This window comes from Anastrepha obliqua, chromosome 4 (assembly GCF_027943255.1).
Source record: "Anastrepha obliqua isolate idAnaObli1 chromosome 4, idAnaObli1_1.0, whole genome shotgun sequence".
NCBI lineage: Eukaryota > Metazoa > Arthropoda > Insecta > Diptera > Tephritidae > Anastrepha > Anastrepha obliqua.
In genome coordinates this window covers 82,431,624-82,719,981 of record NC_072895.1, presented here as the reverse complement: position 1 = coordinate 82,719,981, position 288,358 = coordinate 82,431,624, and the positions used below count along the sequence as shown (strand labels likewise).

General features: G+C 37.2%; 2 protein-coding genes across 2 annotated transcripts; both read left to right on the top strand.

Annotated features, from left to right (window-relative positions):
* Window positions 1-36,792: 36,792 nt before the first annotated feature.
* On the top strand, window positions 36,793-38,393 carry LOC129244249 (uncharacterized). Its single transcript, XM_054881865.1, has 2 exons — window positions 36,793-37,144; window positions 38,047-38,393. The coding sequence occupies exons 1-2, from the start codon at window positions 36,793-36,795 to the stop codon at window positions 38,391-38,393; spliced, it is 699 nt and encodes a 232-aa protein (XP_054737840.1).
* A 29,648-nt stretch (window positions 38,394-68,041) lies between these two features.
* Window positions 68,042-284,853, top strand: LOC129244248 (hemicentin-1). The gene is made up of 20 exons (XM_054881864.1): window positions 68,042-68,084; window positions 68,495-68,563; window positions 68,778-68,910; window positions 84,660-84,865; window positions 101,173-101,286; window positions 128,183-128,386; window positions 156,696-156,847; window positions 162,205-162,349; window positions 198,549-198,679; window positions 205,481-205,640; window positions 220,897-221,111; window positions 221,802-221,883; window positions 226,000-226,159; window positions 226,747-226,883; window positions 235,225-235,347; window positions 235,585-235,902; window positions 236,130-236,464; window positions 248,176-248,454; window positions 270,802-271,173; window positions 284,274-284,853. The coding sequence occupies exons 1-20, from the start codon at window positions 68,042-68,044 to the stop codon at window positions 284,379-284,381; spliced, it is 3,486 nt and encodes a 1,161-aa protein (XP_054737839.1). The 3' UTR covers window positions 284,382-284,853.
* Window positions 284,854-288,358: the final 3,505 nt, after the last annotated feature.

The following is a 288,358-nucleotide window of genomic DNA, read 5'->3' as shown; positions in this document are numbered from 1 at the left end:
TCTTTCCGTTAATCCGAACAAAAAAACCATAGTCTTGTTTACGAGAAAACGGAAATTGGATGGACTCAGTCTTCCAACACTGAAAGGTGTGACACTTGGTCCAACGAAGTTAAATATCTAGGAGTAATCTTGGATAAGGAGCTGACTTGGGAGACACACGTTTCACTGAAGGTGAATCGTGCATTGAAGATTTTTCGGCAATGCCGTAGAGCCTTTGGCAAAACCTGGGGTCTGAAACCTGCTGTGGTCCTATGGATATATACAGCACTTATCAGACCAATCATCACTTACGCTTCTGTGGTCTGGTGTCGACGGAGCATGGTTAAGTCCACAATCCGGGAACTATACAGGCTGCAAAGAAGTGTATGTTTATGCATCACGGGTGCCATGAGTACAACCTCTGGTGATGCCCTAAATGCTATGCTTGATTTGCAGTATCCTCTGTTTTTGGCACCTAAAGATGACCTGATACCCACAGTTTCATGTCAGATTTCTATTGCGTGAGCAATAGAGTAATCCAGAATGAGATTGGAGTCTTCAGTAACAGTCAGGCTGCATTGAAGGTACTGGAGAACGCGAAGCAAACCTCAAAGATTGTTCAAGAATGTAAGAAGAATCTTAATTATGTCGCAAGACAAAACAGGTTTGTACTTATATGGGTTCCGGTACACGCCGGTGTTCAAGGAAAAGAAATTGCCGATGAATTGGCCAACCGTGGATCAGCGGTGCCCCCACAGGGGCCAGAGCCAATAATCGGAATCAGTCCCGCAGGAATCAAGAACTGGATCAGCGATTATGTACGCAATCTACATAAAGGGCGATGGTCCGGTCTGGAACGCTGCAGAACTGCAAAGTGTTTTGTGACAAGTCCGAACAGAAAACTGTCAAACTTTCTACTAAAACTTAGAAGGAAAGACATTCGGTTGATGGTTGGCATCATTACAGGACACAACCCATGGGGTCAGCATATGACCACCATTGGAATCATCGAGAACCCGGTATGCCTGTCATGCTTGGAGGAGACGGATAGCACTGAGCACTTTCTCTGTGAGTGTCCTGCCTTTGTTAGAGCACGGCTACGAGTATTGGGTTCCGATGTCAGGAGAATGAGTAATATTCGTTCTCTAAAACTGGAGGATGTTTACAGATTTGCCAAAGAATCTGGAAAATTCTCACAGAACTAACTATATCTACCCTAAAATACCTTCGAATTGCATATTGTAGATGGAGAGACCAGACGAAATGCAAAATTAGCAGAACGCTATGGCCAACCTACAACCTCAAGCAATCGTTGACATTTATAAACATGAAACGACGAGACACCTGTAGACTTACGGCAGTCATAACTGGCTTCTGGTCTATCGGAGAACAAGCCGCCAAAATGGTCATCCCTCACAACATATATCTACTGTCATAATTGTAAACAACCGGAGAAAAAAGAAACAATCTTCCATTTCCTCTGTGAATGCCCTGCCCTATGGAAGGACAGAATGTTAACCCTGGGCAAACCGCTGTTCGAGGGTCTCGAGCAACTGTCTGGCTTAGACGTCAACAACCTAATAAGGTTCCTAAACCGCACAGACTGGATATAGTCCTGCTGCAAATAACTGTTAAACAATTTGGTAACGAGGATGTGGCAACAAAATGGTGCGGAAGCTCTAGTTGGATTCAGGATGCATCACCACTCTAACCAACCAACCAACCAACTATCTCTATCTCTGTCTCTATTCTCTCCTATCTCTTTCGCTGATACTTTTCTCCTTCCCTCCTTGACTATCTACCCCCCTTTCCAGAGCTTTAAATACAATGGGCTCTTTAGCCTGCGTGTTTTAGGAGCCACCAAATCTCCTGGTGCTCCTTGGCTCGATGTCTTTCAAATTTAAAAAAAAGCAGCTTAATGAGAAATGCGAAATGTTACCAAAAATTGGCCGCACTGTACATAAAACGCTTGGAGTATAGGGCACTGCCTTTGCTAAAAAAAATATCACTATTTCAACGCGCTGAACCAATTCGACACTAAACAGTGAGTTCTAGGAGTTTAGAAGCAAATAAGCACTCCTTCATCGGCCATCTATGCGTAAGTCTAAAATGTTTGTGTTAAACGTTGAATTTTTTGGTTCAGCAGGTCACGAATACCATAAATTGGACATTGCACATGGATTGTTTGACGAACACTGGTTTTGATAAGAAATTTCAGCGTTTTCGCTTTTGTTCTTAAATCGTTAATCCATCGTTAAATAATTTTTCTAGGCAAATTTAGCAGCTGAATTTTTACTAAAATGGCCGCTATGTACCGCTCAAATTTAAATGCAGCTACTGAAAATCGCTTTACTTGCTTAGTTAGGAAGCGTTGTTCTGGTATATAGTATGTAAGCTTTTTAATATTGAAATGTCTAGCGAATAGCTAAAAGTAGTGAAAATGATTGTAGCTGGAAAAAGTGTTGCTAAACATATCTCCTAGAACCACCCTTTATATCGGCAACTGTGCTACAAAAATAATCATATCGCTACTTCCTGCAGAGCTTTATTAAAAAATATCACCCTTAGCCCTTCTCCTTTACTGTTATATACCGAAACTCATATTGCACCATTGTGCACCATGGAGTGCGCGACTTTTAGTGCTTGCATTTAACACCTTCAATGTTGCCTTCGTCATTATCGCATTTCAGTATTACATTTCTTTACGCGCCCAACACAATCGTCCATTCGAAATCGCATTTTATTCACGTTAAAACATTTAAAAATCCACTTGACGCCAACACTTCACAGCAGAATAACGAGCAAGCAGCAAAACGATTTCAGCATATTTCTCAGATGCCAAGCAAACACGCCGCCTTTCTTCGTCTTCTGTTACTGAAATCAATTCAATTTTCAAACCGCAAATAAACGAGCAGACCAGCAAATGTAACGACAGCTGAGGCCGCACGCAAAGACAGACGATCTCATAGACGGTTTGACTGAGTGAGAAGCGTTGGATGGCCAGTGTTGTTGCAACGCATTCACGGCTCGACGTTCTTGGAGCAGATTTTACATTTCCATACTTAAACATAGTTTGCCTGCTTACATATATTTCTCCTTTTTGTGGTTAGTTAAGGTGAATTTTCTGAGTTAAGCACGAAAATTTAACTCGACATAAAAACTGCTGCTGCGCTGGTGCCTACGTTGCCATGCTGGGGAGTTGCGGAGAAGCCGCGTGTAGCAAGTGCTCGAGTTACTCGTTTATTTGGACTTGCTGCTCGTTAAGTTCATTTTTTGCTACTTTTCTCATAGTTTCCTTCGGCGTTTTCTCTGCTGTTGCTTAAATAAAATTTTACCTTTACAATTCCGTTTTCAGCAGGAAACAAGATTTGAGAAAAATCAAAAACCCGAAATGCAAAGTGGCATTGGAAACCATAGACGAGTATAAGTATGTATGTTGTGGCTTTTGTTTTTGGTTCTCTGCTTGCTGTTGCTATTAAATTTTTTGCTGCCATTTATGATTTAGCTACTACTGCATCCTGCTTTGGAAAGCGAATTCCCTCCTCTATTTACCTTGTCACACTTTTTTTTCAATTTGCTTTGGCTCAATTTTTGCCACGTTCATTATACGTTTTCTCAAATTCAAATCAACTTTTGTTTCGCTTCTTTCATCTTTTGCTTAAGTTTCCATTTTTGTGCTTTTTGTAGTTAAAGAGATTTCTCGCACGCTGCAAATAGTAGTTGGCTGCATTTATTAAAGATTGAACATTTTTTATGCGTTCTACTGATATTTGCGCTTCTCGTTTGTTTATTTTTGCGTCAAACTTTGAGAATGCAAAATTACGTTTTGTGCACAATAGCCGGAGCAAATCTTTCGCATTCATCTTTCAACGCATACTACGGCAATAGTCTCAATTTGTCGAACTGATTGAGCTTCGCTGCTATGCTGACTGCTGGTTTTGTTGATAGCTCACTTGCCAGCCCGCCATATCGTATACACAACACGTGCATGTCTTGGACGTATGTATGTATGGATGCTTTATTCGGCGCGCTGCTTCTCATGTACTCGCTTAGCAAGCGAGTATGTTTTTAAGGGAGAGTGAATGCTTTGTAAGAGTAAGGAGGGTGATGTCTGTCTGTCAGAAACTTTTGTAGCTACAAATTAAATAATAAATTTCACATCCGTTCAAAAAATATTCTGAGTTGTTACCTGCATTGCAGTTTTGTTGAAATAGGCTTTATTAATTAACCAACGTATGGTGGCAAAAAGAAATTACAAATTCAGAGATTTGCTAAGATAATCAACAGCATTGAGTTTGGATTTTGTTTATACAGTGCGTTTAATAACCATAACAGGGACTTATTGACAAGTTTTGAGAACTTTTCTTTTCTTATTTAATTTTAATAATTTTCTACTAAAAATATAGCTGATTCTTCTAGAAAAGCTGCATAAATCCCAAAAGTATGTAACAAATTTTCAAATCGAAGCTACTAAACAGCCAATGGAAATGTACCAAAGCATCATTCGACCAGTTTTATGATACGAAGCTGAATCCTGGACGCTCCTTGGAACAGATAAAGCAAAACTGCAAACTTTCGAACTAAAAATACTTAACAAATTTTTTGAAGCAATCAAAGATCGCGGCAAGTGGCGTATAAAGTGGAACGGCGAGGCAGCTTATAAATGGCGAAAATGTTGTACGTTTCAACAAAGTGCAGCGGTTAAGATGGCTGATTTATACAACAACAATGGACGGAAAGAAGGCGCAGAAGTAAATTATAAAAGCCAGAGTGTTCAGCATTAAAGCAAGAGGATAACTGAGAACAAGCGGGCTAGTGAAGTAAAGGAAGTTTGTTGATGTAAATTTGGGTTAAAGAATTGGAAAAGAGTCGGAAATGATCGAATTGCGTGGAGGTACCTGCAGCAGATCAAAGTTCACAAAGCACTGTGGTGCTAAAAATTGATGATGATAAACACATTTTCATTTGAAAATTTTCTTAAAACTTTCGGTTAAGACCCCATTAAATTTTGTTATAATAAAGTGAAATTTTGAAGTGTTAAGTGCACAATTTCACCATATAAGGAATGCCCGACATTTTATATGGGAAAAACACGCACCACCGTCGCAAAAAAAAAATAAATTGTAAACAATCAGCGCCATTTTTGAGGTACACCTGGCTTGAACATTAATAATATTATATAACATCAAATTTAACTACAACTTATGCGACTTCTCAATTCTTAACGAAATTTTATTAAGTATTGACTGGGATAATGCCTTCCACGACAATGATGTTACCTCTTGTTTTCATTTTTTTAAGACTAAGGTTTCTGAGCTGTGTTTGAAGCACATTCCTATTTATCATAAGAAAGTATATAAGACACCTTGGCATACTAAACGGCTTAGGCATCTAAAGAATCTGTTTTGAGGAATTAAGTATTTTCTTAATCCTGTTAATTATTTTTTCCGAGTGAAAAACAATATGTGGATTTGTTCACGCACCAAGTAGAAGAGGGTGCAATGTATTTTCGCAACCTTATTTATAGTATCAAATCTGCAAAGCAGGCACTGTTAGTTTAACGAAAAATACAGATGGAAAAACAAATATGATAACAATATTATATGTATGTTACAGAGATCGGAAATGCTTTCAACTAAAATATGCTAAATCAAACAATACTTTGCATACTTCGTATAATATTGCTGGCTTACCTTTGCAATCCGTTGAGGAAATTAAAGACTTAAGCGTTCTTTTCGACTCTAAGCTGAATTTCACCAGCCATGTTAACCACGTCATAAGACGATCATATGCGATGCTAGCATTCGTACGCCGAAATTGTTCTGCATTTAGCAACCCACACACTCTCAAAACATTGTATTGTGCTTTTGTTAGATCAAGATTAGAGTATGCCGCTGTTATTTGGAGACCGTACCAAATAGGTCTGTCTAATCGGATTGAGAGAGTTCAGAAAGTCTTTCTTCGTTTTGCGCTCCGATCTTTAAACTTTTCTGAACCTGTACCATCGTACCGCTCTCGATGTTTATTGATTGACTTAAAACCACTTGATAGCAGACGATCTATTCTATCGTGCTCATTATTCGTATCATTTCTGGATCTATTGATTGTCTTTCCCTTTTAAGTAAAATTCAATTTAATATACCCAATATGAGGCTCCGACAGTACGAAACCTTTAAAATTGGCTTCTCGAGAACCAACTGTGGGGTGAATGCTCCGATTCCTAGGGCATGTGCAGATTTAAATATGTTTTTCAATTCTTCTGGTGCTGATTTTACATGGCCGTATGGCATCTTAGTCAATCACCTTAAATCGTTCTTTTCTTAGTAACTACTAAACTATTGTACATTAGCTTAATATAGTCTGTAAGAATGTATCCATTCAAAGACAATAAATAAATAAATAAAATAAAAAAATAAAATAAATAAAATATTATTTTTAATTTAATAATATAATTTAAGTATCTGTATGTAGTATGCCCAATGGCCGCAGCTATGACCTAAACGATCTTTGTGTCCTACTATATGTTTTAGAAATAGTTAATATTAGTGTTATTGACTGGCGCTGCTACCATTAAATGCATTAAATCGGGTTCTATTAAATCTAGATGTTCTCTGTCTCAGGTTGGGATAATCAAATTCTTTCAGTGAACTGTCTGCCTTTCGGACAAATTTCAGAATATCTGCAACAGAAGTATTCTCGATTTCATTCGGATCCATTTGTTCTCGATGTACGATATTTCCCAAGGCAATACAGTTGCATAAGACATACTCAATAGTTTCATCATCCTTCAGACAGAGTCTACACTCTCTCTCGTTCCTAATGTAAATTTTTCAGATATGGTAATTTAAGTAATAGTGGCCTGTCAGAATACCCACTAGTTTCCTTAAATCTGCTTTGCAAATCCTTATTAAAGCTAAGAGGTTTTAGTGTGACGGAGTTTTTGTGTGACTTCCCAATGGGTAATTCTGGTTAATCATTTCTAAATCAAAGTTCAATGGGCTGCAACCCTGTATACTTGAAATTTTCATAAACATTTTGATTTAAAGGCCTTTTAGGAACATTTGTAGCTTTCATTCAACTATATTTAAATAAGAAAGAAATAATTTCACTAAACTTGATTGAACCCTTATTAAAAGCACTGTATGTTTTATTACTTTTTTAATGCATTCGGCATGCTTCGAAGTTACCGTAAAGCTTAGACTGAAGAGGGTCAAAATGTCATGTGAGCGTTTCCATCTCGAGTGATCCAAGTATCTTGGACATTGTTGTCAATTCTTCTAATAATTGATTTATATGTATAATTAGAGGTGTAATAAGAAGTGAACTGAAAAAGGATTGAAAAAAATAATCTTGGGATTTATTTTGTTTATTTTATTTATTTATTACTTATTTATTAATTAAAGAAATGAGGCTGTTTTTGTAAGTAATTCATAATACAAGGTGGCGCTAAAGTAACCTTCCGATGTTTTTTGGCTGTAATTTAAAAAAAAATGAAAAACTTTGATTCTTCTTGTGGATTATTTTTATTTGGTCTTTTAATTTTTTTTACATCAAGTCGAGAATATGATGTCATGTAAATGGCCGCCGCCACAGTTGATTGCCATTTGAGCCCTTTTTATGGCATTTTCCATCACTTTGGCCAAAACTTCCGGCGATAGGTCCTCACATTCTTGACGGATATTGTCTTTAAGAGCTGCAAGAGTATGAGGCTTGTTGACATAAACCCGCGACTTCAAAGAGCCCTACAAAAAGAAGTCTGGAGCGGTCAAATCAGCCGATCTTGCTGGCCAGTGCAAATCGCCAAAACGGGAGATTAGGCGCCCAGGAAATGCATCCTTCAGCATATCGGTTGTGGCACGTGCAGTGTGTGCCTGTTGGAACCACATGTTTTCCAATCCCAATCCCGCAACGTCTTCGAAGAAAAAAGGTCCGATGACTCCTCGAAAACAGCACACCATACAGTGACTTTGAGCGGGTGTAATGGCTCTCCGTGGGTTACGCGCGAATTTTCAGTGCCCCAGAAGCGTAAATTTTGCTTATTTGCGTACCCGCTAAGATGGAAATGGGCCTCATCACTCGTGATTATTTTTGATGAAAAATCATCTTCTACTTGGTGGTGATTAAGGATGGCTTGAGCGTATGTTAGACGCGATTGGCGGTCAGCAGCTATCAGCTGATGCATCGTCTAGACTTTGTACGGAAACATCTTCAAATCCTGTACCAAAATTTGCTGTAAAGACCATCGACGTTGTGCCAAAGTCACTGACCGATTATTGGTCAAATAACAAATATCGTAACATTGTTTATTTACGTGTTTTTTGCATGTGTTTACTGCACAAATGTCAAAACAGAACTGACGTTAGGGGCCAATCGCAAAATTTATAGCATTTTCTGATAGGAGGATTACTTTAGCGCCACCTGTTACATCGCTGTTGGAAGTTGCAAATTCGAAATCAGTTATTTTTATTTAAATGTGAGCAAACGTCTGCTAGTCAATAAATTTAGAGGTCTGTGTCTATATCTGTGCAATCGTTTAAGGTGTCTAGATCAAAAGTACCCCACTTTTATGATATATGCACATACCGATGATTATGATGATGATGCACGTATCAAATATCATTTCAATTCACACGGTAACTTCTGCTTGTGAGCAAATCGTGATAAATCAAGGAATATTCGTAACATATTTTTTCGCATACAAATCCTTCAAAAAATACGCACGTTTCCACAAAAGAAAAAAATCATAATTTAGTGCTGAATCTAAATCTCAAATGGACACCGGAAGTTTGTGTAAACGTAGAGATATGTATCCACAATGCCTTCTGGCCCACTGCGCCTTAGTGCCCTTAAGCTTCCCAGCTGCCAGCGGAAGTGTGCAACACAACTTTTCTCGTATTTCATGCCATAGAATTAGCTTTATTGTTGTTATTTCTCTTGTTTATTGCCCTTTGTTCCACATTATTGCTGTCGTAATAAGCTTTGACAGGTAAAATAAAATTAAAAAAAAAAAAACAAATTTAAGAAAAATCCAAAGCAAATATAAAAAAACAGCAACAACATGATGAAGTGTAGTCAAGGTAAAAGTTTGATGCGAACTTCCTCACAACGGCAGTGCAGGTGGAAAAATACTGAGCACGAGTATTAATGTACTCAGAGGATATTTAATGAAAAATTTATCGACATGCGCTGGTGTGCAAAAGGTACTTAAAGTTTTAATACCCTTCGAATATGTGTAAAGATTTAAGCTTTTACTTAATTTGTTTTTGTGTTTCCATTATTTTTTCGTTTTTAATGAGTGAAAGTTGTGCCTTGGAAATTTAACATCTTTTTTCTTTAATATATACAAAGTTGGTTTAAATAGTTTTCCGTTCGTTTGTTTATTAAAATAGGTGATCTAGTTTTTGAATTTAGCTTTAATATATGAGAATTTGTAATGCTTTAGTAAAGTTACATTGTGAATATGAGCAGGTTGAAGTAGTTGCTTATACACTTAGAAGCTCATCAGGCATTTCGGCCAGGCAAAGTAACCTCAGCCAGTGCTTGCTTTTTTACAAGAGCAATAATCGATTCCTCTTCTTCACAGTTCTAACTGCTCGTACAGCACATTCGAAGGGACAGATTAAGACTTTTTGTACTCGTTCTTAAGGCAGAGAATTCTCAGAAAGTTTAAAGTTTAAAGCTCCATCAGAATTAATCATGTGACCACCGAACTTATGAAAAACAGTTATGACTCTTATATGCTTCTTCTTAATTGGCGTGAGAACCGTTTACACGATTTTGGTCGAGTTTAACAAAGTGCGCTAGTGGTTTCTTTCTCGTGCGGAACGGCGCTAGTTGGATACACCAAGTGAGGCCAAGTCCTTTTCCACCTGATCTTTCCAACGCAGAGGAGGCCTTCCTCTTCCTCTGCTACCACCAGCTGGTACCGCATCGAATACCTTCAAAGCCAGAGCGTTTGTATCCATTCGGACGACATGACCCAGCCAACGTAGCCGCTGGATCTTTATTCGCTGCGCTGTGTTTATGTTGTCGAAAAGCTCATACAGCTCATCCTTCCATAGCCTGCGATATTCGACGTTACTAACGTGCAAAGCTCCAAAAATCTTGCGCAGAATCTTTTTCTCAAACACTCCAAGGGACGGTGCATCGGTTAGTGTCATCGTTCACGCTTCTGCGTCATACGTCATAGGACGGGCATAATGGGAGCCCTATAGAATGATAGTTTTGTTCGGCGAAAGAGGACTTTACTACTCAACCAACTCAGTCCAAAGTAGCAATTGTTGGCAAGAGAGATTCTTTGTTGGATTCCAAGGCTGACATTGTTATCGGTGCTAATGATGGTTCCTAGATAAACGAGGTCTCTTTCAACCTCGAAATCATAACTGTCAACAGTGACGTGGGTGCTGATACGCGAGGCTCTTTGTTTGATGACAGAAGGTACTTCGGTTTGCTCTCGTTTACCACCAGACCCATTCGCATTGCTTCTTTATCCAGTTTGAGAAAGGCGGGATGGGCGCGGTTGTTAAGGTCGATGATGTCAATATCATCGACGCACACCAATAATTGTACGCTCTTATAAAAAATTGTGCCTGAGCGATTAATTTCTGCGGCTCGTACGATCTTTTCCAATATCAGGTTAAAGAAGCCATACGAGTCGCTCTGTCCGAAGCCTCGAAGAGGTGCTTCCCAACTTCATCGGAGTTACAAATTCCTCATCAACATGTCTGTCAAAGTTCACGTTATTCTTAAGGTTTTGTAACTCGACTCTGGAGAAAGCCAACTAAATATATTTTCCTTCATATTAGTTATGAATATAATTGACCTGCACTTCGGTGGTTGTCTAATTTATTGAGATTGCCTCTAGTAGAATATGTTTTCCTAGGTGTTAGTGACCGCTGCACATCAGTGCTGAGCATGATTTCAACATTGGTTCCATCTTTCGAGTTATCTCAGCGCTCCTAGTTTGCTGTTAACGTCGCCGATTCCCTTCACCAGCGATCTGTCTACAGTGGCCATTTCCTCAGCTATTTCTGCTGCTAGTATTTTGATCCCGGTGTTTACAAGAGCTTGATTTTGCCTGTTCTTTAGCTGAGCCTTCCGCAATTTCTACGAATGTTTTTAACCTCAGCCCGCCGCTTCACACACAGCTTGTTAATTACCGCGTCCTTGGTGTAAGTAGATGTAAATTTCGTGCATATACGCGTTTTCGTATGACGAGGTCCAGAAGCTCTTTTACATCAACGCCTGCCATGTGGTAGGTATACAGTCAGTATGGTAGATGCATTGGCCAGTTGTACCTAACTCTGGACCCTCCCAGCTGGACAGCCGCTGTTTTACACAATCAGTTCACAATCAGCATCTTCTTCGGTAGCACAATCGACTAGTGTTAAGTCTAGCCGAAAGTATGTACCTTCAAATTTCCGCCACTCATACATCTTCTTCGTGAGGAGTAAAGAACCCACTTTAAATCCTTAAAGATGGTAGCTAACCAACCACCAGGTTTTTTTGGAGTTTAAATTAATTTTCTGCGCAGCTTTTCGTGCAGAATTTATTGTTCTTTAAGCTGCAGGCACTTTGGTCTTGGAACCTGTACATTTTTCCCGACTTTTCTGGCATTGTAGTAAGGCTGGGCTGATTTAACCAATGCCTTCCGCTTCGTGTTTTCTGGCGCTTAGCCTTTTTTGCAATAGCTTAGATACCATCTGGCGCCTGCGGCACTCACACCAGTCATTTTTCTGGCCTCCCCAAAGCTGGAAGTTAGCACAAAAATATGTCTAGTACTCATGCTTGGCTTTGGGAAAGCCCTATCGGATGTTTAAACATCCTTGGAGCCCACTTGCCTTGCTCTTTGGTACTGTCTGGGTGTGTTTCTGTCAGCGATGTAAATTTATCAGGTAAATTGGTATTCTTGCCCCCGTTAGTCTTCCTGCTTTCCGTTAGGAGTTAGCACCTGGGATCACCAGGAGATACAGCTCCACTAGATCGGCCACTTGAGAGGCGGCTTGCAAACCAGCCGGCTTTATTATTTTTTTCTTATTTTTTTTTTGGTGCGGGGAAGGAGGTCCGCTGTGTCATAGGACACAGTATGCCCACAGACACTCAGTGACGTGAGCAGAAATCTGTGAGGTGCAACACTAAAATATAGTTTGTTACCCTCGGCAGCAAAATTTTCTGATGGACGCGTCCTATACGGGATTACGGACAGTGACCATCCCACCCAGTCATGTATCCATATTAATCTGACATCTCCAGGCTGACCTACTCAGCATGAGTCACCCTGATGTCTGCCTAAGCAAACCAACGGTACAGCCCAACCCTTCGTTGATGTACGCAAGCCCTACCACAAATCGTCAGAGTTTAGATTGCAAGGACAACCTTGCTAAAACAGTAGCTTTTCTTTTGAAAGCAAGAAACCATTCAGGCAATTTTTTATGTTTTCAGTTGAAGTGAAGCGCTTACAAGAACAAGCACAAATCAGAAGAGACCAGTTTTTGGTGTACAATTATTCAATTTCAGTGTAATAAAGTGCACGTCTGAAGTGGCTCAAAAGTCACATTGATTTATTTTTTAATTTCTCTGACGATGCTCTATTGGGGAAGTTAATTTTAAATCATCAGTGAAATGGTGCACCCAAAGATTCAAGAATGGAAACGACCCAATAAGGTCGCTTTAAGGAGGTCGTATTTTAATCAAATATTTTAATGAAAGTCCAATTTTTTTTGGACATATTTTGACTTTAACTGTGCATTACCTCTTTAACATTTTGCTTAATTACCCCTGGCATGTAAAATCCTACCTATTACGTGGGTATTAAGCAATTCAAAAGTAGTCCAGGAAATGGTTTTGCAATTAACTTTTTTGAAAAGTATTTATAAGTTCCAATCAAAAATAAATACACAAAAGAAAATCGGTACTAGTGTCTTTTACATGAGATAGTAACCAGTTTGCTAACAGCCTTTCCAAATTTCTGCTGAGTCTATTTCCAATTTTTTTTCTTCATAATTTTTTGCTGCACGTTTTCGCTCTTGCTTGAGCTGTCTGTTGTCCCTACGAAATGCAAATTAACATTACTTGTTTATGGTACTTATATTCCAAATTTCTTAAAATGTTCATGCTTCACGTACCGCCGCACTGTTGGGGCGAAGGACGCTCTCGCCCTCCCACCTTCAACAGCAGGAGCTTCAATTATTGTTGTGTATTAAAAATGCCTTGCCTTTTCAATTTCTAATGTTATGAAAATAATCGCTCCCGGGTTTGTTGTTTTAAGCGCATGAAAGCATCAGCAAGCAAAATCGGAGCAACCAGCTTTGGTCGGGATTGATGAAGATGGGTGGAGGCGGTTTATATTGTAGAAAGGAAATTAAGGCGACTGCAGCAGGAAACTAAATGGCATTGCGTGGACTGAGCTGGAACTGTGATACGAAATTGCGGCTATCTGATGGGTGAAACAGAATGCAGTGAAGCTGAGATGGCCCAATTATGCACTGCTGGAAAGGGAGACAGAGAAATGAGCACAAGCGAGGCTTGGCGGCCGTAGGATGTACGCACGAACGATTGAGTGGGTGGGCACGAAATAAAGATTATTTTACTACTTACAAAATACAAGATGTCCTTTCGCACAGCCAGCGAAATAGTGGCATGGATGGCACGGGTAGTTTGAGTGAGCCAGAGTTGAAAAAACAGAAAGCTTCAGACAAATAAAACTACTAACAAGCCAACAGGCAGTAGGCAAGAGGAGTATTATAAATATAAGTATAATTTAATACTTTAGCATCCCTTATGAGAAGTAGCGGAGCAAGAGTAACTCATGGAAAAAGGAGTGCAGGCCATAAGTTATATTAAGAATTTGTGCTGCTCTGCTTTACTTCAATTAAATTCTTTTTGTTTTTGTCAGACGCATTTTTTTAATTTGAAAAATTGTTCTTCGTTTACACGAATTCTATACAGTTAACTCAGTGTATTTACATGACATATGCATATTTCTTTATGTATATGTGTGGGTGCATAGTTCACAACGTCACAGGCACAGTGATTCCGTGTTTCGATTGTACCAGTTCTTAAAATTAAATTTATTTCCATTAATTATAAAAAGAAATAATGTTGCAGCAGTGAAAGAGGAACAGACAACTTTCAAAACAGAAGAGGTGTGTCAAATAAGTTCTGGAAACTTAGTTATAGCTAAGAAGCTTGCAACCTTGCGTCATTAACACATCCCTAGAGAGAGGTAACCGTTCTTTAGTTCGAGTCGAAGTTTACAGTTTGATTTTCTTGATACAAAAATCTTCGGTTCAATACCTACTATAACTGTATAATTTTTCATTGCATAATTGTTGGAAAGCAATGTGCTCTATACTAAATATTTCGATTTTGGTGTGGTTGGTTTTTGAAGTGAAAACTTCTTTAGAATCGTTGGGAGTGATTTGAGACTCGATGAAACGAAAAAGCGACACTCTTGGCTACGAAGCTTTATATGTTGATATACGTATATGTGTGTGGCTGCGTACTGCTGAGCCACGCTAGTATAGTGAGTATTGTAGTATGTATACTACACTGTCTATTACTTGCTTTGGTGTTTAGTTCAAGCGTTATACGTATGTACGTTTGTATGTATGCTAGTACGTATGTGTGCGCGCCTGCGTATTACGGAGCCACGGCGAGCGAGAAGGCATTATGTATACCTATACTACACTACCCAATACTTGCTTACACCAAGCGTCCTACGAAAGTTTGTGTGTATGTTAGTACGTCTGTGTAATATACGCGTTACGACGCTCATAATAGCAACCGCGTGTGCTGTATTGCGTCCGTATTTTTATATTCGTAAATATTTTTTTCATTTTTAAATATTTACCGCAATTGCAGGCGGTGTTGCAATATACCACAATCAAAATGACGGTGCTCGTATTGTAACTCCACAGATAGATGTGAATGCACAGCAACTAGAATCACTGTCTGTTCAGCTCTCTAAAGTGGGAGAAATATGTGCAGGCGAAACCAGATTGAGCAATGGAAAAACAGTTTTAATTGTGGCAATTTATATTTCATCGAATCAATCAATAAATAGCATCACGGGATTCATTCACGAAAATTTAATAAAGTATACACCAGAAGTATCGCGCATACTTAGAAAAGATTACGATAAAGTTCCAATGATTTTAAGTGGCGATTTTAACGTAAATTTTGCATTGGACACAGCGGTTCCTTCAATTGACTTTCTCAATACAACATTCAATTTAAAAATGTGTAACAATCGCACTGAATCGACAACACGATCGAAAACAACAATTGACGCGGTATTTCAAAGATATGTTGACAACATCGAAACCAAAGCATTTGTATCATATTTTAGCTATCATAAGCCACTCGTATCATTTGTTGAAATTGAAAACATTGAGGATGAATAATAATAAAATGAAGAAAATAAAATATGAACTTTATAGCAATATTATAATGAACCTATAATTATCCCGCTCCTAATGCTGCTTTCGTCTCATTCTCTCTCAGTTTGTTTTACGGAAGGTTTCACTTCTATCGCGTCTAACCGTTAGACTGGTATTTTTTTATTTTATTTTATTTTTGTCAATAAGTTGAGTTCAAATATTTAAAAGATTACAGTTAGACGGCCAAAAATGATTTTGCTTGTTTGAAACACTGCTTTGCAATTTAGTTTAGATAAAAATTAAAGTGATCAACTAAAAGTGGAAGTTAAAAGACTGAACGCACACAATACCAAATTCATCGTATAATTTCTCGGCCGTGAAAATATTCAAAAAGAAGTTTGAAAGGAAGAAAACCTACTCATAACATTAAAGGGTTTTTAGTACAGTATAGTACAAAGTGGTACACGTCACAATTTATGAGGCGCATGGTAATGCAGCTGAGCTTAATATGAAATTGTAGATCAACAATAGCATAAATATTGCACTGTCCGCGCAAAAAATATAGCACATCAACATTTTGACAAGTTTTCACTATTTATCTTCATACATAAAAATTGTTATTTTTTAATTGTTTTTTTTTTTATGAAAAATATAGTTCGTTCTATGAAAAATATTAATCCTTTCATACTTTGTACAAGATTTTTTAAAATTCCCCAAATTTGCATTAAAATATCAAAATTGTTGATCGTAATTTAAACAAAAATCTTCGGTATGCACTTTTATAGCTCATTCAATTTTACTACAATAGAGTTCAAGTTTAAATTTGCTAGAAAATTTCTCTGATTTTTGAATAATTTGTTTCCTTCACGGTGTCGCACATTTTCTATAAAACAAATCCATGCAATTTTTTATATGAGGAAATTATGAACAATTAATGAGAATTTTGACACACTTCAAATGTAGTCTTTATTACACTAACATTTAATGAGCTATGAAAATGCATTGTTTTTCTTGTTTACTCCACTCGGGAGGGCCCCGACAAGACTCAGTCTTGCGTTGGTTTAATCTATTTGCTTTCTGACAGGGTAGGTGATTAGTCTGCCGCTACCAGTCCAAAGTAGTGGGAATGCACACTTGTCGTTGCTTCGCTACTGCTTGAAGCGTCATCTGTGTGTCACCTTTTTCTGGCAGAAGGATCACACAGGTGGAGGACTTTTCCAATTCTGATTAAAAATTTAAAATTTCGGTGAGCATTTATCCAATTTTTCTAATTTTAATATAAAGTTTAAGATTTGGATTTATGTGGTATAAGAGCTATACTTAAAAAAAAAAAAAATTTTGTATGCTAAAAAAGAAAAAGAATTAGCCAAAACTTTGGGGGGCTTTTTTTTTGCGTACTGTACGTAATATTCGTATACGAAAGGATTCCAAGAGCGAGTCACAGTCAAAAAAGTTTTTTGTTTTGCAGAAATCGAAGCTATAGTTTGCCGAAAAGTACAAATGGCTTATTTTGTGGTAAGAGTGTTATTGTAAATATTATAATTATAATTTCATTTTAATTTTTGTATGATTGATTAGTTGAAGCAACGTATGAAGCTTTGCTCATTTACACTTCATTATATAAAAGGGATGTTTCTATATTTCAAGCGTTGCATATACAGAAACATAATATGAATACACATATAAATACATGCAAAGTGTACCCTCACATACACAGAAATTAAAAAGAAAACAGCAAACGTGTTAAATTACATTCTTCTCATGTAAAATACGAAATGACTTGGAATTTTTCTTTCTCCTTGTAGCATTAATTTTAGCAAGAAGATTACAATTTTGTTTTTCTTGTAATTAATTTAGAGTTACAGAATATCAAGACTGCAGTGAATTGATAGCGCTTGAAAATTCGTTTTATAAAATCATTCATTTTTCTTAAAACATTTAAGGATACAAACTTAGCTCATAAATATACACAAAAGATGCACAAATAAACCAAGTAATGATATTTATTCATTACGACAAATGCAAGCAAGGACGAGTTCATTTGCAGTTAGACAGTTAGATTTGTTGTATGCATTTGAATATGACTCGAAAAATATATGGGGCTCACATAACATAACTTGCAATGATTACTGAACAGAGTCTCAGCTACAACGTTCGATTTGAAAGTACCTCCGACTTTTTAGAGTAGATATTTTTAAAGAATAACCTTTTTATAAACAACTTGATTTGGCATCCCTGAAATTTAAGACCTGCGTAAGTGAACTCCTCAGTCGAGTGAACATCAATTTTTTTTCCTTTTATTGCATCGAATAAAGTGAACAAACATTAAAAACTGAATGACAACAAGTTAAAGTGGCTCGAAAAGTTGGAAAATACAACCCAATGATGCCGCCGGCCCATAAACCGCACCAAACAGTCACTCTTTGTGGGTGCATTGGTTTTTCGGCAATCACTCTTGGATTATCATTCGCCAAAATCGGGCAATTATGCTTATTGGCGAATCCACTGAAAATGTGCCTCATCGCTGAAGATGATTTTCTTCGACCATTCTGCCACCATTCTGCCACCATTCTGACCATTGACGACGCTTGAAATGGTCAAGAGGCTTTAGTTCTTGAGTCAGTTGCACCTTGTAGCGTGTGAATGCAATTCTTTATGCATAATGTTCATCAACGACGAGCGTGAGAGGTGCAATTGTTGGGCACGACGACGAGTTGAGGTGAACGGCTCTTCCACCACACTATCGCGAACAGCAGCAATATTTTCAACAGTACGAGCTGTACGAGCATGCACTGGTGTTTTCACACTGTCCTACAGATCCGGTTTGCTCAAACTTTTGCACAATTTTTCCCATTGTACGCACATTTGGATGATTAAATTGACCGAAAAAATCACGAAGAGCGCTATATGCATTTTGTTTTGAACGCCCGTTTTCATATCTCGATTATGTATCTTTCCATAGTTCAAATTGAGTTAGCCAGAAATTGAATAATGTCAAATGAAATGCAGAAAAATACTTGACTTTTAGGTGTAGTTCACATTCAATATCGGCCCTTGAAATTTAACCACCCTTTATAATATTTATATTAGCTCAAAAAATAAGAAAAAAATCTAAGGGAGTTGTTTTTCGAAATTCACCAAAATAACGAAATGTTTCTCTCAAAAATTTTTAACGAAAAATATAATTAATTCCAAGAAAAAAATTATTTTGGAATTTTTTTATTTTAAAGAATTAAAAAAGAGATTAATTAAAAAAAAATCAAAATACGCGTAGAATTATCAGCAAATAAAAGTGTGTTTTGAGAGTTTGAGACCTTAAAATGATAATGCAAAACAGAAACATTGTTGGAAGGAATTTTTTTAATTATAATCTGTTATATTTCATGGCATTTATTTTTTAAATATGATATCCGACATATGTCCGCCGCGGCAACGAGTTATGTGGTTGATTCGATTAGTCGAATTTTTACCACTTTTTCCAATAAATCTGAATAATAAATTTAAATGAGCCCAATCAGCAAAAAATGCGAAGCAAACGATGGTCATTTGGCTTTAATTTTTACAGGAGCTGTACTTTATAGGCACGCAAGCCAAGAACCTTACGCAAAACTTTCCACGTACTCATAGGACAAAGATCAAAAAATTAAGAACGACGCCGAATCTATATTTCGCGTCTTCTCCAACACCGCGCTCAATGAACTTCGCTACCAGCTTAAGTTTTTTTTTAAGTAAATTTCCAAAATTTGGATGCGGTTTTGTGGCGTTAAGCGATTTGTGACGGCTTTTCAAAGCATAGTTATTAACGTACCGCTTATGAAATAATTGTCTTTTCAAAACAAATTTTTAATTTTTTCTATACATAAATCAATCAGGAAAAAAGGCAAATGGCTAAATTTGATAATATATGAGTTTATATAAAGTTAAATTAACCAAGAAACAAATAGTCAGTTTATATTTTTAAATTCAATTTTGTAACCGGCCATTTGACCGGGCGTGATACGGTTAGTGTTAATATCGATAGCTTTGATATTGCTAAAAAACACCCGATTGTTTGTTTATCCTTGCCACAGCATGACTTTTTCATGGAGGAATGTCAATACTTCTACATTTTAATTACTAACAAATGGAAATATTAGGGCATCCTTAAACACCAGCTTTAACCATAGAACTTAAAAGAGGTGCATAGTGACGCAACTGCGCCGCGAAACTGCAGAAAATATAATCGCCGCTGAGATTAGTGCCAAATTCAATGGTTACTGTCTATCAAGCTGGCACGATACTATTTGAATTAACGGTATCATTAATTATATAGGATGGTTCATTTATTCAATTTATATTTTGAGAAAGCAGGGTTTGCATGTTTTGTTAGAAAAATTACGTGGTCCTAATTTGATAAACCCAGTTTCCCGATAGATAAAAAAAATGAAAAGTTTCAGTTCGATGCTTTTCAGCTGTAAGTTGGTTACGGAAAACAATTCAGCTTATAAGTTTTCAAAAAATTTCTTCAGTTTTCTAATTTGAAAACCAATAAAAAACATTGCAGTGCTGTCTATTTTTGTTAAAGTGTTTAGTCATTTTCCTAGCTTTTCGGTATTCTTTTGTCCTCAAATGTTTGGCTTCAAACTGAGAAACTTTTTTAATAATAACACTGGAACACAAAAAAAGTTGTCTGTACACCGGGCGCCACCTATCTAGGGCCATGTTTTTCGACCCGCTGAATACGAATTTGAAGTCAGTTTGGGCCGTCCAGACTTCAATTACGAGAAAATTGCAAAAAACCCCAAAAAATAGCGAAAATTCGGATAAAAAAGCTAAAATAGCAAAACATGGGTAAAATAGCAGAATATTGCTGTTCAAAAAATGGAAAAAAATCTTTTAAACACAATGAAATAAATTTTATTGTATTATTTATTAACAAAATACAAAATTAAAAACTGAAAATGCAAAAAAATTGTAAAATCTATGAAAATGACGTATAAAAAGAATTAGACGAATGATTTTCCTAACTTTCAAACTGTTGTCCGGTGGTATCGAACTCTTTTATTTTCAAATGATCTTCGGAGAGGATTTCTCTTTCGTTTGTTATTATCTTTTGGTATATCTCTATTGAGTGTTCAGTAATAGTCTGCCATCATGTTGATATTCCAATTTCCTTGATACCTAGTCTCCATTTCACTTATGTCTTGATGAAAGCGTTCTCCCTTCTCCGTTCTTCACTGTACTCCCCAAGATTCTCAGGAAAGTAGTCGATGTGAGAATCTAGGAAGTGTAATTTTAGATTCATTAAGCATCCTAAGTTTTTGTAATTGGTCACTAATTCTTCGACTATTGTCGTGTAATTTTCATTTTTATTATTTCCTAAAAAGTTATGACACACATTTTTTAAACTTACGCAAGCTGCTCTCTCCGTATCATTCATTTTACCTATAAAATTAGCATCCTGAAATAGAGTTCTAATTTGGGGTCCATTAAAAACTCCCTCTTTTGATTTGGCCTCACTTATAGCCGGAAACTTTTCTCTCAAGTACTGAAAACAATCACCATCCTTGTCCAGAGCTTTGACATATTGTTTCATGAGACCTAATTTGATGTGAAGTGGCGGTGGCAGATAGCTTGAAGGCTGAAATAATGGTGTACGTATTAAATTTTGAGTACCGACATTCATTTGCACTCTCGTAGGTCATCCTTTTTTCACATAGTGATTCTTTCTGTCTCTGCTATCTCACAAATATAGATAGCAAGGATATTTTGTGAATCCTGATTGTTGGCCTAAAAGAAGTGTTGCGATTTTGAGATCCTCGCAAATTTTCCATTGGTATTCTGAATACTTTATCTTATCCAATACAATATCCAAATTCTCATAGGTCTCCTTAAGCTTCGTCGAATGGGCTATTGGAATTGGCGAATTGACAGCTTTGAGACTTCTAGTTGATGAATCTATAAAGAGTCTCCACTCATCATCTTTATAGATATTAGGTTTTAATTCATCAACCAAGCTTTTAACATTGGAACAGTACACCACCGAGTTCTCATCGTCCTTTGTGAAAAACTTCCGGAACTCCTCTTCTCTATTCCGATAAAAGTAAGCCGTTACCTTTTTAGCCAACATATTTTTATTTTTTAGTCTTGATGCCAGTATTCAGCTCCATCCTTAGGCAAATTTAAATCTCTTATGAGATCATTTAGTTCTTCTCTAGTTAATGTTTCAGGGTTTTTCGTTTTCCCATCTGGCATGAAATCTTCGTCTTTGAGATTTTCATCTTCAGAAATTTCTTCTTCCTCCATTGGCACTTCTTCTTTTTCTCTTCCATCTCTTGAAGAGCTTCGGATTCATCAACAATAACTGTTTTCTGTGGCTTAACAGCTGATGAAACATTGGTGTACTGTATTTTACTTCTATTCGATGAAGTAAAACCGGCAATTTCAGTCATACAGAAGTAACAGTTATGCGAACTAGTTGGTGAAGTCCAGCTCATGGGAATTGTAAGTTTCAAGTTTTCTCTGTTTTTGGTCTTTTCCCATTGTGTCAACATAATATTACATCGACCACAAACAAAGTGTTGGACCCAGGCTGAATCCAAATTTGTAATTTGAATGCAAAAGCATCCTTCATAATTTCGTTTTAATCTATCTGAAAACGTTCTGCGGTTTTTTACCGGCTCAAACTCCCCACAAACGTAACCAAATAGATCAGGACTTTTATTGCATAGATGGGAATTGCTTCTTGTAATAGTATACTCTCCAGTAGCCAAGTTTTCCACTACTGAAGAGCTGCAGTCGCTGGCTGACGACGCCTGCGGGCCTGCTTTCTCACCCTGACCAGACGCCGATATTGAGTTTCCGAATCCCAGCATCGTAAAGTACTCATCACTTGTACCTGCCATGACGGCACACACGCCATTAACGCAGGGCGGTTTTTTGCAGTTTTATGAATGTTTGAGGGGACTATGGGCCAAATTCATTGCAGAATCAGATCGAGCAGATTAAATTACATGAAAATCTTCGTCAATTCGGATCCACAAAATTTTTTATACCAAAATAGTCCCAATTTTCTCCGATTTTTGCAATTTTTAAGGATATTTTACAATTTTTTTAGAATTAAAAAAGTTTATGATTAAAGTACAATCGAAATTAGTATGTAACGGATCAAAATGCATAAAAATTAAGCTTTCCTTAGATCTAAAACTTTTTTTTTTGCCATAAAATCGAATTTTCGCTATTTTTTGGATTTTTTTGCAATTTACTGGAAATTGAAGGCTGGACGGCCTAAACTGACTTCAAATTCGTATTCAGCGGGTCGAAAAACATGGCCGTAGATAGGTGGCGCCCGGTATACAGACAACTTTTTTTTTTGTGTGCCGGTGTAATTTCTTTTTTTTTGTTCAAACGAAACAAATCCTTATTTTGCTTACTACATTACGTCTTTCGCAATTTTTAATTTTTTCTTAATTTCTCGCATAAAGGATTCAGGCATTCCGAAGAGTTTTTGGCATGCAAATGTAAACAATTAGTAAATAAAAAATGTAGTGATCAATAACTTTCTGAATCAATATGAAAATTAAAATTCGTTTATCATGTTGAGCTAATTTAGCTGATTGATACATTTTGAAGAGCACTTTACTTTTAATAGCAATCATTTTGCAGAGCTCATCAGTACTGCTTTGTTTGTATTTACCAATATTTCCTTTTTATTGCCTCCAACCAACTGCAAAGTCAGCACTTTAAAAAGTTGAATGCTCTTTCTATTTTTATATGTTTTTCTTGTCAATTTATTAATGCATTATTTAATTACTCAAGTGTTTGAATTTCACATAAATAAAAAAAATTGTAAGCAATGAAAACGGCAACTTCTCACAAGCAAGCAGTTATTAAGAAAGATTTTGAGACGCATCTGCCCTCAATTTTCAAGAATCTATTTTTAAGTGCAGGCGGCCGCCGCAGCCGAATGGGTTGGTGCATGACTACCATTCGGGAGTGCGTAGGTTCTAATCTCCGTGAAATAGTAAAATGAAAAAGGTATTTCTAATAGCGGTCGGCCCTCAACAGGCAATGGCAAACCTCCAAGTGTATATCTGCCATGACAAAAACTCCTCACAAAAAATAAAAACCATTTGCCGTTGGGAGTCGGTTTAAAACTGCAGGTCTCTCCATTTCTGGATCAATGTAAAGGCGCATGCCTCAAATAGGAGAAGGATTTCGGTCAAATACCTGACGGAAGTGTATTTATTTTTTTTATTAACTTTTATTTGTAAGTTCAAGGGGATGTCAAAAAGTTCGCAAAATGCAGAAGTTCGCAATCACCAGCATTTAATTTAATTGTGGGAAAACAACTCGTGGACTTTGCGTCATGCACAGTGTAACGCACCGTCGCAAAATGCCATCATTATCCGTGAATTGTTGACCAAAAACGAAACGAACAACAGCCATTGAATTCACTTGATATGGTACCTTGCGATTTTTTCTGTTTGATCGAGTCGAAAAACCACTACAGGGAACTTAACAGCCGGAAGAAAGTAATGAAGAAATCAAGGATCACTTTAGTGGCTATACCGAAATTAAAATGTTTCGAAAGCTGGATCAAACGCTGGCATAAGTGCGTTGCAGTTGATGGGGAATAGTTTGAAAGCGATAATATCACTTGTGAGGAATAAACTTGTATATTGAATTTTCTGAATATATTCCGGGAACTTTTTGTTCAAGATAGTACATATTTTATCTTTCGGGGTGTAAACAAATGTTTGCATATTTCATATATGAATCTGTTTGCATTTTTCGCCACACTCGCGACATTCAAATTGAACTTTTGTAAATATTTTGTAATTAATTCAGCAATAAATAATCAGTAATTGTTCTTACGAATAAATTTTATTTATACCGACGAAATTGTAGTTCTAGTTTTTAGATCACCCATTTTATGTATGTATATTTTATGTGCTCGCCTCAAACATAATAATTTGGCGTACAATCAGTACTATATATTTTTCAGCAATAGAAGTAACTTCAATGAAAAATATAAATATATCTTAGGCTAATATTATGGCCCGATACTTAACAGCCAACCAAGTTTTATGGCGCTTTTTGCAATTTCTGCGTCGCAAATTTCCTTTCAACTTTTTCACTGTTTGCCTACGCTAGCGCTTTGCTTTTACATTCGCTGCTGTTTACGAGTATTTTTATTTTATTTTTTCACTAAGAAGTTAATCTTTTTGTTAAATAACGGCACTTAACCGAAAAAGTTCAATTCATTTTATTGCCTCAAAATCATGCACCTCAGCATTTCTTAATAAAGTTGGTGATGCTGCTTTTGTTGCTTGCGAGCGATTGAAAACGCCTTTATGTGTTGTTGTTTCTTACTGACTATGTACATATGCACGAGTATAGTATATATGACGAGTTGATGGTTATTGCTATTGTTGTGCTTGTTGATGTCGATGGCATTTACGTAATATTTGTTACTTTTGCAGCGATTTGTTGTCTAAGCAATCAAATAAGGGCAACAACAGCAGCTACAACAAGTTGTATTAATAACAATAACAGCAGCACAATAATAATGGCAGTAAGAGTAAACAGAACGCAACTCAAGGATATAACAATCACCGCCAACATTCAACCCAAAGGAGTATCGAAAGTGAAAGGCGCAGAAGAATACGTAGATGAATTGCATTTCGACGGAGCGTGACTGGCTGAAACCAGTTAGAATCCTCTTAAATGCGCGATATACAAATATGTTATATGTATGGGTGTCTGTGTGTATTTATGTATGTAAGCAGGCGAAGCTTGTCAATGGCAATGGTCTCATCAAATGAGCGAGAGAATAACGAGAGGCGTGAAAGAGGCTTGAGGTAGCAGGGAAAGTATTGAAGTTGGAAGTTATAGACTTACTTACGATTAGTAGCACGCGCATACCTTTGTACATATGTATGCATGTACATTTACTCGAGTTTGTAAAAAATCACATATGCGGTATATCGAAATAAAAATGTTCATTTGCGTTAGGGTGGTCCGGCTAAGTCAAGGAGTAAAATTTTAATTTTCTGCTCATGAATATTTCACTTTACCCTTGTTGATTCGCTGAAAAAAGACATACTTTTAAGAATATTTCGCTGACAAACAAATAGTGCTGGTGTATTTGGTAAGTTTTTAAATAATAACAAAACATTTGGACAATATTTTCCAAAAGTTTCAGTTCAAAATATAGAGAATTGAGCGAGTGACTCAGTGATGAATTTCTGCAGGTGCCTCGTAAAAAATTATTATTATATTATTATTATTTGCTGTGGCAACATAAAAGATTACGTTAATTAAAAAACAGCCGCCGTAGCCGAATGGATTGAGGAGTGACTATCATTTGAAGATGCTCGCTACTTTGGGCACAAAACACCAATCGAAAGAAAAAGTTTTTCTAAAAGTGGTCGCTCTTCAGCAGCCAATGGTAAGCCTCCGAATGTATTGCTTCCATGAAAAGCATCTGCCGTTCGGAAGCGGTATTTAATACTTCAAGTTGTACCCCACAAATAAGAGAAGTATCTCGGCCTGACGCCCAAAAGCGTTGTAAGGGCTAATTAATAGAGCATACAGCTACTTAGAAAGCAGCATCATCAGAAATAAAAATAATCAAATTGCATTTGTTAAATAGATATTTCTTGAGGTATCCCTGGGAGAATATTTTTTACAATACTTTTAAATTTCTCGTAACACGAGTAACAAAGAAGGGCAGGACAAAACTTTAAGAGAATTGATCGGGTAGATAAAAATAACAAGTTTCAAAAAAGACTTTAGAGTCGAGAAATTGAGCAGGTATAGAAACCGGCCGTTTCAAGTGACCAAAGCCCGAATACTCGTAAATTTGTCAGTTTCGTTCCTAAAGACTTGAATTTTTGTGATACATTGATATGTCAGTACTCATGAGAGTTTCCTCTTCACCGGCGTCATCCCGAGAAAAAGAGCTTGAAATTTTAACAGAATATTCTCGGGATATTTTGAATTCATTTAAATTAAGTGCGAAAAAAGTTAAAGTATCTCAAGGTGTATAAAATTGTGTCCTAGAGGTATATTGGGCTTCATGAATTTCTCAAGATCGGTTATACTCTAATATATTTTCTTTACCAGATGGCTCACCGTCAGTTTTAGGTCCAGTAGTTTAGAGTGAAAAGGGGGGGCCTTTTTAAGCTGAGAACCTTGCTGTATTAAGAGATTTGGAGATTAGAGTACAATTGTAAGGCAAATGTTTTCGTGGTACATTTTAACCCGTTACATACCTCTCTTATGAGTCGTTTTGACAAAAGTGACAAAAATATGCATCTACTAAGTAGTTACAACCGCGCCCCATTATTTTGAAATAGAATTGCCGAGCACATTGCGCGTCTAAAATGTATAGTAAGAGACTTGTCCAAAGGCCATTCGTTTTTGCAATCACTTCTTCGTTTGAATAAAATCTTTTTCACGCCAGCCATTTCTTGAAATTGAGGAACAAATAATAGGCTGAGAAATCCGAGGGAGCCAAGTCTGGAGAAAATGAGGGATGTGAAACAAGTTGGAACCCTATTTTTATTAATTTTGGGACCACAACTACTGAAACGTCAGCTGGAAAGTAATTCGACTTCCCCGATGGAAACAAATGCCAACCAATGTATCGATCTGGATGAATATATTCCTGATTGTTTTAAACCATCTCGCTTTGTTTGAGGAACTCGCAATCTCAATTGCCGCACAATGCCCAATTTATATTTAATATTGGGTTAAGGAAAATGTAATGTCGTATTTTGTCAATTGAGCGCGACATTTAAACATATCTTGCGTTGTACTTATTGCATCGGGTAACACTAAACGGCGATTTGAAGACGACAATCTGTACTACAAGTGTCTCTTTGACAGTGTTGTGATCGTACGTTTCAGTCTTAAGTTATAGCGTGTCAAAGATGGAGTCAACCAAGCAAGAAATTTGTCATATTTTACGTTTTTACTACCTTAGAGTAAATGCAACGAAGGCGGCGGCAAAAATTTGTGAAGTTTATGGGCCTGATACTGTAACGATTCGCACAGCACAGCGTTGGTTCGATCGATTTCGTTCTGGTGTAGTAGATGTACTGGTAGGCTAATCGTCGTAGAGACTGATAAAATCGTTGAAATTATCCAAAGAGACCGGCATGTGAGCATTCGCTCGATTAGTCAGGAACTAGGTGTAGATCATAAAACCGTTTGGAACCATTTGCAGAAGATTGGATTCCAAAAAAAGCTGGATGTTTGGGTGCCACACGTGTTGACGCACAAAAATCTCTTGGAACGAATCAACGCTTGCGATTCTCTGCTAAAACGGAAAGAACTTGACCCATTTTTGAAGCGGATGGTGACTGGCGATGAAAAGTGAATCACGTACGACAACGCCAAGTGAAAAAGATCGTAGCGGCGAGCTGTCCCAAACCATCGCGAAGCCCGGATTGACCGCCAGGAAGGTTTTGCTGCATGTTTGGTGGGATTGGAAGGGAATTATCCACTATGAGCTGGTCAACTATGGTCAGACCCTTAATTCGGTCCTCTACTGTGAGCAACTTGACCGTTTGAAGCAGGCGATTGACCAGAAGCGGCCAGAATTGGTCAATAGGAATGGTATTGTGTTCCACCAGGACAACGCTCGTCCTCACACATCTTTGATGACCCACCAAAAGCTACGGGAGCTTGGATGGGATGTCCTATCGCACCCACCATATAGTCCGGACCTGGCACCAAGTGACTATCATCTCTTCCGGTCCATGCAAAACGCCCTTGGTGATACCAAGTTGACCTCAAAAGAGGCTTGCGAAAACTGGTTGTCTGAGTTTTTTGAAAATAAGGATGGGGGTTTTATAAAGGGGGGATAATGAAGTTGCCTTCTAAATGGCAACAAGTTTGAATTGGATAATTCTACGTACGTTAAATAAAGCGTAAAATTGCAATCACAAATACGACATTTCTTTTTCCCAAACCCAATATTTATCGTCTGATCTTTTTTTTTTGAATGTCACATTTTTAGTGACAGGCTTAGTTTTCTACTTTGTGGAAAGAATGTGCATATTCGGTGGTCCAAAAATTTTTTTCTTTATACTTGATGAGAAATAATTCATGTGAGGCACGTTGTGCCATGCTGCACCTTACATAGTCAGAGATGAACGAGGTGAAATAAGAACCCCCAAATACCAAAAAGCTCTGCTTAACTCCTTTCTTTCAAATCCGTGCTATCGCTTTTAAATAGCGTTTTTCACTTTTAAATAGTGCTTTTCAGAGAAGACACTAAGTGCGCTGATTTGATTTGTCCCGTTTTACTTATTCTACATTTCTTAGCCCATTGCAATAAGGTTAGGCACTTCTTGTAGCTGTATGTAGTATGGCTGTGTCATCCGTAAATGTTGCAATTACTTGCTGATTTCCTGATGGTATGATGTGAATACGCAGGAGATATAGCAGAGGACCCAAAATATTTCCCCGTGGAACACCTGATTTTATATGCATTTTCGTGTTTTACGCAAAAGTACCATCATTAAGATATTACGAGAGCGTCTGGCAGTATTGTGTTGGCAGCATGGATTTGAGCTTTTGGCGGATCCCTTCGTACCAAACTTTGTCGAAAGCTTGCGATACATCAATTAAAACGGCTGAACACATTTTTTTCTGTTCCTTGGCGCTTTATATGCTTCTTACGACTTTGTGTATTTGATCGAGCGTTGAATGATGTTTTCTTAAACGAAATAGGTGAATCAGAATCAGACGTTTATTTTCAATGACTGACGGCAGACGTTTTAAAAGAATGAATCATATTTGACATTTGTGAACTACACAGCTGCAGTATACAAAAGGTCAAGTTATTGACCTCATAAAGATCAAAATAAAGATTTCTATTACCAAAACTAATTTTCTTTTTTAGTAAACAAGTTTTTCAAAAACGAAATTGGATTTTTTAATTTTCCAATTTTAATTTTTCCATTGAAATTTCTGAATTTCAAATGGTGCTGTTAATGAATCAGAGAATTCTTAAGAATCGAAGCAATAAAAAGTGCTTACCGTACTACACAAATCGAAATATACATACATACATACATACACCTATACACACACATGCACATATGTAGATATGCACCATCGACGCATGCATTGTGCCTAAGGCAAATATACTTTACATCATTATCCTCTTTTTATGTTGTTTACCCGAAGGATGAACGCACATAATTTTATTGTCGCTGCTACAGCCTCCTTTCTAACACAGTAAGTCCTCCGCTTCCTCCTCCACAGTTGAGTAGACTACCCACTCAGTATTGTTCGCAGCAGCTTTCATATTCATGTTGTTGTCAAGCCCTTAACGCGCCCAGCCTTTGTTCTGTTGTTGCATTATTGCGGTGCTGTTTACGTCTTTCCGCAGCAGAGCCACTAACAATGGCTTTGATAGCAAGAATAACGTCAATACTCATGCAGCAAATAATGTGCCTATTTTTTTTATTATTGTGTTTGTGCCTAAGAAATATTTTCACAAACTTACATATACATATGTAAATACATAGTTATAAATGGCAGGAAGAGAACTGAAATCCAAAAAAAAAAAATGTATGAAATTGAAAATCAGACAACTTTGCATGACATGCAAATGCTACGTCTGGGTTGCATTAAATTTAATGAGTTCCGTAAGAGAAATCTAATTTAAAAATCTGGTTTCCTCACATCAAAGCGCGTAATGTTAATGAGAAAATTCTGCTATTGTTTGCTGGAGGTATATTCTTCTACTTGCCATAAAAAGTGGTTTGATATTTTAAAATCGCATGCGATAAATTAAACATTTTAGTGCAAAGATGAAGTGAATTTTTGGAGATCTTGGTGACCACAGTTTGGCTTGAATAGGAATGGGTAAATAATTTGAATAATTGGAATTTAAGAAATTAAAACATAATCTCCGTTGCAGCAACCCATCCAAACATTTGCTTGAAAAATATTATGTTGTAGTTTATAACCCCAAAACTTCTACAACCTATTAGGTTTAAAATTTCTGAAAAGTACCATCTCCAATTTTTGAGAAGATTTGGCGTGCTAGTTGTTCTGAAGCTTTTAGCTTATTTAAAAATTCGACTGGAGAAATATTTTTTTCAGTTCTAAGTACAAATCGAAAGCTGAGTGTTCACTTTATGGCGTTAATACAGGTCCGATAGCAATCAGGAGTTCCTCCCTTCGATAGTGGTTTTCCCTTAATCTAACTTCAAATAGTAAATACACAGAATATATAAGTGGCTCAGTGCCATCCTTGCCTAAGCCTCAATTTAGTCATTTCCTAATAATTAGTGACCAAGTTAATAGGTAATTAAAAATTAAACAGCCTTTTTAGGAAGATTTGAAACATTTAATTAAACTGAAAATACATTCCTTGAATACTACAAATTAACTTAAGAAAATAAATATTTTATTGTCTCATCATGACTTTGGTACAAAAACGTATACGCACTTTTGGCGCTTACTAAGCAATTAGGACATGATGGTTAGGCATCCTTGAAGTGATGAGAAAAATTGCTATTCGTCCTTTTCTTCAATTTCTGATCCTTCATTTTGCTCAACAACCCCTACATTAAGTGATTGGTAAAAGTCGTGATGCACTGGAGGCACAAATTTCAGAAGATGTATCAAATCCTTTCTCTTCTCTTTAGTTATAGCGCGTCCATTTGGAAACAGGGCCGGTAATTGAGATGGAAAATAAAGCGAAGGGCGACCCCTACCAGATTTTTTTGTCAGGTCTAGTGTACTGAAAAGTAAATCATTTTCAACATAACTGTACTTATAAAACATTTTCTTTGGCTCTCCTTTTCGCAACTGAATCCATTTAATTTTAAGCCATTCGACCTTCTCTTTCTTAGTTGAAACCTTCCTATGTGTAATAGATTCTTCCAAAGTTTTTGTGTTAAAAAACAAATATTTCGTCATCTGATGAACATTGAATTTAGGACTTTTTTTTTAGCAGAATTAATTACATTTAACCAATCATCGGGATGGAAAATGTGGGGATGGTGCTTTTTCTCCCATTCTATTATTCCAAAATCTTGGTCGCATGTTGAAAAACTGTGCCCCGGTACAAAAATTTCATGTCAATTTTTTCAATTTTCGAATGTTGTAGAACATAAGAATGAGCCAAAACCACTTTAATATTTCGGTTTTGGTCCCCGCAACTGTCACTATAAAGAGTGATTTCTTCTGTAGTTGACGGCATGCAGTTTTTTATGTGGTACAAAATGTATGCATAGGTTATACACCCTGAGTTGACGTTTGTAGTATACAACTCCGGTAGTCAAAACTGGAGTAGGTAATGTCTTTTGTAGGTCGAAAACGATTACTTGCTTTGTATTATTGCTAGATCTCATATTTTAGATATTTTTTCATATCCCGAATGACATCTACTTATCGTAAATGAATGTCATGTTGCACTTTGGAAGTCTGCTTTTCAGCTTCTGTCTGCAAAGTAAAGGGTGTTTTTTTTAGAGGTTAGGTTTTCAAGATGAAATAAAACGTATATAATTTAATGTTATGGCCAAGAATTTAGCTTTATTATAAAGATAAGGGTTTGCCATTATGTTTTAAAAATGATTTCGGGCAAGTGGCCGCCGCGGCTGGCTCGAATAAATTCCAGCCGAGAGGCCCAATTTTCGACCACTTTTTGCAGCAAATGGGGCCGTATGTCAGCAATAACGCGCCGAATATTCTCTTCCAAGACGTCAATCGTCTCGGGCTTATCTGCGTAGACAAGCGACTTCACATAGCCCCACACGAAATAGTCCAGCGGTGTTATATCGCACGATCTTGGAGGCCACGCCACAGGTCCACGGCGCGAGATAATTCGCTCACCAAAAGTTTCCTTCAATAAATCGATTGTTGCGTTGGCTGTATGGCATGTAGCGCCGTCTTGTTGGAACCAAAGGTCGTCCACATCAACATCGTCCAATTCAGGCACGAAAAAGTCATTAATCATGGCTCTATAGCGCTCTCCATTGACTGTAACATTATGGCCGGCTTCATTTTTAAAGAAATATGGACCAATGATTCCCTCTGCCCATAGAGCATACCAAACAGTGACTTTTTGAGGATGTAACGGCGTCTCAGCAATGGATTGTGGATTATGTTCACTCTAAATGCGACAATTTTGCTTATTGACATACCCATTCAACCAAAAGTGAGCTTCATCGCTGAACAAAATTTTCTTGTGATGCGTCGCGCGAACTGAACCATTATTTTCGTAATAAATTTGCACGATTTGCAAACGTTGTTCAGGTGTAAGTCTATTCATTATGAAATGGCAAACCAAACTGAGCATAAATCAAGTGACAGCTGTCAAAAAGACAATCTACGAAAAAAGTAGTGCCAACTTGAAAACCTAACCTCTAAAAAAACACCCTTTATTCATTTTTAGCTTGAACTCGTCTTGACAAGTGTCTTTCTGTGGTTGGTGAAAATGCAGGTTAAATTTTGTATTATATTAAAAATGTGTCGGAAAATAAATAAAGAGACTGTATGGTGCTTATTGTCAATGGACCAATTTTTGTACATATCATACATTATTTTCATGTTTAGGTCTGGATTTAAATATTTTCTGTTACTATCTCGCCTGCAATAATGACTATCGTACGATGGAAATTGTTGTATAAAATCGCAAACCCTTTGTTCATCTGCCAAGCTAGTTTTATTATGTGGAGTATGTTGTCCTCTTAAGTCACCTCTCGACGTACCGGATTGCTGCTTTCTCTTTAATGCATTTGCAATGGTTCCGTCGCATACATCCAGTGTCCCTTTAAAGAATTTTTTTGCAAACAATTTGTCTTCCCCTTGTGCATCTCGAAGCCTGTAGATTCTTGTTTTAACCCTACGATTGTTTTCATTTTTGGTATATTTTCTTTTAACATCTGTAACCTCAATTAGACCTGGAAGGAAAGAGTGTTTCATGGGCCCATCCATACTGTAAAATCCCTTAAAAATATCTCTTCTTCGGTCTTCAGAAATCTGTTGAGAACAGTGAAGTACACATCCACATTCTGATAAGTCACACCGTTTTTGTGGAATGAGTCGTCCTTTTGTAGATAGATATTCTTCACCACGTGCACGCTTTAGTTTTCTAATATATTGTTTATGTTTGTGAGGCTGCCTGACTCTTTTTCGCCCTTTATTATTCTCCACGAGCTGCTCGTCATTCTCTCCCATGGAACATAACCTAACTTAAACACATAAAATATTTTGTAAGCCATAAACTTGGTTAAGAATAAATGAAACTATAATACCTGAGGCTTCATCTCAAGGTAAGTAGTCTTTGTCTTTATCACTATCGTCACCTGAAAAGTCGGATAACGAAAACAACATGTCGCTCGCGGCCGCCATGTTTTGATGGCTAGGCAGAAATGGCCCAAATAACTTTTGACATATTGAGATTGCCAAAACTGCCCATAGATGTCAGCCTTGTCTCGTTCAAAAATTAGGGATGTGCAACTTTAGCACGGATAGTTTGGAGTATTTCTAAGTAATGTCGCATAATAACTCCAAATATGAAATTTCGAGGGTTAGGCAAGGATGGCACTGAGCCACTCATATAATAAGGCAATTGCAATACTTTTTGAATAAAATAGTAAATGGCAATACCTCATATATCTTTCATTAAAATTTATATAAGAATATGAACATGCAAGTCAAATTTGTAACAAATTGCTATTTTTTCAATAAAATCCAGGCGCCAACGCTGCATTTGTTTTTTATATATTTCCTAAAAATATTTGCTATACATGCTTCCCATTTTTTAATTTACTATTTTTCTGTTTAACACGAACAGGTGGCAACACCATACGAAAATACGCTAACTATCTGCGGCCTTTTGGCTTTCAAACGGTGTAAAAAATGTTAAAATCGAGGAAGCAGTTTTTGAGTGATGCTCTTTCAAAGAAATGTTTCACATTTTTATATACTTAGTCCTGCCATAAGTTCTGTTAAAAGTTAAGTCCGTCATAGATATGAAATTATTATACTTTTCTTAGTAAAGTTAATTTTATATAATCATGTAAATATTATGTCAGAGAAATTTGTTTTTAATTTTCATTCGAAATGGTCCGCATTTGCTTTTAAACAAGCCTTCAAACGATTAGGCCATTCAACTATTGCAGCACGCACGGTTTCCATGGATTGTCTGAGAGTCGAACCAAAGATTGTCTGAGAGTCTCCAAATTTCTGTGAGCTGGATGATGGCCACGCTGAACCCTTGGAACAACATTTTTTGCGTCTTTAGAAACTTAGGCATAGACTTTGTCGTTCTGCTTATTAAAAACTTCTTCAACAGTGGAAGGTTTCTCATCTGTGAAAAGAAGCTGCTTGAATCTGTCGAGTCTAATATTCTTCAAGCCCGACCAGTTGAGCGATGGAAGGCTTTCATATGGACATCATCTCTAATTTGTCTTGACTCCATGTCTAGTTGATACATTCATATTCCTGGAAATGCTTTCCTGCTTTCTAAGGCGATTTCTGCGAGTTCTTTCTCGAACGGCTTTTATGACTGCACTGGTGCGAACTACGCGAGAATGACCACTTCATTTTCTAGAGATGTAGAGATAACATATAAATACAATATCTACTTACAGTAACTAGTGTAACAACTGATTACCGGGTATATATGCAGGTGCCTGCAGCGTGGTAAATTTTTTTCATCTTGATTTCTGCTTCTTGTTTGACTCTGTAGCCGCTATGTTCACGTTGGTGTGCCTTGATTACGCCAGCGAAGCCGCTGAATCTGTATTCGGTGCATCATATCAATGTTTACGCTAAGCTCATACACCACATCATTTCATCTATAAAACGCAGTGCCTTTCCAATTTCACAGTTTTTTCTACAGAATACTTTTCTAATAGAATTTCCTCATCAAGTATAGTTTTTGTCTAGTTTACTACTTCTTGTGGACTAAACTAGATCAGATTTCAGTATACCACGAAGGTTGCTTTCACGAGCATAGCACAAATGGAATACTGGTAGCTTAAAACAAAATTATTTTTCCCACATTTTGAGTGAAATTTTACGCATATATGTACATACGCCAATTCAAATATGGGAGAAGTCAAAATTGCTTTCCCATTCCGATGTCAGTTTGTGCGTAGTAGTTACGGTTAACCACAAATTGTAAAGTTCATACCATTTTCGGAGTTAATCACATTTTTATGTAAATATCAAAATTGGGATGTATAAGCAATTGCGAAAGTCTGCCGATGGGCTCCATCATTGCTTTAATTATGTCTTGTCAGCTGTATGCGGTATTAGTTATTACAGCTGCTACAGTAGTTTTGGCATAATTATTAGATAGAAATAAATATCAAAGTTATGTAATAATCACAATTCATAACAAAATTCCTAATTTCAGTAACTCAACTTATCAGTATTCAAATAATATTAATCTAGTAATAACCTCTGTGCCATTGTGTGTCCTCTTATACATAAATCATGAAATACATACCACTTTCCGCTACACGTAATTACGAAAATCAGTAGTGTGGATTTGCAATTCTCCTATGAAATTGCTTCGGCAACGCATTTGTATACTTGTTTGTGCAAATTTAGCTAATTACTGACTGTGTGGCATACTTATCGTTATTACTTTGCAATAATGCGCGAATAATGATTGGTAATTAATTGCTGACTTGTTAAGGGCGAAGGTGTTGGGCAATTACTTAAGCCAAGTTTATGCTGAGTGAGGAAAAACGTGAATAACTGTACTTCTTCTGCTTCCTTCGCTTAGACGATTTCAGCCGAGTTTCACACCAGTAAAGCCAGCCAGTAGAACCGTATTTCGAGTATGAATGGCACGGATTACGGTTAACAAGTAGAACCGTGTCCTGACTTGATTTTTCCCCACAATGCTCAGTTGGAATCCAAATTGGATTTGAAGGTAGGCATTTGCATAGGTTTGACCACTTCTCAAACAAATTTGACGCAACGCTACTCATGAAAAAAATAATAATTGGCGCTTAACCCATTCCCGCCGGCTCTACTTTATAAAGTACAGCAGATTGGGATTTTTTCCGAGATTTTTTTAGGACACACTTTAATCGATTTCGATCAAGTTGGCAATCCTGTGGTTAGTTCATAGTCCAATCTAAGCCGTTAATTTTTTTTACCGTTATTGGACTGACATTGTGTCATTTGTGATGTGTCAAAGTCACTCAGTTACAAAAAGTTTTGATCTTTTAAGAGGTGTGTGTCTTTGAAGTGAGAAAAAAGTAAACTGTGACTATTTAAATATATTTATTTATAAAAAACGTGTATAGAAAAGCATTAGAAAGAATACTAAAAACAAGATTTTGGCGGTAAATTCAATTTTATTTATTTTTCTACCCCCCAAAGTTTGGTGTACTTTAAAAAGTACAGCCGGCGTATATGGTATACATTTTTTGTTTTTTCTCCACCGAATTTAGAAATGACTTTCCGTGGCAAAAACAGCTTCCGAGGTCTTCAGAAAGCAGTTAATGCTCTTTTGGGTGATGATGATGAAGGTAATGATGATATCATTCCGGATTTGGTCATCATTCCTCCGGATCTAGACCAACTAACTGACACGGAAGAGTTTGATGAAGATAATTTAGACGACAATATGATGCCGACAGATGTGCCCGGACATATTGAACTAGACATTGTTGAGGATATGATTGATTACAATAAATCGACGGCCTCTGCATCAGCTGCAGTGATAGACTCAACACTAGATGGACCATCAACTTCTGCGGCAGCATCGCGACAGAACTCAATTTCAGAGAAATACCTATCTATAGGTAATACGTTTTTTACTTTCCTTTTACATATACCCGAAATTGTAAATGGCTCAGAAAAGATCCAAGGTATAATTTCGAATACAATGACAGTGCTTATGTTGAAATATTTGAGACAACAAAGGAAAGTTTTGATGAGTACACACCAAATATGATTTTTAAAGAGTTTTTAACGGGCGAAATAGTTCAATACATGTGTGACCAAACCATGTTATATGCCCGCTCCGATAAAAACAATCGAAACTTTACAATTGACGTAGAGGAGATGAGAATATTTATAGGTATCTTGTTTTTAACCGGTTACCATGAGATACCAACTGAGCGTTCGTACTGGTCACTTGACGAGGATCTTGGACTCAATATTGTTTCAGAAGGCATGTCAAGAGATCGCTTTCTCGAAATAAAAAAATATCTGCATCTTGCAGACAACAAAGAAATAAATAATTCTACAGACAAAATGTTTAACATTAGACAATTATGAATCAATGACAATTGATGAATCAATGATAAAGTACTTCGGCAAGCAAAACAATTTATAAGAGGTAAACCCATACGTTTTGGTTACAAGGCATGGATGCTAGCTAGCTCTTCCGGGTATTGTTATGATTTAGATGTTTATTGTGGAAAAAGTACGTCCGAAGCTCGAAATATTCCGCTAGGCGCAAGCGTTGTATTGAACTTTGTGGACAGGATTCCCAATCCCGAGAGACATGCAATTTTTTTCGACAACTATTTTACCACCCATTCCCTGATGAGACAGATAGAAAACATGATGTTCAAAGCAACTGGGACCGTTCGCGAAAACAGAATTTAAAATTGCAAGCTTGATGTCAACAAGATTTTCAAAAAGCGTTCCCGTGGAACTTACGATTATCGTTACGATACTTCCAACGATATCCTCACAGTTAAGTGGGTAGACAATAGCGTTTGCTCGATGCTTACCAACTTTGATACAATAACACCAGTGAATTATGTTAAGCGCTGGTCTCGCGAGAGTCAAAGCAAGATCAACGTTCCACAACCAAATTTATATGCCACTTACAATAAACATATGGGTGGCGTCGATAATATAGACCAAAATGTAAATGTCTATCGTATAGCACTGAAGGGAAAGAAATGGTGGTGGGTAATTTTCACTTATCTCCTTGATTTGACCATGACAAATGCTTGGAAGTTTTATATATCACTCAATAACAAAAACGATAAATTTAATACACAACTGGAAAAGGCGTGCACCTTCTTCATCTGTTGAAAGAAACACCGATGGCCATATTCCACAAAAAAATGACTCGCAATTGTGTTGCGTCGTATGCCATCAATGCACAATTTGGTCATGCGCCATGTGCAGGAAAACCCTTTGCATAAAAAGAGATTGTTTCACTCAATACCACACATAATATCTAAAACTATTTCTTTTTTCCTTTATTTATGAGATTTTCAACGTTAATAAACAGATATGGACTCGTAACTGTAAGCATATTCTGTAAATTTATGTTTTAATGAAAATAAAACCGTTTGTTTAGCAAATCCCATTTTTAGTTTTTGAAATGAAAAAATGTATATACTAACGCCGGCTGTACTTTAAAAAGTAGAGGCTGGGAAATGGGCGTGGCATGAAAAAAAATTTTTTTTAAATTATTTTTTGCATCTGAAGGTCAAAAGTAAGTGGTGTATGAAAAATCATGACAATCGGTCCACGGGTTCTGTACCCCGGCGTTAATGGGTTAAACCTATTTTAGGTGTTGGCCGAGCGCCTCCTCCTATTTGTGGTGTGCGTCTTGATGTTGTTCCACAAATAGCGGGACTACAGTTTTAAGCCAATGCCGCACGGAAAATAGTTTTTACGAGGAGCTTTTTCATGACTCGGAGGTTTGCCATTGCCTACCGCAACCTCAATTTAGAAGAAACTTTTTTTATGATTTTGCTTTTTATTATTATTATTTTAAACAAGGCGAGAAAGCGAAGATCACAAAGTGTTTGTGATGTTGAACTAACGGAATTTTTTTTATAAATTCAGCGGTTTACCGGATCTTTCAATGACACTTCGACTCCATGCAAGAATGAGGACGTCAATTTATGTAGTTTACACTAAGATCCAGAGTATACTAAATTATGGACAGAAAACTTCTCCACTGAATCATAGTAGCAACAGAAATAATGAATAAAATGTAAACCAGATTTCTCAACTGCTGGCAATGAAATTGATGTCTCGCTACCTTCAAATGGCATATCGTGATAAGCAATGTAGGCTCCAAACGACTATCGATTAATTATAATAAAATACGTATAGCAATAACGCCACTACAGAACAACACCAGAGCTGAGAGATCTGGCGACTTCTACATCTAGCGATCGACATCAGAAGTTGTGTTCGTTAATAGTGTTCGTTCCGAGATATCGGGGTATCTTTAAAGGTATGTCGAGATCGATGTCCAGATTTCATTTTTTAAAGAAAGTTTAAATAGACAAATTGTTATTCCGATGAAAAAGAAACCGCAAAAATTTGAATTATTTTTAATAGAATCTGCGTATGTAATGTACTATTAGCAGTTTTTCTAATAGAGATATTGCAGCAACTATCAGAAATGTATGAAACAGCATCAATGAAAATTGTACTCCCCCGATCAATGTCAAACGTGCGAGGTCGCGAGGGACATTTGAATGTTTTTAGTATTCCGTAATAAGCAAATAACTCAGGTAATACTTCAACACGCAGCTTAGATTGTTGACTTACCACCCGCTCTTATTGAAGAATTATAAATTTATGGTAGGCAATTATCGCGGCCGCCGTAGCTGAATGGGCTGGTGCGCGACTACTATTCGGAAGTACGTAAGTTCGAATCTACGCGCATGAAACACCAAAATGATAGAAACAGTTTTTTCTAATAGCGGACGCCTCTCGGCAGGCAATGGCAAACCTCCAAGTGTATTTCTGCCATGAAAGATGAAGTGTACACGCCAATTATATTTTTTTGTTTTTTAGAAAATAACAAGCCTCCTGAGCGATTGCATGTGAAGTGGTCCGATTATTTTGGACATTGTCGCCAATTCCCCCAAAAACTGGTTTATTTGTAGATTTCAGTGTAAGAAGAAAAATTTTCGAAAAGAATTTGTAATGGATTTTTTTGGGATAAAATACGCTTTCTAAAAAACAAATTTTTAGGAAAAAGTAAAATTTTTGCATTAAAACTTTTGGGAAAAACCATTCTTTGGTTTCTTGCGAAAACACCTCTACTCCTTTTAATTGAAAACAACAAAAAAAAGATTTTAAAAAAAATATATTTTATCCCAAAGATTAGAAAAAAATTTACAAAAATATCAGTACTAACCGATATATTTAGGTTTAAAAAAATTTATGCCAAAATTTTCAACATTGCGCTAATCTCAGAATTATTAAATATTTTTTGCAAAATCTTTATAAAAAAAATTAAATTTTTTCCAACAACAATTTTTTCCCAAATTATAAATTATCCCAAAAATTAGAAAAAAATGTGTACAAATATATGTATTAACCGATGATATGTCAGTTTAAAGAATTTATGATTGAGTCAATCTCAGAGTTAATAAAAAATGTTTGGAATATTTTTTCTGTTTATTTCTTATTATCTCAAGTCTATAAACACACCACTTTTCAAAACAGTTTCACAAAAAACTTAGATCTTTTGGCATAGACTCCCTCACGTATTTTATCAATTTGTGTTAGTATTTTTTTTTTAATTAAACCACCCAAAAATTAAAAGTGCACATTTCATATGAAATTCTGGGAACCGTATAATGGCAAAAATCATATATAAAATCATCCAAGCCTCTTTGCCATATTTATGAGTCTTATCTTGAAATGCTGCTTATATAAGTATCTTTAATTTGAGCTATAGAACCTGAAAATCTGCTTAATAGTTTTTGTGTAATCAGCAAAACTGTAAAAAATGTCCCTCTTTCTATAGATAAAAATGTACTATATTTTCTTTAAAACACCTCATAATTAAAACACTTTACCATTTTGCTGCCCTGTGTGCTCAAAAGTAGATCATAAAAAAACACATTGAAGAAATTAAAGAAAATTTCGAATTCCCACAAAAGCCACAATTTTCAAACTGACCGATTCGGAGAGCTGTCAGCACAATTTGTTACGAGTAAAGCAGTGATTTGCATCGCACAATTGTGGCAAGCTAAATGTGAAATATATACTGCGTAATTTTGTACGAGCCGGAAGCGTCATTAGGAAATAAAAAAATACGGCGAATAATCAAAAAATTCAAAACAATACTAGAAAAGGCTGAAGCGAATGAGTGAAATCAGCAAAAAATTTGATGCCTACGCCAGCAACAACTGCGTTGTTAGTCTATTTTATATTCGGCACTCGCACGATTTTGTTTAAATATCATATACGCACATACGCATACAGGCCTAGCTATTCATTTATATGCGCACAAGTGCGTACGAGTGCTCATTTCACATTAACAGGAGTTCCAATAACATTTTCGCCTATCTGGCTGGCTTTCAGTGTTTGGATTTTCATAACCAGAATTGTACCACCAATATCTGAACGCCACTCACCGAAAATGGTTAAACATTAATTGCACACAATTTAAATTACCAAGGCAAATCGCGGATAAACCACAAAATTTCAATCGTCGCTGATACTGATGTTAGCTCTCCAACGAAGGGATCGAATCTGATGGAAGCCAAGTGTACGCATGATTTTGAGCTGGGGAAATTTGGAAATGTTAAATATGCAAATACGCATTGGCTTGTCGTCAGTGGCTAATAGTAATAACGATGTTGGCTTATGTGAACACGCAAGCACACATTTCACATACATAAACACATACTGTACATACCCATACACATGTATTCATGCGTACGATACATACACCTACACATGTATTCATGCGTGGATATACCCATTCATAGATAACTTTAAATAATGGCAATACTGTATCCTTACAATATGTATTCCCTCAAATGAGCAGTATGTACTCGCAGTACCTCTACCATTTGTCTGATGCTTAAATGAAAGCATTAGCGAAGCATTTAATTATCGCAATTAGCTAATTACAGAGACAGCTCTCGCGCGTGCCATACCTAAATATAATCGTCAATGTATATGTTGGCATATACACAACGAAATGCATACTAATAAGTTCATGTCAGTACTTTCAATGCGGACAGCAGTTGAGTGGATTTTTAATTGAAGGAAATGCGGTGAAATTTGTGGCTAACAACTCTACTTCGCTGCTCATTGAGTTAAATTTTTTTATTGCGTTACATTTCTGGTTGCAAATTTGTAGTATAATATATAACGGTAGAGGTCAGTAAAATTATTCTCGGTAGCATTCAAAAATGATAATTTTATTTATCTATGCTGGGGTGCTCATGCAGCTGACGTGGCGTATACGTAACCCGGAATATCAAGTTGCTAAATTTACATATTCATACTTGTAAATATGTATCCGTATTTATGTATTCACATGGATGAGTGACTTAAGTCGAGTTAAGGGAGAAATAGAATTTCCAACATTATAGTAATGTCTAATCTAGCTGACTTCATAATTATCTATTTTTCTATTATCTGGCCACTTTAATAATAGCAATGGAAAGTTGATAACAATATTTTTAAATCAAATAGATTTTTCCGAGAATAATTATAATAAAATGTTACTGAAATCTAAAGGTATCTCATTACTGTAGCTTTTGATATAAGTACAACTTCCTTATAATAGCAGAGAAACCTTTTTAGATACATTTTTCTAAACTATTCTTTTTTAGATAAACTATTTCTAAAGCTCCAGTCACTACTACTAAATATTGAATACTGGACTTGCATATATAAGTATACTATACACTCTGTCTAATAGACGCCTGACCGCCATAACTTGGAAACTGTGTGACCAACTCGAGTCTAATTAACTAACAAACTGCATTTTATGGGCTCATAATATTTTTATACGCAATTCATTCAATAAAATCTATAATCACCACCATTGGCTAAAATTGCTTCACATTCATTCATTGGTTCCAAATCAGCAGATTTTGCCTAGATAACAATTTGACCGCCTATACTTGGCTTCCTTTGAGCTTTTGCTTAGCTATTGCCCAAATATTTTCAATAGGATTGGCATCAGACAGGACCTTGTAAGCGATGGTTAGAAGACTGATGCCCCGGTAGTTGGTGCAGATCGTCGGGTCACCCTTCTTCAGTACAGGACAAAGAACACTGAGATTCCAATCGTCGGGCATGCTTTCTGCTAGCCATATTTTGCAGATGAGCTGATGCATGCTCCCTATCAGCATATCGCCGCCAGTCTTGAACAATTCAGCGGGCAAGCCGTCAGCGCCGCTTGTTACTCTTGAGCCGCTGAATGGCAACTCTGACTTCGGCATGACTAAGTCGTCGATTCGCGGTATCGGGTCATCTTCTACTGGGTCGAAATTGTGTGCGTCATCGCCAGCAAGTAAATTGCAGATGTGTTCCCTCCATATGCCCAGTGTGAACTGTGTATCCATAACCAGATTTCCGTTTTTATCTCTGCAGGCTGATGCTCCGGTCCTGAAACCTTGTGTCAGACGCTTGACTTGTTAATAGAATATTCGAGCATCAATCCTGCCCTTGTACTCCTCTAGAAGCTCTCGCTCACTCTTCTCCTGTTCTCGTTTCTCGCGTTTGAAGAGGCGCCTCTCTTCCGATCTCTTTTCCCTGAAGTTATCTCGCACAGCCCGCGTTGCAGCTGACTGCAGAGTTTTTTTATAAGCTGTAGCTTCGCGACACTCTTCGTCGTACCATTGGTTTCTTTTAGGTGAGCGTTGGACCCAATGGGGGGACAGCCAGGTGGCCTTATGGATGTTGAGGTGTTGGAATCCGGTGTTACTAACTACCATGTTTCGCGCCGCAGCGAAGTCGATTAGCCTTAGACCATTGTTCGATGAGGTCTCGTGGAGGCTGAACTGACCGACAGTGGCATCGAAGACAGATTCTCGCCCAACCTTTGCGTTGAAGTCCCCGAGTACGATCTTCACGTCGTGGGCTGGGCAGCGGTCATATACTTGCTCGAGTCTCGCATAGAAATTGTCTTTGATGGCATCGCCTTTTCCTCCGTTGGGGCGTGTGCGCAAATCAGGCTTATGTTAAAGAATCGTGCCTGGATACGGATTGTGGCTAGCCTATCGCTCACAGGTGTGAACCTAGAGACGTGGGACCGAAGCCTCCCGCTTACAACAAATCCGCATTCTAATTCGCGCTGCTCCGCATGGCAGCTGTAGTAGATATCGCAGCCTGCTTGCTTAGAGCAGCCTTGTCCTGTCCATCTTATCTCCTGGATGGCGGTGATATCAGCCTTAATTTTTGGCGGCTCCCAAACCCAGCGCTCAACCCAAATTTAATGTCCTGGGGGGACATTCGTCTCACACATTCATTCACTGCCTGGCGGGTGCTCAGCAGCAATCCAGGATGGCCAAGGAAAAGACACGATCAAATCCAGGGGACTGTGTGTCGACTTGGATAAAGCAAGGGACAAGGATAGAGCCCTGGAGTTTGCCATGTTAAACCCAGTCAAAGCCGTTGTCTTGTATTGCTAAATCCCATACATCCCCAGAGTAGTCAGAACATCGTATTATAACTGTTATACGAAAGTACTTAATGAATCAAGTGGACATTACTTTGAATGGTATATTAATTACAAAAACTTAAAGTTACGTGAAATTAAATGAACAAAACTTGGCTTTAAAATTTGAATGCGTCATTTTGCATCACTATAAATCACTCTTCTTTAAGACTGCTTCAGCTTCACGCAACGAAAGTTTCGGCTTTGCCGATCTTTTAATCTTGTTTTGTAGAAGGAAAGTTAGGTTATAGAGGGTTTAGATTATACTGGCTGGCCACGGAGAGTCCGTTTTGGTACATCAGCTTTGGACCAGATCAGAGTCCTTGTTTTTAGTTTAAGCGAAATTATGCATCGCACATTTATTTATGAACGTGGGACTAGGGGATTTTGGGATAATAATAACAAAATTCCGAAAATCCCGCGATCATAAAACTCGGAAAAATTTACATTCCTAATACTTAGTCGATTTTATACTCCATTGAAACCAATATAAAAGAAGAAAGTATAATTATATACTAGTTTTTATAAGTTCGGAAAGTATTAAAAAAAAATGTATTTAATTTGTAGTCAAATAAAATCGCGATCCCACACTCCAGAAAGCGCGATGTATTGGTTAGACTTAAAATGCAAACGATCTTAAATTAATTCCCGCTGACAATCACCACTACACATTTCGCTGGCTCCAAGCGGATTCTTCTTCAACTCAGACAAAATTGTGTGGGGCATATTCACTGAAATTTTTAATAACGTTATGAAGTTGTATGGAATCGTTCGTGAAGGAGTTTTATCTAAGCAACACTCACACTTAAATTTTGTTCGCAAGATAGCTGCTGTATATTCGGCACTAAAGAAGCGGTGCCACATTATAAACATTTATTTCAATAATCATACAGCAATCGATGCCCTTAACTAACTTAGAGGGCCCTCAAAATTGGGCCCTCGCACCTGAATTTGCAGTAAATAACAAATGTATATTATTTAATACAAAAAATCTTAAATATAATTTATAGAGATGATAACTAAGTACTTAACTACTAGAACATTTAAAACGAATCTATGATAGGGTTTCTAACTGCAGTTGTTCTTTCTTTTTATGTTGGCTCCTTGGGCTACCTGTAGTTTGCTCCTGAAAAGCGTCAAAATTAAGTTTCGTGTCAATTCAACGAGTCAATTACTTTAAACTTCCCTCTGTGGTATCTTTACGGCATATGATAAGGCCTAATTATTTAAACATCCACTGTTCAACTGTGTCGCATATGCAGGATTAATATTCATACATTGCGGAACCTCATTTTAAGCATCCAGTGTCTTGTATCATAGTTCGGCCGTGGTAGCCGAATGACTTGGTGCGTGACTACCATTCGAGACTGCGTAGGCTTGAATCTCCGTGCATGAAACACCAAACGACAGAAAAGCCTTTTTTCTATTAGATGTTACTCCTCAGCAGGCAATGGCAAACCTCCAAGTGTATTTCTGCCATGAAAAAGCTCTTCATAAGAACCACTTGCCGGTCGAAGTTGCATATCCGAAATAAGAGGAGGAGCCCGGCTAAACACATAACAGAAGTGTAGGCGCCAATTATTTAGCTTACTTTTTTTTAGTGGATTGGCTATCGTAATTTTTAGTTCTTCACCGCTGAAATAATTGCTCTTGCGGGCTGTTGGTACTTGAATTGGTTGGTGTGTTAGTTACCTCTATCGTAAAGGGTGGTTAAATTGCACGGGCCGATGTTGAATGTGAACCAAATGTAGAGTACCTTCACTTCACTTTCAAACTTCTTTCGAATTCTTTAAATATATTTTTAATAGGTAAATGAACTCAAACTTAAATTATTTAAACCATTTCAATGTCAATGCCATTGTTGTCAAATAAACACTTTAATTTCAGGGACAAAATTCTTTTTCCATTTTTTTTTTTGAAACCCAAAACATAAGTAAACACATGGCACACACCAAATACACTTTTTTTGTCATATGATACCTCACTCCAAAGCAAAACCATAACTTACTGTCAAGTTCAGAGACCCATTTAAATTTAAGTCAGCCTGAGCAAAATTTTATTGTATAGTATTTTTTTAAATTTATAATTTTGTTATTGATTTTTACTTGTAACAATGTTTAGTTGTAATTATATATTTTATTGATGAGAAGACAAAAAGAAAGTATAAAATAAAGCCATTCTATCAGAAGGCGGGCAATTCAGTCTTAGCCTGGTCGTTGGAAGGCAGTCATTTGCCCTAACTAAATAAAAAACATCTTTTATTTAAAAGGAACCTTTAGTCGGCAGGTTTGCTCTAAAGCTCTTCCCCGATAATAAAGACTTCTCATGGCGAACCTTTAGTCGGCAGGTTTGCTCTAAAGCTCTTCCCCGATAATAAAGATTTCTCACAAACTTAAACGTCAATGACACCGTTGGACTTCTTTCTTTGGGGTTATTTGAAATAAAAGTTGTACGCCAATAAGCCAGCAACAATTCAAGAGCTAAAAGATGAGATAGTTCGGCACATTAACGGCATAGAGCTTCAATTATGCCTCAGCGTCCTCGAAAATTCGGATGGAGGTGTGCCACCGAGGTCGCGGCGGCCATTTTACCGATATTTTGCTGCATAAGTAATTGAGCCATACCAGTATTATCATAACAAAGAGAAATGACAATAATTTCTTAAAAAAATTGTATTCAATTTAAAATCAACACCGGCCCTTGAAACTTAACCCCCTTTACAATTCGTGAGCAGTTATACCTTCACTTAACTTAACACATTTTTAAATAATTTCAGAATCGAATTAGCTAATTTCTTTTCTAACCCTATCTGAATTTGTGTTAAATTATTTTTCGGTTTTGCAAAGTGTACTTACTTTCTCAGCAACATTACCGATAAAGCAGAACAAAGTTAAGGAAATATGATATTTTTATGCAATAAAATCATGACGAACACTTTAGAAAGATCAATTTCTCTGACTTGAAAATCAAAACATTTTGATCCCAATTACACTGCATTTTTGCGGTTTTACATATTTTTCAAACTGATTATATATACAAGTGACCGCCTTGCAAATAAGTGTCAAAAACATGTCTGTACTTCAGTCGCTGACATCACAAATATTCCTTGTGAAAGTGTCTTACGCCTAGAAAGCAAATGTTTTGTGTAAGTTTATTTTAACTTCAGTTTGTGTTTGCATTATGTCCTGTGGTTCTACAGCGTCACGCAAATTTGAGTTTCTGTTTTAGCAGGATTTTCTTTTGACAGCTGTCTTCGTTCGATGGCGTTTCTTCTATGAGATGCTAAGTGGAAAATTTACAATATATTTAAATAATTTCAAAGCTACATAAAAATAATTCAAATATACTGAAAAATAGTAAACCTGAAAAGGTGGAACTCGTAGAATAGTGGATATTTTCAGCTGTTATAACATTTTATTTATTTCTTGTTTAATTTTAATATTTTTTATGAAAACAGAGTCCATTCTCTTTCAAAAACTGTATAAATAAAAATTTTAAAATTAGTGTAAATAAATCGCTAAAATTTCATAAAAACTTCAAACCTTTTAATCAGTGAAATATTTTGAGTAAGTAATGTTATAGTCCATTGCATTTTGGTATAATAAAGTGCAAGTTTGAAGTGGCTAAAAAGTTACTTCGATTTTTGAATTTTTTGTTTTTTTTTTTTTGCTGACGCTTTTGGGACGCCTTATGCTTCCATTGGGGTTAAGGAAAAAATAATAAATAAATAATAATGAAATGTCAATTGTTATACAATTAATTTCCACTTAAAACAAAAATAAATTTCTATTTAAAATAAAAATAAATTTCCATTTAAAATAAATATAAATTTCGATTAAAAATAAAAAGAAATTTCCTTAAAAAAAAAACAAACTCAAACTTGTCAGTCCCTGCATTTAGTTTTAGTCTCAAAACATTTCTAATTTACGAAATTCTCTAAAATACGACAAACCACAAAATTATCACTTCTAAGTTGCCACATTATTTAACCACTGCAGGGAAAATGTAATCACTTGGTTATGACATAAGGATTCGAAGAAGGACACCACAAAATGAGCTGACATAAATCCTGTGCATGTTTGCGTTTATAAAGAGTAGTTTGCTTGTGTGTTGTTTGGTGTTTGAATGTAGTTTAATAATTATGTGTGACAGGACTCAAGAAAGACCAGATGTAAAGTAGAAGACTTGTGAAGGTAAGAAATAGGGCATAATCCCATAGTGAAAAAGGGAGACTAGTGCGGAATTTAGCAGTTTAAGTTTTTCTATGAATATTAATTTTGTCAAGTTTTCCTATGAGTATTAACTGGCTTCTTATATGCAGCTTTGCCCGAATTTGACACTGTATTGAATTACAAAAAATTAAATAAAAATTAAAGTGAATTATTTTAGTTTTGAGGTACAGGGAGGAAAATTTGTAAAAGAATAAAATAATACTTGCATCGGAATCTAGCAGATAATCACTTTAGCCAACAAGTACATAAGAATGTAATGGCCGATAAGAAAGTCCTATTGAAAGTTGTATACACCCTAATTTTGGAGGTTTTATAAAGGTTGGCAAAAAAGTCTTGCGGTATTTCCGCAAGCTTGTCTTTGCAAGCGCGTAGTTCTAGTTGTATTCGTCGCATCGGTTCACGCTAGAGCTTTTTGGAAAGCTCTTTTCACGTGCTAACACGTGTTTGCTTAATTGTTGTTTGCTTTTAGTCGTTCGTTAGTTATAGCGTCGCAAACATGGAGCAAAATAAAGAGAAAATACGGCATATTTTACCGTACTACTACGATAAAGGCAAAAATGCATCTCATGCTACCAATAAAATTTGTGCAGTTTATGGACCCGATACAGTTTCCATTTCCACCGCACAACGATGGTTTCAACGTTTTCGTTCTGGTGCAGAGGTGATCGAAGATGCGCCACAGTCCGGAAGGCCTGTCGTCAAAAATTGCGATAAAATCGCTGCATTGATCGAAAGAGACCGGCATAGTAGCAGCCGTAGCATCGGCCAAGAGCTGGGCATGAGTCATCAAATCGTTATAAACCATTTGAAGAAGCTTGGATTCAAAAAGAAGCTCGATGTATGGGTGCCACACGACTTGACGCAAAAAAACATTTTTGCCCGTATGGATGCATGCGAATCGCTTCTGAATCGCAACAAAATCAACCCGTTTTTGAAGCGGATGGTGGCTGGCGATGAAAAGTGGGTCACTTACGACAACGTGAAGCGCAAACGGTCGTGGTCGAAAAGCGGTGAAGCTGCCCAGACGGTGGCCAAGCCTGGATTGACGACCAGGAAGGTTCTTCTGTGTGTTTGGTGGGATTGGCAGGGAATCATCCACTATGAGCTGCTCCCCTATGGCCAAATGCTCAATTCGGACCTGTACTGCCAACAACTGGACCGCTTGAATGCAGCACTCATGCAGAAGAGGCCATCTTTGATCAACAGAGCCCGAATTGTCTTCCATCAGGACAACGCCAGGCCACACACATCTTTGGTGACGCGCCAGAAGATCCGGGAGCTTGGATGGGAGGTTCTTTTGCATCCACCGTATAGTCCGGATCTTGCATCAAGTGATTACCACCTATTTCTGTCCATGGCGAACGAGCTTGGTAGTCGGAAGTTGTCCACAAGAGAGTCCTGTGAAAATTGGCTCTCCGAGTTTTTTGACAATAGGGAAGCGAGCTTCTATAAGAGGGGCATTATGAAGTTGGCATCTCGTTGGGAACTCGTCATCGAACAAAACGGCGCATATTTGACTTAAATCGCATTATTATAACCAATTTTATGAACAATTGAAAATTCAATAAAAATACCGCAAGACTTTTTTGCCAACCTATATATCATCTAGATTTGAGCTTGAGACTGGTTTCGAGAAGATTAATCGAAATTAGATTAGTAACATTGTTTCAATGTTATTTAATACTTTTGACAAAGCACAGGGATTTTCAATCGGGACATAGCAATATTTATTGCAGTTTTCAGCCGGTAACTTTCAGCGTTTCATGAGTTAATTTGACTGGTGTAGTAGATTGGGTAGAGGATTTTGGTGCAATAATAATTTTAAATAAAAAAAAATTTGTTTATTTTTTAATTTAAAATATTTTTCTGGTCTATGCTCCAATTAAAAGCGTTTCGTCTTCAAAGTTTATGTATTCAAATTCTTACTGTTTGTATACTTTTGAAACGGCACTTTAGTGCTACTTGAGGAGTGCCCGATTGGCACTTCAACCGTTGCACCTACCTACCTGTACTTTTAAGGCGTTCCAAGGAATAAATAATAAATTGATATTTTCGTGTATTTGCTTTCTGTCAATTCTGTATTTGGTTTCTGTCAATTCTGCTATGCCTATTTTTTCTAAAGTTATTACTAGAATGTCGCTCAATTTTTTCTCTGGAGACATCCTTTTTATCTTTCCCGTTTTCCATTAGAAAACACAAGAAAAAATACGAAGGCAAGGTAGAATATTTCACTCACAAGAATTGTAAACAAAATTCACCTGATGTCGATTTTTTGCTTATTTGCAAATTTTGTTATTTATTTGTGAATTCTTTTTTAAAATATTCACAATGACGGAACTAATCCGACGTCTGCTAATCAGATCTTGATGACAGTGAAATTGTCTTTTGAAGCCGTTATTGGGTTAAGTTATAGTCAATTTGGACCCACTCACTCCGCCTTTGCTATAAAACTGAAAGTCCTCTAACCCCCTTCGCATTCTTCTTGAGCCAACTTGAAACTTTGCATAATCCAACTAATATGAAACTAGTCATTTCATGAAAGCTCCAATTCCTGCACTCACAGCATCAGCAAAACCAGTTATCAACTAAAACGATGACAAAAACAGTAATAATAACAGTTTGATAGCTGGCAGGTTACATCAAGTCATCAAATAGGTATATGTGTATATGTGTGTGTGTACATGTAAGTAAATTGAACATAAAATACTGAACAGTTATAATTATAAACACATACACACATACATATACATGAACATACACACTCACAAGCAATGCTAAGAACATTTGAGTGCTCATTAGTTGGTTAACTGCAATGTATTGCTCTTGTGTTGAAGTGTCACTCTCACTAGTTAGCGAGAATGTCCTGGCGAGCGAATCATAACATAAAAAAAATAACAAAATACGAACGACACGACTAAAGGACATTATATGGAGCAACGAACAACAATCAACTGAGCTGTAAATGAGGCTGACAGCTACATCTTTGTTGTACTTAACAATGTCGAGCTATTTGACAAAAACGAAACTGTATTCATATTAAACAGTTACTAATATTAACACACCCTGTAGGAAAAATGTGAAACTAATAAAATGCTAGATTAGGTTTTTTTTTAGCTTTCATGACATGATTATTTGCTGAGTAGGTTGTCGGCTAGACAGATTTCTCTTACTGCCGTCAGATGGTCTGATTTGACCCAGACCAAAATACCTTTCGAGATTCTACTCACTTTTTAACCTTTTTAATTTGAAGCTGCTGAATAGACATTTGAAAATTTCCTGCGCAAATCTATAGTCCGACCAGTTCTTTGCTACGGAGTGGAGTCTTCGACAATAAGTGAAAAAGATAAACACAAACTCGAAAAGAAAAGTTTTGAATATCTCGGGAAAGTGTAACAAAAGCAAGAGGCAGACCGAGATCAAGGTGGATTGACGAACTAGAAAAGGACATGGTTAAACTCTTGGTCAACAACTGGAAGGAATCAAGGAAGGATTCAGGCAGAAGGGGAAATTTGGTGAAGGAGACTAAAGCTCACACCGAGCTGTAGCGCCAAATGATGATGATGATGTTAAGTTAGGTTAAATGGTTGCCCAAGCGAGGGCTGACTTGGAAAAAGAATCAAAATCGGGATCAGGGGAAATAAGGAAAAACGGGCTTTAGATTAGAGAACGACGACCAAACGTTGGATAATTACATTACACAAGCGCCTCAGGCGGCTGATGGAATTCACCAGGTGTGCAATGTTTAAACCTGCCATATTCGCAGGTGTAGCAAAAAAGTCAAAGCTCAAATGTTCGAATCTTAGTCTGATGGAAGCAGGACAGTTGAGGAAAATATGCTGATGTGATTCTACTCATCCTCCAACCAGCTTCTGAAGAAGGAACCTGAGGCAATCACAAGTTTTACCGCGTGGACACGCACCGGATAATACCTGGTAACGACACCCACCGATAGCAGTGACTTTGTTAGTTTCAGAAGTTCCCCCGAAGATGGATCTCGCGACTGTGCTGGTCTGCGTACTAACCTAAAGCCCACTGAATTTACACGAGGCCCATGCTTCCATGAGGAGACCACAGGCTCTCAAGGGAACCCCAATCCTTTCATTGCGCGATGAAACCGTTTCCAGGGTCCCGTGTCTAACCAGCTCGTCAGCGCAGCAATTTTCTGCTATGCCACTGCGACCGCAAGCCCAAATGAGCGTGATATCGAAAAAGTCGGATGCATTCGAGATTGAAATCAGGCTTTTCACGACTAATTTCAAATGCACAAACAACGAGTGCCGCCTGGCTGTCGGAATCGATATTTACCTCCCTTACAGTAATTGCAGTAGTAAGCAACCAATCCACTGCTTTTTTTATTGCGGCTCCCTTTGCTTGGAAAACACTAGAATGGTTCGGTAGCCTGAATTTGAGCTTGATGGGGAACTCCTTCCAGAATACTCCCGCCCCCCCAACGTTTTCATTTTAGATGCTTTGCCTTTCAGCGCTTTATTCAACGGATAAGTCTTAAAACTTAATGAGGGCCTGAAAACTAAAGCATATGGAATTTCCGGTATAGAGTTTCAGTTTACGTTTTTACATACAGGTAGACATGACTGAAGGTAAGCAACCTCCAGTTGTCTAGTGTTAAGGGGTTATACGCAGTTATGAAGCAAATAAAAGACGGGTTGTCAAGGATTTATCCTGAAGAAACTTCAGAATATTTTAATTTGAAAATTTTTGGCGGTTATAAAAGCATCCTTCAAGAACGTAACAAAATTTTTTATTTATGAAAATGTTGATTATAGAGCGCGCTGCAGGCGATTTCTGGAACCTCCTTTAAAAAAAGACGATTTACGGTGTACATCGTAACTCAGGATTGGATTATCTGAAATCAAAAAACCAAACAAATTTTGTTAATATATTAGATTATCTAGTAATTAATCGTTCGGCTAATCAAAATAGTAAATTTTCACAAAATGGCAGCTTTTAAAAGAAATGATTTCGATTTTTACGTTAAAATTTAGCCGTAAATTGATTATAAAATGGAAAATAAGTATCAGATTTACAAAAGGAACGATTAATTACTAGAAAATGTATCTTTAAAGATTGAGTTAAAACGGTTGACCGATCAAACAAGCCGTTTTCGAGATATCGTGTACACCGACATGAAAAATGCCGTTTTGAAAAAAACACGTTTAAAGTTTCAATACCTATGTACCTTAAAACGTGCCGAGGCATCTCTACATATTTAGGTATAACTCCGAAAGTATTGCTTAGATCTACTTCAAATTTCGTGCGTATACTTTTAAATATATGTACATTACAAAAATGCAATAAAAAAAATCGATTTTTTTGAAAGTCATAACTGCGTATAACCCCTTAAGTCTTCTCTTTCAAATAAATAACCTCTCGCTTCATTCGCGTTTGTTGAAATCTTTTTGAAGAAATTGTTGTTAGTAATTGGATACGATCTACTATTTTCACTGTTTCCTTGAATGACAAAATAGTAGTTTTATGATGTTTCTTGCTGGCTTTTGTGAAATTATAGGGAAGAAGCGACTTATATTGTAGAAAAGCAAATCTTATATTCTCTATTTAGTATATTGCGAGCGTAAGGTCGCTAAGACTTCGGCCAAAATTTGACTTTCGATCGGACTCTACTACTCGTTACGAGGTTTCCAGCCAGTTCTAATATTAAAGTAACAAAGGGAATAACATACCTCCTTTGCGTTGACTTGGTGTATCCCACTGTTAAATTCGACCGAAATTGCGAAAGGGGATAACGCGGAAATCAAGAATAAGAAGAACAGGTGAATCTTGCTCCATCTATTACTTCTATCTATTTCATACGGTGCATTATTTCCTGTATAAAGTAAGCGAGCTCTAAGTCCGTGGAACTGCAAAAGAGGAGTCGGTAAACATTCGCACATTGCAAGACTTGCGTGGATTTTTACAGGGATAAAGAAGGACTATATATACCGAACTTGATAATAGGAAAAAGTTTATGAATCAAAATAAAAGATTCTGTAATTTTGAAGCGCTCATCGGTGCAAACAAAACTTTGTACTATAAAATTTCAAACCATACTGATATTCTCTCTACACAAAAGGGTATTTAAAACAGAAACAAATTGTGGACCTTTTCGCCTTTCATCTCGAGGTTGACGGCCTTTATATCCATATTTCCAGAGTTTCAAAGCCGAAAAATATAGGCAAGTGATCTCGCTTCTCCCTCATTACAACCGGGGCTCGTGAGCTCACGAAGGCTTCTAATTGATTAATATATTTGAATATAATATATATGAGTTATTAGAAGAAAATTTTCAAACGTTTTGCCTGCAAAAGTCGAATGAAGGACTTCATATATTTGATCTCTCTTAAAAGCAAATGGTTTTTTATGAGGATCTTTTCCATGACAGGAAACTCTCGACACTGCCTTATGAGGGGCAACCACTATTAAAAAACTTTTCTATCAATTGGTGTTCTGTGCCCGTGGTTTCGATGCGGGGTACTATGGAAGTCCCGCGCCAACCCATTGGCTAGGGCGGCCGAAATATGAGTTTCTCGTACTTTCTTATCATTCGAAATTCATTGAATAGTTATTGAGTTTTCTCTCTCATAAATATAATTTGTCGAATTTAGCAATGGTTCCGATGTAAGGAAAAAAAGCAAGCCAGACCAGGTTAACAATATTCTATATATCAAATATAGTACAACTTCCGAACTATCGAAAAAGCAATGAAGCTGGTGAAAACATAAATTTTGTTCCACATCGTCGCATAAAAGATCATTACTGGAATAAAATTCGGTGGTATGGGGCCCGCGTTACCAAATTTATAAAGATAGGCTAAACTTCATTCAAAACAGGTTTTACTTTTCGGCTTAAGAAATTTTCGCTGCAACTTCCTTCACACACTAGTCATCTAAAGCTCATCAATCTTAATATTCTTAGTAGTAGAAAAATACTAAATGCAATACATGGGTTGCAATTGATATTTCTGGACCAATAATGGAAAAATGAAAACTGCTGGTTGAAAGTGATTTTGTTGGCTTTCAAAATATCCTCCGTGATGATCAATAGTCTTGAATGCATTCGTTTGAACCAATTTTCGAAGCACTTTGTCCGTTGGCGATTCCAGAGCGTTTTTTAAATTGGCCAAAATCGCCTACGCGGTTATCGCGCCAACTAAGAAGAAAAATAAGAAAGGACGATTTCGCACAAATTCTCTTTACGGTGTAAACCTATTTTTTGGTCAAGTTGAATTTTGAAAGCTCCGACCAACAAGAATATGGCACACAGAAAACGTTTTGAGTGTGTTTATGGTAGAACATGTAAAACTTGTCAGTGGAAGCGTCAGTTGGCGGCCGGTAGCCAAAGGCCAGAAATATGTAACATCCCTTAAATTTATAACCCAACTGGTCACACAGTTGATTTTGAGCCCATTTTCTCTGGGGAAAGCTAATCTCAACATTTTCTCACGAGTTTCAGCTTACTTTAGTCCATTTTTTTGAAACATGATAAACAAGTTAAGGATTGAATAGACAACTCGGATCCATACGCTATGATTTTAATTCTAATTGAAAATGATACTATATTTTCCCAATAAACGGTTGACGATGGTATACCTCTAAATTTCTATTCAGCTGATGCATTTTTTCTACAATTTGTATCCGTACGTCATGCGGACTGTGGCCCCCATGTCAGTTGGGTGCGAGAAGAACAATCGTCGGGTTTTATTATTATTAAAACAATTCCTCCTTTGGAAAACAGATTCTGTCGCTATATTCACTAGAAGTGCGCCAGCTATATACCAGTAGATTTCCCTGCAGGCATATACAAGTATTGGTGTGCGTGTGTGTGCGTACATGCATTCATAAAAGAATATCTTGAAGAAAGTGTTTATTAGAGCGTAAAGTGCGCCCACTCATTCTGTTGCGTTAAATAATGCATACACGTGAATATAGGTTTTTATATGACGATGTATGTGATGCATGTGTGTGTGTTTGTGTTCACATAAATATACCACTTTCATTTAATAGCGCTTATGTTATTGTATGCGTGGCTTTATGTTTGCATTAAGGAGATAGTTTAAGCGTAGAACTCGACTATAAATGTTTGGTGTCGTGTGCGCATAGAAAGTAGGTGAATGTCAGTATTTTGTTCACCACTCAGCTACTCAGTGTTTCTATAAAGATAAATAAACACATAAATACAGATACTTACTTCAGCATAAATACCATTGCAATGAGCTGTCAAAGTGCTGGTGATATGTAAATACCTTCATATTTGCACCTAAATTGACATAAACCACATTTTTAAAGCCATAATTTTCACTGCGGTTATGGAGCAACCACAAAATGTGGCAGTAAAATTTGACAAAAAGTGCTATTTACGTGAATATAAATATGGGAGCAGATGTAGAAGTATTTATGTATATTTTATGAGTATTTGTGTTTATATGTATAGTATATATGTACAAGACGGCCGCCGTAGCCGTATGGGTTGGTGCGTCATTACCATTCGGAATTCACTGAGAGAACGTCGGTTCGAATCTCGGTGAAAACACCAAATTAAGAAAAACAATTTTCTAATAGCGGGCGCCTTTCGGCAGTTAATGGCAAACCTCCGAGTGTATTTCTGCCATGAAAAAGCTGCTCATAAAAATATCTGACGTTCGGAGTCGGCTTGAAACTGTAGGTCCCTCCATTTGTGGAACAACATCAAGACGCACACCACAAATAGGAGGAGGAGCTCGGCCAAACACTCAAAAAGGGTTTACGCGTCAATTATATTATATAAAGGGTTTTTCAATTGGCGCGGGTAGATTTTGGCGCCCTGTGGCAGCCATTTTGTTTTGGTGACATCTGTCAAATCTTTTGTTTATTATTCAGTTGTTTATGCCAAATCATCATGGCAAGTTGCACGATTGAACAGCACGTCCTAATGATAAAACTTTATTATCAAAATGAGTGTTCATTAACGCAAACGTTGCGCGCATTGCGCCCATTTTTCGGTAGACGTGGTGGCCCTTCAAAGTTGACTCTTCAACGTTTGGTGGCGAAATTTGAGACGACCGGGTCAGTAAACAATCAGCCAACACCCGTACGTTCAAGGTACGCAAGATCAGCCGAGAACATTGCCGCGGTCCGTGAAAGTGTACAGCAGAACCCGAGGCAGTATATTCCTCGCCGTGCACAAGAACTTGGCCTTTCGCAGACTTCAACTTGGCGAATTTTGCGTCGGGACTTGGGCCTACACCCGTACAAGATCCAACTGGCCCAGGAGCTCAAAGTTGATAAGCATAGACAACGCCGTTTGTTCGGTGACTGGGCTTCGAATCGTTTGGAAGAGAACCACAGTTTTGGGCGAAAAATCATCTTTAGTGACGAGGGGCATTTTTGGATGAATGGCTGTGTTAACAAACAAAATTGCCATATATGGGACGACACCAATCCACACGAGGTTCACCAGGTGATAATGCATCCTCAAAAAGTTACCGTTTGGTGTGGATTTTGGGCCGGCGGCGTCATTGGTCGGTACTTTTTTGAAAACGACGTTGGCGAGGCGGTTACCGTCAACAGCGAGCGCTACACAACGATGATAACCAATTTTTTATGGCTCATATTGAGCCATATGGACCTAGACGACATGTGGTTCCAGCAGGACGGCGCTACGTGCCACACAGCAAACGCCACGATTGACATTCTGCATGAACGATTTGAGAGTAAGGTTATCTCTCGCAGGGGTGATGTGAATTGGCCACCGAGGGCATGCGATTTGACCCCGCTAGACTTTTTCCTGTGTGGTTTCTTGAAGTCTCAGGTCTATGCAAATAAACTGCAATCGACCGATGCTTTAAAGGTGAACATAACACAGGCCATCGCTCAAATTCAGCCGGATCTATGCGGAAGAGTCATTGAAAATTGGACCACTCGGATCCATTCCACCGTAAGAAGCCGAGGCGGGCATTCGAATGATGCCATATTCCACACTTAATGGCATATATGCGCCTTTCAAATAAAAAAATAATTTTGTCAATAACTCACACACAGCTTGTTTTATTCCATTTCAACATCTACCCGCCCTTATTGGAAAACCCTTTATATACTAGTAGTAGTAGTAATTGTTTATTTATTTATAAATATTTCATCTTACATTTCAATAATTTTTACAATAATTCGTTTAAATATATAAATACATAAAGAAGGAAATTATAAATGTGTGGCAATAAGAATGTTGTCTGTCACAACTCAAAAATTTATCAAAAATTAAACTCTGCAATAAGAAAATTTCTGTAGCGTAAGGCTGAGTATATAAAGGAAGTTAGTCTTTTCCAATTATGACCATTAAGTATATCTATTACTTCTGGTTAATTAAGCTTCGCTGCGTTTAGGTATTTTGTTCTGATCGCCTTCAGTACCGGACATCTTCCTAAGAAGTGCTGCATATTTTCTTTCTCGTTTAAATTGCAGAGGGTGCAGAGGTTCTGAGGATTTCCATACGTAGTTGCATTCAGCTGATATACAATATTTTATTTTCATTTCGGTAAGAAGTTGCACACAGCGATCTTGCCAGTCTATAGCGGTGATGTTTTCTTCAAACTTCAGACCGAACTCCATTCCCATGTCGTTCCGATGATTAAGCCAAACACACATTTTTACTTAAGATGCCTGGTGTTAGTTTGTGCGGGAGTCTGTTGCAATTATATTTATAAATAGTTTTCCAGATATACTTCATGTGTAATTCTAAAGAATACATGCGGCTATCTTCTGTATTAGTTTCTAATGTTATTGCATAATTTGGAGTGAACTCGAGTAGTTTCAGGATTCTTTTAATAAAGTAACGTTGAAGTTTATTTACCTCATCGAATAAGGCATATCCCCAAACTTGCGCTGCGTAGGTTTGTATCGCTCTGCATACCGCTTGGAACAACTACCATTTTGATTTTAATGAAATGAATGGCTTCGCTAAAAAATCGTTCCATGTGCAATTAATACTAGCTTTTGCTGAAGTATTTCTGGCTTCTAAGTGCTTGCCGAATGCCATTTTGGGTGTGAGAATGACACCAAGATATTTATATTCGGCCACCAATCTAATTTCTTCACCTTGGTACCACCATTTTTCAGCCTGGGAAAGTCGCCCACCTCTTCTAAAGACCATCATCTCCGATTTATTTGGGTGTACTTCCATATTCCATTCAGCGCAGTAGTTCTCCAGGTTATTAATCATGGATTGCATGACTTTAGGGTTATCCGCCAGGAGAACAGTATCATCGGCATAAAGGAGAAGACGTATATTCATGCCCTCAACCAATAGTCCACCTTCTAAATAGTCGTGAAAATCGTTTAGGTATAAAGTGAACAATAATGACGACAACAGACATCCTTGTTTTACACCAGCGCAGGTTTCAAAATAGTCGGAAATTTCTTTTCCCGTCCAAACCGCAGATCTAGTATTATCGTAAATATTTTCTACGATGTTCGTTATTTTGCTAGATATTCCCCTCTGTTGAAATTTATAAATCAACGGTCTCCTCGTCATCCTGTCGAACGCCGCCTTGAAATCAACAAAATATGCGTAAACTTTTTGATTTTCATGAAACTTTAGATGTACATTATATATATATATATATATATATATACATATATTATATGCACAAGTATGTAGGTGCTTCACATCCTATATCTTATCATATAAAGTCCCAAATTACTCGGATATGGATATGTTCGTTTATAACTATTAACAGAACGCTCCAATTTGCATGGGGTTCTGTGCATTCTGAAGACAATTTTTCCGGGAAGGTTTATTATCAATATAACTTGAAAATATTATGAAAGGAGCGTCCCCAGAAGCCAAAATATGCTAAAAATTAAAAAAAAATTAGTTTCAAAATGCCACAAATCAAAAGTTACTCAACTGATTGGAGCACTGTTTTTTTTCTATAAAACTTCAAAATGTGTGCTAACACACCGAATTAATCAAATTTACAATTTTTTTCCTAATGCTATTTAAAAATTTGAAAAAAATATTAAACTCCATTAAGTCAGAAAGCAAAGATGACAAACTTATTCCATCTGTTTTGCCATAGCGGTACTCACTACTTTTATAAATAAGCCACTATAAGCTGCTTCCATCTGGCCAAACACTTAATTCGATTTCCATTGATAAAAATTTACCTGTTTTTGGTATGGCTGGAGGGTATTGCGTTCCATCAATGCACCTTAAGTTTGCACAGCTCTTCAATGACGCGCCAGACGCCAGCTTTTATCGGATCTGTAGCATAGTCCAGACCAGTTACTAAACGATTAATATCTTACCAAGCATTCGCGTTATTTTCTTGATGGTGCGAAAGTAAGCTGAAGAGGGGCTTGTAAATGTGTGCTTGTCAAGTTTGATGATATATGAAATCGCATTCCAAATGAATGAAATTAACGTTAGTAGGAGAAAAAGCAATGTCTATTATTCCGATTTGTTTCAGAAAAAACAGTTTCTTTAAATTTCATTGCATTTATTTCACGATTATTTCATTTATTTTACATACTTGAATTATTCAGAAGTAACGGCTGTATCACTGCGACTAATTTACGAAACGTCATCAAGGCATCAACGAAAAAACGTTGAGAGCTTTTCACTTTGCATAATATTCTAAAATATGTTTTGGGCTCGAAAAAATTTAAATTTCATTGGCAAAATATTCAATAAATTTTTTAATTCGCTAAAAGTTCAGCAGCCACTTTGCTCAACTAAATGTTTTTTATGTGCATCCCAAAATACTAATACTTTTTAATCACTTTGTTTTTATTGTTTTTTTTTTCTTCTGAAGTCACAAAAGGTTACAGCTAATGAAATTCCTCATAATTTTATTTTTCTAAAATCTGTTGGAATTCAAAATTAGCTGCTGCGTAAACAAATCAGTGCTAGACGTAAACAAATTTTCCTTCTTTTTTAATTTTTAATTTGATTTGTTTTCATTTGTACTAATTCGTTGTTGTCACTTTATAGCGCTAATGAACTCAGTTTCGACGCTTCATCAACCGCATCCTAATTAAGTCTGAAATTTGCGATTTTCATGGAACGAACGAAAAGAGAAATACCAATAACTGTCCGGCATTTATAGATGGAAAAATATGAAGCGAGGTGAAGAGAAATGAGAAGCTGAACTCGAGGGAGTTATGCAAGAGAGGGAGAAATATAATTTTTCAAGTGTCGTTATTTGATTCTAACGCCAATTTTAACTTTCATAATTTGTTGTAGTGCTGCATGCAAATTAAAGAAGCAAAGGCACAGGAAGGAATATTTGAAAGCGGAAGGAGAAGGCACCATCAGAGATTACCTGTTAGGTCACGGCTTAATACAGTTTTGGGATGCCATTTATTTAAAAAAAAGTGTACATTTTTTTAATTTTATAGCTTTCGCTAATATCCATGACAATAAAAAAGACAATAAATTTCCTTTGTTGTAAATGCCACCAGCTGTATAAATATTTTTATGTTTTTTGTTTTTTATAAAAAAAGTCTTGACAATTTTTTTAACCTCTTTGGAATTTATGTTGATGCGAAACTTTTAGTCTTTATTGGCTGATGCATTGAGTGTCCTGAATAAAAAAATGTGTATAGATAAGATGGCTGCATAGCTTTCCTTTCACAAAGCCTTTTTTGAAGGACGCTTGGCCGGTACAAACAGTTTTCTTCGATTATTCATGGGAATCAAGAATGAGATATTGCGGGGTTTGGTGAAAAACTAAATTGAACGTGTAACTTCGGCCGCCGAATCATCGCACGTAGGTAGATTTTGCATAATTAGGCGGCCAAAAAGATTTTTTCAATAGAATACATTTTAAATGAAAATAATAATTAAATATAAGTATTTTCTGTTAAATACATTAATTTACGACATTTACTTTTATTGGTAGGTACAAAAAATTTTTTTAATGTACTTTACTAAAATAGTACAAAATTAAAGTTTTGGCTACTATCAAATAGGTCATTTATTTACAATAGGTTTACTTTAAATATAATATTGCAAGAGCTGACTTAATCTTTTAGATTTATAGGGCTTATAAAATAAAGAATAAAAACACTTAACATATTATATTACATCGCTTATTATCAAATTCAAAGTTACATAAATAATTAACACGAAAACTTATTTTAAATGAAAGATGTTTCTTCTGCTTCCGAGTCCGAGTCGTGCTGCTCACCACTATTATTTGGCTTAGCTGGAATAAGCATATTTATAGTTTCTTTTAAAAATGATTTCTCTGATTTTTTCTTAATCGATTTCATGCAGCTTAAGAGTGGGTCTGAAGTTAATAACAGTCTTTGATAGATGTCGCGATTGCACTCTTCTCTTGAAAACTTCCTAGCAAAATCTTGTCGGTACGACCGGAAATGTTTGTTGCGCGCTTCTGCTGCTTCTTCGGATAGCGGTCCTATTGGCAACAATGAATTTTCAATTATGCTGGCTCCGTGTAATAAAATCTTGTGCATAGTAGGAGTCATAGGATGCCATGCATATAACTTTATATATAATTTTGCAGTTTCTAAGGCATATGCATCGTATTTGGCAGTATCAATTTTGAAGCTACTGGAAATGGCTTCTAAAATAACTTTCAATCTATATATAAGTTCATGATCTATTCCATTCTTTTTTAGCTCTTAATAAAATATCATAACAGGGATAATGACCTTTGTTTGTTGTCCTTACTATTTCGTATTGTCGCCTTGTGAGATCAGCCTCAACAAACATTTTGAGAGCTTCAAAGGGGGTGAGTGGAGGAATTGTCTCATTACTCTTAGAGTATGACTTTATGTATTTGCTAGCCCGTGTAGGTGAATAAGTTATGTCCTTAAGGACTTTAGAGGCATTTCTTTTTCCCTCAGTTTGTAAAATCACTTGCGCAGCATGAACAATCTCCTCAGGATTTACCAAACTACGTGTTTCCTTAGTTTTCCTTCTCTTGCTTCGATCACTAGATTCAGAAAACGATGTACATGGACGACCTTGGCGATAAGATGAATCCATTGCTATTTCAAAAGTCCCTTCTAACCATGAATGATTATTTTTAAGGAATACTTCTTTAGTTTTTGCTGCTCCTGACCATCTTTGTTTCATTTGTGATTTAAAATAGGAATATTTATGCTTTAAAGCTTTTTTACAATTTTCAGAAACTTTACAACACTCGAGAAGGTAATTTTCCAAAAAATCTAATTTTTTATCCAAGGTAGGTAAGTTTTGACCTTGCATCAGGTCAAATAAATATCTTCGCGTCACTACTTTCACACTAGAGGCGCTTGATGAACCTACGACAAAGAAAAACTTACTTTAAAAATAATGTGCTAATAACATAATTTTTTTAAGGTATTTCCTTTAAGTCTTTGATTAACTAGTTTTTGTTAATAGGCGGGAGTTGGCGGCTAATTATAACTTTATATAATTGTTTAAACTATGCACAAATTATGAAATTAAAGAATATTACAGGGACGAACAGGGAAAATAGTGATAAACCGCTTTAAAATATTTAATTTACAAAAATCTAACTCAAAAAACGTGATCTTTTATAAAGATTCTAATATATACAAAACAATCTTAAAATTGGTGACTACTACATAACAAATGAAGATACATACCTGGATTATCGATATCCATCACAATCACTGTGAAAATAAATTTGCAAAAATAAATATTGACTTTGTAAAAATGTATCACGGAAAACGCCGAGAATTATATATGCACACTGTGAATGACAATTGAAATTCGACTACCTGTAATTCGGCGCGTGCGCTATTCTGAGAGCTGAAATTAATGGGGTGGGTTTCTAAGAAGTGTCAGGTAACAATGTGCATCAATAGTTTGTTCTTAAGTTGATTTATTTTTTTTAACTTTTGGCCGCCTAATTATGCAATGTCTACGTCTGTGCATCGGGTACTCGACAGCACAATTTAACCCGCTCATTTCGCGCGTACTCACACGCTCGTACCAGCAATATGAGCGCAGGCTGTGTTAATTTTTTGCGTATCGCAGCAACACAAACTCAGGTTTTTCGTAAACAAATCGCTCTCATGACTCCAGTTACGTCAGCCAATCAACTGATATTTCCAAATTTACTAACAGTTGGATAATAGTCTGATATTGGCCACACCTTCTCAATTTTTTCCGCTATTCATATGAATTGCTGCAAAAGCACTTACGAACTTTTGTTTATCGATTTTTGCAAAAACTCATGCCTTTTTTAAAAAAGTAAAATAAAATTAATTCGCGTAAAATTTAAAGATTTTCGAAATGGAATTTGGGTAAAGGAAGAAAAATAAATGTGAGAAGTTGACAATTTGGCAGCCATGTTTGCAACTAAACAGGGAGTTGACGCCGAAATTTAAACTAGGAAAGACGAGCAACTTCATACCAGAGTACTGGTCACCCTGTATAATTTAATGCATTGATATCTGAACGTAGTTGTTCGATGGGCAGCAGATTGCGGCTTGTCGGTGAATCCTCTTAAGCCGGAGCTCGTCCTTTTCACGAGGAAATATAAAGTACCCAGAGCTCAACTCCCCTCGATGGGGGGCGCTCCGCTGGTGCTTTCTGACAAGTTGAAGTACCTAGGTCTAATCCTTGACAGTAAGCTGACGTGGAAGCCCAACATTGAGGAGAGAGCAAGGAAGGCAACAATCGCCTTGTATGGGTGCAAAGGCGCAATTGGCAAAAGGTGGGGCCTCCCGCCCAGAGTTGTATTCTGGCTCTACAAGACCATAATAAAGCCAATTCTGTTATATGGAGTTACTGTCTGGTGGAACTCACTGGAGAGGACGACATCAGTTAAAAAGCTAGAGAGAGTCCAGAGGTCTGCACTCATTGGAATCAGTGGGGCGCTTCGAACTACTCCTACTCTGGCGCTTAATGTAATGTTAAATGTGGTACCTATAGACATCGCAGGCAGAATTGCCGCTGCTCGTACCGCAATCAGACTGAGGGGCTTGGGCTATAAGCTCAACCTCACATATGGGCACTCAAGCATCCTCAGAAACTTTGAGTTCATCCCCTCGTCGACGGATCAGTGTGTGCCTTCGCTAAGTCCAAGTGGAACTGTCTCCACCCATATTCCACCAAAGGAGGAGTGAACCGGGGGCAACACCTGGGGACAGGGCCTCGTTAACCTGTTTACGGATGGCTCGAAGTTAGACGGTAGGGTTGGAGGAGGAGTATTCTGCAAAGAGCTCCCCATCAAACTCAAATTCAGGTTACCGGATCACTGCAGTGTGTTCCAAGCAGAGGTGGCCGCAATTAAAGAAGCAGCTGACTGGCTACTTACTTGCGTAATAACTGTTAAGAAGGTAAATATTTACTCCGATAGCCAAGCGGCCATCAGGGCCCTAGGCTCTATTATGGTGCATTCGAAGCTGGTCAGGGAATGCCTGGTCTCACTCTCGATTGCATCAGAATTCTTTGACATAAAGATAATTTGGGTACCTGGTCACAGTGACATTGCAGGGAACTGCGAAGCCGACGAGCTGGCCAGACAGGGGACCTGTGAGGCAATATGCCCGCGAAAGGAGAGGATCGGGATCCCCTTGACAACCTGCGCCCTACTCCTGAAAGGATGGGCTTTGCACCAACTCAGCGTAAGTAAGTAAGTAAGTAGGTAAGTAAGTAAGTAAGTGGGTAAGTACACGAACGTGTAGGGTCGCGAAGTCCTTCTGGCCACGTTTGGATAGGAGGCGTTCGAGGGATATCCTGGGAATGACAAAATGTCATCTCTCTAATTTCGTGGGTATCATCACGGGGCACTGTCCGCGACGTACACATGCCGTGAGACTCGGAATTACTTCGAGTCCTTTTTGCGTCAGCTGTATGGAGGATGAGGTGGAATCATCTCAGCACCTGCTCCTTAGCTACCCAGCCTTCACGGGACTAAGATTCAAGTATCTTGGTTCTCACTTCTTTTCTGCGCCTGCTGATATAGCAGGTGTTGATAACAAAAATCTGATGAACTACATCAGCAGCATAATGAGGTTAACACAACCGCGGACTAGTCACCGTTCGTAGTCCACAAACACTCACCACTCCCCCATCCCTTCCCTTCCTCCCCCCTTTTCTGTCCTTAAATGGTATCACAAAGGACGACCAAACTATTTCGTCCAAGTGGGCCCTACTCTCTGGGCAACCATCATAACCTAACCTAACCTAACTGGTCAAATTTATTAATAATTTCAGTTTGAAGCTTAAGCTTTGGAGAATCAAAGAGTTTCTTGTTAAGTAAATAAACCTAGACAGTAAAGCGATGACATAATTTTTCAACACCGAAATAAAAAAATTAATTTTACTTTCGCGTTAAACTAAATTACTTTTCTTTATAGATAGTTTTTAGAAAAAAAAAATTAATTTTTAATATCATTTTAATTGGAAATTTCTTATACATAATTTTGCAAAAATTTTTCGAAATTTTTAATTCCCACTATTAAAAATTTCTGTGTAGAGTCTGACTTGAAGAAAGAAATTAGAAACATTTGCTAAAGTTATAAAATAAAATTAAAAATATTTTATAGTGGACTTCGGCAAAAGATCTATTCGCTATATATTTTGATTTTTTATAAACTTTTTTACTGTCTGCTGTAGATAAACAAATAAGGAAAAGATTGATCTATATCCTCTATTAATCTTGGCACAGAGAAAATCCGTATTATTATGTTAAATCTGTCAATGACTACACCCATTTAACAATATTTTTTTTAAATCAGAAGAAATGTTGTATTACCGCTTTTTAATTGGAAGAATTGCTTTAATTTGGGCTTATGAAGAATTTTAAGATTCTCACATAAAATTAGAAAAAATTTGATTCTTTAGTACTATAAAAAAATTTTGAATTCTTAACAAATAATTGTGTCGTGCCGCGCCTATTTTATAAATAAAGTTGTATCACACAGAAGCCACTTTTCAATTTCAGCCAAACAGCGATACTTGTCTACAAATTTACTTTAACTCACGTTTTGTTTGTACTCACAGCTGTGCACTCTAGTTCGTATAAAATTCCATGCGTGTGTGTGTGTATGTGTAAGTCTAAAAGTTCTTCGCTAAACCCTCTTTTTTTCAAAATGCTACTCAGCAATAAGCACCAAGCGCAAATGACTTTGAAAAGTAAGTGACTTAATAGCAAAGGAAAAACTTTTAAAGGGAAAATTTTAAATCAAAAGAGTTTACAATCAAAAAGGCTTAAAAACAATTTTGCAAATGTCACGGAATAGTCCTTTAGTCCCTTGCGAACACACTGCTGCAATTACGCTAGAAAAATTGTAAAAGATAATCAAGAAAGTAAGTAGAAGGCGAGCAGCACCGAAGCATCGTACCCGCCAGCATTGTTTAATCCTCAAGGATGTCTGACGCATACATGCGCATACTTTGCTGCTTGCATTTGTGTCGGGCTATGCGCTACTTGGCTTCATTTGGCTAGTTGGTAGAAACAATGAAAAATAAAAAATACAAAAATAAGCCAGGCAAGTGTTCTTGCCCTCATTTTGATTTATCCCTCTCACTCTCTTATTCTTTAGATGTATTCTCCCTTTTTCTGAATTTTCCACTTATACCTTTGCCGCATGCCGCCAACTACTTGCCTTCAGGTAATTTGTAGCGCTAATTACTCGTTATTTGTTTTATGAATCCCCAGGTTATTTGTCCTTTAAAATGCTTTGTAAATTATTTGAAATTTTTCTCGCCACATTTCTTTCATTCCGCTCGTGGCGTTGCTGCATTTCTTTGGCACATCTCTACGTAATTAAGTTACACTTTCAGCCGTTTAATTTATCTCTACTTTGTCCGTTTTTCTCTTTGCAGGACCTCCCGTACTTTCCGAATCCATCCAAGGTACATCGGGCCGATTGCCTTGTAATGTGACGCCGCCCATTCTTGAGGATCGCGTTGCGCTTGTAATTTGGTTTAAAGTGGGTCTGAAGACGCCCATATACAGGTGAGTGACGATATTGCTTTCTTATAAAGAAAAAAGAGAAAATAAAATAAATAAATTAAATAAAATGAAACAATAATTTATACAATGTTTGATGTGCACAATTGCTAGCAGGATTTATATGAAAATATGGGGAACGAAATAGTAGATGAGTTGGCAAAAAGTGCTGTTAGACTACCTTTTGAGCAAAACCGCTAAACACAATATACAACGAAATGGACGACCACATGAAAAGCAAGTGGAAGCTAGGTGGACTAACCTGACCACATGCAGAACAGCAAAAGTCATGTGTAGAACTAACGACAAAAAACTGGCTCAATTCGTACTTACGCTCTCGGTAAAGGACTGCAGAACTATCATAGGTATGCTAACAGGCCACAATCTATTGGCTGCATACGCGTACAAGATAGGGATTGCTAACACGGACAAATGCAGAAAATGCAGAGAGGATGTTGAGGAAACTTTAGAGCACCTTCTGTGCGTTTGTTCGGTATTATCAAAAACGCGACTAAGATGCCTGGGAGCCCCACTGTTTGAGGATCTGGAAGACGTCTCAAAAGCGGAGCTCCTAACTCTACTTAGATTCGCCAAAAGCGCTGACATCCTACATGATGCCTACTTTAGGTATTCATAGAGGTCGGTCTCCATCTGGTATCGCTAGGGACCAAAAGGTCTATGCGTGGCTTATTGCCAACCAGGCTAACCTAACTTAACCTATATGAAAATATGAAAGGCTGGACCAAATGCCAGATTGTATTGGATTTGTATGTTTTTCGGATATTACAAAGTCCCTCCTTTTAAAAATTGAAGCTGCCAATAAAAATGATGGGTTCGCGCTCGCTAATTGCTAAGCATTGAATAGCTTTATGTTAAATATACTTACATACGAGTATATGAGAAGTTAATTATTTCCCAAGTATTCGTTTTTACACTCTACGAAAATTTCGTGTGCTACATACGAGGTGGTTCAATAAGTACTCGCGTTAGCAATGAGGACACCATTTCTTCAAAAAAAACTTTTTTATTTATCAACATAATCCCCTTTTAGAAAGGTACACTTCTTCTAATGCTCCGCCCATTTTTTTAACCACTCCAAAAAATAGGATTTGTCTAACTCACCAAAATACGCCTCTTTCGCGGCGATGACTTCCTCGTTTGAACTAAATTTCTTTTTTTTGTTAGGGAACTAATAGAAAAAGTCGTAGGGAGTCAAATCAAGTGACTACGAGGGGTGCAGCCGCAATTCATAATGCAAATCATGCCGTTTGACGGCGACAAGTCCAGTAACTCACTGTAGTATTGCCCAATGATCGTTCTTCCTTTTTTTAAAAAAATCATCAGGATGACGCCATTTGCATCCCAAAAAATTGTCGTCCTGACTTTTTCAGCCGATGGGACTATCTTCGCCTTCTTTGGAGTAGATTCACCGGGAGAAATCCATTGTTTTGATTGTTGCTTAGTTTCTGGTGTCTAATGATGAATCCAGGTTTCAGCAACGGTGACAACTCAACGCAAAAATTCTTTCGAATCTGGTTTAATTTGCTCGAAACACTGCTTCGGAGTTAACAGCCGCATCCGCTTGTTGTCCACCGCGAGCAATCGCCGCACCCATCGGGCCGACAATTTTTTCATCGCCAACTTATTGTGTAAAATATTAATAGCCATTCCGGTCAACACACCTGTGACCCCTATGGCGCACTTTCGTTCTTCGATTAGCTAGAATCATATAGTGGACTTTTTGAATGATTTCCTCGGAACCACGTTTGCCGGGCGTCCTGGTCGCTCCTCATCAAAAACAGATGTTAACCCACGTTTAAATTCGTTGAACCAATAGCTAACTGTGGTTATAGATGGTGACGCGTCCCCATAGACAGTATCCAATTTTACTTTTATCTACTCGAATTTTTTCCCATCTAAAAACAGAAAGCGAATTACCGATCGATACTGCCTTTTTCCATCTTAGCGAAAATCACTCAGCTTCTGCATTGCTGTACTGGTTTATTTTACTCGATACTGCTTTCGAAAAATAAGGATTCAAGCTAAACTGCTGATATATGCTGGATTTTAAAGCAGGTGTACTTTTCTGCAGTATTATCATACGCACTATATAATACCAAGAGAACGGTAGTCTATCTGTTATCAAAAGAGAGTCGATTGGCGTTGGTGGATAAAAGTAAACGCTACTCCTGTTTCATTCTCCTTCCAAGTTGCAAGGTCCTTGGTGTTGGCTAAAAATTGGATATCTACTGTCTCCTTTCTAGGGAGAATATGGATATTCGTATCTTTCACATCTAGTTATCTAAATCAGTTGAAAACTGTAATGCCAAGGCACCGCGCTAACATTCTACAGTATTCAGAAAGAGAGTCCACACTGTTGCATGAGTCTAGTCCAATTCTTCGCCACTGCTTGACTGTCTTTTTCCTTATGTCTTTTGAGTTTGAAATTTGGTGTAGTCTTCAGTATAACGAAGCTCTGTAAAAAAACCCCTTTTCGATTTCATCGACGAGTTAAGAGGCATAATTACACATGGCTTTTCTGGCTCAAAGCCGACGCTGGTATACAGTAATCATATAAGCGTATAAGCGACATCGCTAATAAGAGTTTCAATAGTTTAGGAGCCGACTGCTCTAAGGGTCACCTCTTGCCAAAATAGGTCAGCAGATACATACGCCGATGTATATCTAAGGCTACACTGCTTTTACTATTTGCAGAAGTTAAGAGTGGTTGATTTACAGTAGAGATAAAACTAGAACTTTCTAAATAACAAATAGTTAGGTAATCATTAAGCAGATTTAATGCACGAAAGGCATATATTATTTTTGCGAGACTGTCATTTCTCTTCATTTTTATTAAATGTCTGGTAAAGCATTTAGGGTAAAATCTACGAACGAAATTAAAATTCAGAATTGTGCCTATTTGATTAAAAAACTTAAATATATCTAGTTTGAACCAGATTGGCCGAAAATTAATATTTTTCGTGATACCCCACTGCCACTCAGTAGATCCAGGCAAACTCATAAGCCATCCCAAATATTGTCCCATCAACTCAATAAAGTTTCATTACAAGAATCCTCGTTATTACTAAAGCATAGGAAAAAATGTTGTATCCTCCTTTCTCACAGGACTGCCAATGATTGAGTTCTGACCCCTTATGCCAACTCTTGAGCGATGAATTTATGCAGTTTTCCGATTGTTGGCGCCAGAAAAAAAATTAACCGAAGGTCTCACTGGTGATACTGGTAGTCTCGGACGATATACGGGCGAACGATATGAAGTAGTACCAACTGCACACTGCATGTATCTGTAAAACAGCTCATGACATCAACGTCAAAATCGTTCTAATGACAGTTCAATATATTGTTTATAAGCCATCAAAAGCATTTCCGTCTCAGTTCTTTTGAATATTTTTTTTTCTGTGATGGAATTCAAACGTAATAGTGTGATTGTGTTATATTTGGCTGGAAAATCACAACCAGCCATTGTTCGTGAGCTTACCTCAAAGTGAATAAACTGTTTGTGTATCGCACTATAAAACGTTACAATGATACTGGTAGCATTGCAAAACGCTATGGAGGTGGCCCAAAAAAATCCGCAACAACGCCAGAAATGGTTCGGAAAGTAAAGGCTCGACTTAAACGAAATCCACGTCAAAGAGGAAGAAAAATGGCCAAAGAACTGAAAATATCGCAAGACAGCATTCGACGCATATTGAAAAATGAGCTCAAGGTCAAGGCTTACAAGTTCCGAAAAGCACCGTTCTTTCACCCCAGCAATAAAAAAATTTCGGTGCGAAAGAGCAAAGAAGTTGTTGCGCTTGAACGAACGTGGCGAATTTCCTAACATTGTGTTTTCTGATGAAAAAAATTTCCCCATTGAGCAGTTCATAAACACTCAAAACGATCGTGTTTACTTGACCGAACGCTCATACGAGAATTTGAGCCTACGTATGGCCACTTGAAGCAATTTCCCATCGCAAGTACTGGTTTGGGCCGTAGTGACCGCTGATGGACGCTCTCCAATCGTTTTTATCGAGCCTGGTGTCAAAGTGAATGCTTATGACTTATTATCGGGAAAATGTTTTAGAAGCTGCTTTAGAGCCGTGGGCACGCAAACATTTCGGTCGCAGACCATGGACGTTCCAACAGGACTTGGCACCATCTCATAAAGCTCGTGTGAACCAAGAATGGTTAAAAAATCATGTTCCACACTTCATTTCGTCCACACAATAGCTTTCGAATTCGCCGGACGCAAATCCGGTGGGCTATTCCATCTGGTCCATTTTGGGGGGCAAGGTGAGGACTAAAAAGTACGCCAGTATGGATGCGCTGAGAAAAGCGATTATACGAGAATATCTCAAGATAACATTCGTGCAGCATGCAACTCATTTTTTGACCGTTTGAAATCTATACTCAAAACAAAAGGTGGTCATATCGAGCTAAAGTGAATATATTTTAAAATTGTAATAATTTTTGAACAAGTTTATCTTTGAAATCAATAAAAAGTAATTTCACACAAAAAGTTATGGTGTTTTAAATAGGTAACACTTCATATCGTTCACCCTGTACAATCACATTTGCTCTCACTTGGTTTGCTGCCCTGCTCGTGGCGAGTTAGGCATCTTCGCTCTCCGTCTTTGCAACGCCACTGATATATTTGAATTTATTAAAGACTGCGCGATAGCGAATCCACATGACACAGGATCGAGAGTCCAGGACAGAGGCAGGCTAAACAGAAGAGCTTCAAATAAGCTCCTAAGCCTGGATGGAGTTAGCTTAAGAAATCTTCTCAGGAATCAAGAATTAATGGAAACAAGCGTCTACTGTTTTTCGCGAATTAGATAATAAAACTCCTAAGGGAATCACTGTGAATGTGGAGCTCGCGCAAGACGAAGGCTCATACACATGGGTGGTTGTACTCTAAATCCACTTTTGATAGGGGAGGAGGTACTCTGAGGAGGTACTCAAATTCATCAGAAGTCTCAAATGTAAGATTTGGGTACAATCATAATAGACCACGTCAGAGGTCGCAGGACATTATGACCCAATTATAATAATAATGGGCTTAAACGTTGAAAACTGAATCAGAATATTGCTGGATTTTGCTTTTTTACTTTTATTTTTATTAGTGTCAGAAAAATGTCTTTGCTGTCGTTTTCACCAGCTTTGCTATAGATTTTTGCTTATTTTTTGTTCAGTAGTTACATCTATTTTGGTTTATTGCATTAGTGGATGATGAAAGGTGGGTAGTGAAATGTTTTTAGCCAAACGTAGGAAAGAGGACGCAGCACTCCTGGTGAGAACAAGTGTGAAATCTAATCAAATTTAATTCCAGGGAGCCAGTAAGAAGTGAAGTGTATTTGCCATTGTCACAGTTTATGTATAAGTTGCGCTGCTTCCAGAAAATTTCGTAGTCTTAATGAAATCTGATTAGAATAGGAATTGAAAGTAAATCGCTAAATCGTCTTTAAATCTCCTTCATGCTCCGCCACCCTGCAATTTATTTTTCTGTCTTTTTAACTTTCTAATTACTTTTTGATTATAATGAATGTAATAATTTTTGTTTATCGAAAATCGAACTTCAACACTTTTCTCTGTCACCTCATAAGCCATCACAGAAAAAAGACTACTGTGAGATATTAAGCACGCACAAACTTTTCCAGACGCTGGTTATTGTCGAATAATAAAAATAATGGAAAAATAAATGCATTCATAGTAAATAAGGCGGGAATAGCGTAGACCAAAATGATGCGGCGAAAGCCAACAATGAGATTTTGATGAAATTTTTGTGATTATTCTGCAACTACTGGAAGAAAAAATTAGCAAAAGAAAAAACTCACACAACACAGCACTCGTAAAGTATTTGTGCATTGCACGGCCAGTAAGCGGTTGCCGGATGGCAGACGAAAAACTTTAATTAAAATTTTGGGTAACATGTGCGCTTACATAACCAAAAACAAGGCGAAGAACAGAACAAAATACAGAAAAAAGAAATCTCAATAACTATCACAGCAAGTAAAGCACAAAATAAGATACTTTGGACAGAGTGAAAAGAAAGCAAGCAGACTTTTTAAACAACGAAAGTTCACAGCTGTTGCACTTGCCGCTGTTGGCAGAACATATTGTTGTTTTTGTTTTCGAAGATAATGCTGCAAGGATAACAGCCACTTAGTCAAGTTATTCTCGGGCCAATAAATGAGTGAACGAATGTAAGTCCACGTAATTGAAGCGACTGCTACAACGAGAAAACTTAAACTCTTCTGCAGAAGAGCCACCGCACGAACGACAGGCTGCAGTAGTTAGGAGTCGAAAGAGTTGAAAATTAAATAAATATTCCTCGGCTGTAGTTGAAAATTTAAACATTCATGTGGTATGAACAATTCCTAACAAATTTAAAGCAACACAAACCGTTCTGCATCATTTCTTCTGTGTATTTGCGGGTCGGCGAATTTGCAGCTGACTGCATTGTGCTGCTGTCCATATATTTATACACTGTGTTAAATAATTAAAGCCGCGAGGACTATTTGATTAGTTTGGTAGTTTATATATTTCTTATTCAATTTATTATATTATTTGTTTTTGTGAAAATATAGTTCATTCTACTATAAAAACCATAAAAATCCTGGTCTCAAATTTTGTGCAAATTAAAAAGAAAATTCAAAAAGTGTACAATGTAAAATTTCACACTTTTTAAGCTTTTTCTTATTTCCGATTCGTAGCAGCTCTGTGCAGAAAAGAAAGCAGAACTATCGTAGGTATACTGACAGGCCACAATTTGATAGCGGCGCGCGCATAAAAGATAGCTGCAGATTTTGCAATGAACTGGAAGAGAGGGAAACGCTAGAACACCTTCTATGTTCTTGCCCTGCGTTAGCTAGAACCAGATCAAAATGCTTAGTAGCTCTACAATATGAGAGGTTAGAATGCCTCTCGGGGTTAGAGCTTCATAGTTTACTTAGATTTGCAAAAGACGGAGACGTATTACAAGATGTCTACTACAAGAAAACGTAAGGGTCAAGCTCTATTTGGTACCACTAAGGAGCAATAGGTCTATGTGATGGCTTTCAGCCAGCCAGATCAACCTAACCTAACCTTTTTCTTAGCACAAATTTTTAACTACTTAAGCTGGCCTGTTACTTATGCAAATACACTGAGTTTTCCCAACTTACATACAGTTAACGCTGAATATTGACAAGTTTTGACTATTTATTTATTTTTTAATTTCTATTAATTTTATGCAAAAATTTAGTTCATATTAATACAAAAACTACATAAAGCAAAGCCGCTGACCCGGCGACCTTTGTTCCGTCCTAGAGACAAAAAAATAGCAGATTTTTGATTTTATTAAGTTAATTTTTTTATTAATCAAGTATTTCAATGAAGCTTTAATAGATTGCACTCTTCAGTTAAGCACCTTGTGATACACGACATTTTTTGTGTTATTATCAGGTGCAAGAACAGACAACGCAGATGGTTTTCCGACCCGTGAACATGCCACATATAATTAACCATGTGAGAAACATTGATTTTCTAGATTCAGACCACAAACTTTCAAGGATTGGCCTTGTGATTTGTTAATGGTCATGGCGAATGCAAGACAGATCGGAAATTTAAGTATTTTAAATTCAAACGGAAGATCGGTTGGGATCATCGGGATCCTCGGAATGAGAAATTCTTCACCTTCGAATTTTCCTTTGAGTATCACGTACCGTTGCAAAGTTTTGGTGGGCTTATGTTTCGAAGCAGGATTACTATCGAGCCAACTTTTAGGCGTAAATTGTGCGGTGGTAAGCCAGGCACATCCACGGAGTTTAAAAATTCAATTGGATAGTTGGTGGCTTCATCTTCATTTGTTACACAGTCAATGGATTTAAATGTATGCATTGTTCCAATGATATCATTTTAAATTATGTAGTTTAGGTCATCTACCTATTTATTCTTAGCCGCTAAAACTGCTTATTTTCGTAGTTATTAATGTTGTTTGGGAATACTTTATTGATAAGTTCGTCTTTCGATGAGACAAAGTTACAGAAATTCTGAGGAAATGAAATCAATCCGCTCGATTCGTCGACAGGTACTCGACCATTACCGATAGTCAGTAATTGCTCAGAGAAATCTTCAGTAGATGTATCATTAAGTGATGCAATTCTCATGTTTGTTGTCAGCTGAAGTTTCTTCACATAGCGCCATAGATTCGATGATTTGAGGCAAGCGTTTATTTCGTCAGCATCCGTTGATGTTGGAATTACTGGCAGTGTTTGGCGGAAGTCGCCAGACAGTAAAATCATTCCAAAAAAGTCAATAATGGCAATTTCACTCTTCCACTAAGGCAGCACAATGCAAACGCTAGGATGCAAGCAGTAATCAGTATTGCAATCATATCGAAACGCTGCTCGATTCAAATCAGTACTTGATAATTCTCTTCTTGTGCGTCGAAAATGATCTACTTGTTGATATCTGTTATTCGCTCGACGATTTCGCATTACCAACGGAGACGTTTCACGGGGAGCCTCGTTTTGCTCTTGTGATTGAGAAGCACGAAGTCAAGCCATACTAACGCGGCGCTCTTCACGGGCAATTCCTTGTGCTTCTTTAGTCGTTTCATTCGCAATGTTTCGTATCCTTCTTGCATTACGGCTTTGTCGGGAAAGATTCGATCGTCTTTCTACTTAACCATAGGCAAAATTACGTTTAGCTGTAATTTGCGTGTTATTCCATATCAGATGCGTTTTTGTTATACCACATTTTATAGTGATTTCACGTAAACGCGTTCGAATGGGATAAAAAGTATCCTATGTCCGTATTTTGCTTCTAAGCTACCTCTCCACCAATTTTCAGCCAAATCGGTTCAGCCGTTCTCGAGTTATAAATAGTGTAACTAACATGACTTTCTTTTATATATATAGATTTATAAAAATTCGGAAAATTTTCATCAAAACTTCAAATTTATTTTATAAGAATTTCTGAAAAGATTTCAAGCATGCAATTTTATAGCCCAAATTGGCCAAATTTTTTAAAATTTTATACAAACATCGAAACTTTGCTTTATATGGTTTTTTTGTGGTATGAACTATACTTTTATAAAAAAATAGTCAAAACTGATTAATATATATTTGGTGTACACTTTCTTTCGATGCTGACGTATTTAACGCAGCTTGAATGCAGCTCAAATTTATTTCAAATATTATTTTAAGTGTTATTAAATTACAGTTTTTTTTTAAACTATGTTTAAAATATTTGGGCGAAATTTTGATGTACTTGCCACGACAAAACGATAGCATAGTATTATATAATAAAGTGCTAGTTTGAAGTTGCAAATCAATTAGATTTTGTCTCTATAAATTTACGTTGTTGCACGCTTTCTCAGTATAAAAAGAAATTTTGTGCTGTATGTATAATTGGCGCGGACACCCTTTTTGGGTGTTTGGCCGAGGGGCTCCTATTTGTGGCGTGCGTCTTGATGTTGTTCCACCAAAGGAGGGACCCATAGATTCAAGATGATTCCAAACGGCAGATATTATTTATGAGGAGCTCTTTCATCCCGAAAATACACTCAGAGGTTTGCATTGGCTGCCGAGGGGCGACCGCTATTAGAAAAAACTTGTTCCTCATTTTGTTGTTTCACCGAGCTTCGAACCTACGTTCTCTCTAACTTCCGAGGGGTAGTCCCGCACCAAACCATTCAGCTGCGGCGGTAGTTTTTCATACTCAAATGCTTGACTAAATACGAATCAAACAGAATTCGATGAATATGGTGCAATGAATAAGTGTAACATGCACTATTTGGCTTTCCTCTGTATGCCTTAGGCTTATTTTATGAACCTGCTACCAAAATGATATTTCACATATTGAATAACACCCTGGTCAAGTGGTTATATTTTAGAAGTCATATTAAGATACCAATTGAATGGATTCCAGTTTATCTTCTACGGCTTTTGGGTGTTCCGGACAATATTTGACGAATATAACAGCTTTCGCTTTCATGTTGAATTTGCTTCACCAGTTTCAAAATCTGTTCTTCAAAAAGCTGTCAAGTAATCCATGCTTTGGAATTTACTTTATAATCAGCGGGTTACTACTGAATAACTCAAAAACATCGAGGTTTGTTACTTCTTCGAATCAGAAGAATTTTAAGTCATATTTGCTGACATTATAAATGAGCTCGCTATCTTCTATTTTTGCCACCATGGCATTTTGAGTTCTTGAAAGTTAAGGTTTATCTGGTAAACATTTAAAGAACAAAACCTTTTTATCCACGTTAAAGAATAAATTGCAATGAAATTAAATGTTAAAGTACCACGAAGAACCTATCTTGTAAAGGAAAAATCTAAGACTAAAACTTAAAGAAGGCATTTATTTGACTTAGCAATACTAAAGTTATCAAATCGTGGCTAACTCCTACTGGGAATATTAACATTGATTCTGCTAAGGAGGACAGAATAATTAGTTTTTTCAGAAAAAATATTGACTAAAAAGGAAGCTGATAAATAACGGTTGATTTTTTAGCTATTATCTTTATAAACAGTTAGTTTAAACAGCTGACGCACGTTTCGTGTTTTGTCTCACTGTCAAACATCTTCAGTTTGGTCTCTAATCTGACCATGAATCGTCTTACAAACGAACAACGCTTGCAAATCATTGAATTTTATTATAAAAATGCATGTTTTGTTAAGAAAGTTTATCGCGCGCTTCTTCCATTTTATGGTCAGTTTAATCGATCCACTGAAGCGGCTATTCGAGTTATTGTGACTAAATTTAGAACCAAATTTACATTATTGGACATCAAACCACCAACACGCTTACGTAGAGTGCGAACTGAAGCAAATATCGCAGCTGTATCGGCCAGTGTTAATGATGACCCTCAATTATCGATTCGTCGCCGTTCGCAGCAATTGGGCCTCTGTTACTCAACAACGTGGAAAATTTTGCGAAAGGATTTAGGTGTAAAGCCTTTCAAAATACAGCTGGTGCAAGAATCGAACGACCTACCGCAATGCTGGATTTTTGGTGAATGGGCTTTTGGAAAGTTGGCCGAAGATCCACTTTTTTATTGAAAAATTATGTTCCGCGACGAAACTCATTTTGGATCAATGGGTACATAAATAAGCAGATTTGTCGATTTTGGAGTGAAGATCAGCCAGAAGAATTGCAAGAGCTACCAATGTATCCAGAAAAGGTCACAGTTTGGTGCGGTTTATGGGCTGGAGGTATTATTGGACCGTGCTTCTTCAAAGATGCTGCAATTCGTAACGTAACAGTGAATGGTCGGGGCTACCGTGAAATGATATGCAACTTTTTTTTGCCCAAAATGCAAGAACTTGACTGGCATGACATGTGGTTTCAGCAAGACGCTGCCACTTGCCATACAGCACGCGTAACAATTGGCCACCCAGATCGTACGATATAACGCCTTTAGATTATTTTTTGTGGGGCTATGTTAAAGCTCATGTCTATTCAGACAAGCCTGCTTCAATTAACGCAATTAGCTTCATGCTATAGGCTCGTCTTCTTAATTCTCTGTCTGCGAGGTTTCGCTTTGTTGTACGGCGTCGAGGTCTATCTTTTTTCTCTGTAACACGCCTTCAAAGCAACCTTTACCTTTATTTACCCTTGCTTGTCTGTTTGGGTACTTCAGCTGTCTCACTGTCTAGGCTTTTCACTAATGTCAAATATGATTGATTATAAATCTTACAATGGGTGATTAATTTTGCGCATCTTGAGCCCTTGAGTATATAAATAAAATGACATTAGACTCAAGTTTTAGTTGCTAAAACTTTGAAATTCGCTGGAAATCATGTTCGGGTTTTTTGCCAATCATCCAATTATTTGAATTATAAAAGTAGTTATAAGATTTGTATCCACTACTTTTCTCAAATTCACGTAATTTTGACTTTGAACTGATTTCAATACTTACACGAAGTTATCCGAAACTTATAACTAATACAGTTTTTATCACTTGGCGTTCTATTAAATAATGATAAAGTGCCATCAACCTCAATATTGAAATGACTTTGCGCCATATTTTTCCTTAGAGTATAAACGATAGAAATTTTATGCCACTTTTTAGATTCTTATCAAAAATGTCCTCTTTAACCCTTAAGCGTAAAGCTATTTTCACATATATTTGTTAAAAGTAGCCTTCGTCGCACCGACGTGGTCGTCGATTTTCTATATAAAAAATGTCCCAAGCCACTCTATTTTCCACAATAATAAACCTTAATAAGAGGGAAAAGAGAGGCCGCAATGACAATCAATTGGATCGAAAAATGGGAAAAGAGAAGGAATGTTCGTTTTATGGTCAAAGATTTACCGCTAAAGGGTTAAGATAGTTATCATACTTTGTCTGTACTAAATAAAATGTTTTTTTTTTTGTTTTTTTGAAGTTTTATAATGTTTCTTAAATATTTTTTTTTTAATTTAGATTCGTAATCACCGATTCTAAAAACGCTTCTATAAAACGTGCTACTATTTATAAATGATGGAATATTGGATCAGCCATTTCGAAAAACCTACCTTCAGATTTGTAATAAACGACCTTACAAATCACTCTATGCGAAATTTGCTTAAGCCTAGAAGGGCACTAATATTTTTAGGACGAGAAAGACAATCTTCTCCGAAAAGACGAAACCTATGTACTTTCAAACTTACCCCAGATTGCACATAGACCCGAACACCATATAAGAAAAATGCCCTGTTTTATTTGGAATATTTATTTAATAATTTGAATGTTTATTTATTTTAATATAACTTCAACTTAAGCACTAAATTATCCATATCAATTTTTATTTTATTTTTTGGTTCAGAGCCTCTGACAAAATAAAATATAAAAGTAACACTGATCAAATTAAATTTCACAAATTAGTGCTGAAAGTACATTTTATGCTTAAGACTAAAATAAAAACTCTATTTTATAACTCTTAAACTTTATTTGGCCCATTAGACACTGAGAACAATTTTATGCTCTCCAGACAAGCCTTTTTGACATTTGGCACGTGAAGATTTAGTCATTCGCCTTTTGAATGCAGGACAAATCGCGCAAATTTTTCTTTTTTTATTAGTTACCAACTCCCCATACGTAGTCAAATAGTACCAGGCGTATGATTATCGGGACATTCCTGAATAACTATTTCCCATATCTTCCTTACTGAATCAAATTCGTTAGCCGTAAGTTGTATGCTACTGCTTTAGCATCAGATCGCAAGCAGAGCATTAGAAATTGTTATCTGATTTGAGTCATTGTAGAAAGATATTCAGATCCAGAGTAGGAAGAATCAAATAACTCTGCACATGTGAACTGATTTTCCTTCATGGCAGCTCTTAGGGTTAGCATACCAACCAATGCTTTAATTTCTTGAGCATTTCCTTCTCTTATTTGAGCTGCATCTATGCATTGATGCTCAATATTTTATCCGTAAGTATGAGACTTTGCGTCGACACTTTTTTCCACGTATTATAGTTTTCGGAAATGTGATTATACAGGGTGGGCCATATAGAGTTTGCTTTTTGAACCACCTATTTTTTTGGGAATGGTAACACAAATGACATGTCAAATGTGTCCATAATTTACTTAAAAGTTTGACATTTACGAAATGGGACGCTATACGCGTGAACAAAATTGGGAAATATTGAAAACCTATTTCCAAAGTGGTGAGTCTTCTTCTTCTTCCGCGGTTACAGTAAATGGCGAGCGTTACCGTGACATGCTCAACGAGTTGTTTCCAAAAATGAAGAAGATGACATGGACGACATTTGGTCTCAACAGGACGGTGCAACTTGATTAGTTTTTTTTTGTATAGCCGATTCAAAAAGTAAATTAGAGCTATATTAGAGCTTTCACGCAAAATATTAAAGAGGATATCATTTTCATCTGAAGAAAAATGTTCAGAAAAATTTTCAACTTCACTTAGATCTCCCAAATTAGGCTCAAGTTCATCAATCCCACCATCATCCTCATCCGATCAAATAATGTCATCGACCTCAGCCTGAATATTGTTTTGTGATATTAAATTGAATAATTATAAAATAAAATAAGCTACGTAAAAATAAATCCTGAAAATCCTATTGCTTTGTTAGCAAAAGCCACATAAAAGACATTTCGTCTGCAAAGTGATATCGAGAGCCGTCGAACGACAAAGAATATGCGTCGAGAGTTAAAATCGATCAATTACTTGAAATTAGTGAAATCTTTGAAGGGCTTCTGGCCCATAGTACATTGTTGGGATACCATATTTTTGATCAATGTTTCTGGAATAGCTAAACAAATGAAAATACTAGCCTTATTTTTCGAAATTAGCGAATTATCTGGAATTCGAAATAATAAAAAAATAAAATAGCTACTCGTGTTGACTTAACCGGTTTCAGTTGGAATCGCATATGCGATCTGATTAATAGCTCAGAATATAAAAAATATAATTAACGAAGATTCTTGAAAATTACTTATTTAATTTTGTTTTCCTTCCAAAAATTTTACAAACGCTGCATATCTTTTGGTACATGACACTAACGTACAACACAATCAGTTTTTATCGTTATGTTCCCAGTCGGATGCAAAAAAAAATGCAGCTACTTTTAATGTGCTTGCCAAATACTAATGTGGAATTTATGACCTCCATTTTTTGAAGTTCGCTGAAAAGAAACCAGTAACTGCTACCTCTTAATTTCACTCATTTACTTTCACTGCGCTACATCTTAATTACTTCTACGAAGTTCCATAGAATGGAATGAAGTGTCACTTTGCATACCAGATATACCATTTCTGTGCATCCTTGACGCTTCTCCCCTTTCACTAGTTTTGTTAATTTACTGCGTTTCTCAGCTCATTATTATTCGCTATTTATTTTGTTCAGCTATGCGTCTGTAAGTCAGTTGGAAATTGAACATTTCATCGTCTCATCACAAACTTAACCACCATTGTCACTTTGCATACCAAAACACCCTCTGGGCCTTCATGCCTGCCAGCGTTTTGAAGAACAACAATAAAATGCTCTATTTCGTTACTTCACAACTTGTCACTTTGTCAAAAGTTTGGCGCTTTGCCGTCTGCGTATATTTTTTGCTTTTTTCTTCTTCTTCGTCTAACTGGTGTCTTTGACTCTTTGCTTCGTGCTGTACTCGTAACACTCGTCCTTTCGTGGCTTCCCACTTTGGTCTTTTATTATCATCATCAGCATGGACGTCACCCTCTAATGAGCTGCGAAACTATTCTGTGCGCGCTCTCGCATTTCTCGATGAATTCCAATTAAGCTTCTTGGCATTTTAATTGATTTAAAGTAAAAGTTCTTCAGCTTTTCAGTGCTTAACAACAGACAGCGCGAGTCACTGGACTGCAATAATATAGCGAATAAGTTTGGCAGCAAGGAGACCATGACACTAATCAACTACCAGCCAAATAGTTAGTCAGTCGAACAAAGTGCCATGTCTGGCAGACCATTTTGACTTTCTATTTATTTATTTACTTTTTTTTTCCTGCCGGCTAGCAAAGCTCTTTCATAAATCGATTGCCCGTTCAACTTCTTGGTATCATTTTAAGATATTTTGCTTGTTGTTTGCTCACATTTCCTGCAGCATTATTGTCCGAAAACTTACAATGCCAAGTTGAACGGAAAATTGATGAGTAAATTCTTCACATTTTTTATGTATTTTACTCGAATTTATTTCTATAGAATACCTATACTTATATATATATTAGTTAAAATTGTATAAATTCGTAGTTTTTATAATCCATTTTTTCTTCTTTTTTTCTCTTTCCCTTACAGCGTCGATACGCGCGACTCGAGCTTCTCAGAAGGCACTCACTGGTCCGATGAGTTGTATCGCGATCGTTTGTCCTTCACAGTGGAAGGACGTTCAGGGACGTTGGCAATTAAGAAGACGCGCCAAGAGGACACTGGCGAGTACCGCTGTCGTGTCGACTTTCAAAAGAGTCCGACGCGCAACTCGAAAGTGAATTTAACTGTCATAAGTAAGTGTTGCTGTAGTTCGTAGCTCTTTTGTACTGTAGTTTGTGTGGCGGTAGATGTGGCATTCAGTTCATTCGAAAATTAAATTAAGTTTTGGCTACAACAATTTGAATGTTGCTATGTTGTAGTAATTTTAGTTATTTAATTTTGAGTGTACTGCTTTTTTATATTTCTTCGCCTTGCGTCATCTCTCCTCCATTCCTTTCTACTGTACAAATGCTCGAAGGCAATAATTCTGCCTTGGTGATATTCTATTATTAGTTCGTAGTGGCTCTATGTGCATACGTATGTATGTATATAAACATTTAAAATTTTCTGTGCTTTGAGTAGTTTGAAGTTCACTAAATTCAGGGAAGGCGTAATCATAAAATAGAAGAGATTTACGCAGTTACGAGAACAAGCAAATGGAGTAGTAAAATTGGATTGCCTGAGAAATTTCTGAACTAATTAAAAGAAAACTTTTAACATGCAACAAAGGAGAAAAGCTATGTTATTTAGGATTACTAACGACTATAATTTTCATAGTAAATTTTTCAGCTCGCTGTAAGTTGCGAAAGTAGTCATAGATACTTAAAGACATTATGACTGAGGCGATTTTTGATTAATTTCGTTTAATGACATCGCGCCCAGAACATTACCGTTTTCGAGGTATTTGATTTTAAAGCTTACTTCAAAAACATGTATTTTTTTTTTTTTGCCTTGTAAATCCACTTTTTTTAATGTAAGTTCAATGGCATGAATTTTTCTCGTTTTCAGTTAAAGGATATGCCAATTAATAAAAATCATCAATAAAATTTGATCCAAAAAATGACAGCTAAAAATTAGATTAAATCGTAAAAAAAGAAGCGTCTTTAGCAAAGCTGATCCTGGAGAAATACAGGGTTACCCATATTCGACGGACCCGACGGAATTCGATGATCCTTTGGGCCCATTCCAATCGAGGAGGCTTGTCCGCAGGCAACAATCTTTGCGTCAATTTAATCTTATACGGGAATAAATGCAAATCAATGCAGATAATTCCTTGTAAAGTGATCCGAGCAATGCCCAATTGTCCTTGTCGACGCCTTGGTCTGTTTTGATTTGGCCTCTTTGGATTAGAAAGAGCATCACCAGTCGAAAATCTTTCGTACAAACGTTTAATGGTGTTCTTAGAAGGCGCACTTTTCAAATTATTTAATTTTTTATACGCACGTTGAGTTTCCACAATTGACTTCTTTTGTTGAATGTAAATTTCAACAATTTGGGAGCGCTCGCGTGGCGTGTACTGTTCCATGGTAAAAATCTGCTTGGAGTGACGCTTCCAACGCGGTATGTCATTAAGCGATCTGACGTCTCTGTCAAAAGATACAGGGTTGCCAGATGGGTCCGTCGAATATTGGCAATCCTGTAGAAGCTTTTTGTTTTGCCGGAAAATTTAAACTCACATTTTAACTGTTTTCACTGAAAGAATGAAATTCAACTATTAACAGACTTTTTTTTTAAATAAAAAACGGCAAAAAATAACTTTTTTGCTCGAAACTTAAAGTACTAGAAAGGTTCCTATATAATAGATTGGATCCCTGGTTTGACAACATCGGCCTATTGCTTCTTATTAGCATAAACCTTGTACCCCACAAGTTTGGTGAAGTCAAATCGGTCAGTCACTCCAGTTACGTAATCTCACTCACGCAACTCAGAGATACTTATATGTACTAGGCTGTTCAATAAGTTTTGTGCTTCAATAAAAAAAAAACAGAATTTTATGGGTTAAAATATATTTTGTTATTTAGTATAGTCGCCCTCAACATCCATACAATTGTTCCAACGAGCTTCCAATTTATGAATTCTATCCCTGAAGTGAGAATCTGAAAGGGCTGCAAAACACGCTTCCACAGCTGTTATAACCTGACAGTTTGATCAAAAACGCTTTCCACTCATGAATTTTATTAGATCTGGAAACAGACAAAAGTCGCTAGGGGCCAAATCTGGTAAAATGGTGGATGCTGCAAAAATTCGAACTTTAATTTATGGATTATAGCCATTGCCAAAATGATCTCTACGAAAAATATTTTTTTTCTTTTGCATACTGGATTTTTTTCACCAATTTTTTCCTTCAGCTGGTCTAAAGGGGTGAAAATAATATTCAGAATTTATTGTTTTACCAGTTTGCAAGTAGTCCACTAACAAAATTCCTTTCGCATCCCAAAAAACTGATGCTAACACCTTCTTGGCCGATTTCTAAACACGAACTCGTTTCGGAGCCGAGGAACCAGGTTCACACCACTCCCTAATCTCTTGTTTTGATTTGGGATCATGGTGGAAGACCCAAGTTTCTTCTACTGAGATTAATCCGCGGACAAGGTCCACTTCATCCTTTCAAAAACGGTTTAACTGTTGCTCAGAAGGTCGCGTCAGAATGTGTTTTTGTTTCGTTGTTAGCGAATGCGGCACCCTCTGGTTAACATAGCTTTCTGAAACCCAATACTTCAGTCAAAATATTGATACTTTGCCCAATGAGATGCCTAAGGCTTCTACTAAATCTCATTTAGTAACTCAATGATTTTCCAATACGATATCCTGTAGTTTTTGTACGATTTTTTCTGATTTAGCTGTTGCTATAATATTTTTGGACGTCCTTGACGTGGACCGTCGTCAAGGCTTGCCCGACCACGTTTAAATTCAGCATCCCATCTTTCTACTGCACTAATTGAAGGCGAAAAATGCTTAAACACCTTGAACATTCGTTCCAAACATAAAAGTTCCATATAAAAATAAAAGTTCAATCACTGCACAATACTTGATCTTTTCAAAATACTGTGACACGTCGATGCTTGTACGAGGGGTGCCTTTTATATGTCGTGATTTGGCAACCCTGGTGTTGCAATCTGGCAACTGACAGAGTTTGACATTTTTTGGCTTTTACGTACTCAGAACGTTTTGAAATACCAGCCTTATTTGTGTTGTTTACAGTAACTTAAAAGATTCATCTCGGTCCAAAAATGGAATTAAATCGTGAACATTTTCGTGCGATTATTTTTTACAACTTTCGACTCGGATTAACTCAGCAATATTGCATGGATGAACATAATTCATTTTTTGGCGATGAAGCTCCATCAAGCACCAGTGTTTATTGATGCTATGGTGAATTCAATCGTGGTCGTAGTTCACTCCAAGACGAATTTCGTGAAGGTCGTCCAAAATCACTTGTTGCTCCGAAAACCATTGATGCTGTGCGCGAACTGATATTGCAAGATCGTCATGTGACCTATCGTGAGATTGAGACAGTCTTAGGCACTAGTGGGACCAGCATACCCTCAATATTGCATAAACATTTGACTGTCAAAAAAATTTGTTCGCGTTGGATGCCACACAATTTGTCAATCGCTCAAAAAAAGGCTCGTGTCGATTGGTCGAAGGAAATGCTTAAAAAATACGATCGCGGGGCTTCGAAACATGTCTATGACATTGTCACAGGTTATGAATCATGGATTTACGCGTATGAGCCCGAAAGTAAACAGCAGTCGACTGTATGGGTGTTTCAAGATGAGCCAAATCCAACAAAAGTTGTTCGCGCACGAAGCACTTCCAAGCAAATGGTCGTCTGTTTTTTCGGAAAAACTGGACATGTCGCAACCGTACCACTAGAACAACGCAGAACAGTAAATTCTGAGTGGTACACAACCATTTGTTTGCCGGTTGTCTTCCAAGAAATTAGGAAAACCAATCGCCAAAGACGGATCTCTCTTCACCAGGACAATGCGAGCTCTCACACATCGGCTCAAACAACTGCATTTTTGAGCACCCAAAACATCGAATTAATGGGTCATCCGCAGTATAGTCCTGACTTGGCACCGAATGACTTCTTTTTATTCCCGTACTTAACAAACAAACTGAGAGGTCAACGTTTTTCGACACCTGAAGAAGCGGTTGCGGCATTCAGAATGCATGTTTTGGAGGTACCTCATTCAGAGTGGCAAAAGTGCTTCGACAATTGGTTCAAACGCATGCAAAAGTGTATGGATCTTCATGGATAATATTTTGAAAGACAATAAAGTGATTTTCGATTATTAAAATATGTTTTTGTTCTCTAATCCCGACATATAAAAGGCACCCCTCGTAAACAAAGAATGAATTGAGAGACTGAAATGAAACTTGAAGAATGTACCAACATACCAAACAAACAAACAAAAAATAGGCTTGCGGCAACCCCCTCTTATCGAGCCGCAAAACTGATTGCACAACCTAGTAGTCCCCTAATGCCCCAAAAGTGGTATCACTTGCTGCTCAATAGTGTGAATTACCATGGTAGTTTAAGATTAGTGACTGTCTGATAAGTAAACAAAAAATTCTAGTGATGGAATGAAAATAAAAGCCACAGCCTAGCAACATTGACTCATCTTTACTGGATAATCCCACGCATACATACATTTGTATGTAGCTGAGCATGTCACCCTGCATCTTTCCAATTAGCTAATGACAGTTGCAACTATTTTCCTGAATCAATCACTTGAAAAAGATTAGAGTTTCTAACTACAATTTTTGATATTATTTGGTTTTTGTTTTATTTTAATGAATTCTCAAAAATATCATTTTGCCCAAATGTCTTCTCGCCGCAATGAATAATGGATCGGAAAGTTTAATATCTCACAAAATTGTACACACAAATTGAGCATAAAACTCATTTCGCTTCAATTCTCTTTTTGATTTAAATTCTTTTTGACCAAACAGTTATTTGCCTTAAACGAAAAAATATTGCAATCATCTCACTTGTGAACTGAAATGAGTTCTCTACTGACGCAGCAACTAAATTTAAATAAATATATGGTTCAAAGCAACAACTAACAAGTTCCTTTTAGTGGTCGCAAAGGTAGTAAAATAAACTTTTATGGGTCAAAATATAAGATGCAAAATTGAATACAACCCAGTTTAGAGTTACCATTGGTAACACACATACATCTTCAACTAGAAATGTATCTACTTGTACGATTATATAGGTGTATGCATATGTGCATATGTGTGTGTAAAACTACTTCGGCATCTCGAGCGCATAGATAAATAATACCAACGGACTAACATTTTTGCACTTTTCATTTCACCTAAATAACATCAAACTTTTGTGTTGACTTTCAAGTAGACACATGTGTGTGTGCGTGTATGTGTGCATAGAAAGAGCTACTGAAGCTTTTACCCACTTTGCCTCCTGTGTTTTCCTGACTGCACTTCCTTATAAATTTAGCGCAGCAAAAGCATAAACAGAAGAAAGTTTGCAGTGAAATTTGTTATGGTTAGTTGAGTTGGTAAAAGTGCTGCCAACTACGGAAAACGAAGTAGTAAGGTGAGGAAAAGTACAGCGGAAATGGGCAGCTCAAAGTACGGGAACTGAAGTTTGTGGCGACTGGTTGGATGGCTGTTGCTTAAATAGAAAAAATCGCTATTTACTGACATACTCGTACATATATATTATATGCAATAGCAGTGCATATAAGTCCACTGCAACACACAAAGAATCTAAACTAACGCCGGAATATGTGCAAGCTGCATCTGGAGGCCAACCTATTATACAGTAGTGTGCGAAATGATGGCATTATAATAAAAAGTGCTCATTCTTTCACTTTTCGCTAAGAAAGAAGTGAAGTATAATATTTAAGATATTAATTTGTACACTGCATTCGATAACTATGGACAGCGACTTGCTGACAAGTTTGGACAACTTATTTATTTTTCTTGCCTTTCTAAAATTTTTGCTTGTGAAAATATAATTCACGTTCCCAGAAAAAAAAAACATATAACTCGAAGTTGGGAACGTCGTCCAAAATTTATATAAATTCAAAAAATATTCATAAAATATTTTAGTCAAAATTTTTTGGAAAAATCTCAGTTATGCAGTTTTATAGCTCATTCAATTTTGTTGCAATAAAGTACCAGTTGGAAGTGATTAAAAAGTCGCGCTGATTTTTCATAAATTTTTTACTGATGTTGTTAGGTGCTCTCGTCCATAAAACAAAAATATCGGGCATTCAGTATATGGAGAAAATGCACAAGAGCGTCAGCAAATTATTAAAAAAATTCAATTTTGAAGCCTGCACTTTATTATATCAAAATCCCATAAGCAATTTGTGATTTTGAAATTTTGAAAGCAAAGTAGATCTAGACGTAGGTACGCAATAAATATAGAGAATTAATTTTTCGAAAAATTACTTTGAATTATTCTTATATCAACCCATGCGATACACTAAGCGCAAAAGTTATTATGATTAAAGAGTGAAATTTTGACACAAATTTGATGAATTTTTCCTTTTGCAAATATGTATTTCACATTTGGCTCAAATTGTTCTTGTTTTTCTATCTTTTTCGCAGCCACATGCGTAACAAGGCCTTTGCTTGAGCCTCTTAGTTGGTGATGCTTCACTTACCTCGTTTAATTTTCTAATTTTTAATTTTGCTCCCAGTTTTGACGTGTGGTCCAATAAGACTCCAAGGGTGTATGCGGTTGTAGCTCATTGTAACGGTCAGGGTTGGGCATTTTGCACTACCTCTAAATTGCATTATCATTAAGTTTGTGGTGGTAGTTAAAATAAGGGTTTCCTTATCACTAAGTCTTCAGTTCCAGTCCACTTCCATCTGATGCCCACTGAAACCACGCAAAGCGAAATATCGTCATGTTCTGTTTTCGTTCGCATACAAAAATACAACCTTATTACTAGCGATGGTTAATAAATGTCACAACGCAACTACTAAAGTGGGTAGTTTCTTTTTTAATGCTAATCCTTAATTTGTAACACAAAAATTAAAATAAATATTTTATTAAATTAATTATTGTATATAAAGAAAGAAATAATCAGCTATTTATATATATATATATATATATATTTATCTATTTGTAATACTAATGTGTTAGAAAGAAAGGCAGAGTCACAAGTACAAAATTTTTTTAACAACAGTTTCGTCGTAGTGCTTTTAAGAAACTGGTACAAATTTTTTTCTAAGTTCGAACAATTGAATCATTGAATTTTGTAAAGCAACAGAATGTGCTTGACTGTGTGACTTATTAAATTCAAATAATTTTTCAAGCTATTTTCTGTAAAAGGGGTACTTTGTGCGATAGTTAGTGCTCACCTGTCAGGAGTTTTTTTTTTTTTTTGTTTTTTTTAAGGAATAAATGTTGAAAAAATGTATAGAGTATATTCAAGTATGGAATAAAAAAATTTAGTTATTAAACTCAGGCAATTTAAAAAAAAAATTTATTGAACGGAAGTTAGGTTATCGATTTATATTTATTTGATTTTCACAGAGTGAATGAATTAACATTGAACATATTAAGACCGTGAAATTTCGTCTGCAACATGCTTTTGCTTGCCATGAAATATTGCTAGCAACATTAATTATCAAATGAGAAGAAACGTCAAATTTATGAGCATCGCTCCAAAAGCAAAGAACATAAGAAATTTTACACGTACAGGGCCTGCCATCTATCGTTACGGATTTCAACTAGGTATTATTTGAAGAATGGTAACACTTAGCTGTCATCTGATTTGACAGAAAATTAGTTTTATTCTTCCGCTGAACGAAAATGGTTGTTCCGAGAAATTGAAGAGGAGGATATTGGTGGCATTTGGGTCCAACAAGATGGCGCTACTTGCCACACAGCGAATGCTACAATCAATCTTTTGCGCACTGTCTTCGAAGATCGCATTATCAGCCGAAATTCTGATATCGTTTGGCCGCCTCGAAGCTGCGATTTGACGCCGTTGGATTATTATCTTTGGGATGCCGTCAAAGACCAGTGTTATGCCAACAATCCAGCAACAATTGATGCACTGACGACCAACAGACGCGATGTCACAGCTGAAATACAGCCGCATACAATCGAAAATGTGTTGAAAAATTGGACCAATCGTATGGGATGGTGCATGGCTAGCCGAGGCAGCCATATGAATGACGTTGTGTTTCATCATTAACCGGAAGGATTGTACTTCAAAATAAAAAAAGCAGATAGGAAAAATATTGAGTAGTTTCTTTTTTATAGCATTTTTAATTCCGTAATGTTATATGGCGGACCCTTTATTTCACGGCAATGCAATTTGTATAGATTTTGACAGCGATTTCACGTGAAACTCGAACTTAGTACTATGCTTTAAGTAAAAACTACGACGAAAAGTTATCGATATCGATTATGAATTTCTTGCTTAGGGAAAAATTATCTACTATTTACTTGGAAGTACTGGAATCACTGGCGATTATTTTGAGTCTGGAATGCTCATGGCTAAAAAAATTATTATTTTTTCCTACTTTAATAAGCCAGACTCCGTCTTCACATTTTGAAGCTCTTATAAATCTCAATACTTGCATTGCTTTACAAGTGAAACGTAACCTCGGTGCCTGACTGTAATTCTATAAGTAAGTCTATACTTTTTTAGGTGGATCGACAAAAATTACTTGTATACTAAAATAGATCCAAATATGTAGATGCAACATATTTATATTGAAGATTTTGATGTCGATAATGAAGTGCCACCTCAATTATTGCACTTTGTATATTACGTGGCGGCCGCCATAGCCGAATGGGTTGGTGCGTGATTACCATTCGGAATTCACAGAGAGGTCGTTGGTTCGAATCTCGGTGAAAGCAAAATTAATAAAAACATTTTTCTAATAGCGGTTACCCCTCGGCAGGCAATGGAAAACCTCCGAGAGTATTTCTGCCATGAAAAAGCTCCTCATAAAAATATCTGCCGTTCGGAGTCGGCTTGAAACTCTAGGTCCCTCCATTTGTGGAACAACATCAAGACGCTCCCCACAAATAGGAGGAGGAGCTCGGCCAAACACCTAACAGAAGTGTACGCGCCAATTATTTATATATATATTTTTTTTATATTACGTGAGATGTTTGAGGATGTCGTAGTCGGATGGGTTTGCGCGCGATATGCAATAGCAATAGGCATGAAACGTCAAAACGTCAAAAAAAGTTTTTTTCTCTAAGCGGTCGCCTCTCAGCAAACTGTGGCAAAGCTCCGAGTGTATTTCTGCTATGAAAGTGTTTTTCATAGGGAACCATTTAACGTTCGTTGGCGGCATAAAACCTTAGCTGCTTCCATTAGTGGAAAAGTGTCAAGACGCACAATAAAAATGGAGGAAGAAGCTCGGCTAAATATCCAACAAAGGCTGTACGCGCCTATTAAATGTTGAATTAATATATAATTAAGTCTTACTCTGTACTACTGATGTAAATAAAAATAAATAAACAAAAAATAAATAAAACAAATAAAATATAAAAGTTTAGAGCCATCCATCGCCAATTGTTACTCACCTTTTCACACATATTACTGAGAGTAGCCCTGCTATTAATTCGCTCACAGCTGTACTCATGCACATAGTAATCTCTTGCGTGTGTATAGGTATACGATTTTCACACATGCACCGCATTCATGCAACTACATAGAAGTAAATATAAGCGGGTTCGCTGCAGCGAACTCTTCTGATGGCCTTAAAGTAAAGTAAAAGTTTTGCAGCAGGAAAAGTGCCAGTGAATGCCCCAGTGCGCCGTGAAAACTTTAAATGTGCGTGCTAAGTGTAAAGCACTTGGCATACACGGGCACACATAATAAAGGCTCAGAACCTTGGAAGTTTTTTTAATTCTCAAGTAACCAACAACTTACACTTTCATCTGTAAAGTCAAGCGTTTAAGAAGCTTAAGAATATCTCTAATAGCAACGAGTTATTAAAATCTATTCCACTATAAAAATCAATATACGAATACCCCCACTCCCCATCAAAGCGTTGCTGTGCAATTATGCCAGTTGACAAAATGAAAGAAAGGCGAAACGTAAAAATGTGGAAAAATCACTGCATCTAAGCAGAAAATGTTTCATTATGCCACACAAGTCATGACGCTCGATGCTACACAGCTACACATCCACACAGCTACACTGCCGCACTCACCGCTTGTCTGTCGGTTTGGTATTTTATTGCTGTCTTGCATTTCCCATGGCAGCGGGTGGCAGGAGAAAATCAGAGCAGCGTAAAAAATACAGTACACAATAAAAGTTTCAAACAAACACACACACACACACTTGAACGTAAATACGCATAAAAAACAGAGAAGAAGTACATCTGTATATTTGTGAAAATTCCCCAAAGTATGGTATGCGTTGATGGCATGCCAAGCCATGCGGGACGTATGAGTATTTTTTAATAAAATTCCTATGCTTGATCTTGCCACACATGTTCGCTTGTGGGCGTTCGTTAGCTCGCCCCTACTTAAATCTTGTGTTGCATGGTACATTTGCGTGTATGTGTGTACATGTAAGCGCACTTTTTTTGTGTTTGTGTATGCGTGCGTATGTGGGCACTTGCCCTAACAAACTGACTGGTTGACTGACATGCAGCTTAGTTAGCTACCAACTGTTGAGAGACATCTTGATGGCGTTGACGTCGACATGCAATGCGTTTAATGAAAGCGGCAAAGTAACTTGAAATATGTATGGAAACTAATACTGCATATGTAGTGAATATAAGGCGAAAGTAATTTGATGGGAAATAAAAAAATGCGTGCTCAAGAATGTATTGCGATTATTTTCTTTCGGTTTCAATTTGCGACTTCCTCATGAAATTTTAAAAATTTGCAATGAAAAGGTAGACTTTCGAAATACACTCAGCTGTGCATGGAATGCGTACATTTGTGTGTGGGTTCAAAAAAGTCATGAAAATTACACCAGAGTTGGCAGCTCGACATGGAACGTCAACATAGAACATCACAGAAAGTGAACGCCGATTTGATTATAGATTTGTGGGCAATAGTGGTAAGCTAAACCTTTAAGGAAGAAAAATAAAGAAAACTGGGGAGCTCATCGTTACTTTGAAATAGATTTGGAGTAGCCTAATAACTTATATAATTAGAATTGACCGAAAGTTGTAAGAGAAGATGCCACATAATAGTTGATGACTTTGGGGACTAAATAATCCACATGAATAGCCCAAATATGTAAGTATATTTATAATAAAATGATTGCAAAGTTTGTATTAAAGTATTTATAATAAAAATTTGGCTTTAGATGTACTACTGTGGTCAAGAAGTAAGGTGAATTTATTTATCAAACTTCGCGGGATTAAAATTTCGCTCTAGTTATTTTTTTCATGAGTTGGCAGCACTGTTAATAACATCTGGGCCAATTTTCATGTGAATATCATTATCAGTAATATATTTACGCTTGTGTTTACCAAACGACCAAGAGTGCATTTTTCGATTTTTACAATGTCTGATTTGATTGAGCAGAGAAGTGCCATCAAATTTTGTTTGCGGAATGAAATTTCGGCTGCGGAAACGTTTAGCATGTTGCAGAAAGCATTTGGTGATTCGACCATGTCGCAGAAAAATGTTTATACGAGTAGTTGGTACAAAGACTTCAAAGAGGGTCGAGAACGTGTTGATGACTTGGAGCGCTCCGGACGACCATCGACGTCAACAGATGACCAACACGTCAATAAAGTGAAGGAGTTAGTGCTCAAAAATCGTCGGTTGACTGTTAAAGACCTTACTGATATGATCGGAATATCAGAAGGATCTGTGAAAACCATTTTGAAAGACCATTTGGGCATACGAAAAGTCAAATCTCGTTTGGTACCCGAAACTCTCAATTTCTTGGAAAAAAGTCGTCGCGTTGATGTGTGTGAAACAATGCTTTCAGACTATCAGGACAAGCTCAAATGCATCATTACGGGAGATGAGACTTGGATTTATGCTTACGACCCTGAAACAACCGACCATTCAAGCGAATATCGTGCTAAAGGCGAGCCCAGACCGAAAAGAGCACGTCAAAGTCGTTCAAAAATAAAGGTCATGATGACAGTTTTCTTCGATTTTCGTGGTGTGGTGCACTATGAACTCCTTCCACCTGGCCAAACTGTTAATGAGGAATAGGAATTTGTCTAAAAAGACCAGAATTATGGGCCAACAACTCTTGGTTTTTGCATCACAATAACGCACCGTCTCACACTGCACTCGTTCTTCGTGACCATTTCCCCAAAAATTCCACGCATATCGTTCCGCAACCACCGTATTCGCCTGATTTAGCTCCGTGTGACTTCTGGCTATTCTCAAAACTCAAGAGACCACCCGGGGAACGCGTTTCGAGTCGATTGAGGAGATAAAAGCTGAATCGAAGAAGGTGCTGATGGCTATACCGGAAATGGACTATTTGGCATGTTTCGGGGATTGGAAAAATCGTTGGCATAAGTGTATTTCATCGAGAGGGGATTATTTTGAAGGGGATGAAGGGAAACAACCAAATTCCCCTTACTTTTTGCACACAGTAGTATGGGGCTGTTGGGTATGGGCTTGCAAATACTCAGTCTATGTTCAGTATATCACATTGCATCACTGCAAGTTGCTTATCAGAACTTTTGCCGAATAATCAAATAAGTTTCGTTCAACAATTGGTTTCGCTTAATCTCCCTGCGTTCGCCTTCGGATAGCCATGGTTTTCACAACCAAATATGATAAACTTCAAATGATCAACTAATAGGGATATTTATAATTTATAATTTTAACCGAGTTAGGACGATGAAATGACATTCGTTGGTCAGGTAAAATCGAGTCATTCCGATACTTCGAACTGAGTGTAATTTGTAAAAACCGATTACTTTCTTTGCAAACACCCTTTCTAAGAGAGTTGAGTTCACCCCCTTAACCAAAGTGAAATATTTCGATGTAATAGATAACCAACGGATGCCAGAACTTTGAAAGCCGAGCCATCTAAGGCAATATCGCTCTGAATTCTGTTCTATAGTTTAACAGCTTGGAGGTCCGCTACAGAAAAAACCACGTTGCTTCAATATTGCTGGTCCCTGGTTGGTGCATTTGATTTCATAAAAATGGTTCGTTTTGATTTGAATTTCAGCTGACGTTCACTAGGATGAAAAGTTGGCTAGGTTTCGTGCATGCAACAGCAATGCTTGATGTTGCCGAACCAGCCATTTCGTATTTTAAAGCCTTTTAACATAAAAGTAAAACGAAGGTATTTGTAAGGTCTCACAGATATCATCAGTTAAATGCTGACAAACTCCAAGGTACTCCAAATACAGTCGAAAATGCCCTATAAGAAAAGTAGTAAATGGAAGGTGAGAGTTCAGCAGGATCTGTGTGACTAATCGGCGTAATATCGCAGAGAAGAAAGGAAATGTCAAGGTTTTGTTCAGAAAAGAAGTTAGATAAAGTAAAGTAAACATTTCTCATTGTTTGCTGCTAGATACCTTAAGTGAGCTGCATACATACACTACGTTAAATAATTATAGCTTTAGGACTTAGTGACAAGTTTTGACTATTTATATGCTTCTTATTTAATTCTAATAATACTTTTACGAAAATATAGTTAATTTTGCCATAAAAAAAAAATCATATAAATCTAAAATTCGCTTAAAAAAATTTAACAAATTTTCATAACACTTTTCATTTATTAATATCTACATGGAGGCGCCAAATTAATCACCCTATCGGAAGATTTATAATTTTTGCAAATGGAAATGCAATATACAAACAGCCAAGCGATGGAGCGCGTAAGAGTCTACATAAAGATCTTCATCACACAAAATATTTTGTTTTTAGTAAAAAAGTTATTAAAAAAACTAATACAAATTTCAAAAATCGCGTGCATTTCTGACAATTTTTTTTTTTTTCTAACGATATTGGGTGTTTTCTTCCATCTAAAAAAATTTAGCGCATTCGCTATATGAAGGAAATGCACGTAACAAAAAAAATTAAAGGTGTTTTTCAGAACCTTGAAACTTGTACTTTATTAAAATTCAAAGGGCTTCAAAAATTTACATTACACATTTTTCTAAAAACTTTTTTTAAAAGCACGAAATTATTAAGGATTTGTTTGTCACAATTCCGTTCTAGGTTCTCGTAGGTTCTATAATATTCGGTAGGCTCGGGCAGGTTCTGTACTGCATTTTCGAGTGCAATTGCTCGTCAATTTCAAGGAAATTGTCAGTAAATTTTGGAGAAGTTCAATATTTTCATTTCTTTCTCTCTCTCTCTCTCTCTCTCTCTCTCTTCTCTCTCTTCAATTTCTTTTCACCTGTTCAGGGAGAAAAAAATTTTTAATACTTTTTTAAAAATTTTCAAATAAAGGTTGTCAAAAAAGTCTTGCGGTATTTTTATTGAATTTTCAATTGTTCATATAATTGGTTATAATAATGCGATTTAAGTGAAATATGCACCGTTTTGTTCCATGACGAGTTCCCAACGAGATGCCAACTTCATAATGCCCCTCTTATAGAAGCTCGCTTCCCTATTGTCAAAAAACTCGGAGAGCCAATTTTCACAGGACTCTCTTGTGGACAACTTCCGACTACCAAGCTCGTTCGCCATGGACAGAAATAGGTGGTAATCACTTGGTGCGAGATCCGGACTATACGGTGGATGTACAAGAACCTCCCATCCGAGCTCCCGGAGCTTCTGGCGCGTCACCAAAGATGTGTGTGGCCTGGCGTTGTCCTGATGGAAGACAATTCGGCCTCTGTTGATCAAAGATGGCCTCTTCTGCATGAGTGCTGCATTCAAGCGGTCCAGTTGTTGGTAGTACAGGTCCGAATTGAGCGTTTGGCCATAGGCGAGCAGCTCATAGTGGATTATTCCCTGCCAATCCCACCAAACACACAGAAGAACCTTCCTAGCCGTCAATCCAGGCTTGGCCACCGTCTGGGCAGCTTCACCGCTCTTCGACCACGACCGTTTGCGCTTCACGTTGTCGTAAGTGACCCAATCTTCATCGCCAGTCACCATCCGCTTCAAAAACGGGTCGATTTTGTTGCGATTCAGAAGCGATTCGCATGCATCCATACGGGCAAAAATGTTTTTTTGCATCAAGTCGTGTGGCACCCATACATCGAGCTTCCATCTTGAGCTTGAATCCAAGCTTCTTTAAATGGTTTATAACGGTTTGATGACTCATGCCCAGCTCTTGGCCGATGCTACGGCTGCTACTATGCCGGTCTCTTTCGATCAATTCAGCGATTTTATCGCAATTTTCGACGACAGGCCTTCCGGACCGTGGCGCATCTTCGATCACCTCTGCACCAGAACGAAAACGTTGAAACCATCGTTGTGCGGTGGAAATGGAAACTGTATCGGGTCCATAAACTGCACAAATTTTATTGGCAGCATGAGATGCATTTTTGCCTTTATCGTAGTAGTACTGTGAAATATGCCGTATTTTCTCTTTATTTTGCTCCATGTTTGCGACGCTATTGACAACCTATATAAAGTTTTTGAGCTTTAAAAGAGGTAAATTTAAGCTATTCTTATAAGGGCGGATCTCAAGTCTGTGCGGTAATCTCTAGACGTCACAAGCTCATTTTAAGGCAGAGCAAAAGGTGTCAAGGGTAGGATCATACCAGCATCTTCTTCTCAGCTCACCTGTTTTAGCGCGACTAAGGTGCAGCCCTCAAACATCCTGCCTTCCATATATTCTCCATCATAGAATTTTGGTGCTTATTACCGGCCTTTGAACAAATTTTACAAGCAAGTGCAGTGATTCTCTAAATATTGTTTTAAATTTGTAGCGTTTACTTGTCTTGTCTTCGTCCTTTACTTTTCTTTCTATATTTCAGCTATTGAAAAACTTATTAGCTATCATCACTTTGAGATGACCTCCGTAATTAATTTAGCCTACTCCGCTTCGGAAAAAGGCGACTTTCTTTGTTAAAACCTCGATGACCTAAACCATTTTCATGTTACACATGCTGCTAAACGGATGGCTTTATCACAATATTTACTCTTTTCCATGGTCCTACCTCTATAATGTTCCTATTCCCTGCCTAAATAGTTCGGTTTTCTCTTCAACGTATTTATTGAAATCTATAATTTCTATACCGGCGGCCGCCGTAGCCGAATGGGTTGGTGCGTGATCACCATTCGGAATTCACTGAGAGGTCGTTGGTTCGAATCTCGGTGAAAGCAAAATTAATAAAAAAAACATTTTTCTAATAGCGGTCGCCCCTCGGCAGGCAATGGCAAACCTCCGAGTGTATTTCTGCCATGAAAAAGCTCCTCATAAAAATATCTGCCGTTCGGAGTCGGCTTGAAACTGTAGGTCCCTCCATTTGTGGAACAACACCAAGACGCACACCACAAATAGGAGGAGGAGCTCGGCCAAACACCTAACAGAAGTGTACGCGCCAATTATTTATTTATTTTTTTTTTTTTTATAATTTCTATACCTCCCTTAATGACTTTGACTATATTTTTCGTTTCACTTGAATAACTAGAAATTGTTGTACCTAAATTGAAATTTTATTTGTTAAAAAATATATATTTTTTATTTACTTCTAGCACCACCCGAATCAATAATCATTCTGGACAGTAAAGGAGCGACGATAAAGGACTACCAGTTGGGTCCATACAACGAGGGGGCTGTCATCAATATTACATGCGTGGCCGTTGGAGGTGAGTTATATTATTTAGGAATTAGGAAAATATTTTTTATAGATTCTTATGTACGTACTGAATGATTGCTCGCTCCTGGTATAAGAATAAAATAACTTGAAAAATCACATGCTATATTATTTGAATGAAATAATTTTTTAGCTTGCAATAATAAATGCAGGAAATGTGGTGAGCAGGGCAGCGCTAAAATATTTGGGGGCATCACAGTTTGAAGGGTTGGAAAACATGTCAGCAGTGGGTTCGATATGGCTTCTCAAATTCGCAATGGAAACAGTCACCATACCGCTGGACTATTTCAAAAGGAATAACTAATGAACTCCATCTGGTATCGCTATGCACGTCAACCTAACCTAACCTAAAGTAATATTAAATAAATAAGTAAATCCAACTTCGTGGTATATCGCACGGACTCCTCTTATATCGAGAGTTCAGTCGGATCTCTATTATGATGTCAAGGAGAAGATTTTCTCACATCTGCGCTTACATATTCTTAAACTGTCGTGAGTGGTGATTCATCCAGACTAGCGCTTCCGCACCATTTTGTTGAAACTGTCGTGAACTTTTTCCGAATCTCATAAGCTTCTCCAAGAAAATATTGCACAAGCTGCACTAGCACGCAAAGAAATGCTGCCCCAGAAATCGTATTTGAAGTTATAGGCTTTTACACAGTTTTTTTATTATCTATCCAACTCCAAAATCGGATATCTTCTACGGTGCTTTCAGAATTTCTGCGTTAAGTCTGCGTTAGTATCTTTATGTTATTTTTTTTAATTTGTGGTAACTGCCTGGTGAATGTAACTCATCCTATTGTTGAGCTGACGAAACTATTCTATATTAATAATATAGAATTCAGCAAACTAAGAAAACTAGCAACTAACAACGAAAGTTATTCCTTTTGAAGTTTTGAATATCCCAAATCAACTTGCGGTGGCTTTCTTATTATCTATGAAACTTGATCATGACAAATTCGACATGTCGATGGTTTTGGAAAAAGGCGACACAACTCAAAATTAACTCAAATTCGGAGTTTTGCCGTTAAAAGCAAAAATCAACTACAGAGATGGCGTTAGTGTCGTTTTGTCAGGTGATCGAATTGGCGCGTCAATTATCTAGAAAACTGACCCATCTCAGTATTTTGTATTTTTGAATTATGTCACTTTTCTCGAAAACTATCGATATATCCTACATGCCAAGGAGGTCCTAGTAGTACCAACCACCTCTTTCCAAATGCTATTGAATTATTAGGTGTACAACTAAGTTCCCGCTGTTTGTCAATAGATGCCGCCAGCAGTGGTGCTAGTCGATTCTAACATAACCTAAACGTCATAAACATATTAGTAGACATATGGTAAACAAACTGCTTCGACACGTTAATGATTTTGTTTTGGTATCATATACTTTTGGTTTTGTGAAAAAGTCTGATTTTGCGCCGAATAATCGTCATTTGCGGGAAGTGTTGATTTTCCTCTTTTTCGAAAAAAATGGCGGTTGAAGCGCATCGAGAGCCACAAAATGTTTATGGAGATGCTGCTTGACGTGAAACAATGTGCCGAGATTGGTTCCGTCGCTTCAAAGACGGTGATTTGAATGTTGACGACAGTCCTCGCGAAGGAAGGCCAAAAACCTTCGAAGACACTGAATTGGAGGCATTGCTCGATGAGGATCCGTGTCAAGCGCAAGAAGAGCTTGCTTCAGTATTAGGAGTTACCCGCCAATCTATTTCCAAGCGATTGCATGCTTTGGGAATGATTCAGAAACAGGCGACTTGGGTTCCTTATGAGTTAAAACCCGGGGATGTTGAACGTCGTTTTTTCGCCTGTGAACAACTGCTCAGTGGTCACATCGTGACGGGAGATGAAAAATGGATTCATTATAGCAATCCAAAGAAAAGAAAGTCATGGGAACTGCCCGGTCATGCTTCTATATCATCGCCTCGGCCGTATATTCGCGCTGCGAAGGTTTTGCTATGTATTTGGTGGGACCAATTTGGTGCTATTTGTTATGGACTGTTAAGCCCAAGCGAAACCAATCACTGGGGATCGTTATCTACTTCAATTGATGTGATTGAGCCGAGCACTGCGCGAGAGGCGGCCGCAATACGCGGAGAGGCATGAACAAGTGATTCTACAGCATGACAACGCTCAGCCTCACGTTGCCAAACCCGTTAAAACCTACATGGAAACGCTGAAATGGGAAATCCTACCGTACCCGCCACATTTTCCAGATATTGCGCCATCCGATTATCACCTGTTCCGATCGATGACACTTGGTCTAACTGACCAGCAGTTTCATTCATATGAAGACATCAAAAAATGGCTTGATTCGTGGATAGCCTCAAAAGATGAACAGCGACGGTATACGACATCTATCAGAAATATGGGAAAAGGTAGTAGCCAGCGATGGGCAATACTTTCAATGATTCACTTGTAACCATTTTTTTAGAATAAAGTTGTATTTTCATCAAAAAAACTGCGAGAACTTAGTTGTGCACCTAATAACTCATCAAACATTCCGACCTCCCTGGTTCAAACATGTCGAGGCAGCTCCATAGCAACCACCACCGTTTTAAATGACTCATTCTACCAACTCATTTAACCCCTATTTCTTGGGATCCAAATTTCTGGGTATTGTTAGCTAAATTTCTGGACGAAGCTTACATGGTTCCAGAATTTTCTTGGTTTACACTATGTAGTGTTATGCTACGCATGTTTAGATAGCAACTGGCAATTGGCATAAAAGGTAACCGATATTTTTGTTTATGCTTTTCATTTGTTGTTTTCCTCATTTTGTAAGTAGAATAGCAAAAGCAATTTGCTTATATGTATGAAAAGGTATGGTGCTTAGAAATACTTGCCAGAAAATTAAGAAAGCAACATTCGAGCGAAGCCAGAGAAATGTATGTCGCACAACAATATGAAGCAAATAATTTATGCAGGCATTCACTCATCATTATACTGATTGCCGCCAGCTGTCATTATAATCCCGCATTCATGCCAGCACTCATATACGAGTGCACGCACACACACAGCCACAGATATGTGCACGCACACTGAAATGGAGAAGAAAGCACGAATTCATTGCAAGGATACTCGTATACGCAATGATGATACTGCGAAAGAGAAGAAGCGACTCAGTTAAAAGGAGTATAGCTTTGATGATGATGCGGAAACGGTGCGGGAAAATGGTATGAAAATGAAATATTAAGAAAAAGCTAATGTCAAGATGCCAACACACAGTGACGCACTTGAATTAAGTGGAGAGTGGCAGCAACAACTCGCCGCGTATTACTTGAAGCACGAAACCCACGATATGCAGTAGCGGCACATCAATATGCGTGTAGACAACAAATGAATGGCGAAAAAACAGCGAGTGGGCAACCAACCTCGCACTGAATGACAAAGAGACGCCAAGGTGGAGCGGTAGCGGCCCATTTGCCGATTTGTTTTGGGGTAAAAGGGACTAAAGAAATGGGAAATGGTTGGAGAAAGTGAATAATTAGAAGAATTGAAGAAACGAGTGGATATTTTGAGTGGGAAGAATAGAGGCAGAGAGTGGATGGAGTGGGTGGCCGACTCGGCAGGGGGCTGGCTGCAAAGTGCCAGCAAGGCGGAAAGGCAAATACATGCATAGATAGAAAGGCAGAATACTAAACGATACAATGGCAGTCAGTGAAGTGTATGGAGTGATAGCAACTGATGATGATTATGATGCCAAACAAAACAACAAAAACAATCGCATCAATTTGTGTTTATGATGCCACAATAAGTAGACCAAAAATACACAAACACACATACTTACATGCATGCATGCGAATACGTGTACGAGTGTATGTGTGTGAGGTAACTTAGCATTGCTCTGCAGGAAAAAAGAACGCTTGTGGATTAGAATTCCACCAGTGCACTTTTCAGCTGAACCAGTTCGTGTTTCAAAATTTCCTTCACGTTGGCAAGTGATAACACGGCGATATCCCTGGAAATGGCAGTTTTACGGAAAGGCATCAGAAAAATAGTAATAAAATCAGCAGTTGAAATACCACTTCATATCTACCAAAAAAATTCTAGTCGAATATGTTTCGAAAATAACCAGTTCGAATTTAAAACAAAAGACATATATTCCATTCCATGCCAACATTAAAAATATTCTATTTCATATTAAAAGTAGCACATGGACTGAGAAGTTCCGGGCCTAACAAAGAAAGCACGTTTTTTTTGTTCAAAACTAGCTTTATTCATCAACGTATCCATCAAGAACGACGCAGCGGCGCTCAAACATTTCAGTACCACTTTTGTAGAATGATTTACCTTTTGCTTCAAAATAGGTATCGGAATGGATCGAAAAATGTCCTTAAAGATGTGATAAAGAGAATTAAAAAAGAAGAAGGCCCCTGTATATCACCTCATAATAGGAGAATTACTGAAACAACTCGCAGAAAATGGACTCACTTTCCTTACGTACCTATGGGCCCCATCCTATACTTACCATACACTTACGATCTGTCAGCATCTGAAGAAACAATAGGTTGAACGTTCGCGGATGACACTGCCGTACTTATAATTGATTCCCACCCCCATGTGACCCCCAAAAGCTCCAGAAAGGACTTGATATAATAAAATAAATCATTTGTCCAAAGAGTGGTGCATTAAGTCAAATGATACAAAATTTTTCCAAGTCAATTTCACATTAACCGAAAAATTTGCTCACCAGTTAAGCTCAATAACAAGTATAAGCATCCCCCAAACAAATGTCACAAAATATCTCGGCTTGCATCGTGACAGCAATCTTACATGGAAAACCCATATTTTCACCAAACGGCGGGCTATAGGAATACTACTTAGAAGCCTATATGGGGCTACTATGTACATCAAAATTCTCATGTTCCTTTCTAAAGCAAGCTCTCAGTTTACTCAGCTATCTTGAAACCGATATGGACATATGGCATTCAACTTTGGGGCATTGCAGCAAACTCAACCATCGAAATACTTTAACGTTTCCAGTCGAAAACCCTCAGAATAATCTCAAACTCCCCTTATTATATCACAAATGCAGAAATTCATCCTAATCTCAAAGAAGCCCCAATAGATAAGAAATAAGAAAATATGACACATCATACAACACACGACTCCAATTCCACTCAAACCCTATTGTCACAGAAATTATTACAAACCCCACGACCTTCCCCAGACTCAAGAGAAAGTCAACAAAGGACTTGATGTGATAATAAATTGGTCTGCATATACTAATATTTATTATAAAACTAGTAGATGGTTGTATCACTGGGTGCCTTCCCTAAAATTCCCTTAATTGAATTAAATAGCTTTAGCTCATTGCCCGCACAGAAATATATATGTTCCTTGGGATCTTTTCCTCCTCCATTATTATATCGGTGCTCAATACTTCTTTAATATTTTTGCTAATGATATCTTTCAACTTCGGGTGGAACGTAACGCCAAAACAAGTTGCTTAAGATTAGTTAGTATTCGAGTTCCTTAGTTCGGAATCTATCATGCGTTGGAAGGAGTTATCTGCGTTTGATGGTTAGCTCGATGGGGAGTTTGTTCGTCGATTCTAATAGGCCAGATTCTTAATAAAAGGAGGGGTGGTTAAATTTGAAAGGCCGATGTTGAATGTGAACCACACCTAAACGTCAAGTTTTTTTCTGCATTTCATCTGACATTTTTCAACTTCAGACAAATTCAATTTGAACCATGGAAATATACACAATCGAGCAACGCGTTGAAGTTATTCAGGCTTATTATGAAAACGGGCGTTCAAATCCAAATGCATATCGCGCACTTCGTGAAGAAAATCATCTTCAGTGATGAAGCACATTTTCGCCTCAGTGGATTGGATAAGCAGAATTGCCGCATTTGGGCGTATGATAATCCAAGACTGATTGCCGGAAAACCAATGCACCCATAAAGAGTGACGGTTTGGTGCGGTTTATGGGCCGGCGGCATCATTCGGCCGTATTTTTTCCAAAATGAGGCCGGTCAGGCAGTTACTGTGAATAGTGTTCGCTATCGTGAGATGATAACGAACGTTTTATAGCCCAAATTGGAAGATATGGATGTGGGCGATATGTGGTTTCAACAAGACGGTGCCACTTGTCACACAGCTAACGAAACAATGGCTCTTTTGCGCGAAAAATTTGACGGCGATCTCAATTGGCCGCCAAGATCATGTGATTTGACACCGTTGGACTTCTTTCTCTGGGGTTATCTGAAAGAAAAGGTGTACTTCGATAAGCCAGCAACAATTTAAGAGTTAAAGGATGAGATAATTCGGCACATTGACTGCATAGAACCTCAATTATGCCTCAGCGTCATCGAAAATTTGGACCATCGGATGGAGGAGTTCCGATGAGACCGCGGCGGCCACTTGTCCGATGTTTTGTTCCATGCGTAATTGAGCCATACCAATATTATCATAATAAGGAGAAATGACAATAATTTCCTAAAAAAATTGTATTTAATTCAAAATCAACACCGGCCCTTGAAACTTAGCGACCCTTTACTTTGCGCAGGCAAGAGTTAACAAAAGTTGCCGAATAAACGCAGATGTTAGTGTCCAGGACTCGTAACCATTGGAGTTGAAGATGACAAGCTTGGTATAGACTGATAAGAAATTTGAAGACCATATGTTTTTGAATTGTGTAAAGGTGCTGCGGGCCTTACCAGGTGTATACCTATGAAATGAGAATTTTTCTCTCGATTTCAAACGTTTATTAACAAAAAATGGTTACAAATTTAATCTTCAAAATAATAGCCATCGCTGGCGACACATTTTTCCCATTTATCAGGCAATTTGTTGATGCCGCGCCAAAAAAATTGGCCGTCTTTGGCCGCAAACCAATCATCGAGCCATTTTTTGGCTTCTTCGTGAGAATTGAAGCGCTGCTCGGAAAGTACGTGGCCCATCGATGCAAACAAATGATAATCGGAAGACGCCAAGTCTGGTGAGTAAGCCGAATGCACCAGCGGTTCCCAATCGTACGTCTCCATCAATTCCCGGGTCGCTCTTGTTCGATGTGGCAGTGCATGTGACGGTGCATTGTCATCAAGAAATATAACTTTGTGACGCCGATCGGCATATTCTGGGCGTTTTCGGTGTGTAGCGCTGCTCAAATCGGCCAATTGTCGTTGGTAGCGTGCACCGTCAACTGTTTCACCTGGTTTTAATAGCTCGTCCGAAATCATACCACGATGATCCCAGAAAACAAACAGCATTGCCTTGCGGCCGACGCGATTTGGTTTGGCCGCTGTTTTTGGCTTGCGGCCGGGCGGACCATACGATCGCTTACGCTTGGGATTGGAGAAATACACCCATTTTTCATCACCCGTAACGATTCGATGCAAAAAAGACTTCCTTTTGAACCGGGAGAAGCGTTTTTCTTCAATTGATAACAGAAAACCAACGATGTCGGCAAATCGTAGTTTGAAGGCACGAAATTCGACATTTTTAAGAGCGACAAAAATGCATTGTTGTATGAAACGTAACAAACAATGAACTGAATATTGTTGACAAATGGCAGACGAAAAAAACAAGACGTTTGGGAAGGTTTAAAAATACACCTAACAACATCTATGGAGTAACAGCTGACAGTCTCACTTCATAGGTATATACCTGGAATTTATTCGATTTGCATTATCTTCGAACGTTCCTCCTGTTTGTGTTATTGCTTTAGAATGCCGAGACAGACTCCTTATTGCAGAAATATGTCAAAGATAATTTTAATACTTTACACTCTGATTTTTTTTTTTTTTGACGTGATAACGTCTTATAATTCGATTTAACAGGCTGCACGCACGAAAAAATGTGTCGTTACCTTGCTCATTACTGTTCATATGTAGTTACCTTGCTCATTACTGTTCATATGTAGTTACCTTGCTCATTACTGTTCATATGTAGTTACCTTCCTCATTACTGTTCATATGTAGTTACCTTGCTCATATGTAGTTACCTTGCTCATATGTAGTTACCTTGCTCATATGTAGTTACCTTGCTCATATGTAGTTACCTTGCTCATTACTGTTCATATGTAGTTACCTTCCTCATTACTGTTCATATGTAGTTACCTTGCTCATATGTAGTTACCTTGCTCATATGTAGTTACCTTGCTCATATGTAGTTACCTTGCTCATATGTAGTTACCTTGCTCATATGTAGTTACCTTGCTCATATTAGTGTTACCTTGCTCATATTAGTGTTACCTTGCTCATATTAGTGTTACCTTGCTCATATTAGTGTTACCTTGCTCATATTAGTGTTACCTTGCTCATATGTAGTTACCTTGCTCATATTAGTGTTACCTTGCTCATATGTAGTTACCTTGCTCATATTAGTGTTACCTTGCTCATATGTAGTTACCTTGCTCATTGCATTGAATGAACTGCAAGCGAAAGCGCGGAAGGAACGACAAAGCAAACGAACGGCAACGTTCGACATCTTGCTCTCCCCTACTTAAGTGAGCGTATATATGTATGTATATGCGCATATGTACATATTTAAATTCACGTATTTGTATTTGCATATGCCTTCTTATTGATTATTATTAATTTGATTTACTTGAAGAATTTAAAATAAAACCAAGTTTGTTAATAATACCTGTTGTTTTAATGTTATTATTATTATTTTTTTATTATATATGAAGGAAAAAATGTATGGTAATATTTACCATATCTATACTAATATTATAAAGAGGAAAACTTTGTTTGTTTGGTTGTAATGAATAGGCTTAAAAACTACTGGACCGATTTTAAAAATTCTTTCACCATTCGAAAGCTACATCACGAGTAACATGGATTATATTTTATTTTGGAAATAGGGCTCGAGATATAGGTCAAAACGTGGACCCGGGTAACCTTCGGATGTGTATGTACGATATGGGTATCAAATGAAAGCTGTTGATAAGTGCTTTAATACGGGGTAGTTTTCATACCTATGGATGACTAGGGTCTCGAAATATATGCCAAAACGTGGACCCGCCGTGTCTTTGAACCGAATTAAACCAAACTTACACACATTGTTAAGTAGGTATTGAAGATGATTTCCGTATAGTTTGAATACCTATTGGTAGATAGGGTCTCAAGATATAGGTGAAAACGTGGACCCGGGTAACCTTTGGTTGTGTGTGTACAATATGGGTATCAAATGAAAGCTGTTGATAAGTGCTTTAATACGGGGTAGTTTTCATACCTATTGATGACTAGGGTCTCGAAATATATGCCAAAACGTGGACCCGCTGTGTCTTTGAACCGAATTAAACCAAACTTACACACATTGTTAAGTAGGTATTGAAGATGATTTCCGTATAGTTTGAATACCTATTGGTAGATAGGGTCTCAAGATATAGGTGAAAACGTGGACCCGGGTAACCTTCGGACGTGTATGTACAATATGGGTATCAAATGAAAGCTGTTGGTGAATGCTTTAGTACAGAGTATTTTTCATGCCGCTCCGTGACTGGGGTCTCGAGATATAGGTCAAAACGTGGACCCGGGTAACCTTTGGTTGTGTATGTACAATATGGGTATCAAATGAAAGCTGTTGATAAGTGCTTTAATACGGGGTAATTTGTTATGTTATGTTATGTAATGTAATGTAATGTAATGTTATGTTATGTTATGTTATGTTATGTTATGTTATGTTATGTTATGTTATGTTATGTTATGTTATGTTATGTTATGTTATGTTATGTTATGTTATGTTATGTTATGTTATGTTATGTTATGTTATGTTATGTTATGTTATGTTATGTTATGTTATGTTATGTTATGTTATGTTATGTTATGTTATGTTATGTTATGTTATGTTATGTTATGTTATGTTATGTTATGTTATGTTATGTTATGTTATGTTATGTTATGTTATGTTATGTTATGTTATGTTATGTTATGTTATGTTATGTTATGTTATGTCATGTTATGTTATGTTATGTTATGTTATGTTATGTTATGTTATGTTATGTTATGTTATGTTATGTTATGTTATGTTATGTTATGTTATGTTATGTTATGTTATGTTATGTTATGTTATGTTATGTTATGTTATGTTATGTTATGTTATGTTATGTTATGTTAAAGTATATTATGTTATGTTAATGTTAACTCATTCTCTATATCCATACAAAATATCTATCAAACAAATAAAATTAAAATTTTCTTTTGAAAATGCAACCATTCAATCAGTATTTTCTTATGACGTTATCACGTTAAACTATCGTCAGTAAATCGACTTTACAGACAACCTCTTTTTTTTTATGATCGAAAATAATAGACACCAACGTGGAATCGTTTTCAGGCACTACCTTTTTATTTATTTTATTTCAATCTCTTGTATTTAAATCTCTTGCAGAGTTCAACTTGTCGTAGAATCTTGCCGAACCAAATGCGCTATAATCGTCGCTATGAATTAAATCATCCATAGACGAGTCTTAAATTATATTAAATATCTAAAAAAAAACTAATTTGCAAATAAAATGATGATTTTGCTACTGACATTATTCTATACAATGGCGAACTAGATTGATTTACTCTATTAAATATCAGCATCTGTTACTAGTATGACTTTTCCCTGCAGGGCAGCTGCAAGAATGCGTTAGTGTGTGTATGCGTGGCAATGCGTGTAAATAAACATGTTTTATGTTTTTCTTTATTTGCCTGACTATACGTACGAGTTTATATTTGTATTTTAATATGCACGAATATGCAACTGAATAAATGTATATTAAGAATACGAATGCCTTGCCGGAAATGTACGAAACTCTGAAACAGCTGGAGAAGTTGAGAAATAGAGGAGTTGCTGGTTTTATTCTTTTTGATTAAAAGCTATTTGAAAAAATATGCAAACATCAAAGTTTAACAACAAGTAAAGCTTGAAATTTCCTCGGCTTGAGGTCTGCCGTAATAAAACTATGTTCGTAAAAAAGATCTTTCGGATGGTAGTTCCCCTAAAGTCATTAGCAATACCAACTATTAAAAAAATAATAATAATTAAAAATAAAAATAGTTAGAATATTACAGAAGCCATAAAAGAAAACAAAGCGACAAAATTTAAAAGCATCAGTTGTTGATATGAAAATACAATAAAAGCTCATTCGGGTCCTTTGGACAGCTGGGCAAACTGTTAAATGGTGTTTTTAAGCAGCGGAGAGCTTAAAATTCGGAACATTCTTTTCTGTGCAACCAAATTTGGTGGTTCGTGAGTATTTTGTGGTTAGTTTCGGTTGGAAATTCATTACACTCTACAACACAAAAAAAATTAACAAGGTCCCGATGATGGTGCCAGAAGAATAGAGAATAAAGAAAAAAATAAAGAGAATAGAAAAGTATACATTTACCGCCGATTTGAAAGTTTACGTCAGAATTTTATTTCTCGAGTGGTTAAATGTTTTAAAAATTTGCGCATGCTTGTGGGTAATCGGTATTGGAAACAGAGTGAATGTTTCTTTTCAGATATTTCGTGGAATATTTTACCCCTCTAACTCCTCAATAAATGGGTATTTTTTGTTTTTTTTGCGGCAAAGAGTAAAAAATTCACATAATGGGTCAAAATGTAGCACACAAATATTTGTAGGAAAATACCACTATAAGTATTTTAAAGCCCCAAAACTCAAAATTCCACTTAAACACCAGACATAAATCAAAACGGGGAGAGACTTATAGTAGAAGAAACTTTTAGTAGAGTTTTACAGTCCAGTCCACTTGAGTAGAGGCAATCATTTTTCTGATAATTCAAGCAAATACTTTACTTTGCTCAAAAATTAACATGCATCAAAATATTATTCCATCTAACGGTATTTCGCAACAGTAAAACTTCAGCAGCTGTGCATGATTTATGGATTCACTTGGATAGCGTCACTAACCCAATAAGAAACAATAATACCAAATATAGGAAATTTAGTGTTTTTCACATTTATTATTTAAAGCTTGATAGTTTATGCTGCCACCTTTATAAATAACTTCGTAAGTACGTTCGTTGATGAATGGATTTGTACAAATTCTCCAAATAGCCTAATGAAATTTCAGACCAAAGCGTTTTAATGATTCGAATTAATGCATTTTCGTCTTCAAATTGTTGCCCATTCTCATGAACCCTACGAGAAAGTCATGCCAATAGATTTTGACGTGATAACGTCTTATAATTCGATTTAACAGGCTGCACGCACGAAAAAATGTGTCGTTACCTTGCTCATTACTGTTCATATGTAGTTACCTTGCTCATATTAGTGTTACCTTGCTCATATTAGTGTTACCTTGCTCATATTAGTGTTACCTTGCTCATATTAGTGTTACCTTGCTCATTAGTGTTACCTTGCTCATATTAGTGTTACCTTGCTCATATTAGTGTTACCTTGCTCATATTAGTGTTACCTTGCTCATATTAGTGTTACCTTGCTCTTTAGTATTACCTTGCTCATTAGTGTTACCTTGCTCATATTAGTGTTACCTTGCTCATATTAGTGTTACCTTGCTCATATTAGTGTTACCTTGCTCATATTAGTGTTACCTTGCTCATATTAGTGTTACCTTGCTCTTTAGTATTACCTTGCTCATTAGTGTTACCTTGCTCATATTAGTGTTACCTTGCTCATATTAGTGTTACCTTGCTCATATTAGTGTTACCTTGCTCTTTAGTATTACCTTGCTCATTAGTGTTACCTTGCTCATATTAGTGTTACCTTGCTCATATTAGTGTTACCTTGCTCATATTAGTGTTACCTTGCTCATATTACTGTTACCTTGCTCATATTAGTGTTACCTTGCTCATATTAGTGTTACCTTGCTCATATTAGTGTTACCTTGCTCTTTAGTATTACCTTGCTCATTAGTGTTACCTTGCTCATATTAGTGTTACCTTGCTCATATTAGTGTTACCTTGCTCATATTAGTGTTACCTTGCTCATATTAGTGTTACCTTGCTCATATTAGTGTTACCTTGCTCATATTAGTGTTACCTTGCTCTTTAGTATTACCTTGCTCATTAGTGTTACCTTGCTCATTACTGTTACCTTGCTCATATTAGTGTTACCTTGCTCATATTAGTGTTACCTTGCTCATATTAGTGTTACCTTGCTCATATGTAGTTACCTTGCTCATTGCATTGAATGAACTGCAAGCGAAAGCGCGGAAGGAACGACAAAGCAAACAAAGCAAACGAACGGCAACGTTCGACATCTTGCTCTCCCCTACTTAAGTGAGCGTATATATGTATGTATATGCGCATATGTACATATATAAATTCACGTATTTGTATTTGCATATGCCTTCTTATTGATTATTATTAATTTGATTTACTTGAAGAATTTAAAATAAAACCAAGTTTGTTAATAATACCTGTTGTTTTAATGTTATTATTATTAATTTTTTTATTATATATGAAGGAAAAAATGTATGGTAATATTTACCATATCTATACTAATATTATAAAGAGGAAAACTTTGTTTGTTTGGTTGTAATGAATAGGCTCAAAAACTACTGGACCGATTTTAAAAATTCTTTCACCATTCGAAAGCTACATCACGAGTAACATGGATTATATTTTATTTTGGAAATAGGGCTCGAGATATAGGTCAAAACGTGGACCCGGGTAACCTTCGGATGTGTATGTACAATATGGGTATCAAATGGAAGCTGTTGGTGAATGCTTTAGTTCAGAGTATTTCCATCCGCTCCGTGACTATGGTCTCGAGATAGAGACCAAAACGTGGACCCTAGAATGTGTTTGTACAATATGGATATCAAATGAAAGCTGTTGATAAGTGCTTTAATACGGGGTAATTTTCATACCTATTGATGACTAGGGTCTCGAAATATATGCCAAAACGTGGACCCACCGTGACTTTGAACCGAATTAAACCAAACTTACACACATTGTTAAGTAGGTATTGAAGATGATTTCCGTATAGTTTGAATACCTATTGGTAGATAGGGTATCAAGATATAGGTCAAAACGTGGACCCGGGTAACCTTCGGACGTGTATGTACAATATGGGTATCAAATGAAAGCTGTTGGTGAATGCTTTAGTACAGAATATTTTTCATGCCGCTCCGTGACTGGGGTCTCGAGATATAGGTCAAAACGTGGACCCGGGTAACCTTTGGTTGTGTATGTACAATATGGGTATCAAATGAAAGCTGTTGATAAGTGCTTTAATACGGGGTAATTTGTTATGTTATGTTATGTTATGTTGTGTTATGTTATGTTATGTTATGTTATGTTATGTTATGTTATGTTATGTTATGTTATGTTATGTTATGTTATGTTATGTTATGTTATGTTATGTTATGTTATGTTATGTTATGTTATGTTATGTTATGTTATGTTATGTTATGTTATGTTATGTTATGTTATGTTATGTTATGTTATGTTATGTTATGTTATGTTATGTTATGTTATGTTATGTTATGTTATGTTATGTTATGTTGTGTTATGTTATGTTATGTTATGTTAAAGTATATTATGTTATGTTAATGTTAACTCATTCTCTATATCCATACAAAATATCTATCAAACAAATAAAATTAAAATTTTCTTTTGAAAAATGCAACCATTCAATCAGTATTTTCTTATGACGTTATCACGTTAAACTATCGTCAGTAAACCGACTTTACAGACAACCTCTTTTTAATAATGTTCAGATCTGGGGAAAAAGGTAGTCATGATAAAGGTTCAATGTTTTGGGACGAAATCCAAGTGAACAGCTGCATTATCCTGTTCAAAGATTCAATTAATAGGACCAAAAGTTTTACGAATCTCGGAAAACGATGATGATTCCGTCATTTTGCAGTCTACGATTTTCAATTTGAACGCGCAAAAGTACGATATTGCGCCCCATATCATAACATCACCTTTCCGGCTGTGATGTCGACTCACTTTGCTCCTTTCTTAAGTCATGGAAATAGTAATTGTATCCTTCCGGCTCATCCAGATTAAACTTTCCTCACTAAATACTAATTTTTTCACCGGCTTCGTTATTTGTAACAGAACACCAAGCCATGTGGTGGTGATGGTGTCTAACAAAATCAAAGCGGCGTTCTTTGCGAAATTTATTCAAAGGTTTTTTTTTTTGCTGTAATTTTTTCTGCTTCAAATGTGGCGCTTCTAGAAGAGCCCTTCGAACAGTGCATTTGTTAGCTGCAACAATTGCTATTTATTAAATATTTGCTTTTGAAAGTGCTGAATTTGATGAAATTATTTAGCGGGCTTCCTTCGGTGTTAAAGCCATCGCAGTTTTGCCTTTGCAGTTCGTACCATAAGAGGCACCTTGTTTCACATAAAGACCCACAACATTTGGATTTCGTCTAAACTTTTTGGCAATTTGGCGATTTCAAAGTCCCACTGAGGTCAAAATGTCAATTTGTTCTTTTTCGCTTTGAGTTAAAAAGAAGAAAAAAATTACTTTCTTGAATATTAAAAGCATTTTTCCGAGCTTCCTGCTTTCAGAAGCATAAGAGCAGGCTATTAAAAATGAGCAAATGACATTTCACGCTAATACCAAATTCTTTCTGAACTATATACGCCAGATTTGGAGTCCCGCTTAATGATTCCTGTATGAGCTGTAAAGGTCAGTAGGGAAAGAATGGAGTGTCACAATGCACTTTCGATTACTGCGAAACCACTTCCTTGAGAATCTGGGCCATTTAGTTACAAATTCTTTGCACTGCATTTGCTAATTGTAGAGATAGGACTGGGGATAATTTTTTTGAGCGCTGAAATAGTCCTCTGTGTAAATTTTGTAAAAGCAGCTTATGAATTCAGGCTAAGCGAATATACATTTTTAAAGATGGCCCATAACATTTTTTGGAATATTTTTTTTTAGGGTTTTTATCTTAAAAGTATTCTAAGTTTTTATTCAATTTTATAATCTAACGTTTTTGTTATACATAACCGCATAAAAATTCCTCTATAAATTTCGTGGATCGCTGCTGAAGTGACCGTCCCTGGAGGCATTTAGGCCCGGCTTCTCCCGTTAACATAGAACCAACTGTCAAGAGAACCTCTATAACCTAAACAACACTGCTGATTTTGCGGTACATTTAAAGTTGAACATAACTAGCAAGAAAGGCTGGACAGAGTAGATAAGCTTGAAGAGTACGAATACAGCAGTCATTTAATGCCTTATAGGAAGTTTGTATAAGTGAAGGATTATCGTTAGCTTCTTGGCTGTATTACAGAACTATTGTATCGAAGAAGCCTTGGCTTTGGAAATATTGGAATTTGGAAATTCTTGAAATAAAAGTAATGGGATTTTTAGAGAATAAAATTTCTACTGAAATGTTCAAGAAGTGATCATAAAAATGAGTTTTCTAATACCAAAATTCTTACGGAAAATTTATATTTAAATATATCCAATATTCTACACATGGAAAAGAGAGATAAAAATTCCCTTTGAGCTTTACTCATTAGAGCGCATCTCATTTGGATTTCTCTGCATGGCACATTTACATATACAAATGTACATACGTATTTGCAATAGTTGAATATTTTATGAAAGTCAAACGTGCTGCATATTCAGAGTGGGAGGAGATGTATTTTATTTGGAGGTAATTAATTGCATTTGCTAGTCCATCAAAGCGATGTTGGTTATACTGTAATAAAAACCAAATGCCATACTCAAATGGGAAATTATTTATATAAGAGCTAATTTTAATTAAAATTTAATGCCAGGGACTGCTGCGGTATGAGGAGTGCACGGAAAATGTCATAAAATTCGAACATGTGTGGAAATAAATGGCAGAAAGTTAATTTAATCTCCTTCAGGGAATTACAAATTTACTTTACCTTCCACGCAAAATAAATATGTAATACTTGCTGAAAAAAAATGCATAATTAATTCTTAATGTGGCACTCAAACTGTGTGATGAACTCAACCATTGGGACCCAAACTCTCCATTTCACAGTGGAAATATTGCACTAAAAGAAAATCAGAAAGTTGGTCATGTAAACTTTCGAGAGTTACAAATTTTCAAAGTTAACAAATAGAAAATGTTATAAATGCTTTCTGCAACCATTTTATTCTTGCAATGGGAAGTTCAGTCTAAGATCTCCAAGCAAAAATAACATATTTCAGATGAGAGCAGAGGAAACCCGAAAACATTTCCTTTTTAAATGTTAAGAACAAAGTAATTTTCTCAACGAAAAATTGAATGTATCTAACAAAGCTGAGTTAACTGTGATATTAAAAATAAAATTTAAATTTTTAGTTTCACTATTGCGAAAATTTTTGGTTGTCGCGAAAGGTATTTTGGATAATTTCTTTATGTTCAAAGCGAGACGCATCAGCTCTGACTGCCCTAATGCAGACGAAGTATGCACCGTTATTAAACTATCAAAACCAGGTAAACACGCCAGAATCGATGGAATTCCAGGATAACTTCTTAGAATGCCACATCACCATATGGCCGGTATACTCCTTCCATTGTTTCTACGAATTTGGGCAGAGGAACACCTGCCAACAGAGTGGAAACAATCAGTAATTGTAAAGATTCCTAAAAAAGGTAGCAAACAGAAACAATCCAACTGGCTCAGATTATCGATCTTACCAGCTATAACTAAAGTTTTTAATCTCGTTATACTTCCTCGAGTTGTAGAAGCACTTGATGCAAAAACCCAAGCCGGCTTTCGCCGTAATCACTCGTGCAGCGATCATATCAGTACAATGCGCATTATCATTAAACAGTCTGGCAAGCTTAACGCTAAGCTGTTCGTATGTTGTATTGACTATATTAAAGCCTTTGATGCAGTGGAAGCGCACGGTATGCCACCAAAGTCAACAAAGCCAACATAGTAAAATGCTCACACAACGGAGCCACCACCATGGTACTCCACGCCGGACAGCTGAGCTAACCTTTTTAGACAATTTTCGGTGTTAAGCAGGGCTTGACTCTCTCTCCGCTCTTATTTATAGTCGCTTTCGACATGGTCTTCGAATGTTGTGATTTCGCCAAAGCTTAGCTTACGCGGATGATGTGGTCTTGATTGTCCGCTACCGTGAGTGATAAAAATCGCGAAGGGGCACCGAAAAAATTCGAAGATACTCAACTACAACAATTATTGGATGGGAGAGAGATATTGAGAGACGTTTGGTGACGTGTGAGATGCTTCTTGAACGGCAGAAAAGAAAAGGTTTTCTGAATCGCATCGTCACTTTCAATGAAAAATTGATCTATTTTGACAACCCTAAGCATCACAAAAGTTGGAGCCCGCCAGGTGAATCAGGCCTATCGACAGAGAAAAAAATATTCATGCTTCAAATGTTATGTTGCTCATCTGGTGGAATCAGAAGCGTGTCTTCTACTATGAACTCCTTAAAATATCTAAACCCATTACTGGCGATCGTTATCGACTGCAGATAATGCATTTGAATCGAGCTCTTAAAGAAAAGCGGCCGGAATGGGACGGTAGACATGACAAACTGATTTTGCTGCATGGCAACGCCAGGTCGTATGCTGCTAAATCGGTCCAGAAATACTTAGAGGGACTGAATTCGAATTGCCCCATCCGCCGTATTCCCCAGACATTGCACCTTTGCATTTCATCTGTTCCAATCAATGCATTCAGCCCTTATTGGAGAGTGGTTCCCTTCATACGAGCGCATCACAAACTGGCTCAATGAATTGACCGAGTCAATCCGTATCCTGCCTGAAAGATTGAGTAAAGCTGTGCCTTTCAATGGCACATACTTCACATAATATCAAGTATTATTTTATTTTACTAAGAAAGGACGGAAACTTATTCTTATACCAAGATTTAATTAAATAAAATTTATTGGTTTTGTTTAAATTAGTTCATAAAGTCAACGAAATACAAATTCTTACTGAATACTTAAAGCTGTTAATTATAAATTAAATTTTAAGTATATCAAGTAAATAAAAAAATATATAAAAATATTGGCTAATCGAAAAGAAGAATATAATAAAGGAAAAAATACATCTTTAGAAAAATAGAAATCTTACAAGACCGAATTGGGGATCTAATTAAATTCGCAAAGAGCGCAAGCCGATAGAAGGTATGTGTAGTACTTAGATGAAGCCCTCAAAAGTGCAAGAAAATTATAGTATGACAATCGATTACTCCTTTAGAAATTTTTATATAAAGAAGAGAGAAAGAATCAAACTTCTTTATTCTAAAAATTTAAGATTGGTTAAAAGCAGGCGAGATATGAAGAGACAGTACCAAATAATTGTGGACGACGCAGTGAAATTTTACAAACGCATTTGAAAATGCTCCATTCTGTCAATAAAAAAATAAATAAATAATTGGCGCGTACACTTCTGTTAGGTGCTTGGCCGAGCTCCTCCTCCTATTTATGGTGTGCGAGTTGATGTTGTTCCACAAAATGGAGGGACCTACAGTTTCAAGCCGACTCCGAACGGCAGATATTTTTATGAGGGGCTATTTCATGACAGAAATACACTCGGAGGTTTGCCATTGCCTGCCGAGGGCCGACCGCTGTTAGAAAAATGTTTTTCTTAGTTTTGGTGTTTCACCGAGATTCGAACCAATGATCTCTCTGTGAATTCCGAATGGTACTCACGCACCAACCCATTCGGCTAAAACCTAAAACTAAATAAGACTCAATTAAAAAAAGTTTGTGGGATTATTAAATAAAAAGCGAGAGTCAAAAATAACACCTAGATCCTTAATTTTTTCAACATAGTCAAAAATATGTAAGATAATTTAAAAATATTTTATATCTTAAAAAAGTGATGTAAAAGTATTTCTTCCTGTTTAATGAAAACGTGGCTTCTAACACAAAAGTGACAATGCATCTAAATCAATTTGAAGACTCACTGCTGCAATCGATTTATTAAAATTAGAAACTATTTTTAGATCATCGAAAGAAGTAATTGAGAAATACATCAATAAAAAAATAGGGGACCTAAAATACTTCCTTGAGAAACTGCCAGCACTAAGTGACTGAGTCCTTTAATGATGACCAAACATAGGTAGCCCTCAATAGCATCGGATACTTTAGTAATCGCTGCCTCCCTTGTTGATTTGTAGCTATTAATAAAAGCCACTAATGAAATTGTCCTCTAAATCTCTGCATAAATCTTAGTCACTTTGCTGATATGCCAGCAAATTGCCGAAATTCCCAAATCCATGCATTCTCCTTCCATTACTTGTGAACACACCTTTACAAATAGTCCCTCAAAGGAACTAATACGAGTACTAAAAATAAATAAAATCGCATAATTAATAGAACTCATATGAAGAGAATTTATATGGCGCTATAATTAAATCCATGTGCTATAGTCGCGTGATATGAATTTTTACTCTACTCTACTCATTTTGCCGCACAGCGTTCTGCCATTCCGCTTCGCAACACTTGTATGTACTTCAAGTTTCAATGTACATACAGTAATTCTCAAATGAATTTGGTATTTACAAGCATTTTTATCCATTATAAAAACAGATGTTGAAAAAAGATGTGGGCAATGTTTCAAATGTCACTTGAGCGTGTCTACAATTATAAAATTAAATCTTAACACTACTAAGTATAATAAACTACATAACACACAGCCGCCTCACTTGCCAGCAATGTTTTTCAAAGTCACGTCAAATCGTGGTGTGGGTGTGGGGGCCGGTGGCGTATACGTAACTTTAACATCATTTTAATATGCGATAGCAGCAGCGCGCCAACCGAGGGAATTATTTATTACCTGAAAGTACATTTCGTTAAATTGGCGGCAACCGCCAGCCTACAGTGGAAAGGGAGAGCAGCACAGCAGAGAGTTGGCATATGCGCAGACACACATACATGCATATGTGCACATATACATACATAACAACATTATCATTCCTTAGTGATTGCCAAGCTCTGCCACATTCCATGTACGGCACGATGTTCGTGTGCGTAAACGTGTAAATAATTACTGAGCTCAACTATGCTTATGTGCGGTTGCGGGGTAGGCGGCAGGCCTGGCATATTGCAGTTGAACATTAATATTCAAATACATTTGCTTGCTGTTGGCACAAATAGGCACTCACGTGCAAATAACTGTACCGACACGAGTACCTACTATATATCAGCATATTTAAGTGAATACACAAATTTCTGCAAATAAAGAAGTAGATATGTATGTACATATGTGTGCGCTTAAGTGACAGTCGATTTTACGCCGCAACGAAGGAAAACTTATGTCAACCGTTAATGACTTTCAAGAAAAATACACGCACACAGGCATAACTAAAATCGCACACTTTTCTCGCGTATAGGGTTCTATAATAGGAACTGATTGACGTTGATAGGCTATGATGGCCATTTTTATTTTTTTTGCGGCTTCTATACAATTTTTTATTATTTATTATTCAGTCATTGATTCTAAATCACTATAACAAAGCACATCATTGGAATGCACGTGCCAATGATACAGCTCTGTTCTTCTTAAGATCTAAATGGCTTAAGCAAATTAGTTAGGGGATGGCAATCTAATGCAGGTATCACAATGGGACTTAGAACCACCGAGTGTCGTCTTACACAAGCAACCTGACTGACCTTACCGTAGCATAGTAAGAGGCACTATCGAATGAAAGATATCCAGTAATTTGACAGTTCCGCAATTTTCATTCATTCGATAGTTTTCGGCGAATCGGTCATTACTGATTTTTCATTAAACTAATTTTTCATTCCGGAATGTAGTATTATTAAAATTCAAAATGACGAAATGTTATTGTCCTTCCGCTGATGTCGAAATCCAGCTTTCGTGCCATCTCTTTGGTGGTCTTCCAGGTCCGTGCTTTCCTTATGGTACATGGTCCCTCGCTATTCGGATAATTCTGTCATCACTAGCTCTAGAAACATGATCATTCCAAGCTCGTCTTCTTGTTCTTATAAACTTCACTACGTCATTAACGTCAGTATCGTCTCGAATGACCTCGTTTCTAATGCAGTCAAGACGTGTTTTTCCTACGATGGATCGTAGAACTTGCATTTCAGCTGTACGCAGTAGCTGTTTTGTTTTTGCGTTTTCAGCTCGTGCTTCGGCTCCATAGGTCTTGTATATACAGTCTTGTATATACGTGTCTTTCTTTCAGTGGTCATATATTTGTTCCACCATACAACATCCCTAATGCAACCTGCAATACGTGCGCCCTGCATATATCTCTCTCTCCGACTTCCTTAATAATGTCGCGGTTACTGGATATTTCTATCCCCAGGTATTTAAATTTCATAACTTGCTCTATCATCGTCCTTTCTATTTCAAGTTTGCATCTGATTGCATTCTTGGCAACTAATTACTAAACTTTTTCTTTTTTCTCTGGAGACCTCCATAGTAAACTGTTTGGCTGTAACTACAAACTTATGTAGTAATCTTTGCTAATTGTCTTCAGAGTCCGCAATTAATATGGCATCATCTGCATAACATACAATTTTTTTTGTTTTTTGTTCAAATAAATAAAAGATGCATAACTATTTTTACTACATGCACATCTCCAATTATGTCATATTGCACTATCTTAGCACTTTAAATATTCCTTATTTAATTTTAATTTTTTTTTATAAAAATATAGTTCATACTATAATAAAAACTATATAACACAAAGTTTGAAAATTTGCAAAATACTTTAAAAAATTCGACAAATTTTGATTCGCCCATTTCAAACTTTATAGACAGAAAAAACAAATTCTGGGTATGCAATTTTATAGCCTATTCAGTTTTGGCATCATAAAATTTATGTAGAAAATGGCTCAAAATTCGCGTTGATATTTTGTAATATAATTCTTGTTTTGTTGACGGTGCTGTGGTCCTTCCTAATATAGAATTCTCGAAATTTTATGTTGTGGAAAAAGCTGTGGGCTTGAGTCGCAGTCTTAAAAAGTACTTCGTATTTATTAAGGGGGGAGCCCTGTTTATAAGGTCAAAAAAATCAATTTTTTTTTTTTTCGTTTTAAGCGATTCCTAATATATTTCAGAATATTCACATAAAGTTACAGAGCCTAATTCTCAATATTTCCGTAGATGCAAAGCCAAAGGTAGGCGAGCGTTAGGTACTTACGCTGTGACCGGACAGCTATAGTACAAACTTTATCTTCTTTTCTCGACTTTTCATTTTTATGATTTCTTTGAATTGGCGTACATGAATGAAAAAAAAACTAATTAACCTTTTGAAATGAATCATAGGTTGTCCCCTTCAGTATTAAATTCTCTTCTATTTGAATTAACAAAATAGATAAAAAAAAATTTTCAAGATTTTTATAGCAAGTTGAAGTGAATTTTTTTCTTTAAAACCTCCAAAAAGTTGAAATTTTGGAATTTCTCTTAGTTTTCTTAGTTCATCTAGAATAAAAAATCATGATAATTAGAAATCCATTTGAATTTTTTGCTTTAGATAATAATTACGAGCTGTATCTTGTACGCCAGTTGGAAACTCCAGCATTGCAGCGCTCTACTAATTTCTATGTTAAACATTTTTTTCAACAAAATTTTTTATACTTTTTAAATGTTCATTAAAAGATAGAAAAAACTTTGCAGTGCTAAATTAATTTTTTCCTTAAAAACTAAAATCACAAAGAGATGCAATTTTTAGACCTCATAAACCAGGCTCGCCCCTTAAGATCATCATCATCATCCGGCAGCGTTACAGCTCGAGGTGAACTTTAGCTTCATCAACTAGCCTTCTCTCAAGGCAGCAGACCTCTAGTTCTAGTTTTTTTAGTTTCTTGACATCTCCGTTGACGTCGTTGAACCAAAGTTTCCTATGCCTTTCATTGCAGCTGATGGCTAGTGCATTGTAATTTAAGAATAATTTTTGGGGGCGTTCTTCACTCATACTTTTGACCTAAGAATTGGAGTCGTTGAGATTGAACTTAACGATATTTCCCCTTTGAAAATTCGCAGCAGCTCCTCGTACCTGATTCTATAACAACCATCCTCAACCCGGATTGGATCACACACTTTTCATTAGACTCCTTTATAAAGTTCAGAGATTTTGTTCATCCTTGATTGATTGATTTGTTCATCCCATGACTCACCTCCCTGCGTCAAAACGGGTCTTATTATTGTTTTGTAAATATTATAGTTACAACTGTATGAAATGATTGACAGGTTTTAAAAATTCTCAATACCTTTTGGTTCGTCTATTCACAATCATCTGCATTTCAATGTCTCTTTAGGTATGCAGTCTTTTGATTTTCTTTCAGTCAGTCGCTGAAACAATTGTCTTGGTCTTCGTTTTAACTCTTTTTGCGATAAGTCGAGGACCAAACTCTCCAAAGTAGAACTTATCCCAGCTGTAATATTGATTGATCAGGGGCCTATCGAATTAAATTATTGTTTAATAAAATGAAACAGAATTTTCTGACTGACTGACTTTCTGACTCAATTACTGGGAGTAGATTTCGTTACATCTTTGGCTTGAAAATATATTATTAAACTTCTTATGATTGGTCGTTCTTTTAAGCAACAGTTGCAAACTCTACCATAGAAATATTTCAATATTGATATCAAGTCAAAGGGGACCAATATAGACATAATTAACCCATTAGAAGTCATCGTACTTAATTGAATACAGCCATATCTCTACTTGTGGATTTTATATTTCAAATAATTGACGAAAGTATGCCTGTTTTTAAATTATTATTATTCTGTTCAAAGCTATAGATAAATACTTCGGGGGTATTACGTTTTATTTCATCAAAACTTCATTCGAAATGAGTACTGGGCAGGTATGCAAATCATTTTTTAAGTATTATAATAATTACTGCATAGTCGTTTATTTTCACATTCAATCACTATACAAAACATATCAAAACAAATAGCTATAATAAAAAATCGAAACTGTAGCCATGTAAATCTTGCTGCAAATAGTTAAGGACAGTAATTGTTTTTGTCTGCTGATTCCTAATAATGAGCAGACCACCATTTTGAGTTAAAAATAGCTACAGATGGCGTCAATAAGCTACTGATGGCAATATCTACGATAGTGATGATGATGAAGTTGAAATGGTTAGCATACCACCTGATCCAAGTGAATTGACCGATGCAGAAGAATCGCTATCCATGGTGAAAGGGGTGGACATGGTTAATGCAAATTCCTGTCGTTTACATGTGATGAGTAATAATGCACCTATGGATCAAGTCATGTTTTGACGTCATATCGTACGATGTTATATATGTACGACGCAGTGTATAAAAAAAATCGCGGCAGTCGGTGGTTCAAGGTTTACCGCAAGATGAAATTGGACACCATCTCACTAAAATTATAAAACAGTGGCGTTGTATTCTTTGTCGTTCAAGAGTGGGCTGGAAATAGTAGAAGTGTCCATAAACACTGTGTGTTGGAAAAGTATGTTTCCAAAAGTTTCATACTTAAATGGTCAGGGTACTTATTTGAGTGGAAGCCTGTAATCTCCTAGGAAGTATTATATATATATATTTTTTTTTTTACTTTATGCTGTTTTGTCCTAATTTTAATTAATCAATAAAGGTAAATCCAAAATCATATTTATTTGACTTCTAATGGATTAAAATATATTAGTTAAACGGTCGGAACTATATCAAGAAGCACGCCACAAATAGGAGGAGAAGCTCGGCCAAACACCCAAAAAGGGTGTAAGCGCCAATTATTATACCTGTCGGTATAACATTTTTTTACATGATTAACTGATTATTTAATCTCAATTAATTAATGAATTAATTAATTTTCCCAAATTATTCTGTCCCTCAATATTTAGATTTGCTTATAATATTGCAACTTCTATAGCCAAAAAAACTAAAACTCGTTGAATTTTTTTTTTAATTTTTCTTTCAAAAGGCGTATACATTTTTTCGATTTATATTTCACAAGATTTTTTTTTTCGTGCACTAAGATGCCTTCACTTGCCGATTTACCTGACATCGCTTCGAAAACTGCCTCACAATTTCGATAGTTATTACGTTGTCGTTAACTTTTTCCCGTTTTCTTATTGTATTCTTGTTACAATTTAGATGCAATGTGAAATTTATAATACTAACTGTACTTATGATAAAGATCGATTATAACCAACTTCGTGGAGAAGCAGAAGCATAAAATGCAGGCATTTTAAGGCATCTATCCGTCAACAAAATTCCGTCCCAGACAAAATTTTTTATATTGCCCACCTGCGGAGATATAGAGTCAAAAAAATAAATATCTAGAAGTATCAACTTCAACTTTTTCTGAAACTTCCAGCGCTCTTTTTGAGACTGGTTCAGACTTTTATAGCTTATATCTCTCCCGCAATTACAAACAACCGTTATGGGAATACCCGCGTGTATAAGTGCGTGAATATAAAAATGGGGTTCGAGTTGCACCCCAACTTTGAAGTTCCCAACGCAATGGAATGATGCGTAGAACGCAACCTGAAACATTTGGAGGTCGGAAACAAAACACCCTATATATACATATCTGTCAATCAACAATGAAATCAACGCGTAAATAAAAATTATATGGATTTTACCTGTTCCATTGAAAAATTTATTTACCGGAGCAAATGCATTCCCGTATTCCCGCATTTCTGCAGCATTCTCACTTTTTCGCTTAAGTCACTCCACTTGAGTGCCCGCAATGTGTGGCGAGTGCAAACAAAGAAAACACTTAAGCTTTCACATATCCCCTTTCATTGTCTTTTCATTCCAGACTGCCTTATGGGTATCCATTGGCAACTAATTTTCTTTCGCACTTTCATTTGCAATTTCTTCCATCTCCTACTAAATTATTCCACCTCCACCCGCATAATCCTTTGACTTTCTTATCTTACCATTATCCTTTCATTTCATTTTTTGTTTTGTTTTTTTTTTTTTTACTTCTTGTTTGCTTGATTACTACACTTATACGTGTATGTATGTGTGTGCACATCAGTCCTCTCAAGTACTTTTGTTCAAGCTCTCTCATTCAACTGATTTTCTACTTTTTTCTTATTTATCTACAGGACGACCGCAACCGAGGGTAACCTGGTGGCATGGGAACAAAGAGATCGACCAATCCTCTCACCCGCTGTCAGATCGGCGTGTCGGCAATATTCTAACGCTGGGCAAACTGAATCGTGAGAATCTGCACATGCAACTTACCTGTCAGGCGTCCAACAACAATCTGACGACGCCAATTACGAGCACCGTCACACTCGACTTGAATTGTAAGTGATGATATGTTTACATAGAACTGAACAAACACAACCAAACGTAAATACCCACACACACACACACACACACCCGCAATACGCAGAGTACTGCCCTTTTTTGTTGACAAACAGCCTGAGGCATGCACACAAGGACAGGAAAGTCCTTCTGTCAGTCGCCATGAAAGATAGACAGATATTCACATATCATCTATGTGTAAGTAGGAAGGTGCATTAGAGCACTTGTGCTGAGTTCAGCAGTGTGACAGTGAGAAGTAAGAATGCCAGAAAGATGTGCAAGAATTTTTAAAAGAGTATGAGAAATGTCTAGTGACCATGATTTATTTGATTTTTTCCCTCTAACAGCATTCTCTCAAGCACGCACACTGCACACACCTTAATCCGTGCCAATACCTGTTTGTATGTATGTGTGTATGTACCTAAGTTAAGTGCTTAGGTGTTGAGGTGAAGCAGCTCACATTCATTTGCGGATTGTGCCAGTCAACTTTGTTCAAAATTAAATGGATTCTTTTTTTTTTTTGCTTTTGTTTTAAGTAACTGAAACTCTTAGAGAAATATTTTTCATATACTGAAATTGGGTAATAAGTATGAATTATTATACTGTCTGCACCAAGGGAGCGTCATTTCAGACTGTCTGAAAAATATGAGATAAGATGTGAATAAATGCTACGTACAGTATGTGTGGCCCGAATTACGAATGATAAAAAATATTTGAAAATTTTTACTTCGATTTGTAGCAAAAATTGAGCGATTCCAGGTCAAGTGATCCAAGTACTTTGGATATGGTATTGAATTTTCCTGAAATTTGGTTTATTTGTAGGTTTGAGTTTAATAAGAAGTGAAGTGAAAAAATTTTGAAAAAAAAAATAAAAGTTTTGAGATTGAAAAATTTGGTACAGATTTTTTTTATTTTTATTTTTTTTATTTTTTTTATATATATATATTTTTTTTTTTTTTATTTATTTTTTTTTTTTTTTTTACTTACTTTATTTGCAATCTGCCATGTTAACATTCAGCAAATGTGATACATTTTTACAAGTAGCAGAATATAAAAATATATATAAATCATATTTCATTGCAGCATTACTTTAATTCAATTTTTGGTTTTCTTAACAATTATGGCAAGTATATCTGGTGTGCATATGCACATATGTATGAGCATAAATACTTAATTTCTAAAAGGCAAATCAAGGACGTGAAGCCTTTTAAGTCGTTTTGTTTCTTCACTATCATCTAATAAGCATATTGCAAGAGATTTTTTTTTTTTTAATTGAAACTATTTTTTTTTTTTTAACATTAAAAAAATGTTTAGTATTTTTGAAACTACTTTAGTAAGACATACTTTCAAAATAAATTTCTTTGGAAAACAAAATTATTTTTTTCTTGTAAGAGATTTTATTTTTTCATTAATGGTTGAGATAATAACCCCTATGGGTTTCATAACGGGATTCCCATAACTTTCCGCTTTGTATTCGAATGCGCACAGCGAACCAGTAATAAATCAGTGCCAAATACTCACCTAGCGCAGCCGTCGTAGAAGTATTGGCATATTACTTACACATACGTCTATTTGCTAGCCGCTACGTATATTTGTAAGCAAATATACTGTACCTTGCACTGGTTTGCTATACTAAAAATGTTGAAAAGAACCGCAGATATTTGAATTTAAAAAAAGGATTAAAATTGAAAATTACTAATTTTCTTCAAACTTTTTTGGTTTAAATCTCATTATGCTGAGCTTTAATAAAAAAAAACTGGTGGGAGGTACTTTTCAAAAGGCGGAAAACGTTTTTTTTCCCAAAAATTTTGAACAAAAGATAGTAAAAAAGCAAAAAACCAACCAGTTATAAAAATGTTGAAAAGAAACGAAGAGATTTCACTTTAAAACATTTGATACCAAAATTTCCATCAATAAATAAATTTTAAAATTACTAATTTTGTTGAAAATGTTTTCAGTTTACATGTCTTACGCCCAGCTCTAATAAAAGTAGAAAGAAAAAAATTATGGGGAGGTGCGTTTCAAAAAAAAAAACAAAAAATAGTTTTCATTTCTACAAATTTTGAACAAAAATATTATTCTTTTCCCACAATTTTTTTTTGTTTAGGAAGCAGGGAGGTACGTACGTTAGGATAAAAACATAAATAAAATTTATAAAAATGTTAAAAAACCAAATATATTTATATTTAAAAACATCATACCAAAGTTTTCATCAATAAAAAAATTGCATAGTTATAGTATTCTTCAAAACTTGTTAAGTTTACATCTCATTGTTTTCAGCTTTAATAAAAAACAAGAAAACAACTGAGGAGAGGTTCGAAAATATATTACGATATACAAAAAAAGTTTTTTTGCCAAAAATTGAACAAGGAAATTAAAAAAAAAGTGAAACCGATGATGGTAGGTAGGTAGGTAGGGTGGTTGTCGTAAGACACACTTAGACCTTCGGCAGGTTCATTGTGATACCACTGGAGCTTATCCTTACTCTACGTGTTCCTTTTCAAACCATCCGGTTGCTTTAATAAACGAGCAGAGCTTCGTTAGTTTTAGATGGGCTATGTCCGCTACATCGGTTAGAAATGCTGTATCAAGAGTGCGCAGCCTTCTCATCGCTAGGCTTTCACACTCACATAAAAGGTGTCTGACTGTTTCCTCTTCTTCTGTATAAAGACAGCTTCTACAGAAATTGAAGTAAGGGAGTCCTAAACTTCCAGCGTGGCTGCCTATTAAACAATGACCAGTTAATACACCTATCATTTTTCTTCTAGATTCTCTGTTGAATCTTAGCAAGATCTTGATCGACCGCTGTTCCAGTTCGGCCATGTCTGTCTGCTTAGTTCGCATGTTGTGAGGTTTTGCCAGCTTGTATTTACCTTTTTGATGGTTTCCCTGTCTATAAGTAATTTACAAGTGGCTATGGGCATGGGTATCAGCGCCTTATCCGGTTCGAGATCGAGCGTTGTACCGGTTCTTGCAAGTTCATCCGCCTTATTTCCTGCGATGTTCCTGTGGCCTGGTACCCAGATAAGGTGCACCTTGTAGCACTTAGATACGTCATCTAGTAGTTTAAAACATTCTAGAACTGTTTTTGACGAGTGCGTTTTTGATTCCAGCGCTTCTATTGCTGCTTGACTGTCCGAGTAAATGAAGACTGCATTTGTGGATAATACTCTCGTTTTTATTTCTTTAAGTCCCTCTTTTATGGCAGTGACTTCCGCCTGAAATACACTGCAATGATCAGGTAAGCGAAATGATTGGCATACTCCGAGTTTGTCGGAGTAGACCCCTCCACCTACTTTGTTGTCCAGTTTTGAGCCATCTGTGTAGATATAGTGTCTTACAGAAATCCGTTGTGCTGGGAATGCAGGGGAATTGTTCTAAAACTGAGGTGTCCTCTTTGGTTCGTTCTGAGTAGGCCGATTTCTCTTAGTCTGAGAGTTGCTTTGGCAGCTGTTTGCTTACCGTACTGCTCTATTGGTAAAATGTTAAGCAAAATATTTAGTGCATCTGTGGGTGTGGTTCAGAGGGCCCCGCAGATGCAAAGACTGGCCATTCTTTGTACGTGTGCCATGGTTCTTTTAATGTACAATTTATCTAAAGCTGGCCACCATACTAATATGCCATATGTTAGGATTGGTCTGACAATTGCCGTGTAAAGCCAGTATACGATAGATGGGGAGAGACCCCAACTTAGTCCTATCAGCTGTTTACAAGAGTATAGTGCTATTGTCGCCCTTTTTACTCTATCTTCGACATTTGCCTTCCAAGTTAGCTTTCGGTCTAGTATTAGACCTTAGTAGCGGGAGGAGCTATATTTGGAATTTTATGTTTCCTGGTAAATAGGATGAGTTCAGTTTTATTGGGGTTGACGCTTAGCCCATTTGCTTTTGACCAGTTTTCAACCATGTTTAGTAAATCTTGCATGACTTCTCTAAGTGTATTGGGGAATTTCCCTCTTACTACCATTGCAACATCTTCCGCATATGCTACGACGTGTTGTCCTCTCTCCTCTAGGCTCTTTAGCAAGGAGTTTAGTGCCAGCACCCATAGGAGAGGGGACAGCACACCGCCTTGAGGTGTTCCTCTGCTAACTTTTTTCTTGATCTCTGAGGCCCCTAGGGTTGCGATCACAAATCTGCTCAAGAGCATGGAAACCGATGATACTTCACTTTAAAAACTCGATACAAAAATTTTCAACGTTGAATAAATTTCCAAATTTTAATTTTTTCCCCAAAATTGTTTCACTTTACTTCTTATTAAACTCAAACCTACAAATAAATCAATTTTTCGAAGAATTAGCGATAATGTCCAAAATACTTGCATCACTTATCATGGAAAGGCATTAAAGAAATATTTGCTTAAAATGCTTTATAAGTTAATAAAAAGCCGTGTCTAGAATTCTACCCATAGTGCAACGCAAATCATATGAGAGTTAACGATCTGACCAATCGCTATTCTTCTAAGGTATAAAGAAGGAAATTAATCTCATTTCTTGGGAAGAACTTCTTAAACTTTTCTTTCAGTTATTTAACCAAACAAAGGATAGCAAACTTTTCTTTACATCAGCAAACACAAGCGAATGAATAAGCTTTAAGTGACTTTTGTAGGGAGGAAAGAGAGGAAGAAGATCTGCTAGCATACCCCATAATAAGTTAGTAAATCCAATCTATTAATATCGGAAACTGTACTCTACAGATGCTTATTTATAATTACACTCAATAAAAAGGTAAGAGGGTATCCACTAATATGAGCCAAAATTCTATTTGCCCTACTTCACAACTTCTATAATATTTATACTATGGCCTACCACCCACTATAATAAGTCAATCAATTTGGCAGTTTACTCAACGTTTTTATCGCGGATCATACATATAAGAATGTAGTTGAAAGAAAGGATACTACCGAGTAACACATCACACTTATCTATTTGTTTTTTTTTGCTAAGTCAATGAATGCCAAAATTCTTGCGGACTAATGAGAAGAAAAGTGAATATAACTAAACAAAACTGGCGTAAAATAAATATTGAGACATTAGGTTACCAGCCCTCTTGTAAACGAAATATCGTACAATTTACAGTGATTTACTTCAGACAACGCTTTAGCGCTGGAATGTTAAGAGAAAATTGGAATATTTGAACGAACTACATTAATGAATTTTCTTATCTCAAATGAAGTGGAGGTACCATACATAGAACTCACATTTGCTAAGAGAACAATGCAATCATTTGACCCACCCACAATGCATTAAACGAACGAGCTAGACAAAATAGCTCTTCTACCGTGAGCTTTTTAACATAAAATAGCTTTTATGTTCAAAATGACAAGAATTATTAAAAAATTTTATCATATCCTAAATACTATGATTTTGCTTTTAAAATAAGAGCAAAAAAATGTTTTTGGCTTTCAATCAGAAATTTGGTCATCTACTAAGGTCATCTGGACTCATATAAACGTCCAAATCTTCTTTCGGAGAAGCAGCCCCATACATGAGCCTGGACTGGACTTAACAGTTCGTCGAAGTCTTCGATTATCAGCAATGAATCAGCAATGACTTGTGCAACTACTCGCCCAAACAAAAGATTCAACCGTGAATATTACGTTTGCCCAATTTCTTTCTAGCAGCGGTTTTTTCAATGCGCTCCGGAATTTGAGGACTTCTACAAATAAATGTCCTCGAATCGTGTCTTTTGATACATTAAAACTGCAAACAAATTGCACAACGCGTATTGTGAGAAGGATACGCTTATTTGGCAGAATTTAATTTTTTTTACAACGAAACTCTAAGTTTGAATTTTGCTGGTCACGCTGCTCTTAGACAGACTATACTTGCAAGCATGGCAATTATTAAAGTATTTTGAATAGGCTGTTGTTCATGACCGCTACTTGGAGGCTTACGTATGTGAAATTTTTACTTCAGTACACCTCAACATATTTTTTTAGAAACTTCTTTTTTAAAGATTTTGAAATTACCTACAGAAACTCAGTTTTAGCAAATGGTGTATACAATTTTTTTATGAAGATGAATATGAATGTAGTGACGACAATTATGAATGACAAATTACTGGATGACAACAACTCCACATCCAAATATTATATTAAAGTCCAGCTGAGCTTCGTGATGCAGTTAATTTAGCAGCGTCAAAAAATTTGGTGTGCTTGTCATCGCTTATTATAACAGAAACTTCTAGAGCAAAGAAAAGATCCCAGAATAAATTGGAACTACCCCACATGATGTGCGCCGCACATCTTCTTACGCCAAGAAATTCAAACAAATCGGTAAAAAAGATTTGGAGGCATATTCTGGTGTATTAGACTTGCTAGAAAAAATAAATTCAAACCAAAATATCAATGCAACTTTTTATAGGATAAACACCCTTAAAGGCGTTGTTTTGTGGACTGTAGTAAACCTTGGTCGGAATTCGACCAAAACGTATAACCAAACACTTTCCTTAAAATGCCTTGGGCTGACTTTCCGCAGAATACCTTGCATTAGCTCTCGCCTTGTATGAGAGAGTATTCCAAGATCATAGACGTCAGTGCATTAGTGCAAAAGAGGATCGAGTGCGAAAAACTCAACAAATCCGCGGATGAATCTCCCCGTAAATGGAAAGCGACTCAAGTATAATAATTGCGTGCGTTATTTGTTCAACTGGAAATTCTTGAAAAACTTTCGTGTATCGTGTGATATGTGAAACTACAGTGTGACCTAAGCATCGAACTATCACTTTCGTATAGCCGATAATATGACTAATAAGTTTTAGAAGAGGTTTTTGTATTTTTAAATTATCGAAATTTTTAATTCGAAATATGAATTTATTATTTTTTAAATCATATCTTACTGAACTGAAATATATGATTGGCAATTTTGTAACCTTAGCAGATAATTTGTAAATTTTTTAACGATGCAGAAACAACAAAACAACAAAAAACAATTTTTTTTTCCTTTTAAGTGATTCCTAATATATTTCAGAATATTCACACAAAGTTACAGAGCCTAATTCTCAATATTTCCGTAGATACAAAGCCAAAGGTAGGCGAGCGTTAGGTAGTTACGCTGTGACCGGACAGCTATAGTACAAACTTTATCTTCTCTTCCCGACTTTTCATTTTTATGATTTCTTTGAATTGGCGTACATGAATGAAAAAAAACTAATGAACCTTTTGAAATGAATCATAGCTTGTTCCCTTCAGTAATAAATTCTCTTCTATTTGAATTAACAAAATAGGTAAAAAAAATTTTTTTCAAGATTTTTATACCAAGTTGAAGTGAATTTTTTTTATAGAAAGGCATTTTTTCTTTAAAACCTCCAAAAAGTTGAAATTTTGGAACTTCTCTCAGTTTTCTTAGTTAATCTAGAATAAAAAATCATGATAATTAGAAATCCATTTGAATTTTCTCCATTAGATAATAATTACGAGCTGTATCTTGTACACCAGTTGGAAACTCCAACGTTGCAGCGCTCTACTAATTTCTATGTTAAACATTTTTTTCAACTTATTTTGACCAGTACAAAAAGTTTTTATACTTCTTAAATGTTCATTAAAAGATAGAAACAACTTTTCAGTGCTAAATTAATTTTTTCCTTTAAAAAAAAATCGCAAAGAGATGCAATTTTTAGACCTCATAAACCAGGCTCGCCCCTTAAGTGATTTTAAATGCAAAAGCAAGCATTGAGAGCTGTACGCATGAAGTACGCATATATAAGTAAAAGGTGGCGCAAAATTATCGTATCGGGAGATTTATAATACTCACAAATTATTAAAAAAGAATTAGTACAGCTGTAGGTGTATAAGGGCCAGAAAAATAGGAGCTATTGCGACAAAATATATAAATGTACTATGCTCTTAAAACTATGTAGTTAATGTGATTCTTCTTCTTAGGTTAGGTTAGGTTAGGTTGAAGCGGTTGTCCTGTGGGACACACTCAGGCTCATAGCCCATTGTGATGCCGCGTGGGGAGCTTGTCCCTATCTCTCCTAAAACCAGTGTGTGTTTTTCAAAAATTTTAAAATATCTTTGATTTCTATAGTGCTGAGGTCTTCTAGCTCATTAAAAAATTGTCTACCCAGAATAGTAAACCTCCGCCTGGATAGAGCAGGGCAGTGGCATAGTAGGTGCGAGATTGTCTCTTCCTCGTCCTCATCTTGACAACTTCTACAGAAGTCATGTGTTTGCACACCCATCCTTTGGGCGTGTCTACCTATTAGGCAGTGCCCCGTTATGACTGAGATCAATGTGCTAAGACTGTGTTTATTTTGGCTTAGCAGAGATTCTGTGCGTTTAGCATTTAGAGTCGGCCAAAGTTGACGGGCGATTTTGCAGGTTGCTTCATTTCGCCATCTTTCGTTTGCTTTCTTTACAATTTCTTCAAGGATGTGTAGCTTACATGTTTGTAAGGGTATCCCTATGTCATTATCTATGTGCTCGTCAGACAGTTTAGTGCCGAGTCTTGCTAGTTCATCGGCTCTACAGTTACCCTCAATGTCGCGATGGCCAGGAACCCATGTTACCTTTAAGTGAAATGACTCAGCCATCTCGTTAAGAGATGTGCGGCATTTCATGGCTACCTTGGAGGTTGTCGACTGTTTTGTGAGGGATTTTATCGCCGCTTGGCTATCAGTGAAAATGTAGATATCATTTCCGGATATCGCATCACACTGTATCAGTGTCGCGGCTTTTATTATTGCCATCAGTTCAGCCTGAAAGACACTACAGTAGTCGGGGAGCCGAAAACTGAAGGAGATCCCCAGATGTTCAGAATATACACCTCCGCCTACCCTGCCCTCGAGCTTTGAGCCATCTGTGTAAACATGGATGGACTCGCCCTGTCTCACGTCGTCCCGTTCCCACTCTTCCCTTGAGGGTAGGAGGGTCGTAAACGATGTAATGGCAAGTATAGGCGGGAGTGCATAGTCCACCAGTTCGGGGAGCCCCAGAGTGCCAGCCAGGATTTTACCGTGGCCATAATCCGTGTTTGACCACTTGTTTAGAGTGTTCAACCTTATTGCCGCACTGCGTGCGTTATATATTGCCTGCAGATCTACCGGAAGGAGGTTTAGTGTCGCATATAAAGCTTTCGATGGTGTGGTTGACATGGCACCGGTTATCAGAACAGATGCTAGTCTTTGCACCTTGTCAAGTTTCTTGATGTTCACACCCTTCTGAAGGGCATCCCACCATATTACTATACCGTAGTAGAGAATTGACCTAACCACTGCTGTGTAGAGCCAATGTATCATTCTGGGTTCCAATCCCCATTTCTTCCCAATGAGCCTTCCGCAGGAGTACATTCCGGTCATAGCTTTTCGTGCTCTGTCTGCGACTGTGAGCCCCCAATTTAGCTTCCTATCTAGTATAAGTCCTAGATACTTTGCCCTTTCTATTACTCTAAGTGGTTTCTCTCCTAGGAATATTTGTTGAAGAGTAGGAGTTTTGTGTTTCCTACTAAAAAGTATCAGATCCGTTTTTTCCGGATTTACCTCTAGTCCTCGACTTTTACACCAAAGTGATAGTCTGTTGAGAGATCTTTGTTGAAGGTCACATAATGTTGGAAGGTGTTTCCCCGAGATTGCTATTACAATATCATCGGCATATGATATTATTTTCCCTCCAATTCTTTCCAGTTCTTGTAGAAGATTGTTGACAGTTAGGTTCCACAGAAGTGGAGAAATTACCCCACCTTGGGGTGTACCCCTGATCGGAAATTTTTTAACAAATGTGTCACCCAAGTTTGCGTTTATCGTTCGCCCAGTTAGCATTCGTTCTATAAACGAGACTATTGCATTGCTTACTCCCATTTCCGTTAGCGAGGTGGTAATTGCTTCCGGATATATGTTATTGAAGGCACCCTCGATGTCTAGAAAGGCAGCGAGGGTAAATTCTTTGTAGTGAAGTGATTTCTCGACTGTGTAAACTAGCTCATGGAGCGCTGTTTCCACTGATTTGCCCTTGCTGTATGCATGCTGGGAAGGTGATAGTTTGTCGCTAATCCTTCCTTTGATATGCACATCTAGCAATCGCTCTAAAGATTTTAACAAAAAGGATGATAGGCTGATTGGCCTGAAGTCCTTCGGTTTCGTATGTGTGGTTTTCCCTCCTTTGGGAATGAATACCACTTTTACTTCTGCCCATTTCTTGGGGATATAGTTAAGACGTATCGCTGCCTCAAAAATTAAGGCGAGTGTAGGTGCAATCATATCTTTTGTGTGTTGCAAGTCAGCGGGAATGATTCCATCAGGTCCCGGTGATTTGTAAGGTTTGAAGCTGCCAATGGCAAGTTTTATGTTGTCCTCCGTTATGAAATCTGTTGGGGGGTTCTCGTAGTGAACTATAGGGTGGGTTCTACTGTCTTCGTTGCAGAGACAACCTGGAAAGTGGGTCTGCATTAGTAATTCTAGTGTTTCTTCACTGCTGGTTGTCCAGTTGCCATTCTCTCTTATGAGGCAGCTAGGGTTACTGGGACTTGTTGATACTACTTTCCGGAGTCTACTGGTCTCCGAAACGCTTTCTATCTTTTGACAGAAGTCTCTCCAAGACGCCGTTTTTGCTGCCCTTATGGCATACTTAAATCTACGCTGGCATTCTTTGTATCTGTCCCACGAGTTGGTTCTCCTCGCTTCGTTATACATAGTTCTGCATTCCCTTCTGAGGTTTGCTATATCAGTGGACCACCATGGAGGTTTCGGTTTTCCTCTTCTTGTTCTCTGAGGACATGCTGCTTTCGCAGCTTGCTGAAATGCTGAAGTCAGCCCATCAACCACTGAGTCGAGCTGTGGCTCGGAGTTAATTGTGTATGTCGCTGCTGGGAGATTGCTGGATAACGTGGATTCAAACATCCCCCAGTTTGTGCGTCTGCGGTTTATAACCGGCTTGAACTGCTTAGTTGGCAATGAAATGGTGTACGTTAAGTACCTATGATCTGAGAAGGAGTTGTCTGTAGACACTCTCCAATCCTTTAAAATCTGGGACCCTCGTTCATTGACACACGTGATGTCTAGAACTTCACTTCTCGTAGTTGTTACAAAAGTAGGGGTATCCCCTATGTTACTAATATAAAGATTGTTACACATAATGAATTCAAAGATGTACTCACCACGTGCGTTTGTGTCTGAACTGCCCCAGACATGATGATGTGCATTAGCATCTGCTCCCAGTATGAATGGGGTGCCACATCTCGATGCTTCATGAACTGCGTCTCTTATGAGTTGTGATGGAGGTGGTTGCTCCGCGTCGTGTGCCATATAAGATGAGGCAAGCCATATCGTCCTTCCGCAGGACTCCACTGCCGTGATTACGTTATCCGCATCGCTAAATTGTATTAGTAAATATATATTAATACATTTCTTTGCTAGTATGCACGACCTGGGTTTACCTTTGTCAGTGACATAGACCAATTTATACTCTCTGCTGCTCAAACCGCAAACCCGATCTTTTACGACCCATGGTTCTTGGATGAGCACGATGTCCTCTTCTCTTTCTGCGAGACGGAGGATGAGTGCGGCTGAGGCCGCCTTACTGTGGTGAAGATTGATTTGTACAATCTTCACCATCGCTATTATAGGTTATTGAAGGGCAGCCAACCACGGTTTGGTCTGCGTTCTCTTCATCGGATATAGGGGGGAGAGACTCCTCATCCTCCATAGCAGAGAGATCGGAGTATTCCCCCTCTATGTCCTCTAAGGTAACCCTTTCGAAGAGTTCGCCTACCATACCGGAGTTGGAAGCCACCTCATCGTTGTCTGTGACAACCTCGTTTGCTTCCGCAGATGAAGTTATATTTTCTGCGGAGGTGCTCTTGCTAGCTACATCCTGTCTGTAAACATGGAGAGTCAGCGTTTGGAAGCCGTAATTAATCTTCCATTTCCTGGTGGCAAGTGGGTCCAAAGATTCCTCATTGAGGATTATCACGGCCAGTCTCCTCTTGCCGTCCACTTCGCCAATCTTTGCTACCTTCCAGTCGCTGGTAGGTAGTTCGGGGTTGCCTAGCTTTATTAGATCCAGGACTTCCTCTGGATCAGAGTGGAAGTCTGGTATCCAGGCTCTAGATCTTGGCCGGTTGGGAATGTCTTCTCGGCGGACCACATCAAGGCGGGCCCCCGGCCAAGGTTCCCCTATGCGATTAATCGCTAGGGTGTATAGGTCCACGGAACGTTGTTCAGCGCACCTTATTAATTTGACGCGGGATTGAAACCATCCCGCATCCGAGCAGCTGGGTGGAGGTCCTGGATTTTCTTTCAGGATGTCCCTATACACCTTCCAGAGGCTCCTATTGATTAAGTCCCAGTTTGCTTGAGAGATCGCACCATCATGGGAACTGCGATCAATCACTGCCCGTACATGGCTTCCTTTCGCTACTTCCGCGAAAGACCTCTTCGGTGTGACTTTGGTCATTTGAGTGGCGGACACCTTGGTTCGTTTGGCTTCAGCCGATGTCCCTTCACTCGATCTCTTCCGCTTGCCTTGTGCGGAGTCCATTTTGGCCTTCTCCCGGTGTTCGGTAATGAAGGCTTCAGCCCACGCCTTGGAGTCTGACTGTTCCTCCGTCAGATCCTCTTCTCTAGTGTCCTTCAGTCTCTCCAGGATTCTGAAGGCCGATCGCCTGGTACGATAGTACCTTTCTGACGCACTTATTTGCTTCCGGGGGTGGGTACTACCCGGGGCAGTGATAGTGCCAGAAGGGCAGACATCGGAAGCCATTGGCTTAGCCATGTGGTCCGATGTTGCCGACGTTGATGGGGGTGTTTCTCCTTTCGGAGTTCCCGTGTCACCTGGAGTGACAGGGACAGCAAGGTCTGCTTGTCTTTTGACAGGGCAGCTCTTGCTTCCCGACGATTTTGTTGCGAGGGGGGGTCTATTGCTGGCACCAGACGTTGATGGAGTGTCATCCTCAACTTGTCTTAGGACAGGGTTGGGATTGTTGCCAGTGAAAGGTTTCGCTGCCGTAGAGGCAGTCCCTGAAGGGACGGAGCGGGAGTTAGGCCCTGGCTTGGCCACAGGCTTCACTCCGCTTACATTAGTGGTCTTCCTTATTGAAAGACCTGACCTTCCTGAGGGATTTGGTCTTAATTTGTGGGTGCCTTGGTTGTCCGAGGCTAGGTTTTTTTTAGAATTCATTTTATTTCATAATCGTCCGCACTGCTCGACGTGGCAAGCGTGGCGGACTAGGATTTTTTAGGGGGGAGAGGGGAAAAGTCGACCATGGCAGTCCCCTCTACCATGGCAAGGTCATTCTACCTCCTGAGGTGACCCAGTTTCAGAAGGGCGCCGTTAAAATACAGCCGGATACCCCTGGCTGCAAGCCATCCATTGGGCACGGTGACGCGTAACACCCTGGATTAGGGGGGGTACAGGAGAGGAGATGATGGGATACCAGGTTAGGGATAGCAGTGGGGAGATCGTCGGTGCGGTACTCTCCGCATGGTGATTGACTGTCCTCCGCCGTTTTCCGGATGGTTGGCCAGCCAATACCCATGTGGAGCTTCCCTCTTAGTTCGTGGTGGGTTAACCCTCATGATATGAGGGCTAAACCAGCACTTAAGCCTCATCCCCGCGGCAAGGAGACCAACATGATGAGGATTCTTCTTCTTACAAACCATAAATTTGGAATCGAAGAAGACAAATAAGTTCTTAATGCCGTCGGCGGTTTTCAAATTTCAACCAGCTGTGATAAGAATTTTGAGCTTTTTTAAAAGAGGAACATTTCAATATTTGCTTATATTCAAAAATAGTGTATTTTATACATACCATACATTGACCCCTGCGTCTTGAAGATTTAGATTTTGCCGCCGATATAGTATCGCTTTCTCAGCGCAGATCAGGCATGCAAAGGAAACTAAACAACCTCATAAGACACTAAAAATTGCTGGACTCAGAGTCAACGTAAAGAAAACAAAAAATTTGACGCTAAATGCGAATGAAGCGTCATTCAATATTGTAGAGAACAGCATTGACAAAGTGAGCGACTTTCAATATCTTGGTAGCCAATTCACTATCAAACTATAACTATGAAACTATCAGCAGAGATTTTTCAAAAATCAGCAACTGTTTGTAAGCCGCAGCCTGAGCTACATTCTGAGAATTTAGTGACCAGACAATTGGCTATTGAACGCCAACTTAAACCGACGATGCCAACAAAACCCATTCGCGCAAGTAATCGGCGAGCGCAAGTGGAGGTGGCTACACCAGGGAGGCAGGGATATCAGCTGGCAAGCACTAGACTGGAAACCCCAGGGTCAGCGAAACCGAGGCAGTCCTAAGGGCTGATGAAATCGTTGCATCAAAAGTGAAATAAAAGCTGCGAACAAAAACCTGACGTGGCAGCAGGTAAAAACAAAAGCACTAAACAGAACAGAGTGAAAAAATTTGCTTTGGCCCTATGCTCCTCGACGGAACTATGATGGCGATGATATTATTAAGCCCCTGCAGTTCCCAGGGAGGGACAAATAGATCTTCAACAAATATTATTGCTAAGTTAGTTTGGAAATCATTACCATATAAAACAAATGAAACGTGAAATTTTACCATTCATGAAGAGAACTCAAAACATAGGCCCTAAAATTCTACCTCGAGGTGCGCCAGATAGATTTTTTCCTATGGTGCCAGGGAGCAACAAGGAGCTACCAGAAGCATCAGAGGATACCAAAAGAGATTTGAGTGAAGCGACAGTTAAAACAGGTTATTCTTCGTGTAATTCTCTAACTTAAATTAGCTGCATTTGTTAACTAGCAGTTTTATGGTAAAAAAAAATCATGAATTATAACGTCAAAAAATAGTTCTGAAGCAAACACATCTATCTGCAGTACGCAGTCTTTGTTTTATCGACATGGTTTTATTTCCGAAGCAAGTACCACATTTATGTATTTAAAAACAGCTGCAACAAATATTCAAGCCACAAATGTGGTTACAGCGCGAAATAATACCGTCAACAGCACTCGAACATCAGCAACTCAATTAACTGTCACAGTTTAATTACCGTAGAAGAGTGCAAAAACCAGAAAAAACAGCCATGACAATTACGAAACAGTTGTGAAAATGGCGCTAACCAAAAAAGGGGATAGACATGCATACATAAAAACGTATGTATGTAAGTGTAAGTGCATGCACAGTATTGTGCGAAATTGGGAGAACATTCGTCTGAAGCATTGTTGAACAGCTATTGTATTATTAGGTGACGCAAATTGAATCACATATCGAAAGATTTATAATTTCTGCAATCAATCAATAATTTTTAATTAATCACATTTGTCACTTGTGAATTAGACAGCTGCAGTATACAAACAGGCAAGCACCGGAGCGCGTAAAAGTGAAAATAAGGATTTCTAGCACTGAAAATGATTTTATCTTGAATTTATCTTAATGTAAATTGATAAATAATGTGTATCAGATACTTGAAATTCATCAAGATCTGGAGCCTTGCCACCTCTAACCTATTACCTTTACCATAGTCGTGTATGAAAAATTGTACTAAGGCCTGAAGAAAGTTTTAACATGTAAGCCAATCAATTTCAGTAATCTCTAAAGTTGTCCACCAATATTAAAAAAAAATCGTTTGTCTTAATATATATTCCAGGTGTTACATCTGAAATTTCATTTAAGTCAGAGTAAAAATAAAATATGTTGTTGAAAAGTTCATAATTTATTCATTCAATTTTCCGTGACGCCCTCGCAGGTAGAATCATTTAGGATTCTGACACCGTTCACTTTCACTTGCTTTTCAATTCCTTTTGATGTGAAGCTCTCTAAGGCATTACGTATCAGCCAGTATTGAAAGAAATTTTATGCCATATAACTTCTCAAAATATCTTAAGGCAAGTGCTATTTTCGCATCTGAAGTACATTTTCAAATATCTCAATACTTGCGCTACAAATCGATTAGGATAAATAGTATATAGGGGCCTTAGACTCAATTCAGTACTCGGTGACTCGATTAACGTTTGAAATCCGAATAAAAAAATTGCAATTAAAGAATTTTGTCCCACTGAATTGTAACTTTACCGAGAACGGTCTGAATAAAGTGATTATAAGTAACACGCTGTGAAATGCTCTCCACCTTACAGTCTATTGGACAAGAAATCTCGTAAAACCAAAGTAAAATATTTAAACCAAATCGAAAATTTGAGAAGATTTAAGATTTCCGCAATGCTGAGATCTTTTCATCTGAATAGAGCAGGACAGTGGGCAGCTGGGCAGCTTTTGCATCAATCAAGTGTCGTGAAATGTCCTCTAGGCTATTTGGCAGCTCTCCATTATAACAGAGAAAAGTGTGTTGAAACATTGCATATTTTGGCGTAGTGCAGGGATTCCGAACATTTAGCATTGACAGTCAGCCCTGTTGCAGGAGAATTCTGTAGGTGAACTCGTCTGGTCATCTTTCGTTCACCATTACTTCAAATATATCAAAAATAATTTTATTTAGGAAAAGTCGAAATTAATCGTTAAAATATGATCCAAAAACCAAGAAAATTGTCGTTAGGTATATAACTTTTAACAGCGAACAGTTTCCTAGGGGCTTCGAAAATATATATAAAAAATAGGCGGAAATTGATGAACTTAAACAAAAAATATTTATTATTCACTAAAATTTTTGCACTAACACGATTAATTTCTAACCTCAAATTCTCTTTCGTGCCAACTGTTGACTGTCTGCGTATGCTTCGAAGTGAAGCTTTGAATTTTAGTGCTTTCAATGTGTGAGTTCAATACGTTTGTTGGTAGGTAGGTAGGTAAGATGGTAAGAGTACCATAAAGTGGACCACTACCTGTGAAAGGATTAAGGGAGGAGATAAAACCGTCTACAGCCATCCAGTGCTGTAGATGTAGCGGAGGAGAGAAAAGGGATCTAGGCTGGAGAATTTCATCAAGTCATCCCCAAAGGGGACGCCTAGCCGCCAAAGCCGGACATCTGCAGAGAAAGTGTTCCACAGTCTCATTCTCTGCAGGATCCCCACAGCTTCTGCAATGGGGATTGTACGAAATTCCAAGCTTCTCCGCATGAGTGCCGATCACCCAGTGGCCAGTGATCACCGCAATGAGTTTGGAAATTGAATGGCGGGGGGTTCCCATCACCTTAAGCGTTCTGTTTATATCGTATTGAGGCCATAGTGCTTTGAAAATGGCACACGATGAGACAGACCTCCATCTGTCTTGCGCTTTTCTTAGAAAGAAGTTGTGTAGTTTTCCTTTAACGACGGCCAAGGGGATACCGATGTCTGAGAAGAGGGCAGCTGTATCCGGTTCTGCCGCCCCCTTCCTGGCAAGCTCATCGGCAATTTCATTTCCCTCTATATTCCTGTGCCCAAGAACCCAGATGAAGGAAATGTTTCTTGCACGTTCGAGGCGTTTAAGTTCCTCCTTAGAGGAGTTCACGAGAAGAGAGCTGCAATACGGCGACGACAGTGCCTTGATTGCAGCTTGGCTATCGGAAAAAATATTAATGTCTCCCTCCCAACAGCGATCCCGAAGCATTTTGCATGCCTGCAGGGTCGCGAAGACCTCTGCTTGAAAGACGCTGCTTGTCTCCGGCAGTTTATAGGAGACCGAAATGCTGGCTGATTTAGAGTAGACCCCCGCTCCCACTCCAAACTCCATTTTGGATCCATCACTGAAAACAGAGGCATCTATATCCGCACCAACTCTCCCCTCTTTCCAATCTTGCCTGCTTGGAAAGATAGCCCTAGCACAACCCTCAAAGCACAGTTTGCGGATGGAGAGGTCGGTGCGAATATCAGAAAAGGAAGGGGAGATCTGCTTCAAGATGCTGCCATGTCCTACAGGAAGTCTCCAAAGGCCAAACTCCTTCAGTCTAATAGCACTCTAAGCAGCATTCAACCTGCAGATCCACAGGAATTAAGTGGAGAATAACGTTGAGCGCAGCGGTGGGACATGTTCTACAGGCACCAGTGATGCCCACACATGCAGTTCTCTGCACTCTCTCTAATTTAGTGAAGTTGTAGCCCTTCTGAAGAGCTACCCACCAAACTAGGCAACCGTATGTCAAAATTGGCAGAACCACTAAGTTGTACATCCAAAGTACGACACGTGGCTTGAGATCCCATTTTTTGCCGAGCATAGATTTACAGGCGTAGAAGGCTATATTGGCCTTCTTAACTCGATTTTCTATGTGCAGCTTCCAGTGGAGCTTGGGGTCTAGAATTACACCAAGATACTTGACTTCCGATGAAAGTGTAAGACACTGGTTGTTTAGTCTAGGAAGCTTAAAAGGTGGAGGATTGGTTTGTTTTGTCAGAGTTGACTCTGAGACCGCTACTGGCGGTCCATCTGCTGAGTGTAGCCAGTGCACCTTCCAAAATGTCAGCCATTACTGATGGGAAGGGAATTGAGACCATCAGGACCAAGTCATCGGCATATGCTGCCACCTTTAAACCCCCCCCCCCCCCCCCCCCCCCCCTTTTAAGCGAGTTAAGGCTTCATCTACAGCTACTAGCCAAAGGAGAGGCGAGAGGACGCCGGCCTGCGGTGTGTCCCTATATACGAATCTGGTGATTGTAGCCCCTCCAGCCACCGTATTTATTTCCCTACCACCAAGCAGGGACGAGATCCAGCGGTAGATAGGTCTTTCCACCCCTAGCCTGTTTAGAGCCGTGACAATTGATGCCGCCGTAATATTATTAAAGGCGCCCTCTATGTCTATAAAGGTCGCCAAAGTGAATTGTTTTCCCTCCAGAGATTTCTCTACAGTCCCTACTACCTCATGTAAGGCGGACTCGGTAGATTTCCCTTTCAGGTAAGCGTGTTGGGCTGGAGAAGGTCTGGTTTCACAGTGCTCTCGGATGTGACAGTCGATCACTCTTTCAAATACCTTGAGAATAAAGGAGGTAAGACTTATAGGTCTAAAGTCGTGGACGTGGCCCCTCCTTCCTGCCTTAGGAATGAAGACCACTTTGGTTTTCTTCCAGCTAGCAGAAACGTGGTTCAGCGAGATACACGCCGAGAAGATCTTTTGAAGAACGGGAACCACCACGGTCTTAGTCTTCTGAAGCATACGGTTGTTATTCGACGATATTTTTTGTGCCCTTGGCTACAAATTTGTTCACAGTGGTAATCTGCTGAGATTGTGCGATTACGTGCACGTGCTCGACATTTTTTTATATGGAACAAAACACCCAAGACCGTCAGCAAGAAAAAGACAAAAACTGTCTCAAATCAATGCAATTTTTCAGCCACTTCAAACTTTTGTTATACCAAAATTCAATGGACTATAAAACTGAGCACATACTAGAAATTTTACCAAAGGTTTGAAATTTTAATGAACATTTTTTGCTGTTTTTTTTTCAAATTCGCACAAAGTGTGAAATTTCTTTTTGAATTATAAATAATTCAAATAAATTCTCAAAACTTGTCGAGAAGTGCATGAGCTATAGTTACTTAACACTGCGTTACAATTTGTAAACTAAGCCCCGACCTTTTCACTGAATTTCAATGTCTATATTTAAGTGTGCATTTGTGATAGATTGGCGAATGAAAGTAACTAATTTTTTCTGAAAAAGTTTCGCAAGTTCTGCATGCCACTATTTACTTGCTATTTTGCGCTAAACTTTTCAACTTGAACCTAAGTTTGTAATAGCAACTAATGGAATAACGAAAATTTCTGCATGAGAGCTATACTTCAGGTAGGGACGTAAAATTGTCTAAGTCATGCACAATACTGTGATTTATACGTATATATAAGTTCCCAATGAATTCTGGGTGAGTAGCGTACCGACTGTCTGTTAAGTTCAGCACTTCAACCAAGTGACAAGAGAGATGGTACTTGGGTGGTACTTGCTGCCCTGAGTCGTGCAAATACACAATGCAGACTTGCATTTACTTATACATATATATATATATATATATATATATTCACATTATTTGTGCATAAATATCTACACAGTTAAGCAATGTATTTGTATAGGTATGTTTTTGTGCATCCGAAACACTCGACATGCTCGGAGTTGTCAATGCTCAGAGCCAAAGTGCTTGCCACGAAATTGTTGTAGAGCATTGCTGATGAGTGGTGAGTGCTTGTTTTTTACTTCAATATAAGTATATGTGCATGTATGTACAATATGAATGTGTATGCATGTATCGGAATACAATACTTATGTATCTGTGGTCACATCCAGCAGTCAACTGCTTCTTTTATTTTCTCATTTGTATCCTCTAGAGAGACACAGTCGTATGTACGTGCTTTAAAATTGCTGCAAGCAACTGCATAAGGCACAGTGCGAACCTAACTTGCACAACTCCCCGGTTTCGCTCACTCCTAGCTGTTCTACTACTTGTAGATACTCAAGTTCCTTCTCAATATTACCTTTTCGACTCCACAGCCGCCGAATGTAGCACCCAATTAAAAATTGAATTAAAAATAACAAATTGAATAAAAAATGTACTAAAGATGCAATTGAGGTTAATTGTACGTGTGATATTAGGTGTGGTGCTGTCAACAACAAAAACATCTTCACATATATATTTATGTATGTAAATACATTAGAGTGACCGAGCGTACAAAAAAATGTATAGGTTTAAATTGGCGCGCTCCCAAGTTGCTGATCAAAAATATTATAAATTCCACTATACCCCTTCATATTTATTTACTGATTAAGCCGAAAAAAGCAATAAATTCGTATAGGCTAAATAAATGTATAGGTTAATAGGCATTAAAAAGGAAAGTACAAATAAACTATTCATAATAAATATCCAAAGAATTTATTAGGCGATCTTTTGATCATGAAAAGTCTATATCAACAAATCTAGAGATTTTATTAAACTCAATTAAGTCTCTAGTTATAAAATAATTTCGAGCATAAAGAGATTTTGTGCGACCAACATAGAAAAACTCTGAACTATGAAGAGCTTTGGCCGAAATATTAAAGAAAATTATCTCAAAAAGCAACGCACAGTCAACAGCACCACTAATAAAATGGAAAGTGAAAAACCAAGATAAAATTCTTCTTCTGCTCTGCAATGATTTTAAGTTAATCAATAAGCATCGCGATTCAAATGCAACTGAGTGGTCGTCTACCAGTCACTACTGCAGTCCGACAAGGCTGCGTCCTATCACCTCTACTCCTTAACATTGTTTTCGACGTCGTGATGAGCAAAGCTACACGCAAAACTAAAGGTGTTCATGAGGACTAAATGGACGGACAAGAGAAGACATCGAAAACCGTATAAGAAAAGCGAAGCAAACTTTCGATTATCACGCAGCGTACAAAAATAAAAATATTTAACTCCAACGTGAAGTCAGCTCTTATGTACCTTGCAGCCTCTGACTTTCAAACGCTGCAGGTTTTCACCTATCATTGTCTTCGCAAAGTATTGAGAATTTTCTGGCCCGACATGGTCTTAAGCACTGACGTGTAGAATTGTTGTAACCAGACACCAATGCGCCTGGAAATCCTAAAAGGAAATAGTTCTGGCTTGGGCACATCTCAAGAAGATGCCAAACCTGCATTACCCGCAGCGCAATCGACAGGAACCCCCAAGGCAGCCGTCGTAGAGGCAGCTGGAAGCTGACGTATTCAAAATCAGTGAAACCTGGAGCGAAATCAAGAGATTGGCGCTTGACAGACGGAATGGAGGATCCTTGTCACAGCAATATGCTCCCCCGCGGAGCCATATATATATCGCGCTTACGAGGCAGCGATAGGATCCGAAAAGTGTAAATTGCACAACGCAAAATGTAGGAATACTTTCAGGATTCGTTCAATTCCAGCAACATTTCACCATAATACGAGGACCAATTGAAAGAGGCATACTCAAGTTTGGATCATACAAATGCTTCGTACACAAAAGCTTCAGCGTATAAGGGTCGGAGAAATAGGAGCTATGACGTCTAACAAAAGCACGAATGGCGTAAGATTTGGTAATAATACAATTTGTATGACTAGCAAGAGTAAGTTTCGAATCAAATATTACACCAAAGTCTTTATATTCACTTACCCGTGACAGGGGCGTGCTAGAAATGTTATAAGAGGAGTCAGTGGCATTGACTTGCTTCGAAAATGTAATTTGGAAATACTTATTTATGTTCAGCAATAGACGATTATTGATATACCAGTTACTGAAATTATCTAACCCTTCATTTGCCTTAGTTGTGCATTTACTCCTTATTTCAATTAAGTTTTCTAAATTATGATTCATTAAAACTTTTGCGCCTCCAAGAGGTATCAAACCTTCTTGCCTAAATCTACTATTTTGCATTTGAAGAAAATATCAATCGAGCGAGACCTCTCAGACGGCACGCCAATATACAAAGTGACACAAAATTATTCATCTTCTCGGAAGATTCATCGTATTTGCACATGACGTTGATCGAGTTTCTAATTTCTGTAAATTAGACAGCTGCAGTAAAGATCAAAATTAAGATTTCCATCACTCAAAACAATTTTTTTTTTGTTTCTTATTTAGTAAAAAAGTTTCCCTCAACTAAGTCCAATTATGCTCAAGGGGGAAGCTCTTGTGATTTCGGAAGAAACCAAGTACTCGGGACTAATCATAGATAGGAAACTGACTTGGAAGTCAAACATCTTAGAAAGAGTCAGGAAAAACCTAGCTTTCTATGCCTGTAAGAGAGCTTTAGGTAAGACCTGGGGAATTAAACCTAAGGTTGCTCATTGGCTTTACACTGCTGTCGTCAGACCCATTCTTCTATATGGAAATGTTGTCTGGTGGTGTGCTATGCAGAAAAAAACCTATTCTAATTTATTGAATAAGGTGCAGAGATCAACGGAATAAGCAATATGAGGCGTCATGAAAACCACGCCATCCATGGCTTTGGATATCATACTACATCTGCCACCCCTAGATCTCTTCTGCAAATACTCAGCGGCCTGCTCCGCTTTAAGGCTCAAAGCGAGCTCACAATGGAAGACTGTCACACATGGACATTCAACCATCTTAGACTCCTGCACGGATATACCCAGTGACTGTGATTATCACCCTCCCATTCTCTGCTTCGAAAGGAATTTCCTAATGAAAATCCCTTCTAGACTGGAATGGTTTGAAGAAGATCCAACACCCAACACACCCGTTAAGATCTACATGGACGGGTCTAAAATGGACACCGGTCTGGGATCAGGGTTATTTTGCGAAGAGATTTCTATTAGTGAATCGTTTAAACTACCAGATCACTGTAGTGTTTTTCAAGCGGAAATAAACGCTTAAGCCTTAAAATGGCTAAAGATAAACAGAATATCATCAACGGATATCTGCATTCTATCAGACAACCAAGCTGCCCTACGAGCCCTGGATGCATTCCAAACAACATCAAGGAGGGTCTTACGTTGTCGCCAATCTCTAAATGAGATGGCCAAATAATATCGTATAATCTTATGCTGGGTTCCAGGCCACAGAGATATACCAGGGAACTGTAGGGCAGACCAACTTGCAAGAGAAGGGACCTGTTTGCCAACTCTCGCAACTTGTAAGCTTCTCATTAAGGACGCATTAAACAGGTCTGCAAATTAAAGATGGATTAGCGTTAACACCTGTGAAATTGCTAGACAAACATGGCCAAGGCTAAATTTGCGTCTGTCTAAGAGTATTATAAAACTGAATAGACTTCAAATCAGGACCTTAGTTGGGGCCCTCACAGGACATTGTCTCATAGGAAATCATGCAAAGAGATTTGGCGTTTACACGCATGATTTCTGTCGTAGCTGCAGAAATAAGGAGGAGTTGAAAACAATTCAACACCTTTTTTGCACATGCCCAGCTCTAGCCAGAAGCAGAAACCGATTTTTAAAATCCTACTTCTTAACGAATATAGATAATCTATACATTTTAGGTATCAACAACCTTTTACGCTTTGTCAAAAGCTCAGGATGGTTTAATATGGAGAGGGAAATGTAACTCAGCCCCCGCGGTTCACAACGGACCCAAGTGGCATCATTGTCTCTATGTGCGATACGGCTGCCAAACCTAGTAAAAAAGTTTTTTGAAATCGAAATCAGATGATTAATTGTGTGTGGTACTCTTTAGTTCCCACCCTAATGTTAGTATTTAAATGTACTCATACAAGTATTATATTATATAAATAAGGGGATGTCAGTACTCCAAAAACAAAAGAATGAATTCAATTTATACATTGCTGAAGCATAGCCGGTAGTTGGTGTGCATTTGAGTGTGAATTTTTCCGTAATTTTCCGTAATTTTTTATTTTCCATTCCGTAATTTTTTATTTTCATTATTTGCATTTATGTACATATTTTTTTGATAAATTGCATTGTTTGCATTTTTTCCACCACTCAAATGCCGCTCGCTTTTCAAGTTGATGTAGCACGCAAACATTGCGAGCGTACACTTACGAGGGTTGCTAATTATATTTCTGGTCAAATAATGGAAAAGGGAACTCTTGTGGTTGAAAGCGATTTTATTGCGTTTCAAAATATTCTCTACGATGATCAACGCAATTTTGTGTTCGTTTGAATCAATTTTCGAAGCACTTTAACCTTCGCGTTTTCAGGGCATTTTTTAAATTGCGTGGGATCGATGGAACACACTTTTTTAATACAAAGTTATCACGCAGAATCTTATTGATGCTGGTTACACTGATACCTAAGGATGACGCAACCTCATCGTATGTAATATAATATTACGATGCTCAATCATGTCGCGCACAGCAGCGGTATTTGCTGACACTGACCTAGTTCAGAGACGGTGAGCGGACAGCGGCCCCGAGAAAATTTATTTTTTACCAGCTATTTTTATATTTAAAACAATTTTTTACGCTGCTAAGGGATGTGTTCATAGGTCTATTCTTGTCTTGTTAATCGAACAAGTTCAAAAGGTCCCGAGTGTGCACAGTGTCAGAAATGAAATAAGTAGGATTGTCATTTCTAAAGTCGATTTCGTAAGCTTTTAGGAAGTTTTTTCTGCTGTTGGAAAAATATTTTGAAGTGGAAAATTAAATATCTTCGATTATTTCTAACATTTTAAAGTCTTATTTTCATTTTTAGGGATAAACCATATTTAACAAAAAGTTTTTGTTTTTTTTTTTGTTAAAATGTTTTGGGAAATTTTTCGAGCCGTTTGTGAAAAAACTCCTTCGGATTGTTTCCTATTTTTGAAGTGAAACTTCTTTAGCGGCGGTCTGGTGTTTGAGCGAGAATGGAGAGTGAATTGGAAAAAATTTAACGTTTAGAGATTTCGTTACGCGAGAGAGAAAAAAAGATACAAGGTAGAGAGAAGGAGAAGAAGACATAGGCTTCGTTGTAAGACAGAGTATACAGATATATAACATAGAGAGAAAGAGAAGGAGAGCTATACATCATATACATCAGTTTATGTAATATCAGTAAAACAGCGTCACCAATCGGAGGACGCACATCAACAATCCCGCTTAACAACAACAAAACGATGAACGCTAAACGATCACATTTACCATTAGTTTGTGCCTGTGCGACGACCATTCACAAGTCTCAGCAAAGCACGTATTCAGAAGTTGTTTACGAATATGATTAAAAACATTCGCAATCATTAGTTTACGTTGCTTTATCACGAGTCACTTGTATTGAAGGCTTGTGGATTAGATATAACGAACGGAAATGATTTTAGATTCTACCATGGTCGACGAGCATCAGTCATTATGTCTCATTTACAAGATGAATTCCGGAGACTATCGTTAAATAGACTGGAAACTGTGGATAAACAAATAATCGATTTCATGACTCAGAGAAGAGGGCTATCTGTATATACTCTTAATTGTCAGAGCCTACGAGCACATTCCGCAGATTTAACAGACTCTGTCATCCGCAAATCGAGTATAGTACTTTTGTCCGAAACTTGGTTAAACGATAACGAGGATATTAGTATACCAAATTTCAATTGCGTCATCAAATATAAGCGACTAAATGTTAGAGCTGGCGGTGTGGCAATCTACCACAATCAAGATGATAGCGTAAATATCGTCAGACCAAACATGGAAATGACTGCAAGGCAGTCTCAGTCATATTCATCAACAGTCACACCAGTTGGCGATGTTTGCATTGCAGAATGTCAAACGCTGAAAGGAAAAACTATTGTTATAGCCGCCATCTATATCTCACCGAACCAAAATCTTGATGACATAATATATTTCATTCACCGCTCACTACTGGTTTACAGCCACGCAGGTGCAAATGCACTTGGAATAGGCGAAGACAAAATTCTATTGATTCTCGGGGGAGATTTCAACGTAAATTTCGGATCCAATTATTCTTTGCCGTTGATTCAATTTCTTCGAGAAACATTCGGTTTGCAGATAAACAATAACCCTAAAGAATCAACAACAAAATCCGGAACTACACTAGATGCAATTTTCACACGTTATCTAGAAAATATTGAATCACGTACATATATTTCATATTTCAGCTATCACAAACAGTATTACCAATTGAACCACCAACAGATGATATTATAGCATAATGCATATATAGTTAATAAAATCGAATTTTGGTTACACAAATTTTATACTGTTGTATTTCTTTTGAAATTATCCCTGTCTCCTTCTCTTCCTCTCTCGCTCTTTCTCTCTCTCTCTCTCTCTCTCTATGTCTCTTATTCACACTCATTCACACACAAAAGTTTCACTTCTACCACGTGTACGATGCTGCACATGATTTTTTATTATTAATAGCTGTGACTATGCTTAGTGGTTTCTGCAGGTACGGCCAACCATTGCAAAATATTGTTTATCTACTTACTATTGTACATAGTAATGCTTCGATCGATTCGCTATAGCAGTATTTTGTATTAAACTTTCGCTGTACTTGTTTGAAGAGAGCTGGAAAAGTTATGCGTCCCAGTATGAAACTTGTAGTTACTACTGAGCATAGACTCAGCATTTCATGAAAAAATAAGCACAAAATCTAAGTAGTTTTTTTCTAAACAATTTTTTCTAAAGAAAAGCAAAATAATAAATAATTTTTCAAAAAACTTTTGAGCAAGAGAATAAAAAAAATTTCCAAAGATATATTTTTTAACAAGAATATTTTAGAAAAACTAAAAAAAAAATTGAAAATGTCAAAAAGGACCGAACAAACTCTAAACCAAAATTTTCAACATTGAATAAATCGCAAAATTATTGAATTTTTGTTTTTTATTTTTCGGTATTTTTTATTATATTCATGATCCAAAATACTTGGATCACTTGAAATAGAATTACTCAATGGTGAAAGGAAGGCAATGAAAAAAATACTCTCCCACGCTTGCAATCTCTTTGTCGCTGTTGTTGTCGCTGCCAAATGCATTCTACTGTCCTTTAGGCTGTGACAAGTAATATATAATTGTAGTCCCATGTCGAAGAGGAAGGCGTTCTAAGAAATGAGTTTGTTAGATCAAATCTGAATGATTTAGGACAGATTTGCCTATCAGTTGTAAAAGTGGCTTATGCTGACCATCGTTTGTTTGCCTATTCGAGGCTCTAAATCATAGTTTGCAAAACCTTTTTTGAGAAGTGTATGTCATACGAAAAAGTTAATTTACTCGCTAATCTATCAACTTTGTTGAAACTTGCATAAATTAGTATAGTATCTATGATTTGGGATTTACGTAAAATTTTAAATTAAAACAGAAAAATTATCATAATTAGTATACAGAATTAGTATTTACTAAATTAGCTTCCCATTTACTTTTGGAGAGTATTCGTGTAGAGCAGCTGAGAAAACGAATGAAATAATCAAATAACCTGTAATTTTTGGGTCAGTCGGCGAGTATTATGAAGTGACTGAATCGATTTTTTCTGAACTCAGACTTCTTAATTTGCTACTAATTGAGCTACACACACCGAAATAAATACAAAATTGTGCTCATTGGCAGCACCGTTGCACGAAAAACCAACATGAAAAGTAAATAAATAATACAAAATTTAAAGTCAAAAAGGGACAATAAATAGCAGTCGTAACTGCTTGCCTCGAAAAGTGCCGCAAATTTACTTTACCAAAAAGCAACAACTATAACAACTTACCATCCATGAGCTGGCGCGGCGACTGGTTTGCCTATGAAATTGTATTTGACTTTTATTGTAGCGTGAAATTATTTTGTTGCGACGCGTTGGCGCGTAATTCTTTTTTATTGGCGTAATTATTTGTGATTGTCCCATTCCTGTTCACACCCTGCGCTATTCGTTGGCACGGCGCTCTAGTATCGATTTTGTAATAACTGGTACAGTCACTTTCAATGCACCAACACATACATACATAAACCGACACAAAAAATACTGTCGAAGTTTTAAATGTTAAAATGTAAGCGAATTCAGTTTTTATAATGAAGCCTCTCGGTTTTTTGTTTCTTTTCCTCTCTTTTAATGCTTTTATGTACTCGCCAACGCAGTGCGGCCGTTGATTGTGAAATTACAGGGCGAAAATAGGCCCCTATCGGCCGATAACCCATATCCGTTAAAGTGCATGGTAATCGGTTCACGTCCGGCGCCGACGATTACGTGGTGGAAGGGCAGCACAATGATGAAGGATACACGCGAAGAGGTGAGTGTTTCATTAAATTCAAATACTTTTAATTTTATTTAGCAACATTTGCATTTACAATTTAAATTAGAGTATTATTCAATCGGTCCATAGGCAAATCACATGTGCTTGTAAAAATTTCGGCTATAACTATTTTTCACGCGACTTCAAATTCCAAACATTACAATAAATAAACTACCGTAGCCATAAATTTGCTCCTGCGGGAAGTTCTTAAGTCATAGTATGTTAATTTGAACTAACAATGTGTTGGTACTAGAAGTTATTTAGATGCCAAAATGAGTCCAAATATATGGTAATTCATCATATTTTCTTCTTCTCTGCATCTAATGGCCTTCTTATTTTTCTTGACTTATGCGATAATCTTTAACTTAGCTGAGTACACTAAAGGGATAGTGTTAAAAACACCAAGTGAAGCCAGGTGCTTCTCTACTTCTATTCCTTTCAAATAATTTCACGGCGGAAGTGTCAGTATCCATTTGCTCGATATGACCCGGCCAGCGGAAGTGTTGTATTACATTTACCTTCATGCGCTTTGTCTATGTCGTTTTAAAGTTTACACTGATTTTCCTTCCATTGACTACGATATTCGCCATCACTAACGCATGAATATTCATACAACTTCAGCAAAATCTTTCCCTAAAACTATTCAAGCCTGTTTCACTGGATTTCTACTATGCATTGCACTGCCACTTCTCATATACTCATATAAAAGGTGTGTTCAAAAAGTATCGCGAATTTTGTGTTTTTTTCAAAAATTATTTATTTATTCATTAATATATATTTTGTCCCCTATAAAGTAGTACTTATGAGATATTATGCACTTGTGCCAACGTTTCTTCCAATCTTCGAAGCACTTCAGAAAATCATTTTTTTATCTTATTCAGCTCCTCCTTAGATACCGTCTTTATCTCGTCAATCATAGCGTAGCGTCATCCTTTCATGGGTCTGTTCAGTTTCGGGAACAAGAAAAAGTCACGAGGGCCAGACCTGGGGTATACGGTGGCTGTGGCAGTGTGTTGTTTTTGGCCAAAAAGTCGCGCACAAGCAATGACGTGTGAGCAGGGGCGTTATCGTGATGCAAGAGCCAATTTCTGTTCTTCCACAAATCCGGACATTTCTGAGGAATTGCTTCGCGCAAATTGCGCATTTCTTGCAGGTAATATTCCTTATTAATCATTTTACTCTGTGGCAAGAACTCATGATGCACAACGCCCCTGCAATCGAAGAAAACGGTAAGCGAAACGTTTACACTCGACCGAACTTGGCGCGCTTTTTTCGGTCTTGGTGCGTGCGGCAGCTTCCATTGAGATGATTGAGCTTTGGTTTCCACCTTGTAACCAGAAACTCACAACTCGTCACCAGTTATGACCCTCTGAAGCAAATTTGGGTCGTCGCGGACAGAGTCCAACCTCTCATTAGCAATGTTCATGTTTTGGTCGAAATTGAGCAATTTTGGTACGAATTTCGCGGCGACCCGTCTCATGCCCAAATCATTGAAGAAAATCGAATGACACGAGCCAATCGATATGTCTTGGTCCTCAGCAACTTCTCTAACGGTGATTCGGCGATTGGCCAATGCCATTTTCTTCACTTCATCAATTTTTTCGTCTGTTGTTGAAGTGCTCGGGCGTCCGGCTGGCTTTTCGTCGTTCACATCTCCTCGGCCTTCTGAGAACATTTTGTACCACCGATAAACGTAGCTTTGGTTCAAAGTAGCTTCTCCGTATGACACAGTCAACATTCGGAATGCATACGCGCACTTAATTTCGTTTTTTACACAAAATTTGATACAGGTGCTTTGATCCATCTTTTTGAATAGGTAAAAATCGAGGACGAGTCGAAACACGTGCAAGCAAAGCAGCTGTCAACAATTAACTGAACATTCAAAATGGCCGATCACGTCGGCATGAGTGAGAGACATGAGTAGCAACATATCGCCACGGAAAAATCGAAATTCGAATAAACGTAATATGCGAAAATTCAAAATTCGCGACGCTTTTTTGAACACACCTCGTATAGGCATATGCGCAGTACTCGTACTAGAGTTCAGTCTGTATTTTTTCAATTAAAGCCCAGGAATTGAAAAATCAATAAATTTGATATCAAGATACGAATTATACCATATGAAAAGGTACTATAAATTAAGACCGGAACTTTTTGTTTACTTATAAATATCCTTTTCCTTCAATATTCCGAAAATGCAATAGGTCTAATATTCTTTTAACCATGAAATAATAAAGCTAAAATTTACTTTAGACTTTTAAGTTTTTCATCCAAAAAAAGCGTAGAAATATAGATTTTTCGAATCTTTCTTTCGAATTCTGGGCCGTAAGTGAAACTAAAAGTTTAGCCTTTCGGCAGCTAAGCTCTGTGTATGTACATACTATATACTACTGTGGGCAAAAAGTAAGGTGAATTCGAATGTAAAATGAAAAATCTTTATCTATTCTTGTAAATCAACTTCATCCCCTTCAAAATAGTCCCCTCTCGATGAAATACACTTATGACAACGATTTTTCCTATCCCCGAAACATGCCAAATAGTCCATTTCCGGTATAGCCATCAGCGCCTTCTTCGATTCAGCTTTTATCTCCTCAATTGACTCGAAACGCGTTCCCCGGAGTGGTCTCTTGAGTTTTGGGAATAGCCAGAAGTCACACGGCGCCAAATCAGGCGAATACGGTGGTTGCGGAACGATATGCGTGGAATTTTTGGCGAAATGGTCCCGAAGAAGGAGTGCAGTGTGAGACGGTGCATTATCGTGATGCAAAAACCAAGAGTTGTTGGCCCATAATTCTGATCTTTTTAGACGAATTGCTTCACGTAAACGACGCATAACGCTCAAATAATATTCCTTATTAACAGTTTGGCCAGGTGTAAGGAATTCATAGTGCACCACACCACGAAAATCGAAAAAACTGTCATCATGACCTTTATTTTTGAACGACTTTGACGTGCTCTCCTCGCCTTTAGCATATATTCGTTTGATTAGTCGGTTGTTTCAGGGTCGTAAGCATAAATCCAAGTCTCATCTCCCGTAATGATGCATTTGACCTTGTCCTAATAGTCTGAAAGCATTGTTTCACACACATCAGCGCGACGACTTTTTTCCAAGAAATTGAGAGTTTTCGGTACCAAACGAGATTTGACTTTTCGTAGGCCCAAATAGTCATATCAGTAAGGTATTTAACAGTCAACCGACGATTTTTGAGCACTAACTCCTTCACTTTATTGACGTGTTGGTCATCACGTTCTCGACCCTCTTTGAAGTCTTTGTACCACTTATAAACTTTTTTCTGCGACATGGTCGAATCACCAAATGCCTTCTGCAACATGATAAACGTTTCCGCAGCCGAAATTTCATTCCGCAAACAAAAGTTGGTGGCACTTCTCTGCTCAATCAAATCAGACATTGTAAAAATCGAAAAATGCACTCTTGGTCGTTTGGTAAACACAAGCGTAAATATATTACTGTTAATGACATTCACATGAAAGTTGGCCCAGATGTTATTAACAGTGCTGCCAACTCATGAAAAAAATAACTAGAGCGAAATTTTAATCCCGCGAAGTTTGACAAATAAATTCACCTTACTTTTTGCCCACAGTAGTATATTTCTATTTTCCCATGACAGCGAAATACTGTCGCACAGTGTATTACATAGATATTCAAATGGAAATTTCTTCATGGTGCCTTCTTTTATTTTGCAATTCTGCAGTTATGTAAGCACATTAGTCATGGTAACGGGTTATTTTGTCTGCTTTTTACAATATTAGCATTTAAGTAGAAAAAATATCTCCTAAAATTTTATTCCTTCAGTTGTTTATGCCACACATCAAAAATTTTATTTGCAGTAATCTATTCTACCATATAATTCTCCATATATTCTCTGTTGTTGTTTTTTTTCCTTTAGTGAAATCCCATTTTCGTTTTTATCGACTTTATTAAAATGCTAACCGCAGCAGCATATTCAATAGCTAGACACACTTCATGCACACACACATACGAGTACAAGCGTTGATAATAAAATAGATTCGAAATTCAATATTTGCGTTTTTTCTTTTTATTTTTGATTCGGAAATATTTCGAGTTATTTTTCACATGAATAAAACTCAAACGCAGGCACACATTTGACACTTCCGACTTGCATGAGAATATGCGATTACTAATACATACACGCATACAAAGTGCTGTTATTCTTACAGAACGCATATTGAGTGGGAGTAAAATATTTATGAATTCCTCAGATCGTGTGCCCAGAAAGCAGAGGCGAAAAAAACTAAATCATACTAAAAATCACGAAAGCAGCTAAAGATTCCAATCGAAAGTGTCATATTTTTTCCTGCATCGATATCAGCTTCATTTTGACACTGCTGCGCTTTGTGTGGTTGTTTAGTTGCGAGTGCGGCAGCCATTTGCATATTTTAATATGTTTTTCCAATTTGGGTACACTGATGTGGAAAAGTGTGCAGCCAAGAGGAGGGAACTCCTGTACTGCTGATATGTTTACATATCTGTTCGCTTGTCTGTCGAACTGTTTTATGGATGTTGGTTGGTTGGTCGGTTGGCTGGACTGCATTGCGCGTGATGCCGCCGCACCCATAACCCCCTCCTGGTTAGTGCTTCTGCGTCTAAGACTTTTGTTGCTTTTGTCAACAAAATTTGCGTTGCATATTTGAGTTGTCATTTTCGGTGAAATTTCGCTGCGCTGACAGGAGCGTTGAAAGGTTTTTGTATGAGCATAACGAACATGCATATCTATTGTACATATATGTATATCTACATATATATATATGTATGTATGTGTGTATGTTTGCATGCAAGTACGTTTCGACTGCTACTCCAATCTCGATATGAATACACCGTTTCGCCTCGCTTCATGGCAGCCTCTCGCTTGTCATACCAATCTCAACAAAACTCTATTTATATGCTTTTACTTTCACCCCCTTCGTCCATTTCTTAACCGGTTTGTTTGTTTTCGGCAAAATTTCCCTTGTCGCCGTCACCGCACTGACATTTATTGTACTTTTTTGCGCAGCATTGCATTGGGGTTTTTCGTACTCCAGCGAAATTTTCCATACGCTGTTCGCTCCCTATTTACTACTTTATCAGCACTTTGCTTTTACTACTATTTCACACACACACGTTTTGTAAGTATGTATAAGTATACTTAATGCATGTGTCCTTTATCATTTCCCACACAACCATTGCTAAGCCATTCTCCTTTATTTAAATTTTATTTTATTGTAATTTTCCCTCATCATCATCTTCCTCATCATCGTCATCACTGCTATGATCATCATTAGAGTGCTCACTAAATTCAGTTGATTTCATTTTGGTCTTCTTTTTATTGTTGCAGTCAAGTCCTGATGGTAATATGACAACGTCAACATTGACTTTTACGCCAACCATCGATGATCGTGGCAAATTCCTGTCGTGTCGCGCCGAGCAGAGCATGATACCGGAGTCGGGCATGGAGGATGGTTGGAAATTGGATATTTACCGTAAGTTTATTATTGATTGCCCAGCTACAAATGCACCTACCGCCACCAATGTGACAAGCAATGGCTGAGTTGTAACTCGCAGCTCGGAACAGTAACTGCAATTTGCAACTAAAGCAGAATATTGCTGTCACTGCAAATACTGCACTGAAGTTTTTATTCCTACATCATACGCACATTCACACAGAAAGTTATTCTAGCTGCAGTTGTACTAGCAGCTGATTTTATTGCGGTTGTGGGAAATAGCTGCCATTTGCAATCTGCTACTCCCTCGCTAACCAGGATTTGGTGTAATTTTACGCATTCAATAAAAATGCACAAAGAAACGGAATGTGTATATCCTTACATACACACTTATGTATACGTACATGTGTATTAGTATGTGCAGTATTACGAACGCATAGTCCATATAGATATTATAGATTGTTGCAGCGCAGTGAGCACATAAAAATTGACGTTGCATAGTTGTGACAGCATAATGCGCATTCTGAAGCAATCAGCGCTTTATTATAATAATACCAAAAGGAAGTAATGAGAAATATATCTATGGAACTTAAGAAAGTGAAACTTGAATGATTTACGAGAAATATTGCCGCTTTGTAAAATGTTTATTAAGGGAAAGCCTGCTTTCGGAGGCCTCAAAAAGGCATTTCTTCTAAATTCTTTTTGGAGGGGAAAAATTAGTTTAATTACAAATTTTTTTGTAATTTTTAACAAAGGCATGGTAGGTACACAAAAAATTTATTCAGTTAAAATATATCATAACATTTGATAGGCATTTGATTGAAACTTGTAGAACGACGCATCACTGAAGTCTCCCGATGGTGTGAAAGAAACAGTTAAGTTCGCTACTATTGGCTGAAACAAATAAATCGAATAGCGTTTTAATTATTGTATGGGAGTAGGTTTCCGCTCTCATAAAAGAGGTGTCGCTGCTGATACAATTTTTGCGTTCGCTCTAGTACGAGGGGTGCCTTTTATATGTCAGGATTTGGCAACCCTGGTGTTGCAATCTGGCAACTGACAGCTGTATCGCAAAGTTTGGCATTTTTTGGCTTTTACGTACTCAGAACGTTTTGAAATATCAGCGCTATTTATGTTGTTTACAGTAACTGAAAAGATTCATCTCAGTCCAAAAATGGAATTAAATCGTGAACATTTTCGTGCGATTATTTTTTACAACTTTCGACGTGGATTAACTCAGCAACGTTGCATGGATGAACTTAATTCATTTTTTGGCGATGAAGCTCCATCAAGGACCAGTGTTTATCGATGGTATGGTGAATTCAATCGTGGTCGTAGTTTACTCCAAGACGAATTTCGTGAAGGGCGTCCAAAATCAGTTGTTGTTCCGAAAACCATTGATGCTGTGCGCGAACTGATATTGCAAGATCGTCATGTGACCTATCGTGAGATTGAGACAATCTTAGGCATTACTGGGACCAGCATACATTCAATATTGCATAAACATTTGACTGTCAAAAAAATTTGTTCGCGTTGGATCCCACACAATTTGTCAATCGCTCAAAAAAAGGCTCGTGTCGATTGGTCGAAGAAAATGCTCAAAAAATACGATCGCGGCGCTTCGAAACACATCTATGACATCGTGACAGGTGATGAATCATGAATTTACGCGTATGAGCCCGAAAGTAAACAGCAGTCGACTGTATGGGTGTTTCAAGATGAGCCAAATCCGACAAAAGTTGTTCGCGCACGAAGCACTTCCAAGCAAATGGTCGCCTGTTTTTTCGGAAAAACTGGACATGTCGCAACCGTACCACTAGAACAACGCAGAACAGTAAATTCTGAGTGGTACACAACCATTTGTTTGCCAGTTGTCTTCCAAGAAATTAGGAAAACCAATCACCAAATATGGATCACTCTTCACCAGGACAATGCGAGCTCTCACACATCGGCTCAAACAACTGCATTTGTGAGCACCCAAAACATCGAATTAGTGGGTAATCCGCCGTATTGGCACCGAATGACTTCTTTTTATTCCCGTACGTAAAACACAAGCTGAGAGGTCAACGTTTTTCGACACCTGAAGAAACGGTTGCGGCATTCAGAATGCATGTTTTGGAGGTACCTCATTCAGAGTGGCAAAAGTGCTTCGACAATTGGTTCAAACGCATGCAAAAGTGTATAGATCTTCATGGAGAATATTTTGAAAAACAATAAAGTGATTTTCGATGATTAAAATTTGTGTTTCTTCTCTAATCCCGACATATAAAAGGCACCCCTCGTAATATACTGGTGACTTGAACGTGTATGTGCGAGGTCCCGATCGCAGTAGTTAACATTCGTTTGAAGCGTAAAGATCTGTTTTATCTGACGTCAAAAATATCTACGTTCGTCCCGAAAAAACAGCATTTGCGGGCTTCATTATTACCTTTTAATGAAAAATGCGACTTTTCCTGTGGCAAAAGGGGCACCGAAAAAATTCGAAGATACTCCACTACAACTATTATTGGACAAAGACGCCCTTAGTGATATGTCTAAAGAGTTCGTGGTATGGTCTAATGTACAGGAATGTTCTGCAAATCAAATGATATTTAAGAGACATGTTACGGAGATTGCCGAATAATTTTTCTTATTTTTTTCACAAATATTCAAAATTTTTTTGCAAATCGTGCCGGCATGGCAGGTTACCGCAGACTCAAATGTTTCCACGACAGTTGGTTCTACGTTACCGAAACGACCCGGATTTATATCCGGCCAAGGACTGCCACTCCAGCAGCATTCCCCGTATGTTACAATAGTATGGGGAATGTTTATGCTGCTACAAAAACAACCGCAGACTCAAAAGCCGTCGATGTATGCGCTCACTTTTAATTGACAGAAATTTAGCCCAGAAGGCCCATTTTGTAAAAAAAATATATATTTGTATATATCACTCAACCGCGCGTGTGCTCTGCTTACTATGTATGAAAATATCGAAAAAAAATGTGTTTTAACTTTTGTGTTTTGAACGGGATTTCGTATGTCGAATCACTGCAAATGTTGCAGAAAGCCTATGGCGAGTGTGGTTTATCAAAAACACGGGTCTACGAGTGGTATAATGCTTATGTAGAGGGCCGAGAAGTCGTGGCAGATTTGCCCCGATCTGGTCGCCCATCAACGTCTTCAACGGACGAAAACGTCGACAAAGTCAAGGAAATGGTGCTGGAAAACCATCATTTAAGTTTGAGGGAGGCAGCTCGTGACCTTAGTGTGTCTCACGAATCAATTCGCAACATTTTACACCACCAATTGGGCATGAGACGCGTGGCTGCTCGACTCGTTCTAAGAGAGTTGAATTTCTTTTAAGAAGGTGGCTGAAGACATGCTTGAGCAAGTGAACTCGGACCCAACCTTTATCCAGCGTATCATAACAGGGGATGAGACTAGGGTATATGGGTTTAACATGCAAACCAGTCAACAGGCGGCTTAATGGCACTATCCACATTAGCGGAAACCCAAAAAACTACGTCGAAGTCGGTCAAAAGTGAAAGTCATGCTGCTTGTTTTCTTTGATTATCATGGTGTTGTGCATTCGGAATTCATTCCAAATGGATCTACAGTAAATAAAGAATATTATTTGGAAGCTATGGGATGTCTGAAAGAGAATGTGCGTAGGAAACGACACAATTTGTTGAGAAAATGAATTATGGATCTTACATCATGATAATGCACCGTCTTACAAAGCTCATATTGTGAACACTTTTTTGGCCAAAATCTCGACAAATGTCATCAAACAACCACCGTGTGCACCGTATTTAGCCCTCTATGACTTTTCCTTTTCCCAAAACTTAAACTGATATTGCGCGGACGCCGCTTTGAGTTGATAGAGGCCGCCAAGAATTCGCTGAAAGAGCTGAAGAAGATCTCTTCAAGCACATTTAAGAAGTGCTTTGATGAGTGGACCAATCGTTAGCATATGTGTGTTGTTTCGAGTGGAGCCTATTTTGAAGGCGACAAAGTAAATTTTGATGATTGAAAAATTATTTTGCGTTTTATTGAACAATTCCCGGTACTTTTTCTCCACTTATCACAATGCCGTGAAAAATATGGACCATTGTAAATGGCTGAGGATTCTAAGTGTGCCAGGCAGTCAAGGAAGTAAAGCTGGAGTAAAAAAGGAGATATCGATTTGTTGTTTCGAGAAGACAAAGTCTAAAGTTTATTGTCTTCAAGTAGACCGTTCAGGCACCTACGAAGCCATCCCATCTTCTAAAAAAAAATCATATAAAAATTACCTTTTGACCAATATTTTAATCGATCAAATTTAAGCGATATAAATAAAATTTCTACCATTCGGAATTCACAGAGAGAACATAGGTTCGAATCTCGGCGATACACTAAAATTAAGTAAAACATTTTTCTAATAGCGGTCACCCCTCGGCAGGCGATGGCAAATCGCCGAGTGTATTTCTGCCATGAAAAAGCTCCTCATAAAAATATCTGCCGTTCGGAGTCGGCTTGAAACTGTAGGTCCCTCCATTTGTGGAACAACATCAAGTCGCATGCCACAAATGGGAGGAGGAGCTCGGCCTAACACCCAAAACGGGGTGTATCCGGCAATTATATATATATATATATATAAATAAAATTTCGTATTTCAAACCATTTTAATTGGTTTATTGGATGGTAGACCTTCTTCAAATAGTGTCTACAATATTAGCTTAATAGTAAATATTTGTGTTCTTTGATTATTCCAATTATTTGCAAACTTTTTCATAATTTCATACCGTGGCCGTACTCATTTGCACGAGAAGTAATTTTCGAAACAGCTGCTTCGCAGCAACGCCTGAAACACTTACAAGTTGGCTAAGTTCCGGGCGTTTTGCGCATTTCGGACTTCGCATGTGTAAGTGTTTTCAATTAGTTGCTCTAATTTATCTTCTGAGGCATAAGCGGCGTGTTTTACAAAGTCTGGAAGAACTGCTATGGGGTTCTATATTAGTAACTCACACAAGGATGTCGCGTTCTGACAGAGTTTCAACAGTAATGCCTGATCAATGAAAGAATATGGAAGATCGGTACCATTCTGATTTCCAAAATCCCATTTTAATGAAGAAATCTTTTTTTGCAGAAAGTCCTTTTTACATAAATTCCCTTTTTTGTTTTTCACTTACTTATTTATTTTTCCTAATTTAGCACTTTTGGCCTTCCAATATAGGATTGCGTGTTTTCTTGATTTTCCTGTATGGCTTTTAGCTCCATAAACAAATAAAGTTTCACAACTTTTGGCCTTTAACCCTGCCAAAGGCACTCAATTTTCACGTTCGTAAATGATGAGCAAAAGGTGGCACTGCAACCTACTTCAAGCCTTGTTATTGCAACCAGAGTCACAGTTCGCTTGTTTGCCACATTATGCCAGCCAAAAGCAACACCTATTCATATCCAGTCCATTGAAAAGCGTACGTCGGCAGAATTATCAGCAGCACATAAATCGCATTTGAAAGCTACAACAGCAGTTACAGTTTCAGTTTTTATTATTTCTGCCAAACTTCCAAAATAAATTTTGTGCTTGTTATCTTCTACACCAACTTTATACCCCTATGCATTACTACACCAGGGCGTTATAATTTTTTTCGCTTAACTGGTGCTTGTAATAGTTTAATGGAAGGAGGAAACTTGGGATAACTTAAATGACTGACTAAACCATGTCTGCCTTTCCGCTCGCGCAATCGCTAAACTGAGAAAGAATTGGAACCATGAATATAGAAATGATCAGAAAAATGGCACCGCCCACTTTTTGGAACATTTAGTATGATCATAAAAATCCAGCTATGTATGATAGTAAATTTTCTGAGTCCAGAAAGTCCATGATTCAGCAGAAAGGCTAATTTTTTAGTTGAAAGATCGGCTCTTTTAAATCAAAAGCTGCTTGTGATTTATACAAATTTATTACGTAATTTCAGTGAAGGATAAAGTAAGTCATTTCTTAAGAGAATAATTGAAAGGAACAGAAGCAAAATTTTTGGTCTTCGAAAGGAAAACTATACGATCGGATACGATAATTAAGTGGGGTAATAGTCCACTGTACGGAAACGTCTAAAAAAATTATGAGGATCAGTTGTGTGAAGATTAGAATCTGCTTAGGATATATCCGAAAGGCTAGTTGGAAGGGAGGACTATGTACAATGGATTAAAACTCCAAACAAACAAAAATTCAAACTAGAAGTAATTTCTATGAGACGGCAGTAACGACATTTTCGTTAGAGCAGAAATGGTTGGAAAGTCTTCTAAGATCATTGCGAACAACCTTATGATAAACTTTGAATATTTAAGACCAGCACAGAGTGAAAGTTGAAAGAGGAGTCCCTGCAGTAGCGAAATAGGTGCAGAAACGCCTAAAGGTACAAGCTCATCTGATAAGATGATGACTATAATATAAGATGGCGCAAAATTAATACTCCAACTTTGTTTTTGCATAACTTTTTTATTTGACTTTGATTGATAAACATACGATACAACACGTTATTAAAAAAATACAAATCTTCTGACAGGGTGATTAGTTCTGCGCCACCTTACATGTCTTAATGATGACTGCAGCAGGTAGGCTGAAGCCAAAATTTAAGCGTGAGTTGAGGTGTTGTCTCAATACGAAATTATGTTACACAACTAGGTTTTTCTAACAATTAAGCGCTAATCGATGCACCAAGCCGTGGCGGAATAGTGGCCGCAAAAAGAGTTAGGTATCACTTAAAAGATACAATTTTAGACTAATCAAAATTTTTTAACAAAATAAGAAAAAAAATATTTCAGCAAACAAATATTTTGAATTTTCTTTTAATTTCAGCATCATAAAACAAATCAAAAATCTCGAAATTTCAAAAAAAAAAATTTGGCAAAGAATTATTCTAATTTTTTTTTTAGATTTTTCATTGTGAAATATAAAAAAAATCATATAGAAAATTTTTATTTTGCTTTTTTTAGGCCACTAATTATTTGACTTAAAATTTAAAGAAAGAAGACAAAATAAAATATTTTTTTTAAACCCTTATATTTCCATACCCCTTTTGCACTATTTATTCGCCAGGTTTCATGAGGTTCAGCGTACCACGCAGGGCTAGTTTACGTGGCCGGTAGCCTTCTGTCGGAGAAAACTCTAGTCATTCCGGCTCGCAAAGAATCAGCTACGCCATAAAGGATCGCAATTTAAAAATTCGGTAACTGATAAATCAACACAAGTGGAGGTAATGGGTTGAGCAACTCAAGGCCTGTAACTTCATCTCTGGTATGACTAAGCTGAGTGACAGAGTGGCAAAAACATTTGGTGATAGTATTTCATTGGAACCGATGTGGAAAATATGGGTCTAACGGGAATAGCTTACCTTATTAGCATATTCAATCTATCCATAGATATTCCCACTACAGAATCCTGTGAGTCCCACCTAGCAAGGCCTTTCGCCAGTAGTGAAGACTGTTGCTTGCGAAACAGTTAGCCATTCCGCGCTACTAATTGACATTGAAAAATCCACTCTACTGCCGGGACTGAGTAGTTCGCAAGTTAGTTGAGTGGTCGACACTCGTCAAAAGCATTTCTAGATCAAACTTCAAAAAAAAGGAGGATAAAATGAGGGTGGTGTACTTTCTTCCTTGCTTTTGCCCAACTTTTATATCTCTAAGCTTCCTCAACTACCAGAGTTTCTTTGCAGAGTTTTCTTGACTTCATATACTGATGATTGCTTTATATTGGCGTCCGTTAATGATATATTTAGCTTGTGTTCAAAAGTGAACTGTTATTTCTCAAGATTTTCTCTCTTCTTCACTGCAGGAAATCTCCAACTTTCCTCCAACAAATCCTGGGCGACCCTAGATTCCACCTGGACGAAAAATGTTCAACGGCAACTAAAGGTCAAAATCGATGGTAAACCAATACTGACTGTCAATAATTCCAAGTTACTCTGGGTTACCTTCGACAATTTGCTCTCCTTCTCGGCGCGTATAGCCGCCTGCAGGTCGCTAGCAGGCAGCATTTCAGGCAAAAACAAAGAAAGGTGACATTTAAGGAAATTAGCCGATTGGTTCTAAATTATGCAGCGTCAATCTGATAGCCTGGAACTAGGGATCTGCAGTGGAAGAAGTTGTGAACCTACCAAAATTCCACTGATGCCTCCCTGCAACATCCCATAGGGAGGCTACTTTGGTCGCAGTTAAGAAGCATGGTAGGATTCTCAGCAAGCAATTCCTGCTGGGACGTTATGACGAAATTTAGAATTTAGGACATAAACTGGACCCCGAAGTATACAAACAGGCCATAAATGGCATTCATCGCAAGTCCCTTACCACCTTCCTAAACTTCCGCCCCGCCGCCATTCAACTTCAACCACCGTCCAGCGTACAAAGAGCTTCAGCTGCCTCGTTAGACTCGCTTCATCCCAGCTGCTTTCAGTACATTGAACCAGAACCGGTCTGGGCTTACTCAGCTTGTGTAAAAGCACTCCACAAGACATTAACCACCTGTTTTCGTGCCCTCTTAACTTCACTCATCTAACACCTCACTCCCTTTGGACCATCGAAATGTCATGTTTTTTTGCGCCTACCAATAGATGAGTTAGACGATGATGGCCGGTGACTTCACGTATCGGCAGGGCTCGAAAAACTGTATTTAGAGGGGCCCACTGAGATATCTTGGAGAAGACTACAGTAGTATTGATGGAGTCTCTATATAAAGACCATTTTTAAAATTTGGCAATGTTGCAGGTTACATTTCAACAAGCAGTAAGGGAAAATTCATAGGTATAGGAGTGAAAGTAAGGCGATTCTGACAAAATTTTGGAAAACATGCACCTGGTATAAAGTTCGGCTACCCTCGAAAATAAACATTTCTTTACTTTTTCTTTTTCGCTGCTGTTACTCGCAAAATTTTAACGCTGGATGTTGGCAAACAAACAGACAAATAGCAACAGCAACAACAACAACAGCAGTAATAGCATTTGGCGCACGACTGTGTGGTGTATTGAATTAAATGTTACGTATACGCCACCTGTTTCTGACGAAGTGGCTGCCAAATGGTAAAGTGTGCTGAGCTGGCTGTAACTGCCACATCGACTCCTTGTTGCTGGTTTTGCTTGGCTAGCTGTTTGAATTACTCATATTTGGCTGTTTGATGCTATTTAAAAGACGCACACAGCGCGGCAACAGCAGCAGCAGCAGCAGCATCAGCAGTTCCAAATGTGCTAATGGAATGTGGGTATGCAGCGATTTTTTTGGCAAACAAAAAGGGTGCGAAGTGCTGCTGGCAATACAGGTTGGCACACAAGCGGTGTAAATGTAAAGAAGCTTAGAGGAGTTGCGTGCGTGTGAAAGTAAAAAATAAGTGCGCATATACATTTCCTTCGAAGAAAGTGGCTGGGATGGTGCCAAAGAGACGGTCGTACAGCGGAAGTGTAGACGATTGCATGCATACATATAAGAAATTCAAAGGTATTTGCTGCTATAGAAGCAAGGGAGTTGTGCAGAAAAGCTCTAAGCATGAAGCTAATTTGTTGTCTCGGCTTGTCCATATCAGAGTGCTTCTATTTGTGATGGTTGTTGCTTTATTTTCTTTTGGTTCATATGTACGTGAGGGCGTCGCTCTTCATCGAAAGTGGTACAGTTGTTGTTGGCGCGTGCTTGGTGCTGACAACGAGTGTTTCGAACGACCGAAGGACCAAATTGGCGTAAAATACATCTCCTTACATACACACACACACACACACATTGAATCAACGGTCCCAAGCACATACAGATATTTTAACAAACAAGCGAAATGATATAGAAAACAGGGAATGTTACTTGGAATTTTTAATTAACAAAACCCGAGTGCGTTTAAATTGTATTAAGCATGAACTGTTGCCAAACACAATAACAATAACCACAACAACAAGGAATCTGCACGGGATGCAGTTATATTACCAAAAATTAAATAAATTACCGCAATATGTTGAGTGAGATAGACTTTTGGTGGGAATTTCGTTTCAATTTAGTCAATTTACACTTTTAAATATGAATTATATAGTAACATTCGCATGTCAGTGTACTTATTGAAGCATCCTGAGTGAAATAAGGAATGTAAATAACCTGCGGAAGTGGCAAGTTACACAAAATGTCCCCGGGGAAACAACAGAAATGCTTCCTGATGTAGATTCTAAGGCGTTTGTGCGCGAATTCAATAGAAATCAGCAGAGTGTAATTGACGAAATACCTCGAATCATATGTAGAAATTTACGCAGCAAAAAAGCTCAGTGTCACTTTCAGTCACGTTCAGTGCTTAAGCTGGTACTCTATAATTCATGCCCGTCTCAACTCACTAAATTTAAGATTTTATGTTAGGACCTATTTTGGTGATTTGAGGCGCTGCGGGTGCTCAGGAAGTTACAGCCAAAATTGGTGATGAAAACAGTCAGAGACACTCAGTTCATAGGGTTTATCAGTTAGAGATGTACACAAGGATCACGAGTAAAGTCACGAATTAAATTAAATATAAAAAAATTAATTAAATAATTGAAATATTTTTGAAGTGAAACTTCTTTAGCGGCGGTCTGATATTTGAGCGAGAATAGAGAGTGAATTGGAAAAAATATAACGTTTAGAGATTTCGTTACACGAGAGAGAAAAAAAGATACAACGTAGAGAGAAGGACAAAGACAGCTATACATTTTCTATACCTAAGACATAGGCTTCGTTGTAAGACAGAGTATACAGATATATAACATAGAGAGAAAGAGAAGGAGAGCTATACATCATATGCAGCGGTACCAATCCGACGAAGCACATCAACAACACCGCTTAACAACAACAAAACGATTAACGCTAAACGATCACATTTACCATTAGTTTGTGCTTGTGCGACGACCATTCACAAGTCTCAGGGAAGCACGTATTCTGAAGTTGTTTACGAATATGATAAAAAACATTCGCAATCATTAGTTTACGTTGCTTTATCACGAGTCACTTGTATTGAAGGCTTGTGGATTATAACGAACGGAAATGATTTTAGATTCGACCATGGTCGACGAGCATCAGTCAGTATGTCTCATTTACAAGATGAATTCCGGAGACTATCGTTAAATAGACTGGAAACTGTGGATAAACAAATAATCGATTTCATGACTCAGAGAAGAGGGTCATGACTGTATATACTCTTAATTGTCAGAGCCTATGAGCACATTCCGCAGATTTAACAGACTCTGTCATCCGCAAATCGAGTATAGTACTTTTGTCCGAAACTTGGTTAAACGATAACGAGGATATTAGTATACCAAATTTCAATTGCGTCATCAAATATAAGCGACTAAATGTTAGAGCTGGCGGTGTGGCAATCTACCACAATCAAGATGATAGCGTAAATATCGTCACACCAAACATGGAAATGACTGCAAGGCAGTCTCAGTCATATCATCAACAGTCGCACCAGTTGGCGATGTTTGCATTGCAGAATGTCAAACGCTGAATGGAAAAACTATTGTCATAGCCGCCATCTATATCTCACCGAACCAAAATCTTCATGACATAATATAATATATTTCACTCACCGCTCACTACTGGTTTACAGCCACGCAGGTGCAAATGCACTTGGAAGAGGCAAAGACAAAATTCCATTGATTCTCGGGGGAGATTTCAACGTAAATTTCGGATCCAATGATTCTTTGCCGCTGATTCAATTTCTTCGAGAAACATTCGGTTTGCAGATAAACAATAACCCTAAAGAATCAACAACGAAATCCGGAACTACACTATATGCAATTTTCACACGTTATCTAGAAAATATTGAATCACGTACATATATTTCATATTTCAGCTTTCACAAACCAATTATATCAGTATTACCAATTGAACCACCAACAGATGATAGCATAATGCATATATAGTTAATAAAATTGAATTTTGGTTACACAAATTTTATACTGTTGTATTTCTTTTGAAATTATCCCTGTCTCCTTCTCTTCCTCTCTCGCTATTTCTCTATCTCTCTTTCTCTCTCTCTCTTTTTCACACTCATTCATACACAGAAGTTTCACTTCCACCATGTGTACAATGCTGCACATGATTTTTTTTTTTTTGTTGGAAATATTTTAGTAGCGTAGTTTACCATCATTATCATAGCATTAGAGTTCAGTGTGACCATTGCTTCGGTTACAATTTGATCCGACGTCACTCGGTCTTCTGCTTATCTTTTGACATCAGCTGTGTCCATAGTCTGTCTTCTTTTATATCATCTCTCCATCTTTTTCTTGGCCGACCGCTTTTTCTATCGTCATGTGGATTTGTTTCGAAAATCCTTTTTCCAGTTCCATCATTTCTCTTTCGCAAAATATGACCATACCATCGAATTCTTTGCGCTTCAACGTATCTGATAATATTTGCACCTCTGAGTAATGAGTCTAACTCGTCATTCTACTGAATCTGAAAATCGTACTTTTGAAGTAGATTAATTGATCGGTATCATTTGATTCGCAAGTGTATGTAGAGTGTAGGTTTTATGACGGTTTTACATATTCGAAGCTTCAGATTTCTGGAAAGAAGTCTCGACTTCATCTGTTTTGTATGCGCGAAGTAAAATTTATTTACATTTCGTGTCTTATCTTGTATGATAATTGATGTATGGAAGCTCCTTTACCTAAATGCGAATCGTTTTAAGAATGTACTTCTTACCGTCTGTAAAGTCTGTGACTTGGGTGTCCTTTTTTTGATGGGTTTTTTTTTGATAGGGTCAAAATGCACTTTGCGTTTGAAGCGTCCGCCTTCAACTGCGTCGAATGGTGTGGCCACTAAAACAATCGCTCCTCCTTTTTTGGGGAGACTCCCTTCACAGTTACTTCGGAAGGGCCCACGTCAGAAGCAGTGTGGTGCTGCCCGAGGCTCAATTGAGGTCAAACTCTGAAAAAGAGCCCAGCAAACACTGTTTTCACATTTCTACGAACGGCTCCAAGACCGAGCATGGTTTCGGCTCTGGTGTTTACGTGCAATCCAGCGGGACAAAACTACACTTTGCTCTTGGAATGCACGCCCCTGTGTTTCAAGCGAAAGTTTCTGCTATTCAAGAAGCAATGAATTTTGTTGTAGAAAACAGACCGAGAGATATGTAGATATGTATGTGTTTGTAGCGACAACAAAGCTGCGCACAAGACCTCAGACATCTCCCAACCACTTCAAGGGTAGTTGAGTCCTGCAAATCCAGGCTGAACTATGTTGGTAGACATAATATTCTGATGCTAACATGGGTCCCGAGATACGTAGGTATCGCGGGTAACGATATCTCTGACTCTTTAGTTAGGATGGGCTCTGAGGCCAACTTCTATGGCCTGGAGACCGTTCTGCCGCTCTCTTCTGCAGCCACCAAAGCGACGGTTGGTAAATGGGTTACTTTGAGCCAGCAGCGAGCTCTGCAGGATGAGAGAGACCGCAGATGGACATAACTGATGTTGCCTGTCATGTCCGACCGACTGTCGCAGATCCTCCTGTCATTAAGCAAAAAAAAACAATAAACAGCTGATTGGACTGATAACGGGTCTCTTTTTATGGGCGAAGTACATGGAAAAGGTAGGTATCTCAAGCAGTGCACTCTGCCTATCATCTGGAGAGGAGGATAAGGAGGCGGACCACTTTCTCTGAGTGTGATTGGCCTTAGCTCGAATCAGGCTTCGAGCCTTTGGCACTGATGTGTTAAAAAGCAACTACGTTGGCTCCTTGATACCACAGGATCTACGCCGATTTCTTCGGAGATCGGGTAGATTTAAATAAAATTAAAAAGGAAGCCCTGGTGTTGTACCTGCTAGTCTGTCTCGACAAAAAACAAGCAAAAAATCACCCAAGTCTGGGTCCACCATAGTTGTAACCAGCTTCATGATATAGGCTCATTTTCTAATGTCTCAGTACAGGGCATACTCCATAGCGAGCGTCCCAGGACTGATCCCAGAGGAGCGCCACTACTGACTTCATATGTCTTTGGACTGTCATCCGTATGATACTGCAAGATTCTATCCCTAAAGTAATTTCGTATTATGCGTATTAGATATCCAGGGACTTGGAGATTTCTTAAGGACTTGGAAAAGTCATCAATCGACTAATATTACAGTATCTCTTGCCCTTCATGTACTCATAAGACACAACTCCTGTTGGACATGCCAAAGCAATCATGGTAACATGTGGTGCAGTCAATACGTTCAATTAGTCTCTTAGGCTGTGTGCGAGTTCATCTAATGGTTGGTTCCAAAACTAATATTTCAGCTATTCAAGTAATAAACGGCAAAAGTTGTGGGCTTTAAAAAAGGAGGAAATGGAAGAAAGAGTTAGACAACCTGTAGCGCGCGAAATAAGAGATGAAGCGCTAAGGCTGTAGCAAGACCGCTGCATTAACGAAACACGCGGCAGATGGACGGCTAGTCTTTTAAAAGACGTCGCGACATGGAACAAAAGCAACCTCGGTGAAATAAATTTTTATACAATATAACCCAAATGCTTTCAGGGCACGGGTATTTCCAGAAATACCTGTTCAAAATAGGGATATGCGAACATCCTACATCCATATACGGAGATGCCGCCAAAGATGACGCTGAGACACATTATTCCATTGCATTCCTTGGAAGCAAGAACGTCGAACGCTGGAAAACGCAGTCGGTTACATAACACCTGAAAATGTAATCGACGGGTTGCTAAGTAGCGAGGAAGCGTGGGAGATCATCAATCGGGTTGCAGAAAGAATTTTCCGGATAAAAAGTGGGACCTGGATGTAGGCACCTTTGGTATGAGGATGATGGAATGCCACTCTACAGTAATGCGGAAGCGGTTCCAAAGTGGGCGATGGTTTCAAACGAACGGGAACTTTTTAGTCCCCTGACATATATTACCATTGCTTCGACGGCAGCTTTGATGATGCATAAGGAATTTTCCACCCCCTTACCCGTAAAAAAATCATAATCTGGTTGATAATTTCATGGCATTTATTTTTTGAATATCATACCCGTACTATGTCCGCCGTTGCTACGAAATATATGGTCCATTGGATCAGTCCAATTTTTGACTACTTTGTTCGTATGGCGTAAATGGTGACTTGAATATTGCAATAAATCGATTGTTAAGCATGATGGATTGCAAGTTGCCCCGTCTTCCTTGTACCAAAATGCATCCTATTGGGGAACCAAAATTCAATTCAGCTCGATAACGATCGGTATCCATCGCAGCGACAGCTTCTTTCTCATTTCGAAAGAAATAAAGGCCGATGATGCCGGCAATGCTCTATGCCATTCTCACCTGTCAAGCATAGTTATCAATGCCGATAGATCAACAGCATACGGATAGGTTATTTCGCTATGCTTCTGTTCGACTACTAACTTGCAGCTAAAAAGTTAATCTCGAAACACTTGGCTGACTCATTGCAGAGTAGTGACTGTTGTCTATGCAGTTTTGGTATGAACCAACTAAAAAGAAGTATGAAATAAACTAAGACTAAAAAAAATAAAAAATAACTTTTTGTGAATGAATATTTAACAAATCCGTTGTTTAAATGGAATTTTAGATTTCCGAGTGCACAATGATTTCCGAAATCTAAACTCAAATGTAAAACCTTTCGAAAATATTTTTTTTTTCTGCGAAAATGGGTACTACAAGGTGGCGCAAAACTAACCTTCCGATGTTTTTTGGCTGTAATTAAAAAAAAATTAGAAACTTTGATTATTCTTGTGGATTATTTTATTTGTTCTTTTAATTTTTTTACATTAAGTGGAGAATATGATGTCATGTAAATGGCCGCCGCCACAGTTGATTGCCATTTGAGCCCTTTTTATGGCATTTTCCATCACTTTGGCCAAAACTTCCGGCGATAGGTCCTCACATTCTTGACGGATATTGTCTTTAAGAGCTGCAAGAGTCTGAGGCTTGTTGACATAAACCCGCGACTTCAAAAAGCCCCACAAAAAGAAGTCTGGAGCGATCAAATCAGGCGATCTTGCTGGCCAGTGCAAATCGCCAAAACGAGAGATTAGGCGCCCGGAAAATGCATTCTTCAGCATATCGGTTGTGGTACGTGCAGTGTGTGCCATTGCACCGTCCTGTTGGAACCACGTGTTTTCCAATCTCAATTCATGAAGTTGCGGCAAAAAGAACTCGTTGATCATTGCTCTGTAGCGCTCACCATTCACAGTAACCGTTTGGCCCGCGACGTCTTCGAAGAAAAAAGGTCCGATGACTCCTCCAGCGAAAACAGCACACCATACAGTAACTTTGAGCGGGTGTAATGGCTCTTCGTGGGTTACACGCGGATTTTCAGTGCCCCAGAAGCGTAAATTTTGCTTATTTACGTACCCGCTAAGATGGAAATGGGCCTCATCACTTATGATTATTTTTGATGAAAAACCATCTTCCTCTTGGTGGTAATTAAGGATGGCTTGATCGTATGTTAGACGCAATTGGCGGTCAGCAGCTAACAGCTGATGCACCGTCTGGGCTTTGTACGGAAACATCTTCAAATCTTGTACGAAAATTCGCTGTAAAGACCGTCGACTGATACCCATTTGCGTGGCACGTCGTCTGGTCGATATCGACGGCGCTTCCATGACATCCTCGGCTACAGCAGCAATATTCTCTGCAGAACGGCTACTCCGGGGTCTGCCACGCCTGGCAGCAACTCGTGTTGTGCCAGTCTCTTTGAGGCGAGCGGCTAAACGTCGCAGTGTTTCACCAGTAGGCGTTGGACGGCGAGGAAATCTGCGACGAAATTCGCGTTGTGCCAAAGTCACCGACCGATTATTGGTCAAATAAATAGTCAGCAATATTCCGCGTTCTGGAGCAGTGTAGCGTAGCATTGTTTATTAACGTGTATTTCGCATGTGTTTACTACACAAATGTCAAAACAGAACTTACATTAGGGACCAATCGCAAAATTTATAGCATTTTCTGATAGGAGGATTACTTTAGCGCCACCTGTTACGTACTTGACTAAGTGGCCAGAATTTTTCTGCGTAATTAAACACTATGTTCCAGAAAAAATTGCCTCACTTCTTTTTGACATTTTTTTTTTATCAAATAAGAAGCACCAGTTGCTTCCTCCATACTTTTCTTTTTGTGGCCTACTAAAAGTTCGCTAGCAAAATAGAGTTTTGAGCCACCTCCGAACAAAAACTTGTTCTTTGCTTTTGTGTTTCATACCCACGGTTTCGAACTAGTACTAACGACTAACGTGCAGATATTAAAAATTCTGGTCGAACCTTTATTTGCTGAGCTATGTCTGTGCGCCGTAAAGCACTCATGATTATAGTACATCGTTTACGATAGTCGCCCTCAGCAACGTACAAAGTCAGACACAGTGAGCCCTATGGTGGCTTTTGAACCGAGTAGCTAAGGTTTAATAATACTCGGGGTTATAATAAAATTTTATCGTTTTTGAAAATTTGAGTATTTTTTGCGAGGCAATTTCGAAACCTTGTTTTTTGCCCAACGGAGGACTAACTTCAGACATTTCTCTTAATATCTTTATCACTTACATTTGGATCTGTAAAGTATAATACTAGGAGACACGATTTTGTTTTTGAATACATTTTTTACTAACTAAAAAAACACTAAATAATTCTGAGTGATTGAAATCTTTATTGTGATTTGTGTGCAAAAATTACAGTTCTTCCGATAGGGTGATTAATTTGGCGCCTCCTTATATATCGATATCCATGTCTCAAGGGAAGAATCTTTGTTTTGTTCCATAGTTCATTGCCCTCAAGTACCCCATTCCAGAGCTTACGCATCAGACATCAGCTCCTACAAACCTAAAGTACCTCAAAAATATCAGTAAATTAAAGCTCACTTTCCGAAAAGTGTAATCGCTCACGCAGTTCAAGCGAGAGTAAAAAAAATCAAATTTGTTTAGTTGAATTCATCAACATTTTCTAATTACAGAAGTCGTTCTACCCAAAAGTTCGGTTGAATGTACACATCCGCATGCTCGAAAATCCTCCACAATTTCTAAAAATGAAGCATTACCTTTATTCTTTGAAATAAAAGGGGAAAAAAGAAAAAAACAAAATGAATATTAAATTAAATAGTCCGCGCCAGATTTAATGACGCATTTATTTTACTAACCCACTTTCATGATGTGCCATCCGATCACCCCACTGCACACAAAACTCCACTCCATCCAAATCTTCTCTGCTGCTCCGCCAGCTTGTTTAGGATGTAATTTGTACCCTAATAATTTCCGCCGGTTGTTGCCACAAGCTGAAACATTGTCTATCGCCATTATGCCGCTTGGGACTGTTCGTTTTGTGCCGCTGCCTTTCTGCCGCCTTTGCTTTATTCCATTTTCCATGAATTAAAAATTTAATGAATACACAAAATGGAACGCTAGAGCGGATGACTGTGCGCAAATATAAACATTAAACTCAAAAATAAATACGAAATAATTGCATGTAGCATTTGTTTGTTCCTACCATTAATGTTGCTGTTGCTGCTTTTACCTATTATTGTTATTGTACGCGTATGTCCCTCTATGCATGCGTATGCTCATTTTGGTATTTGGCATTTTCGGTCTTTGGTTGTCGTTGGCGTTTATGTCTTTCTTCATTTCTGAGGAATTTCATAAGCGGCGCTTTGGAATTTTCGCCTGGGATTTTACGGACGTGCGCGTAATGCTAAATGCTTCCTATGCGTAGGTGTGAGTGAGTTAGTGTGACGATGTGCCATTTAAAGTAACAACATTGCCCATGTTAAATGTTAAACCCAAGCCCTTTAGGACTTTTCTTTCTTTTTCTTACTTCCAAGAAACGATTAAACTACCAAAGCTTCACCGCACACGCCGCACAGTGGGCGGATGGCGGCAAAACATAGTTTTTGAAAAGTTAGAAGCTTTACCTTTTAGTGAACGCCATCTTTAGTACAATTCCTAGATTTATGAAATCTAAAAGGATTTTTCTCTAAATGTTTGGTGCTCGCTTTCAAATCCCTCCAAGCTTTCAGAATTGGCCAATAATGGAACGGAAAAAATTATTAAAAATAGGTACTCGAGCAAAAATTTAAGTTTTTTACAGCACGTACTTTTCTGTCAAACTTACAGCCCCGTTCTCTATTGCGAATGATCGATATCGATAACTATTGTTCGACAGCTGAGAAACTGTGTTCACATTTTTGTTCAATAAGGTGTGGCAAGTGAAAATTGTAAAACATTACTTTGAAAAAAAAAAAAACCAATCTGTTCACGAAATTCATAGAGTACTGGCGGCATCATCCGTCCTTATTTATTTCGAAATGAGGTTGCAGTTGTCGTTACGGTGAATGGCGCGGACTATCGAACCTTCCTGACTGAATTTTTGCTTCCACACATTCACCAACTAAACATCGACGACATTTGGTTCCATCCAGATGACACAACTTGCCACATAGCGCGCTAAATAATCTTTTTATTTAAATACTCAAGCCACCATTGGCGCCACACGGCCAGATTTATTGGACAAAGTAGTCAAAATTTGGACTGATCGAATGGACCATGTAACTGGTCTAGGTCATGATGTTATTGGTAGTATTGTAGGTGTAATTATTCCGAGTACCGCTCCACTTGGAAACGCTGCCGTGGACATCAGTAGCGTACGGTCGATAGACTTCTCTGCTGTGGCCAATGTTGAGTGATGGAATGGACCGCTACTGGCTGTGCTGAAATTTCTTTGGCTGTCAGCTGTCAGAAACGAAGATCTGTCCGGCTTTTAAGGTCAGCCTAAATCTATGGATAAAATCGCACAAAGAATTTCACATTTGTGTGTCTATTTACATACATATATGATACATATGCACGATATTAAAAAATGACAAATTCGTAAGCGAAAGTAATAACTATTACCGAGCTCGTACCGGGGTCATTTTGAATTTTTTTCATTCAATCCCACTTCTTTGCGGTGGTCCGCATATAATTTATTGGCCACTTCGTCCCACTGGGCGCCATATGAGAGTTTTTCAGCTCCGAATAGAAGAACAACTCTTGCCAGGGTTGGCTTAGTCTCCAATTCTCTAACTAGCAACAACTAGCAACTAGAACAATTTATTACCACAAGACAAATATTTCATGAAATTTGTTATAAAGGGTTTTGCAATAACAGGTGTTATTGGTGAATGGATTGCGCTATTGAGAGATTATTAACGATTTTTTATGGCCGGCATTGGATGGTATTGATCTAGACGACGTTTATTTTTATTTTCAACAAGGCGGCGCTACGTGCCACGCAAGCAACGAAACGATTCATCTTTTACGGGAAAAGTTTCCGGACCGTGTTATCTCTCGAAGAGGTTATCACAATTGGCCACCGAGATTGTGTGATTTAACACATTGTGACTTTTTTCTTTGGGGCTACGTGAAAGAGAAGGTCTACGCCAACAGCCCAGAGTCGATTCAAGACCTCTAAGATGGTATTCGTGAGGCTATCGAGGACTTGGGGCAGCCACTTTGCAATTCAGTTATGGAAAATTTCATGAAAAGGATATTACCTTGAAAGCGTGGTCGTGGTGGTTATTTTCCTGATGTTATTTTCCACTATTAACGGCATACCTTCCTCTTTATAATGAAATAAACATACGATGATTTATATTAAAAAATAGTACTTTTCTTTGAGTATGAAAATAACACATCTGTTTGAAAAACCCTATATTATATTTTTTTTGAAGAGTCTTCCAATTCAAATATAACACAACGATAGCAAAATTGTTTTCTTTTTAATTTGACATTACCGCTCGTTGTTTTGGCTAATACTCTGGATATGATTGACATTGAGTGCTGTGCTAATGGGCTATCGGCAAAACTTCCCAAGACTGGTATTGTCCGCTTCACCAGAAGCACGAAGCTTGGTGTTATGTTACCTGACCGACTGTCGCAGATCCGCCTGTCATTAAGCAGATGAGAGTTGTAGGGCCACTTTCTATGAGAGAAACACAAGGTAGGCATCTCAGACTCTGCCCAGCATCTGAAGAGGAGGATGAGACGGCGTACCACTTTCTGAGCGTCTGCCCCGCCTTCACTGGAATCAGGCTTGAGGTTTTTGGCACAGATGTGTTAAGAAGCGACTATGTTGGCTCCTTGGCATTGCAAGATCTACTAAGATTTCTTCGGAAGTCGGGTAGATTTAATGAAAATTAAAAAGTGCAGTACAATGGACTTAATGTTGTCCGAGTGCTGTACTTGCTAGCTGTACATACAAAACAAACAAAAAACAGACGAACGATGCGACTCTGACACAAAACGAGCGTTCGCTCGCTTAGAAATGATGACGTTCGTCAAAATTTCAACAAAGGGTACGGATTGAAATTTAAGTTTGTTCAGTTGTTAGAATTTTTTTTCAACTTTTGAGAAAATTCACTCAAGCATCAGCTACCGTTTGTTTCCGATTCGAAATTTGTATCATTCTATATACTGATGCATTCGAGATTTAGATATATTTGAGGTGTGCACTTCGACTTCACCTTGTACCCTCTATTCATCACAGTACCTGATTCAGGCCCAGTTCCCTTATTAAACTTTACATAGAACTGAGTTGAACTGAGCGTATGTGCCTTTCTTCTGACTGAAAATGACCGAGATGTCTCAACTATCTGCTCGCTGTAGCGCTGCATTCCAAGAGAAAGCGCGTTAGAGTATCCTGGGATGGGTCGCAGAAACGACAAGAATCAGTGGACTCATATTCCGTTGCGCAGCTGCAATGGATATATTAATAAAATCTATAAAAAATTGGGTCTCGAATTGTGCCCGATTTCTATGAGGTTCAGCAATAAAGTTCCACTCGATCGTAAATTAATAAAATGTATAAGGTGGTGCAAAATTAATCACCCTATTGGAAGGCTTATAATTGTTGCAAATGGCTTCTTACGTCACATATATTTCACACTTGTGAAATAGACAGCTGCAGTATGCAAACAGACAAGCAATAGAGTGCGTGAAGGTCACACTAAAGATTTTCATCACTGAAAATATATTTTTATATTCAGTAAATATCTTTTGTTTAGTAAAAAAGTCACTCGAAAACATAATTGGATAATTAATTTTGCCAAATAGTAGGCCTCTTTTTATCCTGACCAGGAAGGCAGAATATATATATAATTGGCGCGTACACCTTTTTTGGGTGTTTGGCCGAGCTCCTCCTCGAATTTGTGGTGTGCGCCTTGATGTTGTTCCACAAATGGAGGGACCTACAGTTTCGAGCCGACTCCGACAGCCGAGGGGCGACCGCCATTAGAAACATGTTTTTCTTAATTTTGGTGTTTTCACCGAGATTCGAACCGACGTTCTCTCTGTGAATTCCGAATGGTAGTCACGCACCAATACTCGCTATTAAAAATTACAGAATACTCGCTATTAAAAATTCATTCCTATTTAGAGACCGCCACATCTTCCATCTGCTTTTACGATTTGAGCTTTGTGTGTGTGGTGGACGCTACTGTTGGGGCAACACGCCCATTCAAAAAAATTCTCTTAATAATTAATTGCAAATGCGACCTAAGTTAAATTTCAACCTGTTCGCATAACTCCTTCAATTTTTTGGCGCGCTTTATACTAAGCTCGTCCACTGTGCGTTGTGACGTTCTCAAGCGCGCACTTGTATGTAGATGTAAAAGGCATTTAGGTTGCGCAATAAAAGTTCACAGAATTGCTGAAACGAATTGCCTAATTTGTTGGTTTTAAAATATTTGCACCTAAACAGCGTAAAGCGAATTTATGCTCGACAAAGCAAGCAGCTCGCATCTCTGTGAAAAGCAACCCATTGAGGTGGGCATGACGGATACTTAAAAGCAAGACACAAAATTAAAGGGACTTATGTAATTTCAACAAAGTACTTAAGTCATTACGGAGCAGCAGCTTTGCGAAGCAACATCGCTTTGAAGTGATGGCACTCATTTGCCGCACTAAGTTCACCCATTCGCAGTTACTTAGCGCCTTCTAGCATTAAGTACATGTTCGAAAATAATTCCATAATAGCAGAGGAGGCAGTTGGCCTACATCTTAAAGAATTCCGGTTAGCTGTCAAACCAACGTTGGGTGTGAGAAAAAGCACCAAGCAACTCCCAAGCTATAATGAGTTGTGCCGTTCTACTGTCGCTGTGCTTAGCGCCTATTTATGTGTTGCTGTTCTTGGTGCGTAATATGCACACGCACATACACATACACATCCATGCAATGCCTTGTAATTCCATTGGCACTTATTAGAAATGTAATAAATTAACAATGACACGCAGCTGGATGGGTGCGAAATTTCCAGGCGGTGCTTCATAAACGAATTTTACTAGGCTTCAACTCAATTCCGAGGCGTCAGGTAACAACTTTAAGATTCCTGGCATTTTTGGAGTAACGCAGGAATTCCATGCCAGAAAAGAAAAAGATGCCAAAGAGTGGCGAAACAAGTAGTCTTTCTTATCCAGAGCAGATATCATATAGAAGTTCTACCTTTCTAACGGCCGGTTCACAGCAAAAATGAGCAAATGTCGGGGTATTTTGTTTTGGTGTTGCTTCGTTTGTTGCCAAAGAGTGGCGAAACAAGTAGTCTTTCTTACCCAGAGCAGATATCATATGGAATGTCTACCTTTCTAACGGCCGTTTCACAGCAAAAATAAGCAAATGTCAGGGTATTTTGTGTTGGTGTTGCTTCGTTTGCTGTTGCGATAGCTTTCTCAATTCTATGGCATCTGCTCTGAGAGATTTTAAAAAGAAATCTGCAATTTATTGTACTAAAATAAATTAGATTTTTCCGGAGAACTGAAGAAAGTAGTTGAAACCTACTACGAACATCGATCTGTAAAAACTTAATTTCATTTTCAAACATTTTTAAACATGGCAACCTTTTTATAGAGACCGGAATAAAAAAGATAATGGAAAATTTTAGTTTGCTGTATAAAACCATTAATAAACTTTCGCTTTCGAACGTTCTTTATTGAAAACAGTTCCTCTCTAGGACAAAGCTTTGAAGGGGATCAAAATTTATATATATATCCGGCAATGTACTGTCGCTTCAGCAGCATACTCCAAAAATATTAGGGAGTTTTTTATATTCTTTTTTTTCACTTTTTGCGTCAGCTGTATGGAGGATGAGGTGGGATCATATCAGCACCTTTTCCTTAGCTGCCCTACTTTCGAGGGGCTAAGATTTAAGTATCTTGGCTCTGTCCTCTTTGCTATGCCTATACCTGATTCAGCAGGGTCTGATATTAAAAATCTGATGAATTTCAGTCTCTGTTCGGGCATTATCAACAAATACACATCCTTAAACCCCTCTGCCTCTCTTCGTACTTACTTTTTCCTAGTCTTCCCACCTTCTTTACAATGGCATCATCGAGTTTTTGATTTTCGTCCAAGTGTGCTCTCTCTATGGGCAATCATTTCAATCTAACCCATATTATTTTTGCAGCAAGCATATGACTAGGAAATGCTGCTCCCTTCAACCAAATCTAAGATGGCAGCCCCATCGAGTGGATTGGGACCCTGGCTCCTGAAATTTAATTGTTACTGAAACCGATAGCATAAAATAGCTGATTTGTTTTTCTCTTGTGATTTGTTGGTTTCAGTGTCGAAGCGGTGTGTTTTTTTATTTACATTCTGATTGAAATTTTGACACTCAAGCCAACAAATTGCGGAAAAAATACGTGCAACGAAAAAGTATGCACTTTTGGGGTTTCCATTACTGCTGTGTTCTTGTAAGGATGCGCCTTGAATAAAAAAGTACGTCTAACTGCTGGATAAACAAATAAAACGAAACCAATGGAGCAACTGTCAGTAAATGTAAAAAATTGTCGGTTTGGGGTGTTCTTTTGCAGCTCGGGTGCAAAAAGGTGCTGTAATTGCTACAATCAATATTTGTAATTTAAGAGGTGTTACAACCAATTACGATATATTAACAACTTTATTTTCATCTATTGCTGATGTAATGGATATTGGCGATGTGACGCAATTAATCATCTAATTTTGTTTTTGAATAACTTTTTTACTAAATAAAAAAAACTATTTTGAGTAATGGAAATCTTCATTCTGACCTTTAGCCGCTCAAATTCTTGCCTGTTTGTACTATATATATATACAGGGTGGCCGATGAAAGCCGCTACCAAAAAAAAATTGAATAACTTTTTTTCTTTTTAAGTTATCTGTTCCATTTTTGTTTTAATTTGCAGATTGATCTTTAAAATTTATTAAAATGGATAACTGGGACACGCAAACAAGAATTTGGATAGTCCGCCGCTATCACGCACTGGAGTCCGTAGTTTTGGTACAGAGAGAGTACAGGCGGATGTTTGGCGGCGATCCCCCGAGCAGATGGACCATAATGAGACTGGTGAATAATTTTGCTGAGCAAGGAACAGTCGCAAGAAGGCCTTATCATCGAAACCCACCAGTTCGGACGGAGGAAACGATCGCTGCTGTAGCTGCAGCTATACAAAGCAATCCAAGGGTTTCAACAAGAAGTTTATCTGCTCAACTTGGTGTCAGCCGACAGTCTTTGCAAACAATAATGCACAAAGATTTAGACTTATTTCCCTACAAAATTTGAAAATGCTGAAAGAATTTTTCTATCCAGAACTACGCCGAAAGAGAATTCCTTTCAACTCTGTGTGGTTTCAACAAGATGGGGCAACGTCTCACATAGCCCAGACTGTTATGACAGAGTTGCGACGAAAATTTCCCAATAAACTGATTTCAAGAAACTCCGAATTTCGTTGGCCCCCCAGCTCGCCTGACCTTACTGCACCTGACTTTTTCTTGTGGGGCTTATGTAAACAAGAAGTTTATAAAACAAAGCCAACAAATTTGGATGAACTAAAACAATCCATTCGGGCAACAATTGCGGCTATTCCTGTCGCAACTCTCAAAGCAGCAATGAACAACTTTTTACTAAGATGCCGCACTTGTGTCAACGAGCATGGGGGCATTTAAATTCAATTATTTTTAAAACTAGTTAAGCTACATTTAATAAAATTTAATGACCTTCAACTTGAAAAAAAATAAATGAATTCCATACACTAAAAAAAAAGTTATTAGAGTTTCTTAATGTAGCAAAATTCATCAGCCACCCTGTATAATTGGCGCATACACCCTTTTTAGGTGTTTGGCCGAGCTCCTCCTATTTGTGGTGTGCGTCTTGATGTTGTTCCATAAATGGAGGGACCTACAGTTTCAAGCCAACTCCGAACGGCAGATATTTTTATGAGGAGCTTTTTCATGGCAGAAATACACTCGGAGGTTTGCCATTGCCTGCCGAGGGGCGACCGCTATTAGAAAAATGTTTTGATTAATTTTGGTTTCACCGAGATTCTAACCAATGTTCTCTCTGTGAATTCCGAATGGTAATCACACACCAAGCCATTCTGCAGCTGTATGATTCCCAAGTTTCAAATATTATAAATCTTCCGATAGGGTGATTAATTTTGCGCAACCTTATAAGACAGTGCGACATGCCACCCATTCAACGAAACAATTAAATTATTAGAAACAAAATTCCGAAGAAGTATAAATTTACAAAATTCTAGAGCAATTTTGCCGCAAATATCATCGAATTAATCACCTTCGGACTATTTTCTGTGGGCTATCTGAAATACAGAGTTTATGCCAAAAACCCAAAACTACTGAAGTTTAGAAGAAAAATATTCGGTCTACATGCCACAAAAAGCGAAAAGAAAGGCTTGCCATAATAATCGACATTTGTAAGCATGCAGGCTGGAGGATTTTGGAAAATTCCATCTATATGTATATATAATTGTTGGAAGCTTAGCTAAGCTCCTCGTTCAGTTTGTAGTGTGCATCTCTTTCGGCAAATGGAAGAAAGTTCCGTTTTATGCTGCTCCCGAATGGCACACAATTTTTTATGAGGGCCTTTTTCATACCAGAAATACACTCGGAGGTTTGCCATTGCTGCTTGTAGAAAAAAACATGTTCTATTATCGGCCAGTCCATAAGTTCGTGCGTACTTTATCCATAATTTCACTTTTGTACGATTTTTGTATACAAAAAATTATTCGAGGAATATAACGGAACTATTTATATTTTCTTTGATATTTTGTACATTCAACAAGTGATTTTAATCGCGGATAGAAGCACGTGTTGTTAAAAAATAAAATGGAATCTTCAAACACGAATAAGAGGCATATTTTGTATCTTTTTATAAAAGTCGTAAATATGCAACAACTGCTGCTGGAGAAATAAACACTGTTCACGGAGAGGATACCGTGAGTGTAAGGTCTGCGCAAAAGTGGTTTTCAAAATTCCGAAGTGGTAACTGCGACGTGGAGGATGCCCCGCGCGCTGGCCGTCCTGAAGTCTTTAACTCCGACGCCTTGCTCGAACTCATGGAAGCTGAGCCAAATTTGACAGTCAATATGATAGCTCAGAGGTTAAATTCATCGCATGCAACAGTTCACAGGCACCTGGTTCAGTTGGGAAAGGTTTCAAAGCTGGGAAAATGGGTTTCGCATAGACTTTGCATCGCCAACCTTCAGCAGAGAGTGAATGTGTGTTCTCAGCTGCTGCAACGGCTTGAAAATTAAAGTTTTGTGAACCATATCGTTACTGGTGATGAAAAATGGGTCCTTTACAATAATCCTGTTTGCAAACGCCAATGGTTAGATAAAGATGAAACACCAGAACCGACCCCTAGAGATGGCCTTCACCCCAAGAAGATTCTCCTGTCTATTTGCTGGGATATGGCCGGTATTGTTTATTATGAATTTCTGTAACCAAACCAGACGATAACTGCTGATTATTTTCCCCCTCAGCTATCAAACCTGAATGAGGCGCTTAAAAAAAATCGGCCGTCTTTAGTGAATAGACGCAAAGTTTTGTTTCACCACGACAACGCAAGACCTCATACCGCAAAGCAAACATTAGGCAAGCTGAACGATCGCGGATGGGAGCTAATGCCGCATCCACCATACTCTCCGGATATTGCACCTTGTGATTATCACCTTTTCCATGGACTTCAATCCCATATGAGCAACAAGAACTACTCCTCAAAAAAAGTTATAAAAAGGGATATTGAGGCGTATTTTGGCTCCAAGCGCAATACATTTCTTGAGCAGGGAATTAAAAATTTGCCTAAACGTTGAAAAGACATTATAAACAGTGAAGGGAAATATATTATTGATTAATAAATACTTTAAACATCTTTTTTATTAATTTTAAAACCACCTTTAAAAACGCACGAACTTATGGACTGACCTGTTATTTCTTGCCTCATACTTCAGCACCCAGGTACTACCGAATGGTAGTCTGGCACCAACGCATTCGGCTACCGCAGCCGCCGTACGATGTGGGTTGCGTATTCTTCCTTAGTCATTAAATAATATGACTTTTGGTTGATTTTTCAGCGCTAGAGCAAAATGAATAATTTTGTACGAAAAAGGTATTTCACTGAATAAAATTTCAAAATGTGTCAAAAACCAGAACTCTGACCAAAATTTAAGAAAAACCTCTTTTTCAGAGTTTGAGAGTTTTGTACTTGTAGTAGTTTATCACTATTATTTTTATTAACGAAAGTATCATATTTGGAGGCCACTAAAAAGGCTATAGCTTGGGCCGACCACTATTAGAAACCACTTTTTCTATCGTGTGCTGTTTCACACCCAGGTTTTCGGCCCCATGTACTAACGAATGGTAGTCACATACCAACTCATTCCACTATAGCAACACTCATAAATTGTGTAGTCGAGCCTTTAGTACATATTGAGTAGGTATAGGTATAAAATTGTTCCCTTCTTTATGGAAGTAAAACACTTTAAAAAAATTAAACTAAATTTGAAGATAGTCTCTAAGTCTCTAGTGCGTAGGATTTTTATGAAAAATAGTCCCAAAACACGTTTTTTGTAGTTGTTTACTCCCACTATTCTTAAAATAATGAAGTGATGCGTGCTTTGAAAACCATAATCACACAAAAATAAATCAAAAACCAATCTCATATAAAGAAAAAAAAAAACACGTAGACCTGTGTTATTTATTCGAAGTATAGTATACGCCATCTGCGGCCACAATCTCTACTAATCCGTAAAGCGTAAGAAGAAGTAAGAGCATCCTGAAGAAGTACTTTAAATACTAATCTTTTAAGGAGAGCTAGACTTAAAATGTTGTCCTGTACGTATTGGTGACATCATTTGAGGCAAATGGTAATCCAGTGATGCCATGTTTGACGAATATGGCGCGTGGGGTGGTACTTTGCAATTCTTTGTCCAACTGAATATTGGGCCTATATTACATTAAAATATATGGCATTCTGTGCCTTTGTCTGACAATTATGGAGGCCTGTGTAATTCATGTGAAGTTAGCAGTTCTTTGTTCAACTCGTAATGCTTTCAAGCATTTTGCAATAGTTGATTCTTCGACATTTAAATCTTCACGAATTCGGATTGTGTTTGACAAAATTTCAAATCGCTTCACAAGCAAAGGATAGGCTGTCGCTGCACTGGGCTTTGCAATAATTAGTGGCATAAGACTGACCGCAAATTATGTTAGTTTATACACACGTCGATATAAATTTGGGTTTATGTGTGATTGTGTGTGGCCTATAGGCTACAAAATAGGTGAACCGATTTTTATGAAATTTTTTTAGTCCCACTGGAGTTGAAATACTTGTAGGAATCGTATTTGAAGGGTGATCTGACTTATATCTTAAAGACATTTATGAGTTGCGTAAAGATAAATAACTGAGCGAAAAGCGTGTAGTATATAATATAAAAATAAAAAATAAGTGTTTAGGCAACATAATAAATATTTGATAAAAAATAGATGCATGCTCCCTTAGGTTTTTAGGCAGTAACACATGCATCTCCCACAAGTACCGGAACAAACATATGCATACATCCTCTTCTTGCTTTTGAAAAATGGAACTCATTCCAAAATCGTGAACTTACTCTATCCTCATGCCTCGGCAACCTGTGTATAATTAAACAGATTTACATTTTTTTCTCTCAATTACCAATTAAAACTTATTGCCAAAACTGTAGATGAATATACATATGTATATATGTGCACGTTGTGAATTTAGTTGCCGAGCAACAGATGTTCCTTCAGTCAGCCACAAAACACGAAGACGCAGATGGAAGAAGAGGTAATTAAGGCAATAGAGCAGGCAGGATTTATTTATTGTGCAGGCGTATAAATATATGTACGTACATGTGTGGAGATAAGGTTAATAAAAGTGAAGATAATATAAAAGAGTTACCCTGCATCTGTGTTTATACTAACATACATCATTAAGCACACAGACGCGAATGCTTTGCGCACATGTATTTTTGTATACACAAGCCTTAAATTGTTAGCTTTGAAGTTACGAAGCAATTTATAACCAATGCAAACCCTGTTGGAAAATTCTTTGGATTTATTATTACTATTCGTTTCTAAGTTGGCTTATATCCCTTCGAATGATTTATTAAACAATCAACAGGATGGAAATATTATTTGTCGGCCGATTTGGATTACTATAGTGGACTTCTAAGTCAGAAAATTTAGACTTTCTAAAATACCCAAAAAATTGAGTTCATTTATGTAATCTTTGATTTTCGTATTTCTACGAAAAATTTTTGTCGAACAATAGAGAAATCATTCCAAAATGGGGAGAAATTAAGATATCTATGGAAATTTTTAAATAATCCTTTGGATTGCCGGTAGTGCAAAGCAGCCACAAAAGCGGCCAAGAGCAAAATGATTTTCGATTAAATCTTAACTTAAATCTTAAGTCTAACCTGTATATTAACAATTATATTTTACATTGAAGTGCGAATGTTCTTTTCTTTTTGACGTATTACATCGCTTTTTTATAAACGAATTTTCAAACAACTTCTTTTTAAAACTTTGAACTTTTCAAAACAACCGAAACTCCCCAAGGCGGATTCAATAACGCTGGTGGCCCTAGACCAACAACACTATTCTGTACGTTTGATTGTCAAAGCAAAGTATTGAGAAGCTAAAAACCAAATAATGAATTCGCCTTCTTTCATTCTGAGCTGACAGCGACATGGACACGGCGAAGGAAAACACAAAAACTCAGCTGATTTACCAACACCGCCTTTAATAGATTCGTCTTGAAACTCACTGTTAATCGATGTCAAAAACACAACTACTTCTATATATATTCATATTTATAATACAAAGAATATTTTTTGTTGACGTGTCGAAAAAGAAAGGTTGATGAAAAAGTTTTATTTTGTATTACGAGGGGTGCCTTTTATATTTCGGGATTAGAGAACAAAAACAAATTTTAATCATCGAAAATCACTTTATTGTTTTCAAAATATTCTCCATGAAGATCTATACACTTTTGCATGCGTTTGAACCAATTGTCGAAGCACTTTTGCCACTCTGAATGAGGTACCTCCAAAACATGCATTCTGAATGCCGCAACAGCTTCTTCAGGTGTCGAAAAACGTTGACCTCTCAGTTTGGTTTTTACGTACGGGAATAAAAAGAAGTCATTCGGTGCCAAGTCAGGACTATACGGCGGATGACCCATTAATTGGATGTTTTGGGTGCTCAAAAATGCAGTTGTTTGAGCCGATGTGTGAGAGCTCGCACTGTCCTGGGGAAGAGTGATCCGTCTTTGGCGATTGGTTTTTCTAACTTCTTGGAAGACAACTGGCAAACAAATGGTTGTGTACCACTCAGAATTTACTGTTCTGCGTTGTTCTAGTGGTACGGCTGCGACATGTTCAGTTTTTCCGAAAAAACAGGCGACCAACGCGAACAAATTTTTTTTGACAGTCAAATGTTTATGCAATGTTGAATGTATGTTGGTCCCACTTGCAATATCAGTTCGCGCACATCATCAATGGTTTTCGGAACAACAACTGATTTTGGATGACCTTCACGAAATTCGTCTTGGAGTGAACTACGACAACGATTGAATTCACCATACCATCGATAAACACTGGTCCTTGATGGAGCTTCATCGCCAAAAAATGAATTAAGTTCATCCATGAAATGTTGCTGAGTTAATCCACGTCGAAAGTTGTAAAAATAAACGCATGACAATGTTCACGATTTAATTCCATTTTTGGACCGAGATGAATCTTTTAAGTTACTGTAAACAACACAAATAGGGCTGGTATTTCAAAACGTTCTGAGTACATAAAAGCCAAAAAATGTCAAACTTTGCGATACAGCTGTCAGTTGCCAGATTGCAACACCAGGGTTGCCAAATCCCGAAATATAAAAGGCCCCTCTCGTATCTACTTTGAAAAGTTCTAATATATCAAATTTCATCCTTTTGCTGAAAGTATGCTAATTTTTTCTATCGCTATATTGACGTAACCCCGAATTGAATCGTTGAAAATTCCGCATGCTCGTTGAATTAAAGTCCGTTCGCCTTTCAAATACATACATATTTTTAGCACAGTGTCGTCGAGTTTTATTGCGAGTGGGACAGTAACAGAGACAATGCTTGGCCCTTTTCTTCTAAATATTTGGAAACTGCGTGAATTTCTCTAACACAGGCATCCAATAAGCGACCGCCGTAGTCAAATGGGTTTGTGTGTGACTACCATTCGGAAGTGTACATGTACAAAACTTCGGACCAAATATTACAAAACATCTTTTCTAATAGCGGTCGCTTCTCAATGAATAAGGTCAAAGCCCCAAGTGTATTTCTGCCAAGAAAAAGATCCCAATCTAAACCCATCTCCTGTAGGTGCCCACATTTGTGAAAAACATCAAGACGTAAATCACAAATTGGAGGAGGAGCTGGGCCAAGCACTCAAAAAGGATGTAAGCGCCAATTATAGTCAACATAGAGTTGCAAGTAGGTCAAAAGGAACACAGGTTTTTGATGATTTTCTCGGTCGTGGTTTTGTTCATTTTCTCCATTTAACGCCTCCTCCAATTTTATTTTTATGTGGAAGAAAGCACCCAAGACTGGCGAATTTTAAATTCCCTTAAACGGGCACTCACAAACGGGAACTCACAGAGAGATCGTTGGTTCGAATTTCGGTGAAAGCAAAATTAATAAAAACATTTTTCTAATAGCGGTCGCCCCTCGGCAGGCAATGGCAAACCTCCGAGTGTATTTCTGCCATGAAAAAGCTCCTCATAAAAAATATCTGCCGTTCGGAGTCGGCTTGAAACTGTAGGTCCCTCCATTTGTGGAACAACAGACGCACATCACAAATAGGAGGAGGAGCTCGGCCAAACACCTAACAGAAGTGTACGCGCCAATTATTTATTTATTTTTTTTTTAAACGGGCACTTTATTATATCCAAATTCAACGCGGTTTTCTAAAAATTCTGCGTAAAGAGCTTATAGTTTTGCTTTATATGGTTCTTGTTGGTAATACTATATACATATATAAAAAAAATAATAATAATAAAAATACAAATAAATAGTAAAAACACTAGAACGTGAAAAATCCATCACGTTTATAGAATTGATTAATGTTGAAAAAATAGCACTTGGTTGGGTCGCAGGTAAACGCAACTAAACTGATTAGTCCATATCGCGTCGAAGCTATTATTTCATCGGAAATGCACGGTTTGCTCAAGAAAGAGTGCAAGTAAATGCTGTGAAATTTTGTATTTACAATTTCTTGTTTCCCCTCCCTAAGCTAAAGAAAATTTGTCTATCAACTGTCACCCTGATTTTTTTCCATATATTACCTGTAGTTGACAAACTGTATGCTCTAGTGATAATAAAATACGCTCATATTGGACTAATTTTGAATGCAAGTTTTTCTTCCTTTAAAGCTTTTAAGGCTTTTTAAGAAATACCCCACCTAGCCGAGTTAAATTTTATTAGATTTAATTTAGATATTTGTTAAAATTATTCTAAATCCTTCAATGAATCATTTAATTCATAACCCATTCGAATTTGTTCAATTCTGTATGGCGCATATGATAGTCAAAAACAAGCCGGTTCTATTGTACATTTGTTAACAGACGTTTAAGAAAAGTCATCATTTGTTTTAATGATAGTCGATTCAATACCTGGTTTCGAGCTTGGAACCGGGTTTTAATTTAAATCTAACACAAGCTGGTACTAAAGTTGGCTTTGAGCGAATTAAAATCAATTGAAATTTACGAATACCTGTGCACCTATAAAAATGCCTCATTTTCAAATGGGTTATAACAAACAAACAAAAATTACAATGACTTTATTTTTTGTAATAAACTTAACCAAATCCCGAGCAGTTTCTACTGGGAATATCAGTGCGGGAATCTGATGGAAGCTGGCGAACAACAGCTTCTGTATACAATTGATTTCGAATTCTAGCCTGAATGTAGGCCTGAATCAGTAAATGGTAGCAAAAATAGTTTCTAGTGGCCATAAAAGAGCCAAAGAGAGCAATAAAAATAGTTCGAGTATACCCTTCAGACTCTCACAAGGTGGGTCTGACTTAAAAAAAAACACAAGAGCAGTGGTAGTAAAACGGTGCTGGTCACTAACTAGGATTATTTCATTATTTAGGTACTTCAACAACAACAGCAACATACCGTTCAGAAGCGGTATATGTAAAAAGCGGTATGTGATAAACTGTAATTCGATATTTGCAACGAAATGTTTGGTATTTTTAGCATAAATTTACATATACCCATATTACTTACGAGCTTTATTTTTGCTTTTTCCAATGAGTTGAAAAAATCACCTCTCCCAAAAGATGGCATTAACTCGAGAAAATTTTTGTGCATTGATTTATTACGATTTTCGACATAGATTATCAAAATGCAAGTGCATTAATTTACTTACTTAGACTTTTGCCATTGAAGTACCGAACTTGGCCACTGTGAAATGCTGGTATAAAGAGTTCGAACGTGGAAGCCAACCATTCCAGAATGAATTTTGTGAGGATCGTCCAGAAACGGTTGTTTGGCAGAAACAATCGCTGCTATGCATCAATTGATAATGCAAGAAAGCCATGTGATATTATATATCGCGAGATAGAGACATTAGCAGCCATTAGTGGGGGAAGCGTACATTCAATATTGTGTGAACATTTGGTTGTCAAAAAGATTTTTTCTTCTTAGAAGCCGCAGAATTTAGCGATCTCCCAAAAAAAAGCTTGTGAAGAAATGTTTATGAAATTCAGCCGCAGTAGTTCAAAGCACATCTTTGACATCTTTAACCGGGTACGAATTTTCAGTCTATACATTTGACGTAGAAACCAAACAGCAATCGACAGTATTAGTGTTCCAAGACGAGCTTTGTCGAACAAAAGTTGGTCGCGGAACACCATAAAACAAATGGTCGCCTATTTTTCGGAAAGTTTTGTCATCTCGCAACTGCATCACTAGAAAAACTGACCTTAAAGCGTCTATGAGTGGCACACAGCTATCTATTTGCCAGCAGTTTTCGAAGAATTAAGGAAAACCTACCGCCGAAGATGAATTATCTTTCACCAAGGCAATGCGAGCACTCACTTGTCGGCTCACATAAGCGAGCTTTTGAGCACTTAAAAGATAGAATTAATGGATCATTCGCTTAATAGCCCTGATTTGGCAAGTAATGATTTCGTTTTCTTCCCGAACATCAAAAATAAAATGCGAAGTCAAAGTCTTTCAACACCTGAAGGCGCTGTTGAGGCCTTTAAAAAGCTGGTTTTGTAGGTATCGACTTCTGAGTGGCAAAAGTGGTTTGAAAATTGGTTACAACGAATACAGAAGTGTATTGACTTACAAGGAGACTTATTTGAAAAATAATACAGCCATTTTCATTACTTTTTACAGTTTTTATTCCATGGTAGGCAGCCCTCGTATTCGCTAATTATCTATAAATATTTATATATGTATATGTGCGAGTACATGTGTGAGATATGCCTGTGTGCAACAGCTGTTAGTGTACGTAGCGCAAATATACTCGTATGTATGTAAGTTCAAAGTGAATCTGTAGAAAATATGAACAACATTAATTCAGTGCTGCGTTGCAGAGCATCACAGGAAGTGGAAATGACTAAGAAATACAGTTTTCACATACCACGCAGAGGCTCGAAAGAAAATAAGGCAGATAAATATTGCGTGTGAGCATGCAGGAAAAGGTTAAAATGCAATCAGATAGCAAATTAATTAATTACAGTCAAACAAGGAGGCAATCGCGTAATGACTAAAGCCAAAGAAGATTCTGTTTAAGGCAGGTGCAGACTAAATGAGATATGTAGAAAGGTGGGAAAGCATGAAATTAAGAAATATTGCTTCATTATGCGGGCTTAGTGGAATGTGTGAAAAATAATTGTTTGCCATTTTTATTGCAAACTAAATTTGTTTGTATGCACGAGTATGTCTATGTAAATAATGAAAAAACAATGTTTACACTTGCATTTACAGACATTCCCGTCGTCAGCCTGGAGCTGGGCACCAACTCAATAAACTCGACTTTCCGTGAGGGCATCGACGTTTTCTTCGAGTGCAACATCAAATCGAATCCTTGGGTGTACAAAGTCAGTTGGCGACATAACGTAAGTATGCAAATGTGTTTGTAAATTTTAAATTGCTTACTTACAAGTTTCCTTTACACACATACAAGTGTACGTAAGTATGTAAATTTGTGTATATGCGAGTATTTTCTGGCATACGTGGAAAAAAATCTAATATATCTTGGGGTATTGATGTTGATGATGATGGACTTTTCATTTTCTATGCCTTCACTGTTGACAATTTCATTTATATGTATTATATATTACATATGTGTGCATAATAATCGCATATGACATGCCTTAGTGGCCACAAATTGCTCGCAGCCAATGAGACTTTATGCCAACATGAAAATTTTGCCATTCAAAATTATAAAATCGAAAAAAATACGTCAAATAAAAGGGCAAGCAAGTTTGCATTGAAAAATGAAAAATGCATACATTCGTATATATGTATGTATGTACATACGTACGAAAAAAGTTAGCAGACTATTGAAAGCCTTATGAGCATATTATCATGGTTCTCCCCCACTTTGCTGCCTTTCGCTTTTCCGCTTTTCTTTCGTTGCCATTTGTTTCATCTTCTCTTCAGTCAGCCCACCACTCAAAGCATTTTTCCGGCCAGAAGCAAGCGTTTGGTCTTTAAACCTAATTGAAAATTATTATTTACATATAAATCAGCCTTGAGCATCAGCAAGCCGTAGAAGCCTCACGTGCTCTTTGTGGCATATCCACACTCGAACGGTGGCTGTTCTACTTGAGCGTGAACTCTATTCACGGGCATGGCTTTAAAAGGAACTGCTCAGTGGCCTCCATTGCGAAATTTTCTCATAAGTTTCCACTTACTTAGCCGCAGGCATACATTTTTCATTATTTTGTGTAGCATTTTTTTCAAGTGCGTCTTTTTTTCTACCGGCCTTTTCGACACTTAGAGTTGTTAGCTTTTTTTTTTTTGCTTATTTTGTATTCTTCTTAATGCAAAATTTGTTCACTTTCTTAAAGTTGTTTGCTTTCCTTTTCATGTCTTTTGCTGATTCACTTCAAACTTTTTCTAAAGAATTAATAAATTCGTCTCAATCTTGAAGCTTTTGAAATTTTTAGTAAACTATTGTGTTTGTGGGTCGACCACGTGACAGCAATAAAACTTTTTTTTTTTAGCAAAAATAAAGGCTCGTTCAAAAACGCCTAGATATCAGTAATGAATAATTCCTGGACAGTACCTTTTTTTGTAAATACCTTTTCATTTTGGATATTTGTCAAGTAGAAATTTTACATCATAGCACAACGCGTAAAAATTACTCAAATTTGTTATGGAATGGTCGATCATTAAGCACAGCATATCGCAATATTTGTAGCTTTATTGGTGAAAATAATCGTCCGAATGAGTTGACAAATTAAAGGTTGGTGAACAAATTTCAAGAAACTGGTGCTATCGGGGATAGAAAAGTAAAGAAAAAGGACTGGCAAAACTAAAACTGGACGTTCTTTTGAGAATATTTCTGCTGAAGCGTTGCTGAGTAATGTTGCTGAACAAACCTTCAACATCGATATCTCGACTTTCCGCACTATAAGGCATTCATGAAACGACTTTTTGGCGGATTTTGGTATGATGGACATTTCAATTATGTCAATTTTCACATACCAGAAGAAAGAAGAGGAATAGTGAAACCTAAAATAGTCTTAATTTTTACAGGCATTATTTTACAACCACATCTAAACGCATCTTTTGAAAGATATTTAATTTTTATGGCACATCTTTCTAGTCTATCTGAAGCTTATCTCTCTGAGTGCTTTCCACAAACGCAGAGCAAGAGAGTCGTTTAAAAATTCCGCGAAAAGTCAGAGAGATGGCCTCACTGTAATATATCGAAGTAATGTTAAGCTAATAGTATTTCTTAGAAGAACACACATCAAGCTTCAGCCAGATCTGATAATTTCTTTGTGTTTAGCATTCGTTTGAATTGAAGAAGTCGAGGGATTTTCCTTTTCTATCACGAGAACGCACCAGCTCACATCTCAGGAGTTGCGACCGTAAAATTTATGAAAATAGGGTACCAGCTCATTTCACATGCTCCCTATTATCCAGACTTGGCGCTCTCGACTACCTCAGACTACTATTTGTTACCCAATTTGCAGAAATGGCAGGCGGCAAAAGGATCTTATACAAATATGTAGGTGATTGTAGACACGAATGGCTATTTTTCAGACTTGGACAAATCCTATTATTCGGAACAGATTAGAAAAACTTTGGTGGAAGAGTATAAGCCGAAAAGGAGACTATAAAAAAGTTGTATATATATGTATAATATATACCTATATATATATAATTAGCGCGTACACCCTTTTTGGGTGTTTGGCCGAGCTCGTCTTCCTATTGGTGGTGTGCATCTTGATGTTGTTCCACAATAGTTTCAAGCCGACTCCGAACGGCAGATATTTTTATGAGGAGCTTTTTCATGGCAGAAATGCACTTGAAGGTTTGCCATTGTCTGCCGAGGGGCGACCGCTATTAGAAAAATGTTTTTCTTAATTTTGGTGTTTCACCGAGATTCGAACCTACGCTCTCTCTGTGAGTTCCGAATGTTAGTCTCGCACCAACTCATTCGACTTGACGGCCGCCTAAGAAAATTTTACCCCAAACAATTAAGTAGTCTTTTTATTTTTACACGGGCTTTTCAACTAGTATTTTCAGTAAAGCTTCTTGCCGAGAAGATCGCTGTATCAATCAAACGGCCTATGAAATGGTAAAGTTAACGCAAAATATACGTGTATACTACAATCATACTTCACAACGCCGACATCAGTGGCCCATTCACCATCAACACAGGTGTAAGGCAAGGTTGTCCCCTGTCATCCCTTCTCTTCGCCATTATCCTAAACGGCGTTATGAGCCAATTGACTCTGCACAAAAAAAGCATCGTGTGGAGTTTCACCAGACATCTTGAGGATCTGGACTTCGTCGATGACATCTGCCTCCTCCCTCACAAACTCACTGACATGCAAGCGAAGACGGACAGACTAGTCACGCTGGCACGTACTCTGGGGTTGGAGGTCAACATCGCCAAGACAAAGGTTATGAGAGTCAACAACAATAAAGCAAAACATATAATGGTTGACGGGTGTCCTGCGGAATTCTCTCTGCAGTATCACGACTGACGGCGGAGCGGTTGAAGATGTTAACTACAGGCTAAACAAAACAAGGGCGGCGTTCAGAAAAATACGTACGGTATGCGCGAGATCACAAATCTCCAGGCGCACTAAGCTGCGAATATTCAGTTCGTGTATGGAGTCAGTATTGTGGTACAGGGTTGCCCATATTCGACGGACCCATGTGTTTTTTTTTTTTAAATCAAAGAAAAACACAATTTTTTTTATGTTGACGATAATAATCATTTTATTAGGTTCAAGTATATTAGATTTGTTGACATCACTTTTTGAATATGATATCTCTCAAATGGCCGCCTTGAGCCTGTACGGCATATTGTGCCCGTTTTGCAGCTTTTTCCATAGTTCTAGCTAACATTTCGGCTGGAATAGCGGCTATTTTCTCACGGATGTTGTTCTTGAGCTCTTCTATGGTCTTTGGCTTATTAATATAAACCTTTGATTTTAAATATTCCCACAAGAAGAAGTCAGATGGCGTTAAATCGGGCGAACGCGGTGGCCAGTCAAAATCACCATTTTCGACATCAAACGACGAGGAAACAATTTCTTCAAAAAATCGATTGTGGTGCAAGCTGTGTGTGGTGGAGCGCCGTCTTGTTGAAACCAGAACTGCCTCATACGCTTTCGACGAATAATTGGCATCACAAAAGTGGTTATGATATCGCGATAACGCTCCTGATTGACGGTAACAGCTTGACCATCTTCATTTTCGAAGGAAAACGGCCTAATATCCGTTTTCGCACTAACGCCACACCAAGCAGTGACTTTTTAGTCGTAAAGAGGTACCTACCTATTGAATTATGCAATTATGCTTGTTTACTGTCCCATTCAATAAGAAATGAGCCTCATTGGACATGATGATGTTGTTGTTCTTCTTCTTCTTTTGACTTCTATTGGTGAATGTAAATTTCAACAATTTGGGAGCGCTCGCGTGGCGTGTACTCTTCCATGGTAAAAATCTGCTTGGACTGACGCTTCCAATGCGGTATAACAATAAGCGATCTAACGTCTCTGTCAAAAGATACAAGGTTGCCAGATAGGTCCGTCGAATATGGGCAACCCTGTACAGAAACGAAACATGGCTGGTCTCCAACACCACCCCACAGAAGCTACAATCTTTCGCAACAAATGCCTTCGCATCATCTGTAGAATATTCTGAGAATATTCTGTAGAATATTCTGAGAGCAACGAACGAATTAGGAGCCCATCCTATAGCAAATCAAATGCAGACAGAGGCGATGGATAGGCCACACGCTTAGAAAACCACCAGATAGTATCACGAGAATGGCACTGGACTGGAACCCGCAAGAAGCAGAGATCGCAGTGGGCCAAATAATACTTGGAGAAGGTCGATGCTGCGCGAGCTAGCAAATGGGGACATCACAGCGGACGGCGCGAAAGCAACAGCCCAGAGCCGTGTACGAAAGAAGAGACTTGTCGAGGTCGTATGCTTCCGAGCGGGGGGAATAAGGATATAAAAAGCCTAAGTCTTATTCTACACTAGCCTTTATTCGATGGTTTGGTTCTGATTTCCCTTATCCCTAACGCTGAAGTTACTATTTACATCTCTTTAACGATCCAAGTTGAAATATATATATATATATGGATATTAGGGCGGGTCGATTTAAAAATCGCTCTTTGCTCTGTGAAAATCATATTCTAGGGATTAAAATAAGAAACTTTGCCGAAGGAACCATACCTCTAAAACGAATTCTGATGTCCCCCAATTTGGGTCGAACGAAAAATCCCACTTTGACCCATTTAGAGTGCTCCAATCGAGTCCAAATGTATGACCGACCCCCACTAACTATGGACGGCCGATCCATCCATGCCAGTGGCATACCCCCTGGAACTCCCCTGGGGGGTTCCCCATACAATCATTTCAAAATATCACCATTTTTGGACTTTACGTGAGAAAAGAAACTAAAAAGTTCGACCCAAATTGGGGGACATCAGAATTCGTTTTAGAGGTATGGTTCCTTCGGCAAAGTTTCTTATTTTGATCCCTAGAATATGATTTTCACAGAGTAGTGGGCGATTTTTTTTTTAATATATGTATATAATTAGCACTTACACCTTTTCACCTTCTATTTCTGGCATGCCTCTTGACTCTAAACGGCAGATATTTTTATGAGAAGCTTTTTCATGGCGGAAGTACACTCGGATATTTGCAATTGCCTGCCGGGGGTCGACCGCTATTACAAAAATCTTTTCCTCCATTTTTGGAAACCTGCGTTCTATCCGAATTCCGAATGGTAGTCACGCACCAACGAATTCAAAATCCTCATTCATGGAATTCATCCTCTTCTCACAGAGCGCATTTTTTTCTACATTCCACAAAAAGCCTGCGTTGTAATGATTTACTCTTTTTTTGGAGCTGTTAATACGGTTTATGCTTCTTTCGTACCAGACGGAGATCAGTCCATAATATCAGTATTGAAGTAAATTAAATTCTATGTACTTCTAAGCGTTTTCTATGCCATTTATGAATTGATTCATGAACAAATTGACCAACACCTTTTGATGTCTAGAACTAACACACCATATAATTTGCTGGAAGCTTTACCAACCTATAGCAGGTTTATTTTTTCCTGCATTTGGCGCTTAATTTGGTATCACCAGTGCAGGGCTTCGCCCAAGTATACTCTAAGTAGTTCCGAAAATACGTTCGAAAGCGAGCTAATGTGAGAAGGCGAAGAGGCACAGAATATCTGGTTGTGCGCTGGGTTTAGAAGCCACCATGCAAAAATCTCCCCATTGAAATCGGCAACAAAGCCTTGGATTGTAACCTTTGAAATCCAACGGAGAGTCTCTCTTGACAGCAAGAGATGCTTTGGACTAAGTAGGCAATGAAGTAGTAAAGTCATCTGGCGACCAACAAAACTAACACCTTATAAAGCTCTCATTATCCCCGTCCTAACGTATGGTATAGAAGATTGGGCGGCGACGATATCCGATGAGGCGTCACTTGGTGTGTTTGAGTGAAAGATTCTGCAGAAGACTGTTTCACCTTTGCACGATGGTGTTGGCAAGTATCGTAGGCGACGGAACGATGAGCTGTAAGAACTTTACGACGAAGCCGACATAGCGCAGCGAATAACGATTCAGTGGCTTTGTTCGCTGGGTCAAGTCATCCGAATGGATACAAATGATCCGGCTCTGAACGTATTTGATGCGTTAGCTGCTAGTGGTAGCAGAGGAAGAGGAAGGCCTCCTCTGCGTTGGAAAGATCAGGTGCAAAAGGACTTGACTTCACTTGGCATTGGGAACTAGCGCCAGTTTTCATGATAAAGAAATACCTGGGACGCTTTATTAAACTCGACCAAAATCGGTTGAGCGGATATCGGGCCTACCAAGGAGAAGAGGAACTGCAGTTCTAACATTTCGATTCGTTCCTAAATATTATTGATGCATGATTTTTGCGCATATTAACCCCCGTTTTCTTTTGAGTAAGAGAAAGCGAGGTGAGCTGTTTAGCCTAAATAAAAAATTTTAAACTTAATAATTTTGCATCTTATAAAAATTTCAACTTAATTTTTATTAGTTTTGCCGTGTCCACTCTCGCTCCACTTGCTTTCAGTGCACGTTACAATATGTTTAAGGCTACAGCCGTTTTATCTATAATACTTTTTCTAATACTTCGATTCATTGATTTTTAATTTAACATTACTTCCTCTACAGGGTAACATTCTGGAAAACAATCTAGCCGAGGGCATCATTGTGGCCAACCAGAGTTTGGTGTTGCAGAACGTGAGCCGCGCCCGTGCGGGTATCTACACCTGTGTGGGCAGCAATCGGGAAGGCGATGGCGAGAGCAATCCAGTGCATTTAGACATACGATGTGAGTACAAAATTAAAAGTTAAAGCTAGCAACAACTACAGTATAGACACATATACATGCATAAATATTTTTCTTGCAATTCCCATGAAATAGAAATTTTTTACAACAATACACACAACTCTTAAATATATTCGTTTGTACGAGTACGAGTACAAATGGCCGGTGAAGAGATTAAATTTTTTTCTCTCATCCAATTTTTCTGTTCCGCATTGTGCAAAAGTGTAAATGTTTTTCCTGCTTTAACAACCTCTTGCAATCTCAATAATATGACAGGCATGCAGTTCACAAGTACACGCATCTACTCGTAAACTAAAAAAGTGAGCATTTGACAAATATAAATATGGCAGGCATGCACAGGACACCTCCTGCCAGCGGAAGACTGTCTCTGCTGCAAGTACTCGTATTTTTGCTTCCCATAGCTTTTTGTCACATCCTTCTTGCTTATTTATTTATCTGTTTGTTTGCCACTCAGTTTTGGTAGGCTTTAGTTTGGATGTAGAACAAACAAATTGCCTGTCATTTCTTATGCCTGGTGAAGAGAAATTACAAAGAAATTCAAAATGCAGCACAACAAATCGGCAAAACGGCAAAGCGGCCGACAATCCCTTGACTCAGCGCAGCCGGCTAGCAGTCGTCAGCATACACTTATACGCTCATACACTCATACAGTTATACACTTATACACTCATACACTCATACACTCATACACTTATACACTCATACACTCATACACTTATACACTCATACACTCATACACTTATACACTCATACACCTATACACTTATGAGATCCTGCTTTTGGTTCACAGGTTGCAACGAAGCGTACGCATCCTGTAGCAGCCACTTTACATCCTGTACCATCTGCCAGGGCAACTGTCAAAGCATTCATCTTACTTTTGTCCAGATTTTCTTGTGACTTATGCGCCTTCATACATACATACTTACATAGAGGCAGACAAATGTACAAGGCTTGAATTTCTCCAAGTTTTTCAGGCACATACACATACATACATTTCTATGCTTCCGCAATGCTGTGGCATTTAAATTGTGACTATGGCTTGGTTGACAGCATCGATTGTCGCCTTCTACTTCTGCTGCTGTTTTTGCAACTCCGATTTTCGGAAATTAAAATTACGGGCAAACCGGTTTTTGCACTTTCCACTAGGCTTGACCACATTTCCCTTTTTTAATCGTAAATTTCATATGTCAATGACCAATGTGGTACGTTCGTACCTATATCCATTTGTGCATCCTGCATGTCCTGTGGAGCGAGATTAGTACGAGTACGAGCAAGTAGTGATAAATTGCATGGGATTTCAATTTGTTGAAATATTCGGAATCGTAATTAAAGCGAGTTGAAAAATTGCAAAAATATAGCTTCAAACAAAAAGCTAAAGCAAAATACCACTCTGGCGTGTTCGTTATGTCAAAGCTTACAAATTAAGATTGCATTCGTTCCAGCACCAACAGCGCCGGAAGGGAGACAGCAAAAACATATTTTACTGCGTAGGATAGGTCATGATTCAGGTTTTTTTATCATAATTCATTCTCCAACTCTCTTTTACTCGAGTGGTATATTGGCAAGAAGCAGGTTTCATATCGGAAGAAATGTATTAATCGAAGTGAGTAATGTTTGATGAAAGAAGGACGAATGAAAGTAAGCACATCGACATTTCGAGCCTGAAATCAACATGGAAAATCATCATCAGAATATGATTTAGGCCCTTGTAGAAGGTGAAGTGTATGCAAATGTTGGTACCTACGCAGGCTAGCAAGAGCTCGCCACTAAAATAATCTCGCTTACGCTTGGATGGCTTAAAATGAACACATCTATAACAAAAATTGTTAATCTTATTTTGAATACTTCCATTTGAATACTAGTAAAAGACGTGGACTTCCACGATAGCATCAAATGTTTAGTACTCGAAACGCTTGATTTCGCAATGCCTCACAGAATGGGCGAACTCAATTAACTTCATAGGGCTACAAAAAAAGCCGCAAGTTTTAGTTAAGAAATGTTTAAAAGGTTTATTGTGGATTTGATGGCCCAGAACAATCAACAACAGAGAGCGTTGTGCGAATTTTAAGCAGTTACACATTCAGAAATAAAGCGGAGTAAGTGGCGGCCGCCATAGCTGAATGGGTTGGTGTGTGAATACCATTCGGAATTCTGAGAGAGAACGTTGGTTCGAATCTTGGTGAAAGATCAAAATTAAGAAAAAGTTTTTTCTAATAGCGGTCGCCCCTCGGCAGGCAATGGCAAACCTCCAAGTGTATTTCTGACATGAAAAAGCTCCTCATAAAAATATCTGCCGTTCAGAGTCGGCTTGAAACTGTAGGCCGCTCCATTTGTGGAACAACATCAACACGCACGGCACAAATAGGAGGAGGTCAAACACCTTAAAACGGTGTACGCGCCAATGATATCTATATATTAGGCCGGGTCGATTTGTGGGGAGGCAAAAAAATCGCACATTGCTCTGTGAAAATCATATTCTAGGGATCAAAATAAGAAACTTTGCCGAAGGAACCATACCTCTAAAACGAATTCTGATACCCCGCAATTTGGGTCGAACTTTTTAGTTTCTTTTCTCATGTAAAGGCCAAAAATGGTGATATTTTGAAATGATTCTATGGAGAACCCCCCAGGGGACTTCCAGGGGGTGTGCCACTGGCATGGGTGGATCGGCCGTCCAAAGTTAGTGGGGGCCGGTCATACATTTGGACTCGATTGAAGCACTCTAAATGGGTCAAAGTGGGATTTTTCGTTCGACAAAAATTGGGGACATCAGAATTCGTTTTAGAGGTATGGTTCCTTCGGCAAAGTTATTTATTTTGATCCCTAGAATGGAGGTATATTGGCTATACTCTTCGAAAGGATCACACAAAAATATGCAGGCAAGCACTCGATTGGAACTCTCTAGGCAATAGAAAAAAGCCCTAGGGGCACGTGAAAGAGTACTCTTGAAAATTAACTTATGACTGCAGGAAAATTTTTTGAAAGAAGTCATCATTGGTCATCACAATTGGAAGCGTTTTGAAGAGGCCTTATATCCCATCAGGCAAAATAGGATAACAAAGAAGTTGGTCCATACATTGGCTTCTTTATATAAATTAAAAATAAAAAATTAGGAAAAAATATATTTTTTTTTCGTTCTTTTATTGAATTATTCAAAAGAGTATACGTCCCCATTACTCCTGGAACAGCATCTCTGCATTTCTTGCTATTTTCATTTCACCATTTCTTGGCTGGTTTCGTGTGTTAACCCGGTTTCAAAGACCGTGGGGAAGTTTTTGAGCTCTGTCTTCCGAATAGCTCACTCGATAATTCACATAATATTGGTCCTGTACGGCACACCTCAAAAAAGTCAAATAGCGTCAAATTGCAACTCCGAACTGGCCAATCGACTACGCCGAGATGGCGATTACCGAGCTTGACGCGATATGGTGGTGTGGTATGGTGCGTCATCCTGGCAATACCAAAGATCGTCCAAGTCCGCGTCTTGAATTTCCGACCAGTAATCATTTATCATACCTTTGTAGCGCTCATCTTTGACCGAAATAGCTTTTCCAGCAGGATTTCTAAAAAACAAGCATTTGCCAAAGATGCCTTTGCTTAAAAATTCGCACCAAACTGGAATTCCCTTAGGATGCGTTGGCTTCTCGATGAGCGCGTGTGGGTTTCCCGGTCTCCAAATGTGGCAGTTTTGCTTGTTAACATAGCCGCGAAATGCTTTTCAAAACCTACTTCTGTTTTGCTCTTGCTGCTGTTGTTGAATGTTAACTGAAAACTAACAATTGCAAGGTGTGTGAACACGACGGGAACATCAGAAGCGCATACTCAAAGTTGAAGCAACAAAATTTGCTTGGTATGAACGCAGTCTAATAAAATTTGCCTAATATTAGAAAAGAGAGTTGGCAGCATTGAAAATAGTGAGTTCTACCAGTGAGGTATAGGCATAACCATAGCGAGCAGAGAAGTAGTGAATCGAACTGGTAACTATAGACGCCACCAGGAAGCAAAACCAGATATACAAAAACAAAACAAGTCTTTGCCTCAGCTATCAGGAAAGTATTTATTTATACGTGCATACCTATTTTCAACATCGTTTGCTAAGACGAAGTGAGAAAAGAGAATTTTGACTTATCTTCAATAAACGCTTTGTTTGTGCTACATGGCATTGACATTGGAAATAAGTTTGCAATATTTCGCGAACTGTTTCAAGCGTAAAGCGATCAATTTGATTCCGCGAATATATGACACTGACTTTCTGTCAAGATTTCCAGTGGGAAAGAGCCGTCAACTACAAAATAACATACTTAGTCCTGCCATAAGTTCTGTAACAAGATAAACCGTTATAGATATAAAATTATAATACTTTTTTAATCAAGTTAGTTTTATTTAATCATGTAACTATTAAAAACAAAATTAAATTTTCATTCGAAATGGTCACCATTTGCTTTTATACAAGCCTTCAAACGATTGGACCATTCAGCTACGACAGCACGCACGGTTTCCATGGGTATTGACGTCGCTGTTCGAACCAAATTTCTGTGTTCAGGCCATGTTCTCCAAATTTGACCACAAACTGTAGTCCAATGGATTCAGTTTAGGACTTCCAGACGTTGTCTTTTAGCCACTGCCAGCCTTATGGGTTGGAACGGAATCATTCTAGAAGATCCAACGCGCTCGATTGAAGAGAGTAGTGTTCATCTGCTTCACCATGCTTTCTAAGGCATCCTCCTGGAACACTTTAATCCCTTTTTCGCAGAAATGAAGAGATGTATCGCCTTTACAAGACACTCCCCACCAAATCATTACGGAGGCTGGATGGTGGCCACGGTGAACCATTGGAATAACATTTTTTGCGTCTTTAGAAGTTTTAGCATAAACTTTGCCGTTTTTTTTATTAAAAACTTCTTGAAAAGTGAAAATTTTCTCATCTTCGTGTGCCACCGAAAAAGATGCATGCATCTGTCGAGTCTAATTTTCCTCAAGCTCATTGTCAAAAGATGGCCAGTTGAACGACTGAAGACGTTCATGTGGAGATTATCCCTAAGGAGTGTTGATGTGTATCTGGTCAATACATTCATTTCCCTGGACATGATTTTCTACTTTCCAAAAGGATTCCTGCGAATTCTTTGTCGATCGGCTTTTGTGGCTGCACGCGTCCGAACCACGTGAGGACGACCACTTCTTTTTCTGTCTGTCACTTCAGCCAATGGTTGGCTGACTCCGAATAGCTCAATTTTTTCTGGCGAGGCATTGGCTTTCCTCCAAGCGTCAGTGTATGCAATAAATAATAAAGGCAAATTCCTAATATGTACAGACAGCCTGTAGGTCGTTTGTCGAATCAGCTCGTTTTTGGAATCAGGGATAAATTATAATAATAAAATATTATAACAGCTTCTATGAATACCTAGCTAGATAGGCATCCCTGAAAATGTAAACGCATATTCCTACTCCTCCCTCACTTTCGACAAAATCTTCTTCTTGAATAATACTCTTCTCCGGGGAACGCGTTTCGAGTCGATTGAGGAGATAAAAGCTGAATCGAAGAAGGTGCTGATGGCTATACTGGAAATGGACTATTTGGCATGTTTCGGGGATTGGAAAAATCGTTGGCATAAGTGTATTTCATGGAGAGGGCATTATTTTGAAGGGGATGAAATTGATTTACAAGAATAAATAAAGATTTTTCATTTTACAACCAAATTCCCCTTACTTTTTGCCCACAGTAGTATGTCCCCTAAAAATAATAATAACAATTAACCGTTAGCAGAGTATTTTTAAATAAAAAATAAAAACCCACATTGAAAGAGGAGTCAATATCAAAGTTTAAAATTTAAAATTACCATAATGAGTACAGGTATCAAGTACTCGATCTTTATCGCCAAAATAAGGTTTTCCTCAACAATTCCAAAAATGTTTTCCGAAAGAATTTGCGCTGTTGCAAATGGGTTTTCATTTCATGAAAATTTTCTTTAGTAATAACAACTTAAAATTATTTCAAACTAGATGATCCACCCTGTATGTAAAGAAATTTAATATCTAATACGAGTGTAAATTGCGCATTTAAGCTAAAAATTAATTGTGCCTTTCATTTTGAATATAAAATATTTGTGTATTTGCAAATAAACCCAAAGGCAAGTATATTAATTGAGAATTTGCTGGTATGCCGATTGAAAGTGTATTAGGATTGTGCGTATGTATGTATATTTATATAAGTACTCGTATATATACTATATTCATGAAAGCAAATTGTGGTGAATATTAACAAAGTCATGCCACAGACATGCATCGCTACTTTTATACTTTGCTCCACACATTGAAGCAATATTTTTGTATAAGTAGGCAGTATAAATTACAAAACAATATCATAGCCACCGTTAATTTATTTGCTTCATACGTAGTGCCTACATATTTTCTCAATTAAACGAGCGTGGCCAATTAGTTGTAGATTCATCCAGTCGTAGATTTGTAGACATCGAAACCCGTAGGTCGACATTAATTTAAATGAAATTTTCAATTTCCCATTGTTTCAGGCGCATAAAAATTAATTGTGCATTACGATACAAAATATGTGCTTATAATACAAGCAAACATACACACATACACACCTACACACGCCCATGTATATCAGTATATTAATGCAATAGCAAATTTCTGAGGTTACATGAAGATAAGTACACAAATTCGGAAAGGCGTTCACTCCAGTACATGCGAAATATTTATATGTACATATTTGTCGCTAAATCTCTATGAACGCACGTATTTAAGAAAGACATACATACAAGACGCACATACAAGTAGACTTGAAGCAGTTACAGAGGCGACGATCGTGATTTCATTGCAACTCTTGAAATTAAACTAAATTATTCAGCATTTACCAAACAGGAGTAGTTCTATGCAAAGAGCTCTAATGGGCAGCCAGCCGAATTTAGTTGCTGTATTTGATATATAGTACATACATATATATGTATGCATAATCCTACAGTGTTATGAGTACTACAAGCAAGGTAAAACATTTCTGCCTAGTCAAGTAGGTGGCCATGTACAGTGACTACACATAAACACGAATTTCAAAATTATTACTGAAGTCAAAGGCTGTGGTGCTGTGGTTTATCCGAGATGTATTACCAATGTATGTGCGTACGAGAATGTATTTATGTGCAGTATCTGTTCAACAAATTATGAATAATAATAATATGAAAAAATTGGGCCAGCATATCTGCGGTACAAAGCCTTTTATATAATTTTCGCATTTGACAACTTGCCCAATAAAAAGTTTGTTTGTTTGCAAATAATTATCCGAGTTTTTGCTGATTAGTCGCAGTTTTTACTCGCCAAAGAATATTCACGAACATTTTACGCCTATGTGAGTGCCATTTTTATTGATATTGAATTTGTCAGCAATATGTTTAACTTACCTTCTACTCATACGTGGCATATTTGCTAGAAAAATAAGTGAACTAACCAAATTTTTTTTATTTTTTTTATTATTTTACATTGCGACTAGTTACAAAGAAAAATTTTATTAACTAACGAGCAATTTGTTTAGAATTTAGAAAATAAGGTATATACAACAATTAACGGTAAGGTGTGGTTAGTACATTAAGTCTTTGGGCTTTCTGCGTTTCAGTCTTCTTCTCCAATTAGCTGGATTAACGAGTATAGTGGCCTCCGTATTGACGTGGTTTTTTAACCTTTCATCATGGGCTTTTGCCATCTTTTTTATTGTGTCTGCCATCGAGTCAATATTTGGGTCGCGTTCAAGATCGGAGCTACGGATATACCACGGAACACCGACTGCACATTTAATAATTTTGTTTTGGAGCTTTTGTATAGATTGAATGTTACTTTGGCTGGAGCAGCCCCATAACTGTGCGCCGTAGGACCATACAGGCTTCAGAATTTGTTTGTATACAATCATTTTATTATTGGTGGATAGTGCTGATTCCTTTCCCATAAGCCAATACATATTTCTGTATTTTAATTCCAATTCTTCTTTCTTTTTTTTACATGGGCTTTCCATCTTAGCTTGGCGTCTAGAGTCATGCCCAGATACTTTTCAGTATTTGAGTATGGAACCTGTCTACCATTTAAATATATTGGAACATATTTGATTTTGTTTTGGGTGAAATTTATATGCACAGACTTGCTTTCATTTAATTTAATATGCTAACCAAAATGGCACAACAGATGATTACCGGCGCAGTTAATTCTGATTAAAATTGTAGTGTGACAGGTGGTTGTTAGGGGGATTACTGAACAGCTGATTTGTTTATTGGACATTTTTGTAAGTAAAAGATGGATCGCAGGCGACAAATACGGGTATTAACTGCACTGATACTAAGAAATAGTTATTTATCAAAAAAAAAAAATCTGAAATTGCTATTACTCAAACTGTTCCGCAATATCGAAACAATGAAGGAAATTTCGAACGCGTTAGTCCAAAGTAGCATTGTATCCGTAACATCTCAAAATCGCCATATACCCATCAGACCCATTTCTTTTCTCTGCAAAACTTTGCAAGTTAATTAATGGTTAAACGAAAAGATTTAGATAAAAAATGTGCCTGTATTTCTTTGTTAAGTTATTTTTATATGGATCTCCACCGCGCTGTACTTGCCTGCCATTTCGACACCCATGCCGTTGAGTATGTCGACATTTATTTTTGCCTTACGCAAATCATTTGTGCGTTCCCCCACTTGGCTATGAGCGCCTGCTCGACCATCTTCGTCCAGATTGAACGTTTTTTTGCCATCTGAAATTGGAAAAACGCATGTTTGAACTAAGAAATAAAACGAAAATGCTTTACAAAACCTACTTCTGTTTTACTCTTGCTGCTGTTGTTGAATGTAAACTGAAAACTAACAATTGCAAGGTGTGTGAACAGGACGGGAACATCAGAAGCGCATACTCAAAGTTGAAGCAACAAAATTTGCTCGGTATGAACGCAGTCTAATAAAATTTGCCTAATATTAGAAAAGAGAATTGGTAGCATTAAAAATAGTGAGCTCAACCAGTGAGGTATAGGCATAAAAATTGTTCGTTAAGCGAGAAGAGCCCAACCATAGCGAGCAGAGAAGTAGTGAATCGAACTGGTAACTATAGACGCCACCAGGAAGCAAAACCAGATATACAAAAGCAAAACAAGTCTTTGCCTCAGCTGTCAGGAAAGTATTTATTTATACGTACATACCTATTTTCAACATCGTTTGCTAAGATGATTTGAAATACCGTTATTTCAATGAGTTCCCTTAGTCATTAATCAGTTACAAAATTAACGTAAGGGTGATTTTTTCCTTAAAATATCACGTAACTTTACTTAAATTATAAAGAAGCCAAAAATTACTAGAAAACGGATATTGCTTGAGGTATATAGTACAGTCGATCCACTACAATTATACAATAAGAAAAAATATGCAACCGTTATAAGAAATGTTTTTTTTTCTTAACCCGACAAACTATTTACAACGTAATAAATCGTGCAAAAACCGAAAATTTCCTGGAGTCAAAATCTACAAGTGGGAGACCATGGCAAATATTTGTCCGCACCGAACGTATTTTGTTGCCAAAGTAGTCGCAAACTCGCAGATTTCGACAGGAAATCTTGCTAGTGGGCATAGAGATGAGTGTGGGGTTTCTCATGAAACAGTCTGACAAAAGCACAAATATACTTCACAAGTTGCTCGAAAGAGCGTCTGAAGCCGAAATTTTGTTGGAATAACAAAATTTCAAACAAATTCTTTGTTCAACTTGAATTTCCATCGTTAAATTCGAAGAACACACTCGAGCTTGACTTTTTTACAGTAGCACAGAAAACAAACTATGTGACATATCACGCTGAAATTTGCCATGTAAGCTTATAACAATCCTACCAAAAAAAAAATTTATTTTTGCCATATGTCATCCACGGACCGTTTTATTGATACCGTCTCGTTCATAATTGAGTAGAAGGTAAATGCTCATAACTTAGTCAAAAATGAACCGATTTTAATGATTCTGGGTTCAAAATGATCATCGTTACTTACACGAACGACTTCATGTAGAAACAATTGCAAAAAAGTAGTTGAAAATTTTTTATTTTCCCAAAAACAAAAAGTCCGAAACAGGTGTTTTACTCAAAAATTCATTACTCAAAAACAACTCATTTTAGCTACTGGGCATTCAGCTCAATTGAAGTTTGAGGTGTCCTCTTGATTTGGAAAAAGTTACTAAAAAAAAAATACACTTTTTGATATATTGAATTTCGAAAACATTTAAATTTTTTTTCTTTTTTGCTAAATAAAAAAATTTCAACTACTTTTTTGCAATTGTTTCTACATTAAGTCGCTCGTGTAAGTAATGACGATCATTTTGAACCCAGAATTATTAAAATCGGTTCATTTTTTACTAAGTTATGGGCATTTAAACATGTTTTCCCTTATATAATTAAAAAAAATCGAGTTTGAGCCGAAAAACAAAATTGCCGATAACTCTTGAAAAAATTTTTTTTCGGGCGTACAAAAAAATACGTGTCTCATTATTTTGGCTAGAGAGCAACATATTTGAGTTACAACGAAATCGAAGAACATGACCCGAATAGCCCGGTTGAATTGAAATGGAAAGCATCTGCAACAAAATTTGGTTTCATTGTTGACAACAAACCTTAGTTTAAATTCTACCACGACAACGATCCAAAACATAAAGGGCATTTTATCAGCATGTGGATTCTATTTATTGCAGTAAAGTATTAGATATATCAGCCCAAAGCCCAAATATCAGTCCAATAGAAAATTTGTGCGAATAACTAAAGAAAAAAGTTGCAAAAAAAATACTCAAAAAGTCGATCAGAAGTCAAACACATTACGTTCGAGAAATGGTAGAGGATACCCCACGACTATAATTTGCAAAAATGTATCCATTCCATGAGAAAAAGACTACAAGGAGTTATAGATACACGGGGTAGTCACACAAAATACTGATTCACATTTCATTTTTTAAAGCATATAACTTAAGGCTATTAACTGAAACTGTAAAACGCCTTTTTGACAACTGTATTTGACGTGTATAAAATGGAAAGACGTCTTTTAAATGGAATAAGCAACATTTTTTTTTATTTGTGCTCTTTTTTTAGTTGGCTTCTGAATTATTTATATTAGCCAAATAAAATCAAAGATTGGAAAAAAACCCATAAATTTCGCTAGATTAGTAGATGTCAAAACAATTCCTTGACAAATTGTACTCTAATGGATGAATGAATGCTTCAATTCTTTCTTTCATTCGGTGCTAAAATCCATTGCACTTTGAAAAACATTCTTCTAATTAATTTTTCAAGTTGTTAGAATATACCGTGACTGTAAAATAGACTCAAAATATGGCCTGGCTCCAAAGTAGAAAGGAGTGTTAGATTATTTAGTTGAAGAAGCCAATGATTAGCTGTAAGAGGAGTTCACTCAAGAGTAATTCCGAATAGGTAGGAGTTTAACTAGCTTAAATCTTCAGAATGCTACTAAGCCATTATCAATCAATGATAAAAAGAAACCATAAGAAACTTTTACCGTACCTAATTCCTTGAACAGATACTGCCAGCTACTGTTACAAGTATCTACATTCCCACACATACACATGCATGTGTGTTTCTAAGCTTGTGTTTTTGTATGCAACTATTTAGTATCGCTTGTAGTTAGTAACATCTCTGAGCACTCAAGTGCGTCTGTCATTTTGAGTGTCCAAAGCTGTTTTGTCTAGCTACCTGCATGCCTGGGCTGACTGACACCCTCCTAATCTGTGACCTCGTGGTCAGTTGTCTTCTACTTGATTTCAGTTTGCATGTCCTGCAGTAGCTCGTAGTAAATATGTTTTGCATTTCGTACTATCCTTGCACTACCCCATGGGCTATGGCAATGGCAAATTATTTGTCGTATCCTTATTTGGTATTTACTCGCATTGTAGACAATTTCGTTTTGCATATTTTAAATTGTTTAATTATTTCTGAATCTCCTCTGCATATCGCACGCATATCTAACATACAAAGATTAGGAATTGTAGTCTCAGGCTTACTCGTATGGTTACAGTCGTTAAAGTAATTTCCAACATAGAATTTAAATGCTTGACAGCAGCTGCAAATTGCCTTAACAATTTTACGTATGTGTGAGTTTAGGCCATGCAATTTACACCTGTTAAAACTGAAACAAAAAGATAATCTCAGTAACGCATTTTGCTGGTAAAAATTCTTTGAAATTGTGATTTTAGAGTGTAAAACTTCGAGAGTAACAAAGCTCAGCAGTTCAATATTTGCCCTGTGCTCCAGATAAAAGTTGAAGGAACCTATATATATATATCTCGAATATCTTAAAAATTAAGTTGTAGTACACTCTGGGAATGTTGTATATTAAAAACATGCAGCCACAGGCAGAAGTTGACCTTAGAAGAACCGGAAAATTCACAAAGAACAGGTAATGGGTACAAAAGGCTGGCCGTCTAGTTCTAATTCCATTATATGTAAAGCTCCCTCAAAGAAAGTGTCACTATTGGCAAAGAAACTGAGACAGTGGCTTCCCTTTTCCTGAACTTTTCTTCACCTAAATCGTTCGCAGTAGACAGTAACCACAGGTAATTCCATGACGTCAAGTACGGACTATAAAGTGTATACAGAAGATCCTTTCAAGCAAGCTCCTGCAGCTTCTGTCGAGATACTATGGATCAAAATTCCTGACCTGGCATTGGCCTAATGGAACTTAATTTCTCTTGCATTGACTCAAATAAGAGATAGATTCCTTCAGATCAAATTTAGATATTTAGGCCAATTACGCAACTCCCAACGATTCGACACCAACCGATTTTCTTTTTTTTTTTATTAAGAACTAAGTAGCAATTGAGTAAAGTCCTCTAGCGACGAACACAACTAAACCGTTATAAAGATCTCATCATGCCCGTCCTAACGTATGGCGCAGAAACTTGGACGATGACAATATCCGATGAGGCGTCACTTGGTGTGTTGGAGAGAAAGATTCTGCGTAAGATTTTTGGACCTTTGCACGTTGGTGATGACGAATATCGTAGGCGGTGAAACGATGAGCTGTATGAGCATTACGTCGACTCAGAAATTGCGCTGGGAATAAAGATCCAGCGGCTTCATTGGCTGTGTCATGTCGTCCTACTGGATACAAACGCTCCGGCTCTGAAAGTATTTTGTCCGGTACCAGCTGGTGGTAGTAGAGGAAGAGAAAAACCTCCTTTGCGTTGTGCGGGTGGAGAAGGACTTGACTTCACTTGGCGTGTCTAACTGGCGATTAGCACGAGAAGGAAACGACTGGCGCGCTTTGTTAAACTCGGCCAAAATCGCGTAATCGGTTATCGCGCCAATCAAGAACAAGGAAGAAATACGCTCAGTAATCCTTGAAACTTTCATATTGGGATTCCCACTGGTTTGCTGTACGTATTTGAATATAACTCGAAAAGCTAATGGACACAAAGACAAAAAAAAAAATTTCTAAAAATTTTCCAAAAAAAATTATTTTATAAATATTATATTTTATCCTAAAAAATGATGAGAAAATTTTTAAAATATTAATCAAAGTCGAAAAATTACAAGATTTTTCTTTTTTTTTAATTTTGATTAAACAATTTTTTTTCGATATTATATTTTATCCTAAAAAAATAAAATGAAATATAATTAAAATTTAAAAAAATAGCGACCAACTGGCAAATTTTAAAATTATTTTTTCCTAAAACTTTTGAACTAAAAAATTTATTTTATTATTAATTTTGTTCTAAAAAATTAAAAAGAAGATATTACAATAACATGTTAGAAAAAGCCGGAAAATTACAATTTTTTTTTTATTTTGAACAAAAAAATTCTTGTTTTCAATATTATAAATTATCCTAAAAAACAAGTAATTTAAAATTTTAAAAAGTAAACTATCAAACTTTAAAATGTTTTTATCTCTACAAATGTTGAACAAATAAATTAATTTTAATATCATATTTTGTCCTAAAAATTAAAAAAAAATTTTGTGCTAGAAAAAGCTAGAAAATTACAAAAAAATTTTTTTTTTAATTTTGAACAAAATTGTTTTTAAAATATTTTATTTGATCCTAGAGAATTAAAAAAAAAATATTAAAATGTTAAAAAGAGCCAACGCAGTGGCAAAAAAATATTTTTATTTAATATTTAACAAAAGCTGCTACTACAACAACATAATACCTGGGGTATAGTAGAAATTTCATACATATGACGGCACCCAAAGTGTTAATCGGTGGCTTTGTCTTGTTCCAAGTGATCTCAAGACTTATAGACACAGAAAAAAACTTTATAAGTTGAGTTTTTATCCCTCTGCTCTCTTTAGGAAGCATACAATACCTCATTCAGATGGGAAATAATATTCGTCTCTTTACATTTTTTTTAAATATATTTTTGATAAAATAGTTCGCTCCCTTGTAAATAAATTTGTACCACTTTTCGAAGAACAGTTGTAAACAAAATTGCAATTAACTCAAATTAAAATTTTTCTGGTTGCGCCGATTTGCCAACTCACCAATTTTTTCTCAGATATTTCACACTTATGAACAAAACCCACTTAAATTAAAATGAGACAAAATTAATTCAATTTATTAAAAAGGCTTTAATGTCAATACCGCTTAAAGCCCAGGATTTCCAAGAATGCTTGTGTTATTACTCCACTTATTCCACACTCGTCGTCAGAGTTCCAATATGCACATTTTCCACATCTGCTGAATGTACGCAAAGGCGTAAAATATGAAATGAACTTCACACATATGTGTGTATGTATGTATGTATGCGCATGCATGTGTATGCGTTTGTGTGGGATGTGAGCAAATTAAAATTGCCACTCCAGTGAAAAATCATTTTAAAAAGTCAATCCATCATTCAATGACAGACTTGAAATTAAAATAATGCCAAGCCGAAGAATTATAGATGGAAAAGTCCTGAAGTGCGGTGGCAAAATGGGAGAAGAAAAAGCGATAAAGGAAAAAAAATTACAATTGATTTCTGCATTTAAGACGAAATTAAACTTAAGTCAATGTTTTCATTTAATTATGCAAATGTTGGGCCGCAAGTGGGCTGCTTGCTGGCACTTGGTACGACTTGTGAACTTAAGGCAGCCACTGACAAGCGTATGTACGAGTGAACGCACGCACACAAACTCACATAAACACACATACGCATTTTATAACTACTACTGCATGTCACTTTAAATGTCTGATGTTTTACCGTTTCGCTTCTGTTCCGCTCTTCTATTTTCAGTTGCGCCCGTCTGCCGGCCTGGCCAACGTTTCGCTTATAGTTCCGGTCGACATGAGATGGTTAAAATTGCCTGCGAAATTGAGGCGAATCCGATGGAGGCGACATACATCTGGAAATTCAATGCAACACTCGGCGAGACCATTGACATCCCAGCTTCACTCATCGCTGTGGATCGAGGACGTAGCATAGCACACTACACGCCCATGACGGAGAATGTAAGTGTGAAGAAAGCAAAATGATGATAGGGATAGACGAGATGAAGTGTTGGGAGTAGTAGAAGTATAGCTGCTGAGTGCTGTCAAGATGACTGTTGACTGGTTAGCTGCGTGTGAGCTTGGCTTTCCGGTCCAGTTCAGTTGATCGAATGTCAGCCGAATGAATTATGATGTGGCGCATGGAGTGCCACTGCTGCTGCTGTAGTAGCAGTCAAAATGCGATGTAGTCGTCACGTGACATTTGCACCTTCAAACAAGCGTGCAAACATACGGCGGCACGCCGGCTTTCAGCCTCTCAGGCATTCATGCATTAATGCATTGATGTGTGCCTCTATATAGGACGATAAATCATAAATTTTCCAATAGATTCGCATAATTTTCCGCCTGAATTGCGGTTTTGAATGTTCAATGAAGGCAGCTTCAACTACAGCAGGAGCAGCAGCCGTGAACAAAGAGGCAAGAGGTCAACGCTAGCCAGCTGTTAGTAGTCGGCTTGTTGGCTATAGGTCGTTAGGCGCCTACGTCAAATTTGTTCATTCTGACATGCAAATGTCCTTTTATGCATACATGCATCGTGCAGCCGTACTAATAGATTTTGCTTCACTTTCCCCAATTTTTTTTACTACATATATTTCCTACTTTTTTGTACTCACTCTCTCGTTTTTCGGTTTTTGCTTTTTTGTTTTGCAGGACTATGGCACTCTGCTGTGTTGGGCCAGCAACGAAATTGGCGATCAGAGTGAGCCGTGTGTTTATACAATCACACCAGCAGGTGAGTGCGGAACAACAACAACAATAGAAATGTGGCTTTAAGGCAAACAATGCCTGTACACTTTGTGGCCAAAAAAAACCAAATGTGCGTGGAAAAAATAAGTGAAGTTGTAGTAAAAAAAATCAGCAGCAACACAAAAATATGACTGGCAAAAAACTGTTACACAGTGCACTAATATTGACATGCCGCCAAACGTGTCAGTTAGGGTTGCAAGCGCCAATGTGGCACCTACTATAAATGCCTATTGTAGCCAAGGCAAGGTAATGTTTTTAGGTGCTGTACACCAGAGAGGGTATGCGTTTTTTGCTTTGATCAAACAGAAAATGGCAGGACCAAAATAGTGGCATGACAAAATAGGACGCCCCACTCCGACGATGCACTCCTACTGGTAGAAGAGTGAGAGGCATGCTTCTGAATTTATGCACCTCTTAAATAGCATTTTCCGATTTTGATCAAATTTAGCGCTCTGACCTTTAAACGGGCACCCTTCTATGAATAGGCGTCTAGTGCAAGGCACTAATATTAGGTGGAGTACAAAGTTCTGGCGTTTTTCGCTCGAATTCTCGGCTGATATGAAAATAATTCGGATTGTGCTCACATGGCAGTCTGGCTCGACGATTTCCATCAACGTCATAGTGAAACTAAAGAGTACATGGAATTATATCTTTCTTACTTTTATTTGGGAATGTAGAATCTCGCAACTGGCATCCTCAAACACCAATTGTTAAAATAAATTTTCTGAAGCATGCGTCGCACTTAACTCACCATTTATAATATTTATATCCCGATAAATTTTATTTATAATGAGACACGCCTGACCCAGTAGAGACGTCTAGCGGAAAACATTTAGAACTTTTTACTTGACTTAATATGCGTGCTGGTTGGAACGGATTGAAAGCGACACCTATTAACCAGTAGGGGAATAAAAATGTATTCGCTATTCATGCAGTCAAACCTGTGTTTCTGCGGTAGATAAGAATCTATCAAAAAATTTCTTCTAAAATTTCACCAAAAATAAATGGTCTTTCAAAAGTAACGCCTAGATGTCAGTAGTGGATAACTCCTAGACAGTCACCTTTTTGAAATCATCTTTGATATCTATACTTGACAGATCTACAATTTTATGCGGGAGAACAGCGCTTTAAAATTATTGAAACTTTTTATGACAAAATTGTAATTCTTTGATAGAAATAATCGCCCGAATGAGCCGACAATTCAAAGGTTGGTGAAAAGGAACTGGTTCTGACAAAGATAGAAAAAAGACTGGCGGACCAAAAACTGAAACTGGACATTCTGTTGAGAATAATGCTGCTCTAGCGTTGCGGGGTAATGTTCCTGAACAAGCTTCAAAGGCTGAAAGGTTCTAAATTTTTCTTGTTTTATCTTAAAACAAACTCAGAAAATGAGCCCGGCAAACACTGTTTTCGGATTTTTACGGATGGCTCCAGGACCCAGCATGGCTCCGGCTCTGGGGTCTACGTGAAATGCTTTGCTCTTGGAATGCATGCATCTGTGTTTCAAGCGGAGGTGTATGCAGTTCAAGAAGCGATGAACTTTGTTGTGGAAAAGCGATGGAGAGGCATATCTATATGTGTCTGCAGTGACATCCAAGCTGGGCTTATGGCTTTAGACAGCCCCCCCCAACCACATCAGGGGTAGTCGAGTCCTGTAAATCCAGACTGAACTATGTCGGTAGACTTAATAGCCTGATGATAAAATGGACCCGGGACACGTGTGTATCGCGGGTAACGAGACCTCTGACTCCTTAGCTAAGATGGGCTCTGAGGCCAACCTCTTGGCCCAGAGCCCGTTTTGCCACTCCCGCGGCCATCAAAGCCACGGTTAGCAAATGGGTAACTACCACCCACAAGCGAGTTTGGCAGGCTGAGAGAGGCTGCAGATTAGGCCGGGTCGATTTGTGGGGAGGCAAAAAAATCGCCCATTGCTCTGTGAAAATCATATTCAAGGGATCAAAATAAGAAACTTTGCCGAAGGAACCATACCTCTAAAACGAATTCTCATGCCCCCAAATTTAGGTCGAACTTTTTAGTTTCTATTCTCATGTAAAGGCCAAAAATAGTGATATTTTGAAATGATTGTATGGGGAACCCCCCAGGGGAGTTCCAGGGGGTGTGCCACTGGCATGGGTGGATCGGCCGTCCAAAGTTAGTGGGGGTCGGTCATACATTTGGACTCGATTGGAGCACTCTAAATGGGTCAAAGTGGGATTTTTCGTTCGACCCAAATTGGGGTACATCAGAATTCGTTTTAGAGGTATGGTTCCTTCGGCAAAGTTTCTTATTTTGATCCCTAGAATACAATTTTCACAGAGCAATAAGCGATTTTTAAATCGACCCGTCCTACTGCAGATAGACTAAACTGATGTTACCTGTCATGTCCGATCGACTGTCGCAAACCCTTCTGCCATTAAGCAGAGGGAAGTGCAGACGGCTGGTTGGACTGATGACGGGCCACTTTCTATGGGCAAGGCACATGGAAAAGGTAGGCATCTCAGATAGTGCACTTTGCCCAGCATGTGGAAAGGAGGATGGGACGGCGGACCACTTCCTGTGCGTCTGCCCCCCCTCACCCGAATCAGGTTTGAGGTCTTTGGCACTGATATCTTAAAGAAACAATATCAAGGCGCGGCGCTTGAAAGCAGCTTCAGTTACAAACGATACTTTTTCAAAACATGTTGAAGATTTTTATGCGATGGAGACTGACCACATAAAAGAGGTCTCGTTTAAGAGATTTGTAATTGCGAAACTCAAAAACAGGTTCCAACTTCAGCAGACAATTTCGTATAAAATAAAAAAAAATACATAATTGGGAAAATGTAGATTATCACTAATCGTCTTTCTTTTTTATTTGGTTTCAATTATTCATTTTAAGCGCGTCTTTATGTCTAAAAATAAATAAAAAATCATAGGAAAATATACGAATATAAAAAAGTAACTAATATATCTTGAATCTCACTATAAAATTAATCCTACCCTCGGGTGCAAAGCTCGATACTCGTGCGAAACTCGTTCAAAATGTTTGTTAGAAATTGTCGAGCTTATGAAACATTTTAGCAGAGAAACCAAAACTTTAAACGTAGACAGATGAACCACAACTCCGGCTCGAGTGGCAGCTGGCATAGCTACGTTGGCCGTAGTCATACACACTGTTTCTCTTGCCTTCTTCGCGTTCCTCTGCCTTTGCCGCTTCTTCTGCCTATTATACACATTTTCTCCTGAAGCTGGCAGCTGTTTCATGACCATTGGTGCGCTGGTACTTTCTGAGCGTAAACTCTGATTAACCATAGCCTCAACAGTCACCGAAGCTGGTACCAGGACAGGAACCAATTTGGTTTTCTCAGTCGTGGTGACATGACAGGCAGGGGTTACTTGCGTCATAACCACGTCTACGTCCTCCAAATTGCCTTCCGAATCAGACGCTTTCTTTATAGCCGTTAGTGCAGTGGTACTTTTCGGATTTGCATCCAAATTAACCACATTACTTCCGTCCGCAGAGGAAAGCGTCAGAGCCCTGAGACGTAAATGAGCTAGCGCAGCCTCCTTAGGATCAGCGAAAAGGTTTGCAGGGGTCGCCTGCATCTCCATTGCTTTCGCTGGTTCCACTGAGCCAAACTCATTTTCGCCCAGTAACAGGCTCTCTATATAAGCTACGTATAGAGTCTGACGAGGATGCACCGTCCAATAGGTGTCCATCCTCAATGCGAAGAAGCCGAGGATGCTCCGCAACTAGCCAACTAAGTACATATGTGGATTTTCGTGATGTTTCATAAAAGCAGCCACAAAATCACACAAATCAAAGTGGCAGACTGACTAACCAAAAACGTTAACCAATTTTTTCCCGGTACTACCATCGATTGAAATACATCGATTGAAATACTTAAATACAAGGCACATTCTCTTGGTTTGTTCGTATTTTTTTAGAACCGTTTCCGGATTAGTGTCGCATGGCATTGTTGCTAGCGTTACGTATACAAATTTAAACCACATTCGCTTTTTCTGTTCACCAGCTTAAACTCCTTTAGAAAGCAGAATAGCGGAAAAACAAATACGAAAAACTAAAAATGAATGCGTACTAAAACTTTTTTACACTCCACAGGCGAACCGGATCCATTGGTTAACTGCACGCTACTCAATCAAACGTCGACTGGCTTTCAAATTGAATGCATCGAAGGCTTCGATGGTGGTCTGCAGCAGGATTTCATTATGGAAGTATATGTGAACGGAACGACGCGCTATCCGAAAATTTACAAATCAAAGTGAGTAGACCGTATCCACGCATTCGCAATCAGTGTAGCCCAAAAGTTAGCCAACTACCTCCTCCCTCGCCCTTCATTGGCTCCACTACTCCCGCTTCAGCTATCACTCCACCACTGCAAATCCCTCTATTCATGCCTAAATTGTGTTGAATGACCACTGGCAGCTGCCAGTTCCGACTACACATTCGTCCATTCATTGGCGTAGCAGCGCTTTTGAGCGACTAAAGTACGCAAAAAGTCGAAAACGAAAAAATGTGCGTCATGTGACGCAGAATTTCACTTCAATTGCAGCATTTGTGACGCTCTGAAGCATTTGTGACCGACTTTTTTCATTACTAATTCAAATTTGCTTCTACTGCTTCACTTTGTCTTCCCTCTTCTCTTTATTTTCATTTTACGCTACGCTACGGTCGGTTGATTGTTGAATGGTTGGATTTTTTGTTGCTGCTTTGGTTCCTGGTGCCCACTTTGCTGACTCTCCTATATTCGTATGACTTTTCAAATGCCTAAAATTCTGGTCAACGACGACAAATAAAACAACTGCCGTATGAATGCAACAACAATGGACGCGCTCGCAACAATCATAGAACGCCATACTTTGAAGTGCGGGGGCTGGTGCCTGGTGTTGGTTACAATGTATTTCTGGTGGCGCACAACACTAAAGGACGCAGTAATGCAACCATTCTGCAAGTCTATACTCTCAAGGATCCAGAAAAGCAAACGGGTGAGTTATGAGTACACGCATATAAGTATATATTAGAAGCTAAAAAATAACCATTAGGATGTCTAGATGTATAAACAATTGCTGTGTAGATGTAATATTATAAGTACAGTAGAAACTCGATTCTTGCACGTAGTTTCGAGGTTGGCGCAACTACTCAGGTTTTTCCCATACAAATTAAAGTAGTATTTTTACTAATAGCAGCACAAGCTTATTTGTTCTATTATATTAATTAAATGCACTGTAAAGGAAAAGTTTCATTCGGAATTAAGGAAATTCTCGATTTTGGTTTGTTTCGTACACACTCGCTTGTTCAGTGCCACACTGCTTCTTAGCCTTTGCAGCGTCGTAACATCGTTTAACCAAGCATAGTTTTGCTCTGCCAAATCCAAGCATATATTGAATGCTGATATTGCCTCCTAGGATGTAATTTTTGCATCACATCGTTAGTTATTTCACTGACTATTCCGTCGGCTTCACTCCAGTAGTCTTAATTTAAAGCTGTGGGTTCCGAATGAGGTTCAACAATCCATTACTTGATTTCAGGTTAGGAGATTTGCTGCAATGGTTCTGCTTCCCGAAACAAAGTTGCAATGAATTGAATTTTGGATGCATCATCAGCTATCTGTAATCGTAACTCCGAAAGAGGAGATATCATCACAGTCCCAGTCAAACGCTTTTTCAAACAGTTTTTGAAACGATGATTGAACTGAAGTTCTAGTAAGAGAGAACTGAAGTTGCAATTCATCCACTAGCTAAAAAGAATACTGCATTTTGCAGGTCGATATTTCGCAGTGACTTATCGATAGTTTCTCCACGAGCAACCATGTCACTTAAGAGGGATTTTTTGTAGTTCAAAACGCTTTGATCTATGTGTTGTTTTAGTGCCGTACAGTTTCAGGCACACCGATATTTGGCCATCGTAGCTCTTCAATGAAGAAAAACATTTTTCTACTAGCGGTCGCCCTTCGGCAGGCAATGAATGGCAAACCTCCGAGTGTATTTCTGCCATGAAAAAGCTCCTCATAAAAATATCTGCCGTTCGGAGTCGCCTTGAAACTGTAGGTCTCTCTATTTGTGGCACAACATCAAGACGCACACCACAAATAGGAGGAGGAGCTCGGCTAAATACCCAAAGAAGGGTGTACGCGCCAATTATATATGTATATATAGCTCTTTAGCTCGGCTTCTTTGGGATGGCATGTAGCATTTTTAATAAGAAGAAGTGCTTTTTCCGAAAGATTTTGCGCACGAAGAATACCTTTTACCCGTTTGCTTAGGCAATTTTTGATTAAAACAGAATTCTTTGTTTTAACAAAAAATTAACATAGTTCTGGAGTAAATGTTCTTAAACCATTCTTCAAATAAAGCCAAGCCCTTTTATTTCCCTTGACGTTTCTTTTATATTTGACAACAGGCGTACCAGTAAAATTTAAATGAACGCAAATTCGGCGATTTCCCAATAACCATTATTTTTACAATACTTTATGATTTCCAGCAGCATTTTTTTACAGGAAGAAACGTTATTCGCTCCTGACTGATCTTATGCCAGTGAGCCGAATGGATGGATCTTAACCCTTACGTTTCCTTGTAGTAGACATCTTGTAATACGTCTCCGTCTTTTGCAAATCTTATTAAGCTCTGAAGCTCTAACCCCGAGAGGCATTCTAACCTGCCTTTCCATTTTGGAGGCTCAGAAATCTTAAAAGTTTTCCTTTTCCTTGGACCGGATTCATATCGCCTAACGAACTTCTTTATGGACTGTGAATTTTGCTTTAATGCCAGTTATTGTTGCTCTGCGCAAGTTTTCAGCTAATGCTCTAATGGGAATTCCCGCAGTGAATTTTTCCAGAAAGGCAGCTTTTTCCTTTAATTGCAAGCAGCGTAAATTTTATATTTGCCATTATGAGACCACAGCATGCTAAAGTTAACGTTAAACTGTCATTTCGTCTAATTCCTTTAATTTCGTTCAGCTGATTCAATTAAAAAAATGTCATTACCAGAACGACATCGACGTTACTTCTCCGAGCATTATTCTCAAAAATACAACGTAAAAAGAGCAAAAGCGAAAGACAAAACAAAAAATTTTGCAATTAAAAAAATGTGTCGCAAGAATCGAGTTTCTGCTGTAATAATTAGTATGGAACTCGCGCAATTTTTAAAGCATAAATATGTATTTCCATCGAGTCAGTCGTTTATGCTTGACTAGATTTAAACATCGCATTTAAATGGCAATTGCCGTTTGAACCAGTGATGGTAAATGTAGGGAAAATTCCCTACATGTAGGGATTTTTGTCAAAAAATGTGGGTGTACGGAAAAGAAGGACAGATTTTGTTAAATTCCGTAAATGTAAAGAATTTTCAAGAAGGAAAAAATTAGTAAAGTTCATTTTAAATAAAAATCCGCTGTAAGGTTTCAGGCCAGACTTTTTTTCTTTATGGCAGAATACTTTTGAAAGCGTTAATACGACAGCATTGCCGTTTTTTTTTTCGTTAACGCTAACGCCACTTTTTCTTCGCGCGAAAATTGTTAGTTTTCTAGTGCTTTTCACTTTTGAAGTAAGTTTGCAAATAATTTAGTTTATCCTAGTTTAGTATTTATATATGAGTTCCCCCTCTTCGACTGACTCTTCGAAGGAACACCAGAAAAAACAATGCAAGTATCGGAAACAAAAGTTCAAAAACAAGTGGCTTGACGACGACATTCAAACGAAAATGTGTTGCTGCGACAATGTTTTGAACTGCGGCAAGTCTGATTTTCAGCAGCACACCGAATTAGAAATGCACCAAAAAAATATTAAGGCAATAAAAAAGACACCTAAAATAAACAGATTTTTTGACGTGATAACGTCTTATAATTCGATTTAACAGGCTGCACGCACGAAAAAATGTGTCGTTACCTTGCTCATTACTGTTCATATGTAGTTACCTTGCTCATTACTGTTCATATGTAGTTACCTTGCTCGTTACTGTTCATATGTAGTTACCTTGCTCATTACTGTTCATATGTAGTTACCTTGCTCATTACTGTTCATATGTAGTTACCTTGCTCATTGCCGTTACCAAAATGTGTCGTTACCTTGCTCATATGTAGTTACCTTGCTCATATGTAGTTACCTTGCTCATATTAGTGTTACCTTGCTCATATGTAGTTACCTTGCTCATATTAGTGTTACCTTGCTCATATGTAGTTACCTTGCTCATATTAGTGTTACCTTGCTCATATGTAGTTACCTTGCTCATATGTAGTTACCTTGCTCATTAGTGTTACCTTGCTCATATTAGTGTTACCTTGCTCATATGTAGTTACCTTGCTCATTGCATAGAATGAACTGCAAGCGAAAGCGCGGAAGGAACGACAAAGTAAACAAAGCAAACGAACGGCAACGTTCGACATCTTGCTCTCCCCTACTTATGTGAGCGTATATATGTATGTATATGCGCATATGTACATATATAAATTCACGTATTTGTATTGGCATATGCCTTCTTATTGATTATTATTAATTTGATTTACTTGAAGAATTTAAAATAAAACCAAGTTTGTTAATAATACCTGTTGTTTTAATGTTATTATTATTATTTTTTTATTATATCTGAAGGAAAAAATGTATGGTAATATTCACCATATCTATACTAATATTATAAAGAGGAAAACTTTGTTTGTTTGGTTGTAATGAATAGGCTCAAAAACTACTGGACCGATTTTAAAAATTCTTTCACCATTCGAAAGCTACATCACGAGTAACATGGATTATATTTTATTTTGGAAATAGGGCTCGAGATATAGTTCGGATGTGTATGTACAATATGTGTATCAAATGAAAGCTGTTGATAAGTGCTTTAATACGGGGTAATTTTCATACCTATTGATGACTAGGGTCTGGAAATATATGCCAAAACGTGGACCCGCCGTGTCTTTGCACCGAATTAAACCAAACTTACACACATTGTTAAGTAGGTATTGAAGATGATTTCCGTATAGTTTGAATACCTATTGGTAGATAGGGTCTCGAGATATAGGTCAAAACGTTGACCCGGGTAACCTTCGGATGTGTATGTACAATATGGGTATCAAATGGAAGCTGTTGGTGAATGCTTTAGTTCAGAGTATTTCCATCCGCTCCGTGACTAGGGTCTCGAGATAGAGACCAAAACGTGGACCCTAGAATGTGTTTGTACAATATGGATATCAAATGAAAGCTGTTGATAAGTGCTTTAATACGGGGTAATTTTCATACCTATTGATGACTAGGGTCTCGAAATATATGCCAAAACGTGGACCCGGGTAACCTTCGGACGTGTATGTACAATATGGGTATCAAATGAAAGCTGTTGGTGAATGCTTTAGTACAAAGTATTTTTCATGCCGCTCCGTGACTGGGGTCTCGAGATATAGGTCAAAACGTGGACCCGGGTAACCTTTGGTTGTGTATGTACAATATGGGTATAAAATGAGAGCTGTTGATAAGTGCTTTAATACGGGGTAATTTGTTATGTTATGTAATGTTATGTTTTGTTATGTTATGTTATGTTATGTTATGTTATGTTATGTTATGTTATGTTATGTTATGTTATGTTATGTTATGTTATGTTATGTTATGTTATGTTATGTTATGTTATGTTATGTTATGTTAGGTTATGTTATGTTATGTTATGTTAATATATGTTATGTTATGTTATGTTATGTCATGTTATGTTATGTTATGTTATGTTATGTTATGTTATGTAATGTTATGTTATGTTATGTTATGTTATGTTGTGTTGTGTTGTGTTGTGTTGTGTTGTGTTATGCTGTGTTATGTTATGTTATGTTATGTTATGTTATGTTATGTTATGTTATGTTATGTTAAAGTATATTATGTTATGTTAATGTTAACTCATTCTCTATATCCATACAAAATATCTATCAAACAAATAAAATTAAAATTTTCTTTTGAAAAATGCAACCATTCAATCAGTATTTTCTTATGACGTTATCACGTTAAACTATCGTCAGTAAACCGACTTTGCAGACAACCTCTTTTTTTTTTTAAATTGAGCAAACCAAATGATTCCAGAAATTTCGAATTAAGACTTATAGCATGTTCTTTGCTGAGCATAATGTCGCGCTACAAGTGGTGAACCATTTAATCCCACTCTTAAAAGAAACCGTGCCGGATTCTGAAAAAATAAAAACTCTGCCTTGCAGAACTGAATGTAATGAAAAAGTCGAATTTTTAGTCTTTTTGCTGAATTTTTCTTTACATTTGTGTTTATAATATAATAAATATGTGTACTTATATGTATTTGAAATAAAATATGTTTTTATTATAAAGTGTCAAAATAGCACCAAGTCCAAAACTTAAGGAAATAATTCAATTTTGACGTTGCAAGTGCCTCATTATAGTGTAAACACAGGAGAAAAAAATGTAGGGAATTGTATAGAGAACATTTTTTGTAAGCATAGGGAAAAGTAGGGAATTTTTTTGGGCTGTGTAGGGATTTTTCAAAAAATCATTTACCATCACTGGTTTGAACATCTCTTTTAGAACAGAGGGAGCTCAAGTTCAATAAACTAACAGAAAATGTTATGTTAACATTGACAGTTATATTACAAATGTAAGCATTTTTAAGGCAGTTTTAGGCGAATTCAGAGCTATAACTAAGCAAACAAAAGAGGAATCAGTAATCAACATTTAATAGTCGAATACTACTGAATGAAAATACTTAGCATAAATATTTTAGAGGAAGTAAAAAATGCCCAATACGTTGTAACTTTATTTCAATGATGATTCATACCAATTTGAATGCGAATATCGCACAGCCAGGATTATTCCAATCGGATACACTTTTTTCTAACTACACTACAGTTATTGGGTACTAGAAAAATGGCTCACATATAAGCCCGATTCGAAAATTTCATGCGATTATCGACATTGGAATCGCTGGAGCCACTGATTTGCTTAAGCATCGATGCTGCATGGAACCCAGGTAGAGCACGCATTTTTTGGTCACCAACTCAGACTTTTCATCTTGGTCGTAGTAGTACTGAAGAGTGAAAGATAATTTTCTCTTTGTTATCTCCATTTTGGAATGCTGTAATTGGCTTCACAAAACAGAAAACTGTTAAAGAACGTTTTTGAAGCGTTGCAGCACTCAGACATTAATTGAGCCCATTGTACTACACTTGGATTCCCTTTTGAAGCGTAATGCCAACTGTAAGTCGCCGTATAGTTCCAGTTATAGTAGAGCTACCGCATACTATGAGATACTTGGCTCAATAAAGGCATATATCGGAAAGCTCTTAGAACTTTGTATTTCCTCCAGTTTATTTTCCGAAAATATTTCTATTCAGCAGTAATCTAAAAAAAAGAACATAAACAACTATCAAACTTGCTTAGTGGCGTTTCGTATACAGCGCACTTACATACACAAATAAATTATTTTTTGCTAACTCTCCTTTTGTTTTCAAAATTTGTATAGTAATAGGAAATAATTGGAAAGTTTGATTAATGCAGAAAGATAGTAAACAATTTATAGTTTTATAGCAAAGTAATGGCACTCCAATGGGTTAAGTAATTTTTGATGCGTTGCAGTTTGAAATTCAATTTGATGATTTTTTAACACATTTTGCTTGTAGCCACGTCCGTTTTGTAAATTTATGCAATTTGTGTCAGAAAACGCGCTCTAAGGAAGATTAAATTCAAAATACAAAACACTCTAAGCAAAGCAGAGAATTTACTGCGTAGTTATTATCGCCCCTGTGCACATACACATATTTGGATTTTATTTTATAAGATGTAGAGTTTAAGTTGTCATACAGTTGCTAACTTTGTGGCATTCTTAAACTTTTATACTTCGTTGGACGTGTTTGTGTTAAAAAAAAAAAATATATATATATACAAGACCCGCCATCTATCGTTACGGATTTGAACTAGGTACTATTTGAAGAATGGTAACACCTAGCTGTCATCTGATTTGACAGAAAATTAGTTTTATTCTTCCGCTGAACGAAAATGGTTGTCTATACGCTCAAAAGACCGACCACCCAATGCGTTTTCGCTTCGCTTCATGGGCTTGGGATCGACTTTTACCGAAAAATCATCTTTTCGGATGAAGCTCATTGCCATCTCGGCGGGTATGTTAACAAGCAAAATTGCCGCATTTGGGGCTCAGAAAAATCGCACGCACTCGAAGGAAAGCCGATGCATTCACAACGAGTCACTGTTTGGTGCGGATTTTGGTCGAGAGGCATCATTGGTCCATTTTTCTTCGAAAATGAGCGAGGAGTGGCCGTAACCGTCAATGGAGAACGTTACCGGGCCATGTTGAACGAATTTTTGTTCCGAGAAATTCAAGAGGAGGATATTGGTGGAATTTGGTTCCAACAAGGTGGCGCTAATTGCCACACAGCGAATGCTACGTTCAATCTTTTGAGCAATGTCTTCGAAGATCGCATTATCAGCCGAAATTCTGATATCGTTTGGCCGCCTCGGAGCTGCGATTTGACGCCGTTGGATTATTATCTTTGGGGTGCCGTCAAAGACCAGTGTTATGCCAACAAACCAGCAACAATTGATGCACTGACGACCAACAGACGCGATGTCACAGCTGAAGTACAGCCGCATACAATCGAAAATGTGTTGAAAAATTGGACCGATCGTATGGGATAGTGCATGGCTAGCCGAGGCAGCCATATGAAAGAAATTGCGTTCTATCATTAACCGGAAAGATTGTACTTCAAAATAAACAAAACAGTTTGGAAAAATATTGAGTAGTTTCTTTTTTATAGCATTTTTAATTCCGTAAAGTTATATGGCGGACCCTTTATATATATTTTAAAAATTTAATTATTAAAATTATATTTTTTAACATTAGAGGGGTTGTAGATCATTAACCGCTTTATTTTATAAAAGAAATTTTAAATTTAATTAGTAATGTTTTTATTAAAATTTTTGAGCTTAAACTTTAATTACCACATTTCATATACAAAAGAAAACTCTTTAAAATTATTTTACAATTAACATTTTTTTAATTTTTACTTTTATTACTTAAAAAAAAGTTTGACTTTATTTGCAATATTTCGGAAATAAATCGAAATATCAATCAAATAAATTTAATTACCAAATTAGTTTTTATCAGTACGTGATTTTTTTCAAGGGTTTGTACTTCATTTACCGCATTTTTAGTATAATTCGTAATTTTTATTTTTTTATTATAATTTTTGATTTTTTTTCCTATCACTGGCAAATTCAGCTTATACTTTATTTACCCAATTTTGTATACAAAAACAAAAATTCTTTTACAAAATTGTTTTATAATTTATTAAATTTATATTTGTAATAATTTGTTTAATTTTTAGTCGTTATTACTTACAAAAAGGGTAACTTTGATACACTGCCACGTTTTTACGAACTCTCAACTGTAACCAGTGTTGTTTCAACACAAATCAACAACAGTACAATCACTAAGCCTAAAGACAGAAGTAAGAATATAACCAGCTCAAACCCCGTATATCGTAGAGCCCTACAGCCATTCATACACATGCATATATTTCAAATGTGCCTTAGTTGGCCACGTCCATTAGAGTTAGACAATCAGACACTTTGCATTTAAAAAAAAAACCATTTCCAAACTATACGTAACGCTAAATTAACTGCTATTTTTATATTTTCGTTTATCGTTGCCCACGATTCACATTTTCTTGTTGTCACCATTTTAGATCTCTCACTCGCCTATGCGCCCGTAATCGAGGATATCCGGCCATTTCTCGGTATACTGGTCGGCATTGTGGGCAGTATTTTCCTGGTGGCTCTCATCATTGTCATCATTGTTCGAATGCGTGGCTCATCGGGACGCGATCGCAATAATTACTCGCATCCATCGACGGGTGGTGGGCGTGGCAACAATAATGGTAGCGTTAGCATCGGAACACTGCACAATGGCCAATCAATACAGGATATACGCATCGGTCGGGACACCTGCCATGTGACGAGCAGCCTCGATAGCATAGACAAGAATCCGGACATTATACCGCAAGGTGGGTCAATACACAACAATAAATACTGCCATTGTACTAAAAGTGTATAGCTTGCATGTGGGTGTGATTAAGTGGCGGTGGTGTGTGTGTGTGTGGGTGTGTAAAATAGAAAATGTCGTTTGTGGCGATGCCAGCGATTGAACTCCCACTACATACAATTAATGCTCTTTTGTTTTGTTTCATTTGTGTGCCTGGCTGTGTGTGTGTGCGTGTGTGTGTGTGTTTAGATGGCCGCGACGATGATGAAGAGTGGACCACCAAGGGACATAATCGCGCTTATGCAACCGCAGCGCTGGCGGAGCAGAACGCCGTCATCACTTCGTCGTCGTATGATCACATAAACCCAACATATGCCGTTGTCGATAAGAAGTCAGCGGCGAATCATTTGCAACAATTGCAACAACAACAACAACAACAGCAGCATCAACAACAGCTACCACCGCCTTCCCACGGCCAGTATATTCACTATAATGCGCTGATACCTGTGAGCAAAATGGGTGGATATGCTCAACAACAACAACAACAACAACAACAACAGTCGATGCAGCAGCAACCAAACAAGGTAGGTGTGTGCATAGACACCAGCGTAATAAAGCTCAGTGTAAAATCAAACCAAATGCCAAACCAAACCAATTGAAGCCAAATAGGCCAGGCTATTATTAGTACCAAAGCGCTAATCCAGAGCCTAACAAAGGGCCTCATTTTCATCTACAATTCCAATCTGGCCAATATGGGCTCAAGCCAAGTTTATTTATGGTTATATGCAGCTTGCACGAGTGCCATCAGAAATTTATAGCCTCTGCGCATAAATGTTGCACATTATGTACCCGCATGCGGCACGCAACAAAACAATGCCACAACGAATGTGCCGGTTTGCACTGATTCGCTACTATTTGGCTGCGTTGTTCTATGCTTTCGGTGTCATTTGGAAAATTGATAATCCCAAACTTTTCACCGTTGTTGCTGGGTATAGCGCGCACTGCATGCATTTGCATATGTATGTGTAAATGGCCTTCTGCATTGTTAATACCAAAACTTTTCCAATACGAATACGGGCTCTTTGTGGCCGAAGTTGATATCTCGTTTATAATGGAGTGCCAGTTGGCATTTAAATTATAATCCAATAACTTTTTTTTTAATAATTAAGTGCATAAATAATTGCACCTTTCTGGCTGTATAATAATCTGATTGTAGGCACTGCGTAAAGGTAAAAGCAACACGTTCACTCTTGACAACTCCGTATAATGGATTGGGAACGAAGATTTGAAGAATCACTGGGATCGGAATTCAATGATTCTCCACAAGGTTCGCAGATTTTATTAGATTAGATTGTTTATGAGGTTTGCACTTCGACCTCATGGGCTTTTGTGCCCTCTACTGGGTCGGATTGAGCGTAAGTGCCTTTCCTCTGGCTACAGTTGGCCAAGATGTCTCAACTTTCTCCGCGCTATAGTCTCCTGGGATTGGTCGCAGAAACTACAAGGGTCCGTAGACCAAATCCCGATCACATGCAGATGACTCCGCAGTTTGAAGTGGCCTGTGGGGATGTCCGTGAGCATTCTCAGTTTGCCCTTGGGGAGGGTTATGCGTTTTTTAAGGCTCTTTTGGTTATACCCTCTCAGTAGGAGTAGCCTAATAGTCTCTTCCGGGTCCTTTTAAAAGCTAGGTCGCAACCTCTCTCGCCTAAGTGTCCGCTATTTCGTTTTCAGTTATACACCTGTGTCCTGGACCACAAATTAGCCGGATATGATTGTGCGTTCCTAGTAGATTAAGTTTCTCGATATACTCAAGGACTAACATGGCCCTCACGTTAAACAAAAAAAGCATTCGCACTCTCACAAGCGCCCTCACGGGTCCATTCACCATGCAACTAACACCAGCACCTGCAGATTTTGCTGCGAAGATGAGGAGTCTATAGAACATCTCATTATCGAATGTCCGGGGTTGACGCATAGAAGGAAAAGGTTTTTAAACAAGTTCATGCTTACAGATGAAGACCTCCAATCACCCCCTCAGAAGGAGCTGGTACAATTCATTTTTTTTTTTTTTTGTAAGTATTTTATTTGCAATCTATCTTAAAATAATGATATTCAGCAAATTAGGTCTTATTATCTAATAGCAGCGGTAGTATTTGCTAAAGGGCCATACCTTAACCCTTTACAACCATTAACCAACCAAGGACTAGTGAGGATTTGATCTCATAGGACGATTGGGCCTTGAATGCCGCCTGACTGCCACTCAGAATGGCAATTCGCTCTTTCCGGAAATTCCTGTCTTTGCACTTAGACTGATGGCATACAACTTCGCTTGGAAAATGCTGGGGCCATAAATTCCAGCGTCTATGCCTTCTGGGGCCACCATACCCGAATAGGTTGGTGCGTGACTACCATTTGGAATTCAGAGAGAATGTAGGTTCGAATCTCGGTGAAAGACCAAAATGGAGAAATGTTTCTAATAGCGGGCGCCCGTCCGCCAAATGTATTTCTGCCATGAAAAAGCTCCTCATAAAAAATATCTGGCTCCAACGCCGGTTTGAAGCTGTAGGTCGCTCCATTTGTGGAACAACATCAAGTCGCAAGCCACAAGCAGAAGGGGGAGCTCGGCCAAACACCCAAAAAATTCGCCCCAATTATATATATTTATATGCCTTCTGAGGTCTTCGAGCCATCTGTGGCCCAGTGCAGGGTACAGTTTCTTTTCAAGTGCAGATCTACTCCAGTTGAACTTTTTGTTTATTTAAATTTTGAACTTCTTTACGAATTTGATTACTTTAGTGATATCATCTCTGGGCAGCTCCGCATAGCTCCCGCCCTGAAATATGAATTTTTGTCAGAAATTGAATATATGCACGATTTTCGGTTTCAACAGGATAGCACGCCATGTCACACGGCTCATGCAACAATCGAACTTTTGCGTCTTAAGTTTGGCAATCGTGTTATTAGCCGTTTCGGCGTTGTCAATCAGCCAGTTTAGGCAACTGATTTGACTTGCTTTGCAGAGAGCCATGAAGCACCACTTTTGTGACAACAATCCATCAACTATTCAGGTTCTCTCGAGCAAGCCCTTCGGGAGTTATAGCCAGAAATCGTCACCTAGGTCTTGGGAAACTTTATTAACAGAATGCCCTACTGCGCAGCCAGTTGAGATGGTCACATGAATGAAATTACGTTCCATAAGAGTGAAAATATTTGCTCTTTCGAACAATTCAATAAAAAGCCGAAAAATTCATGTTTGTTAATGTTATTTTTAATTTTTCCAATGAAATCATTGGTCCATACAGACCATAATTCAAAATAATGATCATAACTCAAAATTTAATCAGCCGTAGAACTTATGGCAGTCGGTTACGATGACCTATGTGAAGAAATAAAGTTAAATTGACGAGTATTTCTCTAAAAGGTAGATTGACAAGAATGGCAAATAATGCGAGACTGCTGAGCAAGGTCTAAATATCTGCATTTTTGCGCATCACCGGCGCTTTAGGGACCAGCCCTAATAATAATAAGCGCTCGAGTTGCTAGTCTACTTGCCTGCTCTAAATCTGGTAGAAAAACATGTGGTCGCCGCTTCAGCACTTAAACTTAACAATATGGCGGTATGGAAGACCCGGCGTTTCGGCCACACTTCTATGCTACGTGATATGAGTACCTGTAATCAAGAAATCGACTACTATTTCCCTAAACCCGCTTTCTATAGGCTCTTCAAGACTGGCGTCCTGTCAAGAAAAGAATGGCAAACTCAAAGACTATAGAGAAGAATTCAAACGTGGGCGAACATCCGTCGTAGTTACCGGGGAAATCATTCAAAAAGTCCACGACTTGATTCTCGCTGATCGATGAACTTAGGAGGGCGAAGTAACAGAGGCCATAGATGTATCGACCAGAACGGCAATTCATATTTTACATGATAAGTTGGCGATGAAAAAATTGTCGGACCGATGGGGGTTCCGCGATTGCTCACGTTGGACAACAAGCAGATGCGGCTGTTAACTTCGAAGCAATGTTTGGAGCAATTTAAACGAGATTCGAAGGAATTTTTGCGTGACTGTTGATGAAACCAGGATTCATTATTACACACCAGAAACTAAGCAACAATCAAAACAATGGATTTCTCCCGGTGAATCTGCTCCAAAGAAGGCGAAGACAGTGCCATCGGCCGAAAAGGTCATGAGAACGATTTTTTCGGATGCACCGGCGTCATCCTGATACATTTTTTAGAAAAAGGAAGAATGGTCACTGGACAATACTACAGTAAGTTATTGGACCACTTTCACAAAAAATCGAAGAAGGCACGGCCGCATTTGGCGAAAAAGAAGGTGCTGTTTGACAGCGATAATGCACCAGCACATTAATTTGCAGTTGTCGCCGCCAAACTGCATCCCCCGTATTCACTTGATCTGGCTCTCTGCGATTTTTTCTTATTCCCTAACATGAAGAAATGAAAACGAGGAAGTCATCGCAGAGACGTATTTTGGAGAGTCCGACCAATTCTATGTTTTTGGAGGGATTAAAAAAGTGGCCGGAGCGTTGCAAGAAGTGTATCTTTCTAAAAGGGGCCTATGTTAAAAAATATTTTTTTTTTAATTGTGTCTTCATTTCTAACACGGGTACTTATTGAACCGCCCTCGTAAGATCAGGAGAATTGCTTATCCTCTTAAGAGAGAACATCTCGAGGATCGTGGCATATAGACACTCTTCTAGGCTAGTAATATTTTTGGGTGAATACTGCAGAAGTTGTAGAGGCGAGGAAGAGGCAGTAGAACACCCCCTCCGTAACTGTCCAGCCTTAGAAGAGCAAGGTTGTTAGGAAAATACCATTTAGGCTCTCTTTCGGAACAATCCGATGCTGGGATAAAACCTATTCTTCGCTTCATAAGAGCGTCTAACTGGTTCCATGATAAATAAATACTGAGGTTCCCCTGATACACAGTGGACCTACATGATCTACTCGGAATAAAATATTTTCTGCTGAGGCAGCAGAGCTTCGACTGATGAGAATTTAGTTTAAATTGTCCATCTTATCGCCAGTGGTTTTTTTGTATCCAAACATTAGAAAGGGGACCAGAAATGAATTGAATTGAATGAAATGAAACTACGATTATGGACGTAAGAGGCAATAACTATTGGAGAAGATGAGCAGCATTAGCGCTGATTTGCACGTTTTCATGTGATTTATTAAAAATTCCCGAAAAGCATACCAAATTCATTGACGCAAGTTGCTTCAAACCAACAAATTGCAAGTATTTCCACACTTATGTATGCCTGAGAGCGCACATACGAGCGTATGTATGTAGAGGTGAATATGCGAGTGTGTGCTTTCGTGTGCAATTTCTGTCGTCCAACAGGAAATGAGAAAACCGTCGGATGTCGTTGCCAGCTATGCGCAACGTTATGTGTTGCAAATGTCCGTCTCAAAAAGCAGTTACACTTGCTGTCGAATGTGCATGCCACACAACCACCGTGTGTTTATGTGCGCGCAAGTGTTGGTGTGGCACAGCTAAATGCATTTTCAATCACTTTGCAGCGCGCAACAGCAACAATGCAACGCCAGTAATGCGGCCAAAAGAACATTACCAGCATCATTGCGGCAACAGTTCGAGTGCTATTTAGGAGGGTGGTGGGGGTTGGTTTGGGATGCGTAAAAGCATTACCAATGTAGCCAACTATCGAAAGGCTCCCGAAGCGTGCATGCGCCATGGTTTGAATACTCTTGTTTATCGCGTTCATAATTTCCACGGTTAATGCTCGGCATTGTTCGCGCGGGAAGGATATTTCTCGCATAGTCCTATGCCATTTCCTTTTTCTCTAGCGATTGCTTGTTGTTGGATGGGCGCTAACACACTTAATATTGCATGGTGCGCTTTTGACAGCCTCAGCCAAAGTGACCTTTCAACGGTACTTCACTGTGGCGCAAAGTGTGAATTGTGAAGTATTTCGCTAGGTTGCAGTTGCGATCCATTCTCATTTAATTTTTTTCGTGTTACTGTTGATTTCGGAAAAACGACGTCCATGAATGTTAATGAACTGCTAAATTCAGTTTTGAATTTGGTGCATTCGATAAGAGCCGTAATTATGTAGCAACAGCAAAGGGACATGTCGCATAGTTCAATGCAATGAATATTTAAGTTTGGTGAAAATCTGCATGTGTATGCGTGGGTGTATGGCACATTAATTGCTTACCTTCGCCTGCGCTGTAGCCGCGACTGTCAACTATTTTAGGCACGTTTTGCTTGGCTCCCTTATGTAAAAGCGTTTGCTAGGACACGTTTTCCACTTTGACTTCCTTTTCTGCCACTTTCGTGATGGGAGTAAAGAGCGCACAGCTACGGAATCATCAGATATATCCATATTAATACCGCAAAGATACTAGCTTAGTAGAATTAATACACGGAACATCATTGCAACTAATTGAATGACTTCAACGAAAGTTGTGGGAGGAGTTCTATTTGATGTTAAATCAACGTTTGTTTCAGCGGAAGTTTTACTTGCTAATTTCAATTCTATTAGGGGAATTCTCTGTACCCTTGCGAAACTCTCCAATCCATGCCATGGTACCACAACAAAACGTGTGCCAGGAAATATCTGCAAATCAAAGGGTCTTTCAAAAGTGATGGCTACATGTCAGTAGCGAGTAATTCCTAGACTTTACCTTTGTTATGCCATCCTTGATAAAACAGATGTACAATTTTACACGATAAAACAACGCGTTAAAATTATTGAAACTTAATATGGAATGTTCGATCTTTAACACGTTGACTGCCAACTACGAGATAACTCGTAGTATGATTTCCCTTCCAGGAAGCCAACTACGAGTTTTCTCGTATTACCTAAAACTACCACTTATTGTGTAGCTACGAGTAAAACCATACTATGATAGTGTTAGTATCGATAAATGGCTTCTGGGAAAAGAAAAAAAAAATTGGGTTTGGCTTCCGCTAGCTTTTTTTTTATTAAAAAAAATTCATTCAATATAATGCAAAAATTCATTCAATATAATGGGAAAATTAACTCAAATACAAGAAATAAAGTACTATATTATTGTTTGTGGAAGTTTTTAAAACAATTTTCCACACAAATTGCTGGCTTTTCTGGACAGGCTGGACAGAAGTAATGCGTTTCTCGGCGTTTTTTTTCTTGGGTACATACACGACATGGCTTTGTCAGACGCTGTTTTTTTTCCGTTGGTGGTAGACACTCTAAATAATGGAGCTCTTTAGATCTATTTTTTTTTTTAAACTGGTTGAAAATCTCCAATCAACGCCAAGACGAATTCTTCTCTGAACTTTATCAGTTTTATTTTAGATGAAGTTACTTTTTGGTAAATTCTGTGAGCATTTTGTGTATATATCTCTATAATATAATATGAAGTGAAACCTTTTTGTGCCATCTAATAGTCTTTCTTAGAGATGAGTAGTACGAAATCATTTGATCTGATCGGTCAATGCCAGACATTCCATTATTGTAATCTCGAATTATATTCGGTTTCATAGAAATTCTTCCATTACGATTGGGCACCTCTACCATTTCAATAGCGTGCATGTTTGAAATGGAAAAGACTTCTCGTTTGTCTTTCCATTTGCATACAGTAACAGGACCATTTGTCTGCCAAAAACACTTCCCTCTTTTTAGTTTACGATCTACCACATCTTTGGGGTTTCCTTTTCTGTTACTTCGTAGGGTTCCACACACATAAGTTTTTCGTGTATATAACAGTTTTGTAAGACTAACTGAATTATAAAAATTATCCATGTAAAGCGCGTAGCCTTTATCGAGATAGTCCTCAACTAAATGTAAAACAACGTCAGCAGTGTGACCTACATTATGGGTAGTTTCCTCTGATTTTCCGCTGTAATTTTTTATTTTTATTACAAGACCGTCCGACTCACATAGTTCATATAGTTTGACACCATATTTGTGTTTTTTATTTTTTATGTATTGGCGGAAAAGCAATCTTCCCCGCCATAGCATCATGGATTCGTCAATACAAATATTTTTACTTGGTACATAGTTTTCACGCATAACATCTTTGAAATGATTTAGGATTGGTATCACCTTGTATAATCTGTCGGTAGATGGTTGTGAGTTATCAACCAAATGAAAAAACGAAGTATGAACTGGAATCGATTGCGGCTCATATGTGTGCTCCAAAAGTTTACATTATATAGCTTGTTTGTGTTACAGTAATGTTCTATTGTTGGAAAAGTACAAGGTCCCATTTGCAATAAAAGTGCAATAAAAACTTTCATCTCTGTAGCACTTACGTCTTGCCAATTTGATATCATTTTAGATTTTTTTATAGCATTTTGATTCCCATTTTCCAATGTTGCAATTTCTTGCGCAGCATATAAATTAGTTTGTTCTACCAGTAATGCAAGAAACTCATCCGAAAAAAATAAATCCACCAGCGTTTGTACTGTAAAATTTGATGTATCTAATTTCACACCAACATTTTCTTCGAAAAGAAATAATTCAGGATTGTGTTGAATTTCTGTCCACAAATCATCATTCTCATTTGACGTTGTTGCTTGAAAATCATCGTCATTATTATCAGATTCGGAGACGTCTTCAGGTTCGGAGATGACTTCATCTTCACTATCACTTGTATTCTCAGAAGGCTCAAAAATGTCGTTACTACCATCGCTGAAATCATCTTCTGAATCACTTAGATTTGCGTTGTACTCAATTCCACTTTGATTCAGTGACCTTTTCTTATCCATATTGGGTTCTTGATGATTATAACAGTAATTTTAGAGGATGTTTATAAATCTAAAAAGAAAGAAAATAAAAATAAAATTATGATAATTATAATAAATAATAATAATTATAAAACAAAATACTATAGAAAGCAAAAATTATGTTTTTTTAGGAAAAAAAGGATCTACCTACTACGAGATAATTCGTAGCGAGTTCTTTCCCAGAAGCCAACTACGAGATAACTCGTAGGTCTTTTTTCTCCTTTAAAAACATCATTTTTGATTTTCGATGATACCAATGATCTAGAAATAGAGGATTTAGTAATATAATGTGAAAAAATCAAAATGTCATTTTTGGCCAGTTTACTGAAAATGGCTTTGGCAGTCAACGTGTTAAGAAAAACATATCCAAAAATTCTTGATTTATTTGGCGGAAATGGAATGATGAAAAAATTTCAAGAAACTGATTCTGTCGGAAATAGAAAAAAGACTGGCGAGCCAAAAACTGAAACTAGACACTCTACTAAGAATATTGCTGCTATAGCGCAAAACGTTGCTGAACAAACTTCAACATCGACATCGCGACGTTATTAACAATTAGGTATTTATGAATTGGCTGTTTGACGGATTTTACCTGTAGACGTTTCCTGTAGAAATTCATCTGTGGAACGGAGTGGAATGAAACCAGCTTAGGCAGAATAGCGGGCGGGGTACCTCTTGAGGTGGTGTGCTATTGCCACTCCTATAGCTACTAGTGGTTAACGGGATACTAAAGAAATATAAAGGGAAAGCCATCAAGCTAATAGCATATGCGGATGACGTTGCCATAGGGCATAGTAACGAGGAAATGCTTCAGCATCAGCAGTAAAATAAAAAACAAATACGCTCAGATCGGCTCAGTAATGAGTCGCACCGAGCAACATAGGGCACCGTGCGGGTGGGCATTTTCAAAACACATAACTAATGAACTCCATCTGGTATCGCTATGAACCGAACAGGTCTATGCGTGACTGCAAGTCAGCCAGTTCAACCTAATTTGACAATTTCACACTTAATTGTTAAGAGCCGTATTCTGGATGAATCTAGTGAAACCTTAAAGAATCCGAATTTTTGCATGTTTTATTTTAAAACAAAATCTAGGCATACTACTGTGGGCAAAAAGTAAGGTGAATTGGGGTGTAAAATGAAAAATCTTTATTTATTCTTGTAAATCAATTTGATCCCCTTCAAAATAATCCCCTCTCGATGAAATACACTTATGCCAAAGATTTTTCCAATCCCCGAAACACGCCAAATAGTCCATTTCCGGTATAGCCATCAGCACCTTCTTCGATTCAGCTTTTATCTCCTCAATCGACTCGAAACGCATTCCCCGGAGGGGTCTCTTGAGTTTTGGGAATAGCCAGAAGTCACACGGAGCTAAATTAGGCGAATACGGTGGTTGCGGAACGATATGCGTGGAATTTTTGGCGAAATGGTCACGAAGAACGAGTGCAGTGAGAGACGGTGCATTATCGTGATGCAAAAACCAAGAGTTCTTGGCCCATAATTCTGGTCTTTTTAGACGAATTGCTTCACGTAAACGACGCATAACGCTCAAATAATATTCCTTATTAACAGTTTGGCCAGGTGGAAGGAATTCATAGTGCACCACACCCCAAAATCGAAAAAAGCTGTCTCATGACCTTTATTTTTGAACGACTTTGACGTGCTCTTTTCGGTCTGGCCTCGCCTTTAGCACGATATTCGTTTGATTTGTCGGTTGTTTCAGGGTCGTAAGCATAAACCCAAGTCTCATCTCCCGTAATGATGCATTTGAGCTTGTCCTGATAGTCTGAAAGTATTGCTTCACACACATCAACGCGACGACTTTTTTCCAAGAAATTGAGAGTTTTCGGTACCAAACGAGATTTGACTTTTCGTAGGCCCAAATGGTCATATCAGTAAGGTATTTAACAGTCAACCGACGATTTTTGAGCACTAACTCCTTCACCTTATTGACGTGTTGGTCATCTGTTGACGTCGATGGTCGTCCGGAGCGCTCCAAGTCATCAACACGTTCTCGACCCTCTTTGAAGTCTTTGTACCACTTATAAACATTTTTCTGCGACATGGTCGAATCACCAAATGCCTTCTGCAACATGCTAAACGTTTCCGCAGTCGAAATTTCATTCCGCAAACAAAATTTGATGGCACTTCTCTGCTCAATCAAATCAGACATTGTAAAAATCGAAAAATGCACTCTTGGTCGTTTGGTACACACAAGCGTAAATCTATTACTGATAATGACATTTACATGAAAGTTGGCCCAGATATTATTAACAGTGCTGCCAACTCATGAAAAAAGTAACTAGAGCGAAATTTTAATCCCGCGAAGTTTGACAAATAAATTCACTTTACTTTTTGCCCATGAATCATACAAATAAACCACTTTTCAGTAAAATTTGCAACAATGTACAAAATATATTACTGGATCACGACTTCAAATCTAACGATTTTCCACCTAAATTATCAAGTACGGTGGCGATTATAAGCCAATGGCAACTGGAAATCCTCGCAAGTTGGAGTACTGGGCTATTATTAAATTCTCCTTGCTAAAAACGGAAATATGCCAAAGGCAATAATCAAATACACTTCATAGATTCTTGAAGATTCTACGTTTTTCCTTAGATCTCGATATAAAAAAAAAAAAAATTTGTAACCATTTTTCCATGGTAAGATACATGTGAAGACAATCCCGGCCGTTTAATCCAGTTACGATAGTCACCCAATAAAATGTCCAAAAAGTCGAAAAATGAGTACTGGCCAATCGAAGAATTAAATAAGAAAATTTGGTGAGCTTCATTGTTTCAGAAAGGTCTATGTTTTAAGAGAAAAAGAAAGAAAAGAGTTTATGAAGAAGTGCGATCGGTTGGGAGTCTTTAAATGTTTAGAACCTGTGGCCTTGGAGACTCAGACATTTTAAGATTTCTTCAAAAATATTCGGCGCGTATAAAATGGATGGTTTCGTCTGACTCTTTTCGTAGTTTATAAATAAGGCTTTCCGGTCTTGGTAGATTAGTACACAATGAAAGAAAATTACTTAGACATACAAACAGACTCTCTTCTTTATAAATGCGATTTTTTAACTCGTCTCAATGCCACCATTTTTTCAAAACTATTTTTCTTTTATTGGGACAATTAATTCAAAATAAACACGATAAGCCTGAATTTTCGTATTTTTTCTTTCGACACTAAGCCAATATCTGGAGTCCGATACTTTTCGGTCCATTAAAGTTATGGATCTGTCGTGTGGGCAACGCGAATTTTCTTGTATTCTTATCACTAAATTAGCTCAGAAGCGACAAGATCGCAATAACTTTTGTATTTAAACTTATATACATACAAGAATATATTTTTGTAAGTTCAGAACTCTTTTATTAAATAAACTTATTTCGTTTTACTTGTGCTTTACCATTGAAAATTTTGAAGCAATAAATTTCTTTTCAAGATTCACTTTCATTCAGATGTACTCTCATAATTTTCAAATTAATTTCACTTAAAAATTTATTCTCATTTTGTTTTCTCCAATATTTTCACAGACTGACTTAACCTACGCCGAATTAGCTGGCTCGGCTAGCGGTGCACGCATGGCGCCTTACTGCAGTGCCACCCTAGGACGTCCACGACAAACGGAACTGAAGCGAGCCGAACCGAACATCTATTCACAGGTAATAAAAATGATGGACGATGATAGTCCGACCGAAGAAATTGGCATACAATGGCCGATAGCCACCAGAACAACAACAGCTCATCCATTAGTGCAAGCAGCGGCAGCAACAACAACGGCAGTGGCTTATGTGGCCGGACGTTCGACTCGGGTGTGAATGATAAAACCGATAAGGATATAAAACAATAAGCAGCATGAGTATATATTCAGATATATATATATATTTATATGTATGTATGTATTTGTATGTTTAGTGAAATATTTCAAATTAATAGCTAGAAAAATGGGGCAAAGACAACTAATACTTTAGGTCAAGTGAAAATGATTTAAATTGAATCTGAAGCAATAAAAATGGGTTTATGATTGTGAACAGTGTGAACTGTTTTTAAGGAAAATGTGGGCTGACGCATTGGGGAAAATCGGTTGAAGAAGCTAGATACGCGTTAGTTCCATTAATTCTCTAATCAGTGTCAGTTTTAGAAAGAGTATATTGAGTTACTAGTTTCACATGCAGGGATCCTGAATATAATAAATCAGCCTCGAACTTTTCTGTCTTCAATAAACATGATTTTGGAGTAAGTATCGTAGCATAAATTGGAGCCTGCAAATTTACTTCCTACTACCCCGTTATCTGAATGTAAAAATGGCTTTCAAGGCCTCAATTTGAGTATAATTCAAAGCCTTTCGGGCAGGAATGGATGAAGATCAGCACCGAGCATGACAGTGCATGATGTTGCACAATGCACGCCGATTGGCTTTGGAATTACGCATATAATTTTCTAGAGCTAATACCACAGCACGCAGGCATAGCTGATAATGGGTCTACTAATGCAGGCGAAGATGAACATATTTGGAATATATTTCAAGCATTTTAACGCTTATTACTTTACAGAATGAAATAGGTAGGCAATTATGTGATAGCTGCGTTCAAAGTAGTCTTATAAGTAGCCACATTTAGCCCCAATGGGCTCATTCTGATATGCATTGAGAGGCACATTTTCATATAAAACCCTTTTTTAGTTTAATAAGCTTTTTTTTTACTTTAATAAACTCTTAATATCTGATGCCTTGCTTGTATTTCCTTAAAATTTACATTTAAGTGTTCCTTCTTAAACTTAAGGGCAAATGAAAGTATTACATTTTTCACTTTTAGTGAAGAGAGCAGAATTAGTCCACCCACTCAACGAATATATTGATAAGACTAGCAGATAACCTACACGCAAATATCTACTCTCAACTATAACGGCGGAAGGCATCCGTTTAACATAAGAGCAAATTTCGTTCGCTGTTCGACAACAGAAAATCAACAGTGAAATGTTAAAAACAAATGAAGTATCTTTAATGCTCCAATAGACTTAACAGTTGTGTTAAAGTAACAGCAGGTGGTAGCTGCCTAATAATTAAATAAACAAATGAGTTAAGAAGCAGTGAAATTGCAACAATAAAAATTGGAGTATTCACAAAGAAAGTGTTCAATTATATTAATGCCTTCGAGTAAGAGACGTATTTTGTCCTTATGGAATCTTTTTTTTTATTATGGATTTGATGTTATTTCTTAATTTACAAGTACGAAAGAAAAATCGTTTTCTATGGCAGAAATAAACTCGGAGGTTTGGCATTGCCTATCGATGAACGACCTCTGTTAGAACTATTATTTTTATTATTTAATGCTTTATATCTATAATAGAAATCGAATATGGAATCAATTGAAATGTAGTCACGCAAAAATTCACTTAAAATCAGAGTCAAATTGAATGTATATATTAAAAAAACAAATACAGGGTTGGCCATATTAAACTGACCCATGTGATTATTAAAAAAATATGGGAAAAGAAAAATTTTTTTGTGTTTCATTGTGAAAAACATTTAATTTAGTTCAAGGAGATTCGTTTACATCACTTTTTGAATATGATATCGCGCAAGTGGTCGCCCTTAGCTCGTATAGCGTAATGTGCCCGTTTTTCGGCGTTTTCCATAGTTTTGGCCAGCGTCTCGGCCGATATGGCGGCTATTTCCCGTCGGATATTGGCCTTAAGTGCGCCTAGTGTCTTTGGCTTGTTGACGTAAACCTTAGATTTCAAATTACAGTAAAAAGTTATAGGGTTACTCAATGGGTCAGTTTAATATGGCCAACCCTGTATATACATTAGGGCGGGTCGATTTAAAAATCGCTCATTGCTCTGTGAAAATCGTATTCTAGGGATCAAAATAAGAAACTTTGCCGAAGGAACCATACCTCTAAAACGAATTCTAATGACCCCCAATTTGGGTCGAACGAAAAATCCCATCATTTAGAGTGCTCCAATCGAGTCCGAATGTATGACCGACCCCCACTAACTTTGGACGGCCGATCCACCCATGCCAGTGGCACACACCCTGGAACTCCCCTGGGGGGTTCCCCATTCAATCATTTCAAAATATCACCATTTTTGGCCTTTACATGAGAAAAGAAACTAAAAAGTTCGATCCAAATTGGGGGACATCAGAATTCGTTTTAGAGGTATGGTTCCTTCGGCAAAGTTTCTTATTTTAATCCCTAGAATATGCTTATCACAGAGCAATGGGCGATTTTTTTGCCTCCCCACAAAATACACTAAAAGTTCGACCCAAATTGGGGTCATCAAAATTCGTTTTAGAGGTATGGTTCCTTCGGCAAAGTTTCTTATTTTGATCCCTAGAATATGATTTTCACAGGGCAATGGGCGATTTTTATGCCTCCCCACTAATCGACCCGGCCTAATATACATATATGGGTGGTTGTAAATTAAAAGCACATTTTTTTCCGTAGCCCTTTAACTTAAAATATTTTTTTGTTTTTTGCCTTAAATCTTAAAAAATGCTTTTATTTTTACAAAAATGTTTAGAAATTCCGTTTCGTATAGTGTGAATTTTCTAGTAGCAGCCACCCAATTTATATTTTAAATTTTTAACTGCAAAATAGTTTTATTTAATCTTAAAGAAATATATTGGTTTCTTACAAAAATTGTATAAATACTGTTTTTTATAGTTATTTTAATCTGTAGTTTCACCTTTAAAAACATTTTATTTTTGCCTAAAAAAAAATGCTTCTATTTTTACATTAAATATACGTTTTCGTTTTTGTGTTGCAAATAGTGTTTTTTTTTAACTTTCCATAGTTCAAATTGCTAATAGCGGTGAAACAATTTTTTTTTATTCTTACTTTCAAAGCAATTTCTACTTTTAACTTAAAACAAAATCTTGTTTTTTACAAATACTGTTTTTTTACCAACATTAACAAATAATTTTTTTTATAGCTATTATTATTGTATTTATACTTTGTATTTTGACCTTGAAAAATACTTTTATCTTTATCTTAAAAAATGCTTCTATTTTTACTTTAAAAATATTTTTTTGGTTTTTTGGAAAAATATTATATAAATATTTTGTGAACTTTGCGTAGTTTAAATTTTCTAGTAGCTTTGAAGTTATTTTGATTTTTAATTTTTACCTGTTTGCCTTAAAAAAATATTTTTTATATTTTTATCTTTTACGAAAAATGTTTACCTGTCGCATCGCCATTGTTTAACAAGCTTTAAGTTTACCCGTTTCATTTACAGTACTCTTCAATGAGGTTTAGCAGGTATATCTTCAGAAGGCGTCGCATGCCACATAATACACAACAAGAAGAGAAAAAAAACTTAGCACTCCTAATGATTATGATAACTTTGCTATATGTTTCCATTTGTTCTGGGCAAAGAGCTTTGAAATTACAAAACTTAATAGAAGTCACGCGCCACCGCATAATGACCTCCTTTGAGTATACAGTGTATTTCAGAAATTTCCAATTCTCTTTTGTCAATTCAATTTTTTTGCCATCCATCTAAATATAAAGAAGATTTCTACAAAAAAAAAAATCCATGTCTGAGTCAGACCACAAACCCTTTTCGCAATTTATGTCTCCCCTTCCGCGCGTGCTTGAACACTTTGCTATACAACGGAAGCTACCATTGAATTTGATGGCGATGATATCCTGATCAATTGCAGCAAAAATAAAATTGATTGCATATAAATTTCGTGCGAAATTGTGATTGGCTGGATATCTGCAACTAACATAAAATCGTAAAAACACAGATAGTCACTTTTGCGCACACACGTAAATATAGATATAGGTATATGTATGTTTGTAGTGTATGGTAGTTGGTCGGTATACCCCTGTCAGAGTGAGACGGCACCAGCAACTATCCACGTACCCATATAATTTATCTTCATTTCCGTATAAACTCGTTGTATTCCATTCCACTTTTGCGTAAATTTATTACATTTTCAATAACAGAAAGTGGTGAGGGAGGAACAACCCTGTAGGGAAAATATAAACCAGCAAAAGTAATTTCTATTTTATGTCCTGTGGGAAAATGAAGTACTAAAACTTATATAAAATCTATATCCTGTAGGGAAAACATGAAATATAGAAGCTGTTTTGTTTTGAATTGCTGCTTTTTCTATAAACTCATGCAGTAGTAGATAAAATATCCAATATTGGCGCTTAAAGAATTTTAAAGTTTCGTATCATTTATTGACCAGTTAATAATTTGGCGAAAAAATTTTAAATATTTTCCATTATTTCGATATAAAAAACTACAAAATATTTTCCATTTTAATGTATTTTTTTAATATATTTTATTTTTTATTATTAATTTTTTGTATCTATTTTGAATATTTTTTTTTATAAATTAGCTTCCTTATGCACTTCTCTTAACCCGGAGTTTTTCATCTGCAGCGAGCCCCCGTAAAATTGGCTGCTTGAAACTTTTTCGAAACATTTGAATCTAACTGCCTTTTTAACGATCTTTCATTATACTCATTTGAAAATCGGTCAAAAATGGGCATTTAAGGGGGGACCCTCATTTAGACGGTCGAAAAATGCATCATTTTTGGGAATTTTTTTCTCAGGTAAAATAACTTCAAACGTTTTGTAATTCATAAAGTACTTTAATAAATGTCTTGACTGTCTACAAAAATTTTCGGAGAAGAAAAAAACATTTTAAGTATGGAAATATACACCTCGTCCATGGCACCTCATTCTATCTGTGTACATTCTAGCGCTCTGAATTTTTTTCTGAAATAAAAAAACCAAATTTTTTTTAAAACTTTAGGATAATACCTTCGATGTGACATTTTGATTTAAAAAAAAATGTCGAAATTGATATTTTTTACCCAGTTTTATGTTAAAAGTGATTTTTCATGCATAAAAATTGACTTTAAAATTACAAAAAATATGAAAATCTTTTTTTTAAAAAAAACACTTAATGTCACATTGAAAACAATTTAATTATCTTTAAAATGAGCTATTGTAAAGCCTGATTGGTTCAATACAGCGTTCTCAATTGTGTACACAAAATCGAAAAATGATGTTTCGAGAAAAACGCGTTTAAAGTTTTGGATACAGGCGATCAGGCCACCCGTCGCGTCCTGTTAAAAATTTTGTCACTCCTTCAAAAATACACATATCGACTTGAAATTTTGAAAGTATATTCTTAAATAGTTGTAGAATAGATTAAAATTATTTCCAAAAAATCGATTTTTTTGACCCGATAAATGAGGGTCCCCCCTTAAGTAGCAGTTAGAGGTCTAAAATATATTACAAAAAAAATGTCCGCTAAGTTCTACTGCAGAAGTTTGAGGACAGAAATTTACACTTTCGCTCAAAATCTAAAAGCTTCAACCCTACGTAAAAGAAACTCAAACCCTCTGTATTCGTAATGGCTAAGTAGATTCTGAAGATATTCTCTTTAATAATTCTTAGTGTTTTTCGTGCTGCCTAACTACTGCGATAGTGCTATTGTTTTAATTAGGAATAATTTTTCTTGAACCCCTATTACCTCGCGAAGCTTTTAAAAAAATAAATATAAAAAAAATGAGAAGCAATGAGCCACTGATAACGCAATTCACAATGAAAGTGAGTTTTGTCAACTATCAAGAGTGAGGAAGTTAGGTAAACAATTTCTTATCTCAAAATACTATAAAGAAGTACCGCCAGTAATGAATGATTGGCTCTCAATTAACCAGAGGCTGGACACTGTTCATTTTTTCGAGTATTGATCTTCGGCTGAACCACTGTGCGTTAGAGGGCAAGAGTTAATTTTAAAAAATCAAAATGTAAAAACAGAAAACTCATATTTTATTCATATTTTTTTTACTTTTTGAATTGATCCGCCGATTTGACCGAAATGTCGATATGGTTTAAATATCACTATAATGCTTTGAGAATTAGTTTAAAAACTTACAACACCATGCACAGCCCAGTGTTGTTGAAGATTGATTCTAATTGAGGTCGAAATACCGAAAAATAAATAGAAAAAATAATAGCAGTAATTTATTTGTTGTTTTATTTTAAATAGGGCTTTGAGCTTACATAATACAAATACGAAAGCTAAATATTTGCAGACCATTGGAACAGTTTAAATCATGATAATATAACGATTTAAAAAAACCTTTTTATTTACCAAAATATTTTTATTTTTCTCCTTTTTTAACTAAAAACAAAATTGTTCTTCACAAACATTTTTTACTGATATTTTTTTCAACCTTTCATAATTTGAATTTTATAATGGCGGTCACATTATTTTTTTATTTTTACCTTAAAAATAATTTTATCTTTTTTATTTATTATTATTTATTTAATTTAATTTTTTTTAATTTTTATTTTTTTGTCTTAAATCTAAAAATAATACTTTTATCTTTTACAAAAATTCGTATAAATATCTCTCTTTTTCTAGTTTGAATTTTCTAATAACGGCCTATTTTTAGTTTTACCTTCAAAACAATTTAATTTTTATCTTAATGAAATATGTTGGTTTTTTACAACAATTAAAAAAGAAGTTTTTTTCATAATTTGAATTTTCTAAAGTGGTCGCGCTATTTTTATTTTTTATTTTTACTCTTAAAATAATTTTATTTTCATCTTAAAAAATATATTTTGGCTTATTATCTTCAAAATAATTTTATTTTTCTCTTAAAAATATATTTTGGTTATTTACAAAAGATTTTTATAATTTTTTTTTCTATAGTTTGAATTTTCAAATAGCGCTAGTTTTGATTTTTTTCTTTTACTTTTAAAATAGTTTTCTTTTCAATTTAAAAAATAATTTTGGTTCTTTACAAATCTTTTTTATAACATTTTTTTTCCATAGTTTCAATATTCTAATAGCAGCCGCACTATTTATACTTTTTATTTTTATCTTCACAAATATTTTCATTGTTAACTTAAAAAATGTTTGTATTTTTGCTATAGAACAATATTTTCTTTTTTACGAAAATTTTTTTAAAACTATTTTTTTTCAACTTTCCATAATTTTAGTTTTCTAATAGCGGTGAATTTATTTTTATTTTTCAGTTTTACTTACTTCATTGTTAGTTAAGTTATACTTTTTGCTTGAGATATTTTAAATATTTTTATCAAAAAATTTGAAGCATTTACAAGCTGTACAAAAAATTGTTACAAACTCGAGCGAATTCTCGCCATGAACTAGCTGACTTAGAGTACGCAAAAAACTGAAAATCTCCTTATTTGTAAAGCAGCACCTAGAAAAAAACCGGACTTTGTAGCTCTGTTAAAAACTTAATAAAGGTTACACGATTACTTAGCTACATAAATATAAATACATAGTACCTATATCAAGCTGGTGTTCCTTTTTTAAATTAAAATTAAATTGTTATTATGAATCTAAATTGCTTCTTTATTGTCATAGGGGTGTTGTAAATAGGTAATAAGTATTTCCACACATCCTCCATTTGTCAATTCTTTCGATGAAATTGTTGATCACATTTTCCTCACTGTAAAATCGACTCCTTATAAAGTCATATTTTGTTAAAAGGCTGCTATTATGCTCAAGGAGCACATCCACAAGTTCAAGTGGTCCAGAAGCTCTGTCCTCGGTTCCCGCAACCTCCCTTAGCTAAACAAATTTAGACATAGTTGTGGTATTTCATAGCGAATGCTATTTTTCAAAGCTTCAACTCTTTTTGATTTGTTCTCATAATTTCCATCTTTGAGATGTCATAGTCATTAAATTGGGCGACCTTAACAGTTAAAATATTCTATAGTATTCGTTTAAATATTTTTCGTGGAAATTTTATTTAACAATTTTTCGCACTTAGATGCTTCATTGTTTTGTGGAAACCACTTATTATCAATAATCATAAACCAAAACAAAAGTTGTTACAAATTCTAATAACTCAATCAAAGCAAATTTTCAGCTGCATGGCCCAATGACACCACCCAATTCCAATGTGGATTTTGTGGATTTTCTAATGCCAAAATGTGACCAGTTGATAATAGATTTAATTTATAGATTTATTATTGTAATGCAGCTATCGAGCTAATCAAACCTAATTTAGTATATTGCATGTTTTCTGCTTAACATCAGTCAAAAGAGATGCCTTTGAACTATGGCACAGCTGTCAAAATAGAACACTGCTAAAAACGAAGCACCGGGAAAGAAATAATAGCCAAATATGTAAATAATTAGAATAGTACAATGATTTGTACCCTCTCAACTTCGTCGAATAAGTGTTTTATATCGTTCGCTTGCGTATATCGAATGCCGATGCTAGACTTTTGGAAATTTTCTACGTACTCTAAATACTTTCCTTTCATCTGCACAGACATTTTTCTTGAGAAGCAACAGTTCAGAAGAAACTTAATCAGAAGAATTTGCAAAGTATTTGGCAGGGAAAAATTCTATTTCTAGTTACAGAGTTGGTCACAAGTGACAATTGATGATATGCTGAACGATTATGAACGGTTACACCCAACCCATTCAGCTAAGGCGGCCACCCGAATACTGTACGCAAAATGCCCTAACATAATTATGGATAAAGTTCTTCGTTAGAAAATCCTTTGGAATTGAGGAGTTAGATGCCGTATGACACTTCCGCATTCTGGAAATTTCTCCTGACGTAACTTTGTTATTCTTGTTGTTGTATATACAGGGCCATCGAGGTAAATACGGAAAACATTTCGAAAGCTCTGGAGCAGTAGCGTTAAGTCTAAAACCGCAGATAAAGGGACATATTTTTAGTATATTGTTTCCTGATTGACATTGGAGTGCCGGAGTAAGTGGGACTGAAGAGCTGCGATACTAGAGTCACTTCGCGCCGGAAAAAGCCCTAAAGAGATAATTGAGTGGTTTGGCTACAAAAAAATGCAAGTTTACGAAATTGCAAAAGTTTTTCGTGAAGCCGACTGCAAAGATGATGTCTTTTCTGATCGAGAATGTCTTTCTGATCCAGAATAACCTACCCTACCACTGGTCACCAGATTTTTGGCCACCTTCAAGCCCAGACTGCAATCCTCTTGATTATTACGTGTGGGGCACAGTTGAAGCAAAAGTTAACGCGAAGCCTCATAACACTAAGAACGCTCTGAAGACAACCATCGAGGAAGTGATGACCACAATGGACAAAGAGGCAATTCTGCTTATTGACGAATCCACTGAGGTGAAAATGTGCTTCATCACTGAAGATGATTATCTTCACGAAGTGCGCGATATGTATTTGGATTTGAACGCCCGTTTTCATAATAAGCTTGAATAACTTCAACGCGTTGCTCGATTGTGTATCTTTCCATGGTTCACATTGAGTTAGTTTGAAATTGAAAAATGTCAAATGAAATGCAGAAAAAACTTGACGTTTAGGTGTGGTTTTCATTGGATATCGGCCCTTAAAATTTAACCACCCTTTATATTGGCAGACTTAAGTTTTCAAAAAACTCCACAGAAAGTAGTCTGGTGCAGTTAGATCGCATGATCTAAGTGGCCAGTTACTGTGACCGTTTCGCGAAGTTAATCGACCGGGAAACTTAGATCTCAGTAGTGCAAAGTTTTCCCGTATTGTTTGACTTGTGGTTCCGTCCTGTTGAAAATAAAGCTCGTCTGTGCATAAGTATATTCATTCAGGCTCAGACCGCAAAAACTGTTCAATCAGTGCCCATTGATAGTAGCAGCTCTTTAATTTTCATCTTCGAAGAAAAACGGGTAAATTATTCCAACAGCCAAAAAACCCCACCAAACAGTACATTTTAGTGGATGTAATGATTTTTCTGAAATTACACGAGGGATGCGGCAATTTTGTTTGTTCACAAATCCATTTAGTGAAATGAGCTTCGTCATTAGAGATGATTTTGCGTGAAAAGTCAACAACAGGTTCCATCCAATTCACGAAATTTTTTATGTAAAATCTGCCAAACAATCGACTCATGTGCGCCTAATTGTCGAAAACGTCGAGATATGGGTGTTGAAGGTTATTCAACAATACTTTGCGGTACAATAGCAATATTGTACACAGAATGTCCAGTTTTCGATCGGTCAGCCTTTTTTCTATCCCCGACAGAACGAGTTTCAATCGATCTTTAGCTCTTGAGCGACGCTACGACTACCAACACCCTGCTCAACTTCGATTACTTCTGTAATTTTATCGATGTTTTCTTTAACCTCAAAAATGTCTTAACGGAATCGACTAAACCGAGCTGCCACAGCATCGGCACCATAAACACCATTCACAATTTCAGCGACCTGGCTTGCCTTTTCCCCTTTATCAAAGGGAAACTGTAAAATGTACCGAATTTTCTCTATGTTGACTTCTATTGTTAGCACCCGGTAACTCAGAACTCAATGGAACAAACAAAACAGCAAGAGAATTTTTTTAGTGTGAAATGGCGCCTTGAAAGCGAGCATAAACTTTATATTGTTTGATCGATAGTTTACGAGATATCGATCACTAAAATCCTTCTTACCGAGAAAATAATGGATTTTTTGTTTTCTCCCAAACTAATATTATATCAATCAAAATTTGAACAAAATTAAAAAAAATTTCAACCAATTCCACCTATTCAGAATTTTTAGAAAGATTTGGGGTACGCAGTTTTGCACGCCATTAACTTTTAGTGTAATAATGTGCCAGTTTAAAGTGGCTGAAGAATTGCGCTGATTTTTGAAAAATTTTTTTTTGTTTGATGGCGTTTTATACATTTTTTCCCCTGTAATAAAAGCCCAAAATTTATGTTTATGTGGAGAAAATGCAGAAGGCTGCTGGTAAAAAATTACCAGAAACCAATGTGATGTTTGAGCCACTTCAAACTTGCCCTTTATTGTAAGAAAATTCTATGGGCTATAAAATTGCCTGTTCGGAATATTTTTCAAAGGTTTGAAATTTTGATGAAAATATAATTTTTGTTTGTTTTACAAAATTTGAAACGTAAGTTATATGGTTTTTATTATAGTACAAACTATATTTTTATAAAAAAATTAACAAATAATTAAGTAAAATCTGGCATTGGAAAAAATGGCTTAAATTAAAAGTTCTACACACTCCAGCATTGGTGATGTACGTTTTGATGTTATTCCACAAATGGAAGGACTTTAAGTTTTAAGCCAACTCCGAGTGGGAAATGTTTTTTTATGAGAAGCTTTTTCATAACAGAAATAGACTTTTAGGCTATTTTGAAAGAACTTTTTCTATTATTTAGTATTTTGGGGCCGGGGTTTCGAACCTCCGCACTTCCAAATGGTAGCCAGACACCAACCCATTCGGCTGCCTAGACGTCGCATTTCTTCACTTTTAAATAACCCATTAACCTTAAAAAAATTACAATTGACGGGCTCAAACCAGCCACGGTTCCACAATCACTAAATGCGCTGGAGTTCTCAACTAGATTTCCCTGCAGGATGCTTTCATACACACACACACACATACTCTCATGCATGCATACGTACAAATAACATGAAGTAAATAAAATTTATAATCTGCCGCCTATGGCGCATTGCATTTAACCCTTGCATTGCCTGTGCTGAGTGTCTCAGCGGTACGCAATCGACTTGATCAGGACCACCACCTCAGTCAAATGTAGGTTAGCTGCAGAAGTCAAGTTTATTTATTTACCGAACATGGCATTTGAAAGTTTAAGCCCTTAAGCTAAAAATTTATTATTATCTATTGCATTACAAGCACACCCACCAGCGCTGAGTGTCGACAAAGCGCAATAAACAAGCGCTTAAGGAGGAAGAAGAGAAGAAGAAGAAGGGGAGAAGAAGAGGGAAATATATGCATGCATGTGTGTGTGTGTGTGTAGCCGCGTTTTACTTTGCGAACGGAAGGCAGCAGCAACAAGTGCAAAAAACACATAAATACACAAAAAGTGTGGATTGAAAGTCATCGCATAAACAACAATAACCGCACCAGCAACAAAACACTAAAAACTACAGCGCGTTATTCGAGTTTACACTTGTGTTCTGTTTTGTGTTTTTCTTTTTGTTTTTTTTTTTTTTTTGCTTGCAATTACAAGTTTTCTCTTTCCCCCTTTTATATTATTTTTTTCGACTTTTGCTCGCATCCAATTGCAACGGCCACAGCTGCCTGCACTCGAACCATATTCTAGGTCCCTGCTTGCCTGCAGCTGTGAATGGCAAATTCTATGCTCTCTGCTTAGCTGCTTCATTGTTTGCCTGTTTGCCTCTTGTTGTGGTCCGATTGCGGCCAACACGAAGCGCCATAGTGAAGAAAGAGTTGCCCGTTGTTCCGTAAAAGGCTCCACACGCCTCAGTTTCTTGTTACACCTTGCGTGCCTTTCATTTGTTTCTACTCGCTGCATTGTGTGCACTGCTCGTTTATTGTTTTTGTTGTTGTTGTTGCTGTAATATAAGTACATAATACTGCAGCTCAGCAAGTTAGATTGCAATTGGAGTTGTCCTGCCATGTCCAAAGCTTTGTGCTCTACTTGCCAGCTATCCACCAACATGCAGGGCTGCCTCCCCCCGTTCCCATATGCGTCCATGTGTAGGTGTGCATGCCCATTTGTTCTTGGTTTGTGTGCTTTCAAAAACTGCTGCCATTATGATTTCATTTTTATTGCTGTTGTTTTTCTGTACACCATTTTTATTACACTAGAAAGGCAATACAATTCCAAAATCCGAGTTTTATTGTTCAACGAGCATATTAATATATATATCGTACACACACACACACAAATGAGTGTGTGCCCACATAAATTTCGCCCATCTACTCAAATACATACGCATCCATACATACACACACACACATACAAATACATATTAAGCTCACTATGCATTACCTTACCCTTGCCGCAGTGCAGCTTACGCCATACGCTCCATGCTCCCTAGACTCTTGCACACCTTTTATAATAACTATTACGCTCCCTCTACTCGCTACCAGTTGTAGTTTGTTTTATTTTCTGTTTTTTTGTTTTTTTTTTTTAGTTCTATCTGGTGTCTAAAATTTTCCAGTTGTCCTCCTTTTAATATCGTAATAATGCACTTCACACATAATATTCTTGTGGTTGCCACTTTTATTGTTATTGTTGTCGGTGTAGTAGATTTTCGTACCTCATGATGTGGGTATTTTTACAAAGATTTATAAACAATTTTCTTTCACCTCAAAATTGTGGGAAAATCACACGTTGCACAAACAAACGATTAGCGGTATTTTTGAAACCACTTGAGCTTTTATTGTTTTTATGATTTCTCTCGCTTGGTCGGATGGGAATTGAGTAGTGAATAAAGTTGGGAAGACTGTTAGAATTGTTATATTTAAATTGGTGCAGAAGTTTATTTTCAGTCTATTTGGAAACATGAAAATTTATTAATTAAGCAGGTGGATCTGCTTGTGCTCACATAATTAAGCCACTTTATATTATTCTTCATCATTGGGGCATTAACCGCTTAAGCGATTTTGGCCGGTTCATTTCTTCCTCGTGCACTTGGCGTCAGTTGGATACGCCAAGTAAACCAAGCGCTTCTCCACCTGGTCTTTCCAACGCAGAGGAGGCCTTTCTCTTCCTCTCCTGCCACCAGCTGGTACCTCATCGAATACTTTCAGAGCCGCAGCGTTTGTATCTATTCGGACGGCATGACCCAGCGAATAAAGGAACCCCTTTATCTTACCCGCAATATTTTTCATGCTAATTTTTTTAGTGAATTTTGATACAAAAATTTTAAATCTATACATATAATAATATAAAATAAATTTTATAATAAAAACCTGATATATCAAAATTCCAAATGTTGCTCGTAATTTACAAAAATTTAACAACTTGAAAAAACATCCAAACTACTAACTTTTTTCAGAATTTTGACGAACTATTATTTTTTTTTCGATTCTGCTGTGTTTTTTCTCAAGTCGAATCGGTGATTTTTAATAATCACTTGTCTCTCTATGACTAGCATCAATCTTTTGAGGAAGAGAGTTTCCATTATTTTAGAGGCGATGGGCGGCAAAGTGCACGGGCGATGCGATTCAATTTTGCAAGCACTTTTTCCTAAACTGGTGGATTCCTAAACTTCCCTTGGGTAACTTTCCATTGGCGAAGAAAAAAACTTGTAACCGCGTATTTGCTTAAGCTCGAGTTTTTTGATCGCTTCTTTATTTATTTATTTTTTATTTTATTTTATAAAGGTTTACATAACTATAAAATAATTATACAAACTGAAAATAGTGCAGTGCTAGCATCGGAGGCTTTCGGCTTTAATTTCAGTTTTTTAAAGAAAACTCATTCCATTTTTTTATTTTACTTCTGTTACAAATTTTAATAAGCTGAGTGATAAATATTCACTTATTTCTCTGTATATTTGCTAAACATGTATTTTAATAAATTAGTTTTTATAAATCATCTTAATAAATTGTAATACAAATTATGCGAATGTTAGTTCCGAAAGCTGTGATATGCAAATGAGAAACTGTAATCTTAATTACAAGCACAAAATTGCTTGTGAGATTGTACACATACAGACAAATTTTCGCACGTACCTACATGTGTGTACACTTGCAGAGTATTAAATAAATTTATATATATGTGTATATATAATGAATATGTGCATATGTATGTGTGTCTATTTTAAATGCAGTTAACAAGTAAAACATCGCATGATTACTTGTCCGAATTTCGCACCAACATTTCATGTTCATCCAATTAGCATAAATGAAATTACTTTCAGAAGGCATTGTTTCGGAAAACACGCACATGTGGATATACAAGCATACGCATGAGCATAAAGGGTGTGTCAATATTCACGTGATTTTCTATTGATTCATTGAGAGCTGAGTTTGTGGTGGTGAGTGGGATACATAGAATATCGGGTAAATGACTTTGACGGCTTAAACGCAATCTTTTGACCGAATGCTAATACATGATTTAGGTTTTAGAAGTAAGGTCCGATTTTTTTCCCGGCGAAAACACAAATATTTTTAGATTCTTGTAAGTCCCAAAGCGAATTTGTTTTACGACATATTTAGTAATACAAATATTGACAAAATCAAAATTTTTCCAAAGCCACAAAGTTCCGGCAACAGATTTTAATAGAGCGGACAAAAACACTAGATGTGTGTCGGCGATATGAAAATCTACGTCTGAATTTTTCTTGGGAGAATTCACAGTTTTCATCCTTTCGTATCAAGAATGATAGAAAAAAGATTGGGCCCATCAGAGAGTACGAGACGTCACGTTTTTCCAAATTGTGCAGTATTGCCAACCATTTGCTCTTCGCAATATATTTAGTGCTTTTTTATACCGAAAATGCGAAAATTTTGAAATTTCGTGTTTGTTTCTTTTTTTTATTTAAAGCTACCGAAACTTTAATTTAAAAAAAAAACTGTATTATTATACAAAAGAAGGTTAAAAAAGGCCACTCTGAGAAGATTTTAGTGCTAATGAAAATTAGTTGGTTCTTATAAAATTTGCTATTTTGAAAGTGTGAATTTAATTTTTTGCTCCTTTTAAGGTTATGCAAGAATATTAAATGCCCCCTTCTCAACTCTTCTTAAGATCTAAAACTTTTTACACATTTTAAAAGGCGTTTGAATTTACTGAATGCGGATTAAAACCATAGAGGTGTAATCGTTTCTTCCGGCCATCAATCCTCAGTGGGACATAGGGCATCAAGAGGTGTATTCATTGTAAAAATAAGCAACAAAATACCAGAAAATACTAAAGAAACTGTACTGACATTTTTACAAAAAAAGTACCTTATCTAGTTACATAACCTCAAATATAGCAAAAAAGTCGTTCCCTTAACAAAAGAGTCTCGCTAAACAAAAAAATCCCATAAATTAAATTGTACATAAGCATAACACATTTATTTAAAAAAAAATGCACATTTTAAAGACAATTTGCCACGCATACAAAGTTCTTTAAGTGATTCAATAAAAATTTGTTGGGTTATTTTCTTTGAATGGGCATTTTAGTGCGTTTTTATATCCAAAGTTAGGCAACACTGCAGTAGCGAGCAAGAGATTTGACTGCCGACAGCAGAAGAACACCAACAACACCTGCAATCGTGGGCAATGCCACCAGATGTTAAAAAAAGTAAAGCTAAATAAAACTGAGTGAATTATTTAAATAATTTTTACAAAAATTATATTTTACTAAATTATAAACATTACATTTTAATTACAACAGGCTAAAATGTCATGAAGAGAGAACTAAAACTCCGAGACTAAATAACAAAACAAAAAGCTAAATCACGTTACGAAAATGGTAATCTGGCCATACTGGAGCTAAAATCACGTAACTCATTGTCAAATTCGCTGAGAGCAAAGTAACGGGACCACCATAGGCGCCATGTCATTATTCTTTCCATCATGCTTTCATATATTCTTACGATAAATCGACATAGAAAACTATGGGATCTTTACATTTTAGACTTATGTAGTATGTGCAGATATTTTTTTCTGAGAAGTTTTTTCATGGCAAAAATACACTCGGAGGTTTACCATTACCTGTCGAGGAGCGGCCGCTATTAGACAAAACTTTGTCTTCATTTTGGTATTTCACCGAGATTCGAACCTACGTTCTCTCTGAATTTCGAATGGTAGTCACGCACCAACCATTCGGCTACGGCGACCGCCAAATTATAGGTACGGTAAATATGAGTCAAAAATGCAGGACAATTTTGTAACTCATAAATAGATGGGTACAAATTCATGAAATCGCTCAGAAAAAACAAACGGCTGCTTTTTTAGAGAACTCATTATTGTGGGCAAAAAGTAAGGTGAATTTGGTTGTAAAATGAAAAATCTTTATTCTTGTAAATCAATTTTATCCCCATCAAAATAATCCTCTCTCGATGAAATACACTTATGCCAACGATTTTTCCAATCCCCGAAACATGCCAAGTAGTCCATTTCCGGTATAGCCATCAGCACCTTCTTCGATTCAGCTTTTATCTCCTCAATCGACTCGAAACGCGTTCCCCGGAGTGGTCTCTTGAGTTTTGGGAATAGCCAGAAGTCACACGGAGCCAAATCCGGTGAATACGGTGGTTGCCGAACAATATGCGTGGAATTTTTGGCGAAATGGTCACGAAGAATGATTGCAGTGTAAGACGGTGCATTATCGTGATACAAAAACCAAGAGTTGTTGGCCCATAATTCTGGTCTTTTTAGACGAATTGCTTCACGTAAACGACGCATAACGCTCAAATAATATTCCTTATTAACAGTTTGGCCAGGTGGAAGGAATTCATATTGCACCACACCACGAAAATCGAAAAAAACTGTCATCATGACTTTTATTTTTGAACGACTTTGACGTGCTCTTTTCGGTCTGGCCTCGCCTTTAGCACGATATTCGCTTGATTGGTCGATTGTTTCAGGGTCGTAAGCATAAATCCAAGTCTCATCTCCCGTAATGATGCATTTGAGCTTGTCGTAATAGTCCGAAAGCATTGTTTCACACACATCAACGCGACGACTTTTTTCCAAGAAATTGAGAGTTTTCGGTACCGTACCAAACGAGATTTGACTTTTTGTAGGCCCAAATGGTCTTTCAAAATGGTTTTCACAGATCCTTCTGATATTCCGATCATATCAGTAAGGTCTTTAACAGTCAACCGACGATTTTTGAGCACTAACTCCTTCACTTTATTGACGTGTTGGTCATCTGTTGACGTCGATGGTCGTCCGGAGCGCTCCAAATCATCAACACGTTCTCGACCCTCTTTGAAGTCTTTGCACAACTTATAAACATTTTTCTGCGAAATGGTCGAACCACCAAATGCCTTCTGCAACATGCTAAACGTTTCCGAGGCCGAAATTTCATTCCGCAAACAAAATTTGATGGTACTTCTCTGCTCAATCAAATCAGACATTGTAAAAATCGAAAAAAGCACTCTTGGTCGGTTGGTAAACACAAGCGTAAATATAGAGTATTACTGATAATGTAAAGAGTATTAGAGTATTAGAGTATTACTGATAATGTCACATGAAAGTTGACCCAGATGTTATTGACAGTGCTGCCAACTCATAAGAAAAATAACTAGAGCGAAATTTTAATCCCGCGAAGTTTGACAAATAAATTCACCCTACTTTTTGTCCACTGTAGTACATACTTGCCCACAGTAGTACATACTCATGATTTCCGTAATTTTTCCAGTACTTACTTGCAAAAAAATATATATTAATCCATTTTTGAGCACTCAGTTTTTGTATAGCTTTTAGTTCGAGTTTAAATATCGCGATAACTAATCGTCCTAATTTATGATATGAAAAGTATTACGACGTAAAATTTTTAAGCTATTAAGGGGGGACTCTACTGTAAAACTTAAAAAAAATCGATTTTTTACTTTTTGTTGAAACATACTCAGAAACAACTCCAGAATGTTCCATGAAAATCTTAAAAAGAAATCTTGAATAGTTTTCAAGTTATAAAAGTTTTAGCAAAGCAGGTATAAACTGAGCGCTCGAGAGGTTTACGGTCATATGCGTGTTTTTCTCGAAACCACGTTTTCAAAATTGCCCACATCACAGCTCCGTGAAAAATTAACATATCAAGCTCAAACTTTGATAGTATATTTTTAACAATATTTACTAGTTTTTAAAGCTATGGTGGGGAAAAATTTATTATTTATAACCCCTTTTTTAATAACAAAATGACAACAAAAAAATGTCGATTTTTTAAAAAACTTCAAAAATTTTACAAAAAAATTTTTTTTTTGCAAGTAATAGGCTTAACAACTAAAAATAATGATATATAATAAAAAAAATTTGGGTTTTTTGATTTCAGATTTTTTTTAAATGCGCGACAGTGTGGGCAGATTTCAAAAGGCGTTTCGGGGGAGCGGCTGTACAGCTGCCATTTTGAAATGAAAATAAATTTAAAAATTTTTTTTGTACACTCAAGACCTGTGTTTATGTAACCCTAAACTTTTTTTTACTAATTAAATTAATACAAGTATGAAAACAAAATCCATGAAAATTTGATTTTTACAGTAGAATCCCCCCTTAAAAAGTGGTTGTAGCCTTTAAGCAGCTCGTTTTTGAGGTATCCAGTTATAAGTGACACAAGTGTTTTAAAGATTAGTTCATGCGAATGCAGAAGATAATTTCTAGAGAAAGAAGAACGTGATTTTCATTAATTTTTTTGATTGGGCTATAAAACTCTTAATATTTGATTCAAGTCATAAACTTTTGGCGACTACATCGGGTAGTATCGCGCTTTTTGCTGCAGCTTGTTTAGTTTTGTCGATCCAAAGCATGATTATTATTATTTTTTTTTTCTTGGAAAGAGAAAATAACTTTTATTACCTCCAAAAATAGTAAATGTAGAAAAATCTTTAAATTAGGTTGCTTTTTAGCTCCCTAAAGTAAGTTAACACCTTAAGGTTTAACATAGCTTATTGGTCTAGAACCCTTTTTGTTGTCTGCTGGATCTATTCTTTAAAGAAATTTTTGTTTTCAAATAGTTCGCGATTGCCCGAGAAATTGCAGAAATAGAATTCCTGTATTATTATTTAAAAAAGGTAAAAGAAGGCAGATTGTTTCAACCACAATAATTTCAGCTCACAACATACATATACACATGTACGTTCATAAAAATATGAATCTTGTGTACATTTATTAATTAATTTAGTAGGTACTCATAATTATTCGGCCTATACGGAAAAAAGTTTTGGGCGAAATTTGGAATTTAAAATTTTGTGACCGAATATGGCCGAAGCCAAAGTCTAGGCTGAAGTTCGGTCATTCTTTAATTATTAAACGGTGTACAGAATTCTAAAGTCGGCGCCTTCCCTAAACCGCTTCTTTATTTTTCGGGTTTTTGATAAATGGTTGACGTCATCATTTGAAAAAAAAAACTAACAAAAGGAAGAGAAATTATATGTTTCTAAACATTCAATGAATGTCCCGGTAATATTATGATTTCAAGATTCGTAATTTTTAAATTAAATAAATTAAGAATGAAGTGTCGCGATTTTACTTGTGAAAGCGCGAATTATAAAATGCTGTTATGGTACTTTTTTAGCTGACATTGAATTCGAAAAGCGCAAACTTGTATTCATTCTTGCAAAAATTATAATTCAGGAATGCATAAACAACTTTGTCCAGCTACCTTTTCTTATTGGAATAACATTGACAGGTAGTTAAGAAAACGGGTCTTAGATGCCAAAGTTATTTCTCGGTTTCTCGGAAAACAGATCATTGGCGCTAAATGCATGAATTGCTAGGAAAACCCAAAGCATCAATAATAGAAATTCCTGAATCAGAAGAAAAATTACAAAAAACCTGAGTTTTATATCAAGCTGCGTGCACGTGTCACCGTGCCACCGTAATGTTGTAATATTGTGCATTTATGAATGAATTTAATATAAGGCAGATGAAAGAAAATTTTAAAAACACATTAAACTAAAATTATAAAACGAACTATGAAATTTACAATGTTAAATTAAAATATTCAGAAAATTTTGTTTATTCTCCGTTCGTAGTTTCAAAGATAAATCCAAAAAATGTGCACCAAGGAATATTTGTACTTCTGCATAAGCAAAAGCATACTAAGCGCACACATCCCTTCAATTCTATGTATGTATGTATGTGTGTGTACACAAAGCATAAGACACATGAGGCAACCCACCGACTTGCAGCTCAATTTGTGTAATACATATGCTTGTATGTGTGTATATACCTACACATGTGCGAGTGCATATATTCATTTAATTTCTTTAAGCTCTGTCGTGGAAAGACAAACACTTCAACTTGATTTATAAATTAATTAACTGCAGTAGGTAAATATTTGCATTTGTTTTAACACAGGAGGTTATCTGAAAAGAAGCAGTGAAAATTAGGCCAAAGTTTGATATTTTGAAAACAACTAAAAACAGAAAAGAAAGACAGTTGCTTTTTTAAGTGTTAATAGTTGAGAAAGGCGAACGCAATTAGTGCAGATAGGTTTTCCAAGAAGATAACAAAGACGAAAAGTATACTTCAAATTACTGAATTTGAATTTTTCAACAAAACTTAACCGTTAGGTTTTATAGAATTTGAAGGTAAAATACTTCTTTTAGGAATGGGAACCATGGTATGGCGGCCGCCGTAGCCGAATGGGTTGGTGCGTGACTACCATTCGCAATTCACAGAGAGAACGTCGGTTCGAATCTCGGTGAAACACCAAAATTAAGAAAAAAAAAATATTTTTCTAATAGCGGTCGGCCCTCGGCAGGCAATGGCAAACCTCCGAGTGTATTTCTGCCATAAAAAAGCTCCTCATAAAAATATCTGCCGTTCGGAGTCGGCTTAAAACTGTAGGTCCCTCCATTTGTGGAACAACATCATGGCGCACGCCACAAATAGGAGGAGGAGCTCGGCCAAACACCCAAAATGGGGTGTACGCGCCAATTATATATATATACATATAACCATGGTTGGATTTTTATATTGAGGAAACTACAATACACAAGGGGGCGCAAAAATAATCACCACCTTGTGCAATTTTTGCAGATGGGGGCGCACGTCAATCATATTGGCACATGTACACTAAAGGGCTACAGTATTCAAACATATAAGTGAAGTACGTAATAGTCAAAATAAAGTTTTTCGTCACGCAACAATTTTTTTTTATTTAGTAGAAAATTATTCAAAAACAAAATGAATGATTAATTTTGCGCCACTTTGTATATACATAGGTTAGCTGAAAAGCATTGGAAGAGATTGTATAAAAATCAAAATTGATAAGCCGTTTTTTGTTTGTTTTATTATAAGTATTATTATTGTAAAATAAAAGCTTTGTGACCACATTTCGTATATAAAAGTTATAAAAATGTATGTTTCTGCTTTTTGGGTATAGAAAAAATTTATGTTACGAAAAAGAATATTTGTTTGGTCATCTTAATGTCTACATATGTGTATTTGTATATGCGCTTGTATTCACTTGCAATAAATTTTACATTTTTATTAACAATTCACAGCATACTTACTTACATACATAAATATGTATATACATATGTGCTAACTACAGCTGCGAAAGCGATCTTCCTCCAAATAACTCATCAGCTCATCAGCACAAAGCCAAACTCAGCCACATATGTTGTTGCCGCACCGACGCACTCAACGCATTTTTTACTAATTTACTAAACAAACATTTAACTAAACCAAAAAACTACTTCTACTAATCACACATTTTCATACATTTGTAAAAAATTTTCACAAACTCTCAAAAATTCCTTTCCTCTTCTGTCACTTTATTTATTGCATCGCATAGATCGATTTGGCACACCATCCCATGTATTCGACGAGTCCTATGTTCGGCGGTCAAACTACCATCACTGGCGTCACCATGTCACATCCCTCGCAGCTGGCCACATTTACCCCGCCGCCACCGATATTTGCGCACAAAGTGATTAGCGCCGCGCAGTCGCAGTCACTGCCACCCAACGTAGCAGTGCCCGTGAGCAGCAACGGGCTGCTGCAGACGATGGGACCTGGAGGCGGATTGGTGTGTATGGGTATGCCGCCCCATTCGGCTGCGGCGGCAGCGTCAATGTTGTGTGCGGCGCAGCAACAACTTCAGCAGCAGCAGCCATCACCACCAACGGGTGTCAATGGTGTTTCAGTGAGTGGATATGGAGATGTGGTAAGTGTGTAGAAGTTTAGTGATTTTTAAAAGTAGATAACGGAGTTGTGCTCAGCCAGAGCAGGAAATTGCGAACGTTATATTCAGAACACTCTATTTTCTTCTCTCTCGCCGCGCTATTTGCATTTTGGTCTGAGTAGGTAATCTTAGCTTGCGACGATTGGTGACTTTAATTTACAGAATTAGTTGTAAAACTGTACCGTTAGCATACAACTACATCCAATTTAATTTTCATAATTCCTATTTTCCTAATTGTACTGTCTTAAGTATCCCACTTGACTTGATGTCTGTAAATTCTACTCGACTTTAATTTAATTTACTCATTTAATAATCTAAACATGCAGTATTTCTCGCCGACTATGAAATACAGATTAATACTAAACAATTCAATATAAAATAAATTCAACTTATAATTTACTTTTTTCATTTTAATGAAGAAAACATAGCATTTTTTATAGTTTACAGAGATGGAATATTCAGAATACTTATCATAGAATCTAGTTAACCCATTTTCGGCAGCTGGTCGATTTTTCGACCACCAACTTCGGACTCCAATATCTCAGAAACTAAATGTAAATTTATTGATCAGTTTTCACAAGTTTTAAATTTGGAGTTTAGTTAATTTCCAGAGCATAATTTTTTAAGAAAAAAAGGTTCAGGGCAGATTTTTGTAAAAGAATGAAATTATCACTATTTTTACGTGTTTTTTGTGCAGATGAAAAAATAATGAAAAACAAAAAAACTATTGTAATAATTCTTACTAATTTATTGTGAAGAGAAAAGATGAAATTAAGAGAATCAAAAAAGTAACATATCGATATTGCAATAATTTTTACTGTTTCATAGACGTAAACTTTAGTGGTCGAGAAATCGACCGCTGGCCAGGAACTGTCATGTAGGATAGAACAAAATCTAGCAATATTTTTTTCTTATTGAAAGAGATGGAAGTGATTATCTTTGTGGTATAGGAAAGGTACTACCCCTTCAGGGAAAATCACTACTAGTGAACCAAAATTCTAGTTCAGCACTAGTACCTTACCTCCAAAATCGAACCTGTCCTATATTGGATGGTACGGGACTATTAGAAAATGCCTACAAATCGAACTAGTTCTCATTCGTCTAATATCGAACTAGGGCAGAACTATCCTAAAAGGGATGCAGCGGTGGAATGTTGGCATTCCGCTAAGATTTTTAGTTCTAGAGTTTTTCGCTTGAGTAAATCGGGTTTTGCCCGTCCCATATGGCGAAAACCCAGAGATTTTCAATACACAAGGACCGCAATAAATGTGGAAGCAATCAAATTGGAAGAAATGTTTTCTGAAATTGGTAAGCAATCAATCCTTTTTGTATACGTATATATAATTGCACCATTTTGTAGGCTCAAAATCTCCCTATGATCTCTTTACATTGTTTTTTGATCACAAATATTACCACTTTCACAAATTAGTATGCAAACCAACACAATGCTCCAATTAACATCACGCGAATCGAAATACGTAGGTTTATTGGAATATTGTACCTATCGGGGTACCATACTTTGCCACACATTGACCACTACTGGTCTGTTCGACCGGACATGGGAATTCCAATTGTGAAGCAGGCTATGAGTCGTAATTGGTTTAAAAAAATTAAGCAGTTTTTCCATCTCGCTGACAGCACGAATTTAAACGCAGCAGACCGTATTGCGAAAGTTCGTCCTATTACTGACGCTCTAAACAAAAAGTTTATGTAGTTTGGAGTCTTTATCCATAATCTCTCTATAGACGAACAGATGATTCCATACTTTGGACGCCACTCCTGCAAAATGTTTATCAAGGGAAAGCCAATCCGGTTTGGGTTGAAAACATGGTGCTTGTGATCTGAAAGTGGGTACTTATTTTCTAGTTCATTGTACGGGGGAGCAGCAACCCCTCACGATAAAACTATTGGTCTAGGCGCACAAACAGTCTTAGACTTGCTTGCCAATGTATCTGACCCCGAGTGCCACATCATTTTCTTTGATAATTTTTTTCTCTTCATACCATCTAATGTGCCCTCTGAACGAACGTCGATTTTTTGCAACTGGTACTATTCGCGAAAATAGAATGGGCGATTCTCCTTAGAGAAATTTAAAAAAAGAAATACGAGGAACATTTGACCAACTACTTGATCATCAGCAAGAAATATTTACTGTTCGGTGGAATGATAATGCTGTAGTCAATGTTATAACTAATAACTCCACAGTCAATCCAATTATTAGCACTAAAAGATATTGTTCGGAAGAAAAAACAAACTATCACTATCCCGCAGCCAAAAGCTATTCAAGAGTATAATCATGGCATGGGTGGTGTGGATCTCCATGATAATGCGGTGGCAAAGTATAGAATAAAGTCACAACAGAATTATTGAATTACGACAAGGACGAGGACGAGTATGAAAACGAACATGGAGATGAAGGTCCATCGAACCTTCCTCGGATCAATGAAAGGCATGAGAAGCATTGAAATCAAATTTTCGCGGTGTAAATTTTGCAAGAAACATACTATTTTTACTTGCAAAAAGTGCAATATTCATTTACATATGTACTATATGTTTTGATGATTATCATTAAAATTTGTAAGCTGACTTTTCTATCAATAAAACAACAAAAAAATACTTGTATTTGAAATAAAATGAAATAAATTGACTTCGTGTGCTAAATTTTTTTCATAAATGTTGTATTTTTTTTTTAATATATTTGACGGTTTTTGGCCAGTGGTCGATTTTTCGACCAGTCCATATCTAAAACACCGATGGTCAGAATTTTTTTTTTTTTTTTAATTTTTCTTGATTATGGTCCTATAAGCACTGACTAAAAAGGAAATGGAAAAATTATGTCGAATTCTTGTAGCGGCCGAAGATGGGTTAAATAATTCATTTGGTAACATTTTGGAGTTGTACTTTGTGGAAGTAAAATATAGGCCAACAGGATTTGAACGCAAATAAAATTATCTCAAAGTTCTGGAAATCGGCGTTAATGCTCAGCATAATTATTAACCCTAGAGAACGAAACATATTTTATGTACGTTGTAACGAATGATCGTCGAATCGACGACGTATTTTTTAATTGACTACAGGTATAGTTAAAACCAAACATACTCTGTTAATAAATGATTTTAATTATTTTGACATCCGATTAATCTATTATATATAAACAACAAATTCAATTTTTATCATAGGAAAATGATTTATTAATTTTTGTACTAACTCATTAACACTCACACTTTATTGGGCTTTGGTTTATATGAAAGTAATGTCAATTCCTGGTCGTAGCAGAAAATCGAAGTTTGGCATTTACGTCCTTTCATGTTCAGCAGCTCTTTGGGTATTTCTTTTTTATTCTTACGCAATGAGAGATTCTTTGGATACGTTGCGATTTGTCATCAAATCTTAAACGTGTTTGAAGAAACAAAAAACTATCAAAGAGCTCTCTAGCGGCGAGATGATTATCTTTTCTTGCAGCTGAGAGGACTAATATTCCAAGCAGAGCTTTTATTTCCTTTGCGTTTGTTATTCTATTTGTGGCTGTAGTAGGTTTAGAATTATTGTGTCTTAAATTTATTTCGGCATTTGTCCATTGTACAATTTCGTTTAATATTTCCTCACTTATAAACATTTCAAAACATTTAAGGGGATCAACGATATTTTTGCAGTTGGTCCACGAGCTTTGTGCACTATGTTACATGCTGTATCATGAGATTTAAGCTTAACGGTTGACCATTTGTGGAGGTTTTTCCACGTAATATATTTTTCGAAAATGTTATGATGTGTGAATTCGGTCTTAATCCCAAGTTTTGTGAACTAGTTGCTTCTTCAGTTTTATTTGATATTTCAATATCACTGCCTGAGTTTCTAGAAACAAACGGGGAAACATTGTCTTCATCTGATTCAGAAGAAGTTTTTGAAAAGCTGTCGTCACTTAACACCACGTCGCTTTCGTCTGCATCGCTTTCAATTACATTCTCATTATCAGAATAATTACAAAGTGGACAAAGTAAATAATTCCGCAATATAGAAATACAAATAAGCAATGACATTAATCCAGACATAAAAGTCACGCTAGTATGACGATTTCGACGATTCGACGAGTACAAAACAAAAAGAAGTAATGTTCTAGCAACGCGGTTTAAAAAACACGACTGCTTGCAACAAGAGTCAATGACCTATTAACACCATGCAAAATTTGAGAGTGTTAGACACACACATTTAAAAGCAATTTTGTAAAAAAAAACGATGCTCGTCGAATCGTCGATCATTCGTACTCCAGGGTTAAAGAGCATTTATTAACAGGTTATATGCAGTCATGGGAACGAAAGCAGCGATTGTTCCAGAATTTCTCCTTTAAGGAATTTGAAAACACATTGCTGTAACTTTAACATTACATAACATTTAACAGTTTTAATGTTAGTGGACTCGATTAACATCGTTTTAAATTGTATATTTCGTATAACAGTTACACTCCCACTTTGCCAATCGCTTTCGAATTTAGTGTAATCTCAATTGCCGATGTTATTATATAGTGACAGTGGCGGATCCACGGGGGGGGGGTTTTCGGGTCCGGACCCCCCCCATTGGAATCATGCTCTAAAATTTTATGTTTCAATTCTGTATGAGTCAAGTTAAAAAAAACAATATTTTTTTATATGCGTTAGCAGTTTATTAGATTTTTCTTCCAGTTTTAATTTATTTTATAATAAAAACAATTATAATACGACGGACGCAATTCAAAATTTTTAATAATTACACAGGCCTGCGTAATTTCATTTTTGTCCAATTTCTAAAACGGCTACGAGTGTCTCTTGAAGTTTTTTTTGTGCTGAAAACGAATTTGATCTTGAAAATGCTCCAGCACGTCAGGACTTTTGGCAATTTGTGGTTAAATAGTCAAGAAATGCCGATTTTGGACATCTTTATGAATTTTTTTTGAGTAAGCTATGTCGTTTTTGAACGAGGGTGGAATTTCGTTTTGTATTGACGTATTTTTTTCGGCTGATTGTTTTACAGATTGTTCTACAGATTGTTCTAAAGTTTGTTCTACTGTATTTTCCTCAAGGTTCGACTTCTCTGTGTTTTCAATCTAAAACAATAAGTAAGAAATCCAGAATTTGTAGTTTATTTTTACTTTCATTCATATTGTAAATTATATTGTGAATTTTGAAACTAAAAATGATATTTCGTAGAGGTAAAGAACGTAAAAAGCCAACTACGTAGAGTGATACATTTCCTTAATCAAGCTCTGCATCTTGAGTTATAATAAAAATATGCACGAGTTAAAAAGATTTGGAGTGAAAACACTTGTATACACAGAATGATTGTTTACAGTAAAATATCTTGTACAAAAAACGTTAACTTTTTACTTACAGTGGGTGCTCAAATTATTAGAATCATACTGTAGAGGAACAAATTGCCGAGTTTAATGACGTGTAGTTTGCAAAAATGTTAGGAAATGCTACTTTTTTGTATAATGTGAAACATTGTAGCAATCATTGCTTTGTCGAAATTACCGTTCGATATATTTGGCTTTTTGTGAGCAGCTTTTTGGAAGAGGAAAAAATTCAGGTTCTTAATTGGCCAGGAAACTCACCAGACCTCCACCAAACCTTTAAGAGTCAACAAAGACAGAAATATCGAAAGATAATATTACAAATAAAGAACAACTGAGCGAAAGACTGCAAAATATTTGGAAAAATGACGACCAAATAAAAACAAACTGCTTAAAATGCGTTGAAAGCATACCCAAAAGGATTCCGGTTTTAATTGCTGCACGAGGTGCTCACGCAAAATATTGATTTTTTTATTTTTTTTTTTGATATTTTTTTAATAAAAGACTGGTTTGAATATTGTTTTTGTCGTATTATAGAAATTTAATAAACAACATATTAAAAATAGATTATTCTTTGATTATTATCAGTTAAATGGCTGAAACTTGAATTTTTCATAGTGATTCTATTAATTTGAGCACCAACTGTACACTGACTGTTCTTGGATACAAATTTTTAACTTTACCTGTTTTTCCTTCTTTTTTATTTTTGGTTCTGATTCTGGATCATGGCGCTCGAAATAAGAAAATAATGTTCTCTTCATGTTAGGAGGCGTATTAACAATCACATTAACTACTTGTCAACAAATGCTCGACACAATGTATTCTGCTCGTTGAAAGAAACAAAAGAATAGAAGCACGTTCATGCATGTTTAAAGATAGCCTAGTTATTCACCAATCGTGTCCCACGATGTATAAAAACCGCCAATTCTTCTTGTAATTTTGAATCAAAGTCCTTTACTATTTTTAGAATTTTTTTTACAAGATATCTAGAGCTAATAGTTTTTTCATCGGCTAGTCACGACATGCAGCGCGAATAATGCCATATTTTATTCACGAAATCGATTTTTAATAAAAACACCCTTCTAAAATACCCCGGACCCCCCCCCTTTATGAAATCCTGGATCCGCCACTGTATAGTGAGCAATCTTGCCATTGCAGAAAGTGCTGTTTTTTAGTAGTGATGCAGCTCATGTTAGTCGATTCGGCTAATGTTTAGCGTTCACGTAACATTCAACCTTCTTTTTAGCAGCATTTTATTCTCGAGTTAAAGTGTGCTCTCCGTGCTTTTGGTATTTCAGAATGAAAAATGAGTTTCAGAAAAGCAATAAAAAGCATAATATTGAAGCCTGAAGCAATTGCTCTTAAAACGAATCAAGTGTTATTTTTTAAACATTTTACGTTTGAGTTAGTTTTATGTTTATGTTTTTCTCATATTTCAACTTTCTGTTTAGTTAAGTGTGTAGAAATTTTCACTTGTAAAAAGTGTATAACGGTATCGCGGTCTCGGTGGTCTAGAGCTCGTTAATTTAGGCATCTTCAGCAATTTTTGTTAACAATAAAAAAAAAGAAAAACGACATTTTACATTTAATTTTAATAATTTAAAAAATTGTGCTGAAGTTGACACTTCCGAAAAATTGGACCTGGACGGTGTTGTCCATTTTGACTCTTCTATTTATCTGAAACATAAGCATAAAAAAAATTATTAATCAGTATGACTGTAACTATGTTCCATAATAAAGAAAAAAATAAAAAGCAAAAATGGAAAAAAATGGCGTGGTTTTGAGTCCGACAGTATATTCTTAAAAGCCTATACTTTCGAAATATAAAAAAACCGATTTTTTGAAAATTCTAGACCACCGGGACCCTTTAAGTCACAATTTTTCAATTATTTCTCTTTAAATCGACATGGAGTAATTTTTCAAATTTTTTCGTAAATTTTGTCCTTAAATCCTTAGATTCTTATTGTGAAAAAAATACACTTTCTGATATCTTGTAATTTTTGGAAAATTAAAGTGGCGCTAAAAAGCAACACGAAACTAATAAATTCAGTCCAGTTCAGTTACTGAGATCAAGAATTTGTTTATGAACTTTTACTTTGCAGGATATTCTTCGAAACATGAGCGCTAACTTAGAGTGTGCAGTGTTGAAACAATTCTGGCTGTAGGTTTTGCTGAATGTCAGAGATCCTCTGTAGACTTGTTTGGCTTTTGAAGGTTTTCTCTTTTGCTTTCTTTGCAGAAATTTTCCATACCTTCCTGAAACTTTTGTTAATTGAACTTTCCTTCTTTCTCGCTTCTTAGCTAATCCAGTGCCTTAGCAAAGCCTATTGCCGTACATAAACAACTGAAAATTATTTTGCACGCCGTATGAATTTTTTTCACTATTTTTTATTTATTATTTATTTAATTTTTATTTTTTATTTAAAAGATCAAGTATTGACTGTCGACTTTTTTTTTGCATAAGGAAACGTAAAAGTAAGTTTTTTGTATCGAGTCAGATATAAAATCCAAGAAAAAGTGCCTTGAAGACAGGAAACCTTTTAAGAGGAGAATATTCATAAAAGGTAGTTTAGACTTTTACAAACTTGCTTGTCTTTTGTTAAATAAAAATGAATATATTATATTACGGGAAAGTGTAAGAGGATTTATCAGGACCGAATGACCCATTCTACGGCTAAGAAACCAACAATTTGAGTGCATTATTATAAAGGGCTTTCCCATGTTTTTCATACAATCGGTACAGTTAAGTTTTGCATATAACACCATTAAAGTAACCTCTACTCCTTCTATTGCAGAAATGAACTCGATGAACTCAGAGCGAGTACTTTTTCCCTAATTTGGTTAGTACGTCATGAATAGCGCGTTGAGAATTGGCTTCTAAATCAAAAAAAAAAAACAGTTGGGTTTACCATTACAAAGACCAATGCCTTCGAATAACTCCACAATAAGTAGCCCAATAGTCTTATACGTTTTGCATCACAATTTCTTGGAGGTCACTTAATTTTTTAAAATAATCAATTTGCCAAATTCTTTCTGCAATATTTCCATTATTTCACTTGCTGTATGGCGCTTAGTTCCAGCTTCTTGAAAGCAGTTGATGTCAATAACATCTCCTCCCAATTTTGTCCATCCCAATTGGTTATCAGCGATCTACAAGTATTCCTCTCATCCATTGAGAGAAACAGTCCCAGCTTCATTCTGGAAGAAGTAGGGACCGATAATTTCATGTGACCAAAAACTACACTAAACAGTCAGTTTAGGTGTTGCAATCGGAGAGAAACTATTTCGATGATGGAATTACTTAATGACGGCCGTGTAAAGATTACTGAATACGAAAAACAAATGACAAATTATGACGCATTAGATACGCCCGCAGTGTCTCGGAGAAATCACTTCACGCTTCATGCAAAACCTCTTACCAACATATACAAAGTGGCGCAAAATTAATCGCCTTATCGGAAGACGTTATAAATTTTGCAAATGGGGTCGTACATCAATCATATTTGACTTTGAATCACTAGACAGCTGCAGTATACAGACACGCTCAGGAGCGCGTCAAAATAAAAATTTTCTTCACACAAAATATTTTTTTTTATTTAGTAAAAAAGTTATTTTGAAACAAAATTTAATGATTAATTTTGCGCCACCTTGCAGTAGCAAGGAAACTTCAACACATTTACTTAGCTATTGATATTCGTCTCGTACCGCGAGATTGGTTGAGTTTGAGTCCCTACAAAAGTGAATAAAAATAAGTTTCTACAAACAAGCATGGAATACCTTTATTAATTTATAAATACACATACATACATACATACATATTAGGCAAGAGAAATGTGAACAAAAAGCCCTTTGAAACAATTTGTAAATCTCATTCCCAAAGTGCTGCACAATTTCATTTAGCAATGTCAACAAGCTACGCCCCAAAAATATCAGCAACTGAAATAACAACCAAATGCTAAAGTAAAAAGTAACAATGCCACAACAACAACAATCAAACTCCTAACAAATGCTAGCGAAAGTGGAAGCAGAAATGACTTAAAGCGAAAAAATGCGAATCGAAAATTTGCAGTGGCCAGTGGGCACTCACGCCGAAAAGTTTACAACGGCACCGCACCGCAGAAACTGAAATGAACAAAAATAAAAGCGCTAAAATAAAGTAAAACAAAAATTGCAGTTTTAAAAAATTAACAACAACAAGAGCAATAAAATAAGTAGCATAAACATGTTTTGAATAAAAAAACGTAAACAAAACGAAATATAAGGAGCAAAAAAATTAAAAAAAAAAAAAATAAATAAAATTTTTGTTACTTTTCAGAATAAATGAGGCGAGCATTATACGAGTGGACGAGCACTTTTTCAGCGCACTGCAAAGTTTGTGTGGCTGCAAGAGAAAGCGTGAAAAAGAGACTATGCACAACGTTGCATAGAGGGTGAGTGGCTGGAGAGGAGAGTGCTTAGCAGTTTGCGTGGTTGCACTTTCATGATTGCCATGTCCTTTTTCATATTTCGCCTGGAAGGATATTAAGAACTTTCGAATGCAGTCGTTGGTAAAATTGTGTGTACGGTGAAATGGTCACATTAAGTTGTACCAGTTTTTGTTTTTTTTTACTTTTGCATAAAAACGAAAGAAAAGTAAACACAAACTAATAATAATGACGGAGCGCATCACAGCGGTGTGGGTGTTGGTGTTGGTGTAGTAAGGGAGCTGTATACTTTTCAAATTACAACCATTACTAGTAGTTACTCTGTAAATACCATTGTTAGCACTTTTTGCAATCAAATCATCAGTGCTGCTACCGCTCGGCAGGGAGGGGAACGGTGGGGTGTGCGTGTCAATGTAAGCGCAGAGTGCAGAGAAAGAGGGGGAAGGGATAGAGAATGGAAATGACAAAAGAGCGCATTTGCTTTTCCTAAATTTTTACAGTTATTTACCACTACAAATGGTTATAGTGCAAAAACAGTTGTCCCACTGTTTGCTGACCAGCGGTACTCAAAAAGAGGTAATGGAAATCACGTTTTTTACCAATTATTAGGTTGGAATGAAAAGCAATGCATAAATTGTCTCTTCTTCTTTTTTTACTGCTTAGATAGCGGCAAATAATTATTATAAAAAACGAATGCACATCCGCTAGTATTCTGATGTTTTCCAAAGCGAATTGTATTTAAACTTTTGACAAGTTTTTTTGCACTACAATACATTTTTAAAACCAGTCACGCAAGTTTTGTGGATTTCTATTAATTAATTTTATTCACTACGTTAAGTAAATAAAGCCCTGGAACTAATTGACAATTTTGACAATTTTTTTTTTTTCTCAATTAATTTTAATATATATTCTTTTTAAATCATGCTCATTATCCTACAAAAAACATGCAAATCCAAGTCTCAAACTTTGTGCAAATTTAAAAAAAAATTCTAACTCTTCAATAAGAATCTTTTAAAAAATTTCGAGTATGTAACATGAAGAGAGCATATTCCTACTTTAGCGTTTATGGATCAATAAAATGTGAACAAAAGCGCCGGCTAAAGGGATATGCGGAATATGACTTAGAAGTTATACGACTTAAATGACTCAGAAACAGGAATTTTGAATGAAAAATTACAACCAGATTCGAAAATTCATTTACAGCGTTTAAAGGCGATTACTTAATTAAATGTGGTGGAGCGAATAACTGCCTAGACTTAGAACGACTTCTTTAAATCAGCCAATTTATCTATCTCCTTAAAACTGCCGAATGCTGCTAGTGGTTTTCGTACAAAACTCTATGCGATCCTGTAGGCATGCAGAATGCATTGGGAACGTGGGAGCGAAGGAGATATAACATTTTTTCCGATAGTCAAGCGGCCATCAAGGCTCTGACGACGTCATGGTGTTGATCCATTGGTCTGGTCCTCTTAGCAGAAAAATCAAATCTCTTGGGTGTGCAGGTAACATTTATTTGATCTGTGTTCCAGGACATAGGAACATATAGGGTGGGCCATGTAAAATTTGCTTTTTAAATCGGCTATAAAAAAAAATTTATCAATATTTTTTCAAACTTTTTTTTTATTTTGAAGATTTAACATTGTCATTTCTGAATAACAAATAATATCGTTCAAATGACTGCCACGACTGGCTTTACAGTAGGCCATTCGATCAATCCAATTTTTAAGCACATTTTCGATTGTTTGGGCTCCAATTTCATGAATGGCAACTTCGATTTCGTGTTTTAAAGCATCAATCGTATCCTGATCGTTCGCGTAGCATTTGTTCTTAACGGCTCACCACAAAAATAGTCCAACAGGCTTAAATCACAGCTCCGAGGCGGCCAATTGATATCGGAATTCAAAAACGATAGCCAAAAGTTCGAGTGTAATTTTGGCAGTGTGACAAGTTGCTCCGTCCTGTTGAAACCAAATGTCGTCCATGTCATTCTCTTCAATTTTTGGAAACAAAAACTCGTTGAGCATGTCATGGTAACGCTCGAGATTTACTGTAACCGCGGAAGAAGAAGAAGACTCACCACTTTGGAAATAGGTTTTCAATATTTCCCAATTTTGTTCAAGCGTATAGCGTCCCATTTCGTAAATGTCAAACCTTTAAGTAAATTATGAACACATTTGACATGACATTTGTGTTACCATTCTCAAAAAAATAGGTGGTTTAAAAAGCAAACGCTATATGGCCCACCCTGTAGAAGAAAATGAAATTGCTGATGAACTAGCCAAGAAGTTGTCGATTGAATTGTTCTCACAGATCTCCTACCCGGTCATCAGCATACCCCTGACATTTGTTAAAGGGGAACTACACAGCATATTTCTCAGGAAAGCACAGATGGAACGGAGTTCCATTTCTGCGTGTGCTATTTCGAAAGCCCTTTGGTCCCAGTTCAATAGGCGAAAGGCTCAGAAAGTCCTAGGGACTCCATGCCACTCAGGTTCCAAACTCGTAGCTGTGTTTACCGGTCATTAGACGATAGACACAAATGCAAAAAAGCTAAGTTTGCCATTTAATTCCCATTGCAGAGGCTGTGGGGACTTTTCGGAGAAGGAGGTTATTGAGCACTTTCTCTGTGAATGTCTGGGTTGAGCAGCTAGACGATTAAGGTCACTGGGCCGCCCAACCTCGGTACTATTAGTCTTCTGAGTTACGTTAGCAGCTCTGCCTGGCTGTAGATATCTGCCTGTTGGAGGTCTCAAAATGGCGTTTTATTGCTATTTAGGTAGTGCCAGACTGGTACTCCAGTCATTGCACCTACCAACCTAGAAAAAAATATCCGAAAGCATTTCGTAAAGTTTTAGTAAAGAAAATTTTTATCACACCAAGCCACGACGTTATTGAGATCTGGATCAAGCATACACGAGTCGAAATTTTGAAAATTAAAAAAAATCAGGCCATCAATCACTGAGCACTGCCATATATGAGTTAAAACGTGTATTGAAAATATTCTACGAAAGCCGGCATCATTATTTAAATGGTTCAAAATATAACAACCAATTCCACTAAGGAGAGACTTTTTCATTATTGTAGTTAATTACAGAAAGGACGTTTTTTTCTAAAACAGACTACAGATAGAACTTCTGTGTGAAAGGTGAAAAGACGCTTCACCTTGGGTGGAAAGAAATTTTTTTCAAACACTCTCTTCATCATACATCTGGAATCAAATTAGTGAATTAATGGGGACCATTAATAAATTTACGGCACATACCAACATTTTTTTTTTCACTTCCAAACTAAACCTGATTTAATAGACAATTTTTATTTCGTCTCTTTTTCTACAGAACTCCAGTCCGGGCATGCTGAAAACCGTGCCAGAGGAAGTGCATCATCATATTAATGGCGAGGATGTGCTTATCACTAAGGATCGAAACCACGCAACTCGTTTCTGACGGTAAATTACAATTATAGAGACGCTTGAGATGGCGCAGTAAAACCGAAAAAAAACAAAAAAATACCAAAGTAAACTATGCAGAAAATGATCAAAAATGTTAACAAGCGAGAGGCGCAGAATAGTGAAATGTTAAGCTATGGGTATGAACAAAACACAAAACACAAAAAACGAAATAAGATAAAACTAAAACTAATAAACGATGTGGAAAGAATGAAACGAGTATACAGACTATAATGAAATGTGATGAAAATCTAAATAAACATTCAAAACCAAACGAATTACATTGATTAGAAGAGATTAAGGTTATGCAAATTAGGTATGTTGGATGTGCACATACACACGCGTACAGAACAACACTAAAATTCATGGCATACAAATACGCACTAGCGGATCTATAGGAGGGATAAAAATATGGATAGGTATCCTTCGAGATGATGTGAGTTGTACAAAAATTTAATACGTATTGACAATTGCAGGGTGACAGCTATAACATTTCTTTCTAAAATTTGAAAAATTTCAATGAATATTTGAAAAATTTGAATGAATATTTGAAAATTTGTATTCAGTTTCTGAAACGAAGAAAGTAATATTATTATCTAATAAATTACGATTCCGAAAACCTTCTTATTTCATTAGTAAATTTATGTATCATTAGTCATTTTTTTTGTTTTTGTAATTTTAGTATTTAATTTGCCCTGTGCAAGCTTTAAATTTTGGGATGACATAACCTATAACCTCAATTAGATATATTTTTTTAATAACACTTTTCTGATATTTGACTAGGTGTGAGGACTTGATATATTAGCACTCTTCCTTCTACATATAATATGTAAAGGGTCCGCCACATAACTTTACGGAATTAAAAATGCTATAAAAAAGAAACTACTCAATATTTTTCCAAACTGTTTTTTTTTATTTTGAAGTACAATCCTTCCGGTTAATGATGAAATACAACTTCATTCATATGGCTGCCTCGGCTAGCCATGCACCATCCCATACGATCGGTCCAATTTTTCAACACATTTTCGATTGTATGCGGCTGTATTTCAGCTATGACATCGCGTATGGTGGTCTTCAGTGCATCAATTGTTGCTGGTTTGTTGGCATAACACTGGTCTTTGACGGCACCCCAAAGATAATAATCCAACGGCGTCAAATCGCAGCTCCGAGGCGGCAAACGATATCAGAATTTCGGCTGATAATGCGATCTTCGAAGACAGTGCTCAAAAGATTGATCGTAGCATTCGCTGTGTGGCAAGTAGCGCCATCTTGTTGGAGCCAAATGCCATCAATATCCTCCTCTTCAATTTCTCATAACGAAAATTCGTTCAACGCGGCCCGGTAACGCTCTCCATTGACGGTTACGGCCACTCCTCGATCATTTTCGAAGAAAAATGGACCAATGATGCCTCTCGACCAAAATCCGCACCAAACAGTGACTCGTTGTGAATGCATCGGCTTTTCTTCGAGTGCGTGCGGGTTTTCTGAGCCCCAAATGCGGGGTTGTGTTGACAATTTTTCTGAAATGACAACTGACGAGACTGTATTTTTTCTATTTTTTTACTCTATTTTTTCAACTTTGACATAATTTTTACGATATTATCCGACATTGAGGATTTTTTTTAGTACACTACTGCTATAGTAAATTTAATTTTGCATCGAATGAGCTATATTTGACTGTAATTGAATTAAAATTAATAGAGTTGTGTGAGTTTTACGACTTTATTTTTTTTTTTACTAATTTGGTATGTAGGTATAACTTACGCTAAATGGGAATAAGGACGTGTTTTGATGCGTTATTATAGATACGTAATATTTATTGTACTGTACCTTATACAACAGAACTGGTTACTACTTACGAAAATATTACAGCACTTTTTTTTCAATAGAAATATGGAAAAGCTCCCAAGTGTACCAAAGTTCACACTGTACATTGATTAACAAAATAAGTTTGTTATTATAGTTTAACCTTATTAAGACGTCAAAGTTGTATTGTTTGTTTCATTGAAATTCAAGAGATATAAATCAAAACGTAGCCAGAAAAGTCGAATTTTTCAATATTCTCCGATGATGTGGCATCATCAGCCTTATCATAAACCAGATGATTGTTATTTTTATAAAACGGACGTAAGCGGTCATCATTATAAAGCTCGAAAGCACATAAAGTATGCTGATGTTGCAACTGTTGAGAACCCCGTAGTCTTGGACGATATGATTGACTCAACTGCAGGTCATGAACTGAAGGAAGCTCAACTCATTGCTGATGATGATCAAACTGATAACAATGAACCTGATGATGAAGAGTACTTTCTGTCTGGTTCTAAGTCTTCAGAACGACACATTGTATCAAATTCAGATTTTCAGGATCTTTCTCGTGATTTACTTCTAGCGCGAAGACAATCTGAAACACTCGCTTCTCGATTTAAACAATGGAATTTAGTTGATGACGACTTCATATGAATGATGATGATCGAATTTCATACAGAGAAGTATTCAAAACTGATGAAGAGAATGACAAATGTACCGTACCATACTAAACTCCAAAGGGCCGTTTCCAATGCATTTTTAAGTTTGGAACCAGTTCCGTTGTGTACTGCACCGTACCGCACCGTACCATACCGTACAATGCTGCACTGCACAATACTCCAATAAATAGTATGTGTTTATAATGACACCATACCAAATTAGTAAAAAAAAAAATAAAATCTTAAAACTCACACAACTCTATTAATTTTAATTCAATTACAGTCAAATATAGCTCATTCGACGCAGAATTAAATTTACTATAACAGTAGTGTACTAAAAAAAATCCTCAATATCGGATAATATCGTAAAAATTATGTCAAAGTTGAAAAAATAGAGAAAAAATAAAAAAAATCCAAATACTTCCGTCTACAGTCTCGTCAGTTGTCATTTCAGAAAAATTGTCAACACACTGTCAAAAAGGCTTGTTTTTGTTCTTTCGAACTAAAAAAACAAATTCGAAATCGGATGCAAATTGGCGAAGTTAGGAGTGCTTCTTCACATCAACCTACTGAAAAACGGTTTTATGGCCATAAAATGAGATTTTGGGGGTGTATTGGAAATTTCTCCTGTACCATTTTGTTTAGTTTTTCTATAGCCATAAGTTGTGGTAGGTCTCCATAAAAGTATATTTAATTTTTTTTTTCTCACACAGTGTAATCCTTTAAAACCTTAAAATGTTTTCCCTGAAATGTTGATGTTTTATATTTTATTTTAAAATATATTCATACACTTTTTAAAAAACTTGTACTGACAAATAATTAATAATAATGTAAATCTTTTGTAAGTGGAAAATTCGTTTTGTCCCTCCCTAAAGAGTGTTTCGCACCGCTAGTGTGTGCACACGCCCACATACACATATAAACACCCAACTAAATGTATAGAAACTGCCAATTAAAGCATTTGGAAGTCGGCCCTTGGCCTGAGTATTCCGGGCCATATGCAAATTGAACTTTCAATATCACAAACTGTTGCAATTAAATTCAAAAAACGACATTTACTATTACATTTGTGTTGAAAAGGAATAATAAATATTTTAGTATTTAATTTAATTCATTTCACTTCTCTTGGTGTACATAAAATTTTAATATACAGCCAGTAGTTAAATAAAAACTAAATAATAAAATTGAATTAAAAAAAAACTTTGGCGGAAAAAGTAACAACTTTGCCAATTCTTAACAGTTAAATCAAAACTGAACAAAAACCGAAACTCAAAGAGTGAAATATGCATAAAATAAGAGATAAAAATGTATGAAATAAAAGACAAAAATCGCAGCTCATCCATTTATTTCATAAAAACAATACAATTGTAATAAAATAAATATAAAAATATGACAAAATCAAAAGAATAAATTTCGAAATCTTCCGAAAAAAGTAATAATCAATCAGCTGCATGCGAAATAAGAAAAAAAACAAAGTAAAACAAAAACAAAAATAATTATTTAAATTATG

Bases quoted from the DNA above. Each gene is read 5' to 3' on its own strand.
- LOC129244248 (XM_054881864.1), top strand. From the start codon at position 68,042: ATGCTACTCAGCAATAAGCACCAAGCGCAAATGACTTTGAAAA. The intron at 68,911-84,659 runs GTGAGTGACGAT...TTTCCCTTACAG, and splicing joins CTGAAGACGCCCATATACAG to CGTCGATACGCGCGACTCGA. The intron at 84,866-101,172 runs GTAAGTGTTGCT...ATTTACTTCTAG, and splicing joins AGTGAATTTAACTGTCATAA to CACCACCCGAATCAATAATC.
- LOC129244249 (XM_054881865.1), top strand. From the start codon at position 36,793: ATGACTTTCCGTGGCAAAAACAGCTTCCGAGGTCTTCAGAAAGCAGTT. The intron at 37,145-38,046 runs GTAATACGTTTT...ATATCCTCACAG, and splicing joins AGAGAAATACCTATCTATAG to TTAAGTGGGTAGACAATAGC.